The sequence below is a fragment of the Bicyclus anynana genome, chromosome 7 (genome assembly GCF_947172395.1).
Source record: "Bicyclus anynana chromosome 7, ilBicAnyn1.1, whole genome shotgun sequence".
NCBI lineage: Eukaryota > Metazoa > Arthropoda > Insecta > Lepidoptera > Nymphalidae > Bicyclus > Bicyclus anynana.
This window is the reverse complement of record NC_069089.1, coordinates 5,270,956-5,512,577: the sequence shown is the minus strand read 5'-3', so window position 1 is coordinate 5,512,577 and position 241,622 is coordinate 5,270,956. Positions and strand designations below refer to the sequence as shown.

General features: G+C 35.8%; 4 protein-coding genes across 7 annotated transcripts in view; 3 read left to right on the top strand and 1 right to left on the bottom strand.

Moving 5' to 3' along the window:
• LOC112058150 (uncharacterized) overlaps positions 1 to 8,084 on the top strand; it is a 12,542-nt gene extending 4,458 nt beyond the window's left edge. For both annotated transcript variants that reach the window (XM_052882687.1, XM_052882686.1), the window contains exons 6-10: positions 4,651 to 4,811; positions 5,033 to 5,137; positions 5,694 to 5,947; positions 6,508 to 6,727; positions 6,972 to 8,084. In XM_052882687.1, the coding sequence (XP_052738647.1) occupies positions 4,651 to 4,811; positions 5,033 to 5,137; positions 5,694 to 5,947; positions 6,508 to 6,727; positions 6,972 to 7,260 (1,029 nt within the window). In that variant the 3' untranslated portion in view covers positions 7,261 to 8,084. The remainder of the gene's footprint in view (positions 1 to 4,650; positions 4,812 to 5,032; positions 5,138 to 5,693; positions 5,948 to 6,507; positions 6,728 to 6,971) is intronic.
• A 474-nt stretch (positions 8,085 to 8,558) lies between these two features.
• LOC112058151 (protein FAM32A) lies at positions 8,559 to 10,312 on the bottom strand. The gene is made up of 2 exons (XM_024098839.2): positions 9,955 to 10,312; positions 8,559 to 8,937 (listed from the first exon to the last, which is right to left on the bottom strand). Exons 1-2 carry the CDS (start codon positions 10,162 to 10,164, stop codon positions 8,815 to 8,817), a joined length of 333 nt encoding a protein of 110 aa, XP_023954607.2. The 5' UTR covers positions 10,165 to 10,312; the 3' UTR covers positions 8,559 to 8,814.
• Positions 10,313 to 25,168: 14,856 nt separating this feature from the next.
• Positions 25,169 to 27,190, top strand: LOC112058227 (flexible cuticle protein 12-like). Its single transcript, XM_024098936.2, has 3 exons — positions 25,169 to 25,325; positions 25,942 to 26,095; positions 26,976 to 27,190. The coding sequence occupies exons 1-3, from the start codon at positions 25,317 to 25,319 to the stop codon at positions 27,164 to 27,166; spliced, it is 354 nt and encodes a 117-aa protein (XP_023954704.2). The 5' UTR covers positions 25,169 to 25,316; the 3' UTR covers positions 27,167 to 27,190.
• A 30,085-nt stretch (positions 27,191 to 57,275) lies between these two features.
• LOC112058203 (GATA-binding factor C) lies at positions 57,276 to 212,646 on the top strand. 3 transcript variants are annotated; one of them, XM_052882436.1, is made up of 8 exons: positions 57,276 to 57,595; positions 69,919 to 70,284; positions 112,042 to 112,566; positions 127,588 to 127,739; positions 172,339 to 172,473; positions 205,848 to 205,914; positions 208,695 to 208,834; positions 210,215 to 212,646. In XM_052882436.1, exons 2-8 carry the CDS (start codon positions 70,050 to 70,052, stop codon positions 210,239 to 210,241), a joined length of 1,281 nt encoding a protein of 426 aa, XP_052738396.1. In that variant the 5' UTR covers positions 57,276 to 57,595; positions 69,919 to 70,049; the 3' UTR covers positions 210,242 to 212,646. The 3 variants fall into 3 exon arrangements, with proteins under 3 accessions (XP_052738396.1, XP_052738394.1, XP_052738395.1); XM_052882434.1 differs by having other exon boundaries at positions 57,278 to 57,595; positions 205,848 to 206,067; XM_052882435.1 differs by having other exon boundaries at positions 57,279 to 57,595; positions 127,588 to 127,733; positions 205,848 to 206,067.
• The last annotated feature ends 28,976 nt before the right edge of the window (positions 212,647 to 241,622 follow it).

Here is a 241,622-nt window from a genome sequence, read left to right as displayed (position 1 = left end):
GCCAAACAGGGGGGGAAACTTGGGGAAAATTTGGATGGCGGATCAAAACAAGGTTTATAAACTACCCCAGGAGGGTACCGACCGCATTGCGGAAGGAGAATCCCTCACAGATTCGTCTGTCTGCCCCGCGTATTCTGGGGGGGGCAAAGTCCGCTCACCCAAATTGTCACTGGAAGACAGAAGAGAAAACGTAAACAAGAAGAAAGAACATGAAGAAGAAAAAGAAGACCCTTTTAAAAGAAGAGGCTTGCAGAGGACTCCACCAACAACTACGAAGAAAATACAGAAGACCCACCAATGGCAAAAAGATAGTTCACCCTCTAAGACCAGCACTGTGGGCCCAAGTAACAGCAGTAACACCACCAAAAAGCTTGTACAGCAAGCGTTTCACCCAAGCTTATTTATATCCAGGCCACAATCCTCCTCGGTTGGAAACAGTCAGCCGGAGGAACCACCATCAAGGTCGGAACCCACCCCAGATTTGGAAAACCAACCTCCATCTTGGCAAAGAGTGCCCATTAATAGGAACTCTAAAAAAAGGAAATTGTTAAGCCCCTCACCAGATCCTGTTAAAACCTCCAACCAATTCTCTGATCTGGATGTTGATTCTCCTGAGGAAACTGCGGCTCCAAGCACAGTCAGATTAAATAAACCACCTCCAATAATTCTATATGGGATTGAGGATTTAAATATGTTAACCGATCTCTTAAAAACTGTAGCTGAGAAAGAACAATTTTCTTACAAAATTGTAAACAAAAACCAGCTAAGAGTTCATTCTGGTGATGTAGACACATACAAGAAAATCATTACCGTAATAAGAGAGCAAGGACTAATTGGTCATACGTTCAACAGAAAAGATAACAGATGCTGCAGGCTCGTGATTAGAAATCTGCACCATACCACACCAATTCAGGTTATAAAAGAGGAAATAGAGAAAACGGGAAATACAGTATCTGGTGAAATAATTAATGCCAGATATGGCCCAGAAAAGAAACCCACATCTACTTTCTTTGTGAATCTCCTTCCCCATGCTAACAATCGACTTGTTAAAGACATTAAGTACATTTACCATCAGTCTGTCAAAATTGAAGACCCTAGAAAAAGTAAAACGATCGTACAGTGTCAACGTTGTCAGCAATATGGCCACTCCAAAAACTACTGTATGAGACCATTTCGCTGCGTCAAGTGTGCCCAATCGCATAAAACATCAGAATGCCCCAAACGCGACAGAAATACTCCTGCAAAATGTGCTTTGTGTCTTGGATCACATCCTGCCAACTATAAAGGATGTGAGGTTTATAAAGAAATTCTAGCTAGGAGGTCAACCAAACAGCCATCCAGAAAACCAATAAACTCTTCTAATAAAAGGTCGGAAGGGCAGAATTCTGAACAACCAAAATCATCAAAACTCAGGATGGATTATGCAGAAGCCGTCAAAACCAAAAACAAACAAAAATCTCAAGAACCTCAAACAACATACGATGATCGCTTAAGCTTTAACTTAGAACAAATTCTCATTAAGCAAAGTGAAAAATTTGATCTCATCTTACAACAAATGAGTACTCTAATGAGCCTCATCACAACGCTTGTAGATAAATTAGCCCAAAAATAGGTTTAAGAATTGCTACTTGGAACATCAATGGCCTAAGTCCAAACAAAGAAGAGGCAGAGTTATTGTTAAAACTTCACAAACTTGACGCCCTACTTATTACTGAAACGCATTGTACTAATAACAGCTGCATTAAATTTGATGGATTTAGTACATACCTAACCAATCACCCCGATGGCACAGCTCATGGTGGCACAGCTATTATAATCAGAAGCTCTATAAAACACCATAGCCTCCCCAACTACCAGTTAAGCCATACTCAAGCTACTATTGTGTCTGTGAGAGATAAATGTGGATTCTTCAACTTGGCTTCTGTCTATTGCCCACCAAAATATAACATTAGTGCAGCCATGTTTTCAGAGCTTTTCTCGACTTTTGGTGATCGTTTTGTAGCTGGCGGTGACTGGAACTCAAAACACACCTACTGGGGTTCAAGACTGACAACAACAAGAGGCAGACAACTAAACCTAGCTATGACTTCTAATAATTTATTACCTATCTCCACAGGCGAACCAACATACTGGCCAACAGACAGGAATAAAATACCCGATCTTCTCGATTTCTTTTTCGTAAAAGGGCTGTCTCAACACAATTTTAAAGTCGATTCCTGCTATGATAGCTCTTCTGACCACACCCCTGTATTGCTAACTGTAAGCACTACCATTATTCACATTGAAAAACCTGAAAGTCTTTTCAACCGACATACAGATTGGAACTGCTTTCGGGAGGTCTTAGAGCCACGAATCAAATTAGATACTGCATTAAAAACGCCGGAAGACGTCGAAAATGCTACTCTTCATATAACTAATCTAATACAGGAAGCTTGCTGGAGTAGCACACCTCCTGTAAATAATGATCCGGAATCCTCAAATATCCCCATGCAAGTTAAAATAAAAATCTTGGAAAAACGAAGGTTGAGACGCGTTTGGCATACCAGCAGACATTACTCTGACAAGAGCTTTTAACCTAGCATGTAAAGAGCTAAAGGATATGCTACAGGAAATAGAAGATAGTACCGTAAACCAAAAACTGTTATTAGCCTCCCCAACTTCTGGCTCTGATTACTCCCTGTGGAAGCTGACTAACACAATAAGCAGGCCGATACAAGTGAAACCACCTCTAAAACTAGAAAATGGAACCTGGGCCAGGAGCTGCCAAGAGAAAGTGAATGCTTTTGCTGAACACCTTGCATTAGTATTCACCCCGAATGAATCTGGGAACAACAGCTACTTTGAGGACTCTGTAGAATCAACTGTAAATGCTCCCTATCAGCTAAATGTTCCTCCAAAATCGGTTTCACCTCGTGAAATAGCACGACTAATTAGAGAATTAGACAACAAGAAGGCACCCGGGTTTGACTTAATCACAAAAGAGGTCTTGATAGAGCTACCCAAGAAAGCATTAGTTTTTCTATCATACCTATTTAACGGTATTCTGAGAACACAATATTTTCCGAGAATATGGAAGGTGTCTCAGATACTGATGATTCACAAAGCGGGGAAACCACCACATGACATCAAATCTTATCGACCCATAAGCTTATTACCAACCTTGTCAAAGCTATTCGAGAAAGCCCTTCTGGAAAGATTAATACCAATTCTAAATGAAAACAACTTGATTCCTCCTCATCAATTTGGCTTTAGACAGCATCATTCGACAGTAGAACAAGTCCATCGAGTGTGCGATAAAATTCGAAAATCCCTAGAACATAAAGAATATTGTGCTTCTGCTTTCTTGGACATTCAGCAGGCATTCGATAAGGTCTGGCACAAAGGACTTTTGTGCAAACTCAAATCAGTGCTACCACATAGCTACATACCACTTCTCTCCTCCTATCTGTCTGATAGAATTTTTCAAGTAAAAGAAAAAGACACAACATCTTCGTTTTTCAATATTAGCGCTGGTGTGCCGCAGGGATCTGTTTTGGGGCCTACTCTATATACAATATACACAGCCGACCTACCGACTCTATCAAATATTACAACAGCAACATTTGCCGACGACACAGCTATATTAGCAAGCCATAAAAATGCTACTTCAGCATCAGCACTGCTGCAAACAGGTCTTGATCAGGTTGCAACATGGCTGCGGAATTGGAGGATTAAGACAAGCGCCAATAAATCTGTTCAGGTCACGTTTGCTTTAAGAACAGGAGATTGTCCGCCGGTCCATCTAGATAACAACACTTTGCCTCACAATGAACACGTCAAATACTTAGGCCTATATCTAGACCGCAGACTCACGTGGAAAAAGCATATAAAAACTAAAAGAGAAGAGCTGAATATCAGATTTAAAACATTCCACTGGCTTTTAGGCAGAAACTCTAAGCTGTCCGTTGACAACAAGCTGCTTATATACACGTGCATCTTGAAGCCGGCCTGGGCCTATGGCGCTCAACTGTGGGGTAGTGCATGCGACACTAGCCTAAATATCCTGCAAAGAATGCAAAATAAAATACTACGTACTATCGCCAACTCGCCGTGGTTTATCACGAATGAGGAACTACATCATAATTTGCAAATTTGCACAGTAAAGGACGAAGTTAGGGGGCTAGCCAAAAGATACAAGAAGCGACTCCTTATTCATCCTAATAGCTTAGCAAACAGACTCTTGACTGATGACTGTCCGAGGCGTCTTAAACGTAAACGCATACTCGACCTGGACATTTAAAAAACAGGACGCACCAAATGAGCGCCGACTCCTAATGAGGATCGACCCCATCAAAAAAAAAAAAAAAAAAAATTTAATAAGAAGTTAATTATAATTATTATTAGGTGTGAAATGACTAGTTATTTATACCCTAATTTTTTTTTTTGTCGGTAAACAGTGTTCATCAAGAAAGGCTGTAGTATAGGTACCTAATAATAATCTAGTAGGGGAGAGACTTGGGGTTTTTTTTGAATTATTTCCTGTAAAAATACTGATGTTTGTAAAAATTTGCATTAAGTACAATACGCTTATGTCCATATACGTGATTAATAGTCCAATCTTTGTGGATAACAGGAACAAGGAACATCCAAGATAAATAATGTATGTTTCAGGCAGAAGTAGTAGAGCCAGGATGTCGATTGCCACAAAATTTCTCAGGTGAATGGATCAACACGGCCAACATAGATGCCGATGTGTTCATCAACGAGACACACATCATTGAAACGTACTATCCAGATGAGGGACGGTATAGGCGCACTATTTATGTTTGCAGGTAATATATTTTTTTAAATCGACACTGAAATCCTTACTAATATTATAAAAATTGTTTTTACTTACGGTATTACTACCAACTGATCATCATATGCATAGACATTGTTAGAGGTATACAGAAAAGAACTTATTGGGGATAGAAGGATTGAAAAAGAAATGTGAGCATACCAACATATTATTTATTGTAGTTAGATGCAGCAAAGCTATTTAATTGTCTTTCAGAGAGCAACGCGATTCAAGAGTGATGATGGCCCGCCTTACTGTCGACGGTTGTCAAAAGGATTATGTGTGTTTCGATTTTGTGCCCCAGCATCACAATGTTATAAGGTTAGTGACAAACATGCGTATCATAATACTAATATGTATTAGCTTACAAAAATAAAAAAAAAAATCAAAATAATAAGAATGTACAAATGTACAAATGAAATACAAAAATTAACAAATAAAATAAATTAGCATGGCCTTCAATGGAAGGTCAGCTACACATGCCATGTAGTACCCACAAGCAATTTGCTTAAAGCTGTTGCAGCTGATTGCACAATAGTAATGAATTTAAAAAAAAAGCTCACAAAAACAAAATCATTTTATTGCCATTAACCCAACCCACTATTAAGTAACTTAAATTTTAAGTTTTCAACTAATTATTATCAACATTGTCTAATAATATCTCTCTTATTTATTTGTTTATCCTTTTTTTTAATTTTTAACAATGTCAATAAAAATATAATATAGAACATTATTTAAAATTTATAAAAAAAAAATCAACCCTCCCGTTGCAGGACAATTATTACCTGACGTTTCTAAAGTATTTGTAACCTAAGCCCAATTGAAATAAATGAACTTTGACTTTAACTTTGAAAATGAGTTTATATGAATATTTCAGGTACCGGAAAGGCCTAGCCATGATACAGAGCAATTTCCACACAGTGTGCTCATGGGTGCAGTTCCCCAATAAACAGCAATGGCGTTACGATATATTCCTCAAGAAAGATCCATCGCCCATTCGTTGTCCCGTCGCTGGAAAGTTTAACTTTACACAGAGAGGAGATGTCAGATTTGAGACTAGGATCCTTGGAGGTGTAACTCTCAGTCCCCGTCCAAACCTGTACTGTAAATGGAATATAAGTGATTTCTCAGGTACTATATTATATGTATCTGTTATATGTTTAAACGTAAAGTGAAGAAGTTATAATTAAATTTAACATATCTATACTAAAATTATAAAGCTGAAGAGTTTGTTTACAAAACTGATCATTTCATAAACAAATAAAATCTCAAGTGTTTTAATCAAAAATTTAAAAATACTCACAGCATTTGATTTACATTATAACTTAGAAGTGTTTGAAATGGCACAATTTTTTTTTTTTGGATAAACCGTGATAGGCCTGTGTATTTGACCTCTGACTCCGATTCTGGAAGGCGTGGGTTCGAATCCGGTCCGGGTATGCATCTCCAACTTTTCAGTTGTGTGCATTTTAAGAAATTAAATATTACGTGTCTCAAACGGTGAAGGAAGACATCGTGGGGAAACCTGCATACCAGAAAATTTTATAAATTCTCTGTGTGTGTGAAGTCTGCCAATCTGCATTGGGCCAGTGTGGTGGACCTAACCTAACCCTTTTCATTCTGAGAGGAGTCTCGAGCTCAGCAGTGAGCAATATGGGTTGACAATGATGATGATGAATTTAATCTTTCAGTGTGTGATGTTGATCAGAAAACAATACAGATAAAGGAAAACTATTGTCTGTCTGTGGACTATTTGGGCAGGCCAGTGGATATCTACAGTGACCCAGATTACAGGATGAAATGTATTGGCTATTGGAAGGAGAACCTCAAGTCTTACCTCATTACTTATGACGAGTTAGATCCTTTCTCCAAATATAGATGTTGGGTGTATCAGAGGGCTGATTTAAATAGGTATTTTTAAAGTTTTACATATAACTAAGATTAGTATAAGTTAACTTAAGGTTGGAAATTAAATTACTAACTAGCATTGCCAAGTTAAAATTTGCTAATTAGTTACTTGAATTTATTATGCACTTTTAGTACAACTTAAAGTTAAATGCTAATACTTAATCATAATTTCTTCATACAGTAAATCTGTATTTTCACATAATGATCTATAAAACATTTTCATATATCTAATGAAATTTATTTTCAGGGTTCTTATGTCTCAAGCTTTGGGTCCATATTGCGATTTGAAACAGGATGTGACGTCATGGAACTACACAGAAGGCGCTGCAGTTGCCGTAGAAATGGAGGAATACGAAAGGGAGAGGGATCAATGTCCGATGCATTTTGATGACGGCAGTGACCCCTGGTCGACTAAAGAGAACTTTATAAAAGTCTTCTCATTCACTTACTCTTTTTGGAGAAGCAATAGTGCGACTAGGATAGACGTTTTTATACCAGTGCTGTTGTTAGTTTTAATCAGATTTCTACTGCATTGAAGCTGCTACTTTAGTGGAAACTTATGTTTCTGATATTGTATAGTTCCCCCCACATTTACACAACAATATTGGCAATAAAGATCATATTTTCAATAATATTGTGTATATGTATTGCTAGTGGGACATATAACTCTTTGTGTAAATATAGGCTATATGAGCTGCACACACAATAATATCCTGGATCATTTAATACAGGCCACATTGGTTTTCCAATTTCTAGTGACTTTTTAATATAAATGAATATGCTTCTACAATATTGACAAATGTTTATTGTGACAAAACAGAAGACAAATTTACCATCATGAAATATTTTACTCAGAATATCTTTTCTATATTAATTAAAGATTTGAACTAATTAGTTTAATTTAGAAATAGTTAAATAAAATATGACAGAACATCTAGTTGAGGACATTTCAACATTTTATTTTGTAGCTTTAATTTCATTCATACTATGAAGTTTCACAGTGTGTCATGTAGTATTATGCAAAGTTACTTACTTAGAGTTCTGTGTAATATGAATGAATATTGTAGTATATGATGAATGTAGTACATAGTAATGAAGAAATCTCAAAATAATAGGCAAGCTAGTAGTATATCATTATTATTTCATAGTTTATAGAAGCAACATTTGAGTATTATTAAATACTTGGGTTTACAATAAGTGTGCCTTATTAGGTTTTGTTTTAAGTGAAATGTATATTTTTGCAATATTCTTATGACTGTCAATGATGATCTTATAATATTTGTTAATGTGAATCCGTCCAATGAAACACTTAATTTATATTTTAAATCATTATTATAATATTATACCATTTACAAGAATTGTTATGTTTGTTTCTTTAGTCCTTTGTTTATAGAACTCTAATCCATATTTGCTTTATTATGATTCATGCAGAATAGTAAAAGGAAAACAATTTTAGACAACTCAAAGAGTTTATAGTTTATAGTTCAGGGACCTGGTCTAAGATCTGGCATAAAGAATATATACTCTCACCTGTTTACTTATTTAGTTGTCTAATATGTAAAATGAAAACATATTTTATGCTTAATTTTACTGCATTAAGTTGCCTTTGATCTAGATCATGGTTTCTATGAAAAATGTGTTTGGCCACAGTTTCATTAGGCAACCTATTTGCAATGTGTCAATGTGAATATTTTCTATCATTTATATCTTATCCCAAATAAATAAGAGATATATTCCTTATGTCAGATCTCATACTAACCAGTCACAAAGTTTCTATGCCTACACACAACATAGACATTAGTGTTAGATTGGCCGACGGCCCTTTATTTTCATACACATTCATAACAAAAGCTCTTTATTCATTCTTGAATATTTAGTGGCAAAAATTGTCTATATTAAAATACGCAAAGAAAATTATTGTCTTAAAATGAACACTTCCAATTTTATGGCAGTTGATTTTGCATAACACAATGATTATGCAACAATACAATGAATTTCAGATTAGAAACAATAGGGAACAGTTTGTTATGATGACAGTTTTTATTCTAATCTTATTACAAACTTATATCATAACTTAAAATTGTTTTAAACTATTTCGTCCAGGACACTTTAGGTATATCAAAGTGTTCTGTAAGGCTGTCCAGGTGTTGGTTAAACTTCTCAACTCGCTGTTTATGAGTCATTTCTGCCTTTTGTTGGATTCTTTGCTTTTTCTGAAAATTATTAAAGTAAAAATTATTACACAATCTAAAAATATTGCTAAATGCATTATTTCCTATTTTATTGTTTAACTACAATTCAAAGATTGATTCTGATGTTTTTGTCAGAATTGTCTTTATGATTTTGGTGAAAATTAAAGCCAACCTGATCTAAGTCAACTAAGAAAATATAGTTTAAAATTGCTGAGATCTATGTGATTTAAAAACATGCAATAATCAATAAAACCTAAGGAAGAGTTTCTACTAGGAAGTTGCTTATACTTTTTAAACTATTCAATGGATGTTAGATTATAATGCAGTGTTTAGCAATAGATAGTGATTCAAGCTGAGGGTTTATATGTATATAAAATTCATACATATTAAAGTACAATATATCAGATTTGAAATGTGGAGGCAGAGTGACTTTCTGGCCATACATTTCTTTTTTTTCTTTAATCTTTACAAGTTAGACTACAATCTCACATGATGGTAAGTGATGATGCAATCTAAGATGGAAGCTAAAGGAGGAGGATGAATCCACACACCCTTTTTGTTTCTACACAACATCGCACCAGAATGCTAAATCTCTTGGCGATATGTCTTTGTCGGCAGGGTAGTTACTAGTCACAGCCGAAACCTGGACCAATTAAGAAAATCTCAAATGGCCCAGCCAAGACCGAATGTAGGATCTCGGTTATGTAAATCTATCGTTATGCATACCACTGCGCCACGGAGGCCAACAAATTTTATCCTGGTTGGAGATCAGAAGGCACAGGATATGATATACTGTAGTATAGATTAATCATAATAGTGATATCTATATAGCACTCATTCGAAGCTGGGACTTGTCATCATCAGCCTGCATCCATCCACTGCTGGACATAGGCCATTCTGAGCGCATGCTAACACACACAATCCTATGCCTTCCTCATCCAGACTTCTTTCTTTAGGGCCGTGTCGCTACTTACAAAATGAACTAAACAGTTGCACAATACAAGCTGTATATTACAAATGTTCAACAAATAACAATACCATTTTCTCCTGCATCTTCAAGAACGCCAATTCTGCTTTTGTCTTAGTTTCCGTGTTTGCTTGTTGCTTGATTTGTTGCTTTACTTCCTCCTCAATTATTTTCTCCGTTTCTTTGTTTGTCTTCTTCTTCTTTTTCTTCTTTATTCCAGAGTTGTCCTTGATTTTTAATTGTGCTCTATTAACACAAGCGTATTCATCTTCCTCCACCATTGTATAATATAATATTAACACAGTATCAGTGTAATAAAAACGAAGTTATATTCTCGTTTTTGTAAAAAAATAGTTTTATAACAAAAAGCTTGTTTTTACTTTTTAGTTTTTATTGACGACGACGGACGACATCACACCAGTGTTACCAACTCTCCAAAATATTTATCTCTAAAGTTGGTGTCAAAAACCCCTAAAATCGCCTTAATTATTGAGTTGTCCCCCTAAAAAATATAAATTCATAATAATTTAAAAATAATATGCTTAGTTTAGTAATTAGTCTATATTTAATACAGACAAAATACTATGTCTTTATCTTAAGATTTAGATTTTTTGAAATCCATACATGTTGACAATGAACAAATATACCAATTTTTTTTATTCGATGAAAATTGCCTCCAATTGCCTCAGAGTGGTTGTAGAATAACGTATTATATGTCGTTATAAGTCGCTAGGCCAAGAAAGAAATATTAAAATTATCATCAATTTAAAAATATTAAAGAGCCAAAAAATCCCTGAAAATCCCTAAAAATTTCAGACACCTAAAAAATCCCATTTCACTTATTTGCCCCCTAAATCTGGGGGGAAAACCCCTAAGTTGGGAACCCTGCGTCACACAGCCACAAAATTGTCAAATTGACATTTGAGTTTGACATTCCTACTACCATAGAGAAATGAATTTACTTAGCTTCGGGTTCCAGCATTTTCCCTTAATTAACCATAAATTAACTTTATTCCTTTATTACCCAACTGCGTCAGAAGAAGGGTAATGTTTCAAAGAATAAAACAACGTAATTTAAAAAAACGGTCACAAAAACTAAAAACATAATAATGTCGAACACAGCGTACCGTCAGCTTGTTATTCGTTTTGACTATTGACGATAATAATAAATATTTTAAGCATATCTATGATGAATACCTACTCTTCGCGTAAAATCAACTGACCGATACTACTTAATGAATTCAAATGAAACATACACAATTTGAGCAAATACTTGCTTAAAATGATATAGGATACTTCATGTTGCTACTATAAAAATAGAAAAGGGTTGGTTAAATAGATGTTTAAAATTTGTGAGACAAGTCCTTCCTTTTTCAAACTGCATTTATAAAATACTAGCGGACGCCCGTGATTTCGTCCGCGTGGAATTAAGTTTTTTACCAATCCCGGGGACCTATGATTTTTTTCCTTAATGAAAAGTAGCACTATGTGTTAATCCAGAGTAAATACTATTTCCATTCCAAATTTCAGCCAAATTGTAGTAGTCGCAGCGCAAAGGAGGTACAAACATACACACTTACACACAAACTTTCGCCTTTATAATATTAGTTTGATGTGATGTGATGTTATTTGTACTAGCAGACAAACATTAAAAATAATGTGATTGTAGAAATTTCGGAATTCAATCCAGGAACAGTTAAATTTTCTTGTAATATTTTGCTTTAGTAAAATTTTATCCAGGGAATACAACAGGGAATGGGAAAAAGTAGTTCTAAACGGTTATATAGAAACGGCTATTAACCCTATAATCGTCGAAAGCAAATATTTAATCAGCATACTTTTCTGAGTTTGAAACATAACGCGGTCCTCGAATTATGCATACCTACTCATTACCTCACAGCACCTGGTCTACTAGTACTACGTAAGTCGTGTACCTACTGAGGCCGATTACGACTAAAATTAATTTACGTTCGTTCTAATAAATAGAATATACAACTTCATAGGAAAATTACTACTGAAGATTTTAATAACAATTTTATCAAAGTTACGTTACACCAAACAATAGGAACGCTTCAGTTAACTAAGCCGGGGGCATTAACGCGTAGGGTGGCAGGTTACTTGTAGCAAATATCATAAATAAATATGTGATTGTTCACGACAAAAGAACCGAGGATGAATGGCGTTTCTTGGCCTTATCTACGCCGCGCACGCGCTCCGCCCGCCGTCGCGTACGGGCTCCAGATTAGTTTGATTTGCCGCCACGTGGCGCCGCGTGCGCCCTGACTACCCGCCAAAATGAGATTAACGGATTTGCACACTACAGATTGCACACGAATGGGCAGGAAGTGGAAAGTGAAACGGTAATGAGATTGTTTTGTGGAATCTGTTACAGATAACATTCGGTTGATGTTAACTATATCAGTATATCGTATTCCTGAACATACGAGTACTATTAAGCGAAAGATTGAATGTTTGTTGCACAGTCACGTAAAAAGTAAAAACTATTCGACGGATTGCTAAAGGTTACCTAGTCCAACTATTGCGGAAGGTTATATTAGATAGTTTACGAGATAGTTTTAGGCGAATGAGACTGTGTAGCTTTGTAGAGCCTATATATTATTACAATAAAATCTACTCAGATTCTATGCATATAATCAGATTTGGTTGCATGTTCCGCGCTATAGGTTCCTCTTCCAAAGCAAAGTAATTGCTCTTCGAATTGTACAGGCGCTGCCATAGGTTATTATCAGAAAATATTAACGGTGAACTTATTATTATTTACATATCGACCATGCGTATAATTAAAAACAGACTAATTGTACCTGCCTATCTATTACATGACGTACAATTTGACACCTCTTCCTTTAAGGTAATGACGTGACATATTGGAGTTACAAGGTGCGGTAGGTACCTACCTGCAGAATATTTGCTATGCAATATATATAGGACAGACATCGCTAAAAGCTAACGCTTTCTGTGGCAATATAGAATTCAAAATGAAACTTAATATTAGCATGCAAGAAACACTTACCATTCCTGAATTACTACACATTAACAACTAGTGTTTATTTACGGGTACAATCATACAATCGCAATACTTGACTTTTGTTTGGATTGGCGTCTCGTGCGAAAGCCAGCGGCTTAGCACGTCGGATTAGTTTAATAAATCTGAATAAATCGTCGACTCTGGGCCAGAACAAAGGGCGGCTTCTAATAGACATTAATATGGCATTAGCTGTAAGGGCGCCGGCACACGCCAGTGACGCCTTGTTTGCTAAACTGCCCTAATCCGCTATTTGTAATGCGCGCACCATGATGCGGTTATAGTTTAGGACTGACGGGAATAAAATGCAGTCTCAATACAAATTGTCTTTATGAAACATTTAAAAAAGGCATGCTTAGTTGTGTCATATTTAAAGAAATATTTGCTGTTTAAATTTTTTTTTTGTACAAGCGAGTTTTACTTTTTAATATTATACAATTTGATATCCAACCACCATAAGCCCACAACTACATGTTAGGCGCTAGATGGTGATTTTCTACTCGTACACCATGACATTGTTCCAACAAATTGTTACTATAAAAAAAACATGTACGTAGTTCAAACACGGCTGTTTTGTATAAATTACAATTAGTTAAACTTTAATCACCAAAGTAATCATCTTCTAACACTGTTCTTTTTTTTCTGGTGTACAGTACCAATTTGGTACATCATTAGATTAGGTACAATCTAGTCTTCCTATGTAACTATACGAATATTTTATATAGGTAGAATAAAAATTCTCGTGCCCCAATGTTAGTTGTCATACTCCTCCGAAACGGTTCGATCGATTTAGATGTAATTTTATATAAAGATAGGAATATAAGAGAATAGGTTGTAATCTATTTTTGCACCACAAAATTTATAAGGCAAAACTACGCTTGCCGTTTAGCTAGTGTAAATAATAAAATAATATACAAAGCTTGGTGGTACGAATATAATAAACTCGTTACACAACCTAAAGCGACGCGCACAGAAAACAATAGTCCAATCTAGGACGACTGACAGCACAAACAAAACAAAAGGCGCCTAATTACGGTCGGCCAAAGGTCACGCGCACAAAGCGGTGGTCACCCTACTCGGTTGCAGAATGCCGCTTTAACTTCTGAGAGGAAATCGTTTTCCCACGAGCTTTATTCAAACATATGTAAAGCGTATGATGGATGACTCCGACGCCGCCTTTAGCTGGGGTCGGCTGTTTAAATCACAATCATGTGGTCCCTACGTTTTTTCGCTGGTCATAGAAACACTAAATTTATAATGTAATGTATACTCGACGATGAAAGAGTTGAAATGGCACACGTCGAAATGATTGCGCATTTTATTGTCGAAGGGAGTATTGGATGTCAAATCTATGACTTGTGAATTGTGAGAATTTAAAAATTTAGAGCGATCTCCGAGTGAATTGCTCTTTTATCAAAGCTCTAAAACTTTTTAATAGGAAAATAAATAATATAATAAACTGAAATTCATTACATAAAAGCAGACGTTTCTGCTTTACTTCGTGTATTTATGTTCATCGTAAACTGCATATCTCAGTACGCATGTACGTAAGTATGGTTAGATAGACATCAGTAGGTACCTTCTCGACAGATCATCATCATCATCGTCATTATCAGCCGATAGACGTCTTCTGCTGGACATAGGCCTCTTTCATGGACCTCCAAGCATAACGGTTTCGACCTGCCAGCATCTAGCAGCTCCCTGCAACCCGCTCGGTCAACCTAGTGGGGGGGTCGACCAACATTGCGCTTTCTCGTGCGGGGTCGCCATTCCAACACCCTAGGATCCTAACGTCCATCGGCTCTTCGAACTATGTGGCCTGTCAATTGCAACTTCAATTTCGCGACTCGCTGAGCTATGTGAGTGACTTTGGTTTGGACACGCAGAGTAACTCCAAGTATCTATAGCTCGCGCCATCGCCTGCTGAGTGACTTTAAGCCTTCTAATAAGGCCCATAGCTAGTGATAGATATGCATTAAATAATATTATTGATGGGTGATTAAATGAATAATTCATATTCATTCATGTACTTTAGGCATTATTCGAAACACATGAAACATTAGACAATTATTGTCTAATGTTTCATGTGATTCGAATAATGCCTTAAGTACCTACGAAGGTAATTTCTTTGACTTTTGTGAATATGCTCGAATACAATAGCAACTTTTTGGGTATGTAGCTACCTGTCTACGAATGTAAGGTATAAATCCTCAGGGGACTTCGTTCTAAAACGGTGGGTGGAGGCAGTGAAGTTTTCCCATTACGCAAGTCGCAGACATTAGCGGGCCGCTTAGGTTCATTAAAATTTGTCAGCCCGTCGTATACGACCAACTTCCAAATGGATGTAGAAACTCGTTTAAGTGAAACTCGGTTGACGTAAAAAGTTCGCCGGATTTAGACTTTGCCAGTTTTTTCGACACCATCAATTTCTCAGCCCGTCAAGAAGATTTTTCGCACTCGTACCTAATGCGGAAAAAGAGTAATTTAAGTTTTCCAGAACACTCGTTGCGCGCGAGTTATGATCTTTCTTTTGAAAGTTTGATTGATTTATGAAATTTTCGCCGTCTACCGAAGAGGATTATGGGATCAACAAAGTTTGCCGCAAGAAAAACGACTTGCCATCAATAAGGCCTAGCTATCTTCTCTGAATTGTTCTTTTTGCTTAACTATACCTAGTAAAATCACGAGGTCCTGGATTCGAGTTCTGGGGCGGGTTTTAGTCACTGAGTTTTTCTTTCTTCTAGTGTTTTTTTTGTAAAAAAAATCTGCCCGGAGCGCGTCGAAGAGCACGTTAAGTCGTCGCACCTGGTCGTTATCGTTAACATTTTGATAGTGCCCTAAACCCGCAAACCCACATTAAAGAAGCGTGGTGGGTCTGAGCTCCATATCCCCTCTCCTATATGGAGGGAGGCCTGACCCTGTAGTGTACCTAGGCTGATATTGATGAGTTCACAAGAATTTCCATTTACCGGCAAAGACATCCAAGACCAAGCGATTAGAGGTCGTGTAGAACCCGAAAGAGGTGTGGATTTTCATCCTACTCCTAACAAGTTAGCCCGCTTCCATCTTAGATTGCATCATCACTTACAATCAGGTAAGATTGTAGTCAAGGACTAACTTGTAAAGAATAAAAAAAAAAACAAAAATTTGAGAAAATCCACGTCAAAATTATTTTTCTACTACAAGAAGCTAACCAAGTGAAAACAAAAATCGATACAAAATCCCTTCAATTTAGCCCTAAAGAGGGGCTGTTAAACGGCTGCAATCAGACCCCCGGCGGTCCCCTGGACCAGCCAGTTATTGTTCCGTTTTATGATCGAGGGGGTTAAATGAGCCCAGAAACATCGGGGGTGTCACCGAGAGCCCAATAGTTTAGTTTTAAATAACAGATGTAATTGTGTTTGGACGATTAACGCGAAACTGAGCAGTTGATAACAGTGTTCTTTATTTAATTTTAGTGTTAGTGTTTTTTTACTTATAATGTAAATCAACAAAATGATAAATTAAGTAGAATTGTAGAAGTTGTTTCACGAAGTTGTGTCGAAGTTTTGTTTTTTAAAAAGAATATTTGCCATATCTTTTATAATATGACCAATATTCCCATTGCCCTCCAACTAGTCGGGAAAGACTGTGCTAGGAATGGGTACGACAATAGACTAACGGGGCGAGGATCGAACCACCACCCTTCGGTGATGAGTCCGACCGCTTTACCGTTGAGCTATTGAGGCTATTAGTGTTAGTTCCTCAATAAGTTTTCTTTTAAAACTAAGAGAAGCTTTGATGGAGAATCCGACTAACAAAGTAACGATGTAGGTATCAGATTCCTAATTTTTTTAGCACTTGGTTGACAAACAACAATGAAATGACAATGAAACAGGCTGTTCGCTTCAAGGGTGAATACTCCAATCATAATTCTAAAATGAACAATATCTAATAGGTATATTTACAATAAGAAATGTAAATCAAAATCAAAATCGTTCGTTTAACAAGTTAGACATTGTTCCAATAATGCTGTAAATTGGGACTTCTGAGCCTAAGTTTAGGGTTACATTGTGTTTGGGTACCTATCTAACACAGATTTATGACTTAGAATGTGGAAACTTTTATAGCGAGTTGTATTAAGTTGTAATTTATCTTACATTTGAATTTTTAATACGTATATCTATACTAATATTATAAAGCTGAAGAGTTTGTTTGTTTGATTGAACGCGCTAATCTCAGGAAGTACTGGTCCGATTTGAAAAATTCTTTCAGTGTTAGATATCGAGGACTATATATTATATAGGTAAATCCCATAGGTACCTATAGGAATAATACTATATATTATCCCCATATTCCTACGGGAACGGGAACCACGCGGGTTAAACCGCGTGGCGTCAGCTAGTACTATTATAATCTTGAACGCACTAAATTATTTGGACATTTTGCTGCGTTTGAACTTTTGAGGTATAAGTTTTTACGGAATATATTAATTAATATTTTTATAATAACATTGTAGGTTGGGTAGTGGTTTATTAAATATCGGTGGCATGCGTTTCCGCGGGGAGTAATCAAGGGTGGTAATGGAGAGAGGGCATCAGCAGTAAATCAGATTTATTTGTGGGGTGACCGCTATCTGTAGACTAATCGGAATCTATCTATTTATGTCTACGTTGGTGAACAGCCGTGATAGCCCAGTAGATATGACCTCTGCCTCCGATTCCAGAGGGCGTAGGTTAGAATCCGGCCTGGGGCATGCACATTCAACTTTTCAGTTATGTGCATTTTAAGAAATTAAATATCGCGTGTCTCAAACGGTGAAGGAGAATTATCTTAATTCTCTACGTGTGTTAAGTTTGCCAATCCGCATTGGGCCAGCGTGGTAGACTATTTGCCTAACCCCTCTCATTTTGAGAGGAGACTCGTGCATTACGATTTTCTAGAAATATTCCACTGCTTTATTTTGTCTTCTCCCTCTACTTTCTACTACGAGTTTAGAAAGCATTTAGCGCTATTATGTAGCGATGTTTTTATCACTTCGACAGTGTGAGATTCGAAGTCGTATCTATCGCCTCTTGTCTCTAGTATACATAATGTTAGACATATAGAGATAGAGGTGAATTCGAGACTCGCATTTGCGAGTTATACAAATATTCGTTACAAAATAGTCCTCCAGATTCTACTTAGAGCTGAAAAGAAATCATCAGTTGCTCTTTCGAAATAAATTATTGTTGTTAGTGTTTTTCGTATCTCTACTCTACGAAGTAGGGTTAGACGTCAGGGTTTGGTGTCAGGGTGTCAGGGCTAACAATAGGCACGCGGCACGACGCGGACACATGAAAGCGCATTAATTCACACTTCCTGACTCACGCGTATTGTGTGTCAGGGGCGAAATTAAATGATAATGATGAATTTTTAATGTCCCAGTTCAGATATTTTTCAACACACAAATTATTAGCCAATAAATCGTAAAAACTGTGTTCGGAGTGGTATGAGCGGGGAGTCCAGTCTAAGTGCAATAAGATTTTTTTAATAGGTACCTAGGTAATCTAGATAATATTTATTCAGTTATACCAAGAAGTTGTCTGGGCACAATTATATTTGTTTTCATTTGGAGGTTGATTTAGATTAGCTCATTTTGCTTAGCTTAAGCTAACCTGTGAAAAATGTACCTATATTGCTCGATTTGCTTTGTATTATAGTGATCTTTGATTTGAAAATTGAATTTGAGTTTTTTTTTAATAAAAAATAAACAAAGTAATCATAAATTACTCATTATAAGATGATCTAGCTTTTAATTAGTTGTCAAAATCAGCTATTTCAGAGTTATTTAAGATGGCGATGGTATTCTTCCCTCGCTGGCCGCTGGTTGGTAAAGATCAGCTGGCCTATTCACTAATTCGGACTTTATTAACAACCTATTAATATAAACAACAAATCAAACCACAACATTTTTTGAAACAAATGTCACTCGGTGCCTACTGGTGGATATCATGCAATAGGTAGATGACATTTCTCAATTGATTTGTTGTTTATTTTAATAGTGTGATAATAAAGCCGATATTGAGAGCCGTGATAGCCCAGTGGATATGATCTCTGCCTCCGATTCCGGAGGGTGTGGGTTCAAAACCGGTCCGGGGCATGCACTTCCAACTTTTCAGGTGTGTGCATTTTAAGAAATTAAATATCAACTGCCTCAATCGGTGAAGGAAAACATCGTGAGGAAACCTGCATACCAGAGAATTATCTTAATTCTCTGCGTGTGTGAAGTCTGCCAATCCGCATTGGGCCAGCGTGGTTGACTATTGGCCTTATCCCTCTCATTCTAAGAGGAGACTCGAGCTCAGCAGTGAGCCGAATATGGGTACAATAATAAAGACCAAAATAGTGAATAGGCTAGCAGATCAACAGCGTAACAAACAAACTCACATTCGTGTTATTAATATTGGTTAAAAATTAATAGCTAGTTTAAAAATGTACTTCCAATATTTTTGATATTATTTATTTAAGTTACAAAATCTACATACGCATCATTTCTTTTGTATTTCCAAACAACATTGCATATTAACAATCCGCAAATGGGCAGATGTTATTCATGGCACCACACATTACAACTAGAACAGTGTTGACACACATTACGAGATGAATCTTGTGTTTATATTCTCTGTACAGTTTATTTGTGGCTTGTATGGGGTAATACAAGGGTGGTTTACTGGCACAGTTGGTTTGCGTGTTGGTGCGAATGTTAGCGCAGTGTTTGTGCAATATAATACTATTCAATTATTCTATAAACAACTGTCTATAAACATTGAAGCCATAAGTAACTACTATTTTTAATCATCGAAATGTTATATGTATAGAAAGCCTGTTAGGTAAGTATAGGTACGTAAAATATTGTGACTCACCGTTGTCCTTTTTTTTTTCGTGTTGAGTAAGTGCCGATGGCTCCATGTGGAACGGCGTCACCGGGGGGTTTGGGCGAGCGCAGAAGCATCGCCTCAAAGACTGAAATAAAGATAGAGGACGGAACGACTCTCTAAAGCCGTCTCCTATGAGACTCGCACCTCGGCTTTGAGGGCCATTTGGGAGGGTGTAACCGTGACCTGAGTGAATCAGTCCTGACGCCCCCGAGATCGTGGGTTAGAAAACCCACGCCTGGGTGATGTTCTGATATCAATATTTTGATCCTAGCGGACGCAGTTCCGGTTCTGCTAGTGAAAGTTCCGTCAAAAACGGTCATGTCGTTTCAGAGATCAGAACAAACAGGCAGATAAAAATTCCATTTTTTTTAAATAAGTACCTACCTATCGTATCTATCTTTAGATATCACTTTGTGAAAAGCTGCATATACATTTAGTTTAAAGTTGTTAATTTAAATTTAACTTAAGTTTTGTTTATTTGTAAATACACATAAAAAAAATATTTTATAAATATTATTTGTTTGTATATATTATTTATTTGTATCTCCAAACTCAGTAAAAAGTTTTCATAAGTCAGTTACATAAGCTTATTTTGAGCCAGTAAAACTTTTTTTTAATACAAGATAAGACTAAATATAAAAAGAGTAAAGTCAAATAAAAATGAATGCCGAGATGCCTAGCAACTTCGTTATAGAATAATTAAAGTTTCCCCAAGTATGTGTTCAAAATTGTGCTAAATAAGAGCCTAGATATCTTGAGCGAAGGCTGCCAAAGTTGTTACGAAATGTTGCCTCGATTAGCACAAAGCATCAAACTACTATTAGAGTCACACAGAGCAGCTATTAGAGCCTGTAGGTAGTTGTGTAGGCTTTTATAGAAGCTAATCCTCAGTGAAATTGTTAGACGATATTATGTACCTACGTATGAGTACTTTTTTTTTTTTTTTTTATACAAAATAAGCTCGCGCTTGACCACGATCTCACCTGATGGTAAGTGTAGATGTGGCCTAAGGTGATACGCGCTTGCCTAGAAGATGCTTATTCACTCTCATCTTAAAGATGCCCAAGTTGTAAGAATTAGGAAATACTGACTTCGGGAGAGAGTTCCATACCCTAGCCATACGTATAAGAAACGAAGAAGCAAATCGCTTCGTACGAGTCCTGGGAATGTCAATGACGTAGGGATGGAAACCTACCCGGTGTCTTGCAGTGCGGTGGTAAAAAGGTGACGGTGGTACAAGCTCAAATAGCTCCTGTGCACACTCTCCGAAATATATTCTGTAAAAAACCGAGAGACTAGCAACCTTCCTACGATGACCAAGGGTTTGAAGTTTTTTCAGAAGGGGTGAGTCTTCGCCTATAAGTCTCCTGGCTCGGCGATCTACAGCGTCCAAAGCAGCCAACTGATACTTAGCAGAGCCATCAAAAAGGTGACTGCAGTACTCCATGCACGATCGAACCTGAGCTTGATATAAAGTTAGCAATTGGTGTGGTGTGAAGTACTGCTTCACCTTATTTAGGATACCAAGTTTTTTGGCAGCAGTTTTGGCTTTGGCTTCTATAGATCGACCGAAATTAATGGTAGCCGATATGTCGACACCCAGAAGATCTATATGATCGGTGATGGGAACAGATATATTTCGGAAAGAAGGAGATGCAGTAAAAGGACTCCGTTTTGCTGTGAGTAGACACGCCTGCGTTTTGGTTGCGTTGAACTGAACCAAGTTGGCATCACCCCAGTCAGAAACTTCTTTAAGGGTAGAGTTCAAGCGTTCAACCATCATCTCTCGGAGCTCATTAGTTTCAATTCCACTGACGCGTGGACCGGACGTATACCTCTCCGTTACAGTGCTGTCATCTGCATACCCAAGGATTCCAGGTTTAAGCAGGTCATTAATATGCAGCAAAAAGAGTGTAGCGGAGAGAACAGACCCTTGAGGAACTCCGGCATTAATAGCCATTAAATCCGACGAACAGCCATCAGTGACTACACGGAAGGAACGTTCACTCAGAAAATCAGATATCCAATCACACAAGCTCGGTGGAATGCCATAAGCTGGAAGCTTGCTAAGAAGGCTGTCATGCCAGACCCGGTCAAATGCTTTCGAGATATCAAGAGAGACAGCAAGGGCCTCTCCATGCTTGTCAATTGCTTCACCCCAAACATGAGTTGCATACACAAGAAGATCTCCAGCCGACCGTCCTTTCCGAAACCCGTATTGGCGATCAGAAAGGAGATCATTGGATTCAAGGTATGCAAGAAGCTTAGAGTTCAAAATTCGCTCCATGCTCTTGCAGAGGATTGAGGTTATTGCAATAGGCCTATAGTTGGCCGGGTCAGCGCGACTGCCTTTCTTGGGTACAGGTTGTACATTAGCAGTTTTCCAGGATTTGGGAACTCGAGATGTTCTAAGTGAGAGACGATACAGGCGGCGATACTTAAAGGATGAGGCGAGATTATTGTGGAACAATAGTGGTATATCTATATAATATACATAATAGGTACATGTATTATGTATATAAAATACATATATTATTTTTAACCACTTTGATTAAATCCAACTAAAGTGCCCAAAACCAGTTTAATTAAAAAGAAATTTAATTAGAAGATGGTGTAAAATTAGCAATTTTTGGGGTCGTAATAGGTTGGAACAGTATTTTTTAAAATACGATGGGCTTTCTATTATTTTTAATAACAAAATGTCATCATTACCAGATGATTGATGGAGATCCAATGATGGGCATATTAGGTGATGACCTGGATGATGATCCAGCGACTCCCTAGATTACCCGCTTGATATTATCGGTCCACCTTGTGGGGTTCGATCAATACTGCGCTTTCCATTCCAGCACCTTAGGATTTTCGATTCTTACAACATAATATACTTACACCTGATGTATGTAATACGTACACCTGAAAATCGGCATAGCAAATTCGCCAATAAATATGAAAATAAAAGCACATATTTAAAGGCATGCACACACGAGTCTGACGGAAATGGCGTCTAACCGGATATTGTATCGCGCCTTCATCTCCGGCGAGCTTCCGTTTCCTCCCGCCGCGCGGCGCCTAATTACTTGCCACACACATACGTATATCACTCTCTCATATTATGTTAGATACCCTGATATCTATTGTTCTACATGGTGTTATTTGGAACGCATCTTATTAGGTAGAATGTGTTGAGTTGGCACAATTATTGCGCCTCGCGAAACGTAAAGAAGTATATAAGAAACTGACCTCCACTATTCGCACAGGCACTCAAAGAAGACGAAGTAGTTAAGGCACCTTGATACGATTTTAATAGATTTAATAAAAGCGACATATTTACAATATTATCCAAGTAAAGTCTTTAGCTACAGTAATAGTTTAGTTAGCTTGTATGAGTCAAATTCACAAGAGTTAATTTGGCTCATACAAGCTAAATAAATTATTATAAATTCAATAACAAACAATATTCATAGTTCATAACAAATAAAAAGCTTATTTAATAAATTAAATTCTTCGGTGTTAAAATTAAAATTTCGTCCATTTTATCGATTTTATCCCCGTATTTTCATGTGTGAAACCGCGGAAATTAATTTTCCTAATTAATAAACAAACTTCCAATGTTTACTATTTTTTTTTATCCGTGCGCAATATAAAAATGTTCTCTCTCTTATTTCTCACGGTACCCTAAAAACATATGTGCATAGAATAAAAGTAGATACCCCTCAGTACATACAAAGCGCTCGAAGCTACACTTACGAAAGCGCGCGTAGTGCGCGCTCAAAGCTTATAAAGGCGTATGGAAACGGGAGAACAGTTTGCTGATGACGTTGATAAGGCAGGCCAGCGTGAAGTCATCACCTCTAGAGAGCTCCGTTACAGTCACTCGAGGTCCTTTTGTTCACAAGGATTGTTGGGATTAAGCGTTTAAGCGATTTTTGCAGTGGTGGATTAAGTGATTCGCCAACGATTGTCGCTTGAATTACTCGTAAGCTGTCGTGTTCAAAAGGTTTACGTTGTAAGACAGAATACATAAGAGTCGGTGTAGTTCCTTTTGATAAAATGCGTGTTTAGGTACTATCGAATTGTTGCCAAAGACAATTTTTTTATTCAACGATCAATTTGACTGCAATTGCAACAGAGCTAATGCTTTTATGTAGTCTAATAAAGTAGCGCCGTAGTTTGTCTTGGCAGTACAGTTTTTTTTAACTTAATACGATATTCTAATGGAACGCTAAATTGCTTGAGATATTTTACACCCGATTTTAGCGGTGGTGGATTAGGTTCTTCGCTAATGATTGTTGCTTGTATAACTCGTAAGTTCTGTTTTTAAAAGGTTTGCGGTAGTTCCTTTCCTTCTCCCTTAAGGTTTCCTTTAGAGTTGTAGCCATAGGTAGACTTCTCGCTCGCTAAAGCTCGGAAACGGAATTAAAACCTCTTTGTTTAGAATGGGTAATTTTAGCCCCTCGTATTCATGATTTAAATATGTATCTATCTATCTGTAGGCAAAGATAGAAGCAGAAGCAGTTATTGAAATCCTGTAGCTATATGCGGTGCACGTCAGTACGTGTAATAATAATTATTTGGCGGCTGCGATTATACAGATTTAGATAGGCTCCTACGGCGGAGATAACCTCTTACATAGCTCACAGCACATAGCGCCACCCTCGTACCGTCCGCAGAAATGATACAAAGGATATTATTATTTATTATGCTGTAAAATTTAAAGCGTGCATTGAATACTACGAAGCGAAGGATTCTAAGATTTACTTGGGTTCTGTACAAACGTTTATTTAAAAGTTTGTTTAAACATGTGCCAATAAAGCCCTTCATACCCCACGTGACAGGGTTAACTAAATTCAAAATTAAGACTGCCGTTTTTTGTATAAAGATATTTTTGTGATTTAAATACAAATGTATAATTTACTTGCCAAATTTCATAGTTCATATTTTGTGGCATAAACGACTGTATCTTTTTTGAATTAACTTGAAAGTTTTTTTCACAGCTTCAAGGGACTGTAGACGTTGGTCTATGGTTTTAGTCTCACGATACCTCTACGAGTTACCGAGATGGAGGGTCTTGATAGACAGACATAGAACGGTCCACAGATTTTCCTTTTGAGGAACGGAACCCTAAAAATAAAATCCTGAGTATAGCGTACAAGAAGCACCGTACAGGCAGCCAAATATACACAGTCTATTATCTCACTACAACATTGATTTACTTAAAAGGTATATTTATATCTATTAATTAAGGCACATTCCCATTGATTAAGTATTAGCTAATTACTAATGATCTAAGTGGAATTTGGAATGCTTTATTGAACAAATTGCGAATATAGGCAATTTGGGAAAATTTTGATTGCAACATAAATTCGAATAACGACTTGTTCTGAGTATGTTACTTGTTTTTAAATTACACCGTAATGTGATTTTATTTGGTATTTAAACAGAGACACAATTAGGAATCATTCACTCTGATAAGACACTTTAGGACTACAATATGAAATCGGTAAGTCAGAGTTGATGATCTTTTTCGTTTTTTCTTATTTAAACTTATTATTTCTTCAAGACAAGCTAATCATATTTTTTTTTTCATGTATTCACTAATGGTTTACTGTACCAAAAATTGAATGAAGAATTTTCAGTAAACAGTAATCAATAGATAATAAAATTTATATAAGACAAGCTAATCAAATTTAATTTTGGTGTAATAGTATTAAAAATAAAATGAAGAATTTTCGGTAATCAATAGATAATAAATCAATACATTAATCATGCCTACATAAAATTGAAGTATCGATCTGTGATTTCAATTCGTTTTATATATTTTTCAATTTGTTATTTCAATCTATAAATATTTGTAATTTCAATTTGTTTTATTTACACGAACTAAAACACAAAATGAAACATTTTATTTTGTCTGTATGCCTGTATCTCTGTTTGTCTGGACTAATCTTTAGAACGACAAAATCAATTCTAATAGGACTTTAACTTGGCACATATAGGCTACTTTTTATCTAGGAAAAAATCTATAGTTCCCGTGGCATTCATATCAGTCTTAAGCGACTTAAAAAAAGGAGGAGGTTCTACGTTCGTCTGTATGTATGATTTTTTGTTTGTTACAGTTGGTAGTGTTTGCTTGTCTGGCAGCAGTGGTGTTGTGTGCACCTCCCAAACCCGCGACCGATGACGCGTCCCTGAGGTTCTTGCCAGCAATTAGACACGAAGAGGTCCACGATGAATTCGGCCAGTACGCGCTTCGGTATATCACAGCTGAAAGTGAGTACAATTGGTGTTATCTATTGTTTTTTTCTTTATCTACTTATAAATCGATGCTAAATAAAGATTATTAACATAATATTAAAAGATAAATTTAAAATTATTTCTAAGTTTTTCAAAAATATTTATATATCCGTTGTCTGTATTTGAAGCAGGAAACCGATAAATATTTTAATAATAAGAAAGTTAGTATGTGTGTTCGTGACGCTCTCAGGGCTGAGCCACTAAACTGATTTTGACAGCCTCCGTGGAGCAGTGGTATGCGCGATGGATTTACAAGACGGAGGACTTGGGTTCGATCCCCGGCTGGACCGATTGAGGTTTTTTTAATTGGTCCAGGTCTGGATGGTGGGAGGCTTCAGCCGTGGCTAGTTACCACATTACTGCCAAAGATGTACTGCCAAGCTATTTAGCATTCCGGTACGATGTCGCGTGGAAACCGAAAGGAGCGTGGTTTTTCATCCTCCTCCTTACTAGCCCGCTTCCATCTTAGATTGCGTCATCACTGACTATCAAGTAAGATTGTAGTCAAGGGCTAACTTGTAATAGTAAAAAAAAATAAAACGAAACCGCGGAGTGTCCGCTAGTAATTTAGATTGTGTTAAAATCAAAAGAATAGTTTAAAGGACAAACGTAAACAAGACATAAATGACTACCACCGAATTAAAGCTTAAATTGTGAAACTGAACTTTAAACGATCAATTATTTTCACGTTTCTGCAGCACCCACGACTATAACTGATCGTGTATTGGTCGCTGCGTGAAACGGCTCGACTTATGAAACGTCTTCGCTGCCGTTTGCGCTGCAGAAGCGTGAGAATAATTGACCGTCAATGGCTGACTTAAAGAAGTTTATTAAATATTTTGTTTTGTATTTTTAGATACAGTCGTGTCGGAGCGCGGCAAGCTAGTGCCGAGCCAACGCGGCGGTTACGTGTTAGAGATCGAGGGCCAGTACAGCTTCATCGGAGACGACGGCAAGGTGTACGTCACCAAGTACAGAGGTGGTCCCGACGGCTTCCACGTCGACGCCAAACACTTACCGCAGCCCGTCCGACCTTTACCTGTTTAAATAATAAATGAATTTCACACATTATTTCTCTTTTTCTGATATAAGACACCTGAAATCTGCCGAGAAGTCCATTTGGTTTTGGATGCAGTGGTAAGATGAAAGGCCTATCGCGTTTTGGAAGGTTTTAATTGAAGATGGTTATAAACAGTGGTTAATTGTTAAATATTAATTTATTTATACCTAACACCTAAAGGTAAATACGACTAGGTCGATTCTTTTATAATCTCATTAGAAGTATTCTCCATTTTGTACACAAATAAGTCTGAAAACGGCAATTTTACTAAAATCATTAAAATGTTTGTATTGTATTTTGTAGGTATATGTATTGTATTTTTCTCTCATTTATTTGTTTTTTTTTTTTAATTTTTAACGAAATACAAAATATAATATAAATCACTATTAAACCCATCCGCTGGGGGACATTTGAGTGCCCAAGCAACCGGTGATCAGGACTCCAGAGTGAGGAATCCCCTCACGATAGGCGCCGTCTAAAGAATCACTGCCTTCTGTATCCAACGCTTGATCCAGCAGTTATTCTGCTTCTTAAGGTGTTACTGTATTAATTATTAGTAAAATACTTTTACTAATAATTAATACACCTCTAATAATTAATACTTTTACTAATAATTAATATACTTTTACTAATAAGTAGCGCCGAGAGCCGTGATAGCCCAGTGGATATGACCTCTGCCTCCGATTCCGGAGGGTGTGGGTTCGAATCCGGCCCGGAGCATGCACCTCCAACTTTTCAGTTGTGTGCATTTTAAGAAATTAAATATCACGTGTCTCAAACGGTGAAGGAAAACATCGTGAGGAAAACTGCATACTTGAGAATTTTCTTAATTCTCTGCGAGCTCGAGTCTCCTCTCATTCTGAGAGGAGACTCAGAAAAGTATTTGAAACTATATTTAAAGATTATTATTAATGAAAGCTATATAGTTTTTGTTATTTTGCCAACGGTATTCGGCAGATTTCTGAAAGGATCTTAGGAGGGTGGCGAAGCCTCGAGGATGCGCCTGGGGCGGGGGAGGGCCGTGACGTCACGTCCTATCTCGGCGGCCATCTTGGATTATCTCGTCGCACCTGCGGGACGGGGGGGGACTGTATCGACCGCGCTGTCCGTGCACATTTTTCAGGGAAATCCTAAATTTCGAGCATTTTGAGCTCAAAGACCCAAATTGTTTCAGTAACCTTAATTTTGTATTCATTGTGAATATAACTACTTTTTAAATGTCAGATATTTTTTATTTAAGACAAACTAATAAAGATAAAGCACACGAATAGGTAGGTATTAATTATTTTCTTTATTATAAAGAGGTGTGAGTTTGTAAGGTTTTAGAGGATAATCTCCGAATCTACTAAAACTGATACAAAGCTACGTTATTCCTAAATGTCACAGGCTATATTTTATGCCCGTATTCCCACAGGTACGGGAACTCGAGTGAAACCGCGAAATGTCTGCTAATTTGTTGATGAAGGCACTCGGTGACATCTGCATTATAGATTTAGTTCGTGTGGTAGAAAACCCGAATTAGAAACAAACTTCACCCATCTGTTTATTGGATGAAAAATGTTAATAACAAACTTAGTACGTCAAAAATATTTAGCTAGTAGGTTGCCTACAAAAAGCTTCCGGTCAAACTATCTTTAATGAGAGTTAATAATGGTTAATAATATATATAAATAGTTAGATATTTTTCAGGCAGCCTATTCGCAATATATTTCTTAATTTAATTTATACTAATATTATAAAGCTAAAGAGTTTGTTTGTTTGTTTGATTGAACGCGCTAATCTCAGGAACTACTGGTCCGATTTGAAAAATTCTTTCAGCGGTGAAATCGCGAGGCTTCAGCTAGTAAATAATATGTGCCATGTTGTTAATATTACGATTTTTAAGTTATGTTCGAAATGTATATAATGTGTATAATGTGCATAGGCATAGGCATAACTAGGCAGAACTTTGCCTATTTGAACCCTCTCATATGTGCTAAGCGTCTGTCATTTGGCCTACCGCGTTCTTTGTGCGACTTGACTTCAAAGATCAAACGACTTTATTCACGTCTTTGCTCCATAGACTCAAAGAAAGGGATGAAATAATTTTCTCAAAGGTGTTTTCTTAATTCTTTGCATCTATGTACTTGTATTATAGACGTTATTTGTCATGTTTTCCATATTTATATGACTTTGGTATAAGTCATGTAGATATGGATTTAGTGTTATAAATGTGCAAGTTTGCATGTTTATGGATTAGGTTTGACACATACCTATAACGTAGTTTATATCTTGGGTTTAAAGTCCTTATTTGTCATCTTATCGGCCTGTTTTATTGATCTATTACAGGGTCAGACCAGACAGACAGACAGAAGAATTTCGGAGTTAAGACCCATCACGCTCTTCAAATGTGGAACAGAGTTTGGAAGAGTGCTCAAAAATTTTTCAAGTTATCAGTTCCTGCATGACCCTTTTGTGTAGGTATTTAGGTACCTACCATAAAATCGCCAGGCATCGCAGTTATATGTACCTTCACGTAGTTGAAATCTCTTGAACGTATACACAAATACATAAGGTTTGATTTCACATCCATGATTCACTCTACGAAGATATGGAATACATTGCTTTCGACTTCCGTACCACCTAGAACGTGGCTATCTAGATCTAGAAGTACGTACAGATTCAATAACTACTTTTTAAGCAATTATATTCCACCTGTCCATATTCATTCATCATTAATGTTTTACTCTGTGACGATCACCATTAAAGTTTTATGATGTTGACCGGGATCGATGGCTTAACTTGCTTTCCGAGGTACGTAGTTGTTCCAAGTCTAAGTGTTAGAATAAGAAAAGCTCAATATTAAAAAAATAAATAAAAAAAATCATTACGGTTTAAAAACCATAGAATTGTGAATAACTAAAATAATAATCTAGACGAGTTAGCAAGATTCCTAATAATTACTCGACCCAGGATTTGAACACAGGACCCCATATCCGAATCGACAACCACTGAATCAACGAGGCAGTTTATACACTAGTACAAAAAAATTCAAAGTGGCACCTTTCGCGATCCTAAACAAAAAGTATCCGATAGCACGGAGGTCAGCCCACCGGGCGGCAACGCGTGCCTTAGTTTACCCTCTCACTAGCACTCGATGCATCCTTGATACATCCTTGATACACCCTTAGCGCCGCACAGGAATATAATAGACCCAAACAGAACACGCAGCTGCGAACACGCGCGCATTGACGCGAATTGTTGTACGTAGTAAGTGTTTGGTCGGCGCACGGTGGTCTAAAATTAACATGTTGATTACCACTTGATGATGTTCCTGCTTTGTATTGTTGTATCGAGAGGCGGCAGTGTCAACGAGCTAACACAATATAGGTAAGGTTTGATTATGTATAGGTAAGTTTTGTATACAAATATACAACGAAATGAGAAAGTAAAAGCCGAATAGGAGACGTGATAGCCCAGTGGATATGATTCTCCGCCTCTGCCATCGATTCGGAGGGCGTAGATTCGAATCGAGTCCGGGGCATGCACCTCCAACTTTTCAGTTGTGTGCATTTTAAGAATACAAATATCACGTGTCTCAAACGGTGAAGAAACAACATCGTAAGGAAACCGGCATACCTGAGAATTTTCTTAATTCTGTAGTCTAGTCTGCCAATCCGTATTAGGCCAGTGAGGTTCGACTATTGGCCTAACTCCACTCATTCTGTGAGGATCTTGGGTTATTGATGGTGATGATGAGGCTAAGAAACAATTTATGAAAATATTTTATATACGAGTATCTATCTATCTGATTACAATTACCTACTCAACAAATTTTCATGCGGTTTTCACAGGTATAAAATTGAGCGAAGTATGGAATACCAAATTATGAAATATATAAACTTTGTTTCAAGATCTGAAATAAGATCTCATCAAAGTAAGAAAAAGGGTTACGAAAATCTAGCACACAATCTAGACAATCATAGCAATCTAGACGACCTTAGCACTTGCCTTGGTCTTGTACATATGTTTTCGGTGCCTTGGTCTTTATAATATTATTATGTTACTTGTTAGGTATCTACTCTCTATAGCCCCAAAGATTCATTTAAATCTCGAGTGTAACTTACTCGTATGTTTACATTTCCTACAGAATTTACAGATCTACCTAAGTCTCTTATAAGAATAAAATATATGGTATCGTATTTGGTAAATTACGTTTCTTATAGTCACATATCTTCTAACTAGAATCTGGCTTATCTACCAAATATATTTGGCTTCATACTATAGATTCAGACTTATCTAAAGTGTTTAAACCTTTAAAAATGAAGTTGATTTGCGTTTGAATTATGTACCTACTGATAAGTTAGTTGGATTATTGACGAGGATCACTGATATTTCTTTATCCACTGGGTTGATCCAGATACCACAAGCTATTCACTGGGCTATTACGGGTCAATGGATATAACGGTTCGGTGGACTATTTGCTTAACTCCTCCCATTCTAAGAGGAGACTTGTGCTCAACAGTGAGCCGAAAATGGGTTGCTAATGATGACGATAATGAAGATAAACCTATATTAATAAGACTCGTACACTATTATAGGTATATGTAGTAGATGCAGCCATTTAGGGTTAGTACAAGTGTAAGATTAACATCGATTCCTTCACTGAATGGAAGTGAAGCAAGTAGCTTAAGTCAATAAATAATAAAATGGGACCGCGTGGCGTTTAACAAATGAACGCGACGTGCTTTGCCACCGCGCGCCCGGGACCAATTGATTACCGTACTTTATCGTAATGTACCTACGTACTCTGAGACACTCCTATGGGAACTTTATTTTGTACATCCTATATTCTGTTTCTTATAAGACATAAAACATCGATGGACACAATACACAAACGGATACAATAAACTTTTATATGTAGAGCTTACTATTTTACGAATAAGTACTTATATTTGGTATAGCTGACTCCGCGCTGTTTCACTCGCGTGGTTCCCGTTCCCGTAGGAATATGGGGATAATATATAGCCTATAGGCTTTCTCGATAACTGGGCTATCTAACACGGAAAGAATTTTTTAAATCGGACCAGTAGTTCCTGAGATTAGCGCGTTCAATCAAACAAACAAACAAACTCTTCAGTTTTATAATATTAAGTATAGATTGTATTGTTGTAAATCAAATTAAGAATAGAAGACAATGAGGCAGTGATTGTTAAAATAGGATAGGTAAATAAAATTAAAATATCAAAAAAATAAATAGGTTAGGTTAGGTTAGGTTACGTCTTTAAACAATTATAAAGTATAAAAATGTAGATATAGAACCATTTTTCGTTTTTCATCTCTAACAACACAAAAACGGATCAAAATGAGGTTAAAATTGTTGTAGACCTTTTAATCAATTAATTTTTAACTTCAATCGTAAAGTAAACGAAATCCTACGAAGGCTATAGAAACTGGTATATTCAAAATATGTATAAAATTATATGTATTACAGGTGTGGGAGTTGCACTGCGGACAAAATCTCATTAAAAATAAAAGCTCGGGTTGGTAACAAAAAATATTGCCAGCAAAAAATGTTTGTGGGCACTTGTGTATTGAATCTATAGAAATTGAACTTGAATAATATAATAAACTGATTTTATAACACCTACAGCGGGCCCGAGAGCGCGCGTCGTGTTTCAAAACAACGAATTTGATATCACGATTTTTCGCGTATTTTATACTTACACCCTTTTTGACAGGTTGAAAGAGTTTGAATGTCTTTTATGGGTTTTTATTTAATCTCTTACTATATTATTGTGTGGTTAGAAGTGATTATAATGTGTTTGAATTGACTGTAAGCTATTGAAAATGTCGACAACCTTACCTTATCAGCCGATAGATGTCCACTAGACATAAGCTTCTTGCATGGACCTCCAAGCACAACGGTCTCGAGCCGCCAGCATCCAGCGGCTCCCTGCAACCCGCTTGATATCCTCGGTCTAGCTACTGAGGGGTGGTACAACATTGCGCTTTCCGGTGAGGGGTTGCCATTTCAGCACCTTGGGACTCCAAGGTCCATCGGCTCCTCGAACTACTTCGAACTGTCGAAAACAATTGTATACAATTATCAAGGTTGGACCGTGGAGGCTTTGGAAGGAAGCAGATTTCAAGGGATTGTAGATCCTCTATTTTTCCACCCTAAACCCACCACAGTAATTCCATAATTGTCTACGGGTCTCTAATGTGGTATATTTTTTATATGTCGATCAATGTTTACGTCCAATGAAACCGCTTGCGTATATTAATTAGAATTTTCAGTCATAAATTAGAAAGTTACAAGTTCATTATTCCGAGTTTTTAAATATTTTCTTTTTCAGTTATTTGTCTATGTAAATTTAAAGATTGGCTTTGGTTGCAGTAAGCACACTTCAGGCAAAGATGTACTACCAAGATATGGATTGTGCAGAAACCAGATAGGATGACTGGTGGACAAACTTGTATCTCTTCGAAGTTAAATTGCACCAAAAAGGTTACTTAGAATATTTAGCGTTCTGGTAAGTCAGTAGAAGACACTTAGCTTTAGCATTTTCAGTTATGTTGTAGAAGCTATATTGCTCGAATGCAATTTAAGATTTTAAAAAATTGTTAATATTGCCACTTAAATGCTCTAAATCATATTATAACACGGCTTCGTGTTGTTTATTTTGTATTACTATTTATGTTATACATTTTCAATTCGTAGTAACTAATACTATTAATTTAAAATGATTGAAGGACATCACGCGAGCGTTGAGAACACGCGTTGAAAAAATAAATCAAATCGTACTCTACGACGCCCACCATTAATAAAACACTTTAAAATATATTTAATAATGTCTACAAAGCCGGAGAGCACAATGCCCTATCCATAAAGGGCAGCATTTATTATGACGACAATATATTGAATACAAAAAGATAGCGTGACAAAGATGCGTACTTTTTAATAATATTGTCATTTCTCAGCAGCAGTGGACTCTTTCAAAAAGCCATAATGTAATAATTTATTTCTTTATAAAAGTTTTTTCCCTTCGTGGGAGATTTGAGGCCAGGTGAGCACGGGTTAACTGATTTTATTGAAGCCTCTAAGGCTTTCGGTGTGTAATGGGATTTCACGATCACGTGTTCTACAGCGATTGTTCTCAGGTTTCTTTTCATATTTAACGTGTTGGTAATTTTGTTAGTATAACATTTTCTATAGTTACTTACTTATATTCTAATACTTAACCATCTCCTTACTAGCCTGTACGTTTGATATACCTATTCTTATCATCATCATCATTATCAATCCATATTCGGCTCACTGCTGAGCTCGAGTCTCCTCTCCGAATGAGAGAGGTTAGGCCAAAAGTCCACCACGCTGGCCCAATGCGCAGAGAATTAAGAAAATTCTCTGGTATGCAGGTTTCCTCACGATGTTTTTCCTTCACCATTTGAGTTACGTGATATTTAATTTCTTAACATGCACACAACTGAAAAGTTGGAAGTGCATGCCCCGGACCGGTTTCAAACCCACAGCCTCCGAAATCGGAGGCTGTGAGTCGGTCATATCCACTGGGGAATCACAGCTCTCACCTATTCTTATAATAGGCTTGTTTACGTGTTACTTAATTCCCGGCATAAAGTATAGCCTACGTGTTAGTGTTATACAGATATGTATTAATAATATAAGCTTTAAATAGAATCAAAATTCATTTATTTTAATTAGATTTAGTTTATAAACACTTTCGAAATGTCACCTAATAATACTTATTATTTGATAATAGTGATATCTAACATGATTGTGATAACATTTAATTTCCAATTTCTTTTTATCGTTATATGGTTATTTATATTAAAGTTTCATCAAAATCCGCACATCTCCTCTACGCTATAAGTAGGTGCTTTAAGATAGGGTATTTAAGATAGGTTGGATCTTAGCCCATCCACGTTACATCAATGCGGGTTGACGGACTAATTAGTCCGTCCAAACTTTAACGAATAGAATCATTAAGTCCATTTCATATTCAATGAGTACCTAATAGGTAAGTATTTAATAATGTCGTATTTTTACCAATACATTACATAAATCCCAATTTCGGCTTGCAACAAGGCTTGCGCAAAAAACTGTCGCTTTTATAGCCTTCGTCGAGACGGAGTTGACACTGGTGCCACAATAAAATCGATGAAATATCTTTGGGGCAGTGACAATAACTCATAGAGAGCTTTGTTACTACGAGTATCTTCGCACAGGTACGCCCTGGGTACGCCTGCTGGGTAAGGCCGCCTACACACGGAGATGCTGTGCGAAAGGGTTCTTTTTCTGATACTTTATTAATGTTAGTTTACTGTTTTTTTGAGCTCGTCCTGGACAGTGCTTCAACCATATTGATGTGACCTGGTTTGTCCTGTTATAGGCGATAGTTTTCCACTTTTGTGTTCGACAGAATATATCATATTGTTCTATTTTCGTTACATGATATTACGAAAATTTGAGATACGCTAACGGCGCTGTGACTTTGTTAAACTAATGATTTAAAATTGTAGTGGTATGTATTATAAAGTATGTTTCACACTTTGATAGAATACAAAGGTGAGTAAGACTATAACTTACAGTAAAGATAAAATAAAGAAGGTAAATAGAAAGAAGCTGGAATCTTACCTACACTGGAAGGCCCAATATTGGTCGATCACTAAATAGTGGTCAACCAATACTGGGCCTTGCGGTTTGTGGACTGACAACACAATTCGTATCGCAGGAAGTCGTTGTTTACTGGGGGTAAATGTTATTGTGTTTGGTAGTAGTCCCTTTAAAGGCCAACAGTGTATGACTATGGTGACAACGATGATGCATAAAGTAAGTATTGAGAATAGCGTAAATGGCTGAGCTCTGTCGACCAACGATTTGACCAGTCGTCGCGTAGATGAGTTGCAACGTGTTCGAAGCACCTTATTTTATAGCGGCGCTAACGCTGTGCGTTTCCATGGTTTTTGTTGTTTTTTTAGACAATTGCCCAATGATTTGTTGTTTTGTTCTGAAAATTTTATGGTCAATAAAAATATTTTGGCGCTGTGATCTATGGTTGAGCTCGGTTTTTAGAGCGGAACGTAATCGGTACAGTTTCTTCGTATAAATGTATGCGAAGTAAATATATAAATTAAATTATATAGGAACGATGGTCAACAGTGGTGTGCACTTCATTTCACTTTTTTTCTTATTGCTTATTAAATGTAGATTTTCCCAGTTTGCTTAATTTACTTGCATACATACTAGTGCATACCCTGATCGACAACCTTATGCACGCCACTGATGGTCAATGACCTGACAATTTTCTTAATTCTCTACGTGTGTGAAGTCAGCCAATTCGTATTGGGCCAGCGTGGTGGACTAAGGCCTAAGTCACCACGCCCCCTCTCATTCTGAGAGGCTACAACTGTGTGCCCAACAGTGAGCTAACAATGATTGTTAATGGAACGAATCTAAGAATTCCATTATAGTAGTTTGGGTATCATGGTTTTGGTTAATCATTGCGATGATTTTGTAGGCACGTAACATGTCTAATAGTATAAAATCGTTGGCCTACCCTAGTTAAACTTATGCACTGGCAGTATGCCTACTCACAGATCACGTACAACTCGTTCCTTGTACCAGGTCCAGCCAGTTTCCCCGAGTAGCGTCAACTAGTCCCTGGTTCCCGGAATCCGCATGAAGTCGTCACGGGACGCCCCGCCGGGACGGTAGCGCGCGGGCGGTCTGTGCCCGCCTTAATTAATTTTGATGCATTTTACCTGCGCGCCGTGAATACGGAATAGTTAATTTTGTATTCTGTGTCACATGCCATTAACATATTTGGGCTAGTTTATCCCATGTTAGTGGACTGCGTTTTTGGGATACTCCGAAGGTTTACGTCTTTTCTACGTGATAGAGCTTTGTTTAAAAATAATTAGGTAGGGTTGTACCTTGTTATATTATGGCAGAACTTATCAATTTATTATATATTTATGTAAATTATCAATATTCTATTAAGGTTAGGCTTTTGAACCTCGTTCTAGGTGACTTACATTAGTTAATTGATTTTTCGATCAAAATTGTTCTACTATGTTTTGGATTTTCTTAAGAAAACGTTATTGTTTTTGTTAAGAGAATGTTATATATATTTGACATATTTCCAGATATAAAAATGAACTGTACGTACCTCATACTTAGTATAAAAATAATACATTACCTTGTATAAATATATTTTGATGTTTATATAATGTACTTATAGCTATCTCAAAATGGTGTAGTACACAAAAAACCGTGATAGCCCAGTGGATATGACCTCTGCCTCCGATTCCGGAGGGTGTGGGTTCGAATCCGGTCCGGGGCATGCACCTCCAACTTTTCAGTTGTGTGCATTTTAAGAAATTAAATATCACGTGTCTCAAACGGTGAAGGAAAACATCGTGAGGAAACCTGCACACCAGAAAATTTCTTAATTCTCTGCGTGTGTGAAGTCTGCCAATCCGCATTGGGCCAGCGTGGTGGACTATTGGCCTAAACCCTCTCATTCTGAGAGGAGACTCGAGCTCAGCAGTGAGCCGTATATGGGTTGATAACGACGACGACACAAAAAACACGTTTAATTTTTTTTTTTACTCCAGGTAAGCTTCGAAAGTGCTCGTAGTATTTACATCGAGCATTTTATACAATGACCGACAAGTTGTTTATCTAGTTAATTAGGTAACAAGGTTTCGGGAACGATTCCGTTACTAAATCACAACATCCTTGCTCGCAAGGCGATCGAGATAAGCATCGACTTCCGAATACATCCCATCTCTTCGATCGCGCTGTCTAATTAAATTTCAAGTTTCTTTGCCAAGCCGACGAGCGGTTTGTTCATAAATAATATTAAGATTCTTTATGTATTTTAAAATAATTCAACAACATAACAAATCGATATTACAGGATCATTATCACCATTAACAGCCGATGGACGTCCAGCGGCTGGACATAGGCCTCTTGAATGGACTTCCAAACAAAACGGTCTCGAGCTGCTAGTATCCAGCGGCTCCCTGCAACCCGCTTAATGTCCTCAGTCCACCTAGTGGGGTGCCGACCAACACTGCGGTGCGGGGTTGCCATTCCAGCACCTTGGGACCCCAACGTCCATCGGCTCTTCTCTCTATGTGGCATGCCCATTGCTACTTCAGCTTCGCGACTCGCGTTACAGTATAGTTGTTAAATAAATATAATATTAAAGAATACATATAATTTGAAAATGGGTTATAACATTTTCATAAGCGCCATTCATCAAAATCGGCTCAGTTATAGTACGTAGTAGTGTAAAGGATACAAATATAATACAGCGTGGTAAAATACTAAATTTTGCCTGTTATAGTCAGGTTTCTATGACCATTTTCAATAATCATAATTTTAATAGGTATGCTAATTGTGGTGTATTTTATTATTAATATTGGAAGGTAGTACAATAAAAGTCAGTATTGAATCAGCTAACGTGTGTTTCACTACATGGTGGCAGCGGTGGGATTTATTTAATATAAAAGGCAAATAAGTTATAGTGTAAAGTGTGTATATTAAATATATACTTAATTACATAATTACATAAAATACAGGTAAAATTTTATACGGATGATATCGGTATTTAGTTTACTTAAAACTCCGTGTTTTAACTTCCGAGTTCTCTATGTTTATTATATTAAAACAAACGAGATTAAATTACTTTAGATAAATTTTATTTGATTTAACATGAGTCAAGGTATGAGGTACTTAATTATTATTATCATTACATCATTATAATAGCTTATTTTTGAAAACCTGATGCAGGCTGAGGCTTCCTCAATTATATAAGAGGGAATTTCTAAAATTGAAACCACCCTATACTACCACCAACACAAAACTGCTCTAATACCCTGACACTAAATGTTCCAGGATAAGAACCCAGGACAATGTGGTCGGTAGCCCACAGGATGACTACTGGACTAATAAGACAGTGAGACTTAGCTGTTGTACTTTTAATCCCATTACATTTTACATTTAGGTAGGTACATGATTGTCAATGTAGTAATCTCCTAGTTAATCGGTCCTCTAAATATGTACCTATGTGTTTTTCAAAATTTTATTTATATTTTTACTAAATTTTTATACCTTTAAGAAGTGGAATTTAATAAGCAAATTTATTTTTAATCTTGCAACGCCTACGATAACCTACAGAGTTTAATTAAATCCATATCCATAAACTATGTAAAGATAGAGTTAAATAGGTACTTATAAAAAATCCATCTAATTGGTGCTAAATATATAATACTGACATTTTGCAAACTGATTTATAATTAAAGATAGATAGATATTGTTGCCCTTAGTTTAGTCTATAAAGATAAATTGTGTTACATTAATAAATTAACTATTCGGTTATCTAATTGATTGTAACTAACTAACAGTGTAGGGGTGGTTTTTGGTCGCATTTAATTTTTATCTACGTAACTGTATGCAGCCGTATCCAATTGTGATTAGCCGTCGCTAATCGACCCTCGCCGTATATTGTAATATGCGTTTTATTTTTGTTTAATATGGGAAGTCAGTTTTGTTTACATCGCTATAATTCATATATAATTTTGACGGCCTCCGTGGCGCAGTGGAATGCGCGGTGGATTTACAAAACGGAGGTCCTGGGTTTGATCCCCGGCTGATTTTCTTAATTTGTCCAGGTCTGGCTGGTGGGAGGCTACGGCCGTGGCTAGTTACCACCCTACCGGTACAAGGACGTACCGCCAAGCGATTTAGCGTTCCGGTACGATGCCGTGTAGAAACCGAAAGGGGTGTGGATTTTCACCCTCCTCCGAACAAGTTAGCCCGATTCCATCTTAGACTGCATCATCACTTACCATCAGGTGAGATTGTAGTCAAGGGCTAACTTGTAAAGAATAAAAAAAAAATCAATGTGATTTCTACCCATGCCGCTGGCGGTTAGTATGCGACATTATACAACGTGATTTTATTTTTTTTATTTACAAGTTAGCCCTTGACTCACCTGATAATAAGTGATGATGATAAGAATCATTCCCTGTTTTCCTACCCTTAGTATTGTTTTTTTTTGTATATATTAAAAAGAAAATATATACAGGTATATACGCGTACACGTCGAATTGATAAACTTCTCTGCGATTTTCTACGGTTGAAAAGGCCTTACAACCAAGCAATTTACCGATGCCAATAATAAAAAATTTTTTTTTTATTATTTTTTATATACGAGTACACGTCGAATTGATAAACTTCTCTGCGTTTTTCTACAGTTGAAAAGGCGTACAACCAAGCAATTTGCCGATGCTATATACAGGGATATAATTACAGTTTTGGGATATAATAACCAAACCCTTCTACTACTACGCCTGCAAAGTAGGTAATCTTAGACTGCAACGTCTCTCGATTCGTGTCAGGCGAGACGTAATCAAGTAGAGTCAACAAAAAAACAATATTTTATCTTAGTGTACGGTGTACCTATTAGATAATACCACAGATAGTATACTATAAGAAGTTTAGAATCCACGCGCATCAATTCTGCAAAAACAAAACACGAGCATCGCTGTTTCATGTTTAGTTACATAAAAAAAAAATTACGACTTTTCTTCATTAAGTTTACTGCGAAATAATCGTTTCGGGCGCGAGCGGCCCGCGTTCGTCCCACAGTTTAGCCAAAACATAAAATTGAAATTGCGCACTCAAACTCACGCCCAACCGATTAGAAAGCGCGCAATCTTTGTCAACGAATTAAACTTTGACCGAATTACCGCCGAATTCACATCGTAAAATTATCTCGTATTGCAATAAATATGTCTGTTTTCGGGCTACATGTTTGGCAACAAGCGGCCGTGGCGAATGGTGTTATTGCTAATAGAGCGTGCGATAGGGATGTTTCGCTCTGTGTGGCTCGACCCGTCATACTTTGAGATGCAATTTCGAATCCTTATTGATTTATTGGCATTGCTATTGTTTGTTTGGGTGGAAAATGTAGATGCTTGGACAATTTATTATTTAGGCGTGATTTTGTGTTAACGCTGCAGGGCTTTTAATACAAATTGTACAACTGTGTAGTCGGTAAAACCATGTTCTGCGCCCTTATGCTAAGACGTTGCTGTTCAGTATCATTACGTCCTTTACGATCCTGACGATGACATAACGAATGACAATGCTTCCCAGGCAAAACAAACACAAGCTACACAGCGTCTTCGCCGGCGAAGACGAGGTCCCTGATATCTGACATCACCCAAATGTGGGCTTTTTAACTCACGATCTCGGGGGCGCCCGGACTGATACACTCAGGCCAAAACACCCTTCCCAAACGGCCTTCTAAGCCGAGGTCCGAGTCTCAGAGGAGATGCCCTTAAAGAGTCGTTCAGCCCATCTACTCTGCTTCTGCCTTCGGGCCCCATAAGGCGATGCTTCTGCGCTCGCCCAAACCTCCCGGTGACGCCGCTGAGGTGCCCGTCCATAAGGAGCCTACGGCACTTACACAATCAGGAAAAAAAAGTTCAGTATCATGACCCATACACTTCTGAATAAAGATAAGCGTCCACGTATTCGCAATTTTACAGTTGATACGTGCCATTCGTACGATCCGGATCAGTGGACGAAATTGTGACTTTCTATGCAAAGAATACTACGATCCGATTAATGCATTGCGTCCGATACTTACGATGTAGATATATTGATGTCTATTATAAAACAGCTATATTGTTGAGTGGTAAAAATAAGCATGACGGTCCTATTAACATTATTACATATTTTAAAGTAGGCAAATAAATATATAGGTAGGGATTATACCCTTTTAAAACATAAATAAAATAGGATATTTAAGCATAGTGCTGTCTCAATATTGCGTACTTTGCAAACTTCTATATCTGAATAAGGAAACATGTATAATTAAGACTAAATAATAAAATCAGCCGTTGCTTGCTTCTAGGTAGTTTATAAAATATCTAAACGAAAAATAGCAAAGTATGTTAGCAAAAATAAAAATTTAATATAAATATTTAAGTAAAAATGTACATTTCCCAAACATTTAATTTTTAATTTGTATACTCATACGTGTCATCATATACATCATCGCATACGGCATACCCTATACGAACATACTTAATAGCTTTCTAGGTATGTTCTGTATGTGTAAAACACTTATATGAAAGGTATAATCTTTTGTGTTTGGCCTGCGCTCTCGGATTAAATATTCTATTGTAAGTTCTGGTCAAACAATAGGAAAAAAATCTAGTAGCCTTTCCTTTCTTTGTTATAATCTGTGGCAAACGGGCGACTCTTTGTGTGTCTGTTGTAGACAAAGGCATCAAACTAAGCGCCAGATGAAAGGCATTTGTTGTTTTTTTCATACTCTACAAATTACATTCTGTTGCGATGCCAGTCAGGTGGAAATATTTACGTAAATATGCACAGATGAGGCATAAAACAAGAATTTTGTAGAGCAAACGTAGATTATTGTGTAACTATGTGTGTATTTTAAAATGTGAATTTATATCTAAAACTTAGTATGAAGTTTAGCCTAATATAACCCTAAAAGGTTTTTTGAATAAAATTTGCATTTAGTCATAGGTTACAGAAAAACATCTAACTCATGGTTCAAAAATGGTACGACGTTTCTATTTTATTATGTAACTGTGATAGGACGTTACAAATACTAAAAACAACCACTATATACGGAAGTTTTATTTTAGAATCCACTTTGAATACACACATACTTCTTATCAAAAAGGGAAAAGGCTTTTTTTTTCGAAATCAGAAAGTAGGTACCTACTTTTTTCCCCATATAACCTAATGCAACTTGATAGCTAATGAGCCCTACTATCATCCCTCAAAGGGATTGCTATGTATTTGCAGTGACCCTGTATATATTATAAGCATGCCAAGACTGTTGATCATCTGGTTGTCTGTCTATTTGAGTTTAACCCCGAAACATCTAAACAGATAACTATGCAACTTGAAGTAAACTTGACATTGTTTTATTGATAGCGGAAAAAAACTTACGCGGACGGAGTTCGGTCTTGCTAGTCTATTTTTGTTAATTTTATTATGTTTATTATTGTTAATACGAGAATAACTGACTGTCCGTCTAATACGAATTACGAGTATAATTTCACACCTAAGGGAGTAGTAATTTGAAAGAGATGAAAGCTTAGATACATGCAAAAACGATCCATGTGGACAAAGTCACATGATTTCGCTAGCTGTTATATAAATATTGACAGCAGCTCAATTCGCTTCGTGTTTGTATTATAAACACAAGTAGCAATGAAAGCCTTTGAAAGCCACTAAGCACACAAAGAATGGCCAACAATGTATTCTTCGGGAAGATAAATAAATAATCTCCATAGCAAAATAAATAAATATTGCTGCACTCTGCACGGCTACTCCTGGCCACAGACTAAAGGGAATAATAGAACGCGTTGACGATATTAATAGCAAAAGTAAATATGAGGAGCCGTTTCATGAGGGTATTTGGGGTAGAAAGTATTATGTAAATGATTTAATTAAAACTCAATATCCGACCAATGTTCTAGATTTAAATACGAAATTATATTAACTTATAATTGCATATGGAGAGTGAACGATCATATTTCTATTAGGAAAAATAACTCCTTACTATCCTTATGCCCTAATATTCCTTAAATTATACTTAATATCCTATTATACGAGTATAGTAGACTAGCTTTTTTTTGGTAAAAAAATATTGATTCTACTGAGAGTTTATAACAAAAAAGTTAACTTACTAAAAATATTTCGTTTTCACTAATATTTCCTTTCTCCTCGAGCGTAATATTTATTATAGTCTTGGATGGATCCCTATTTATTTTAGATTATGCGAGGACCTGTTTAATAAAAGGTTTCCTCCTATTTATTAAAATCGTGTTAAAAAAAATATTAAAACAAATGCAAAATGATCATTTTAACTATTAAATTCACTATCATTGTTACTATTAAACGAGGTCCACTGACAAACAAAAGCTAAGGTTCCTTCTACTATAGCATTGATCTGTGGTATTCATATAGCCAACAATAGGAGCCAATAAATCCTATACAATGCTATGTCACCGCATTTGTTGTGCAATTAATGGAAAAACTAGATAATAGTTGTAATAAATGGGCATGCAGTGATCCCGGTGCGTAAATCAAGAGGCAATCATTGAGAATACATTTTTATTTTGAAAATATTTTGGGTACACGCACAATCACGGTTAACTAACAATGTCCTTTTTGATATGTTGAATGACTCTGTTGTGAATTCACTATAATTACGAAAGTTTCTATCAATATACGTATGAACCTGCCTACTCAGTTACGCTAATATTGCCAAACAAATTTTGGAAGTTTTTTTTTTTTTTTTTATTCTTTACAAGTTAGCCCTTGACTACAATCTCACCTGATGGTAAGTGATGATGCAGTCTAAGATGGAAGCGGACTAACTTGTTAGGAGGAGGATGAAAATCCACACCCCTTTCGGTTTCTACACGATATCGTACCGGAACGCTAAATCGCTTGGCGGTACGTCTTTGCCGGTAGGGTGGTAACTAGCCACGGCCGAAGCCTCCCACCAGAGAAAGTTTTAAGTACCTATCAAAGAACGTTTTTTTTAACATTGGTTTCTTAAATTATTACTTCTCTACTCGTATTTATATCACTAAAATTATAAAAGTGAAAGTTTGTGTTAATTAGGTACGTCGTAAACTTGCTTTAACTGTAGGACAGATTTTAATAGAGATTTCACAAAAACACGGGCTAATTTGTTAGGAGGAGGATGAAAATCCTCACTCCGTTCGGTTTCTACACGATATCGTACCGGAACGCTAAATCGCTAGGCGGTACGTCTATGCCGGTAGACTGGTAACTAGCCACGGCCAAAGCCTCCCACTAGCCAGACCGAGAGCAATTAAGAAAACTTGTAAATCCACAGCGCATATCACAGCGCAACGGAGGTCGTCAAAATTATTATTATTATTAGTATTAGTTGTCCGGCAAATAATGGAGTTTAAGTTCAAATCCCTTATGCATGTTTCTATATAGATAGCCATTTATTACTAACTAGCTCCGTGACGACCCCCGTGGCGCAGTGGTATGCGCGGTGGATTTACAAGACGGAGGTCCTGGGTTCGATCCCCGGCTAGGCAGATTGAGATTTTCTTAATTTGTTCAGGTCTGGCTGGTGGGAGGCTTTGGCCGTGGCTAGTTACCACCCTACCGGCAAAGACGTACCGCCAAGCGATTTAGCGTTCCGGTACGATGCCGTGTAGAAACCGAAAGGGGTGTGGATTTTCATCCTCCTCCTAACAAGTTAGCCCGCTTCCATCTTAGACTGCATCATCACTTACCATCAGGTGAGATTGTAGTCAAGGGCTAACTTGTAAAGAATAAAAAAAAAAAAAAAAAAAATAGCTGACGTCGCGCGGTTTCACCCGCGTGGTTCCCGAACCGTAGGAATACGAAGATAATGTATAGCCTTTCTTGATAGCGCGTTTAAGTAAGTAAACAAACAAACTCTTCAGCTTTATAATATTAAGAATCGATGGTAAGCTTTCTTTAGGTAGGTACCTACTTGTAAAGCGAAACCTATTTCGAAAGTGCCCGTTATAGTTCTAAATAAGGTATTTTTATCCATCAGTGAAAGTAAAATCGGCCTGCACTAGAAAAAATTCGACGTATTTAAAAAATGCCAATCTAGTCACGATACCTTTAGATATCTATTAAACCACCATTAGCCTGTCACGGCCCATACCTGCCTATTCATTATGCTGTCAAAATATTTCTACCAGACATACTTTTGGGATATTTTCGTGAATTTGGACGATTGTCGCTTTACAATAGGGAACCCATCTCTTATTAGTGAAAAGCAGGACTTATAATGACGCTTTTTATCTATGACCGATTTTAAACGGGAAACTGATTTCTTATAATTAGGTAACAAGATTATTAACTAACTGTGTAAATTATTATCTACATTAATCTGTGTAAATTATAAGGTATACCTACGTTTTCTAGCCTTTATCCTAGGTTTACCTAATTATTCAGTTGAGCTAAGTGCCTAACTCTAAATCGTTCTCTCATAGGATAGGATAGATAGATGAAGAATGGTTATATACCGACGATGATGTAGGAATTTTCTTATTAGCTTGGTACAATATCGGCAAGCATGGATGTTCAAATAATTGTCTTAAGTGATTTTTTTATTGAATAATAGGCTTTTTTATTGAGAGCACGCTTTCGCTTGACGCCTGGTGGATAGCAATAATGAGATCTAGGTTGAAGCGCTTTTGCCTAGAAGATGCCTTTTCACTCTTGCTTTGAAGGTGCACAAATCGTAAGCTAACACAGAAGCCGGAAGGGCATTCCACATTCGCTGTTCTAATAAAACGATACAATTATTAATGCTAATCATTAGTATTACATTACTTTTAGCTAAACTTGGCGACTCTTGTCAGCAATCCTGAGCCATTGAGCGAGACGTAGATAGACCTAAAATAATTTTGATCAAACAGCACAACCCACTCTCCTTCAGCATTCAGGAAAAATAGTAGTACCTAAAAAGTGTCTTCATGTGTTATTTACTAAAGTAGGAAATGTCCTAAAGAAATCTTAAAGTTTGGTAATTCAACGTAACAATGACATCTCAATATTCGCAACAAAGGGATGCATTTGTCATTGTCCATTAGAACATATTGTTAAAAGTATAAAATATTACTTACCACTAAGATTGATCAATTTGTGAACATTTCTGTTAATACAAGAACACAATTTGGTTTATGTTTTGTGTGGGCTGTATTCCCGAAACTACATATTCCTTTAGAGTAAGTACGATAGTATTATTATCTATCTAGGCACTAGTATCTTCTAGTTTTTTTTTTTTATTCTTTACAAGTTAGCCCTTGACTACAATCTCACCTGATGGTAAGTGATGATGCAGTCTAAGATGGAAGCGGGCTAACTTGTTAGGAGGAGGATGAAAATCCACACCCCTTTCGGTTTCTACACGGCATCGTACCGGAACGCTAAATTGCTTGGCGGTACGTCTTTGCCGGTGGGGTGGTAACTAGCCACGGCCGAAGCCCCACCAGCCAGACCTGGACAAATTAAGAAAATCTCAATCTGCCCAGCCGGGGATCGAACCTGGACCTCCGTTTTATAAATCCACCGCGCATACCACTGCGCCACGGAGGCCGTCAAAATAGTTTCAATAGTTTAGTAGTAATTCCACAAAAAACAGAATTACAACATGCCGAACTTACATCACCTCTCGTTTTTGCGTCGGACCTTAAAAAATACTTGGAAGAAATTATCTGAAGGAACAATAAATCATCATGTTTTGTAATCCGAAGAAAAATTCATCTATCTATGTAAATACCGAAATCTTGTGTAAATATTTACGAATAAACTCAACAAAAAGAAGTTGTTTACGTCATGCGCGATAAGCTTTACACCGTACCTACACAAATACCTACATACGTGCAATAGAATCTGAGATAAAACATAGAAAATACAGCAGTAGGTAAATAGGTATACGGCATGAAATAAAAATCGCATTGTAATCCGGTATTGGGCGTAGATAAGGAGGGATTGTGACAAGGAAAGAATTATGTGCTCCAGAGGGCAATTTTTCTTTCCCGGGATTTATTCTCGTAATTTATAGAGGATCTGCCTGTATCTGGACTAACCCGGTTGGGTCTACGTTCCCAATTAAGGAGTTACAAGAGTTCGGTGTACTTTGCAAGTTGCAATTATTACCTACCTACCTACTTCTGCGGTAATCTGATTAGTGAAAATTATTTTTTAAATATTGTATTCTTTAAAAAAAATATATTTAGAACTATATACTCATACCATATTTTATCACCAGAGAGTTTGCCAAGATATACCTACCTAATCATAGACTCAATTGGCTTAGGACAGAATTTCCTAGACCCAACTTTCCATGGTAAGTAATACCATAATATGTATTTTGTTGTTACCTGTCGTACCTTCTAGCATGCCAAAGAGTCTAATCAAACGTTTCTAATTTAGCTTCCAAGATTTAATCCACATACACAAGTTAAATAATGTATCTAATAAATAACCTATGAGCAGCTGTAATTAGCTGACCTACATGGTGGAGCATCTGCTTTGAATTTACACCTACATAATTTACAAATGTGCACCCATAATTAATGTAAGCATATCTACTTAATGTTATGCATAATTAAAAGTGAATTTGTTGTGTTGCACAGATATCTCCAGCCCCTGTAGCCAAGTGTCACGTCGATTCTCTTTCTACGATCGCAAACGCTTCGGAAACTAGACAAATGTACGGGAATGACATTTGTAATCGATAGGTCACGTGATGAAGAGTTTGCGATCGTAGAAAGAGAATGAACGTGCCACTTAACTACAGCACCTGGAGTTGAATTTAAAGGAAGAATTGCATCTTCTGATGGGATCTAAAAAATATAAATCCACGCAGACGCAGTCGTGGGCGTACACTAGTAAAAAAATTATATTATGCAGATAATTTTCAGCATATTATATACACTAGCTGACGTCGCGCGGTTTTACCCGCGTGGTTCCCGTTCCCGTGGGAATATGGAGATAATATACAGCCTTCCTCGATAAATGGGCTATCTGACACTGAAAGAATTTTTCAAATCGGACCTGTAGTTCCTGAGATTATCGCGTTCAATCAAACAAACAAACAAACTCAGCTTCAGCTTTATAATATTAGTATAGATTAAAGTTATTGTTCTTTACATTGTATATTACCATGGTGTCATCATGGCCAATAACCTACGATTGGTTTACGAAAATCTTAGTGATCCATATATTTTTACAAATAAATAATCCGATTTTTATTATTTTCATGCTTCTATGAGACAGCTAATACGTACTAATAGTGATATTGTGAGACAATGCTAAAATAATATAAACCATTTGTTATTTGACAATACTAAAATAATATAAACATATTTATTTGTACCTTGTAAACTGTATCAGCAAATAAAGGATTTGATTTGATTTGATTTGTTTATTTTTTACTCAATAATTTTTTTTCATTGCTTTGTTTGCGTGTTTATTCAAAATTTAAAGAGAGACCGACGTTTTAAATTCACAATTCAATTGCGATCAAAAAGACAGAGTTTTCCAAGTGCGACATGAGCGCTGATCTATCTACGATCTTGGCATCGATCGGGCGCGTACAGATACTATGACACGCAGGATTTTTGTCGAACGTGCCTCGCCATGAATTGTTGGTGACAAAAGTGTTCCTGGCAGCCAAGCGTCGAGAGCGGCTCGCATCCACCCCTCGGCCACAGTCGTAAATTTAGGGTTTCATAAAACCCGATCTGAGATAAGACACAGTGCGGAGAGAGCGTCCCGGATCAAATGCGAACCTTCGAACCTACATAGACAATAAAAATAACGCCGGCGCATCTGCGGATCCCATTCCGCAGCGATGCCACAAAATTTGTCGTGTTTACATAAAATACGCGCTGCCGATAGCGATCGAGGATTCGCCAGAACTCGGCAAAAAGAAACATGTCATTTGCAAGCGCGCCGCTATACGAAACCGAAGCCTAGCGAAAAAACTCACAAGTGAACTGTCAAGGGGCTCTCAAAAGCGCATTATGATTTTAACAAGGTTCCCAATTGTTCCACTATTATGAGGCGTGTATTATGTTTTTCAGCTATAGTGAAGGTATTTGGGCGCCTTTGTGGCTCGCTATTGACAAATAACTCGAGTTTCGCTTTTAAAGCAAAAATAATGAAGGATTAGCCTCGCATACAGGCATTGTTGGAAGCTTTCAGCATCAGATGGCGCCACTGGCCCGATATTGCACTAATCCTACGCTCACTAAGACTCGGACCGAGCTTTCCTTGCGCTTGTGTTTGTAAAAGTATTGGAATTAGGTAAATCATGTGGAAGCTTCGACGCCGTTAACAAGAAAGTAAAGTAGTTTGCGTAACTATCCGCTAGAATAAACAGGCAGTACAATCAGAGCTCGAAATGACTCAGTTAGGTAATTAGAACTTGTATGGCTCTCGTTTGTGCTAGAGAATCTTCCGAGATCATATCGAAGTGACGAGTTAAGCGCACGACTCTCAGGCTGCGACTTATAAAATTACCATCGCAGGTTCGGAACGGGTTGTAGGCACGGGAACGTGTCGGGGACATATATTTAAAGCTTCAGTAGATAGGGGTGCAATAATTTTGACAATGACTAGCAGCCTTACCCGGGCGAGGCGTAGGCGCGGGGCGCGGGCGAGGGGGGGCAATCTGCGCACTAAATCACGCTACGAATAAAATTTATGGCGCCGAGATAAAAACTCGCAGCTTTTCTCTTTTACGTTCCTTCCCCCGTCGCCCCGCAGCGGTCGCCTCGCCCCCGCGCGGAAAATCCATAGGGATTTTTCCAAGTGTTCCGGCGACGGCGTGTGTGGGGTCGAAACGATTTTGTTTTATGCTTATTGCCGGCTCCGATGTTTTGTTCGCTCAGATAAGGGATAGGTACGGCGATTGTCTTCTCAGCCGGACTTGTTGTGTTTCCGGACTCGTCATAACTTCATGGATGTTTAATGAGTACTTGTTTTACTCATTCATAAACTTTATCAAATTTTAGAGGACCAAATTACTCTGAAAATATAAAGCTAGATACACCTTTGAAAAGATCAACGTTGACGATTCTCTTTTTACGATCGCAAACGCTTCGAAAACTAGAAAAACGTATGGGAATGACATTTGCTATGAACAGGTCACGTGATAAAGATCTGTCATTCCACAATATAATTAAATATAGCGTGAATAGACAGATAGTCAAACAGAAAAATATAAAAAAAGAAATTGTTATTTTTTTAAATAAGTAGGTAGGTACTTTTAGCACCTTATTGAAATTATTAATCATTTTGTATGTACCTACCTAGATATAGACACTCTATCATATTGTAGTAAGCATTAATTGGTTACAATTATCTACCTACTAATTAAAATTAAGCGTTCATAATTTAATTTTCTTATCAAATTACGAATAACAGCGGCCATATTTATCAACAAATTTATAAACAGGGATTTAGATTAAAACGTTTATATCAAGTTAATTGTTTTATTGTTTATACCTACTCATATACCTACCTAGATAAGTGAAAATCGTGTGCCTTATCTATGGACAGTGTGAGTTTAGGGTACGCGTAGACATGATAAGTAGGTAATCTAAATAGGTAATCTTTCCAACATTTCCTATTATATCTTTAATTATAAGATATATTAGTTGGTTTTTATAAAAAATTTCATAAGGTTATTTAAATATAAATTTGTGTAGGTACGTAAGTATATTTAAAACTAGCGGACGCTCGCGACTGCGTCAGCGTGAAATTCCCTATTTTATAAATGCAGTGGGAACTATGATATTTTTCGAGATAAAAATCCCTCCCTTATGTTGCTCCTCCTTAATAGCGACCTCTATCTACTAGTGAAAGTCTCACTTAAATCGATATAACCGTTCCAGAGTGAGCCGTTCTGAACAAACAAACAGACATACAAAAATCTTAAAAAAATATTTTTAAATCACAGATTAAACACTTTTTTACTTATATGTAGCGATGATTTATAAATAAGTACCTATACTTAAAATATCCGTCCGCGCGAATATCTGGATAACTATTTCTTTATCTGATCTTGATTTTGTAATGTTATTTTTTTATATAACAAATGATATTTGTTTTAAATCGTGTTTTTATATGAAATTAATACCTATAAGAAGATAAACTTATTCAAAGTGCTTTTTGAGATTATTGATAGATGCTCCGTCAAGCCAGGAGAAATTCAGAAACTGGTCGGTAAAAGTAATGAATTCGCCGATACGAAAATTAGATTTATTGACATCCGTGATGTGCGCTTATCCTTATTGGACAAATGTCGTAATTTCTATTCAGTAGGGGATGACCGTAAATGAATAAACTTAGGTAGGTACGTACTACCAAACTATGAATGACTGATAAGTAAAGAAAAGTCTCTTTTTAATTGATTGCCGAACAACTTTAGTCTAAATAAACCGATTTTTTAAAATAATTTTTACTCAGAAACAGATAACAAACAAAACTGAAAGCACCTACCAACCTAATAGTAAAGTTTTGATACTTTCAAAAATATCAATACAAAGACTTGAAAACGCAGCTGTTAGATTAATTTTCTAAGCGAAATAAATCCATACTTAGCGCTGAATATGGAACGAATTCATACAACAACAAAAAGTCCAATTCATAGCCCACAGATTGTCTTACTTATCTGTACTCAATCAGTGTTTACATTATTACAACGGCGTGATCCCGTCAAAATAATGTCCTTATTAGACTACAAAGCGTTTCCAAAGAAACTACAGCAAAAAATGACAAAAATATCTACGCTGAGCACAGAGATTACTCGAGAGCAAGGCCATCTGTGGATATTGAGACCATCTCACACGAGATAGCTTATCGGCCGATCTCGACTCAGATTTTGTGAAGAAAAAGCGAAAGAAAAGGCTCCCATTTATAGATGAAGAGCCATAGACTACGAGCGCAAGCCACAATCGCATTAGGTCGGCGGCTGTCGAACTGAACGATGATTTGAATTTTCATTGTTTATGGTGGCAGACATGTGTCAAAGTTCGATTGGAATTTAAATTCGGCTCCTTTGTTATATATTTTTTTTATCGAGTTGTAAACACGGCACAGTGATGTTCCAATTTGGTTACCAGCCCGCTTTGATGGAAGGTTGTATCACCTATAGCTAAGATGATACTTTTGACGTCGGTATGCGGTAGGAATAATTACAAATCACGTTCCGAGCTCCGCTCAGTTATTCCTTTGCGGGGGAAACTGGATGGGAAATACCTTTTTCATGGAACGTAGTTAGACGTCGTATACAGCGGGACATCAAAGCCAAAGCTAGCATCTGCTAAATTAGCGAATTCAACGCAGCCGAGCGAGGGAGCAGCACAAAGCGGCGACCATTTTGTTCCGACACTTTTCAAAATTGGAACGTGACGGTTGCAAGCGCTGCCAGCCAGAGACAATAACATGAAAAGGAAAAATATAAACGGCCCTATTTTAAACAGAGGTACTGCGACGACTAATATTTTATGCCGCTTTTCAAACGCAAGGATATGCGACGCGTTTTGATCGCTAGCGGGGTGTCTAGAAGGTTGAAAATTCTACGTCACGAAATAGGTCTTTCAGTCCTTGCAGCGCTGTTCGGGGTTAATTTAAAAGTGCGTTCTTGAACCCTTTCAGAGGTATTGTATCTTTGTACGCTTTGTACGGGAGATGGTTTATCTGCGTCGCGGGGTACATAAGTGCTGTTTTTTCATTCCGTAATGCTTTTACATTTGAAAAGGGGTTAAATGTTATTCAGACTGGTTGCCCGCTCGGAGTGTGGGTGTCGTGGGGACTGGAAAATATATCTTCTTTGTTCTATTTATTTTCGTGCTACCTACTAAAGCGTAGGTAGCCTTTAAGTCACCTAAAATGTACGAATTGTGCAAAACTAATATTTTTTCATCTGCAGGCTTCACTTCACATTTTTTTGAAAATCATTAAAATAATATCTACTGAAGGTAGTAAGGTAATACCGGAATTTTATATACGTAATTTTTGACTACATTCTTGTAGAATCTACCTCATTTGAGAATGTCTTGCTTAAAAGACAAACCATAGTACCAACTATCGATTTAAGTCTCTATTAGGGGTAAGAAGTAAGCAGATGGCCCTCTTGATTTCGAGCGGAGAAGCTTCCTTAAAAGCTACAAACACAGCAAGCTGTTAAAGCATGTATGACCATTAACGGTGGTAATCACTTAACAGCAGATAACCCGCTAACTGTTTAAGCGATAACTGAAAAGTTGGAGGTGCATGCCCCGGATCGGATTCGAATCTATGCCGTCCGAATTGAAGGCAGAAATCATATCCACTCTTTCTTCGCCAGTCCTCTCGTCGACACACACATAAACTTTCGGCTTTATAATATTAGTGTGATTGTATTTTTTGTGTGCAATAAAGTATTTCTTCTTCTTCTTCTTCCACTGGGTTATCACGGCTCTCAGTATGTTAATAATGTTTGGAAATGAAATGTGTATTTTGTTATTAATTATACCTATTATAATACCTAACTTTAACAAATTTACTAAACAAAGCTAGCTAACTAGCTGGTTAAATTCATAGTGCAATTATAATAAAGCATACTTCTTGTTGATGCTTATCTGAACACGAAAAAATTAAAAAAACTTGAATATCCCTATAGGCATCGGAAAAATGATATTTCATTTCTTAATTTTTTTGCGCAACATATCTACGTAAGTATCTAAGCAGTCCGCATTTTTATTCATTATTTTGATTCTCTAATTTTTGGTAAACGTAAAAAAATATATAAAAATAGAAATAGTGGATAAAAACAATAATTAAAATAATTAGCAATTAAATTTACAAGGAAGGTAACTGCAATTGCTTACATTATAAAAATACCTAATTATTTATTTTTAAGAAACTTACCGGCTGAGAAAGACCTTGCAATTCGTCGTTCTCAAAAAACATCTACAATAATTGCCTAATTTTTTTACTTAGCAGGTAATTAGTTAAAGTAATTTTTTTAAATAAATTAAATTACTTAAATAATATTTTAATATTTAGCAACTAAAAGAAAAAATATATTAATTTCAAGAAATAATTATTAGGTACCTACTAGGTATTTATACTAAATCCAAACTCAATATATGCAATATTTATCAACAAACAAATTAAGAATAAGGGTTTCAATCGCTAATCATTTCACACTTCTTAATGATCATTTTAAACAACTTGTTCATAAATTGAGGAAAATAAATTTGATGCTATAATAAGCCTAGAACTATTAGAAATAGTTGATATATTTTAAATAACATTTTATAAAAAAAATATTATCAATGAGAACATACCTATACATAAATAAAATTGAATTGTCTGTCTATCTCTCTTTTTGCCCGGGCTAATATTTGGAACGGCTGAAGCCAATAAAAATAGAGGAGGTCATGGACAACTTAAAGGCTACTTATTGTCCCGAAGAATTCATGGTTTCCGTGAGTTTTATGAACAACATAATTGCACACGTACGAAGTCGCGGGCGTCAGCTAGTTTAAAGTAAATTAGGTAGGTTAGGTATGCGTTTTCTACCTTAATTTATATTTTTTTTATTGTTTAACATTGCCCATTCAATTTGGCTTTAGTAAGTATCATCATCATCATTATCAATCCATATTCGGCTCACTGCTGAGCTCGAGTCTCCTCTCAGAATGAGAGGAGTTAGGCTAATTATAGTCCACCACGCTGGCCCAATGCGGATTGGAAGATTTCACTTTACTTCAAATTAAGAAAATTCTCTGGTATGCAGGTTTCCTCACGATGTTTTCCTTCACCGTTTGAGACACGTGATATTTAAATACTTAAAATGCACACAACTGAAAAGTTGGAGGTGCATGCCCCGGGCCGGATTCGAACCCATACCCTCCGGAATCGGAAGCAAAGGTCCACTGGGCTATCACGTCGCTATTTATATTTATATTTAGTAAGTATAGTCCTCAACTAATGTTAAATGTTATTATAAATATAGGTGCATCATCTCAAATCATCGTTGTTTGGATAATAACTTACCACAACCAAAACCAGACCAGGTTAGCCCTTAACCAGGAACGTGTAGTCTCACATGCACATCATGGTGCGCATTTCCTAGAATTGGTCACTTCCCCCTGTTTGCAGCTGCCCTGCTACTTAGTAGCTTCATAATTAGTACTAAAATGACCGCAAAAGAAGGCAGACGTGTCATTGGTTGCTTAAAATATTAGTAATACTAATTAAAACATGTAAAAAATGATGATGTGATGTGTCAGAATGTTTTTAACTATATTGCTTTTTTAAATAATAATATTAAATTTATCATATGTTATGTGTAAAGTCTGAACCAATAACCCCCGTCTGTAAAAGCAAAACTTACAACCTAATTGCCCACCGGAGGTCGTCAAACGTGTGACTTATCTAAAATTATCTGAATGTTAGATACATAAAAACTTATCTAAATGTTGCATAAAATTAGCAAGCTAAAAATAAAATTTATCTACTGAAAACGAGAAACTATCTGGCAAACTTTGTTCTGCCATATATCATTTACTTTTACAGAAAAATAGATGGATTAAAATATGGGGGATGGGGGTTGGAGGGTAAAAATAGTTTCCCACCTAATCTCAGACCTACCGAACATAGGCATCTTATTAGGCATCAACGTGACCGATTTTTATGAAATTTTCTTAAAAATCGGTCAAGCCGTTTCGAGGACCTTGGTTACAAATACTGAGACACGAGATATGTATATGTACATTTATTAAATAAGTTTAAAAGACAAAATTTAATGTTATTGGATTTATTTGATACAAATTACCTGTACCTACCAATACTAAAATACCCTATTTTTAAAAATACTCGAATCTATAGGTGAATCATATATATTTTATATTGAAATATTGTTTATTCCTGGGTAATAAGAACATACCTACCTACTTAACTGGGTACCTAATAATATAGTTTACTTTAACGACGTCATTTCATTGTTTTCTTTAATATTTACATTACAATGCAGGTCATTAATCTCTAAGATATTTATGAACATCCTTGGCTGACTCGTACAAAAAAGGTTTCTTCTTAAAGTAACAGTAATACTGGAATGGTAACATAAAACAAGATTTCTATAGCCAATAACCCATATGCAATGAATTATTGGCAATTAATCTCAAGTAGGTATTGCTGAGCCGACGGGCTAGCGTTACTCATAACAAAATATAACAAAAATCGCCTCCATTGTTCCTCTCCCGCCATCCATCACTCGCGGCGCGAGAGCGTCGACTGACGCACACCACTGCGCGCCCGCCCAAAAAGAGAAAAAGAAAATTTAAAAAGAGAACACTCCCATCGCGTAGTATCGTCCCGCCCTCGTTGGCCGCCCGACGTAGATTTCCACCAATCGGAAGGCGTCTACATCCGAGCGGCGACCCGCGGAGCCGAGTGCAGCCGAGGGCGGCCGACTGCGCGCGTTTGTACAAAAAGTCATACGACGGGTTTAGTGTCGGGTTGCGTCCCAACGACGCCGCTTCACGTGCGGTCGCTTGTCTACCCGCGCCGCGCCTGCGCAATGAACTATCAAACTGCTCTCATTCAAAACACCATAATCTAAACATCTACATCTCACCTATCCATTAGCTGCTTATAAATAAATAAATTATTTATTGTGACCTGTGATGTTGCGTCTAACTAAAATGGACTTTACGGAATGGAGCCTATGATTTCAGTGTGTTATGATAATACAGTGATTATAAGTGATAGTGAACGATATTTCAGTGATATACATCTGAGAAGGACATTAAAGGTACCCCCATTTTCTTTGATTTAAGATACGTTTAACTTTTAATACAAAAATAGGAATAACAAATCAATACATATTCCACCTCATTGATTGGACTTATAACTATCATAAATCGTATAAGAATTTACGACAAAATGCATTTATACAGTGAATCAGTTTCATTTTACTTAATAATACGACTTTTATGTTTTATAAACAAAGTTTTTTATGTCTGCTAACCTACTTTGCTCAGTAATTGAGGTGAAAACTATCCAAGAAATCATGCTACCTTTGTAAAATTAAAAAGATCAAGATAGTACATTAATACGAGTATAAATAAGCATAATTTAATTAATGGACACGCATAGATACATTATAAATGGAGTTTAAACACATAAATAAAACGGCTGGACATATATCTTGCCCGTCGGGACATGAGTACGGTAGCGTATTGACTTTTTGTTAACGAATTTAATACACGACCAATTTAACAATGTTATTTTTTAGTCACATACAAAAAAGGTAAACAACGATAATTATAACAAATATATATACTTTACTTTCGAATATATATTCTCGTATATACATAGGTAGGTAGGTATTTGTATCAAAATTATGTCAACAAATTATAATTAACTATTTATTATCGACAAATTATTATAAATTCTGTAATATCTACCTATATATAATTTATTGCAGCTTCTTTGTTGACTGTTTTTTTAGGATAAGGTTTTAGATATTCTTGGTTTTTTTTTTATATAAAAATATATCTAAAGTATACGAAGATATATGTATTTATCTAGTTACCATATTTCATTTGGTTTACGATTCATTACAATTTTGTGATTTATAAAAACAATCCAAGATTGATAAGTGAGATATCTCTATATCTCTCTCATGTCTATACAAATCTCTGTTTGTATATGTAAACCTAAGCAAAAGCATTAGGTATTTATTACCTTTTATAAAGAAAAATAATTCAAATATTTTATATAGGTTTTATTTTTAATTTCTATTAAATTGTTTTAGGTTAAAAATAATAAAAACTTTTTGGGAAGCTTAAGAAAATTTTCTATATTTGCTAAATATAACGAACAGGTACATTACGGCGATACTTGACGATCTTTCTAACGCAGTTGAGAATTTTATCGTTTTAATTGAGATAGGCTTCGATTCCCAGTTTGAGGCAATTTCAATGTACATTTTCTAAATTGACTCAAATAAGACCTGGGTAGTGGGCTTCGGACGTGAGTAGGTAGGTATCACCCTACTAGCCAAGGCTTTTATTTAGCCAAGCATTAGACTATCAAAAATGTGGGCATAACTAATGTAGTTACCTCTTTCGAGTGAGTTTTAATATTGCATCGTTATCGTTAAATAAACAAATCAATAAGCCGACGGATTTACAGCGATTTCATTTTCCTAAATATTTATAATTTATTATAGACTACACTTTACTGTTGTAGATATATAAAATAATATATATCTACTGAAACCTATATCATTACCAAGTAACATATGCTATATTTAATTTCCGTACCGTAGTTCCGTACGGGAACGGGAACTACACGGGTGAAACCCCAGGACGCTGGATGCAATTTGTTAGTGCTTTTCTTATTGTGAACTCTCTTTTTGTATGACGTGACCTATACGTATTTTATTCACAATTGTGCTCATGTGTTCTCTAGAATATAAATAAACCTAGATGTTTCGTGTAATACATGAGTAAAATATTAATAATAATTTAATTAATTTTGAAAATATAAATAATATGCCATTGAAAGCACAGTCTCCTTATTACCCATATATTAGAGTTAAACGCGCACCTATCTTTCATGTAAATAATTGAATATTTAATTTACTTATTTAAATTGTTATTTTTTTTTTTGAGCGATTAGTTGAGTCCAAAATTGAAACTATTGTTTGAATTTTGGATAAAGTAAAATAAAAAAGCATTTATTTTACTTAATTTTTGCTACATTCAAATACATTAAAGTTATAAATTTAAATTCTTGTTTCTTAATCAATATTTTTTTTACAATTTATCAAAATGATTATCATCATAAATTACCTACTAGGTGAATATGAACTGGTTATGTATTATAAAATAGAGCATAAGCAAAATATGACTATACATAGGTTTAATACTCGTAGTAGGTACTTATAAAGGTGCTTGTAATGTGTGTCAACTTAAGTATAAAATTAGAAATAACGGATTTCCAAAAAAAAATTGCATTGATTATAACAATCAGCAAAAATAAAACATTTAAGTACAGTAAGTATTAAATCATAAAATAATTTTCAGTATATAGGCATTTGTACCAGACCTTAGTGCTTTCGCGAGGCTACCAGGAACTCAGACCATGTTACAGTTAAATAAAAAGCATCAACAACCGAATGTCAATGTCACAGTGTTCGTGTCATTCAGTTTCGGACGTTACGATCGGACGCCATGACAGTTGTTCGAAATTTGAATGCGGTCCGAGATGCGCAAACGCTGCCATCGATTAACCTTCGATAAGCTGTACATGTGTGCGTTACGTATGTACACGCTTCCGCCGGACATACATGTGTGGGAGCTATATCCTGTACGTTTGTGATTAAAAAAAGTAAAAATTTGATCTTTGTAAAAAAGTTATTAGTAGAAAGCAATGGATAGATTAGATTGCAAAATTGCCGCTTGACGTACAAAGTTGAAATTTGGCAGGGAGGTAGTTTATAGTTAATAGACGTCCACTAAGAACGGATTTTGTCAGAGATCTAGTTTAAGGAGGTCTATGGGTTGATCAAATTGCGTTCGTAATAATTGATATTGATAAAGTGAAGAGGCAAAAGATTGTGTGCAAAAATTACCATTTTTTATTATCGAATTAGTGAGGTGGGTGTAAGCTCCATATCCTTTTTTTATAAGGAGTAAGGCCTAGACCTTTGATTTGTTGTTAAAATAGCTTGACGGTGAAAATGACGTGACGTAGGTATATGTTATGAAATAAACTGTTTTATTAACCTTGAAGCAGGTGCTAAAGCTAAGTCCATAACTCGTCAAGGACGCACTAATAACATATATTTATTGGATTAGACACAAATTGATGAACTCAATAACAACAAGAATAATTGACACCTTATATTAAGAAGATAAACATCTGTGTTTAGTGTGACATCTAATGAATAAATTCATGAATTTTATGCCTATAAAGGTATACGTATTGCTAATATCTTTGCAAATTTGATTATAGATAAGCATAAACATCTTGTACCTACAACTATAATTACTGTTATTATAAATTAAAAGACTATTGTTAATTTTTTACTAATTATGTTTTCTATATTTCACACTATTTTATGTTTGATAGATTTTAAATAAAAATAATTTGTAACTCCTTCTCAATTTTTAAACATCTAAAAAGTAAAATCAATGTGGGAGTGCGAAAATCAATAAAAAATGATCTATCATCAAATAGATTTTTTTATTTATATTGCTACAAATTATTACTATCCACTAATGAATATATAAACGGTTAGATAAGCAATCGATTTTGTTTTGAACGCTTTTATAAAGGAGTTTTAATAATTTATTAAACCTCTTCGTTTTGGAATGCATCGATCAAACTCTATCAATTTAACGTCGGGTTGTGAAGTGAAGTAAGTGGGTCCATTCTGCGTCAAGATTAGTTTGAGGCAGCTTACAGAGCTTTAGGGTTCTGTAATACACATAAAACCTCAAAAGCAAATCTAAATATTACCTACCGTTGCCTGTACATTTTAATATTATTGGTATGCAATGGCTATACTAAAACGGGACATAATATGGAGATGATAGTAATCATTTATGATGTCAGAAGAATATATAGGTATTCGTATATTTTGCATTAATGGTCTTAAATTATTTTAGGTGGAAGGGAATACAGAATATTATGGGAAAATAACTGCATAGTTTAAAAATAAATTAATAAAAATAGTTTACTGTAAATATAGGCTAACTTAAGTATTGCGTAATCAATGATTTGTCAAACCTGGCCCTACTAAAAACTCAAAAATAGATGAGTAGGTATTCGTTATTGTTCTTCTGTTTCTGTATCTCTTTCAAATTAGTGAATTTCTGTTACAATCATTTGCCTAAGCAAATCCTATCTATCCTATCTTATCTTTCATATAAACTTAAAAAATACAAATTAAGATACGGAACCTTCAGCGTATAATAATATCAGGTTCGTAGCCGTAATCTTTTCGACGCATTATAGTTTTAGAGGGCTTTCCCATAATCTCCTTTGTTTCGGGATGTTACCATTAAAGTGGCCAGGTCATTTAATAAATACCTACGAACAATATATATTTCTTAATACTTTACTAATAGGTATGTTGAAATATTTTGGTGTATCCGAATAACATTTAAGACAATTAATTGATTATGAAACACGGCTAAAACTCACGTGATATTACGTCGGAGTATGCCCGACTAGTTTCGAACCCATACGGGGCCCTTAGTCATGAGCTGGTTCTTGCATCGCGGCACGATGCGGCAACATGTTTGGATCGTGCCGCGATGCAAGAACCAGCTCATGACTAAGGGCCCCGTATGGGTTCGAAACTAGTCGGGCATACTCCGACGTAATATCACGTGAGTTTTAGCCGTGTTTCATAATCAATTAATATGAATAACACTCACGATAGTTTAAATTCTAAAATTTAAGACAATTTCACCAAAACGACAATTAATTTACTTATTTTGTGTTAAGCAAGTGTTTTTTGTTTAGTTCCTTTTTGTTAAAAAAGCTTCTATAGACAAATCACGCTTGACCAAAATGCCAAAATTAAAAACAATAGATTTTTATTTTACTTGATTTAGGTATATTTGTTGTAGGCATTAGATTTTTCTACCGTTCAAGTTAAATGACATTCTGTAGATTCTATATGATTTTTGATTCTTTTTTAAATCTATACTATATTTAAAAGTTTGCTTGTTTGTTTGCTTGAACACGCTAGTCTCAGGAACTACTGATCCAATTTGAAAAAAATCTTTTAGTGTTAGATAGCCCATTTATCGAGGAAGGCTATATATTATACCCGTATTCCTACGGGAACGGGAACAACGCAGGTGAAACCGCGTGGCATCAGCCAGTATATATTGTTTAATTTATAAAAGACCTTCAAAAAGGTTAGGAAGGTAGGGTACAACGTCACATCTGATAAAAAGTCGAGATTGTGTCGGACATATTTTTTTTGGGCCTAACCGTCGGAGGAATCAATTATCTTAATTGGGAGTTAGCCTAATCTTAATAAGTACTGATAACCGAGCGGGTGTAACATCATGTTTGTTATAACCCGTGTGATAGTGCTCGATTGATGGGGTGTATATTGCTGTCCTATGTAAAACTATGGGTTAACAAACGGTAGGTTAACAAACAGTTCTTACTTACCCATAACAATTTGTTTATAGCTTTTACTATGTATTTTGAAAATGAAAAAGTTAAGTAATACATCACGTAATGGAATAATAAGTTAATTAGTATACTTAGATGTTTTTGTTTGGTTATTGTTTTAAGAATTTAATTTAGTGTTTTCAAAAATATTAAAATAGACAAATGAGGGCTTTTTTTTCTTTTTGGTATTTATAAAAATACCCACAGAACTACTAGGCTATATTAGGCTTCCATGTTTTTGTGAGGTTTGTAGTAACATTTTTTCTGCAATTAAAAGAAAACATGTATGTAGGTATTATTCTAGAAGTAAACCTCTCTGATCGTCATTGTTGAGGCTCCAATCATTGATTTTCTGTAGGATTTGAATGTAGACGTAGTAGGATAGTAAGTTTTCTTTTTTATATGAACAGTTCATATGAATAGTCGACTACTGGCCTAGGCCTCCTTTTTTATAGGAGAGCTTAGACACATCATGCTCCTCTAAGGTGGGTTGGCGGGTGTTTTCGTGTAGGCAAAACATAATATATGTAAATATTACGCTTGGTTCTGTGTACATACTTACATATCATTTATAAATGTTGTGCCTATGTAAATTCATTATTGATATGAAATCAGATTTTGGTAAAACCAAAATAATAGGTATTACTCATCTATAGATTTATTGTTGGTTGTGGTGATATAACGGAATTTTCATATCACGTACATACGTAATTTTTATAAATACTTAGGTTATTGATAAGACAATGACTTGACAATCGTTAATATTAATAAGTAGCTTTATATATAAGATCTACGCTTTTACAAAAAAAAAGAAAATTATCTAATGAATTCAATTAAAAACCCAATTTATTCGTCATTCGAAACAAATGTCGTATCGAGATATTATTTTCTATTTGCCAAGTAAATATTTCTCATAGAATCTTTTCTAGAAATATTTACTTTTGGTAAAATCCCTATAAACAGCAATCAATTACTAACTGATCTATTAACACACAGCTTAAAACACTGTGGTCTAATTTGGCACGTAAATAATTATCATAATGCTAATTTTTTTTTTTTTATTTAGTCTCTCATTATTCCTGCAATCTGTCGTGAGACATTCAGCGGGATTTTAAGTATTTGAATTAAGGCGTGTTTGGTGCGAAATCCAGTGATTTGCCCAAATATAATAATGTAGTGTCTATTTCATGACATCTTGTGGTGCTCGGTCTCTTGAGCCTTTTGAAAGTTGTACCAGCTTTCTTCATCAAATGCTAAATCTGAGACAGGAATTTCCAAAATTCACCCTTTAAGGGGAGTTCTCACTGGATAGTAAAAATCCCAGAAGTCACGGGCATCAGCTAGTCTATTATAATAAGGCTTATAATAATAATTTAAGATACCCAAATAGTGCAGTGTAGTTTTTACTCGACTACGGCGAAGCTAAAAGGAAGGGTAATGATTTTGACAGTCTCTGTTTGTATGTTTCTATGTATGTTCCACCAGAGCGCCTAAACTACTGAACCGATTTTAATGAATGGAAAGATTCGTATAATAGTCCGGGCGACACAGGCTATATAAACTTTATAATAAAATATAATGACGGAATTTAAACCTCAGATTCTAACCTTAAAAGAAAACTGAGGTAATCGTCACTTGTTATGAAATTTTGAAGAAATCTTCTCTACTATATAAAAATAAGTCGGGTTTTCCTTCCTGACGCTATAACTCAAGAACGCACAAACCGATTTCCACGGTAGGGTAGGGATAGTGTATGGGTAGGGTATGGGTAGGGTAGGGGTAGGGTAGGAGTAGGGTATGGGTAGGGTATGGGTAGGGTAAGGGTAGGCGTAAGTCAAAGCGAAGCTTGACCGAGTCCGCTAGTAGTCTATACAAATTGTATCCAACGTGACAGTAGTGTATTATGGTCGATGTATCAGAGTGACTACTTCAGAACATGTTATCTTTGATAAGCGTAACGATATTGTTACATTTGGCAACCTTGTATCCGTTTTGTATCATTTTATGAGCTTACGATATAACACAATTGCAAAAAGTATAACTTCTATATAGACTAACTTTGATAACTTTGTCTTTCATTTCTTTAAACCAAAGTTTTTTGTAATTAGAAAGGATATTTGGAATACTTTTTAAAAATATTTACGTTAATAGTGTAACGTTACTTTAAATTTATAAAATTTTAAATGCATAATTAAAATAATGAAATCTGGCAATTTATTCAAAAAATTGAAAAAATTAAAAACAATTAATTTTGTTTAAAAAGTCGATTATAATGTAATATAATTTTAAAATTTAGTTAATTTAGAGAAAAATATACATATATTGTAATACGTGATTTGTATTATAATCATAAATAAGTTTTCCTATGCTATGCTTATATATTTACTCGAGTAAGTACTCAAAGAAGACTTAAACGAGAGATGTACTAGGAAAGCATCTACTTGACCATTCATAAGAGCTTGTAATGCCTACATGAATAAAGCATCACGGCTACTTATTTGGACTTTATGTGTTGAAATAGCTACATATAAAGATATAAACAAGTTATTCGTAGCACTTCATAAAGCATAGGTAAATGTAGCAATTGCATATAGAATGAGCTTTAACTGCTTTATTTACTCGGATCCTAACTGGTTCTATTTGGTCCACGACACCTAGCCAGGTGATCGATACGGGTGCAAAGAACTATACAAGGCTACAAAGTTTCCACTTGGAATTACATCTACATGCATGTATGTGAGTGCCTGTCAGGAGCTTTATGGTGGAAAAATGCTATCACAATTAATACGAGCATTGGTGTAATATGTAATACAAAGGATACGAATGTTACTTTGTAACATTAAAACATGTTACATTGGTAAATATAACATGTAATACAAGTGATCAGTGGAAAAGAGCTCTTTGTTCAGTTTCGGATGGGAAACTTTTACAAATAATTTAATTCCATATTATGAATAACTAGTGGATGCCCGCGAGTTCGTCCGCCCTTAAACCTCCTTAATACGGCTGGGGTAGCGGATGTCTACTAACTATAAACTACTTCCCTGCCAAATTTTATTTTTGTGCGTCAAGCGGTTTCGAGATTTCGTGATATAGATACTGTAGCAAAATAAACTTGGTCAGTCCTTCCCCCCGTCGCCCGCATGTCATCAACGTTTTAGGGTTCCGTGGTCCACAAGGAACCCTTGTAGTTTCGCCATGTTCGTTGTTAGTTTAAAAAGTTGTCAGTAAGATAAATCAGAGTCTGTTAAAACTAGAAAGCTGAAAACTTAGTATGGGTATGTATATTAATTACGTCTACAAAGTGGTAAAAAGAGAATTTGTAAAAAATAAATTTTGGGGTTCCTTCCCTACATGCAAAGTGAGGATGAATTATTTTTAATTGTCTATCCCATAGTGTGGGGAATCGATGTCAGTATTTTAGTGTTAATAAACATGTAATATGTTTATTAATCCTACGGAACTCTACACTGCGCGTGGCCCTACACGCACTTGGCCGGTTTTTTTTAACATTTTCCTTGGCATAATTTGAGAAATCATAACACCAGTCATCAGTCAATTAGCTTCTCGGCAACCTTTAAAAAAATACCGTTAAATATCAAACTTTTAAGGTCTATAACGAAAGGTTGCGATAGAGCTTGAAGATATCCCGTACAAAATATAAAAAAGACATTTTACACTTTGGTAGTTATTTTTCGCATATTTATCATCTTATCGATCGATATAACGAGGAAATCACATGAAATCGACGCAATTTGCGATAAATGTTTGATTTTTATTATCTCAGAAATGATTTTTCAGTCGATGGTCAGATAGCTACTTCAGCGGTTGTGATTAAACCCACACTACTGTTATCGCATTGCCTGGTGAGAATCTGTTTTATATTCAGATCATTATTATTGATTTAAAGTTAGTTAACATATACATCTTTTTACAATCATATATGTTGTATTTTTCCAATATTATATACTGATATTTTTTGATTAAACAATTAGAATAACTGTAAACTATATAAGATTAAAAGATGGATAAAGAATAACTATTTATTTTAAAATCTAATCACAAATCTAATCGTCATCTAAATCAAATGCTTGGTGAGAATCTGTTTTATTTTTATTATTGTATATTTGTACTCATAATATTGAATTAACAATTAAAATAACTTTGAATTACGTAAGATTAAAAAATGGTTCAAGAATCTTTATTTAAGAATCTAATCCCAAGTCATCTATATTATATGGGCAAGATTTAAATAATTTTAATAAGCATTTATTCAGTAGTCTATCACTTATTACTTCTGATAAAATTGGATTTTATGAATCATACAAATTTGATGTCATCGTTTATTGTTAAAAAATTTCTTTTTTAGTATTTTTTTATTTTTGAATCAATTTTGGAATGCGTATAATATGCTTGCTTAAATGTATGTTGCTCGTTTATTTTGTATACTAGTGGACGGTCGTGACTTAGTCCTGCGGGAAAAATAGATTTTCCAGGATAAAAAGAAGCCTATATTATTTTTATCGAAGTTATATTCACGGTACATTCAATATCATTAAAATTTTATACATAACGAGGTTAAAAAGACAAACTGTCTTTTTAACTTCATTTTACAATTTTTTTTGCAAACGAAACCGCGGCGGCCTCTATGAGAAATTTAATGCAAGATTTTGTTAAGGCGCTGGCGTCAAAACACTCGAATTTTATCTAAATAGGTATTACAGGTAGGTACTGTATGATTGTGACGTGTTTCAATTCTAATATCTCTAGCACTTGACCTTAGTATGAAAATATCAATAAAATATAGCATTGTCATGTAAAGCAAATGTATTGATACAAAAATATTCACGTTACCAAAAATATTATGTACCTACCTAGTTTATTTTTAAAAAGGGAGATCTGTATCTACAATAAAAAACGGACAAGTAGGTACGTGTCGTCTGTGGATTCCGTAGCTTTAAATATATTAATTAACCAGCTTCCAAAAATTAGGATGTTCTAATTTTTATTAGCTTGAATAATACTTAATGAATACTTTTTTTTTTATTCTTTACAAGTTAGCCCTTGTCAATCTCACCTGATGGTAAGTGATGATGCAGTTTAAGATGGAAGCGGGCTAACTTGTTAGAAGGAGGATGAAAATCCACACCCCTTTACTTGATGATTTGCTTTATTTTGACGAGAGATCATTAATCGCGATTAACTCCATTTTCGCTCTTTTGTATACCTTGTAAGTTATTTAACTTCCTACCTACCAGAGATATTTTTTGTTTAGAATGTTCTTTTGTTCTTACGTACTATGAGTAGTACAGATAATATAGTATTGAAAATTTAAACAGGTAACTTTGTTTTTTATAATTATAAGCTATTTTTATATGTAACTTTATAGTCCAAAGAATAATAATATTGGAAATATCAGAATACGATTATTACAACACTTTTTAGTTTAAAAAATATATTTTATTCATAGAAATAATTTTTTTCTCTATAGAAACAGAAGTTTAATGGAATTTATTTCAATAATATTTCAGTACCTATCTGATACATAATATATGTATTAGAAGCAGTCTTCACTAAATCAATAGCTAGATGTTTTCTTCTTCCGAGTCGATTTTCAGTTTAAATTATACTTATTTTAAAGTAGCATTTCCTTAAAATATGAGTTTTCACTTCACTTCATTAAAACAACAGGTATTTTTTAATGAATTTTTGCAAGTTGTTGGGGATTTACAATATGTAGGTAAATGTACCTACTACATACTTGAATTGGCAGTGATTTAAATCGTTCATTACGTATCGAACAGTATTAATTTGGACATTAGCCACGATACAATCTAGAGTTAGATGTTATCGAATCGGATTTCAGCCTTATCTAATCTAAAGACAAATAAATTAATAGAGGCGAGCATAAGTACCAGTAATCGTTTGGTTACAATTATCAAACTACCTACTGACTGTGATTTTCAAGTATCGTGACCGATTTTTTTGAAAATATTGGTTTTAATCATATCAAAGTATATAACTAAAACTATAAGTTATTAGGATAAGTTAGGTTAAGTTCCTTATTGTATTCTTTCTTAATTAAAAAAAACTAAAACCAATATTGATATTTAATTTAAAGTTAGGCTAGGGAGTGTAGAGCTTGGCTCTTCATGGGATCTGATATCTTTTACTAAATATGAAAATGTTGTTGGTAAGATATTTGTTAATATAATATGACGTAGATATTTTGTTTTTAAGATATATTGTTTTTAAGTTATTACGATTACGATTTCTATTATTAAAAAAATATAACTGATTTTTTGAAGGAGCACTCATTGTATTATTCAGAAGAACAGATATACATAAATATATCTATATATGTGGTTTTTTATTCGCGAGGCGTTCGCATATATCAATGTGTAGCTACTCGTACGTGATATTTCACAGAATGCAACCTCGACATATAGGTATTCTATACATGGCACGCTCTTACAAAGAATTTGCGATTATTCAAATAATATACACGTCTTAATACAATTATATGTGTTTTACTTATAGGTACAGATGTCTTTAGAAAAAAAAAATGTTAAATAATGCGTGCCTGTGAGTGTGAGTAACTAGATACAAGTTGGAGATATCTTTAGTGAATATAGTAGTAATAAAAATCAGTGCTCGGTTGGCTAACAACGCTTAATGCGCGGTTACACGTTATCGCAGCCGTATCGAGTGTTGTTTGGTATATCAGTTAATCAAATTGGGAGCGTATCGATATCACGGACGTCTTTAGATAGCGCACCATTTTTATCTTAATTGATTGTCTCTTTTTTGACATAATACCGACTTATTATTTTAGTGATTTATTCTTTGATGTAGCGTATATCGCCCGCCACGGACGCACCTAATCGTTGGTTTAATTTTTTTTTTGATAATCGGTTTTCTTTGCAGATACGGGTATGAGTCGGTGAACGTTACCGGTCCGGGTGACGATTGACCGGCTGTACGGACTCAACTCAAGCGCTTGACTCTGAAATGCGGATAGCGGTGCGGACTTAAAGTGCGTGTGTAAAAAGCGATGCATGGTTTGTGAGGTCGGAGCGGCGGCCATGGACATGAGCGGCGAGGGCGGCGGAGCGGGCGCGGCGCAGCAGCGCTGGTACGACAGCCGCGTCAACGGCAGCCCGGGCGGCGACGTCGGCTCCGAGGCCAACGGGGACTTCTTCCACTCGCCGCTGGAGGGCGGCCACCACAGCCGCGCCCGCTACTACCACCAGCAGATGCACGCACCCTACTCGCCGGCGGTCGGCTCGCACGGTAACTAACCTTTTACTTGTTCATACCCTTCACAATATTGTTCAGATTTAGTAATAACTACACCGTGGTCTAGCATCACCGTCACCAGTAACGTATCTGTCATGATAGCATGCGCTAAACTTGTAGTTCGCTCTGACATTGCAACTCTCTGAACTGCGCAGTTTTCGTACACTACGCAGAGATACGCCTCGTGTTCAGAATGGACTCGAAGTTGATCCTACCTGCCATGATATTTTAATATGAACTGTTTGTCTTTGCTGCTGACGTCGGTTGCCATGAAGTCCTAATGAGGTGCTTTTAGAACCTAGACCGAAAGTATATTTTTTTTAACTAAATGAAATATACAAAAAGAAAAACTGCAAACAAATAATCAGTATATTTTGTCGACGTTCATCTGCATGCATGAATATATTTTTACTTCACGATTATAAATATAGCAAAATATCACATTTTTCATTAATTTTTTTTTCATCAAAAAAAAATTAAATGTTTATTGTCAGGTAGGTAGCTACTCTTATAACACATACTTGTATACATATGTTATTACGTTACGCACAACGAAAAGCGTGACGTGCATCAATTTTTACAAATTAAGTAATTTACTAGGTTAGAACTTCGACTTTAATTTGTGGTACAAAAAAAGGCGTCACTTTTTTGTATAACCTAAAAATAGTCTACGCGTGGAACCATAAATAACGTCCATTTAAAGTAAGACAGAGCAGCTTAGCAGAACTGCGAGTCGTAACAATTAAATATGTTAAGTTCGCCCGTGTTCCGCAAAGGAAACTGTCAGAGTACAAACGATGTAGCGGACCGGGCTGGTCGGCAGCCATCCGCCAAACCTTATCGCGCATCAGGCAATATCTCTCAAAAACTCCACAATTAATTCACCGGCATCGACCAGTCAAAATCGGCATTCTGTAAGGTGACAGCTTAGGTAAACACGATCTAAAATGGGCCTCGACCGTAAAAGAAAAAAATCCGCCGCGTACTTTTCGTTTTTGTCTTTTGAGGTTTAAATTTTATGGCCGCTATAAAGATTTTCGTGGGGACAGGTGGCTCTTTTTTATAAATTAACTACTCATCCGAAGGCGTACGAAACACCATCTAGAGCGTTGTCCTTAAAGGCTAGATTCGCATGCGCGCTATGCGCTTTAATTTATTAAGCGGTGCGTCGGTAGGGATGCGACACTGGAGAAACTGTGTCACTTCGTGGAAACGGAACTCGGAATCGATTTCGTCGCGTTCACAGCAGTAATGCCCCATACTTTATGTACGCGTTCACCCGACAAAAATTTTAGCCCGTCTGTAAACCCAGCCTCTTATCGTGTTATGTCCACATCCACGACGCGGCTCCTTGTCGCGTTTGATTATATCTAAATTTGGTAAATTCATTTGTCGACGGCAGCGGCCGACTCGATTGGGTACTATAAAATTACGTAAAACATTGATCCCCATCTCTTTATTGCGTTGTTCATTTACGCCACTGAAAATTGGAAAAAAGCGGTTCACGTTTGAAAACTCTATCGAATTAAGTTTACGCTTCCGAGCGATTTTGTTGTATTATTTATGTGCGCTTTGTCCTGTCGTCTTTCTGGCTGTGAGAAGAGGCAATAAAACATATTTTTAAGTTGGCTGAGGTGTGTATAAACCCGCTACGATGACAACGCGGATCGTTTTCACTTTACATTTTACGATCGCTCGCCGGCGCACCTCGCGCACCGCATAATTGTATTAACTTTATTTATTTAATAAACTGTAATGCCTTATCTTCATACACATTAACGAGTGTATAACATTCTTTGAATCTCTTTTCATATAGTTATTATCATCTCGTTTATTTAAATTGTATGTAATATATTACGCATACTTACCTATACTAAATTAAAAAAATAAGGAGGCTTTAGGAACGAGAGATAAAATTTAATATAAATATAAATAAGAACAATCTCTTTATCAGAAAACGGAGATAAAGGTACAATAATTAATTAATTACAGTCATCTGCACTAAAAGGTATTTTAAAGAGCTGGTAATTCTTTCCGGCTTTTCTTAATATAATCGGTCATCTAAACCTAGTATGCATTTAGTTAAAAAATATATTTATTTGTATTTGTAGGCTATGAGGAACTTACGGTAAACGACCTACAACTTAAAATCATATTTCAAATGCAATCTAAAAAAACATCCGACCTGACATTCCAACATGATCGAGTAGCAAACCGTCAAACTTTTGAATTCAATATGAAGTCGGAACAAATAACTCAATAAGACACCGAGATCAATATCGCAAAGTAAATTTCGTCACTTAACAGAACGATAACTGCACATACTCGTAGGGAGGTAGGTAAATATATTAATGGGCGATGCGTATCTATTCAGATAAGGTAGTTGCGTGTTTTAATAATCCTTGATAAACAACAAGTTGTAATAATAATTCAATTTGTATTAGAAAACACTTTAAATGTAGTAACGGCCTTATTTAAGCGTTGCCGATTCGATTCTTTGGATTTTGATTATTTTGTGCGGGTCCCTAAAAGCTCAATGCTCAAATTCAAATCCTAAATACTTAGTTTAGTTTTTCTTTCTACGCCTGTTGTGAGGATTTGTGTGCAATTACATGAATAACTTGGGCTTTGTTCGTGATTAAAAGGAAAGAGAATTAATCTTGTCAAAAATACATTGAAATAATACAAAAAATAGAAGGAAAAATATCAACAAACTAGATAAGGCACATCTATCTAATTTCTCGGTGACATCATAGTAAAGCAAAGCTTATCTTAAAAAGACAAGTAAACAATATTCGGCGCACTGTTGAGCACGAGTCTCTTCTCGGTATTTGAGAGGTTAAGCTAATAGTCCTCTAGTCCCATGCCCAATGCGGATTGGTAGACGACACACGCGTAAAGAATTGAGAAAATTATGCATCTCAGGTATTATGCAGGTTTTTTTCAACGTTTGAGACACGTGATATATTTTTTTTTTAAATACACATAGGTTGGAGTTGCATACCCCGGACGGTATTCGTACCTACACCTTACAAATCATAGACAGAGTTCATATCCACTGGGCTATCACGGCTCTATCATTGTTTTTATAAGGAAACTAGCGGACTCGCTCAAGCTTCGCTTTGACTTATTAATTTATTTATTTGCACTTCTTCCCTATCCCTACCTTACACTACCATACTCCTACCCCTACCCCTACCCTACCCCTACCCTACCTCTACTCTACCCCTACCCTACCCTACCCTACAACTACCCTACCACTACCCTACCCCTACCCTATCCCTATACCATAAACCTACCCTACCCCTACCCTACCTCTACCCTACCCTACCCCTACCCTACCGCTACCCTACCCCTACCCTATCCCTATACCATACCCCTACCCTACCACTACCCTATCCTAGGATTTAGGGGTTTGAAAAATAGATGTTGGCCGATTCTCAGACCTACTGAATATGCACAAAAAATTTCATCAAAATCGGTCGAGCCGTTTCGGAGGAGTTCAAGTTCGAACACCGCGACACGAGAATTTTATATATTAGATGAAAATATGGAAGGGTAGAGCACGGTATTTAAATTTGTAATATCTCTACATAGTAATGGCAGGGTCGTAACCCGATATAGCTTTCGATTTGACGCTCATCCGAAAATTTATCGTTTGGTGACGCGATTGATGGCGCGGATAAAATTATTTATCGCACGCCGGCTGAGATTCACGACTGTACTGTGAACTTCTAGGAAAATGAAACGTATAATCTAGTTTAGGCTACTTTAATGTCTTGGTCATTTAAATCTATGCATGGCCAAGATTTGACAGAGGTTTGAAGACATTTGACGTTCTACATTTCTTCATTTCACTTTCATAAATAAAAACTTGAGAAGTACACTTTGCAGATGTGTTTACTATACAGCTAATTGGCTGTTAAAAATAATAAAGAACACTTCTTATGTGAGCCGATTAAAATTATTTTGCAATAATTAGTAATTGGTACTGACTTTATAAGGTTCGTTTCTGTCTAACACATAACTTATATGTGAATACAGATGTAATATTTGTCGCTATAATAATACCTATCGATGTTAATCAATAGGCAAGTATTCCAGGTGTCATGTAAAATGACCACCGACTGAGTTATTGGCTTTTTTTTTACAATTACGAGTAAGTACATGTAGAAGAATGCGTTTTTGCAAAATGTTTTAAATTGCATCTAACTTTACCGAGGAATTTATTTTGCTAGAAAAATATAAATTAAACATTTTTAGTGTAGATAAATGTATTTTATACAGTTGAACAATGCGTGAAAAAATTACGTATGTAGTACAAGGCATTGACATTCGACTAACTAATTGCCTATTAACGAATAAATATCATGTTTATTTGTATTTAATATAATTGATTAAATAAAAACGAATGAAAAAGGAAAATGTTATGACAAATAAAATGATAAAAATATTCCATAAACATCTTGCGTATTTTTCCTTTTTACTTAGTAGGATACCAAGTAAACAATTCTACTATTAAATTTTTCTTCGACAGTTACTTTTAACTCTACACATTTTAAAGAGCATTTATGGTAAATTAATTAGAAAACAAAAAAGTATTTATTTAAAATATATTCATAAAACCTATCTAAGACATCTACTGAAATAATATTTATTTTTATTTTTATTTTTCTTATTTTAAGCTTTGGATTCTAGTGCATTCGTATTAAATAGGTATTTTTACGAGTATATTTATATTGTATGTACATGTAAGAATGTGCTTCCAAACTGCATTCTTGTGACTCTTCGTGTTATGAGTCTGGGTGTATCAATAAATTGTAGGTGACAAGCTGAAACACATTTAAAGTAGGACGTTATTTTTTTGGGGCATTTTAAGTATTCTATACAGTATACATACAACGTACCTACCGCAGCCACTAAACCCATAATCAAGTAATGTCCTTCAAACCAAAATCAAGTAATGTTCGGGCAAGAGCACGATAGAGTCTCCTTTAAATAATTAACACCGAAGTGAAGGTTTGTGGACTTCACACACGTCCAAGTCATGTAGATTTCCTCGCGAATTTTCATTCACCGTTGAGTTATGTTTATTTTTTTAAATTTTACATAAAAAATCTGCAAAGTTAGAGTGTGTATATTAGGATTTTATCCTACATGAAAGTATTTATTTAATTTTTTACTTTTCTCAAACAAGCTATTTGCCAAGTTAAATTTTAGTTTAACTGTTTCTTAATATCGTTGTCTATTTTATGACTAATGTTTGGATTAAACAAAGTATTTTTACTGATGTATTTTTTACTTACATATTTAAAAATGTATCAACATCAAAGTTAGCTATGATTTCTTACTTGCTTAAAATAATATTTTTAAGCTATTTTAATGAAACAAATATTTAAATTGATTAAATATTTATAAGAATTATCTGCCTCAAAAAAACACCACGTGGCTCGGTTCAAATTGAGACTATTCCACGGAAAAACAAAACTCATGGCGTCCCTCACCACCTGCCAACTGGTTGTCTTTTTGCGTGCCATCCCTTAACAGGCTAGATTTTTTCCAATTACTCCGTCTGGTGAAGTAAATGAATATGAAAGTGGCGGCCTCATCACTATACTACCAATTAAATTGACTAAACATTCCTTTTGCTCAGCGGTGCTGTACCGTCCGTCGTTCGTCTCACACATTTCACCCGTCATACGACTTCGCGGGCCCGTTGCTCTTGTTGTTGCCAGCGTTCCTTTTATTTTGTCTGGCGTATATGGGAAAAAAAAATCGGAGTGCGTAGGTGTACTTAGTATGAAGATATTTTATGAAGGCTAAAAATTTGTCAGACCTTGCTCCTTATAAAAGGTTGGTGGCTTGTAGGTAGCAGGTTTCAAGGCCGTGATAACCTCTGATATGACCTCTGCCTCCGATTCCGAAGGGTGTGGGTTCGAATCCGGTCATGCACTTCCAACTTTTGAGTTGTGTGCATTTTAAGAAATTAAATATCACGTGTCTCAAACGGTGAGAAAACATCGTGAGGAAACCTGCATACCAGAGAATTTTCTCAATTGTCTGCGTGTGTGAAGTCTGCCAATCCGCATTGGCCCAGCGTGGTGGACTATTGACCTTTACCCCTCTCATTCTGAGAGGAGACTCTAGCTCAACAGGGAGCCGAATATGGGTTGTTAATGATGAGGTTTCAAGGGTCCCTGATAAAGTTTCAGTTTTTAATATAAAATGATGACTAAGTATATCAGGCTTTTAATTCAAAAACTGTTAGAAAGTCTTACAGTCGCACGCCCACTAGCATTATATCTATGCGTTTATTTAAAAGTTGTCATCCAACAGAGAGTATAAAACAATGTCCGTGGCTTATAATGAACAGCTATTGTGCAAAGGTTTTCAATTTTTTTTTAATCAACGCGCAGATACGGCTCCCTCTGTTTTATTATATGTAAAAGATAATGGTAGGCTTATAACCGCTCATTACGTGGTGGCTACGTTATTTTTTTTTGTAATTTAACGATGAATGAGTGCTGCAAAAAATCTGTGCGTGCATTTCCCTAATGCGCTGTAGCTCTTGCTTGTCAATTTGTTGATGTGTGTGTTTGTGCGTTTGTGGTGGTGTGTGAAAATGCGTGTGTGCGTGAGACGCGCCCCGCAGATTGGCGCAATTAGCCGCGGGGGGCGGGGCTTGCGCCTGCGCAGCGACATCTCCTCCTCGCACGCACACACGCTTACGCCACGAAATAATGATGCTATGAAACATTAATTATTTCCCCCCATTCCCGGCCACATTAGCGCTCGACTGTTGCGAAAATTCTAAGTAAATTACCTTTATTTCAACCGGCGAGATGACATGTTACATTATAATTGCTTTAGCACAGTCCAAGTGGAAGTATTTATATTCTGTTGACGGGCCAGCCGAGCGGTGCAGGCGTCTGCGCAGGCCGAGTGATAATGGCTATGCACCAGGCATGCTAACTTTACACTAGAAGAAATTTATAGCAACAAAAAATAATAAACATCCCACTGACTTATATTTTGCTAGATGCCGGTTATTCGCTTAACAGTTCCTACTATTCATATTCCAACATTGTCTTTTTTATTCTATCTGTAATATGACGTCATCAGAGTTATCCAGCATGAAATCCAATAGTATCTTTTAATCTACCTATACTAAAAAGTTATCAGAATTGTCTAGTATTAAATCCAATAGTACCCGTACCTATCTTTTGTACGCTACCTATACTATGACGTCATCAGAGTTATCTGAGTCTTAATGAAAAGTAAACAAAATGATTGATATGTTTTACCTATGATTTAAAAACTAAAATTGGACTAATAGTAGTTATGGTAAATCCATCTCTATACGTCTATACACGCGTATAAAATGTGTGCTACCAAGTGAGGAGTGAAGCGACGCGGGGCTCGGGAAATGGAATATGGCGCAAACTTTCCAGACAAGCCGCATTCACGCCCGAATTGTGAATATCGTAATTTATGAATCAATATGTGGGAGTTTCCAGTTTGATTGGGCTACATGACAATTCCGTACGCGACAATATTGTATCGATTTGTTTTGTGCTTGTTACCAGCTCTCATTAGCTTAGCTTTCATCATTATTATGAGTTTTGTAACGCCTCTAAGAGCCGTGATAGCCCAGTGGATATGACCTCTGCCTCCTTTTCCGGAGGGTGTGGGTTCGACTCCAGTCCGGGGCATGCACCTCCAACTTTTCAGTTGTGTGCATTTTAAGAAATTAAATATCACGTGTCTCAAACGGTAAAGGAAAAACATCGTGAGGAAACCTGCATATATAAAAGAATTTTCGTAATTCTCTGCGTATGTGAAGTCTGCCAATTCGCATTGGGCCAGCGTGGTGGACTATTGGCCTAATCCCTCTCATTCTGAGAGGAGATTCGAGCTCAGCAGTGAGCCGATTATGGGTTGATCAAATCATCGTGCCTGTGTAGGTTTTAGGCAACGGGAAGTAGGTACCTATGACTTTTTCGATCGATATCTCAATAACTATGAGCGATAGGTAAAAAATGTAGGGAACCTTAATTAAAACGGTTTTAAAGTACAACAAAAAAGTATTGAGTCAAAATTTTTGTATGTCATCGCAGAATCGAGTTATTGTAAAAAAAACTGAATTCAAACATTTTCTCAAGATGGTGGAAAATGTACATAGGAAATATTCGTGAAGTTAAGTTTTTTAGGCTCCAAAAAATTCCTCCTCGTCTTTCCCAAATTTTATATATAGCTCCCATAGCTCTTTGGTATGTGATCACTTTGTAATTGTAAACCGATTTTTACGACTTATCTAATGACTGTAGTAAAATATAATATCTACAATATCGATTCTCACCATATCTATACTTCAAATACAAAAAGTACATTTTTATCAAATACTTTTTGTATGGAATCCTCGGTAGGCGAGTCCGATTTGCATTAGTCCAATTTTTTAATATAGATATGTATACCTAATTACCTACCTATTCGCGTCCTAGATTTTTTGTGAATTATTTAAATCTATAGGTACTTAAGCTGTCATAATAATTATGCATCTAGTTATTTCGGGGAAGTCAAGCAAATATTTAATTAACATTTATTACCAACTTGTGTATTTTGTTGGTATAATTTTTAGATTTTTAATAGATATATTATAAAATAGTTGGAATGCTGAGTAAGGTTAGGTATTTTTAAAAGAAAATGCTTGTTGTTATTAATTACTAAGGTTTCTTGTATACGGTAATTATATATTACTAACGCATTGAATTGCGCCTCCACTAACATGAAATCCTGTAGAAACCATGGATTTTTCGAGATAAAATTTAGGCTGAGGTAACAGACAGACTTACTTTCACATTTATAATATTATAGTAAAGATAAGTAGGTAAGGTTAAAATATCAGAAGCGAGTGTTTACTGGAATTTATTATGAGTATTTTTAACCTAGGAGGAGTAGTTACGTATGTTCTACGTTTCGTTTATTAACTTAAAATTTTGCACAAACTTTTTCTTGTTTTTATAAGTTTTAATAATTGTTAACCCTGCACTTGGCCTCATCTCACCAGAAAATGATATTGGCTGCACTCTTCTTTTAAATAGGTTAAGAATAAGTCTTAAGAATCCAAATAGATAGGTATACCTACGATGTATTTCTTAAATGTCTTGAAAGCCCCGTGTGTAAGAGCCCTTAGATTAATTAACTCATACCTTCACACTTTTTGCAATTAGATTCAATTATTGTCTAAGAATTGAGCAAAAAATTAAAAATGTTGTGCGGTAAATTAATATCTGTTGATTTACAGCTTGGGAATGTAATTCCGAACCTTAAAAGTACAGTTATGATATTGTAAATTATTTCGAACTAGTGGACCCGGTCAAGCTTCGCTTTGACTTATGTGCACTTCTTCTCTATCCCTACTCTACACTACTCTACCTCTATACCCCTTGACTCTTAAACGTTTGTATGGGAAATAGAAAAGGGTTGTTTTTATAGTTTTCCCGGCAGTTATTCTAATTTTTCTCACCTTTTAAACCTTCCCTATACCTCCACGAACATTTGAAGACCAAGATAAGATAAATCCGTTCAGCCGTTCTCAAGTTATAGCGAGACTAACGAACAGCAATTCATTTTTATATATATAGATAGATTAAGATGACATTCTGGCTCATGCCCTCTTTCCTACAGTACAAAACAGTGAAAAATAAAAGTTCAATATTGTTTAGTGTCTACCAGTTACTACCAGTCTTCATACAAAAATATTTTTGCAGCATTTCCAAGCAGCATTGTGCAGCATCGGTGAGGCTGTAAGACTTATATCTGTTAACATTTGTATCTGTCAAGTCTTCTGGTTAAAAACTAAAACGTGTTTTTGCTAGGTATAGAGGTTTGTCAATTACCATCAAGTAGGCCATAAATGTTTCTTCTTTTAGTATTCTCTCATATGTTTATACACAGTAATCTTTAAATTTTAACAAAAGTTTAAAAACTTAAAAAATATATATTATATTTATAAGACAGTTTTTTAAATTGTATATAAATTAAGAGTACGCTAATAGTACAGCAATTTTGTAAAAGTAACAGGGTATCTGCGATTATTACTTTCGGAGCTACAGGGATTTAAAGGGTCAGATTTGAGGCGCTGCCGCGGATCCCTGAAAAACGTCCCATACAAAATGGTATGAACTTATGACGTCGTAGGCAATTAATGATCGTTAGATTTGTATGGGCGTTTAAACAAAATTACTAATATCTTTGTTAATTCTGCGTTTATGTTTATAGTTCATATATTAAAAAATGTAAGGAATGTAAGGAAGCAAACGCATTTAATGTAATGTTACAGAAGGTGGGAGAAGTAAAATGATATTTTCACTGTACACAAATTTATTCGATAACAATTTCAGCATAGCTTCCGCTATAATGTTAATATTACACGCTGATGGTAGTATATCAATGAATCTGCTAAACAACCCTCTATTTTATAATATTTGCAAAGTTAGTGTCTACTGTTGGTAGCACGAATATGTTAACAATACAAGTACGTTTTAATAATAGTTCCGGAGTATTATTATACAAACCAAACATTATAATTCTATCTAAAACACATTAATAATTAAAAGATATTTATAACGATCGTAAAATAATATTAAAATATCGAAACACAAAGTTGAGAAATTAAATACAAACTAAATCATAACGTGACGTCATAGTTGTCAAGAGTAAAATAACCAATGATGAATTTATATCATGTAAAATAAATAATTATATTTATATCAATAATTAATAATAACCTCTCCACTGTTCGGATTGACAATCATTGTTACTTAATTAAATTTAACTATAATAACCGGAAGTCATAAAAGTATGAAATGAAATGACGCTACTATACGCTAGGCGGCGACACTTATCTATACGAAATAGGCGGGAAGCAGGTACTATTTGTAACAGAAGCTAAAACTGTATGAATTTTCATCTAATTACGATAAAACATTTTTAGTAGATTTTGAAATTTTATAATCTTATTTATTTTGCAAATATCCAGTCAATCTTTGCTTTTTATGTATAAATTAGTTAACATTGACCTTATTTACCCGAATGTATCATAAAAATCAATATATTCAAACCTAGTCATCATCCCCAATGCTACTGTTTTAATGAAATATACAATACCCAATGTTCACATCAAGGGAGGGAAGTATCGAAAACTATAGAACTTCAGAAGCTTCAAGATTAATTAAGTCAAGAACCGTTATTCATTAGAGGCGGCGTTTATTGGCCGTCACAATACATTTAACAAGCGGTCGCTTTGAATTCTTTTATAATATTAAGCCAGAGCAAGTTGTATGTTAATGTTGAGTCACGTAGGTTAAACACCCTTGGCCTTTGCCATGCGGTCTTTTCGTGTTCAATCTCCGAAATTAACTAACGTGTTACGTGTATAAATATTTACAATCACTAAATTCTGGATACTAATTAGTGATTCGTTCAAATGTAAACCTCACAGGATTCTTATAAATCAAATACCTAGTTATGTGTTTTAAAGTAAAAGTTTTTCCATTGCCTCATTTTTTCGTCCATCTATCGCATACTGCGAAGTAGGGGTAAAGTGAAAAGCACTCGGCTTAGCAGCCAAGGCCAATATGGCGCTCATAGTTTCACTTCCATCGTGATTTCCACCACGTAGTCTTTAATAGTTATAATTGATTTGACAGTATGGTAAGTGGAAATCCATGCCTACAACAACACTTTACAGGTTATAGAACATGGTACTAGTCCTATAAAGTGCCGCCCTGTGTCTATTAACCTGAAGCGTAAGTCATAAACCTAATGTGCCTGTAATTAAACTGGCAACCCTTTCGCCCGGAAAACAGCAGTGCTTCTTAGCGGCACAAATAGGCATGGAATAACTACCAGGGATGAGCCTAACACAAAAAGCTCTATTACTAAAATATTTAAGTAGCACCGATTAATCACAGAATAAGAACTACCTACTCACATTTATAACCAAATACTTAATATCTCTAACTTTCTTTTATATTCTTTAAAAGTTAGCCCTTGACTACAATCTCACCTGATGGTTAGTGATGATGCAATCTAAGATGGAAGCGGGCTAACTTGTTAGGAGTAGGATGAAAAACCACACCCCTTACGGTTTCTACACGAAAATTCTTTTCCGTTTTCCGCTTATTAAAGTAATTATTGTTCGACTATACAAATATAAATAACTTGGCAGTCATTTGTACGTTTATGTTTTTGTAAATATAAACATTTTATTAATTTTCCAGTTACAAAAACGTCTTTAACATCATCAGTACTTAGTACGAGTAGGTAAGCTTTAATCCAGCATTAATGAAGGCCTAAAGATATCTGCAAATGTATCTAAGAAACTTTGTTGTAGTATATATATAGTTTCTAGCATTATTACGTTGCAATATTTATCGTAGCAGCCGGCTTATTTGAAAGTCATTCGGAATTCTTGTTGTAGTAACTAATAAAGTCCATAAATTATAATTTAAATAGTCGATAAGGATCTAACACTAAATCATACGTTTATTTTAGTCCAGACGTCATAAAATCAGTCAATGCATTCGTTATAGGCGAGTTGGTGGGAAACTTTGAGGATGTGCCTCTTATTGGTAGCCGTCCACATCCGCATTTTACGTATCGGTTTAAAAATGTTTTCCAATGAACTCAGCCAAAACCCAGACGACTCTGCGCTGTCCAAATCTGAGTAAATAAAGAAATATAACAGAATCCATTTAGATTCGGGTTATCGTCAAAAAAATGTTTAGTTTTCTGTAGAAAGCTCGCATGTCACGATTCGTGTGACTTAAACGGAGTCTCATTCTGCAGTACGTAGTTGTTGTTGCTTACAATTAGAAAAATCGATTCCCTCGACGCGAACAAATAGTGGAATGGAGCGTTTAATTTTATTGCCACTGTTAAAGTAGCGCACACTTGCAGACAGGTTGGCTTGAAATACATTATGCGACAGTCGTGTCTGCATTCAAATATTTAGATATTTTCTGCACTTATATCTACGTCAAAAATTTAATTAATTAAGAGGCTAATCCAAGTTAATAATCTATACTAATATTATAAAGAGGAAAACTTTGTTTGTATGTTTGTATGTTTGTTTGTTTGATTGTAATGAATAGGCTCAAAAACTACTGGACCGATTTTAATAATTCTTTCACCATTCGAAAGTTACATTATCCACAAGTAACATAGGCTAAATTTTATTTTGAAAAAAAACAGGGTTCCGTAAGATATTTGGGTTTTTCGGACACAAGGTGTAAAAAATCAACCAGAAAAGTATTGTAGGGGTAGGTAGGAGTAGGGTAGGGGTAGGATAGGGGTAGTTGAAAGTTTACATCGAGTTTCACGCGGACGAAGTCGCGGGCGTCGGCTAGTACTCATATAAAGTAATAATAAATAAGAGGTTAATGGCAAGTTTGCTACAACTTGCCACAAACTTACCACAAACTCGTTGGCCAAAACTTAAACTAACGTCACGGTGGTCACAAAAACAGTTTTCACTCAGCATAGCATAGCACAGTAGTATAGAAGAAGACTCTTCTATATACCCTTAATTTTGCCGGCTAGAAGAAAAACGTACGAACGTTGCCAATGTCAGTGTGCGCAGACCATTAAAAGCTTGGTTCAAACGATCGATATCGCTTCTAAACACGGGACGAGCTGACCTAATTAGTAAACTTTTAATGCTGACTGATTTGACCTTACTGAAGTTTTTATACTCCAACACGCTCGGTAGTTTAGAACTGTTTAGTTTTCTAGTAAATACAACGGCTATGACTTTTTACCCAACAATAGTTAAATTAAAACACCTTTAAATTTTGTAAGAGTAGATACTGTTCGACTCTCTCATGAATTACATTTTTTTTGCTTCCGGGAATAGGAATATTGGCCACGTTAAGAAACACATGGGTTATATATTTTTTAATTTATTAACGGCTAAAACTATGAATGAAGTAGAAATGCAGTAGGTATCTGTTTCATATGCATTGTTTTTGCAACTACCCACGAAACCGACAACAAATAGTAGGTACGTGTAAGACAGCCTTTAGTCTGATCAATAACTAAAGTGAGGTATCGAATATTATCAAGTGTTAGTACCTAATAATGGTCGGGATGATCGCCGCATGCGGCACGGTGTTAGTGTGCGATTACCTTAAGTATTCTGTTTACCTGTACATTTTTGTTTAGCCGCTGTAGTTATTATTTTTAATGCTATAGAAACTTATTGTATGTATATTTATTTGTAGGAAGAAGTAGTTATGTGGATATTCTAAAGTTTCAATATTATAAATATTTATTCTACTTATATTCTACATTTTTGATTACAATGGATTTATATTACTATAGTCGACCCTTACCTTTTGCATACCTTCTAGGGAGGCCAATTTTTTTAAAAGCTAATTAACCAACTTGCCATGACCATTGTATTTGACACTTGGCGTTCTTTGTGAGTTGGTCCAAAACTTTGGACAATCGCTTGCCAAACGTTTATTATTATCACAATATAATAGCGTTTATTTATAATCACAATATAATATCTCTACAGAATAGAGGTTAAACCACATAATTTATAGTAAATTTAATATTTTTTTTATAAAATAAAACAGATTTTTTTATAATAACTTCATGGACATATCCATGTTAAGATATAGCGCCTCTACCTACATACAGTATAAGAATGTACAGTACATTTTGTTTCACGTGCACCTCGGCTCATCTTATTAAAAGCTAATTAACGAAGTTGCTGACGTCATGACAATAATGTTTAATACAATGGGTACACAGCTCCCCGGCGGGTTTTTTTTTATATAATCGGTCATTATTAAGTTGGTGCACTGATTCTCAAAGTTGAGAAAGCCTGTAAAAGTTTTATTTTTATTTAATTTATTAATTTAAATTATATTTATTAGTGTTAAATAATTTATTAAATCCTAATTACGTATTTATATTATCTATCTTGTTTGATGTTGTTATAGAGTTTTTCATGAATGGCGTGTGACAATCATTTGTAATTTTTTTGGTAGTTCAAAATATTTTTATGTAGCTATGAATGGCCATCTGTCGCCAAACATCTTCATCGCGGTTGGTTTTAAATTGTTATTGAAAAAGGCACTTGAAGTTTCGTTGCAAGTTAATCTTGCAAGGCGATGCTCACTTTTACGGGGCGGTTTTTCACTCAAAATGCTGGCAGTGCTTCTAGTATGGTCCCGGGTTATTTTGAATTATTTTGACTAATTCAGATATCGAGAGAATTTTCTGCGGTAAACATACTTAAAGTGAACTCTACTCGTGCTAAATACTGAAGTAACTCTACAAAATGCGTGCTATGAAAATTGGGTTTATAGTGTTTTGAGAAATGATGAGTGGGCGTAGATAATACAAAAATTAATAACCTTTATTTAATAAAGTTGTCTAGAAGGAATTGCTAAAAGCAATAGGAGCGCCTATGCATATGCATGTTTAATAAGTTTTTTTATTATTTTCTTTGTAATTGTTCTTTTTGTGCAATAAAGTATCAATAAATAAATGAATAAATGTTTGGGAGGCGCTGGACCGGTATAAAAACGGCTCTCCATCCGCTTCGATGCACAACAAACGTCGACTAGTTTAATATATCCATTTTGCTTTTATGTCTTTCGCGTGATTAGCTTTGATTGATTGCATCCAAATATTGACTTTTGGTTTTAATATCTAGCAAATATACCCGCCTGTCTAAGTTTCTTTTATATTCAAATATTTGTTTTATATATTCCGACTTGAAAATAAATTCATTTTGGTGAACATTTTCAAAAAAAATATTTTCATATTTTTTTTTTATTTTTTTATTTTTAACTTTTTTAATGATATAATTAATAACTAAATATTTAATCTATAAAAGAGATCTTGCCGCATATAAAATATTGTCTTTTTATGCTCAAATATTTTTCCTTTTTTTTGGTATTGAGTGTAACACGTTTTGTATAAACGTGAACTTGAGTTGATTAGAACTGTATCAATCTACGCTTTATCAATTTGAGCCCTTTTTGAAAGCGACAGCAAATAAATAATCACTTGTTAACTTGACTGTATTGGAAGATTGATAGTTTTGTTTACATTGGAAGTTATTCGAGGGTCTCGGTCCAATTTGGATTCGGTCCCTGTTTCCGGTCGATTGGTACGATGAAGGTGATGCACACAGAGCTTGATGGATGAAGGTAGCGAAGTCGAGACGGCCACAGGAATTCTAACAAAAGAAACGATACGTCCAATAAATATTTATCCGTTAACCCGTTCGACTTTTGTGTATACGAAATAAGGTTTATTTTTGTACGTTGTGACATTTACAGGGTTGTAGGTGTAAATTTGCGTGCCATAGTGTGGATGAGTCGGTGGTTATGTCACGATTTGTCATATGTCGCCGTGCGGTTACTATTAACCCCCGGGGTAACTTCAGATTTTTGGTTGGAGGTATTTGAAAAATTTCGTGGTTGGTAGTTTACCTGTCCTGTCGAATCCGTCCTTATTAGTTAGGGGATTGACATAACATAAATAATTTCATTAACTGTCAGGAGAAAAGGGGCAGTTATTTTAGAATCTCAGAATAAACAATAATAATCACACTAAATATTAGTGGTATTATAAAGGCGAAAGTTTGTGTTTAAGTGTGTGTGTGTGTAAGTGTGCACGTTTATTTCCCCTTTGCGCTGTGGCTACTGTAGAATTTTGGCTGAAATTTGGAATAGAACTAGTTTTACTCTGGATTAACACATTTCTAATTTCGTTCTGGAAAAAATCATTTGTGAAAAACTGAATTCCACGCGGACGAAACTCGCAGGCGTCCTCTAGTTTAGAATATATTCATAAGGATCAATAGACAGGTGGGTAGGTATCCAATAACATACTACGATGATTTTAATGATGATGATCTTTACATTATATAAGTAGCAATATCTATTGTCAACAATAATTTTTAAAAGCAAAATAGTTTACTAATTAAACAATAATGTTCTAATGCTTAGATGTACCTTTGACGATAAGTTACAAGTTTAAGGCTACTTGCTTGCGAATTGCCGCTTAAAGTATTTATATTCAACATGAACCCTGACTTGCCGGGAATTCTGGAACCTTGGCTTAATGTCAACACTCGTATATTATCAAAGGCGACAAACTTAATAAATTAAACACAACCAGCTGACTCGCTACACGTGAGCGATCTAAAATATTTCGTATATAAGTTTAACGCCTTGCAGAAATTGTATGAACGCGATTTATGTTTTCATTACGCCATATTTTCTAGGTAGGTATTTTCATTTAGGGCGTTTGGTACGTTCCGCCTGGAAGGCCATTTTCGCAGCACATTACAGAGGATGGACGATTTCCTGGGCAGCATTGATTTATGCGACGCTGTGTTCTGCTTACCAGCTACTGGCTCATTTAAAGCTGTTGGTATGTGGGTAATCTTTTTATAATATTCTTCATTATATAATCTAGTTAATGTTAGCCTATATATGCCCCTTCACTCTGCTGAAATTTCAAGGTACCTACGTAGCTAATTGGAAATAAAGTGTGACGACCTCTATAGTATTGTTGGTAGTGCTGTGGTTCTCAACAGAGAAGTCTTGGGTTCGATTCCAAGCTCTGACCAGTTAAGGATTTCTTAATTCACTGAAGTCACCAAACCCACCCTACCCACCAACCCTACGGACAAAGATTTACCACCTAGCGAATTAGCGTTTCGGTACGATGCCACGTAGAAACTTGCATTGGTATGGGTATAAGAAACTTGTACCTTTTCCAAGTAAGCCCGCTTCCATCTTAGACTACATCGTCATTTAACATCAGTTGAGATTGCAGTCAAAGGCCAACTTGTCATAGAATAAAAAAAAGTAAATATTATCCATGTCAAAAATGTTCGTAGTACTTATTCAATAGAAATTACCTATCGGGTCATATTGGTTGGTAAGAAACTGTCGCCATAGCCTGTCACAATTCACAACACTGACGTAATGTCACTGTCAAAGTCGTCCACAGACTGTGACATACCCAAAGGTATCGGTAGTGAGTGACATAACTTCCTACATAGGAAAGTTGTCTTGACTATTTTTTTACATGCAGCTTCGATAAAAGACACGATAAGATCTGTCGCGAGACATAATGCTCGGTAAACATTGCACGTATTGGGTCCACAGTAATTAATATACCTACTTAATTAACATAATAGATTTCTGATAAATCTTTTAAATACTTTCGTACAAATAACTATACTAATATGGTGTGACCAATTAAGAAAAAAACATTAGAAGGTAAAAGCGGTTTAGATGTAAATAAATGTGTTCATACCAATGACTTAAACGAGTAACTATAGGTAGGTACCTGTTGTATGTAGAAGATAGTAGGTAATATTTTACTTCTATTGTTAGTAAGGTAATCTTTTGCTTCTATTGTACCTACTAGCTTTTCCGAATATGTAGGGTTTCCTGATTTGCCTACGAGTAGTTTTGTTTAATATTCAGGCTGATCACATACTTTTTTAAGTTATAGACTTTGATGATTATTAATACCTAAAATTAGTTCTAATGGTGTCACTATTTTATCTGTTTGTGTCAATATAATTAAACTATTTCTATTATGCGTGTATTTTTTCAAAAACCGTTAATTTTTTAGTTACCTACGTTTCGGTTTTATTTTTTTACGAAATTTACAATCAATACTTAATTTGTAGGTAAGCTGACTGTTTTCCAAAATTATCGTTAAAGTCAAAATCTTGAGCTTTTAAATTTTTAAATTAAGTATTCTTTTTAAAATCTGCAAAAAGATTTTGCAATCGGCGCGTTCATGTGCGTTCCGCTTTAATTAGAAAGTGTTAGTTCGAAGATTGCAGAGGATGAATGATTTCCTGGCGAGCCGCGATTTATAATCTCTTATGTTCTGGCTACTGGTTACGGGCTACTACGTAGAGTCATTACAAGCCGTTGGTGAAGAATAGAGCTATCCATTTCATACCTTTGTATAAAGTTACAGCATTTGTCTTTGTAGCGCGAGCGACGCGGGAGCACTGTACCATCGATCTTATGTGTGTAGGTAAGGAGGCTTTTCTGTTTATTGCTATTTTGTTGTGTCTATATGGAAATTAATAGAACAAGTAGAGGAGAGTAGTAAATAGAGAGACTTTTACTTTTTGTTAAAGCCACAAAAACTATTTACTATATAAAAACTGAAAACATCACACAAGTGAGAAGATTAACTAGCTTTATTATATTTAGTTTTTTTTTATTTTACCCCTCTCATTCTGGAGGAGACTCGAGTTCAGCAGTGAGCCGAATATGGGTTGATAATGATGATTATATTTAGTAGGTATGTCTACTAACCTTAGAAATATAATTTGATAAACAGTTTTAATGAACTCCTTTCATGTTAGTGAGCTACTCTCTAAGTCTGTAAGTATTATCAGATCACCTAACATCATGTACCTAAGATTGGAATGAGGCGCTGATAAAAATAATAATTTTGAGCAATTGCTATTATAATTTCCGTAATCGAAATCATGTGTAATATACGGTATAAGACCGTCAGTATGGGAGAATACATTTGTAGGTACTCCAAACTCGTCCAAGTACCTAAGCCCGTTTTTATCTTAGACTGAATCTTCCCTTAACATCAGGTGAGATAGCAAACCAGGGCCTGTAGCTATGTTGCATGTCGATTCTCTTTCTACAATCGCTAACGCTTCGAAAATTAAAAAAAGATGTATGGGAATGACAGTCATGATCGACAGGTCACGTGATCAAGTTGTCGATCGGATCTATCATTCAAAAACATTTTGTTAGTTTTCGAAGCGTTAGCGTTTGTAGAAAGAGAATCGATGTGCCACGTGGCTTGAGAGAACTTGTCATTGAATGAAAAATAAAGTAACAACACTTCATAGAACGTGCAATACCACTACAGAGATGGAATTTGTTAACAATAGGTTAGTTTCCGTCCGCAGTGTCTAGCTACAATAAAGTTGCCATTATATTATAGTGTGGCCGGCGCGTGCAGTCTAAATCACTATTATCGAGCGAGCTTCGGGTGCATTCCTTGCCGCTAACTTGAAGTTTGTTTTGTGACCGCAGATTATATTCGTTACTTTGAGCTTACTGTATCCCTAGGCTATGTTTCCGTAACTTGTCAATACTAATATTATGGAGAGGTAAAGTTTGTGAGTTTTTGAGATTGTAAAGGGGTAATGCTAAACTGATTTTGAAAATAGGCTCCATTTTATTACCGTATTCCTACGAAAAAGGAAATTACATGTGTGAAACAGGCGTGGGCTGGTTGTAATTTAAATATTAAGCTCTACTATGATAGTTTCAAACGATTAGGTACCTACTTAGAAGATAAGGTAACAGCTAAAGATAAATTTATTATAAATCATTATTATTGGACTTTAATATGTGTACCCATTACTTATTTTATTTTATAATACAATATTAGATTTTCAATTAAAATAAATTATGTAAACCTATAGGCGTAGAAGTTCGAAACCATCTTCGAATTTAATTGAACAACTGTAAAACATATAAAAATTTAAATGTAATGTAATGTTATAGAAATAGATCCCGGAACTTTGTTTATGAATCGATTTATAATCGTTTCATATTGGCGAAGTGGCATTGATCATATTAAATCATGCTCCGAAGTGACGATTGCCACGAGCTGTCAGCGTGTGGCAACATTGATTAAAATGTCTGCCACAGACAAAATAAATAATACCAGTATGTCCACGCAGTTGTAACGTTTGATTTATTATATGATCGCTGATATCAGTATTACATTAGTAAATTCTCTCGCCACATTACATATTAATTTAATATATAATAAATAATAATATGGCGCCGTAATTTAAATCTTGATTTTTTCATTTTACACAATAAAATATAGGTAATCAAATCTTACATTATTTTGTTAAATGTAAACAAAAAATTGTATGTGCACCTATAAGTTTATATATAGTTATATAAAGTATTATTACTTTTCAACAAAAAATAATATAATGAAATTAATGTTGCCATACGCAAAATTTTTACAAGCTTAAATTGGGTAGCTTTTACGGTCAAAAATAAATACTTTTCTCTTATAACGAGAAAATTGTGATTAAGTTCAGTTTTGTCAATTTAGATCAGTTTAAGTTCCGTGTTTAAATAGAAGAAGTGACACTTTTAACGCCTTCGAATACACATAATTTAAAAAATTTAATAGACTGAATAATATATTTGTAACTTGATATGACTCGTTATAAAACTTCACGACCAAATTTTTTGTTAAGCGGCCTTATTAAATTGAATTGCTAAATTAAACTCGTTTGGATGCGGTGATCTTTTAATGAGACTCTATAAAAACATATTTGTGGGAATAAACTTAACTTAACTTGTAAAGAATAAAAACAAAAAGAAAACTATTTATTTATTTGGGTATGAAACACTACTGCATAAAGACTGTTGCATAAAGATTAAAAACTAATTCATTGATTACGAACATGTAATTTCCAGCTAGTGTTAGGCACAAAATATTCAAAATAAAAATAACAGTTACTTTACAATTTTCTAGTATATTATATACCTACTCGTAACAATATAAAGCGATTGAAACAAGCGAAATGTCGTTTTTAATTAAAATCATCTTCAGTTACTGTTACTTTTTGTAACATACTTTTGCACTTAATAAAGCCTTATTTTTCTATATTATTTAAAAATATTCTTTTGTTGATTACCGCCGACAAAAGGGGTATCGGATGAGGTAAAATACTAATTAAAGTCTGCAACACAGAAGTCGGAAAAACTTCTTTTGATTAAGGTTTAATTTCAATATGTCAACTTTACAGGTACTTTTAGCTTTGGCCACCCGGTCTTTATGGCATCTAACAAGCGTTAGTTATATTAATAATACGGCAGTTTACGGAACCTCCACATACATTAATAAATTACGTTTAACTGGAATAGCTATTTGATAGCCATTACAAACGGAGCAGCTTGTTACATATTTATTTACAGATACACCTAGCTATGCGTAGTTAGTGAAAGGTGCGTGTGACTTTTTAACTTTCTATACTTTGTGTGCAGATTCCTCTTCTTCTCCGAGTTTTTTTTTATAACTACTACCTCAAATCGAGACTTCGCCAACGAGTCTGCGATTGCAAAGCGTACATACAGTGTGCCTAGTGGGAGTTTTCAATATTCAAATTCAAATTCAAAATTCATTTATTGCAAGTAGGCTCAGTTTACAAGCACTTTTGACACGTCAGTTGACTATTTGTAAAGATTCTACCACCGGTTCGGAAGGCAGGTTCTGCTGAGAAGACTTACTTATTTTCATACTGTTACTATCGCGTTGACGTAAACGCGAATTTATATGGAATTGAAACAGTTGTGCAGTAGATGGCGCTAGATGGCGCTGTTTCAATTCCTTAGAAATTCGCGTTTACGTTAACGCGATAGCAACAGTAGTACAAACTGCTACTAGGCTCTCTGATCACAACACGCGTTGGTATGAATGGGTACCTTGTAATTGTGTAGAACGTAGGTAGCAACTGAGCGCAACTACGCATATCTTAGCGATTCTCATTCGACGAACGCTTCGAAAATTGAAAAAAATGCATGAGAATGACATTCGGTATCGACAGATCACGTGATCAAGTTCTCGATCAAATCTTTCATTCCCATTCATTCTTTAGCTTTCGAAACGTTAGCATTTGTAGAAAGAATATCGACGTGCCACATAGCTACAGGCCCTGATTAGACGGTGCAAACTTTTAACGTAAATTATCGAACAAGCATCACGTGGCAATTACTTACTTTTATTCGTGATAGGAAACGAATGATCACCAAGACATTCGAATGTACCAAAAATGACCCAGATTGTTTAGATAGTCCACTAATCTACAAGTAGAGTTCGGTATGTCAGCTGAGGACCGACGTCGGAACAACTGTTACTTTTAAACGTGTGCTGCCGCTCCGTCTCCGCTCTCGTATTTTTCCTCGATACCGTAATGCGCAAGTCACGAGCGGTTATGTAAGCGGGCTGCCGGCCGGCGCCGTCATTATAGGCATTATTACTGGAACACTCGGTCTCTCGCCCGGCCATTGTCAAGATTGTGGGGTCAGAGAGACCCGGGCCGACGCTAACCAGCCACGTAATTTTGCTATTCCTATAACCGTCGTATAACCCTATAAATCGCAAAACAATTTACCTCATTCCACGTCGAAACGACAGGCTCGGATCACGTTTAATGGGAGACGTCGTGAGCGGGCGGTTATTAATTATTGAAATGATTACCGCGACTCATATTCTGCTCATGTCGTGAATTGCTATTGCCGATGTGGGTACGTCAGATGCCTATTGTCATAATTCAAATATGCCGCGGGCACATTGCCTACTGCCGTCGTCGGCTTATTTATGTTTTTTCATTCAACTATATTATTGCGTTAGTCAAGTTACGATATAGGCTAATCTGCCTATTTTCTAACTGTTGTAAGTTTGACTTTAAACATAGATGGTGAACGGAATGCGTATTTATAACTAGCGGACGCCCGCGACTTCATCCGCCCTTAGACCTCTTTAATCCGGCCCTCTCGCAAAATTCGTCCTTAACGGACCTCTACTATCTATAAACTACCTCTCTGCCAAATTTTATCTTTGTACGTCATATCTTAAGATGTTAAAATTGATATTGTTTCCGCCACTGTAAAATTATTATATTTGTATCTAGTCCAGTTGTACAGGAAAATAAGCTTCCAGATCTAGGAAAGTTAAGTTGCATAAAAAGCACACATATAACGAACTAGCTGAGGCAGCGCGGTTTCACCTGCGTGGTTTCCGTTTCCGTAGGAATACGGGGATATTATATAGCCTTTCTCGATAAATGGGCTATCTAACACTGAAAGAATTTTTCAAATGGGACCTGTAGTTCCTGAGATTAGCGTGTTCAATCAAACAAACTCTTTAGCTTTATAATATTAGTATAGATGTCACAGCGTATAGGAATGCGAGAGTTGAAAACGGATGGGCAGATTCGCCGAGTATCAAATGGATATTAACAATTACCTAGTCCATTCCGTACCGAACTGTCGAAGCAAATGTAGTGGAAATTTTCTAGGCTGCGTACGCCGAGCGCCGCCGGCATAGCAAAGAGTCGGTGTTTTTTGATCAAGTGAATCACTAGTGTAGCGTGACATATCCGAAGCTGGGATGCGGTCGCGGCCGCTGTGAGATATTTTTCGGATCCATGAACTCTGTGAGGCATGCCGAACTTTTTGGTTGCGTAAAAAACGTTCGATTGTCTATTAAGTGTATTGATCGGAATCTCTCTTTTGGATGTCAGTGTAGTTATAGTAATATACGTAGGTACTTGTTTGTTTAGAATTCGAGCTATGATTGTAAGATTAATGGGTTTTATTTACCGTCAGGACATTCTCAGTAGCAGCCCGAAGTTGGGAATTTGGTGTTTCACCCCCGTGCTTTGAAGAGCCGTCAGTCCTGTATCATGTATCTAAATCTTTTGATAAAAAGTCAAATATTATTACCTCAAGTCCGTTTACGCATTGGAATAACGTGGGGGGGGGGGGGGGTCAAAAGTCAAAATTACCCTTTTCTCCAGGAGAGAAAAGGGTTGTGTCCATTTTCGGTGACTGACTAGGGTAGGGTAGGGTAGGGTTGAGTATTACATTTTTTTAGGAAAAAAGAAAATGATGATGATGGCGACATCGTCATCTTCAAATTAAACTGAAAAGACTATGTTAGAAGTAGGTACGATAATTATAGTCCAGCGAACGGAGATTGCACCTACGACCTCTCGGAGTTGAGTCCGAAATGAGCTGTTCACCTTGAAGGCTCATTACGTACCTGGAAACTGTTTAAAATCCATTTCATGCTATTTGCTTATTTGTTCTTATAGTGCCTACCCTAGCTAAGAACCTTGTGCGTGCCGCTTAGCCGATATACGTACTCTATAGGCCTTCTGTCGTCATCAACCCATATTCGGCTCACTGCTGAGCTCGAGTCTCCTCTCAGAAAGAGAGGGGTAAGGCCAATAGGTTTCTTCACGATGTTTTCCTTCACCGATTGAGACACGTGATATTTAATTTCTTAAAATGCACACAACTGAAAAGTTGGAGGTGCATGCCCCGGTCCGGATTCGAACCCACACCCTCCGGAATCGGAGGCAGAGGTCATATTCACTGGGCTATTACGGCTCTCAGGCCTTCTGTAATGACTTCCAATTACAACATTGAGCTGCCTGTTATAAATACCATTTTAATTATTTTAGCATTAGCAGATTAATAAATACATAAACTACTACTGGTATTGATATTTTGATTGATTTGTACATGTTTATCTGTTCACAGATAAAGTATGTAAATTGGACATAGCTACGTATAATTTATTCAGTCGAGCATAATCGTGTGGGTTCCGAGCGAAGACAAGGGAAAGTGTGTGATATGGATTTCTAATGCGGCTATCCAATATTAACCGGTTTAATCTTATTAAATAATTTCATTGCGTTGAACAAGGTGACGTTTATTTACATAAGTTTTAATCTGTTAGTATTTTAAGCAGGAACTATTGTGTGTTATAATCGTAGGTGGGTGATTGGTTGGTGTTGACACTTGGGACGGCTACAATTATTACGGCAAATGATGCAGCAGATGTTAGTCAAACTAAGTTATATCAGTTTTTGTATATTTACATTTACAATTAGTAAACAATGTCACGTTTTTAGCGTCATTTAAACAAGTAGACAATAATAAATTCTGTGTAAATATGTTAAGGTACCAGGTAAAAATAACTCTTTATGTAAGTCTTTGTTACTTTAGTAGTGCTTAGTTTATTTTTGAAACATCAGGTAATGTTGTTAGATAAAATAAGGTGATAAAATTTGTCGATAACTTAGAAATAAATAAAAGCGCTTTGGTCTGAGAAGAGTCCACAACATATAAACATAATATAACTTAAGTAGGTACAAATATTTCAGTATTAACACTTACGTTGTATTTCTATACCTACTTATAATAAATCTGTAAAAGGTCAAATTTTGTACATTGAAGATATTTTGAAATATTTATTGAAGAAAATTTATTTAGAGTTTCCGAAAAACAATTGGTAGGTATATGAAGAATAAAACTTGTAGTTCTTCATAAGCAGCCCTTCTTAGACTTCTTCTAAAACAATGAAGAGTCCGGAGTCTAAATCTAATAATTCGACTTCAAGTTTAAAATGTCAATGTTGTAATGTTAAAAATGTGATGGTGCATCTAATAGTCAATTCAATGTTCCCAAAAACCCTAAAGAAACCGAAAAATGCAACTTCCTTCCTTACTCGGAAACAAGAGGAGGATTGGGCATTGACGAGCCTTCGAAACAATGAAATTTATTAAAATGCAATAACAATAAAATTCGTGTCCGGACATTAGCGATGTTAAGTTATTCTCCAAACGCCACTTAATGAGAAGTGATGGGTTCGTAAGAAAATAAAAATACAATGTACCCACCCGGGTACGGGCGAGCGGCGCGCGTTCTATATGCAGGGCGCGTGCACTTAAAATTACATGTCTTGTATGCAAAGAAATGCTTGCCACCGCGTTTTTACGATTGGGAGGAAATTGTTACTTACTGTTTTTTAATAAAACCATTAAATAATAATGAAAATAATTAACCTCGGTAGTGTGTTGCATAATGTTATTAATTTGTTTTATAAAACTCCTGTTAAAATAATGACATACATATATTTTGTTCATAGCACTTAGTACCTATAGGAAAACTTTGGTCAAGTCAAGGTCACGTTTGGGCTAATGCAGAAGCTCTGCCAGAGTCGAGCCCGAAGGCCAAGAACATTAGAAGAAAGTTAATAAGTAATACGTAGATGGAAAGTCACTTTAACAGCGCATTCGTTGAAGCTCGTACTGGTTGTCTCTACGATTTTCGAAAGTTCCCCTCGATTTCTCAAGGATGCCATTATCAGATCCTGATATGAAAAAAATGGAAGAATACCCTTCTAAACAAAAAAAAAGAATTTTCAAAGTCGGTCCTCAAACGACGGAATATCGCTGGACATTAGGTATATAAAAAAATATACATGTAGCCGAACGTAGAACCTCATCCTTTTTGGAAGTCGGTCAAAAATGGGGTACATTGTTCGTCTATCGTTTAGCTGCTAGTTAATAACCAGCTTAATTAACAACTAAAATAACGCATATTAGTAAATTCCTGATTAGATATTTATCAATCTGACAGTAAAGGGATGCAAACCGGCGGACATTTAGAAACCTGTTTCTATGAGCCAGTTCGCAAAACACCCGCCAATCGCGCGCGATATTTTTTACGATTCCTCTTTATCAACAAGCATAGATAGATTGTGTTATAGCAAGTTTATAGCAGCGATACGGGGCTATAAATCACGTGGAGACACCCACGACGAATCAACTCAACTATTCGGCATAATCCGAGTCGGCTTAACGGCTCCCGTCGCTTTCAAGCTATTGACGTACCAACTCCAGATCATAAAATCGAATGTTGTCTTGCATAATTTGGATGTGACCGGTAGTTTGCATATTGTACATGTAAAAGTTTGCGTGTTTGGGTGTTTGTTCGTCACATAAAAATGGCTAAATGGATTTAGATGATTTTTTTTTATAAATACTGGACATTTTAAAAATTTACATCTGTAAAGACCACTTTTGTGAAGTTGTAGTTTTGAAACTGTTTTCGTGGTTGCTGGTACGCGATCAATCGTACTCCACGTTATCATAAAATGAAAAATTAGTAGATATATTGTTTAGTGGAGATTTAGAACATACAGAATACTTTATATTGTTATCTGTCTGTATCTGTTTACATTTTTGCTAATATGATTTTACTAAATAGATGTTCATCATATCAGTATTCAATATATTTGTCCTACAATTAGAATTCCACGCAGCTGAAGTCAAATAATTCTAATAGTAAGTAGTTTTTATAAAAAAACTTATACCACTAAATTCGTTTACTTAAATAAACCTAGTGCTTTAAAGTTTTATGTATTATTTAAATTAATTATTCGCCTTACATCTCAATATGTAGGTAATTTACCAAGTGCCCAATTTGATACCTTTAAAAAGATAAAGATTTATGTTACTTATAATACTATAAATCTTTTGATAACACAGTATTGCAATTTGATTTTTTATAGGTTTTTTATGTTTGGAGGAAATAAAAAATCCATTTGACAATTCATAATTTAATTAAAATCCTACTTCATTGCTAGTCTAATTAAAAAAAATCTAGTGAGCGGATTGAAGGAACTGGATCTAGTGTAGCGAAGTCAAACCCAGATGTAAAGAGACACTTCGTCTGTTAGTTTTTCGATCGATCGACCATAAGCTTTTCGATAAGTAGAACTATTGAACAGTTCAATAGTTCCGGGGAACGAACGATTGTTAAATCCGTTAATTTTCACGGAATTTGTGAGGGTGTGTATGGATAGAGAACCTTTGGAGAAAATCATTAATAGAGTGGAGCCTTCAAGGACACATGCTACTTGACGTATTCTAAGCTAAGGTCATTGAGAGGTATGGTTATGAGCAATTTGTAGCAAACAGCTGTTACAGTTATAGGTACCCCAGTTGCCTGCCTGGATTCTGTAATTAAAAACAGCACAAACTCATAAAGCGTCAAAATAGAATAGGAGCGAAAAGGAACAAATATGAACAAAGTGCGTTACTTTGCTCGGTTTCAGATTAAGTTCTAAATTACGTATATTTTTTTTTTTTCATTCTTTACAAGTTAGCAGTTGACTACAATCTCACCTGATAGTAAGTGATGATGCAGTCTAAGATGGAAGCGGGCTAACTTGTTAGAAGGAGGATAAAAATCCACACACCTTTCGGTTTCTACACGGCAACGTACCGGATCGCTAAATCGCTTGGCCGTACGTCTTTGCCGGTAGGGTGGTAACTAACCACGGCTGAAGCCTCTCATCAGCCAGACCTAGACCAATTAAGAAAACCTCAATCGGCCCAGCCGGGGATCGAACCCAGGACCTCTGTCTTGTAAATCCACCGCGCATATCACTGCGCCACGGAGGACGTCAAAATCGCATGTTCTTTATTAGATAAATCTTGGTTTAAACAGCGAGAACAAAGTGACACAAATAAAATAAACTTGTCACTGATATAAAACATCAGTAGTTGTTATTCTCCCGGCTGCCTATCACACGCCCCGGTAGCCAACCGTGACAATAAGAATCGTAATATAAATGTATTATAATCCAATCAGGACAACGTGAGGTGACCGCCCGCGCGCACCATTTACCATTCCGGACGCGGTCGACGGGCTCGTAAAATATTTTTAGGACAACACTTATAAGAATTAGAAGGACACTTTGTATTGATGGATAACATAAATGTAAATTATACTGGGGCTTCATGTGTGGCGTAGTAATCGTCTTAACGATGGTCCTTCAATACTAGATGATCAGACGACAAATTTACTAACTTTCACAGAATGTTAGTTACCTAGTATAATTGACATCAAATCAATAACAGGCGCATTTTCCGTATTCCGTAAAGCGTTGTAAGTTAATAAAAAATCACAATGTCAATTGGGCAGTGTCATCTACCTACGAGTACTCTATGATTTCCACGAAGGGTTGTCTGTAGTCACCGGATGATATTTTTACATATAATCTCAATTTTAATCAGTTAACATTAAATACATTAACTTATGAATTACTTACTAGTTAGTTAGTAGGTAGTTGGTAAATATCGTGTATGTTTATTAAAGTAAGAGAATGAGCCAGCTGGTCTGTATCTGTATAGGTATACGTACTTAAGTCTTCTTTATCATTAGCTAATTTTTAATGACTCACTACCAGACCTCTCTTTTTCAGAAAGTGATTTGGATCTTACTAAACTAACCTAACCATTAGACATTATAATTATACTAAAGCTGAGGTTAATAGTGATGCACTATTCATCAATAGATTGGTTATCCCAGAACTTATTAAATCAAAGATTGAACCTAGAGACCTCTTCGAATGCAAGTACTGTAATATCATAATGTCAGAGGATAGTCGTCAAATATGTAGTGCTTAAGTAGCTAGCTAACGTGAAAAGTGTTTCTAAGAACTGCACGACGTTGACATTTGCGATTATAGAGATTGTTTTGATTTTATTACTTCTGTGTACAAGACTAATAGATATCCTTTTGTACTAGGATATCTGCATAATTGAAACAAGTATTTACTTAACCATTGCATTAACCAATAAATACCTCATATTTTATAACTGCGGTTAAGTTGATTTTGTTACTAGAAAACACATACAACAATAATAATTCTTCTTAGGATACTAGAATAGAAGAACATAGAAGAAAATACTTTTAAGAACAGTAAGACGTCGAAAAAAGTAGCCTCTTTTTGTTGTTGATGTCCAGTCGACTCGCACGAAACGACGTGTCTATTGAGAACAGCGAAAATGTGGAATACTCTTCTGTGTTTCCTAATATTTATGTACTTCTTCAAGGCAAAAATGTATAGGCATCTTCTGGGCAATCGCGTTCCAACCTAGACCTCATCATAGCTTTCGACCAGGTATAATTGTAGTCAAGCGCAAGTCTCTTTGAATAAAAAAACTAAATATTGAGTTAAAACTACTACTACGAGTATCATTTTAATTATCAACCTATTTGACTGATCCACTACAGGATCATGGGGTTGTGATATCACCAACTTTCCAACTCCAGGCTGCCACTGATAATTTTTGGAAAAAAGTTTATAAGTTCTCATCTCTCCCTTCTTACTTCTTCTTACTTAAGTCATCATCATTATCACCTATATTCGGTCGTATCTATAGTATAAAATCTTCAATAAGTTCATCGTTCTTTTTTTCTAGGTCACTTATGTAAACATTAGATACAGGGCTTTTCGTGATGCATCTAATTTGCGTAGATCTAAACTCCCATTTGTCATCCAAAAAAGTTTGGAATAGATTTGTATCCATATAGGTTTCATAGTTTAACTTTGAAATTCTGTCACATTTGTTTTCATTTACATACATCTATGTCAACTTATATAAAATCAAACCTTAGCGTGATTCACTGCAGTTTCGTATAAGTTTCGTGTATTATGTTAAGGCTATTCTTATTAAATGCATTAAATTAACCTTTAACATGACTCTTTATTTAGACAACTTATGTATAAATAAGAGGTAATTCTAAAGTTCTTTTAAGAGTTGATTTGGATAATTTAATAATCTTTTAATTGGTTTGTCTCACAATTTCTGGCTTCAGGCTTTCAGATGTTTCTTAAATTCACTGTTTTATCATTATGTGTTTTACACTGTTAGATATAGGAGAAAGCATATCTGATCATAAGTCTAAAATCATCGCATGTAATAATTCTCACATCCTCACAATGTACGCAGTATGCACTAACTTGTAGTCATCAATTTGATTTGAAGTAAGTTAAGCTACGTGGCATTGCGTCATATCTTTCAGACCAAGACACAGAGTTCCTACTCATAGCTACTTGTCAGTACAAATAAGCCTTTTCTTAAATTTGAATGAATTAATATGGATATTTTTGGATAGATACATGGTCTTAAATACAACAGTCAAGTTATTGACATCCAACTAAAAATATTGAAGACCCAAATAAATATATTTTGTTAAATTCACTTTGCATAAGTCAGTTTTAAGTATTATAAATCAAAACAGTTAATTACCTCTTTTATACCTATTCACTTCAGAATCTGGATGCAACACAATAAAATTCTTAATTTACTTATATTTCAAAAATGCTAAAAATAACTACATTTAACTTTACTTTTTGTTTTAAATTGGCACAATGTGTTTATATTTATCTGACTACATTTTTTATTTGGAGCTTTATTTTTGAGTACAGTTATCTCTAATAATGTCTATCTAGATATTTTTGTATGACTCTAGTCTTACGCCTTAAAACTTTATTTAGGAGAAAACCTAAAAATGATCCAATTAAAACATTTATATTATGTCTTACACTTAAAACAAGGTTGTTTTTACGCAATCGACTGATTCACTCATTTGAAATTATTATACACAATCTTGACACTAATTTATGTGGAAACATAACTACAAAATAACTAGGCTATGATTTATTATCCGCTGAGAAAATCTAATGTGCAAAAAAATACAAGAGAACAGACGAAGATTATGTCCAAAAGGAATATTTAACATTTGAAATGAAGCGCGAGTTATAAAAAGTATTATACCTAGCATCAACACCGATGTATTGCATAATTCCCACGCTGTAGATGATTATATTAAAATAAATTATTACGGATAATATTATGTAGTTATGTACACATGTGTAGCCAAGAGGATTCTCGGTTTTACCTTCATAGAAGGCAACCTATTTCAATCGATAGGTCATGTTGAAGATTTTAATTCAAGTAGTGAAAAAAAAGAATAGACTTTAATAAGTAAGTACCACAGTTGGGTTGTCTTAGTAGGCACCTAAAATACTCGCCGTCGATGCGACGATCAATAAATTAAAATTAATTCGGCGTGCGAACGGCGAGATCCGATACGCGATACTGACGCCTACATTTATCATTCGCTAACACGTCGGACATTTCACAGGGGACGCTTGTCATGCGAATGTGGTGTTTACAACGCACGACATAAGGGCTACAAGGAGTCACCAGCGCGTAGATGATCGAGCACGTAATGATCCGTCGCAGGAACAAAGGATAACACTTCTAAAGACAATAACTGGAAGGGATAACTTGGCGTGCATGCCGACCGTTAAGCCGGGACACACGCTCCGGCGCTAGTCGGATGCGCGGATCGCGAAACAGTAGACTTGGAGACGACACTGGCCTTGACGCCCACTGGGAAGTTTCTCACGATACACAAATCCTGCTTCTGACATTCTCATTTAAATTATGTGAAATTATTATGTTTGCAACAAAAATATCAACGCACGGCTCAAGTTACATAACGACATCGTATAGGACGCCTAAATGCTAACTGACCGATGATTCAGCCATTACATTTAGATCTTTGATAAGATGTTTAGCACCTACTAAATGCAGATCACATCTTTTATAATACTTAAGTCTAGCTATATTTTCTTTATTGTTTCAGTGAGTAATTGTAATTTTTTTTGAACAACATAGTGTTACTGTTAGGCCAGTGTCGGCAGAATGTTGAATCTTGTAGACTGTTTCAAACTTATACTTCAATGACTATTTGAAGTCAATATTATAACTTCTGTTATAAAATGTTCCATTTTTATAATATTACTGCTATTGCTAAATCTTACTTCGGAATTACAGTTTAATTTATTAGATGATCATAATTTTAAGGTCCTTTCTAAAATAATGTTTAAGCTCCGTTAACAATATTTACAAAAAATCAGTAATTGGATTTACAATTAAGTTCATAAGAAACACAAAGTTACTTAATTATTAATTTATTTCGGATCGACGACGCGATCGTAGTATCTCGATTAGATAAGATCTTTTTGAATTTATAAACGGCCGTGAAGCGTATATACATAGGAAATAAGACGTAACTCCGCCGAACATCCTGTAATGTACATTCGGAATGTAGTTGCAGGCGCGTATAATGTTAAACGCTTGCGAGGTAATAAGCAGAATGGGGCAATGTTCGCCGTGAGCGAAGGAGTAATATGAAAGGAGGGAGCCGGCATTGGGACCACGCCTTGAAATTTTTGTGTAATAATCGGGTCGAACAAAATCAATGTGCTTTTTCACAAACTTATCATTAGTATGTGAGCTACGTATTAAATATAATGTGGTTATTTATTATATAATCTTATGATTAATGCAAAACAACGGTCTCGTCGGTATTTTAGAGGACCGTTCGGCTACGAAAATTATGTGATTCTGGATTCTGGCATCGGATTCTGGATTCTTCGATTGAACAATATAAAAAAGTCTTTCTTTTCGAAAATTATCAATTAAAATGAAGTTATCATGACAGAAACTGAAATTAAAAATGAAATTTATTGAAAATTAGTATTTTCAGGCTGTCTGTTCCACAACATTGCAAATTTTCACCAGCAACAAAAAGTAGAATTGTGAATAAATACGAAGAAATTAATCTGTCATGACAGTGTCTCTTCTATACATGAGCATATTTAACCAATAATGGTTAAATATGTCCTTGCCTTCCATATCCGTAGTTGGGTAATTAATGTAACTAAATACAACGTATTAGGAAAAGTGGGAACCGGCAAGCAAATATTTTGGAAGGGCTTTCCAAAAACCGTTACAAAATAAGCTTAGCGTCAATGTTGGCAACACTTGCAGTGCCCTGTGGCGCGCTGATAAGATCTCTTGTTGCATCTGCCGGGGGCATGCTAGGGGTTGGGGTTCGATTCCGGTGTTTTGTTTGCCGGCTGTGAGAACCCGCCATGATTGGTTTATGATTTGATTTCGTATTTACATTCATTACGAGCATTATTTGCGGATATATAAGTAACTACACTTTTACTCTACTCTGCAGGTATAGTCATATACATTTTTTGTCTTTGGAAAGTGTGCCAAGTAGTTTATTTACCAGAGTTTTCATAGTAAGTATTGGAAAGTATATCTGTAAATAAATATTTAATGATAGCTGACGCCGCGCGGTTTCACCCGCGTGGTTCCCGTTCCCGTAGGAATACAAGGGTAATATATAGCCTTCCTCGATAAATGGGCTATCTAACACTAAAAGAATTTTTCAAATCGGACCAGTAGTTCCTGAGATTAGCGCGTTCAATCAAACAAACAAACAAACAAACAAACAAACAAACAAACAAACAAACAAACAAACGAACAAACAAACAAACAAACAAACAAACAAACAAACAAACTCTTCAGCTTTATAATATTAGTATAGACTGCTGTTTTGTTAGTTTAAATAAATTTACATTTTGTAGATTCAAATTCACGTGATTTCTTTTGCGTAACAAGCGATGAATCTTTAAATTTTCTGCTACCGATAACTTATAGTCTTTCTTCATCAAATACTCGTATTTCTGTGAAAACCACAAAAGAACCAATTTCAGTTTCATTTGACGATTAGTGTAAAGAAGCTTTTTCGTTTAAGTATAATTTAAAAAGATATACAGTATAGATTTATTATAATTATGTATTTCCTTTTATAATGAAAACAAGTTTCAGGAAATTTAATAAAAACTTTTTCGTGTAACTGTAAAATATACGTAGGTTCGTTTGAGTGCTCGCTAATTCAATTTTCGCCATATTGATGGAGTCCTTTTCTCTTTTTAATAACTCGCTCACACAAAATCCCCAAACAATCAAGGCTTAGTTCACATATCTGGCACAATGGCCGAAACTAGCAGCCCCATAATAAATAAAAAGCTGTTTTGCCCCGTACCACGATACCCTACAGAATATGTTTTCGTTTATTAATTTTCGATTGGAAAAGACCGTAACGTATGATTTGTCCGTGAGTATATTATTACCGCGTTGTTTTTACTTATTACGAGTAGTATTCGAAGTAAAAGTATACTAGCTTACTTACGTGTTTCTAACATAGTTCTTGAAAATATAAATTAGATATCTTCATATGTATATATCTATTCGTATATAATCGAGTTACCTTGTGTGAAAGTAAGACTAGTTTATGTTATAAGATAAGAGTATACCTAGTTTTTTTTTATAAATTTGGAACATTGCTTAATTATTACATATTATAATGTTATCTATGATGAAATATTTGAGTAAGCTTTAGTTATTCATAATAACTAAAGTTATATTATGTTTAAGGAAAAACGGTCAGCTTCAAATTATGACATTGATATTTCCCTGATAAATATGCATTTCTATAATATCATATTACTAATGAGTAGTAGAGAATTACGCACAACACAAAAACATACATTAATTATACATATGCGTCGAATAAAAAACGTCGGTTAAAAACAGTAATTTGTTATGTATATATATAAATAAAAGTGTAACCCACGTTTCGCAATAATACGACACGTCTAGTGTGCTTTACGATCGTGTCGATTTCACCGATTTTCGGTATCATGGTAGGGGGCAGGTAGGGCATGTGGCGAGATGGTGCGATAACGGGAATTATTCATACGCGCTATCGGGCTGCCATCGCTGGTGGCATTGTGAGGGGAGGCTCCCGGTGTCACGTTGTGCGTACACTCAGCTAACCACCGTGGCTGTAGGGCTGCCCACTGGGACTTTTTACTACCGTTTACTGTCTTCATTTCAGCTAAATATTGTACTTGACTCCGCGCCACGAAAGTCCCGCGGCTAAAACCTGAACTAAAATTGACAGCGCCTTACACAAATGACTATAAGACCGCCATTACCAAATGACAATGAGCGTCACTAAGACATTAGCGCTACGTCTGCGGGACTTGTTTCGTGGCGCGGAGTATATACTCACATGTGATCCGTGATAGCCCAGTGGCTATGGCTTCTGTCTTCGTATCAGAGGGCGTAGGTTCGAATTCGGTTCGGGGCATACTCCAACTTTTAAGTTATGTGCATTTCAAGAAATTAAATCGTGTCTCAAACGTTGAAGGAAAAACATCGTGGGGAAGCCGGTATACCTGAGAATTTTCTTAATTCTCTACGTGTGTGTAGTCAGCCAATCCGCATTTGGCTAGCGTGGTAGACTATTAGCCTTACTCCTCTTATTCTAAGAGAAGACTCGTGCTAAACAGTGAGCCGGTATGGTACGAATACTTCGTACGAGATATACCCGCGGCCGTCCATTTGCACTCCCATCCTGAGTGTATAGTTATTAGTTATTTGAGCATTATTTTGCTCCAGAATTATTTTTAAACTGTGATATCTTCTAAGATATTCATTAGAAGCAAATGATGTCAAGGGCAATTTTGTACAAAATTAAACTCTTGTGACGAATATTGTGCTTATTTGGACGTTGTATACTAAAATGTTTTTAAAAACACCTTCGCAAATAATTCATTATTCAAGAATTCTGACTAACCATAAGAACACTATAAGATAAGCTTATAACTAATTTTGAAAATTCTTTTGTTTGAAAGAGGTTACAATATTTGTGGGGGTTCATTATTCATGAAAGTTATGAAAATTTGTAAACTTTTATAAAATATTTGGCGTCGTATACTGGGTACATCTAGTCCTACTAATATTATAAACGCGAAAGTTTGTTTGTTTGTTACTCTTTAACGCCGCTACTACTGAAGCGATTTGGCTAAAATTTGGTATGAAAATGGATTTTACTCACGAACACATAGGCTAGTTTTTATCTCGAAAAAATCCATGGTTTCCCGAGATTTGCGAAAACTGATGATTTTTTATGATTGTTTGTTACTCTTTCACGCCTCGACTACTTAACCGAATTAGCTGAAATTTGGTATTGAGATATATTATAGCATGGATTAACATATAGGCTACTTTTTATCCCGGAAAAATCAATGGTTCCCGAGGGATTTGTGAAAAACGCGGATGAAGTCGCGGGCGTCCGCTAGTTCTCTATAAAAGTAACCAAAACAACGGCGACTAATTAATATTTCGACAAGCGACACACAGTTTGCCCACTTTTGCTACGTACGGGTGTTCCTGATAACCATCTCTGATAATCTAAAGCTACGATCAGCACCTGGATCGACTTGATGCGGGTACAATATTACACATGACAAAAGCTTAGTAGTCCTTTTTACAATGCAATAGAGTTTAAAGTCGAGTAAATTGAACGCTATAACTTTGCAATCGGGATGTAGACATCCGTGCAATGTTAGTCATCTTTGTATGTAGTATTATGTTTATCAATTAATTATGTTACGCTGTATAGACGGATTTACTTCCGATTTATTAATTGGTTATTCGGTTAATTAATCACAGTCAAGGCATTATGGGATTTTTATTGAAGGTTATATTATTATTTGTGATCTATATTTGGTTAATAACTTTAATTGCATCTGTGACTTGCTATGCATTGATATAAATAAATATGAAACATGTATATAATCAAGCTACAAACGCAATAGCTCCTGTAACTATGTCCAAGTAAATAATATTATGTATATATCAACTACTACATGAACTTTTCAGACAAGTTTCATTTTGAGATTTAAAAAATCGTGTTGAAAAATATTATCCCCAAAAAGTTCAAAGTACAGAAAAAAGCAGAAAGGTAGGCCACAAACAACGTAACTGATGATAATTCGTAAGGAGGGAAGGAAGGAGTGACTTAAGGAAGTGAAGGAAAGCTCACAGAAGTAGGCGAAAAGTAATGAATCTATTGGCGTCGCATGATTGTGAAAACCAAGACTATAAACGGGATAAGGCAAAAGAAAATCTGCTTGGTTCGTCAATCATAACGACATATAAGAAAGGCCACATAAGTTGACGAAAAATAATGAATATATTGGCGTCGCATGATTGTGAAAACCAAGACTATAAACGGGATAAGGCAAAAGAAAATCTGCTTGGTTCGTCAATCATAACGACATATAAGAAAGGCCACATAAGTTGACGAAAAATAATGAATATATTGGCGCCGCATGATTGTGAAAACAGACAGTATAAACGGGATAAGGCAAAAGAAAATCTGCTAGATTCGTCAATCATAACGACATATAAGAAAGGCCACATAAGTTGACGAAAAATAATGAATCTATTGGCGTCGCATGATTGTGAAAACCGACAGTATAAACGGGATAAGGCAAAAGAAAAGCTTGGTTCGACAATCATAACAGTAAAAAAACAGTATCTCAAATTAACAGACGCAACTTTGTAATAAAACTACAGCAAACTATTGCCAAAGTGTAATTACGAAGTACATGAGTATTGGATATAAATATAGGCTTTATAATTTCAATGTAAGTTTTAACTTAACCAACTATTAGACCCCGCAGCGCACCGCGGGGATGTTAAGCAATGACGTTACCCTGTTACACCAATAGACAAGGGATGGCCACCCCAGGGGTGAGTGCACCAATCACAAGCCGCATTCGCACAATTATCATTACCCTCCCGATGCCGTACATATGTTTGCTTTCACTTTTAAATAATAATTTGTGGAATGTTAAATTGAATGGGGTGTTATTTAAAGTGACGTAGGCAGAATATACATGAAGCATGTTTTAATTTTTATTCGCTTTTCTAAACTGATAAAACAACTGGTTATTAAGTTTTGTAGGGTTGTCTCTGTATATTAAATTCTATAAACAATAATTAATCACTAATACACAACGGAATACAATGATTAGGTATTATTTTGATTTGAAAGCATTACTACGTCCGAATGGCTAAAAACATACCAGCCACATATTTACGTTTTGAGACATATACCTACCCCTACCCTATTGAGTCACTATAAACTGACAGATTTCACTTTAGTAGTAGTAAACTTAGCATAGTTGAAACAAATAAGAATTTGAAAGATGTGATAACCATTCCATTTTCCACCTTGACAAAGTTAGTTCATCATTACAAAGGAAATGGTCCATTTCAGGTCCACTCTTGTACCTCGTATCATTAAAATTTAAATACAAGGATTTAATTGAAATCTAAATAATTAAATAAATCTAACTAACTAAAAATAAAGAAATAAAATTAAAACCCATGTTTTGAGTTATATCAAGATGGCGCCCTTAAAGCAACTATGACATGACAATTGGCAGCAAACGTCAAATCGACTACTGCATGAAAAACGTCATCAATCCGCCATTATTAACCATATATTGTTGCATTTCTTGGGAGAAAATGAATATTATTTCTAAAGAATTAAAGTAAATTCGTAGATTTGTATAATCAAAAATAATTTAAAAAAATATTTCTTTTATTTCTAATGACTGATGCTGGCCTCCATACAATTTTGGACCATCTCCTTTCGCCAAAATCGACATGTAGCTTGATGAGCAACTTCACATTATCTAACAACAGAGTCATGGTGGAATTCCAACAGCGTTTATTTTTGCGAACGTTTTTTCATACACCAAAATGATGACGCGGCACCTTTTCAAATGGCCGTTTTAAAATTCGCCCGCTTAATTATACATTTATATTATAACAAATCACGGTGTACACTGTATTTAATTAACGAAACCTCAAACTGGCCCACTATTTTAATTGCGCCGGTGTTTTGACACGACTTTTGTAATATTTTGGAAAAGCGCGCCTTTGTTCTCGGCAACCTACTCTGAATGAAGGTCGTTATTTGTTTATCAAATCCTCATAAACGTGATGGTTGGCTGCGCAGGTGCATACTGCCATCTCATCCGGTTATTGAGCCCAAAATGTGACGGCAAAATGCTTCTTTTTGTTTAATAACAAATTGTAGTGGATATGTAAAATGGTAATAGCGTAACTTGAAAGATATTCATCTTTGTTCAAGCCTGGTATAAGATACGAAGCTATTCACAAGACCAGAGCTATCAATTTAGTATATATACCAAACTTGTTTACGCCTGCGACTTTATCCGCTCTTAGACCTCCTTAATCCGGCCCTGTCGTAAAATCCGTTTTTAGCGGACTTTTACTAACTATAAATCACCCAGTATTGTAAGTCAAGCGGATTTTGATATTTTTATGATAAGTGATCTTTTGTCCGCTCTTAGACCTCCTTAATCCGGCCCTGTCGAAAAATTCTGTAGACGTTTACTAACTATAAACTACCTTGCAAAATATCATCTTTGTACGTCAAGTTTTTGATATTTTTGTGATAAGTGACTTTTCGTATATTTAGAAGAGCAAAGTAGAAGATAATTTAAGTTAAGAGGAATTGAAGCTAGAACTTTTCAATTGTAAATTAATCCAATACAAACTGCGACAGAGGTTTTGTCAAAAATTCATTTGTTAATCAATACGCAACTATTAGTATTAATTTGTTAGTACGTTTGTTTCGATTAACTGTAGTTTAGTAGGTAATAAAACTAAATTATATATATTGTAATAAAAAAAAACGATATGATACTTAATAGTCTTAACAGCATATTGCCATGAAACATTAAAAAAAACTTATTGCTTGATGGCTCCCCGCACTCGAGGCTAAATAGAGTTGTCGTGTGAAAGAGTTGTTGGTTCTCAATAATATTAATTTTGGTATCACGGGCGGTTCGTAACGCCTTAACATTGTCCGCCCTAATGACGGCCACTCACGACGATGACTTAGCCGTTGACTGAGCTTTGTCCGACCCGGTTCATTCCCGTGAAGTTTCGACAACCGAAATTAGGTGACTTCACCTTTTCATTTGCTTAAAAGATTCGCTCCTAAGAATTTTAAAGGAAGGGTTTTTTTTATACCTATTGTTAAGTTAATATAGTTTTTTTTAATATTACTTACTTACTTATTTTGGTTACTTACTCTACATTTTATTTATTCATTTTGTATCCACACCACACTAATATTATAAAGAGAAAAGATTTCTATTTTGTGTATCTAAGACTACTAGACTCATTTGAAAACTACATTATCAGGGATTAACATAAGCTATATTTTATCCCCGTATTCCCACGGGTATGGGAACTACGCGGTTGAAACCGCGAGGTTCTGCTGGTTTATGGTAGGCGTCCACTGATCCGCCTTGAATAATTAATTTTACGTTAGAAAAAGTCCGTTTGATGCGATACCTCTGATGCGGATCTGTGGTGAAATGGTTTTGTCTTCTAGATCCCGGCTATATATGTTTTATGTATGTGTAATCGTAAATGTCTGCAGTAAGTAGTTCTGTAGGGTAAGAGTATGTTTGTGTTCGCAGGTCGGACGCTGAGCGGCGGCAGCGGGCAGGTCTGCAGGCCGCACTTCCACACGCCGCTGCACCCCTGGCTCGACTCCAAAGCGCTCGGCAGCGGAGCCTGGGGCGGGGGGTTCCAGCAAGACACGCCCGCTGACAAGCCCCTCTCGCCCGCGCAGCATCCTCACCCCCATCCTCTGTTCTCCTTCCCCCCCACGCCGCCGAAAGACTCGACGCCGGATTCCGTGGCGGCGGCGGCGCTGGGCCAGCAGGACTACCAGGCTGCCGTCGCGCACGCCACGGCCATGAGCGTCGCGTTCATGCAGCAGCAGCAAGAGCTGCCGTTGTGTGGTGACGTCAAGCCCATGATGGGCGTGCCCCCCTCCAAACAACGCGAAGGTGCGCAGCCCGACACGTGTCCCCAAGAGAGCCAGCCCTCCGGGGAGTACAACGCGCAGTACAACAGCGACTATTACAACTACCAGGGGAAGGGGTATAGCGGGCAGCAGCAGAGTAAGCCTCGCCCGAACAAGACGCGAACGAGCGCCGGTGAGTCGAGCACGACGCACTGCCGAGAGCACTCGCACAACACACGCTTATCCGATCACCTGTGGCCCTTGACACCTGCTGAACGAACGTTGATTACCCTCTTAGAACCATGTTTAGGTTTACCTTTCGCTAGGAAATTTATTACAATAATTAAAACAGAAATGTTCATCAGCTGCGCCAATGTAATTCTTGAACTTCTGTCGGCCAATTCACTAATTTTCACAATAGTGAGACTACTTAAATGATTAACATCAAATGAATAACAACAACAACATTATTCTTATTCCGTAAAGCTCATAGTTGACAAGAAACAATGACAACTGGGCAATATTCGCTCTATGATGTCCACGAAGGGTTGTCAGTAATCATCGGATGACATTTTTTACCTCAATATTTCCCAGTAAGCATTAAATTAATAGTGAATACGAAACCACATTAAGAATTACTAACATTAGTTAGTCGGTAAATTTTGTGCTATATCAACTGAAGCTTCATAGTTAGTGAAAAGGCCCACTGAAGAGTTTAATCCTGTTGCTGACTACATTTGCGTTTTCATCGCGTCTTGTAAGTCCGACAAATTCAGGAGAATTAAGATTGTTACACAATCACCAATAAATAAACGAACAATTATATTTCGCTTGTCCATGAATCACGCTTAATATTGTTCCGATTAAAAGTCGTGGTTGTTTACAGATAGCAAAAGAACACTGAAGAAAAAAAGTTAAGTTATTATATTGCCAATGATTAATTTTCATCTTCGGCCCGATTTCGATCAGATCTGAGTACTTTCAAAATCCATAGTTCTTAATCAGTAGAATCAAATCGAGCCGCTCTCTCGCTGGTAACAAAACGCTGGGCCGTAGTAGCGGTAATTAGAATCACGGAACAATGTCTCATCGTTGGCGATTATTGATTGGATACGGTCGAGCGCAGACGTAATACTTTTTTGTCGGTTCCGAAAGGCTTACAGCAACGTATTACCGTAAAGAACAGCTCAGACAAGTGCTGTGTCCTTACTTTTTCTCTACTACAGTGCAGTCGAGCTGCAACTTAATTTTTATGCGTGAATCTACATCGTGATTGCATGTAAATAAAGAACATTTGCAAAAGAACATTTATTCTCATAAAATTAAAGGATGTTCTTAATGGAAAAAAATATTATTTAAACGGTAAAATACTCGCATTTAAAGTTTTTTTCATTGTAATTAAAATGGTATGGAATTGAATGACGTTGCTGTTATATTATGTTAAAAACAATGGACGTGGATATCTTTTTAACAGTTAAAAAGATTTATTTTACACTGTTCGGTTTCATATTTGGTTTTTATTAAAAAAAAGTAGGTGAATTTTCTACTTTACACCGTAATAATATACTGCAAACAAAATATTTTTTATTAATTTGTTTATTCTTAAAAAAAATAAAGGATGTTCTTAACGGAATTTAATTGAATCATTGAAAATTGTTCGCATTTAAAGTTTAAAGTTTTACAACAAATTGTCGTACTTTTGCTACAACAAATTGTCTGCCGTTTGCAAAAGTTATGTTCAGTTCGATCTTTCTATCCTATAGTTAAAGAGCCAGATGTGTTCAGATAAGCGTGGTCGCACTGGGGTTGGTTACACTTTGTGTCACAATGGTTACTCGTGACGTCACTATAACGCTTATATTAACTGCTGCTACTGGTGGAGGTTACTAATACTGCTTTATTTCATTAACCTTAATACAACGACATAACACTGGAAGATTTTCCCAATATCCTAGCTTTCGTTTTGTATGTTCTCACATAGTAATTTTAGGTTATTCAGGGGAATATTATATCTCTTAAAAGCATTATCGTATCGGTTGAGGAGGTAATCTTTGAGATTATCTCTTTGCTCGAAATTTACTTAAAAATATTACTTAATATGCTATTATTATCGGTCAATTAATCGGTCAACTAATAAATTTACCTAACGAATATTATTTTATACTTAAATAATACTATATCAATGGGGTGATTATAAAACATTCTTTATCTTCTCTGTTATGACATCATCATCATTATCAGCCGATGGACGTCCACTGCTGGACATATGTCTATTGTACGGATTTCCAAACATCACGGTCTCAATCTACCAGCCAGCGATTTGCTTGGTGTCGTCAGTCCATCTGGTGGGGGGTCAACCAACAGATAGACTGTGATTAAAAATAGGCAGGTGATGGCTTATTTCATAGTTACCTATTAGATTTACATCAACAATGCAATCATATTTTATCAAAATGTATCCATAGCTGACATAAATATTTAATCCACAATATATCTTCTACATCGAGTCGGGTGCAATTAATTACTTTATTTGGAAAGTTGTGACCTAGCTTTACAAGACCTTAGTTGTCTGTGTGAATAATAAATTCTAAATGCATTCATGGTAATTAATTCAGATTTGAATTACCTTATGCACTAACGAATAACATTATTATGTTGTTTGAAATCCGGATGCCATTTTTAATTATTGTGTCGAAACATTGCAATGCTTTTAAAATTCTGATCTTCCACACGTTCCTAATTTGAATTTCATCTTGCGATTTGGAAATTTTTACTCGTTTCTGTAAAGTATAATATTTTGATCTCAGTTTAATTATATACTTTCTTACTTTTTACTTTTGTAAAACTTTATACATGTAAGAAGTCTTACAAAAATTGCGTGTATTAAGGAATGCCAAAATGTTATCATCATAAACCTAATTAATATTATTTACGATTATGAAATACTTCCTTCCTACGATTAAAACGAGTAAAATTCTAGTCTCCCATAAGATATGGAGACTAGAATTTTAGGCCGAAATCTCCAAATTACTGATCTGAGGTTTAAGATCGTCCTAAATAAAGTATAATTTGAGATTTTTATTTGATATTTGAACCACTGTCCTCGAAATAAAGTCAGGTTTGACTATATTTCCAGCAGTTGATTGTAGTATATATAACTCTTTAAAAGTATCAATGTTGCTGGCTACACTGACTCAATAAACTGACATTGATTAAAGCTTTCACCATTCGTTGATATTTATGTGGTCTTTTAACAATTCTGTGACCTCGCAAGCCTTTGTCTCGGTAGAGTCCAAAAGCTAAAAGACCGGCCCTTTGCGGCTGCCCTCGGCACTATGATAAGGCAAATATTACCACGTTCCCTTTAAACTATGTAATACAACTATGACGATAATAAACTCCTGCAATTTCTTAACCTTTGGATGTCAATATGAATCCAGTTTAAGCGATTAGTAAACTACAATTGAAGATTAAATGATCTATTGCAAATATACAAAGCGATAGAGAAAATAAAATCTAAAAGTATAATAAAGAGTCGAAAAACAAAAACAAAAATTAAATATTTAAACTATCGTGAGTGTTATTTATATTAATTGATTATGAAACACGGCTAAAACTCCAACCTAATAACACGTGAGATTTAGCCGTGTTTCATAATCAATGAATAAAAATTCAATACAGTCACCAAGTAAGAATTTCTATAAATAAAGCTTCGTGAATATTTTTACTCGTACTCATACATCGACTCTTTTTTTAATTGGAATCTACAAAATAGAGAATTCTACTTTTGTTTTATGTAAATACATGTGAAACTTCTTATTTACGCGACTGGTTAAATAGTGAAGTTCCCATTACCTAAAGGCGAAGCTATTGTATTTAATGCAAAACTTAACGGATTTCTAATTTATTGTTATTTTCAAGACAATATTCGAAATGCGGTGGTTACGAAAGTCTCTGTTTACTCCAAATTTTGAGATGAGTTAATGAGATTAACTGGGCTTACATTTTAATTAATTTACTTTTTAATTCATATTTCTAAGATGAAGTTGTTTCATTTCCCACTGATAGAATACGTATTATAAATAATGTAAAGTTGGTCTTAATTAGTAAAAAAACATTTTATTTTTTATTATTAAAATAGAAAATTTTAACTTTCAGAGTCCAATTAAAAAGTGTGGTGATATTATAGAAAACAAAAATGAAAGTACACAAGCAAATTAGAAACTTACGTGAATTTGGTGAAATATGCCCGATTAGTTAGAAATAAAGTAGATTACCATTGACTAAGCAAGCAGTGAAACTTAGTACGATAGAAGGTAAATTCGGTGATACAATTAAAACTTGATTTCGCGTAATATTGTTCTACTGACCTTTGCTACTAATGCTTGCATTGTTACCCCAACAATTGGACTCAAAAGTTTTCGCAATAGCCAACACAATATGACGAATATTCATATTACCGAGAATTGCTCAACAGTAATTGTATTACGGGCGCTTTATTTTATACATAAATATGTAATTATAACGCTCATAGTTAATCTGAACAATGGAAGGGAACAAAAAGCGGTCGCTTATTGTCTCTCATTACGGAGTAAAAACATGCTAACGCAAACATTCAATTGAGTGCAATTATGGTTATTCAATATTTTGTGAAATTCTAACTCGGATTTACATGTTCCGATCTCACGAGTGGATCTAATCTAGTTAATGGATTCTCAGGGATAATTAGAGGCGTAGTGAAAAAGTCGTGTTAATTGCAACAGAAAAAGTGGAACCGCTGTCAATACGGGTCGCGGTTATAATTGTGCGCGCTGCTATCATCGGAAATCATATTTCTTATTGAATATTGTCTTGATTTATATTATCGACGATTGCATCGATGTTGAATAGGAATAAAAAGTGTGAAGCTCCATAGTTCTTTATTAAGTCGGCAGAATGATTCGGATCGATATTTTCTCTGGCGTTTTATTGGTGATTGCATTTTGTTTTCGATAACGTATCTAGTTACTTCCGTTGCTGTTCTTTTGAAATAACTTTATCGTGATTGAAATTCTGTTAGCAATGTTAGATGACTTTTATCAAACACCGTTCCGGATATAATCAAACACTGTCTAAACTTCAAAATTATAATTGATCAGACACAAAACTCAATTAAAATATTGAAAGCAATTTAGAAACTTCAAAAACAATAGATTACTAATATTTGGATAAGAAACGAAAAGGTTTTGTATAATTAAACTTGTTTATGTTTATGAATAATCTTATGAATAGGTAGGTACCCATGTCAGTTATAGGTGAGAAGGTATTCTAAGTAAATGCGCCCGTGGTCGACCTCTAGAGCTGGGTTCAAGGAAAATTGAGCAAAGCCTTGCCACGTTCGATATTCAGCAGGATCTTTATCGCAAGGCCGCCATTGATATCGAAAGGACGAAAATATTGACTATATCAAACGAATAAATATTAATAGGCTAATTAATAATCTGTTATTATGATCTGTGGACGACTGTTCTGTTCTAGTTTATGTTATTATGTTATATTTTAATTCGTTTCATAGTTTATATCTACTTCTTAAAATATTTCATCCAATAGTATTTATGCAACTGGTACAAATTTTTTGATAGTTGTATTTCTGAGGATTAGGATCTTATCATATTTTAATACAAAATATACGAAAACCTTCGAAAACCATAGATAAACTATTGTTTTAGTTAAATTAAGAAAGTTAATTTATTGTGGTTTCAATTAACTAATTTAGAACTCAGTCAAATTCAAATTCGTTTTTACTAGTAGATGCTGTTTCTTTTAATTTTTTTTCAATTGAATTCCATATCTTCTATCTGTCAATCTACAGCGTGCATCTTATAAAACTATTACTTAGTTGCGTCAGCTTCAAATCTCTCAATCAGTTTAGTCAATAGATTAGCATACCTAATTTATTTGACTAATTCATAGGATAATCGATTAATAGTTAAATAATTTAATGCAATGCCGTGAAGAATGTTGCCATTATTCACTAAAGTAACAAATAAGATATTGCATTGTCGTACTAAAACTAAAATTTACTTTAAATAATATTAATTAAAACTAAGAATTTTTACAGAATATTAAAAAGAAAATATTTATGAAAAATACTCCATACCTAATTGATTATCCAATGGCAAGGTACCCAATAGGTATGCTGGCGATATTATCCATCTGGATGGCGAGGGGTACACTTTAGGTTAAATAGACACCAGCTCTTGGGTCACCTGATCCATGGATCAATTTTTCAGACATAGACTAAATACATTTTTTGGTGTCCGATGACCAGGGACCTAAAGCCTCAAATCGAAATAAGAAATTATAATCCCATTATTTACTTTTTAAGTAGTTGTAGTAAAGCAAATGTTGAGTAAAGTCGACATTTAAACTATAGTCGTATTGGCATGGTTATACTTAGTGGAAGCAATGTTATGATAATGCTGGCCGGATGTGGCCCATTCCATTGTTGCAGATACGACCTCGAAGCTATAGAGCATTTTAGAAGAAATTAAATATTCTCGTTTAACACAATTGTTATGCAAATCTTATTAGATTTACTGTTTTTAAGTGGCCTAATGGTACTCCTGTACAAGTTTTATTAGTCACTATAGTATACATCTCTAATATTGTATTTTTTACGGATTTCAAAAAGAAGGAGGGGGTTCTCTATTTGAAGCGTATGTATTTTTTTTATTGTTTGTTACCTCATAACTTAGTCATTTCTTAACTAATTATAAAAATTCTTTTTACATTCGGTTCAATCGGTTCAGTAGTTTTGTGTTAAAATTGAAAATAACGAAATTCCCCGTACTGTGGCGCTTCCGTTACTTATGCTAGGACACAATAAAAATAGAAAAATAAAATCTTTTTAACAAAAAGAATCCATTGAATTAAAAAATAAACTAAAGAGTGAAAAATAACATCTAATGTGCTACCTTCTGATCACTTTGATGGCGGTGCCAATGCATTAACTCAAGCCGTTTAAATTATGAAGTTTTAGGATTTTCAGACTTTCAGTTCTTTCCCGTAGTTCCCATTGGCACTGTCAGTTCATGTCATTTAATTTTTTTTGCTAATTTTTTTTCAACTAACAGTTGATGAAACAAGCACATAATAATTTCTCTATTCGTGAATATAAAACCATTGCTAGTATTAAAACATAATTTGCACGCGTAAACAAGTGATGTGAAGTGAACAACGCCACAAAATATTTTGTCATTTCAAAAGTTTTTACTTAGAATTCGGATTTTCGTACTCTATATTGTGGTATCTGATAATATTCTAGTTTGTGATAATAAATTCTACGGATTAATGTTAAACTTTATCAACAAAGTCTCTGAACTTTCTAAAACAATGCGCCGCGTTCACTTTAATGCCATTTAATTTAAACTACAATCCTTGTTTTAACTATAATTCGAATTACCAAAACAACCTATCTCCAAAGCTCAGACGCATTCCTTAACAAATGGTCTTATGATTCATATTTGTCTGTATCTTTTATCAAACTACTATATTTCCATGCAACTCACGTAGGTACTGTTGCAACAAAGATGTTTCGCGGAAAGTTGCGCAACCAATTAGTAGACTCATACGGTCCGTACAGAGATAACGTTACTATCTAAAACTATGTAGGGAATTATAATCTTTATTATCTAAGTGGTAAGTCTGAAATCAGTGTGAATGAATCGGGAACGATTTTCAATGGAGTGATACTGTATGCCACGGACGGCCGACTAAGAGGAATGAAGACGCGGTGGCGTCGTAGTGTTATTATTTTTGTTGAATGCAATCTTTTTATACTAGCCTGAGATTTCAATCACTGCTTTGAAAAAAAATCGATTAATTCAACATTATTTTATTCAGTTTTATGATTCCGAACGGTAATTATTAATATTTTATTTTTAATCAAATCAATTTGAAATGTTTGATCTTTTGAAAAAAATTTTTATAGTAATTGTTATGGCAGGCGTCCACTAATCCGCATCGTACAAACACATCGCATCAAATATATTTTAGTACTTAATAGGTCAGATAGCTACGTACTCGCACGATGGGGATTTGTGGACGTCTACCATTAAAAAGATTCATTGGTATAATACTTCTATTGATTGACAGTATATGTAAACTTTCCTACCATCAGAAAGAAATTTTATCAGATAATTATTAGAAAGCGTTTTTATGTTTTTCTGCTATCTATCTAAAAATTAAATTATAACTTAATTTTGGAAAAGTGATTAAGTATTTAATGTTTTTATTCTTTTCTAAAGAATACACAGGAGTTATTCTACTATTTGATTGTAAGCTTCTAACGTGTATGTTGTGTTAAATATACATACGAAACAATATGTAAGTAACAATAGGTACAGTCGGCTCGACACGGTTCGCCGGTACAGTGGGATACAATTGCATCAACATTTTAAAAATTTGCATATGACTTCGACGGAAATTCAGTGATTAATTCATTATAAAAGTGTACTTTGCGGACTTTTTAATGAGTTTTGTATTTATGTACGTATAATTACGTTTGTATTTACAGTAGCATTGAATGTTTTGCAATGAGCGACGTTAGTTAAAATCCAAAACTTTCTTTACCGATCTACTGATTTTTGTTCAAAACAGTTGTAGCAGCCTTTAATTTTTTTAACATTTTATGTTTTTTAATAAGCATTATGTTAGAGCAGCCTTAAATCTAATAACTTGTATCGGTATCGTCAGATCCCCTTCTCCAATCACACCTCGCCAGGCCTCACTTCTTGTAGAAGCGGGGATTTAGAGTTTAGACACACCTAGCTGCTTCAATGTGGACCTGCTGGCCTATTCACTAACTTAGTCTTTAATACCAACCCATTAAAACAAAACGTCATTTACTTATACTGTGTGGTATCCACCAGTAAGCGCCGGATGACGATTTTACATGGAATCTCAATTTCAAAATAATAAAACAAAAAAATGTCAAGTAGGATACGTCGAAGATAGTGAATTAGCCTGCTGCTGGCCTATTCACTATTTTGGTCTTTATTGTAAACAAAAAAAACATCAAACCAATTGACAAAATGTAATTTACCTACCTAGGTGGCTCAGTATCGTCACAGTAGATAGTATCATGGTGTTGGGAAGTCCCTACAAAAGGCCTATGTCCTGCAGTGGACGTCCATCGGCTGATATGATGATGATGATGATGAATTTACCTACTGTGTGTTATCCAGTAAGTACCGGATGACAATTTTACAAATAATCTCAATTTCGTTTAAGTCAACTAGCATACGTCAAAGACAGTGAAGAGCCTGCAGGATTAACGGCTAAAATTACTCGTCAACGCCCATTGGAGTGATACCATCGATTTCCAACTCTAGGACATTGATAAGCCCAAGACCTTCTCAACCGATACTGCGTATACTGCCTACAGGTACCAATAATACGGGACAACTCTCTCTCAAAGACAAAAGCTCTTGTACTTATATTCCTTATTCGATTGACTTTGCCGATTGCTTTGAACATTTCATAGAGTCCCATTTAAAACATTCCTGGCAGTACATCTCGGGGAGACCGCGTCATTTCACATGCAGATGTGGGTAATTACAGCAGTCGACCGCTGTGGCGTCAAACGCAATTATCCGGCCGTATGATAATAAGGCAAATACGCCAGCTCTGTGCATGCGCCGTGAAAAATGGCTTTATTCCTTTTTACATGTCGCTCTATTACTTGGTTTATGTATCTACTATTGGTAAGGTATTGATACAATTGTACGTGTTTATATCTTGCGCTGTTTTACAATTTGATAGCCGTGATAGCCCAGTGGATATGGCCTCTGCCTCCGATTCCGGAGGGTGTGGGTTCGAATCCGGAAATCCGAAAATTTTAAGAAATTAAATATCACCTGTGTCAAACGGTGAAGGAAAAACATCGTGAGGAAACCTGCATACCCAGAGAATTTTCTCAATTCTCTACGTGTGTGAAGTCTGCCAATCCGCATTGGGCGAGCGTGGTGGACTGTTGGCCTAACCTCTCTCATCCTGAGAGGAGACTCGAGCTCAGCAGTGAGCTGAATATGGGTTGATAATGATAATGAATGTGATAATGAACCGCCCGGAATCGCCCGGAATTTGTTGGCAACTTAGGAATGAGAATAATGTATTCTAATCTTTGAATGACTTTACATGTGATCCTATGTAGGTTTTGGTTACACGCACACTATTGGGTATCACCTTCACGAGCACATGTATGCAACAGATGAGACACGTCCAAACTAAATAACTTTTATCAAGTTCAAGTTCATAGATCTTTAATTTGTTATTTGAGTGAATTAACATTGAGATCCTACGAGTAAATAGTCGTACTTACACGTGTTACGACGCCCAATGAAACAATACAATATTATTGGCTTCCATAAAATTATCTATTTGCATACAGGCATACAATTAGGCTGTAATAACAGCCTCTGTAGCGCAACAAAGAATAAGTTTTGAGCAATAATTTAATGGTTTGTATGCAAAATAGCCTCACCGTTACGTGTTGATGGGCCGGTGGGCTTCACGGTACACGGGAGCGAATTAGTCCTTCATTTAAATTACATTACCAAGCTCTACACCGCGTAAGCACTGTACGTAACTGCGTTCCCGTTTTTACAGAGGAAGAACGGCCCGTCTTCTTCTTCTTCTTCTTAAAGTATTAGCTCTGCAAATCTCTGTATCACCTTGATTGCCACTGACTTGATTTTCCCTTAAATACTGGTTGATTCCTGGCTTACTATTACGACGAAATGCCCTAGTTTGAGGTTGCGTTTATGTATTAGCTGGGAAATCAGATACATAGAATGTGCAGAGGTGTTTCCTTTGCCTCTTGGAAGTCTGCACAGATCTGTGTCCGGGAGGTTAGTCTTCAGTCATCAATCAGTAGCGTGTGATTCCCAATCCGCGGCATCAGCAAACCCGCGCACATTTTCCCAGCGTCCGCGAGCCGTGTGAAAATCGCGCGCACTCCTCTCGGGCCGAGTGCGCTCGCTTGGAGACTCTCGAAAAATAAAAACCGCCCACTCGGCTACGTAAATATGGCAGATGAAAATCTTTTATCGCGGTCACGTAGCACCGCCGCGTCACGACCGCGCGTCACTCCGGGCAATAAAGAGCGAGCCGCATTCTAATTTTGAACGAACGCTGGAATTTTTCGCTCAAACTTCTGCAGTTCAGGATAGGTTTATCTCTAGCTGGACGGGCACCGTTACGTGCACACTAAATGGTATCTTTATTTCACGTCTGAATCACGTCCAGCGAGCGGCGTACGTTAGATCATTCGATAGTCAAAACCAGAAGAGAAATGAAGTAATAACTCGCGCAGTGCGAAGGAGTTAACGCACGCCACAATTTACGACTTAACAGGATTCGAATTGTTTTTTATGTGGAGCAATTAATCAGATTCGTTGTAACTTTAATAATACGTGTGACTTCGGCGTCTCGGCCGGTCAGCGGACTGTAATCGTCGGCCCGCCGCCGCCGGGGCCGCACTGACTTTCACAAATATCAATAGAGACGTTACTATTGAATTTGATCAGTCGCCGTGCGAGATACACCTCAATAAAACTCCACGTTACTTGTAATATCCTGTTATTTTTTAATAATAATCGTTATTGGTGTTTATTTATTAGAAACTTGGGAACAAATTACAGGCTTTATCGACGTACAAAAAATAAAGGGTTAGCCCAAAAAGTGAGTTGTCGGTTCGATCGCAATAAGTTTTCGATAAGGTCCGGGCGATTTAATTGCCGGTTGTGATCTGCTTTTACATGAAAAAAAGATAAATGGATATTCTGCCTTGAGCTGGGGAACATTCTGTAAGGAGATTTTTTTTCCTATCGGATAGTCGAGCACTTTCACCTTTCTTGTTAGTCCCTTGCGCGGGAACGATTATTTATTCAGTGCGCCGCTCCGTCTACCTGGGGACTTGGATAATCAGATCTAGGTAGATATTATTATTATGGTATAGTTACTCACCGATACACTTTACTGATACCATCTCTAGGGTAATAAACTTGTTCGGTTTGAGGTTATTTTTACACACTTCCGAATGAGTAATGCCGTTGACACTGAATTGTATAACTGATCAACGAGTTTTATATTTATAATTTTTATCAATGACTACTTAAACTTTTTTTAAATTGTGATATAAATAAAGGTACAGCAACCTTTACGTTAACTTTGTGAGACTGGAGAATAGGATGCATGTTTAAATGGATTTTTAAATCGATTTCGATAAATAATCGTTTCGGTAATCGAGTTTGGAGAAAGATTAGGGGCGGTTCACGCTCTTCACATGTGAACATCCTCTAAGAAATCGAGTTATGTGAAATTTGATTTTGCTCGGAATATCATAAATTCGACGTATTTTAACCTGAATTAAATAATTAATGGACAAAAATAAATTAACGTAACTACAAAAATATATGTACTTTGTGTTTATTGTCACAATTTTTACTATAGGAATGATTAACTGGGAAATTTTAGGGGAAACCAAAATGGTGGTGATACATTTATGAAGTGAATTAATACGAATTGTTTAATACTTTCCCAGAGGGCTGCTCATCTTGGGGAAAATTCTAATAGTCATACTGCATGTTTAAAATGCATGCAACTCGTAATGGTACAAAACAACAGCTTTCGTACTTAATCGTTCATGATTGATTTTATTGCTTCTGTAGCCATTACTGCCGACGCAAAAAGTCGTCCTAAACAGGCGTTTTTTTTATAGTCATACGGATGTATTTTACGGTTGAAATGCTTGCGTTGGAAATTGTTATAAACTTGTATACGTATTACAATTACACATAGTGAAAATTAGCATGTAGGTATTACTTATGGCTCCTTTACGCTCTGTTTAGTGCATCGCTCTCGAATCTTTTTTGCAACACATATTTTTTTTTTCATAAAGAAACTCGCTTTTGTACGTAACTATGAATGGGTTTCGTGCATATTTTTATTAGTGTTACGTATATTATTTTATATGCCTTTTATTTTTATAAATTCTTGACCTATTGTCTCTTTTACATCATCGCGTGAGTCACTTTTAGATTTAATGATAGTTATTATTGTCCATGTAGAGGGTTTTAATTTTTTTCGTGGGGTTCCGTAGAAGGATTCATTGTAGAACACTTCCCAGATTTTATAGCCCTAGGGCAGGATACATTAAATGTGGCATATATTTGATGCTTGGGTTTTATAGCTTTTTTCTTTATAGCAGGTTATAAAGAGAAGAACAAAGTAAAAATTTTAAAGGTAGTTTTCTTTAGGTAGTAGCATCTACGACAGTTGCATGCGGCCAACGCGTCGCGACTTTCACGATTGAAATGCGTTATAATGTACATATTAGTACTAGTGCTTCAGCGACATATTGTATGCTGTTTCGTATTGTTAACTGCGTCGCGACAGTCGTGTGCGTCTGTCGTATCAACCGCTACCTAAGGCTTGCTGTACAACTATGAAATATGAAAAATCTGCAGCATTATTACGATCATGTGTAAACGCAAATAAGTATCATCATAACAGTAGATAATGGTATTAATTGTTAGTTTGTATTGTCTCAACGTTATGTTAACAAGTTTTTTATTAAATAATTGTACGGTATGACGCTTTATTAACGAGCAACGTAACTTTCTCTTTGTTTTCCTTGCGTGTAAAAAAATATCTTGATATTTTCTACGGGCGAAACTCGCTCGCTTTCCCTCATTAGGTTAGGTTTAGATGGTGTGCGAAATAGCGAGCTATACATATAAATTTCTTAACGTCCTGTATTTGACATTTGAAATAAATCAGGAGCATACGATAGTCAGATATACCACATTTTATGAAGGCTAAAAGTTCTTCAGCTTCGTTAAAGTTCGAGTTCGAAACCTTTAAAGTTGTCTTGAAAAATTTCGACGGTGTTTTTGAGACGTTGCTGCGTAGCTCAGTATTTGGCAACTAGGGATATGATTTTTCAAATCAAGACGAAAACATTGTTTAAAAATAAACTTTATTTGGACAGCCGATGGTCTGGACCCTTGAAAGCCGTTATCTTCCAAAGCCACCACATTAATTTAGGAGTAAGCTGAAAAACTTTCAACATCTATAAAATGAGGTATGTCTGGCTATCATAGATACCTACTAAGCCTATTCATGATATTCATGATATTTTAATGACAGTTTATCAATTAAAGAGAAAGTTCTTACTTAACTCCTCATAAATCAGATACTAAGTTACATACTAAACATAAATTATGTTGTATCTTTGATATTTGCGTTTTGACAGTTTAGTATAACAACTCAACTATCGAGAATTTTTGTCTAATTATATTAATTTAGTTTTTTTTTATTTGAGTCGTGCCTGTCTGTCTAAACCTAGCCTTAACAGAACTTTTTATTTTTCATTGTTGTTGCATTATAACTTATAGCGCATATTTTATAGAGATAATAGAATTAGTGTGATTTGTATGTTACCCGCATGCTCTATGGTAGTCAATCAGTCAATATTCGATTGGTAATGTTTCTGAATGTGATTTTCTGTCGTCTTCCCCAGCCTGCCAGGAAACCGGTAAATAAATATTAACATTTATTTATTTATTTATACGCACTTATTGTTTTCTGTGTGACATTAATATCCTTGCTTTTGCGACTAATCACTAACTGGTTCGCTTATTTGAAAATAAGGCTATTTGAGTAAATGTCCTTAGAATAATATAATAAAATAATTTTAATCTTACATTTGTTCCCCATATACCATAAACAAATTAAACACTTTATCTAGTTCAATTTACACTGCTTTTGAAATACGTAGTAACAAAGATTTTCAAAAGAGTAGGCGTGTCTCTAATACGCATAATTTTTTTTAATTAACTCACTTGATTTTTATGTTACTCTAATATGTGTTTCGTTTTTTTGTATAAATTAATATCTCGTTTATTTGATTACTATTTATTTTTATAGTAAAATCTTTCAAATATTAAAAATAATTTATTTTGTTTTTTAATTAGTCTTGAATTTTCAATATACCTTCTATGCAACAGCACACGAGTTTAGAGACCATAATTTATGTATTTAGTTGACAACTTATACATCAATGTTATTACACTAACAAAATGAGCTTTTAATTTCAATCGTACTTAGTTTAAATTAGTTGTATAGTTATTGTCAACAAATGATTCTAAACCTTATTCTTCGTATGCAGAGGGTCGAGAATGCGTCAACTGCGGTGCGACGAGTACGCCCTTATGGCGGCGCGACGGCACCGGCCACTACCTCTGCAATGCTTGCGGACTCTACTACAAGATGAACGGACAGAACCGACCCCTCATCAAGCCCAAGCGGAGACTGGTGAGTGTAAGAATCCGACCAATTTTGTGATCTTTCTATGCTTTATGTTGATCGCATACTGTAGGGCCTGCCGCAAGGAATACAACCTGCCAATTCATTAACTTTCACGTATTTTATCTACCTGATTTAATTACCATCAATTCAATAACAAACGCATTTTGACGTGACAACGTCTTATAATTCGATGGAGCCGGCTGCACACTCGAAAAAAACCGTCATACGTCGTTCCCTCGCTCTAGGGTTGCCAACTTTTTTACAAGAAATAAAGTATATTCTCGTCTACGAAGATAATTAAAATGCATTTTAGAAAAACGAACATTTTCTTTTAAAAAATGCAACCATTCTATCAGTATTTTCTCATGACGTTGTCACGTTCAACTATCGCCAGTAAACTGACATTACAGACAACCGATTTTTTTTGTATTCCGTAAAGCCAAAAATCATAATGCGAACTAGGCAATGTCATCTATCTAGTCCTAATATCCACAAATGGTTGTCAGTAGGCACTGGATACATACATACAATCTCAATTTTGATCAGTTAGCATTAAATAAACAGTGAATACGAAATCACGTGACCTAAGAATTATTAAAAATAGCTAGTAGGTAAATTTCGTATAATGTCAAATTTAGTGAATTGGCCTGCAGATCCAGCAATTATACTTGCACATTACAATTACCGAGTTCGTCGATTATTGCGTTTGTGCGACCGTCTGCTATCAACTTTATCAACAGAACTTTTTATACCCTCTATGAGATTAATGAGGATCATTTTTAAGTGAACTATTATTTAACGAGTATTATTATAATAATATTTTCGCAAGGTTGAGTGAACTTTCATAAAAGTTATATTATAAAGTTAAGCATATTTCGTAAAAATATCAGTCATTGTTGAGCAAACAACGTTTGAGATAACATCAGACTGTGGATTTTCCACACGAGCTCCTTTATGGGCGAAGGAGTAAACTTATTTTTAATAAGCGGATTTATCTCGCATTGTCAGTCGCATTACAACCTTAAGCCGGGCCAAGACCAAACCCAGAATGGGTGTTGTTTACAGTTAGGGGCAGCAATAAAAAGGCGGGGCATGCATGCGAGCACGACAGCGCATTAAGTGCTCCCACAAATTGGGCTCTTAAGAAACCTGAGTATTTCGACGAAAGACCTCTCCGGACACAAAACTAGCCTCTCTATGACCGCTATAAATCTTCCAGTTAACGTTTCATCTAAGGTCGGGCACGCATAATGCCGTCTGTCCACTGGCGCTGTGCGAGGAAGCCGCGCTGTAAGATGTGGTTGTGACTTTTGATGTGACTTTATAAAGATGCAAGAATTTCCAAGACATTTTGCTCATGAACTCGTCCTCTAGAATTACTGCGCTTGCCCGAACTCCTGGGTATCACCCACACAATACTTTCATTAGATAGAGTATACAACAAAAAAAAATCCGTCAAATGGTGTATAGATCTTTTGTTTTGTGTTCATAAATCGGGCGGATTCGGTCGCGAGGTGAGCAGTTGCGCATTTAGGGCGTGTTTTTTAGCCAATTTGTGAAAACAAATGGTTAAATAAAAAGATCTTCAAAGTGTTTTGGTATACAGACTGGCGTTCCCTTGGATTTGGCGGATACTCCGCCGCATATCTCGACCTCATGGTCGAAGCCCAACCCCCACTAGTGCAAATATTAATCCACTTATGAATTATTGGTCATTTGAAGTACACAAACCGAGCAACGCTTCCTCGATCAGCTCAAGTGGAGAGACGTCACTAGCGGAGACAATGCGACATGGCCGCTGAGACGTCACGTCGGCCGCTGTGGAGCCGCCGTCTAACGAGTGGCCCGTGCCCACAATTGTACAATTTACCTTAATACCCTTCTCGGCAACATAAACTAGAGGAACGGCTCGAAATATTCGCCTTTTGTTCGCTAAATTACATAATGTCCAAACATTATGATATAATCGCAACGTAACGCACTCGCGTCCCGTTTGCACGTCCACCTACGTAGGTTCACTTACAATTTTTAGCATAATTACACTACGTAAACATTTCCAAGTAGGTTGCGTTCTGTTATGGTTTTTAAACCCGGATGTAATAATACCTGCGCTGTTTAAATATTTAAAGTCAGTGTACTGTACAGTGATACCGTTAATGCGGCTCGCTGGGGATTGAATTCTCACTTTTAATTTCGTTGTGGGAAATTTACAAGACAATGTGTTTGTCGGACAGCGGAGAGACTTGGATTTAATCCCAACACTTATTTTAAAGGGCTAACTACTTACGCGTAATGTTAAAAGGATGGCTTTATTTATGCAAAAACGTTCTAGGAAATGACGTTAGCAAATAAAACATATTACATCATTTAACAAAAAATTGCAGTGTTATTTTTAATTATCTTATTACTTAATTTGGCTTTAAAAATTACATTGTATATTTTAAAATAAATTGAATGAATAATAATTTTAAAATATAGAAGTACTTACTTCTATATATAATAAAAAATATTACTACTCTATAAAACAAACTTGTCTATAAATTAATTTATTTGTCTAATAGGTAATAAGGTGTAAGTAAAATAAGTGGGCTACACCCAATCTACTATATACTCTTAAAGTTTCTAAACGGTTTATTTCTGATGTTTTATCTAGTTGTATCTGAATTATTTCTTGTCTTCTTCCCAGAGATCTGTTATTACACCGAACCAATTCGACAGGCCCCAAATTTTTTACACAAATCTCTCTAATTGCGTCTATTTTGTATAATTAGACACTGGCTTACATGTTAATTAATTAATTAAGTTATGTACGAAAGACTAGAGAAATAGCGGATAGCAGACGTTACAAAACTAAGACCTTGTGGTAACCAAGCAATGGTAATTGGCCGGCGTCGGTTGAAACACATCAAAGAGTTAAGGAGTTAAAACAATAATCATTATAAAATAGACTAATTACTAAAGTGCACTTGACACGAATGAGAATTGAAGTGGGAACCTTTTGGACAATACAAATTAGTGTAGACTCGTAACGCGACAATGAAATAGTTGGACAATTTTGAATTACAAACAATGAAAATATATAATTGCTAATTAGAGTTTTAAATATAATTCAGTATTAATTTTAATAATTCAATCTAAATAATATAAGTGCAAAAGTTTTGAAGTGTTTAAATGAGAGGAACGATTAGCCCTTATATGCACGAAAGTTTTTTTTAACGGATGTTGAATAAGCGTTAAAATATAGTATGAAGTTAAACTAAGGTCTATTTCCAACACCCAAAAATGAAAATGCAACGCTGTTTGGCTCAATTTTGGGCGTTGGAAATAGACCCTAACTTCATACTATACGTTACACCCGCTAACGCTGGGTTTTAACGCACCGCTATTTTAACTCTCGTGCGAATGAAGACTACTTTCTATCAAACTTTAAGCCCTATCAAACTTAAAATCTGCTAAAATCATCAATTTCTGAATTCGTATATCTAATAAAAAGTTTTATCCATACATTAATTTTTTTCTGTGAATTATTATCCTTGGAGGTAATTGGGACCACATGAATTTAGTATAAAGTAAACGTTAATTTTTAATCTTTAGAAAATATAAGAAACGGTTAGATCAGTTGAATGTTTATTTATTTAATAACGAAAGATTCATTGATCGTTACAAAATAAATAAAAGCAGCTATAACTGAGTATAATATAATTACTAAATATCAGGGGCGATGGTTCCTAACAACCCGATACCTATCGGGTTACCTTTTAAAAATGTACGTTAAATTATTATTAACGGATGTTAATAACATAATGTACTCCGCCAACACATTAACGGGTTACCTACTAGAAAGTTTCAGTCTTCGCTACTGCTAAATATGATCATAACTTCATTAGCTTCCAATAATAAAAATATTGAACAATTATTTATTTTAATAACCAAAAGTTACGATCATCGACACATACAAAGCAAATAAAAGCAACAATAATCGGGCATAATATGTGTTTTTATAATTCTTTATTGTTCATAATAAAATAAAATGATATGAATGCAAATATGGCTCTCGGTGGCTCGCAGTTCGCCACACCGCAGTTTATTGTGAGATGGGTGTGATAAAGTTTTATTGTTCAGGTTTCTGAACTTACGAATATGTATGTTAATACTGTTGAAAACTATTGTGGCATAAATTTTACCACTTTATTAAAACAAAAGGTTAAAGAGCTTGAGATTTATTTGGATACGACTATGTTATAATTTAACAAGTGCATAACCTACTTAACCTAAATAGCGTTGGATAATTCTCCGAAAAGTAGTATACATTTTATTATAAGAAATATACTTAGTCTTTTTGAGTTAATCGTTAATAAATTACTGTGAATGAAAACTTTTCTAATAAAAAGAAAAATCTAACAGATACCTAATATTGTGAAAAAATATATTATTTTCTGTTATTCTTATAAATTTTACTGTTTTCTGGGAGTGATCTAAATAAATTATTATCAGATATATGCTATCCAATGTTCCTATGCTATCCAATGTACCTACTCGTAAGCTGAAGAGTTTTTTGTTTGTTTGATTGAACGCGCTAAATTCAGGAACTACTGGTCCGATTTGAAAAATTCTTTTAGTGTTAGATAACCCATTTATCAAGGAAGGAATTATTATCCACCTACTCCTACGGGAACGGGAACCACACGAGTAAAACCGCGCGGCGTCAGCTAGAATGTCTATATGGATAAAGTGTTATTATAATCTACCTGCCTACTACTAATTAAAATATAACGGGGAAATCCTCTTTAACTAAATAGTGTTTGTAAAAAATGGGATTTGGCTTACAGATATAACCGTTGTATTATATTTCATAACAAAATAATTTATAATCAAAATGAAAACACGTTTTTTTTCTAATATCTGACAGATATTTTAATACAAATAAAACAATATTTTTTAACAAAAAATATTTGGCAGTAAACTAAAACTTCATTCTCAAACTAAAAACATGGGTTAATGAAAACAGATTGTTTTAATAGAGCCGATTATAAGCCCTTTGCTTAACATGACCGGTTTTCACGTTTTTATTTACTTTTAACGCTCTTTCCATATTCTTAATAGATTTCATAATCGCGTTATCTTTATAAGCCGTTCAAAGCTGCCATAAATTCACTTTGCTGTATCTGCCGTTTAAATCACCTTGTTTGCAGTTAATAAATAACATGTTGTCAATAAATCATAACATGGTCTTAGAATAAAAGTGTAGGATTAGTCGTTTATAGCAACTATTTGAATATTTAACGCGTTAATCAAGATAAAAGCTTTAAACTGTGAAGATATGACAGAGAGCTTTTGTTGGTGTTCCTTAATGTTATTTTGTTCATGATTGGTTGTTATTATTCATTAACCGTCTCGTTCGTCAAGTGGTTAGCCTATATGGCTTCAGATTCGGTCGTATAGGATATGTCATATGGATATACAGGGTGCTCGGGAGTACTTCCCATAACTCTAGGGTTATATTCTTTACCGAAAATAATTAAAAATGTTCAAGTAACATATGTTCTAAAATCAATATTTTCGGGTTAAATAATATTTCTTTAGTAAGTAGATCTTAAAAAGTGCCCCTTATACGCATCCCTAGAATTATGACAAGTTTGACGTATTATAAAATGCAAGGTTAACCCGTGCCAGGTCCCCCATTCTCAGGAGACTGACAATATCAATATCTTTCAAAATATTGAGACCTAATAGAAGATTTTGTTCAACAGAACTCCCAAAAGTAACCGTTATCGTAATAGTACCGAAAAAACCAGCAGCAGACGAAGATCATTAATGACAGATAATATCATACTATATTTAATTACCTATAATAAAATACTTAGTTAAAAATGTAAATTCACTCGTTTTACTTTTCAAAAGGGCCCCAAATTCTTGTGTGCCCAAGGGCCCCAGCCTAGCTTAAGACAGCAGCGATTGTACGCGTATAGATGTAGATAGATTATTTATACCAAATTATAAAGTAAAGGCATCCTTCTGGACGCTGCAATTCTGTATTAATATTTTTCTCTGTCGGTGTCTTCCCAGTATTCCCGCTCGGTGGTTGCACGAGCAATAAATCGTATTATATTCGTACAATAATGGAAACAAAAGAGTTTATACTGCGCGTAACGACGGGCACCTGTGTTGCGGATAAAATAAAGGCCCGACAAGGCTATGTAATATGATATTTATAGTTCCTTGATAAGCTTTACTTATGACTATTATTTGTATTCTGTGCACCTAATAGTCGTGATAAATGAATTGAGTTATGCTACTTCAACTTTTTGTAAGGCTAGATTATTTCTCAACAAGTTAAAATTAAAAATTTTGATAAGCCCCGAAGGTCATGAGCATCTCGAATAACCACTAGAAATTATTTTCATCATAACAGAAAACTTTAAGTGGTGTTACAATATGTGTACTGAATCAAAGTCAACGATTTACTTACTGGCTTTCATACTAAAAAAAAACCGCATCTAAATCGGTCCATCCGTTTAAGAGTATAATACCACAGACATACACAAACACTTTCAGATGGGCTCTTTTTTTGGGACAAGGACACTCCTTTTTTTTGGGTCGGAGGTAAATAAATACCTTACATCATTTAGCAAAAGAACTGACACTCTTACACTGTTGGACTGATATAAGTCAAAAAAATAGCTAAGAACCACCGCCACTAAACTGACATTCATATGAAATAAACCGCATCAAAATCGATTTATTCTTTTGAGATCTCCGATGCCACAGATAGGCACACACAGATATCGACGTCAAACTTTTAACACCCCTCATTTTGCGTCGAGGGTTAAAAAAGTGCATCGTTAACATTAGTTATACCTACATTATCACGACAGCAATGGTGTACACAGGCATATTAGTCGGAGGACATCTACACTAAAAATATATAAAGATGAAAGATTTGATTGGTTCTTTGTCTGTAAAACATAATCTAGTAAGAAAAAAGGTTCCAAATCTTTGATTATCTAATACAAAGAATGATGCAAGAGATATATTTCCGACATTTGATTGACTACGCAATAGTCCGTCATAGGGACATATCTCAGGTCCAAGTAACTCGCGTGATGCGGGGGGCACATTGTTGGTCCGATCATAGGCTTGTTATTACTAGAATAAAACTAAAACTACGATTACCGCGTAGGACGAGGGGGGTTAAATTAGTGCGTTTTAATTTAGAAAAATTTAACTGTCCAGATGTACGGGAGAATTACATACAAGCTCTTAATCAATCTGTTCATAATATTGATTGTAAAAAGGGAGAGTTAAAATTTAATTGGAATACTTTGACATCTACCATACGTGCTGTTGGATCCGGGATATTAGGTACAAAAACTAAGAAGCATAAAGATTGGTTTGACGAAAATGACCTGACGATCTCGAACTTAATAGCCAATCATCGAAATCTCTTACGGCAACATGATGCACCTTCAATTAAAGATCAAATTAAAAGTAGCTCACTTGAGTTACGCAAGCTAACGCGGAATTTAAAAAACAGGTGGTGGCTAGAGAAGGCGCAAAATATACAGTGGTTATGTGACACCAATCAACTAGGTGCCTTCTTTGCCGAAGTGCAAAATCTAGTTGGTTTCCAGCATCAATCAAAAGCTCCAATAAAGTCCCTGGATGGAAATTTATTAGCGAGTAAAGAAGATGTGCTTAAACGCTGGGCTCAACATTTTGATGAACTGCTGAATGTAGATCGATTGGCCGACCTTAGCTACATAAGGTCACTACCTGAACAGCCTAAAGATACGTCCCTTGATGATACACTTACACTCAGTGAGGTAGCTACTGCTATTGCGCAGCAGAAGAACAATAAAGCTGTTGGTATTGACGGAATTCCCGGCGAACTACTTAAATACGGAGGAGATGAGTTACACTTTACAATCTGGGAGCTTTGCTGCCATATGTGGGATAAAGAGCAAGTACCTGATGATTTTCTTGTCTCAAAAATATGTGCGTTGTATAAAAACAAAGGTAACCGTGCAGACTGTAACTCATATAGAGGTATATCACTTCTGTCAGCACCTAGTAAGATCTTTGCTCGCATCCTCTTAAATCGCCTTGTAGGAATTTCAGAAAGGATACTCCCCGAGTCCCAATTTGGGTTTCGTACTAAACGAGGCACCTGTGAGGCAATTTTCTCAGTACGCCAGCTACAAGAAAAGAGCCGAGAGCAGTATCAACCTTTGTTTCTATGTTTTGTTGATCTTGAAAAGGCTTTCGACAGTGTGCCTCGCGAGGCTTTGTGGGTGGTACTAGGTAAGCTAGGCTGCACGGAAAAGTTTGTACGAATGTTAAGACTATTACACGACAACATGAGTTGCTGTGTATTTGTCGAAGGAGATGAATCCGAACGTTTTCCAGTAACTTGTGGTGTAAAGCAAGGATGTGTTCTAGCTCCGACTCTCTTTGCATTGTACTTTTTCGTTGTAGTCACTGATGCTTTAAAAACCAATACACAGGGTATATCTATTCGATATCGTATAGATGGTAACCTGTTTAATTTGAGACGACTAAAGTCCCATTCCAAAGTCTCGTATGACCTTATTGCGGAAGTCATGTACGCTGATGATTTGTGCTTTGTGGCGGATACTATGTTTGGCCTGCAAGAGCTTGTTGAGAATCTTGACAAAGCGTGTGAAAAATTCGGGTTAAAAATCAATGTTACTAAAACTGAAGTTATGGCAATGAACACCTGGAGTGGACAGGATACTGCTGCTAATATATTTCTAAAGGGCACCAGACTCAAGCAGATTGACAAATTTAAATACTTGGGCAGTACTGTCACGTCTAAAGGTGATTTGGACGCAGAGATAGCTGGTAGAATCTGTTCTGCCTCGGCAGCTTTTGGTAAATTACGAGAGAAGGTGTTTCGCTCACATGATCTACATTTGAGCACAAAAATCAAAGTGTATATGGCTATCGTAGTCCCGAATCTTCTCTACTCTGCTGAGACTTGGACGTTATATCGCAAGCACATCCGTATGCTGGATAGGTTTCATCTCAGGTGCCTTCGTGACATTCAAAACATCAGGTGGTCCGATCATATTAGAAACACTGATGTACTGCGTCGAGCACAAGTCAGTGGTATTGAGGCATATCTGATGCGGCGACAGTTGCGCTGGTCTGGGCATGTAGTGAGAATGCCCAACGAGAGGTTAGCCAAGCGCTTACTCTACTCGGAGCTCATGAACGGTAAGCGGAAACAAGGTGGACAGTTCTTGAGATATAAGGATGTACAGAAGAGGCATTTGGCTAACTGTAACATAGATTCTACTCGTTGGGAGATGTTAGCAAAAGATCGGTCAGAGTGGAGGTCCTATGTTCAGCGGAGTACCTTTGGTTTTGAAGATAGGCGGAGGCGGGATCTGGATAATCGTCGTGAACAACTTAAGGCCAAGCCACCCTCCAATATCTCATATAATTATGTGGACGGTACCCTAACTTGTCCTGTTTGCTCCAGGACATTCCGCGCAAAAATAGGGTACATAAGTCACATGAGGGCGCATGATCGAAGCCCGCGTGTGATGTGACAGAGTCTCCAGTCGCTGTTGCCGAATCGGCAAAGACGAGACGATTTCCGACATTAGCAATTATACATTTTTTAACGACAGGTAAATCTTTCACATATTTTTTTTACCTACATCCAGGTGGCTTGCAAATGCCTCAATTACTAACCGCACGGCATAATCACACATCTAAACCACCTCATCCTTTGCCTGAATGTGCGCGGGTCATAGAACTTGCCTATTTGGCATTCACCGCCCTAACAACTGCCAAATATATATTACAATGAGAATTCTACGGCCTTAAGAGTGAAACACCTTTCAGACTTGTTTAAAAACATTTTGTCTTGATGTCGTAGCGTCAACTACAATAAGTTAAATCTTAGCATGGTTAGGTTTAAGGACTTCTAATTTTTTTTGTGAATTAAGTATCTTGATGATTTACTGTTTTCATAGACTAACACCGTCTAGAAATACCTAGCAAAAAAACAGATTAACCAACAAAGTAAGCAACTTGACAGATTTCGGATATAGGTTATTGAAAATGGCAGTTAGATAAAACTCTAAACAATCACCGAGACGAAATGTTCATTATGTGTCTATCCCTAATTAATTTCTGCATAGCGTCTAACACATTTTGTTACTGTAAAAAATGCTACACAAACAACAACATCATATATAGATTAGTATCACAAATTATTGTGTAGCGATATTTTGTAGAACGACATGTCCTTCGTGAGGTCGCGTTGAGGCTTTATGTATAACTTGGTCCCACACTGTCTGCCTTACGTGCTTCGCCATGACGTCATTATGAATAAGAATGTCCGAAATAAATAAGGTGCGTGGTTTTAATACCGGGAAATCTGTATAAAGAAATAGCAAGACATTAAATTCCTAGTAGCTGCAGGTACTACTCAACTATACATACACGTTTTATATACTTACCTACATTGGATAGGTATAAATCCGTATAAGATAACATTTTAACAGTTCCATAAAAGCAAGTTTTAATTTGGAGAAATTTCGTCCATAAGTATTCGATTGTTTTGAAGTTCTTTTTCAAATATTTTAGAATCAATTTTTGAAGTAAAAAAGTAATTATACTTAAGTGTAGTTACGATAACATAGCAGGTAGGTCGTCCATAATTGATAGTAACATACCAATCAATTGATCGGGCATATAATTTAATACTTAATTAAATGTATATAGTTTTTATTGTTTATACGGTAGTGAGGGTTGTCGCGCGGACCCGCTCGCCGCTCATCGATCACGGCGGCCCGTCGAATAAATCTTGTTTCGGTGTGTGGTGCAATGTATAAGCGGCAGCGGATCGCTGCTTAATTGTACTGCATAAATAAATATGCTTTCTAGTCAAACTAAAGCGCGTTTGGAATCCTATCGCAAGCAACTTCATGTTTTACTGACTTTGGTTAATAAATTTAGGTACATTATTATAAGGATTTTGATAAGAACATTACGAGTATTATATAATGAGATAAATAAAGTTAAGAGAGTTCTTAATGATTTCTCGGATTTCAATTAAGCCTAGTCAACCATTAGTCGATATTTTAACGCTTTCATTTCCCAGTTTCTTACAACATTCTTTCGGCCTTGAATTTTAAGTTCGTTCACAGAGGTGTTAAAACTGATCTCACTTATCTTTAAAATCCATTCTAACATCCCTGTAACTAAGCCGAGATCTGTGTTTCACTGGACCCTCAGTGACGAAAACTAGAAAAAGGTTAGAACACTAGAAGAGACCTTACGCACTTACTATAAGATTCTGGCAAAATTCCACTCGACACAGCAGCGATCCCTAAAAGGAGTGGTACCTTACGTCAATAACACAGTCAGAAAACTAACGACAAAAGTACAACTGAATGGCATCGAGTTAAGTACATTATGGACTAGCAGACGCCCTATTGTTTCACCCGCGTAGGTACCGATTCCGAGGGAATATGGGGATAAAATAGAGGCATATTATAACCTATGACGCTCACAAATAACGTGTCATTCTATGGGTAAAGTTAATACAGATATTGCAACTTTACAATCTCACAAACTTTACCTCTATATAATATAGTATGCTATTAGATTAACGATGCTTTAACCTTTGAGCTCTAGAGCAAGGACTTCAAAAGTCTGAGCATTTCAACGGGCACCTTTGCACGCTAATTGGATGGCATTTCTTAAAACGAGCTTAAATTATAATTTAACGGAATACATGCAATGTGATTCATTTGACTTGCTCGTGTAGCTCGTAGGTCGTTCACGTCTCGGTCAACTGATTTAAGAGATTATGGCGACCGAGTTGATACCAGAGTTTGAATATGGGTTAATCTTTGCGTTGACTTACTCGAGACTCACACTTTTACTCTGTCGTGTTTTTGTTTTATCTACCTATTATAACTATATCAATATGTTTGTATCATTACGTATGTTTAGTTTTGAGTTAAAAACAGAAACGAACAAACAAAATATCAAATATTACCAATTAATAATGTGAAGCAAACCGTTGTACGCGAAAAAAACAGCCAAAATGTACCAAGTAAAGCTATTTACCGTTTCCATGGGAACATGAAGACAAAATATAGCCTATGACAATTACAACTAAAGTGACTTTCTATTAGTAAAAGAGTTAACAAACTAAGTTTAGTATTAGATTCAGAGATTATCCCCAACAACCTCACAACCAACTAACCTTTACCTCTTTAAAATATTAGCATACATTGATTTAAAAAAAGAATTTAGTTAGATCAATATTTATTCAATCTATTTAAATTAACAAGGCGAATGTGTAGCGATTTATATTTCACCGAATATCAAATATACGAAACAATAACTGTCACCGCGGGCGCGCCGTAAAACTTTTGAAATCGTCCTCCTAAAAAGACAATAAAACGACTCATCTAGACACATTCGGATCGTAAAGCTGTTTTGTTTGTTGAAATTCTAATTAGGCAATGAAATTAATGTAACTCGGAGTTTGACTTCCTTCTGCGTCACTGTGTTTTGATTTACAAGCTTGTTTGATACGTACTCGACTTGGTTTGTGGATTTTTTGCTCATACCTATAAACATGTATACTTAGTTGTGTAACAAGTCTTAGATTATGGCATCTAGTTATCGCCGACTCGATAGTGAAGAGTAGTAAATAATATCTGGGTGACTCGAATGAGCTTGGCTCGATGTTCTTTAGTGAAATCGTATTTGTATTTCTTATAATACATTTTGTAGATCTGATTACGTGCGTTAAGGATATCGACTACGTAGTAGTACATCTCTCTGATGCTTGGCGTTTGGTCCATTCCTCCCTCCATTCCTCCCTCACTGAATTACACCAAATCCAAATAGTTCTGAGCACACTCTCTGAAATAAATATTGTGAAATATCCTAACTGCCTCCCTCGTTGGTTCAGAGATGGTTACAGATCCTGGGAAATTGTGGATCAGATTATGAAATGTTGTGATTTTTCAAGTTGTTGAGATTTTTTCTTCAAGAAATTCTCAGCTCAGAGTTTAGTAGTTCGTGGTTCATGTCTCAGAGAACACGTTAAGTCGTCGGTCCTGGTCATTATAATTAACACCTGAACATTTGAAAAGTGTGGTTGGTCTAATTTCGAATACTCATGTAGGGAGCCCCGTAAAGAGCCGTTAAAATAAGCTCGCTGTGTAACCTTTCTACATTATGTAGTTTTGAGTTTGAACGCATCATTGACCGCGACTTAAATTACCTCATATTTAAGGCCCTGGCCAAAGGTTATGTGGTACCGGAGCTGGCACAAAATATCACAAATACTTGTCTCGTACAGTAGGTAGGTCGGGCAGTAGTTCTCACGCCGCCCGGTGAGTGACATGCGGCGGCGCAGCGGGGCGCGCGCTCGTTGTATCAATCTTACTCCACCCCATACTACCTGCGCAACCTGCGCGCCTGGTACTTACACCTGCAACTACACTACTAGCTTTTGGCTGTGGTCATTAATAATAATAATAATAATCGTCAAATAAAGCCACTATAGCTCCACGGTTAAGGGCCGGACTCGAGACTGATTACCGAAAGGTCATGGTTCGATTCCTGCCCACTGGACTTTTTTCGTACCCATTCCTAACACAGACTTTTTCTGACTATTTGGAAAATAGTTACTGTTCTCTCAATAGTGACCAATGACACAGGTATATTGGTCATTGTTTAAAAGATATGACAAATATTCCTTAAAAAATATATTCTCCAAATCGAATTTACGCTGGTTTTATCGATAGGTATCTAAAAAGTTGCTTAATTAATTAATGCTGCACAAATTATGAAATGGCGCACAAGTTAGCAATGCAATACGCTGTCTTTATTCATTACGAGAAATGCGGATAAAATAAAATAAATAAATACATAATTTGATTTTCTATTACGTGTATTATTTTGTCTAGTTTTTAATTATTAATGTTTATTAGAAACAAATTTTTGGTTGTTAAAATCATTCTATCTATCATATGCCTAAACGTTAGGAATTTTAATTAGTGAAAAAATAGAACCAAAATAAAAAACAGTAGGTAAAGTATAAATATTTCCTGAGACTCCAGCGAAGCCTTCCCAGCGTACCCGAGCCTCCGCGTCTCTCTTAACTGCATTTCCATAAACACGGACCCTTTTTTCATCCCACGACCCAAGCGAGAGGTGAAAAAAAATCCACTTTTGTCAACGCCTTGATTGATATGGTAACCTTCCCTTGTTTTAGCAATAACCCAAAGTCTTTAGTTCGTTTTTTCCCCACTGGGTCGTACATTTTTATTTGCTGCGTCCAACAGGTTTGACATATCACTAAATTTTGTAAAAGAAAAATCATTCCCCCGGATTTTATACCGGTGGCGAGGTGTTATAAATTTAATTTTTTTCTCCTCGGGAGATAATGTTTTTCTTCGCGTACCTTAGATGCTCCCTACCTGCCCTAGGCGCCAGTGGCTGTGACATTTATGGGCAGGATATTGGGAATATATTAATGTCGATATTAATAACAGGAACACAGTTTTCGGGCGGTTGTAAATTAATACAAATAGACGGCAGGGTTCCTGTTTTATTTGCGTGTCATAATAGACCCTGACATTTTTTTTTGTTTTAAAATAGGGGCTGGGTTTATTACTAGCGCTACTGTCTCGTTCGTTCATTGGTTAGTTTTTTCGGGTACAGATCTCATGGTTTTAGGTTTGAGTCTTGGATTGTAAAAATGCGCACACTTATGCAATACAATATAACTTGCAAATGGCGTACGTTATCTTGTTACTACTCTCAGAAGTTTTCATTACATTACCCTGTTAGCTACCAAAATCCAGAATTTTCGTAAACATAAAAGTTAACGTCTCAACATGATTAGGCTACTTACGAAAAATTAACTTTATTTAGTAATCAATTTTAAAAATGCTTTCCGGATCCTGGACTAAACGTTTTCGAATGAGAAATTCATTCTGAGAAGGGTAATAGCCCACCACGTTGGCCCAATGCGAATTGGCACACGCAGAGAATTAAGAAAATTCTCTGGTATGCAGGTTTCCTTACGATGTTTTTCCTTCTTGAGACACGTGATATTTAATTTCTTAAAATGGACACAACTGAAAAGTTGGAAGCCTTCGAAAGCGGAGACAGAGGTCATATCCACTGGGCTATTACGTTAAAAAGTAATTATACAAAGTGTTTTAATTCCCATTGTGATCAACTCATGGTAGTTAGGATGACACCGGCACTGGCGGTCTGCTGTGTAATCGAGTGGGCACACTAAACGGATCGGTTTCGGAGTGCAGGCGATTTCACGCGTGAAGCGCGGCGAATCGATTGCCAGCCCAGACGAGTATCAACTCAATTGGGTGATGGGTTGTACGAGCATCGCATACGCGCTTCCTTGTTGCTGCATTTTTTATACGTTTTTTTTTTAATTTTAAAGGGTTTGTGCCTGTCAGCCCTATTGTATTCTAATATTATCAGTATTTATGACAAGGTCCAGAAAGAATTGGTTGTTTACCTATATTAGATTGGATTTTAAGTAATTTTAAATAGTGATAATTTTTTTTATTGAGAAAGAATAGGTACCTTCAATAAAAAACTTAAACTAACTTATGTCAAAAATCCTAAATTCAAAATTCCTTTTTTTCTATTAGGCTTAGTTTACAAGCACTTTTGAAACGTCAAGTAATGTCATGAGTTAACATTGGTAAGTTGAAAACTTAAAATTAAAGTTACAAGGGGTTCAAAGGCGCCCTGGTCCGAGAAGAACCACACGAAATGGTGGCAAGAATACTGCATTTCCGCGGCAAGAAATGAGCCAGCCTTTCTGTTACCACTCACCAGTCGAGGCAACTAGCCACGGTGAATTTATTCGGAGGTTTTTCTTGTCACTGCGTCTCTATGACCCAAGGGTCTCTACGACTATTTAATTTATTTTGATAATTTCCACGAAAAACCGGCCATGCTGCCATGCCATGTTGATGTGTAGTGTAGTTGTGTAGTTCTAGAGTCAACATCTCCTGAAGATGCTCTGGTTTCGGGGTGAAACGCACGTAAAGGATATTTTTATCGGATCTGGGTACGTTGTCGTTTTTATTTGTCGATTTTTCGCAGATAATAGCAAAATAAATGCCACTATTTATAATAAACTCCAACGACTCCTGGAATAAATTGATTTCTAGACGTATTGTTGTCAAAAAAAGCCTTCGTTCGTTATCAAATCGTATTAGTGTACCAATATTAGGTACCAGGACATAATAACTTCATAAGGAATGTAGTGGAAAGATCCTTGTGTTACACAAATCGTTTTGCGCGAGCGAAGTTATTTATCGGTAGCTGGGAACGTCTGCGGACGCCTTTGATTTAAAGCCTTAAATTGCACGCGCTGGAGTTATGAGAGCGTTCGCCTTAAAACTTGCGCCCGTATTTACATTAAACGAAGTTGGTTCAACGTATAAGCAGAGACGCTAAACTTGGAATGAGTTGTTTAATAGATAGCTGTTAATTCAAGTTTTGTTTGTTTGATAAATTATAATAATTTAAGCCTCAAAACCTTAATAGCTCTAAAGTCTAAACCTAAGAAGTCAAGAATTCGATGATCTATTATCGTTTGCCCACCTTGCACTGTCTATCCAACATAGGTCATATTTAGAATTTTTCTAATGGATTTTGCTTCTGGACTATAGACAATTTAATGTTCCGTTTAACTTTCTATAAGTTATATAACTATAAATGTAGACGAAATTTTATTTCATCCTTGTGAATATCTCGATAAAAAACCCTATGCGCGCCATTATTAGCACGCAATTATTATTGACCTTAATACTAACTCCAAATCATGCGACGGAAACAAAAAAAAGAATAATTACTGACAATTTTTTTACGACAATACCAAAACATTAACACATACAAGTTACGATAACGGATGTAAGACATATGTCCATATAAAATATTCAAATTGATTTTTATTAAATACGCTTACACTACGGATTAGGGAGCTTTCACATTTAACGTGAGTCACACTAACCAAACGTTACGCAGCTATTCCATAGATAGATTTCATTTCTGTAGGAATATTGCAATAAAAAGTGTAGGTACCTACTATACTTTATAAGCTATACGTGCCAAAACATCCCGATTCGTTCAGCTGATGAACCATGATTTAGTATTAGATATCAACATTTTGTAATAAAAAGTCGTTAAATTAACCGAGTTCACTCAAATTTTCCGCTAATTGATTTGACAGTGGTCTGTTAATTACCCCCGGGAAGATAGCAGCATGCAGTCATATGCAGTAGCTTTAACTCGCGGTAGTAAAATGACTATCATCGCCCCTAGACAAGCATTAGAAGCGTAGTGCAATGGTAACACCGGTGAGTTTGTATGAGGTCCCTTACCAAAATGTGTTAAATGTGGCACACAGAGAGGGCTGTAGGGAAAAGTTCTACATGAAGTCTTATCCCCCAATAAGTCGGGTATCTTAAAAAGACATTTCCCCCCGTTACTAAGAAATAAAAAAAAAGTTTGCCCGCGAGACTACTTACAGTAAGTAGCTGCTTACGTTAGATGTGTAGGCTCGCTTATGCCGAGTCATTTGTCAGCGAGACGCCCCGGCAGCCGATAATTTGAGCCGCGGCCAGCGCATCGCTAAATTGCCGCCTGCCACAACACCGATCTTTATTTATTTGTATTTATGAACCATTGGACTCCTAATTATATGAGCGTGAACAATGATTCGAGCACTTTTGGAACAGTTGGCGCTGACGTCGTAATGACCGCTCTCGCTTCCTGCTCGCGTTTGGTTGCATTGCATACCTTAGCCTAGGGACTTATCAATATTCTATCATATCATTCTTCATAGAAAGAGTATACCTATTCAGTGTTCTGTGGTATCACTATATATATAAAAGTGTGTGTGTGTGTAAGTGTGTTTGTTGCTCCATTACGCTGCGGCTACTGAAGAGCTTTGGATGTTTTGAAATGGAAAGAGATTTAACTATGGATTAACACATAGGCTACTTTTCTTACGAAAATCCATGGTTTCCCGAGGGATTTGTGAAAAACTGAATTCCATGCGGAAAAAGTCGCGGGCGTCCGCTAGTTCTTAATAAAAGCTATAAATAAATTGACAGACTTTATTAAACTCAAGTAATACTCGTATTTATTAAATAGTCTTGCATTTTGTGTTGAATAAAGTTTTTCTTTTTCTTGTTCTTTTCCTCAAAGATGTGTTAACATATAAACTGATCAGTTTGAACGCTGTGTCAAATAGGTAAAACTTGTAAGTTTAATTTTGCTTTATTTGCTCTGTCTCCCTGACATAATTTGAGTTTGTTATATTTTAATAACTAACTCAACAGAAAAATATTGAAAATTCAGTTTTAATCTCGTACGTTTTATATCGTCGTTCCTAATTTGTAGACTCAACCAATATAATCCGAAGAAATCCCTTACTCGTGATCAACCCATATTCGGCTCACTGTTGAGCTCGAGTCTCCTCTCAGAATGAGAGGAGTTAGGCCAATAGTCCACCACTCTGGCCACAATGCGGATAGGTAAACTTCACACACGTAGAGAACTAAGAAAAACAAGTATGCAGGAAAAACAAGTATGCAGGTTGTTTTTCCTTCTTTCTTGTTCATGTTCGAGACACGTGATATTTAATTTCTTAAAATGCACACAACTGAAAAGTTGGAGGTGCATGCCCTGGGCCGGATTTGAACCCACACCCTCCAGAATCGTAGGCAGAGGTCATGTCCACTCAGCTATCACGGTTCTTATTACGACTCGGCTACCACGGAGCATTAGTCATGTTCAAAAAACGTGGCCACTGTTCTTTAAAAAAAAAAAAAAGTTTTAGAGTAGTCGTATGTTATGTTAATTGATTAGTCAGTCAATACTCGAATCGGAATCATTTATTTGATCGACCACTCCGATCCGGACGGTAGCTTGCTTTTACTCGTCTGTCAGTCCGGCCGGGGCTTAGCCCAGATTATAACGTAACACGGTAGTTATGCCTTTGATGTCATTCAAACGATTGCCTAATGCTCTTAATTGCTCAGTTTGGGAGCAACATGAGGAAATATGATGATTGGCAGTTTTACTACATATAGCATACCCACTCTACACGAAGTACCTACGTAGAAATCATAATATTATTTGAGTTTATTTTTAGTGGGTAGGAATGCGGACTATAGGCTATATCATTTAAAATAACTAGAGTACCTAGTTAGTTCACTAAACAGATTATGATAAATTAGAAAATCCTGCTTTAATAAATAAAAATATTTTCAAGTCGAAAATACTAATTACTGTCAGTTTATGCTAATAAATCAAATCAAAATTATTTTTTTTTAATTAAGCTTAGTTTAAAAGCAATACGTATAACTATCGAGTTAAAAGAAGTTCTATAATCAATGAAAGTGTCAACACACAGGCCAAATTACATGTAATACAAGTACGTATAACACCGTAAAAATACATACCGCATACGTTTTAATTTGACTATAGATTTAGTACCAAAAAAGGTTTTTGAAAATTACAATTTTCCTGTAGTTTGTAGGAAAATGATTTATAAGTCTCCACGAGTATTATTATTAAAATAGGTATACCATATATTTACCAAATCAAAGTTATCAAAGAGTTACCTAATTTAAGGAAATATACAGTAGCAAATGCGAAGTTACAAATAGGTTATTGTAACACAGTCTTAACAACATTGTTGGGAGTGTTATCTCGACAATTTGACCCAAACCGTTGTTGTATTGAACCCGGGAGCGGTCGTTTTGTCAACTGCGCTGTCGCGGCCCACGCGTGGCTGGTACACGCTACTTGCCCCACTCTCCCCGTTCACTTCCGCGTACGATCCCTTGCTACACGCCAACCAATTGGTCATACCATTTTGTTGCCATTTAGTGCCTCGAATACAGTACCATTTATTGGTTTTCCAGCCTATTTGAAACTGGAACCTTGCTAATGATTTGCTGCTAAATATTCCATAACAAAACAACTTACTGGAATGGAAGAATAGTTTATTAAACACAATATTAGCCACATTTTTTAATCCACCACATTTAAATAAGACCAATATTCGTCATAATAATAATTATTCCTATTTCGCTCAAGTTGTTCAAGAATTAAAAGTAAAGACTTTTAATTTTTGACGACCTCCGTGGCGCAGTGGTATGCGCGGTGGATTTACAAAATGGAGGTCCTGGGTTCGATCCCCAACTGGGCCGATTGAGACTTTCTTAGTTGGTCCAGGTCTGGCTGGTGGGAGGCTTCGGCCGTGGCTAGTTACCACCCTACCGGCAAAGACGTACCGCCAAGCAATTTAGCGTTCCGGTACGATGCCGTGTAGAAACCGAAAGGGGTGTGGATTTCATTCTCCTCCTAACAAGTTAGCCCGCTTCCATCTTAGACTGCATCATCACTTACCATCAGGTGAGATTGTAGTCAAGGGTTAACTTGTCAAGAATAAAAAAAAAAAGAATAGTTATTTAATACAATATTAGCCACATTTTTTAATCCACCATTTATAATAATAATTATTAATAATTATTCCTATTTCCATCTAGTTTTTCATAAAGACTGTGAAGTACAAAGATTTGTGAAGTAGGTAAAATATTCTATCCTTTACCTACTTCACAAACGGGAACTGGATGGAATAGTCCCCAGTTAGGAGTGATCACCCGTCTGGCCTCGTCCAAGACCAGAAAGACTCTTTTTAGTCCAAGATCAAAAATACTGTCCTTACTTTTCTCCCAATATCTCCACCAGGTTAGACCTACAGCATATGTAGCAATAACATCTGATTAAAACTATCGTTACTGAATCAAACATCATCCATTAACTTAAGTACGTCAACCCGCATTGAAGCAGCATGATGGGTCTATGTTCTAAATACCTCTCTCTTATGTACCTACTCGAAACGTTCATTAATGTTCACATTTATTTTAAATCACGTAGGAATCATGATTTTTTTTCGAGATAAAAAGTAGCTTATATTCTGCTCCAAAGTACAATTAATCTCTATACCAAATTTTAAGAAATTAAATATCACGTGTCTCAATCGGTGAAGGAAAAAATCGTGAGGAAACCTGCATACCAGAGAATTATCTTAATTCTCTGCGTGTGTGAAGTCTGCCAATCCGCATTGGGCCAGCGTGGTGGACTATTGGCCTTATCCCTCTCATTCTGAGAGGAGACTCGAGCTCAGCAGTGAGCCGAATATGGGTTGATGACGACGACGACGACCAAATTTTATCCAAATCGGTTCAGTGCTTTAGTCGTAATAAGCTAAGAGACAGACAGACTTACTTTCGCATTTATAATATGGATTTTGTTAACACACATTTTATTACGTTCAATTTGCGTAGAACTGGTTCGCCAAATATGAGGGTCGTCGCACACATTTGTATGTATCGCACCATCGGTAGATCAGACGCGTAATTGACGCAATCCGATATTTATCCGAGATGCGATATCGCGCGTTGACTGGATAGCCTTTACCGCGACAATATTCACGTGAAATGCGTAATGAGCCGCGTATTTACATAATTGCTTTTATTTGTTTAAGTAATCATGCATATTGTAACAGCCTTTGATTAATTGCACTATAAAAGAACGCAATGGTGTAATTACATTTACATTAAACGCTCAGTTTGAGTTACGGCTTTATTACTATTGAATAAATACATGAAAACCATTAAAAACAAACTATGGTGTTTGTAGACCGTCGTACAAACATTATTTACTAAAATATTCGTTTACGTAATTATTCCAAACAGAGTTTTCTTCAAAAAAAAGTTTGCTTTCGATTTTGTCTCATTTAGTTTTGGCTTGTCTACTAGCACTAAGAAACCTTTACAAAATTATAAAATAAGCATTATTAAAAAATAAGTATCGTGTAAAGAAGATCGTTATCAAATATCTTGAAATATGTCATGTGTGAGGTGATTTCTATTGTAATTATGAATTTATAATGGAAGATGCCTGCAGTGAGAATGTGTGAATGGGACGTTTATACCATTAAATCAGACTTATTAAATCGGATGGAGAAGCGTTTGTCGTCAAACAATTATTGTCACCACAGCAACAGACAGCTAATAAAATAAATATTGCTAATACAATGTATTGGGGCCCAATCATTGCCACATAAAAAGGTACGTACGTATAAAGTGATCACATTGTTCGGGCGTGTTAAAGACCGGTTGGTCGGCGGGTAACGAGCATTTCGTATACAATAGACCTTTTAGCGTCATCTCGACGTACGTCAATCGCTAGTCGCCCAGCGCAAGTGAGCGACGGCCTTTATTATCCCTTAGTCGAGTGAAACGCGCCTTTGTAGCAACTAATGCCACAGTTATTATAATTGTAACAATTCTCCTTTACTGGAGTTCCATGAATATTTTTCAAAATATTTATTTAAATACTAGCGGACGCATGCGACTTTGTCTGCTGGTATTCAGATTTTCATAAAGCCCGCGGGAACTATGAATGGTTTCGGGATAAAAAGTAGCCTATTATGTTGCTCAATAAATATGTAACCTATAATATGTTAGTCAATAACTTATCCTTTAACTTCCTTTCCAATGAAAGTCCTGTTAAAACTAGTTCAGCCTTTCCAAAGATATGCAGGACAAACAATAAAACAGACAGACAAAAACTTAAAAAAAAAAACGTTTTTGTGTTTCGGTATCGTATAAATAACAATAGGCACTCGAGAAAACAAAGTTATTTTGAAATCACAGACAGACACTTCAATTTTATTTATATGTATTGATTATGAACGATAAAAGTAGTAGTACAGCGTTTAAAATAATGACGTTCTATTACGTTCCATCATTTGTGAAGATTATTAAATTTGTCGCTTAGGCTATAAAGGCGATAAAAATAAGAGAAAATATCGATGGACGTTTATAAAATTAATCGTATACGCGAGTCCAACATCTAGGATAACAAAAAACAAGCCGAGTCGGTTGGATTTGTATGAAAATAAAACACGTCCGCGGACTGACGTGCGTCCGGCGTCACTTAGCAGCGCTGGAATGATGTGACAGGCTTTGCCGAACCGAATTCCTTTTTCAAATTTAAAATTAAAAACAAAACAAAAACGAGGACTCCTCTGAATCTGTTCCATTGTGTTCACGTTTTGGAAAAATTTAAATAGCCCGCTTTTTTGATGGCCAGAATTTTGAATTCAGCGTTTAAATACATACGGTTTCGCGGTTTAGCGCCATGTTTTTTCCATTTTCTGCACATTCTGGCTCGTCGAATGTGCAGCTACGCGGTAGATTTTGCACGATTAAATCCCGGAGTGCGATAGGAATGAGTTGTTAGTGTTAACGATTTGGAGCGATCTAAGTTTCGGATTTATCTCTCGTCTCGCACTTGGTTTTAAGTGGCTGTTTATTTTTAGAGTTCCACAACAAGGAATTCTCGTAATTTTACCGTGTCCACTGTCTTTTGATGCTAAAAAGTTTTAATTTGACACGTCGAAAGTATTCATAGTATAGTATAACCTACCTATAAAGATGTTAAAAAGAAAACCTTGAGTATTTCAGCTTATACTTTAAGCCTTACAAGTTAACAAATAGTAGTTGAACGATAATTAAATTTAGGTCTTTGCTGTGTAAAAGTTTTATTATAGTTCTATAAAAAGTGTCTGTTTTATTATAACCTTGTACGTTAGAGACGAAAGGAATGGCGTGATTAACATTTCTTGTTTGGGCTTTTGGCCTTTTTTGTGTAAATTTTTCGAGCTTTACTAATGAAGGCGGTACAGTACTGAACTATAGCCTTTGTAGGTTAAGGCATAAAACACATGTGAAAAGCTTGTTTTTGAACTATTTGTCTCTTAGGTAGGCAATCTGTCAAAAGAGTTAATTCTGAGTCATCATTATCAACCCATATTCGGCTCACTGCTGAGCTCGAGTCTCCTCTCAGAATGAGAGGAGTTAGGCCAATAGTCCACCTCGCTGGCCCAATGCGGATTGGCAGACTTCACACACGCAGAGAATTGAGAAAATTCTCTGGTGTGCAGGTTTCCTCACGATGTTTTCCTTCACCGTTTGAGACACGTGATATTTAATTTCTTAAAATGTACACAACTGAAAAGTTGGAGGTGCACGCCCCGGACCGGATTCGAACCCACACCCTCCGGATTCGGAGGCAGAGGTCCTATCCACTGGGCTATCACGGCTCTTCTGAGTAAAGTACGTTAACGTATCTAGGTAAGTACTATTAACTAACCTAGGCACTCACAATTAGTTTTCCTAAATATCTACGGAATCCTATAATCGACGTGCTGTGACGCACTCGGTCGTTTAGTTGAGCAGTAGCTTTATTAACGACGATATAAGTTAGATTGTGTAGAGATTGTTATTCACACACAGAAATCGTTCGATCGGTTTTTTGCGAACTCTTTCTGTTGTGCCTATGGGGGCTTATTTCAGATATTTAGAGTGGCAATATGAATGTATTTATACAGGCAGGGCGGCCTCAGCCTAACAATGCTACGCTTGTCGCTCGCCGCAGGGCTGGCTCAACAAGTTCATAACAATATCGGAGCATTGCCACCGATATGGAACATGAAGGCTGAAAATAAAGCGATCGCATGATCCTCTATAAAGTTTTATGGACCATGCTTATGTATTAAAGCTTAAATTTGTCAAAGTCAAAATTAAGCTTTAATATAGTTAGTTTTATAATAGTTATCTGCTGCATATTTAAATAATGCATTATTTATTAATTCACCAAATTTTATATAGTAAAATAGTAAAACAGTAAAAATACATAATATATAAAGTGCCTGTAAAAAATTAGGTACCAATAAGGAAATAAGGCTTGCGTTTTGGTCTATTACAATTATAGTGGGCCAAAATATTGCTTTTGTTTTATAAATAATATTTCCTATAACTTGAAAAAATTGTCTATTTTCCTATTAATTGGAAATACTGTGTTAAGGTATGGTACGACAATAGTCCAGTGAGTGGGGAACCTAAGACTTCGGTGTGAATTCGGCCGTATACTTTCCAAAACGTTAGACTTTTCGCGAACAAAAAAATTGTGTTATTCGTTGGAAGCATTAGTAAGAAACGACAGTAAAAATGCGTTTTTTACAAATCCCCTGGCAACCATGAAATTTTACCGGGATAAAAAGTTTTGCTTCAAAGTCCTATTTACATAGTTTCATCGAAATCGATTCACTTATTTTAGCTAACAGACTGACATACTTATTTTCACTTTTATAATATTGTAGTGGTATCCTGTAGGCACAGCCCTAGGTGCAGGGCCGTGAATCAGGGCTGTCACAGCCGCCGGTGGTCCGCACATCAGCAGCGCGTGCGCGGCGCTGTTCAACCCTTGGATTTACATAAACATTCGAGATATAGCTACACTCAGATAAATCTTGTATTAATATATGAAAATTTCGCGAATCAAAATTTCACAAGAAATATGAAATATGCTCTTTGGTGATGCCATAAATTCTAGTTTGGTTTTAGATGTTTTTTTTTCAGCTGTATTACACCTTTGTATCAGAGATCTTATATGACTAGATTGCTAGTGTCAATCGGTAATAATAAGGAACAGCAACTTATTTTTTCTGAATTTCATAAAAATTATCTTCCCTTAGATCACTAAACAATTGGCTCTGTCCAAACAATATTATAAAAATCTGGCTATAAGAGAATGTAAATAAAAACAGTAATAGACCAAACCCTAAGAGTACTTCCGTTTTTAACAAAGTTGTTGAATTAGAGTATGCAGTGATTTTTTGCATCTTTGAAGTGCGCGTTAAGCAGCGTGATAATTACCTTGAATGTTCCTGTTCAGGAGTTAAATATTCAAAAAAAAAGTCCTTCTTTTGGATAAGTATTTAACTCCTGAGCAAACTTTTCTGTGAATGAAAGTAATTTTTTTTATTTTCATTCAATAAAAAAGCAGTAAAACAATTACTTTTAGTCACAAAGACCAAAAAAATGTTTATTTTTCTCTGACACCGGAGTATCTTCAGATTATTATGAAGGGAATTCAACTGAATACTATGTTATATGTTAAAAATTTATAAGATATTTTTATTACACATCATAGTACAGGTTATAAAAACAATAGTGAGTATTGTCTGTATAGTAATTCTGTTCTCAAGTATATTTAGAGTGGCTCGGCCGCCGGCGGTGGTTCGCTCCGATGCAGTCTTTTGCTCATTTTGCGACGACCCATTGTGTTTACTGCTTTTACCATTGTTCGGGGCCCTTATAAATTGGGTCGCGCTGTTTTACAGCATTGACAGGTATATTTCAGTGGACGATTTAGGTCGATAATTAATCCGTTTTGTTACATGTGAGCCCACCCTTGCTTTGTGTGATGGTTCCGTCTCCTTTATTACTTCTTCTTCTTTGAGTGCCTCTCCGATTAGCGAAGGTTGGTGTTCATTATTACTGCGTAAGCTAAGCAACATAACTATTTCTGTATCTTTGTAGCATTAGGTCTGAGTTCTCTGAGTTCAAAGAGAATGACATTTTTTATTTAAAAACTGCTTAGCATAATTGGCATTATAAGTCGTCGTTTACTGCTTTTACCATTGTTCGGGGCCCTTATAAATTGGGTCGCGCTGTTTTACAGCATTGACAGGTATATTTCAGTGGACGATTTAGGTCGATAATTAATCCGTTCTGTTACATGTGAGCCCACCCTTGCTTTGTGTGATGGTCCCGTCTCCTTTATTACTTCTTCTTCTTTGAGTGCCTCTCCGATTAGTGAAGGTTGGCGTTCATTATTACTTTCTGTGTCTTTGTAGCATTAGGTCTGAGTTCTCTGAGTTCAAAGAGAATGACATTTTTTATTTAAAAACTGCTTAGCATAATTGGCATTATAAGTCGTCGTTTACTGCTTTTACCATTGTTCGGGGCCCTTATAAATTGGGTCGCGCTGTTTTACAGCATTGACAGGTATATTTCAGTGGACGATTTAGGTCGATAATTAATCCGTTTTGTTACATGTGAGCCCACCCTTGCTTTGTGTGATGGTCCCGTCTTCTTTATTACTTCTTCTTTGAGTGCCTCTCCGATTAGCGAAGGTTGACGTTTATTATTACTGCAGCAACATAACTATTTCTGTATCTTTGTAGAATTAGGTCTGAATTCTCAGAGTTCAAAGAGAATGAGATTTCTTATTTAAAAACTGGTTAGCATAATTGGTATTATAAGTCGTATTATAGTGTTAATGGCTATATAAACGATGGAAAAACTTGGAATTTAAATGCACTATATTTAGTGGCATTTTTTTAAATTCTTAAATCTCACTTGATGGTAACTGATGATGACAATCTAAAATGACAACTGGCTAACTTGTTAGGAGGAGGAGGAATAATGACGTATTTATTTTTACTAGTTACGTATATTGTTTAACTAATTAATTAGCTAATTATAACAGACATATTCAATATAAAATGTTACTAAGTAGTTGAACAATAATAAATGTTTTATAGGTACTAAGTTAGCGTGAAGAACGGTGGCATGCGATTGTCTAACACCCCATCCGCACGCAATTAGGAGCAAAAAATGGGCATATATAATTTTCACATTAATATCAGTTCACCTTATATAGCCGGGTTCACACCAAGAGAGTTGCATCGCAACTTGTTGTTCCCAAAGATATTTTTACTTACACTGTATTCAATATTTAATTAATCTAGCATAGTGAAGTATATAGTAGGTGCGAGAGGATTACCAGCATAATCTCATTATAACTTGCTTAAAGATCTTAACCTCGCTAGAACGGCAGCAAGGTCTATGTTAGAACGGGTATCCAAAGCTGCTCTAGTAGAATCTTATCAAATTTGGCAAGGCACGAGCGGAAAAGGGGAGTGTTAATTAACTGTCAAGGTCAACTTAACCCTACACCCATTGGTGGTTATACAAGTCCGGGGCTCGGCTCAGATTTTCTCTCTGCCACTCGATGGACCCGGCATTCACATAGTGAAGCCATGGAATGCTAAGACATTCGCCTTAAAAATATCGCCATACAATTCCTTCCCCAATGCAGGTTCACAATGACTCCACTGTGTTCACTTTGCATCTATAATGTGCACACCACTTGTTTATTTTAATCTAAGCCTTCTGTCTTCGTGACTTTTTAAAAACTGCTTCTTCTGCGTTATAACACTACTCATGCCTTGGATGAGTTGTCTTCTAGATAGCGCGTTTAAAGTGGACCCGACTTAAGACAGCCTGTCCATTGACGCGAAGCGAGGAAAAGGAGCGGAGCGAAGGAGTAATGCGTAGCAGTATTTGCAAATACAGAACAGTGACTTCATTGTCCGCTGGAAGACAATATTATGTAAAAGCAAGTCATTATTTTTCTCAGTTTCGCGCAGTTTTACTCGGAAAAAGTTATTCACAACAGACACGTCGAATAAAAATTTGGTTTCGTATAGTTTAAGGAACAAGAAGGTAGAATTTTAGGGCTATTTCTCCCATTTCTCTGTTTCTAAATATGTATATATTTTGAATTTAGTAGAAGCTGAGAATCAACATCAGCAACACTGAGTTTATAGTTTGGATTTTATGTAGGTAGGTACTTAATTGAATTAGTAAGAAGTCGGTTAAAAATTTGCTCACCTCTTTCTCTCCTATGTACCCCGCGTCAGTGGAGATATAGCCTAACAAGTCTAAGTCACATATAAAGTAGCGAGTGTGCGAAAAGTTCAAAAAAACGCTTTGCACGATGAGTCATTTCACGGGTACTTAGGGCTGACAGCCTAGAAAATTAAATTACAGTAAAAAAAACAAACGACTCCCTATTAAGCCTTGTAGCCTTCCTATTGAATTAATCTTTATCATTGTTATTGTCGTCATAAATTTTAGTACAATTGTTTTTATTCAATTCTGCTAGATCCCTAACTTGATAATTTTTTCTACTGTGTTTTAACTACAATTGTCTGGATTATCTATGACTTTATTTGTGCTTTTTAAAGCTAACAGTAGTTTAATTGATGTTCATAAAAAACTGCAATAAGTGACAATGTCTATATACTGGTTAAAACCGTGTACGACAACATAATTTAGAAGAACATGCCGATCATTATGACGGTAATCAAAGGTGGCTTATCAAAAACATTGCTTTTTACGATATTGCTTAATTAATACGACATACCGCATTAAGTGAAAATAAAAAGATAATTAAGTTTACTTACTTGCGCTGCTTCGTTACCATCCAAATCTTCAAACTAAAATACAGCATCCCACTCAGCAGCAAAAATAAGCATGGTGATATTTTTTCCCCGGACAAAAAAACAGAAAATAAATCGTGCAAAGCTAGTAGCCTAATAAAAACAAAATACAATTTGAAGATCAAATTTTTGTCTTCAATAACGGGACGTACGAGTTTTAAAAGCGAGCCAAGTCACCTCGCGGGTCAAATATCTCGCGCATCGCCAGTAGACAGTAGTCAGACACGCGTCACTTAGCTGACAGCTCATTCCTCCGACGTTTGATTGGTGCGCCTTTAATCGTTCCTGCGTGACGGGCGCTCGAGACCGACCTAATGAGCGGCTTGCTTAGGCTTTTACCGAATAAAAACCGTCTACTGACGGCCTCCATGGCGCAGTGGTATTCAGATTTACCAGACGGAGTATTCGATTCCGGCTGCTGACTGAGTTTTCTTAATTGGTCCAGTTCTGGCTGGTGGGAGGCTTCATTGGCTAGTTACCCTACCGACAAAGACGTAGCGCTCAGCGATATAGCGTTCCGGTACGATGTCGTGTAGAAACCGAAAGGTTGTACTACTACATGTGGTGTGGGGATTTTCATCCTTCTCTTAACAAGTTATCCCGCTTCCATCTTAGATTGCATCATCACTCAATCAGGTGAGATTGTAGGGTTTACTTGTAAAGAATATAAAAAAACTTTAAACTCAGATAAGTTACCTTTGGACTTGTATCGCAGTAAATTTTACCAACAAATATGTTCGTCGTTTTTTGAAGAGGACAAGGTAAACTCACACATCGAAAATATTTACAATAAATATATGTATCCTTACACAAATATAAATTAAAATCGTAATGGACACATGTGTAGTTTTAACACAAAGAAACATCGATTCTAGACTCAGTCTGATCGTGATCATATACTTTTGACAGAGGCGTAACATCTAGCGAGGCAGGTCCTGGTAATTGGTCTGAGACTTTAAATAATAAGTCGGTTTATTTTACACAGTAAATATAACCGGTCAAGTGCGACCCGGACACACGAAGGGTTACATACCATGATCTAAAAAACGGTAAAAAAATCACGTTTGTTGTATGGGAGCCCTCTTAATAATTTATTTTATTCTCTTTTTCAATATTTTTTGTTAGAGCGGTAGCAGAAATACATTATCTGTGAAAATGTCAACTGTTTACCTATCACGCTTCTTGAGATACATGAACCGTAACATGCCTGGTGACAGACGGACGAACGGGCAGTGGATTCTTAGAAATATGGTCCCGTTTTGCCGTAGGATAACTTACGGAACCAAAAATACCAGAATATCTAAAGGTATTATAGCCAGGGACATCTTGCATTCAATGTTGTCAGTCCTCATAAATAGGATCGGCCTAAGCTGCGATTACCTAACTTAACAGTCCACCAAAAGACTCCATGAAAGTAATTTTTTGTACCTAGAAAATATTTAATTTACTATCGGGTTAAAACCATAGAAAAGTAAAAGTGCTTACATACATTTAAATTGGTACATCTACGTATAATTATAATATTTCATTTTTTATTTACCTCATGCATGGTGCTCATTAAAGTACATTTAATAACAATCATTATATCATTTTTTATGTTGTGAATGAATGTAAATGGATCATAAGTGGCGTGGTTTTTTTTTATTTTATAAGCACGTAAGCACGTTGAACGGAAAGTGTAGAAACATACAATAACTTGATTAACAACTAGAAAGTATAATATAGTAGGTGCCTTCCACTCTACTTAACTAATTTGTCGTATGAATAAAACATTTTTATGAAAAACAAAATAATTTCACGATTCGAAAACTTCACCAACTGTTTTTTTTTTTGTAATGAAATAATTTCTTTTTATTGTTTTTAATAACTTGACAGCCCTATTAGCGAAGGTATTCTATAATCTCTTTGTAATTTTTCCTAAGCCGCTTATCAGCTTGCACGCTCGTCATAGTTTTCACGTTAAATAATTATATTAATTAATTAGAATATTGGGTTTAATTTATAATCATACTTTTTACATACGCCCTTGAAGTAATTAAGTTGACTTTAGTATGTCTATAACCAGCACTTTCTTAAAAAAAAATAGGCCCATAACCATACGAGAATGTAAGTTTGTTTGTTTGTTTGTTACACGTAAGTTAGGGATACGAGCGTATTTCATTCAGAAAAAGTACAATTTTTCCTATTGGGATAGAATAAAACATTGTTGTCAAAACTACATTGATTCATGATTCATACTTTTTTGCAATGAAATGCAAATTGCCATATATGTAATCACTAAAACCTTAACAAGATGAATCTATGTCTATACTAATATATAAAACTGAAGAGTTTGCTTGTTTGTTTGATTGAACGCGCTAATCTCAGGAACTACTGGTCCGATTTGAAAAATTCTGTCAGTGTTAGATAGCCCATTTACCGAAGAAGGCTATATATATTATCCCCGTACTCCTACGGGAACGGAAACCACGCGGGTTAAACCGCGCGGCGTCAGCTAGTTAATAAAATATAGTTTAAAAGAAAATCAATGGGCATTGAAACTGCATACTACATACAGTACTTCCCTATTATGAATTCGGTTAAAATCTACATGAATACAAGCGTAGTCGCGGACAACGCTAGATGTTGCAAGCTGGTTGGTGGTTAGGTCAGCTATAGCCACGAGTATGGAATGTTTTACTCGTGTTTTATCCATCGTCTATCGCAACAGCTGCTACTGACGTGACAGAAGAGGGACAGCGTCCGATGCCTTTCGAGCGGTGATATTTGGGTTATTTCCATATTTGTTATTACTAAAAGTTCGAATAGGCTGAGTTTGGCTATGAGTTTTTACCAATATCAAATAATGGGGTTCTGTATTTAAGATTTATGTTTTTGTTTGTGTTTCTGATCCTCGTTTTTAAATGTAGAGTTCAGAGTACATTTAGTATACAATGTTCTAGCTCAAGCTTTGAAGATTTTGTTTATCAGTTTCAGTTAATCCTACTAGTACGCCTACTTTGTTTTTATTTCACGTGGACGAAGTCGCGGGCGTCTGATAAACTTAAAATAAGATGAAAATCAGTGTTACAAGATAACCGGTAGTTTCACTTTACGAGCGCAAGCTTCGCGCAAGGAGAGCTTCCTCGAAAGCGTCTTAACTCACACGCGACGTATTATTTCGGCAATTAATTTGCGAGAGCGAGAGGTCCGTGTAATGGACCCCTTGAGCTTATCAATTCTCGTTAAAAAGCTGATCCAATTACGGGTCGCGGGCATCAATAAGTTACCGGACCGAGGGGCTCGGAGCACACCCATTGTAATAACGCATACGCTCTCAATATTAAAATTTAACAAGGTATTAATTAAAAAAACTAAAGCGAAAATATTCTTATAAATTTTCTCAGGCAGGGTTCCGAGGCTTGTTTTATTTTTAATTCGTTTTATTCGGCGCTCGGCGAGCGGAGTACCGCCCACCGGTGATTTAAAATTTTGATTTATCGACGAGCGAACGCGCGCGCGTGCGCCGCGCCCCGCGGTCATTATAAATATGACGCGGTGCTAAACTGTGCGAACTGACCCCGCGACCCGCGGTGCGAACGACCCTAGTTGCGCTCTTCGCAACTACCTGCGAATTTAATGAAAAACCCTTATTTTTTTACTAACTGCCTCGTTCATCCAGTGGTTAGTTTGTGCGGCTATAGATATTTGAGTTTGAGCTATGAGCTTTTGGATCAGGCGATGGCTGGCATGGCTTTTATTTTCTTCTGGCATTATCATTATCATTAACGTCTAATGCACAAACAGACAAATTTCTTTATAATAAAAACCGATGCAATTTTTTTGGGGTGTTGTGCGAACAAACATTTAGCAATTGAGTTTGTTTAAAACTGATATCGTTTTATTGGATTACAAATCAAACAAAGGCTAAATTGATACAAGATTTGATACAAGCTATGCTACTCTATCAGTAATGAATACAAAAAATATAACTAAGCGGGTTTGTTGAATAATAGTAGTAATAAGAACAATTAAATAGTTCGACGAAAACGTACATACACTGGAAAATAGAACATCCATATTCTTTGGAAGTCGGTTAAAAATATAGTCTGTGCCCATCTTGAAGCAATCTATTTGTATCAAAATTCGTCTAGTTTTGTTCGAAAATTTATAATAGTAGAGGAGCCGAAGAGGGGATTTTTGCAGTTAGAAGATTAGAAGTTTATAAACAGTACAATGAACATAAACATTACAATAACCCACTTCACAGTACCACATATACGTACAAATTAAATTACTTTTATCATACACAAATTAAATTAGTAATAAATTAGAATATACATACACTTGCGTCCAATTTGGATGCAAATGTGTAAAATCATGGACGCTAGAGCGGGCAGCTGTCGTATTTACGACTTCCTCGCTTTCCTACGGGACTCGGCGCTCCACCTGTTCCATTTTATTAATTCACCATTCTCTTGTAATTTAACTGTAGCATTTTATACACCTTGAGGTTGTAAGCGTTTTTTGCAATAGTCGGGAACTCCCCCTCAATTGTAGTGTTGATAATTCGTTGTATGGGCTTTCCTCGGGATTTTTAGATGTCAATTATAATGAAACTTTTTTGTTTAGTGTTACTAAGTTTATAGAATATTGTGACATCTAGCACATTTTCAACAAAAGTCTATTATTGGAGAAATGATAAATTTTTTTTTATAAAAATTCAAAAAAAATCAAAATTAATTTATTTTATTTAGGCTCAGTTTACAAGCACTTTTGATAGTCAGTCAGTTGACTATTTGTAAAGATTCTTCCACCGGTTCGGAAGGCAGGTTCTCCTGAGAAGAAAGTAAACAGTTGCTCTTTAAAAAAAACATACAATATTATAATTTACAATTGATGACAACATTACAATGTTTACTTCCTGTGTGAAGGTGGAAGCTGATCCACCGGCCTTCAAGCATCTTTATCATTAAGAAACTCATCAATGGATCATTTTAATCATCCTTTTAATGTAATTTTACTTTGTAACATTTCTTTTCTTTAATTTATTTATGGGCCTTTAGGATTTTTATAGGATATTAGCAGAACCTCATGGTTTCCTCATGATGCAGGTCCTTTTTTTCGTTTGACTACTGGGTTAAAATATAACCCTTATTGTCCTTCATAATGTTCGATTATTTCACAAGTTCTTTCAACAATAGAAAGACGTAGCGTCTATTGGTGAAAGAACTTTTCAAATGGGTCAAGTAGTGTTTATTCATTAGGTACATGTAAAAATACAAATCTTTCCTTTTTATAATATTAGTGTAGTTTGGTTTTTTATTTTTCTCTTAATATATATTTTTTCTATTTCTTCTTACCAAATAAAAGCCTCTTCTGCTTTTTGTTTCTTCTTCAATTTGCATACCTCTAGTTACATTACATCTGAGGACCATATTTCATTCATGCATTATAAGTCCCGACTAAAAAATTCATTGAAATACCAAATCGGGAGGCAATTGTTTTTCCGATTCAGAAATAATGAAATTATTACACCATTATTTACGGTCTACAAACCTACGTCATAAATTAAACATGAACCATTTAATTATAAATACATGTAAACCTAAGTACCTACAACAAAAAGAGCAACGGCATATATTTTGTTTTTAACCGAGTTAATTGTGGGGCTATAAATATAAATAGAAGACAGTAATGACATTTGTGAAGAGCCGTGATAGCCCAGTGGATATCATCATCATCATCATTATCAACCCATATTCGGCTCACTGCTGAGCTCGAGTCTCCTTTTAGAATGAGAGGGGTTAGGCCAATAGTCCATCACGCTGGCCCAATGCGGATTGGCAGACTTCACACACGCAGCGAATTAAGAAAATTCAATGGTATGCAGGTTTCCTCACGATGTTTGCCTTCACCGTTTGAGATACGTGATATTTAAATTCTTAAAATGCATACAACTGAAAAGTTGGAGGTGCATGCCTCGGACCGGATTTGAACCCACGCGCTCCGGAATCGGAGGCGGAAGTCATACCCACTGGGCTATCACGGCTCACGCCAGTGGATATGCCATTGGATATTGGAATATGGATTGGATATGGTTCAGCCTTTGATTTGGAAGGCGTAGGTTCCAATCCGCTCCGGGGCATATGTATCTTCATATTTTTCAGTAATGTGAATTTTAATAAATTAGATATCACGTGTCTCAAACGGTGAACAAAAAAACATCGTAAGGAAACCTGAGAGTTTTCTCAATTATGTACGTGTGTGAAGTCTATTAATCCTCATTGGGCCAGTGTGGTGGACTATTATCATAGCCTTCTTATCCTGAGAGAGCCATCTAAGTGTTCATGATGAATTATTTCATAACTATATTATGACGTAGCAGTATCTAACTTTATCACAAACACTAACATTCACGCATTCTAATAAAGGATACTTACCACAAATAAAACGTTTTTTGAATCTGTTGTGCACTGAACACAGTAAGTACCGCGTTGTTGTATAGTAACCTATTTGATGCCTTATAAATAGTCTGAGGGACGACTGATAAAAATATAATAGTGTTTTAACACCATTATATTTGTTGATTTATCAACCAATTAATGAACTTGATTTTAGACATAATTATTTTATTCTGACATCTTTATCTCTAAGCAAAAAAAAGGCTGCCCCAAAAAAAGCACGTAGGTAGCTACTATGGTAAGTTATACAGGATAAGTTTTTCTAGGATAAAATCTTTGGTATTTCACCTCTAAGCTATTGTCAGCAGAGATTTAACCACCCAAGTCAAAGTCAACTACAAATTTTATCACTTATACCGTGGGCGGGTTCGGCCGTGGCTAGTTACCACCCTACCGACAATGACGTACCGCCAAGCGATTTAGCGTTCCGTTATGATGTCGTGAAGAAACCGAAAGGGGTGTGGATTTTCATCATCCTCCTAACAAGTTAGCCCGCTTCTATCTTAGATTGCATCATCACTTACTATCAGGTGATATTGTAGTAAAGGGCTAAATTGTAAAGAATAAAAAAAAACCCATGTCATTCGGAGGCTGCTTGCTGGCTGAGAAATAACCCAAAAAATACCTCCTAATACCCAGCGGTGTCAATTTGGTTCGTCAAAGTAACAGAAAAGCAGACAATATGACGTCCATATACCTGAACCAATTAAGAAAACAGCATTCCAGACGTCGCAAAATAGGATTTTATCTCTACAATCCGTAACAGATAACAACTCAGACTAAATACATAAGGACTAGTATCGCACCCAAATTCATGAACAAAATTTTCTGCCATTTTCTAAGGAAAAAGCTTAGATTTCACACATGTCTTATACTAAACTAGCAGTTTTTGTTCGTTTTTTACACCATTTAATTACACAAAAAGGTATTTTTACGGAGGTTTTTAACCGACGGACACGATTGTAAACTATGAAACATCGATTCTATAGAGATAGTGTTTATAATCGCATAAGATCGTTGATCATATACTTTGTCAGAAAAATAATGTCTTGCGAGGCAGGTCTTTATCTAATTAGTCTGAGGATAACATCAATGATTCTTGTATAAGTAACACGGTCGTTTCGTCGTTGGTCTCCTCGCCTGGATACGAAACACAGTGTATCTCGCGGCCTCGCCTTGTATCTAATTTGAAAACGGCCGCACTGTCCTTTGCCATTCAATGCAAATTCACACGTTACGAGAAGCGATCCGACGCTGAATTACCAACGTTTAGTCGCCTCTGGATATTATTTTGAATTCGTTGCCAACGTTGGTGCAGTTAATCTTTTGCATTTTGTAGTAGGTAAGTACCTATACATTAGCGATCTTTACACGTGTGAGATTGTTGTTGACCCGTTAGTATAAGTAACTGGCAAATTATGTTTAGATGCTTAAAACGTGGAACGTAATGTTAGACGAATAAAATATATGTTACACTTATCTACGATAAATAACACAGTACATATAATAATACGTACATAATCTAATAACCAGAGACCTCACTTTTTTGGAATGATGAATCCCCTTATCCCCGTCATTTTTTTTTATCCCCTTCAATCTTCATCTGGCCATAATATGGAATCGATTAAATGATTAAATTCAGCGCAATAGTATATACGTTAATTAACACAACAGTTCCCACTCGCATGTAACATACATGGACTGCTAAAACCTGCTATGGTATTTGCTCAGTAAATAAATATAATTGTATAGCGATGCGAAAATATGCATTTATGACAAAAAACTACCCAAATCCGTTTTTGAGAAAATCTCATAATTTAAATACCTATTCCGTATATGAAGAACCGCCTTTTTAAGTCGGTTAAAAACAAAATGGCAGACCCGAAGCCTGTACACGGTTACGTAACAAATATATTTTTATCTTTTCATTAAATAAAAGAAACTACTTAATTCTACATGTAAGATAATGGGTTGCGCAAGTTTCGGTAAATAATGAAGTCGCTGTAACTTCTTATCCGCCGAGATTATCAATTGATAGCACCGAAAATTAGTGTTATCACTCCCACCGTAATGTTTAATCTTAGATTAGGTAAGTAGCGGGTTTTATTTAAAGAATATAGTCAACGATATTTTTTACTATAGATATGTTACGTATCTACAAAATAACCGTAAAAATCTATCCGAACGCAACTACTCCACTGAGCGCGGCACACATCCACAATTTTGTGTTTACTTACATTCATCATTATCAACCCATATTCGGCTATATAAATAAATTATTATAATCTAGTTTAGTGGGTAGGTACTCATCCTGGTTTGAACTTACGGGATTCTTATTAGAGTTGAACTTACGGGATATGGTGATTGGAGCTCAGGTTCCAAACCCCTTTGAAAAAGGCTAATGCTTCCCTATAAAGCCGTTAAATTAGGCTTATGATTCCCTATAAAGCCTTTAAAATAGGCTGATGGTTTCCTACAATGCCCTTAGAAGGCTGATGATGATGATAGAAGGTTTTCTCCTTCAATATTTTTTTTTGCTGGTTGTTACTTTTCATAAAAAATCACTTATACTTGTAGTCAATTATAGCAAACGTATAAATAGATAAAAACAACAATTACAAAGTTAGCACTAGACCTTGTGTAAGGCGGCCAACTTTCTGAAAATTGAATGCGGGACTTTTTGTGGATAGATTGGTTGGGGAGGAGGGGGAATTTTAGTCGGTTTAAGATACTTACCTACCAAAATTACATAAAAACATAAAACTTAGGTACAAAAGTCAAATGCCTTTGTATATCACACTAATTTAAAAAATCAAAACAATTAAATCACTCGCGCGGGACATGCGGGACGCATCCAACGTTTTACGGGACTATTTCACTAATTATTTCAAAGTGAGCTTACATCTAGCATTATGGGACGGTCCCGCAGAATACGGGACGGTTGGCCGCCTTAACATTGTGTATACTGTACCTACTGGTGGCGCCATCCATCACCGTCTGACTGAACTAATTACAGTGCATTCTCATAGTTTTTCCTATACATAATAAGCACAGCAAATGTATCATTATAGTGATCATTATAGAATCTACACACCACATTCGTAATAATATACGATTGTTAATTGATCAATCATTATCAGCCTTTTTTAACAGCTCATTATAGGATCATGCCTCCCTCCTTATAGGATAGGGGTTATGGAGGTTAGATCCACCACTCTGCTCCAATGAGTGTTGGCGGAATGGGTGATGTTTGGGGATGGTAATGTTTCTTTAACTACCACTATCCGATCTTAATGATATTGACGATTTGAAATAAAGTCTAGTGCAAGGTACTCGTTTTATAGTGCACTGCCTTGCATGATGCATCCGTCATCTAGAGCTGGTCAACCTCATAAGCATGTAATCTCACCGTCAAGCTTTCAGTAATCATACCCTTCTAACGCACAATATATACTACCTTCTACCTCAAATATAACACTGTTGCCTGGTGGCAGAAGAGTTCTGTTCAAAGCGTTAGCAGTACATAGCTACTTCTAAAACTTAAAATCTTTAATTTCACTTTTCGCGTTATTCAAAGTTGTTATGATTTATAATTCGAATTGAGAAAGTACGTGCGTACTTATTGGGCCTTTTACACTACTACAGCGTACGTGCAGAGGTTGTTTTTAATTGTCAAACACACAACAATTAATTGGGCCCTCTGAAAGAATGTCCGAACAGACGACGCGGGCGTCGATTACGGAGTATACGATGTAATCTCGCAGTACGGCGGCTTGACGTGTCAATCCAATGCGATCCGTATCAGGCCGTGTTCCAACCGCTCCTATTGGGCAACCCACCGCCTTTGTTAACGTAACGGATTCATAAAAATTCAGCCTATCCAGCCCGTTGTGTGCCTATCTTGTTCGGCTGTCACTTTTTATCGGAACGCCGTATTGAGCAATTAGGTTACAAATTAATATTGTTAGCCAAAGTCAAAGGGTTTATTCAATGTAATCCAATAGGGAAACCAATAGCCAGATTATACATTGATTTTCGTGATTTTTTGTTCTTTACAAGTTATCCCTTGACTACAATGTCAGTTGATGGTAAGTGATTCTACTCGTAAGATTTATTACAGTTTAGCTGCCTTTTGAGAATAAGACTCGGTTTAACTGAAGACATGGTAGACGACAAGCAAGGTTTTCATTACTTTTCATTCTTATCATTGTAATCTATAGGTACTTTTAATATTATAAAGCTGAAGAGTTTGTTTGTTTGTTTGATTGAACGCGCTAATCTCAGAAACTAGTCTAGATAGTCCGATCTGAAAAATTATTTCAGTGTTAGGAAGCCTATTTATCGAGGAAGGCTATAGGCTTTATTTTATCCTTCTATTCTTACGGGAACGCGAACCACGTGGGTGACCGCCCGGCGTCAGCTAGTAAAAAATAATTCTGAAGTAAAGCTGAGAGTGTTATTCAAAGCATTAAAATTTAATAAACGAAAACGTTACCTACTTAAAGTTCGTTATAACAGTTTTCCCATCACTTAATTTTTCACCCAAAACTCGTGCCGTATTTTATGTTAAGAACCCTCTTCACGATATAAAACCCACACGAAACCAGATACCTAACACAACACAAACGTACAACGGCCTTATGTTATTAAAAGCTGAAACTAACACTGTGTGAGTGAACACGATGAAAATCTTTATTTTCACGCTCTATCTCTCTTTATCTAATCGCTCCGGTCTGATAAGGACGGAACGCCGGAAAAACTGGTGCGGGGCGAGGGGTAAAGGCTACATCGATTCCGCGCTTTCACTGCTAGGGGCCATGTAAACCTTTAAAAATAGTGCTCTTGCCGCGCGATTGTCATCTCTACGTTTATTTATGTAGGAGCGAAATTTCAGCAATGAGAGCTCTCCGGTAAATGGATTGCCTCCCTCTTGGGGGTTCTCATAGTGGGATCTAGATGACGTAGATATGCTGATACGCGGCTATGTGTGCGACGCGCCCGCACGAAGTTTGTCTATGTGGTCTGTAGGAAAGCTGGTCTGGTTTACCAAGTTATACGGGTGTTGCGAAGGGACGCTTCCGACGGGTTAAATTCTGCCTGTGTTTGCAAATATATGAGGGGCTGTAGGTAACCATCCCTTTTTGTAATATAATTTTATGTTTAAGTGTAGATAGGTGGATAGATTAGGGAAGACGGAGGCTATGATTTGATTTGATTAGGAGGTGTTTGCCGAGGGACGGGGAGATAAGGCTGATTGGATCGCAATGGGGAGGGCAGGCCCTTATAGAAATATGTTTTTAATGTGGGTAGCTTATTGAATTATCCGAGTTCTAGAGAGTTGGAGTGAAACTAATCCGTTTGCTGTTTGTTGGTTAATAATTACTTTGAACGAGAGCTTGTTCATTGGCTTAATTGAATTATTTACGTTGAATTTGATTTAGTATTATCTCAGTATGTTTAGCTCAATAATGTTGTTTTTGAATAGCAGTAAAATTACTAATACATCATTATCAGCCTATTTTGACGCCTCACTAAGGGCCAGAGCTCCCTCTTTACGAGCGAGGATATGAGGCTTAAACCCAACACGCTGCTTTAATGTGAGTTGGCGAGCTTAAGGTGAATGTTAAACGGATAGCTTAACGTGATCTCTGAGGCACGGAGTTATAATACTAACAAATGTCCAACTCGAAGTTTCTTATATGAATGAAGAGATCAGTATATGTCAATTCATAAAACCCAGGACCTCGTGATCAGAAACCACATAGGATAACCACTGGGCGAACGAGGCAGTTACCGTTATTAAATAGGCTAATAATAAATCAAAGTAAAATTGGGGACAAAACATTAAAATGTCTTAAATTGACCACTTTTAAGGGACAGCATTACGTTCCATTATATTCGGTACGTTCAGTCCAAAGTTGTCAAGAACAACAACAATGGGACCGTTGTTGTTCACGTCACAACACAAAAGAGGCCCTGATTTTGTCATCGCGTCCTTTGAGTTTACACTACACTGAAAATTAGAGTGCCAACAACAATATGTTCTGGATTTGATCTAAGTACGACTATTTTGTTTTGTGTAAAGCTTTTTTATATGCCGGCGTACTGTTTTCCGTTTGATAGTTATTTTTTGGTAGCCTGCGCGATATCGATCGCCGTGGAATGTTGTTGACAGTGAAATGGGTTTAACAATTAATAAAACTCTTTGGTGTCTCTGACACAAGTACCTATCCCACATTCCTTAGATGTTGATGTTCCTGCGAGATTTTGATTCGTATTATTCAGGATTTTGAAATCTGGTTTTAATTGTACCATTGTTTGTATTTCGTCTTTTATTACGCAGTTTTAGAAACTTATCTATACTAATATTATAAAGCTGAAGAGTTTGAAAGAGATTGTTTTGTTTGTTTGTTAAGTTGAACAAGTTAATCTCAGGAACTACTGGTCCGATTAGAAAAATTCTTTCAGTGTTAGATAGGACTTTTTAATTTTTAACTAACTAGTATAGTCTGAAAATCCGCATTGGGGCCAGCGTGGTGGACTATTATCCTAACCCCTCTGAGCTAACCTCACGCTCAACAGTGAACCAAATATGAGTTGTTAATAATGATGATTATACTTATCACACTGTTTGAATGGCCCACTACAAAGCCAGGCTTCCCGTCTTATAGAAGAGGATATGGAGCTTAGACCCAACACACTGCTCTAAATCGGGTTGGCGGTGGGTACGATGAAATTGTTTTTATACAAAAGTAAACTAGGTGTTTTATATTGAACTGGTATAATACAATCAGCTCAAATATATAAAGCATAGTTTTATCTCGAGATTCCAATAAGTTTTAATACAGGAAGAAACGTGATTTTTATGGTGATATTTATCCATGTATTTGTTTGTGATAACGAAAGTAATATCGGTCATAAAGTTACGAGTAAACAGCCGTTTTTCCCGCCGAATTAAAGGCGCCCCCACGAGCGGTTGACTTTTATAATCGGCTTAGTCGGTACCCCTCGGGTTTAGTCGAGAGTCGAGAGTCGACACTCCCCTGGGAGCCGCGCTATGCAGCGGGTGTTATGGGTTGATGAGAAAATCTTATCTGCAGATTATGAAATCGGTTTCGCGTAATTGAGTCATAAAACTTAAAGTTAATTTTTGCTCACTTAATCAACGTATTCTGCTCAGCCCTTTTGGTTTGTAATATTTTAACTACTAGTAAACAAAGGAATGCATCATACTTATGTTGTATTTAGTTCAATAGTTCGATGAAAATAAGCCTTGTAATAAATAGCTTTATGCTTATTCTTGTAAATTCTAGTTGATTTATTATGAGAATTGAATAGCTTCATACTATTTATAGGTACTCCACATCCATTGAATTTTTAGTAATTACCATACCAATTCAATCGTTTTATAAATGTACTTAATAGATACTCGTATATTGTAATTCGTAGTAATATACCAGTAACCAGTAGGTTCCTATAGGTACATATAAGAACAAAATTAGTTATATCTTTGACAGCTCCAATACAGATCAAACGCGACTTGAGTCATTCTTCAATAGTAAGAACAAGATTTGGTTTTTAGTTCGGCTAATATGGCGAGCTCTAATCTCATTCTGGCACAAAGGAGATGCCATGACGAGGCGAATATTGACGCAAACCATTTAATATTTAGGTATTCCGATATGCAGTTGTACCGACGTGGACAACAGGTATAACCTGTATTGATTTTAAAATTATTACTTCACGTTTAGACACTATTGTTTTTGTCTGAGACAAACGTGCTTAGTGCATTGCCTCTGACACATATAACTGTGTACATACTGGCTTAGATATCTTTTATCTGATCACGAAATCATGATTATTGTAATGTAGCAGTTTTATACGTTTATGAGAACATTTGCCGCGCGTTTAGTACTACATTTTATTTACGTTTCGGTGATAGCGTTCGGTTTTCGAGCTCGTCAGTACCGGGGAACGGTACAGTCACTTACAATATCAAATTGGACAATACGGTTGTGTGGTCACGATAATCTTGGTGTACGATTCTAGTTACCGAGAATCGATCCGAGTAGACGTACCGTATAGTTCGTTCGTAATATTTTACGAGTTCAATACTTTTTGTTCGATAAATGACATGACAAATTAATGGATTTATTATGAGTCGGTCTGTGCGGCTCGTTTTATTTTTTTTTTCATTTTCGTGTCGGTTTAGGACGAATGCATTTTTAATTGAGTGAGGCACTTTTGTGGACTGTATAAAACGGCCACCGCATGCCGTGGATATTTTTTTTATGTGATTGACGTGTAGTAATGGGCAGGTGCGTAAGAGGCCCTCCGATAGCTACCCGCTTTTTTGACTCCATGTTCAAATGTTCACTTTTTGTCGGGCCGTTTTGCGACCCGCTTTCGTCGTGTGATTGTTCTTAACTTTAATGGGACTGTTAATTTGCAAGTGACGTTTAACATGTGCTTTTTGAATGTTCGTACATGTTTGTCTATAATTGTTTCGTAATGTCTACTTATAATTAGGTATCACTCGCCTGTCTGTCTATTCGGCCACGGCTTTGATGAAAGGCCATTTCTAGAGAGTTGTAATGTAGAGAGCTGAAAAAGGCATGACTATGTACCAGTGGCGAAGACTGGAATTTAGACAAAGAAAACCAGTCCCAAAGAAAAGGAAATTCATACCGATACAAACTTCGGTTTCTCATACATCCATAATTCCACACATTACAATAATGTAGGTATATGTATGTATGAATTTTTAAAAGGTAACCCGCTGGGAATCGGGTAAATCGGTATCTTCGCCGCTGCTATCAACCTACTTTAAAAATCGTACAATATTTTTTTATTTTTGTTTTTTTTTTTAATTTTAAAATCTGGTGTTGTCTTCCTCCAGTCGCTGCAGAGCGCGGCGCGGCGGGCGGGCACCTCGTGCGCTAACTGCAAGACCACGACCACGACGCTGTGGAGGCGCAACCAGAACGGAGAGCCGGTGTGCAACGCGTGTGGACTTTACTACAAACTGCATAATGTAAGTACTGGTTTTACTTATCATTGGGAGAAAAAAGAGAAAATTATGAAATAAAAACAAAACACCTGCAAACAATTAGCACCAACTAGCTCCTACAATTGCAAATGTATACATAAGAGGCGATAATTCCGTAATATTCGGTAGACTGACGACATCAAGCGTGTCGCAGGGATTCGTTGGATGCAGGCTGCTCAAAATTACGATGTTTGGAAGTCCTTACAAGAGTCCTATGTCCTGAAGTGGACGTCAATTTGCTGATGCTCATTTGTTTGCTATTTATAATATCATCATCAGAGTATTTTTAATGGCCAGGCCAGGGATCAAGCATTGGCATGATTAGGATGGTACCTCCAACTTTGCCAGTCCGGGTTGATAGTGAGAATTTCTTGAAAGACAAAAAACTTAGTAAATCGTTGACAGACTTACCTAGTAGGTACTATAATCTAAAACCTCATGATCCAATGCTGCATAATGACCAACAAGTCATAAAGTAAAGTAATTAAGTGGACTTTTATACTATATCTATACTAATATTAGAAAGCTGAAAAGTTTTTTTGTTTGTTTGATTGAACGCGCTAACCTCAGGAACTACTGGTCCGCTTTGAACAATTCTTTTAGTGTTAGATAGCCCATTTATCGAGGAAGGTTATAGGCTATATATTATCCCCGTATTCTTACGGGAATGGGGACAACGCGAGTGAAACCGCGCGGCGTCAGATAGTGCACCTATAAAAATAGCATAACAAATGATAAACCAATAAATCTTAACTTAGTATAAGACTATATATAACTCATTGTCATGCAAGTCAATCGTTTTAACTTGACACAATTGTACGGGTGTTATGACACATTACACCCCTGCCCTGCGGGGGTGCGGCTGGACCCCAAGAGAATCCTAATACAGTCAACTCATCGAGGGATTTGCTCGCCCTCGGAACAGTAGGGAACTTGGCTTTTTAAATACTTTTGTATGTAATTTATTTTATATTGCAGTAGTCTAAATACCTTATTAGTTTACTGGTTGGTTTATGGTTTGATTTGATGAATATTGTTGTTACCAGTACAAATAATAGGCGCAAAAAGGCTAAGAGTAAGGTAAGGCTAAGGTATACTCCAACTTTTCAGTTGTGTGCATTTTAAGAAATTAAAATATCACGTCTCAAACGGTGAAGGTAAACATCGTAAGGAAACCTGCATACCAGAGAATTTTCTTAATTCTCTGCGTGTGTGAAGTCTGCCAATCCGCGTTGGGCCATCGTGGTGGACTATTGCCCTAACCCCTCTCACTCGGAGAGGAGACTCGAGCCCTGCAGTGAGCCGAATATGGGTTGATACCGACCGAAGGTATATACCAGAATTTTAGACCAGACGAGTGTAGGTACTTTGCGAGATTTAGTTTTATGGATGGACTAGCTGATGACGCCGCGCGGTTTTACCCACGTGGTTCCCGTTCCCTCCTCGATAAATGGACTGTCTAACACTAAAAGAATTTTACAAATCGGACCAGTAGTTCCTGAGATTAGTGCGTTCAACGAAACAAAAAACAAGCTCTTTGGCTTTATAATACTAGTATAGATATTGATGGTTGCATGCGAAAAAGGCCCAGGAAAGAAGAAGAAGAAGATGGTCTTATGCGAGATTTATGAGCGATTTAGTGAAGAATTTACAAAGCTGTGGGGACTACCCTCAGTTTTAAATACATATTGTAGGTTCTCTACTTTTAAAGCCTCCTTGTTAAATGTAAGCTTTGAAAATGGCTAATACTTAACTTTGTTCATCAAAATGAATACGTAATACTTGTGAAACAATTCTCACGACTCTCACAACCCCACATCAAACGCTATGCACTTTCAACGATACATTTCATTTGAAAAAGAACAAACATCTCGGTATGCAGTCGCACAATGACAAGAATTAACAGTCATAGCGACCCCTCGAGTACTTGAGTTTATTTTTTGTTGTAATGTATACTTTGTTGCCTCTCTCAAAGAATCCGACAATACTGGTTGGTCTAATTATTCTAAATTCTATAGCAGCAGATGCAGAACACTTAAGGATTGTGTAGATTTCTTTGCGATTTATAAGATAGGCAAGCGGATTTACATTGCAATAGCGATATGATATGTTAGATTCTGGTAAAAATATTATTTACTGAATTATGCAACGGTACTATTCGTATGCAACGCATTTGTCTTTGAGTTGACATATTAGTAATGTATTTTCAAATAGGTTGCAAAAATATTTTCATAGATTCTTGTCTTTGCAAGAATCACTGAACTTTCCATAAATATGTAAAGTGTTATTTGTGATTGTGACTTTTTGGAAAAATAAATAAAATCTTTATTTATGTAAAAGACGAAAGAAATACAAAAAAAAAACTCTGTCTTTTGCATAAAATATGACGTGAATAATTCTGAAAAGTAACAAGTTGCTATTCAACGTAGTGATTTTATGATCTACGGAATTTACATTTTCATCAATCTCTTTGGTGAAATCTAGAATAATATTAAGTGGAGTACGTAAAGATGGAGTTTTCTCCGCGTCCATATTACATTTTGTGGTGGAATAGCGACATAAAAGGCAGCTACTTAAGAAGTTGAAGGCATAATGACAGGAGCGCTACACGGGAATGGACCAGTCACCAGTAGCGATGTCAAGATGTGAGCTACGCCTCCTCATACATATTTATAGGATCTTGTAAACATTCGCTGGCCCCTTGGCCTTGGCGGGCCCCCATCAATCATACATAAAAATGTGAGAATCTAGTTTGAGGAAACGAGTTCGAATCCGCCTGCAACCTTTTCACGTTAGCGAGAATTTATTGTTATTTGTTATTTATTTGCATTTCCATTTTGAATACATTTTTTGTTATAGGTTTTTGTTAATAATGAAATTATCTAGAATTTTTACAACTTAATGTTTGCTATGTCATGTATGTCAAAATTCAAAATTCTTGTATTTCAATTAGGCTTAGTTTACAAGCACTTTTGAAAGGTCAGGTATATGTCAAAATTCAATTTAATCTAATGGTGGTAATAATAGACAAAAACTTAAAATTAAAGTTACGAGGGTTCCAAACGCGCCTTGGTCCGAGAAGGTTAAGGTTAACAACCTTATGTTTTCAAAGTAGAATTTCGTGAATTAGTTAGGTGTAGTTTAGTATAATAGCCTCATACTTCCTTTTTCCATCCATGACATTTAAAATCATCATCATCTGGTGCCAGTGTCTTTCTCCGGGTTTTTACAATTCCGCTAAAATTACTACCACTACTATATAATACCTTGGAGGAAAAGTAGCTTGCGCATATCACTAAACTCTACTTTTAAAGAAGTAAATTAGACAATAATGTATTTCAACGCTAAATTGTATCAAAATCCAAACGCAAATACCGCAAAATGAATTTATATGTAAAAGAGCAGAGCCAATTTTATTTGTAATTATTGGCTATTAAACACTATTGTCAACGCATCGGCACAGCAAAGGACTATTCTGTAACAATGCGTAAATAAATACAGTATAATGTCGGGCAACGGGGCCGCTCGCGATCGATTTCACTCAAAAAACGCGATTCATACAATAACGCACGGGCCTATTGTGATACTGCGTCACTGTAGCCGCCTACACAGCATCTCACCATTCTTGATATTTGTGTTTACAATATTGTAAAATTGTACTACATCTTTACTTACATCGTCACGTCATGATGATGTCGTAGTAAAGTATATAAACTAATTTCTGTTTAAATTTTTAAATAAAATAAAATCTTCTGCTACTTCTTAGGGTGCCTCTCCGACTAGCGAAGGTTAGCAGTCAGTTTCTTGAACTCGTCTCTAGGCTATACGCGAGGCGAAATAATTGTGCGGCTCTGGCAATCCCCGTCCACACGATGTTTCTCAGCCAAGACTTCTTCCTGCGACCAACGCCTCTTCTACCAGCAACCTTTCCGATCAAGATGAGCTGTAGGAGCTCGTATCTCTCATGTCGTAGCACGTGCCCTAGATACGCAACTTTTCTCGTCTTGACGGTCTGCAAAAGTTCACGCTTCTGATTAACGCGTCTCAGAACTTCGGCATTCGTCACTTTGTGAGTCTAAATGAAAGCTTGAAAGCTTGCTACTGTAAATGATCTTCCTACTTTCTCATACTGCCACTTCCCAGAAGTCGGACCATCAGGATGGATGAACGAAAATCACAGATAGGTACTCAATATGAACGAAAATCACAGATAGGTACTCAATTATTTATAGTTTCACTTTGAAATATCTTACTAAAAATGATTATTTCGAGTAAGTTTCTAGTTAGGTAGGAAGTGTACATTACAAATAAATAGTTAGGAAAAAATAATACACACCTAATGTAATAAATCTACCTAAAATAATACAAAGCATGACACACATATTGTAACGATAACAAACAGATAATATAAACGGCAATCAATGTATCAGTAAGTAATTAGTTTTGATTTTAGGGAGCTACATGCATTCGCATTACGGCTTATCTTCTAAAAGATTAAGCTATATCAACAGCGGAAATTTCATTGTGTAAACAACTTGCCATTTTATCACTATCATAATTATGTTTAATTTATATGATAAGAGGAGCCTTCACAATAAATTAAATAAGATTTATTGAATTAACAGTTCTAAATTTTGACGTTTTTTTATTATAATGGTTTGTTCTTGTTTATTAAATTAAGCAATTTTTGAGAAAGTGAACATTGAGTTCATAAAAAGTTTTATATCATACGGATAGTTACGTAGGATTTAGTGAAATCAGTAAAATTGTTTTAGTAATAGGTACTAGTATGTATAGCTAATAGCTATCAACAAAAACACAATTTTTGTTTAAAAAAAATACAAAATATTTAATGTACCTTCAAAACATACACTTTAATATTTAACACACAAAGTATCAAGAGGTACACATTCAACTACACCACTCAAATACGTATCGAGTGTTTACTCAAAACACGCCTCTTAAGTTCTTACAATTGAGACCGCTTAAATTGCCCTTATAACTTGTAACGTACAGTTACACAAGGACCAAGCTTTTTCGTTCTTGCTAAACGCGCTCTTGTATTATTGTTTTTAATAAAAACATTTTATTGGCCTTATACGATACATTCTTGTTTAGTTGACTTGATTGATATGGGAAATTTTAGTGTTCTATAGAATGTTGAACGATGACTTGTAACTTAAGAGTTGGATTGAGACAGTGTACATATTTTTTGTTTACAAGTATTCTATACATCTAATAAGGTTGGTTCTTTCAATAAACATAATGTATGTTTAATAGTTTTTAAATAAAATTAAGTCAAAAAAACGATATTTCCAGGAATACGAACCTTGTTACGAAACGGTATACTAGACAGTTAAATGAAAGCTTCTTAAGGTGTTGGATCAAGAGTCGGATACAGAAGGCAGTGATTCTTAAGACGGCGCGTATTGTGAGGAGGTTCCTTACTCTGGAGCCCTGACCACCGGTTGCATGGGCACTCAAATGTCCCGCAGCAGGAGGGTTGATTTTTTTATCAATTCATAACAAATTTTAATTTTTATTAATATACGTATAATTTTAATTTATTAGTTTCTTATTAGGAAAGATTATTGAGTCATTTCAAACATATCGTTTATTGAGTCATTTCATAAAATATCGAAATGTTTAATTTTGTACGCAATTAAATGGTTCCCAGTGATGTGACACTTTTTAATAAAACCCCATATGTAAGCTCAGTGGGTACCAATTCAATGCAATCGAAAACTAAATTCTTTATTTGGGCAACCACAATACTCGGGTAATAGGATTAACTGAGGTGCGTGGGTTCGATTCTCGGCAGTCAATACGAAATCGCTTAGTTAAACTATTAGAAAAATTTGTACCGAAAAATGAACTTTATGAGCTAAGTTTTATAATGTAATTTAGATTAACTCATGAGGTGGATATGCCAACCGCAAAGGTTTAATAAAAAGCCCGTCCGTCTGTTAAGGTTTTTATGAATTTGTTTATTTAATTTATCACGCTCGCTTATTTGGTACTTCCTTCTACTTATAAACGATTAAGTTTTTGTGTTCCTTAGATACCTTTTCATTTTGAGACACAACATTCATTATGTGATTCGTGTTACTAAATATTTTTTGTACATATACAATTTCCGCTATAAATTGCAATTTTATAATTGCCGCGATTTTTTTGATTAGATCGTTGTTTTAGTTTTTATCGATTTAAAATTTATTTTTATAACACAAAGCTGATATTTATAACGTTTTAAATACTACAAGACTGGTTACTTAGGTAGGCACTATTTGTTTTTTTAAAAAATCATCTAAATTTTATTATCCAATTTTGTATAGGTATTAAGCAACAAACATCCAAATGTTCACATAAGTAGTAATAAATTACTGTAATACATACATTCTTCCACTCATGCTCATCATACAAATGGTAAGTACGACCTATAAGCCGTACAATATTAACATTTAAAATTGCGCAATACAAATTGCACAATAAACAATCACTATCATTAAGAAGGCAGCAAACAAACCCATCCTTATACATTCACCGATAAAACACTAAACAAATTAAGTTCTAACAACACATTGGTCGTTTCGTAACTAGATCGCGACGTTAAGTGCCTTCCATACAAAAGTATTGGATTACCAGGTTGCATTCAAGCTAGAGAGAGAGCACATAATAACAGCTCAAATGATACATTTCGAATACAATGGGGCGATCAATTCAATTTTTGAATTGAGAACGCTCTTCAGTTTCTTTTTTTTTTCGGGCTAAAGTGCTGTTTTGTTCAGCCAACATCCGAGGGAATCTGACAGTCACTGTTTTTTCTCCTGTTTTTCTTTTGCGTTAGATTTTAACTGTGGGGTAGATACAAAATAAACCTTTGCTTTTTACTCGCCTATTTAGATGACGTTGACTGTTTTTGAATCTATTAGTCATTAGTATTAGCACAACATTAGTTTTATACAAAGAGGTGACATCATTGTTATTGAAAATTATTTAATATTTTTACCTGAATATTGTACAGATTATGATTGCGTGTCATACACCAATTTAACACGTTGACTGCGTAAGGGGATCTAAGAGATCACTAACGACTACCTAACGAAAGAGACTTTTATCCAGTGCGGCGCCAAAAAGTGCTCTAACTCTGTGACACATCGTAACTTTTTTATTTCTATGTATGTGACAGAGACAAATATTCCTCTCTAAATTTGATTTAATAGTTAAGGATTAGAAAAGTCTCAGTATCAGTAGCTTTCCTATCCCACAGGAAAATATTGTTTTCTTCTTAGTAAAAGCGTATGTTATAAAGCCTATTTTCTAGACTGTTTAAAAGTTGAGGTGTGATATCGTAAAAATTAACAAAATACCTTACGCCAGCCACACACGGTCAAGCATATCTTCTATTATTTTATTACATTGTCACACCCGCGACTTCGTCAGCGTGGAATTCAGTTTTTCATAAATCTCTCGGGAACCATGGATTTTTCAAGGATGTAAATTAGCCTATGTGTTAATCCTGGGTATTATCTATCTTCGTTGTAAATATCTCCCAAAAAAGAGTAACAAACATTCATACAAACTTTCACGTTTTTAACATTAGTAAGATTAAGTTTACCGAATGACCCGGAGTTATATGTATGAGTCCTTCGTTGGTTTTAAGCTTATTTCTAAAAGCGCATCCCGAACAGGACACGACGATGGCCTTCGCTAAATTCCGTTAATAAAATAAAGCTTGCAACATTTTAACTAGCGGTGAACATAAAAAGAGCCTTTAAATTACTCATTACATTACATTACACATGCATCTGGCTGGCGGCCAAACGGCCGGCACGTTTGGCCGAATGTTATAATGACATCAATTTGAATATTCAACATCGAACAGCGATCCCATTTACATAGATTCGACCGTTGAATTTTGTGGCACTGCAAAATGTTCTCTCCTAATTATGTCGCCCTAGTGTTTAATTTTGGCTGCCGATGCCAAAAGCGATAGCGGCGGAATGAAAAGCGGTTTTGTTTTCATTATTTTTGTTTTAAATAAACTCTATGATGGGTTTATTTCTTAAATTATAACATATCTACTCAGACTAAATAAATAAGGACTAGTATCGCACCCAAATTCACGAACAAAATTTTCTGCCATTTTCTAAGGAAAACTAGCTTTCATACAAATTTTAAACTTAACTAGCAGTTTTTGTTCGTTTTTTACACCATATAACTACATAAAAAGGTATTTTTACGGAGGTTTTTAACCGACGGACACGATTTTAAACTATGAAACATCGATTCTTTAGAGACAGTGTTTATAATCGCATATGATCGTTGATCATAAACGTTGACAGAAAAATAATGTCTTGCGAGGCAGGTCTTTATCTAATTAGTCTGAGCATATCTACCTTACCTCAATCGTAGAACTCTATAAACTCTATGATGGGTCTATTTCCTTAACTATACCTTACCTTACCTCAACTTTAGGACAGGTACATAATATGTTTTTTAAAGAAATAACACTGCACTTGATTTAATATTTTCAACGCGTTTAAGGTTCCCATGGGATTGCATAATATTTGAACTTTGTGACCAAAAATTGCAGGAAGCTATGCATACAAAAAAGTCATCATGGAATAATTAATTAATTTCGTTCGTATTTTCATAGAAATCGGTTTCAGTTATTCTAATTGCATGGCTTAGCTTGATGAAGTGAATTGAAACTTCACTAATAAAGTATAAAAAATAAAGAATATAATAATAAATTATTACAAAAAAATGTTTTGTATTTTATACTTATATTGTTAAAAATTTAAAAAAAAAGAAGTAATAAATAAATGAGAGAGTACCTATATATAATTATTACAATAATCAAAGGATTTTAATCCAAATAAAGGTGATGGTAATTGGTAACGTATTGTTATCATCTATTTAATTTCGCTAAAACCCATCAATTGAATGAAACAACAAAAATAGAAGTTAGCGTTTGCGCAGTAGGCCGGAAAGATTTTATCTGTTGGCAATACAGAAAAAATGGCGCCCACCGGAAGTGTCCGAGCGCGCGGCGCGTTACCAATTTTTTTCTTTTTTGTTTTAAATGGCTTTTTCCCGGCAGCGTTCGGCCGGAAATGCGTTTGCGTAGAACAGCCGTACAAAGCGAAACGGTAGTAAGTTCAATAAAGTTTATATGCAATACTGACGCTTGATACCGTTTCTTAGAGTCAATTTTCGTGCACCTGGTGCTTCAATAAAACCGTTTTCTGTGAGGCCAGAGGCATGGTGTGTAGCGCTAAATAGCATGTTTTTATTCATGAGGCTCCCATTCTGTTTAGCGAGCGATTCTCAGCTGATTTATTGTCTTTGTAATAAATTTGGGAAACTGTAAATCGTTTTTGTTCACAAGAATATATACGTACTCTTACAATTAAATACATTTAAACATTTCTTGTTTTCTGTAGTTCTGATAAAACACTTATAATGGCTTCGTTCTACTCTGGTGTTTTTACAAAATAAAATCTTTGTAACTCTTATTAGTTCTTGATCGAAACACGGAGAGTTGAATACAGAATTTATGGATTGACACGTTGACATTGGTCTACATTGTCTATTGTTATCCCATCGAATAACAAAGTATTTTTTAAAAAAGAAACATATAACAGCTGCGCTGTACGATACCCGGCCGATCATTAGCGCGATAACAGTGTCCTTCTAAAAACAATTACACTCGGCTTACCTACAATGATTTCTGCAATAGAAAATATTTGTATTATATCTTACACATTGTATTATGAGCTTTCCAAATAAGCAATATAAAGTTGAAATGATTATTTTTTCGTCATTTTAGGGCGTTTCTGCAAACTCAATATTAAGGTCAATATGTAAGGAAGATTTTCAAAAGTCGTAGGTGGTACCCTAGCAATATAGGCAGTATTTTTTTACATAGTATTATAATAAATGGGAATATTTCGTCACAACGAACAAACGAAAAATCAAATCCTCTTTATAATATTACTTTAGATAACAAATGCTATGATGATGTTGATAGATAAATACTTACTTAATCTCGGCTTGAGTTGGGGATAAAGATTTGTTTATCTTGTAGTTAGGCGATGCAAAGATGATCTTAGTTCTGGCGATCAGTCACATTATCAGCGCCATCTGTTGTGATCTACGAGGACTTGAAATAACGACGACGGGAAATAGATATTTTCTTTGAAGTTGTTATTTTCTACGTGACACTGCAATCAAACGTATTTTATACAAGAGAGTTTGTTTGTTAGTATGTTACATAATTATAGTTAAACAAATGAACTGACAAAATTTGGTACCTAGAGACAGATAAGACAGATACTTTATTACTATTTTTTTGTTTATTCACGCAAAGTTTTATTGATGCAAATATGCTGCCTAAAATAAAACGAAAACATAAAATTATGTAATCTCATCAATACAATGAGTATCAATTCTATGCTCAAGTTTCTTTATTTTAATAATAAATTCATTTCTTGGGAAAATAAAACGAATGACCTGCTCTGTATCAATATCTGCACTGGTGGACTGATACTTTAAACATTGTAGCGGCATATATTATGTCTAGTGTCCGCTATGTGAACAAAATATATTCTTCCATAATCAACCATGTCAACTCGAGCTACCTAAAATTTCTCATTATTTCCAAAATATTGTTTTACACTTACTAAGACGACACTCTTTAAAAAATCGACATTGGATGCAACTTCTGAAAAAACTAATCAAATTCAATACTGATTGTTATTAATAGTACCGTTATTGTAGAGTTAAAACTTCCGTAACCGTTCCGAAATTTTAATCTATCAATATCTTATCGATAACTTCAAACTATATAAATTGACTGTTACAGTTACTTTTATCAAATTACCCGACGGCATTCATTTTCGAGTTACGTAACAAATATAATTTATATAAATTATATGACTGTTAGGTTAGGTTACCTATTTAATCGATCTACTCTTAAAATAGCATGATAGGTGTGCCATATGATGTTTATTTAACTCACGGGTCAGTCCATAGAAATCGTAATAACAAAATAATAGAAATGGCGTATTGTATAACACAAACTACAGAAACCAGCCGTCACATTCTGTAAAGTTACAGCGCTGTGACATCGTTGGTTTCCATAGAAACTTCGTTGTTATAGTCATTTATTTTTGGTATTCCATAGAAATAAAGTTCAAATTATATTGTATATAGCAATAAAGCCGCCTTTTCTATCTAATTCTTAAATTAATTAATTATTTTTTATATTTTCGTGTGCTATAAAGTATTTCATCATCCTCTTCTTCTAATAAAACTTGTTATAGACGAATATTAAACATCGACGAGTATAAAATAAGAATCTGAATCTAGGGTGTCTAGTGTGGAAGCACTACGCAGTGTCAATCATACATTTCTGTTTATATTCCAGCTGTTAACGAACGAAGTAACGAAAAAGTTCGAAGTTACGAAAAAGTTGGCATAATGGATTGTAATTTTCTTGAATTTAGAAGCTCTAGAACCTGAAAAATGTGTGTGTCCAAATTAGTTTCTTTGTGATGTGTTACAAAACAAAATTAAATGTACGTACACGCCATTTCTAATGCCTTGGCAAATAAGATTTCTATGGTTCAACCCGTCTATTAGTGTTATAACATTACCCTTCCGCTGCGTCATAGCTCACACAACCGCGGGTAGAGCACAGGTAATTAACTCGCGCATCAGCCACATTCGAGTAGATATCGGTCGATTGCGTTCACTAAAAGATTTGGGTCGTTCCCCCTCCGGTACATCTGTAAACATCTTGGAGATAAGCATCTGACGTTTGACACAAAGCGCGGTTGCGGGAGATACTATCTAAGAACTATCCGAATACCTCCCCTCCGTCTGCCCCGTCCCTCCCCCCTCGTCGCCATAACTTCCTCGGCTCTCCGTCTAATTATTTATTTATGTCCGCTTATCAAGGCATCGATGCGCTCGGCGGCAAAACTGCGTGTTTTCATGAGCACAAGTTTAGAATGGAGCCGTAACGTTATCATTTAGGCGATCTCAGTGACAGTCCGTTCTAAAATCGCCTCAATACTTCACAATGCTATTTATGCCCCCGCGTTAATGGTGAACGCACACTGGTACAAAAGCCGCAAGCAATCTGGAAAATATTTTGAATTGTAGATATAGCCGCGCCAAGAAGATGTTGGGCAGGTCTCAAGTTATATCAACGCGTCCAAAACCACAGGACAAGGTAATTGAACTTGCCTTGTGAAAGATTAAACAAACAATCAAAATAAAAAAAAACGATCATAATGGACATTTTAGATGCTCTCGAAGTCCAACATTACTTCAGCGGTGGATCCCTGCTTCAAAAATCGCTTATGCTAAATGCGGTATACGATGTCTCATAAAGCTTATTAAACTTTGCGGTAATCTGATGTCACCTTTAGTCCACAATAACGACTAACTTTCAAATTATATTTTTGTAGTATTTATGTTGAACTAGACAAAACGGTTGGATTATCAGCTTTTTAGTTACTAGTTTATAATGTAACTTATTTCGTGTTTTTCTAGTTTTAAATAACTAAAAACTTTTCTTTTCTCTTCTTTCGACTATATGCTACTATTGATATCTATAGGTATTGCCATTTATGCTATGTAATAAAGGTTTATTAGTCCTTAGTTTATTTAGTCTGCATGGTTGTCGGAATGTCTTCATAAACTAATTTAGTTATCTATCGCAAAGCTACTAAACCATTTTTTACAAACTAAGCCAAGGAGGCATCTGCCAATAATTACAATAATGGAAGAAAGGTGTTGCCTATAGATAACCCCAAAATTATCGATATATAATTGTCGCGCCGTTTTACACCGTTGCCACGAAACCGTCGCTCGTAATGACGACACAGAAAAAAAAAGAAGTTTATGACATCTCATTCCAAAGTGGCCCGGCCAAGGTGTAATTTGATTGAAAGCACCAAAAAAGCCTTATAATCATATAATAAGTGGTGGAATAATTACCGGGGTCTCAGGGGCAGGTGCTTTTGCTGCGCACGCGCCGTCCCATTTACAACTCCGAACCTACACGAATACATCGAAACACTAAATTGTTGTAAAAATATTGCTATATAATGAATAATTTAAAAAAATAGACCAGTTTGTTAAACTTTTGTATAGTATATGTGAATAACTTTCGTCGCAGCTGCCTTTCTATCGATAAAGAATTAGAAATGCCACGAGCATGAGTTGTTAAATTGCATTAATTAATTAAAATACTCATTTAATGCATGTTGCTTTTGATGTGTAAAAGTAAAAGTTAACTAATAAATTATTTGTTTACTCGTAATTTTTAGGTACGCAATATATTTAATAGAAACGTATTCGGCTGACTTGATGGTATTTAGCCCGTAATAGTATTTTATAAGTTATATATTTGTAGTAGGTACGTAGATAGGTGAGATGAAATATAATGTGTTAAATTAGTGTAACATCTGATAATAAAATTGTAAAACTAAAATACAATGCTGATCTCTCTTGGATACTAAGTTTTATGGCAAGCCCGTATGTTGTGAATTTGATAATCATCCAAATTAATTTTTCTTTTTTTAGGAAACATCTGAGTATGTTGTGTATCGCGCTATAAAATATTTTCTCGCATTTTCATTTTGAAATATCCAGTCGTAATTATAGCCAAAATCTCCGGCGTCAAATGTATTATAAACTAATATTATAAAGCTGAAGAGTTTGTTTTGTTGAACGCACTAATCTCAGGATCTACTTTTCCGATTTGAAAAACGGAACCACGCAGGTAAAACCGCGCGGTGTCAGCTTGTGTATTTATTAATATTTAAATTGTATTTAAACGTATCTGTGGTGTGCTGAGAGGACCCCAATACTACACAAATTTTCCAGATTTTCGCAGAAAATAGCAAAATAAATTTGTTATTATGCAAATTAGTGTGGTAGTGCGAAATGTCATTATCGTAATTTACAATAAAACCTAAAACAAACGTTCGCGAGCGAAATAAATCCTCCGCGCTTCTGCAAGTGTTGCGAACCGGAGTTATCGATAATCGAGAAGCTGTTAAAGCCTGTGTCGATGTCGACAGCTACGCTGCTGGCAGCGTATGAATTAGTGTAGCATGGTAGCCGTGTGAGATTTACTGAGGACCCGCCGCCGTCTAATTGGACTGGGTTCGATGCCACGGGCGCGAAACAGATAAATTTATTGCCCGCTATAATTGTTTTTGAGATATGCCTTCGGGACCGCTAGCGCCATCTTCATTAGTATACTAGACTAACAAGTAAAAAACCGTTTACTATGCAAATTTAGATTGAGAGACGCGATAGCCCAGTGAATGTGACCTCTATGCCTAGGGCGTAGGTTTGAATCCGGTCCGGGGCATGCACCTCGAACTTTTCAACAGTCAAACAGTCAAGGAAAACCATTCTGAGGAAACCTGTATACCTACCTGAGAATTTTCTTAATTCTCTGCTGTGAAGTCTGTCAATCCACATTGTGCCAGCTGGTGTACTATTAGCCTAACCATTCACATTCTGAGAGGAGACTCGTGCTCAACAGTGAGCCAAATATGGGTTGCTAATAATGACGATGACACAGTCACTCATCATGAAATAACGAAAACCGCTTAACGTAGAAAGATGAAATTTGACAAGGAGGTAGTTTGTAGTTACTAAACGTCCGCTGAGAACGGATTTTGTGACAGGGCCGGACTAAGGAGGTCTGCTTGCGGACGATGGCTCGGGCATCCGCTAGTTGTTTATAAAAGCTCTACTCTTGTATCATTTAACATAGTTACGTTAAAAATTCTTATGAAATAATTTAAACTAGCATCTTCGAAATAAGACAGTATGCAAATGAGGCAATTCCAGGCAATGATAATTTTATTTTATAATAAAGATCGGTTACGTCCCTACAAAATCACCTCAAAAAGTGATCCGAATAATCGGCTACACCACTGAGCGCACGCATGCCAATTTTGTCTTTAATTCCATTATATATTTATTATTTATGTATATATAGTTTTTACACTTCCTGAACACGCCACGTTTTTGACGGCCTCCGTGGCGCAGTGGTATGCGCGGTGGACTAACAAGACGGAGGTCCTGGGTTCTGCGATCCCCGGCTGGGCAGATTGAGATTTTCTTAATTTGTCCAGGTCTGGCTGGTGGGAGGCTTCGGCCGTAGCTAGTTACCACCCTACCGGCAAAGACGTACCGCCAAGCGATTTAGCATTCCGGTACGATGCCGTGTAGAAACCGAAAGGGGTGTGGATTTTCATCCTCCTCCTAACAAGTTAGCCCGCATCAATCTTAGACTGCATCATCACTTACCATCAGGTGAGATTGTAGTCAAGGGCTAACTTGTAAAGAATAAAAAAAAAAACACACAACTCGACATTGTAGACGATATTTAGGTACTTACTACTTATTATTTGTTTAAATAACGCTCGTTGTTGTTGAGTTGTGTATAAATTTCCTCTTTTGAGCGCCTCATGTTTCATGCGCTAGTAACACATCTAACAGTATTTAATATCATTGATCCCAGGTAAATAACTACCATGTTTTAATAACACCAATATAGAGCGCGTATGCATACACACGTCATAAAGTATTAGTATCTTAGATTGCATATTGCAGTAATAAAAACCGTATTCACGTAACAGTTCGCTGGCAAAGTACAAGTTTCCGCGTAAGAATTTTACAATAATTTTACAACGTCCAACAAGTAGCTTCACTTCATATTCGCGTCAAATGGATTACTTCCGTTTTTGTAATATTTATTAGCTTAAATTCTAAAGCCAGTTTTACACGATATCACTGTCAGAGATTAAGTTTTTGCATGGCTACCCTTTTGAGCAACCTCGACGTTATTTGACTTCGTAGCGTCTTGAATGTCAAATGTATACTGGGGTTTTAAGTATCAAATATCGTATTGAACTAAGCTTTTAAATTAACTTTACAAAATTAAGGTAGGTGTCTATAAACTTAACTTTGAAATCTTTATTTAAATATTAGACATTCATTTGTTTTCTTCTTATACCTATACATTTTTAACCGATTTCATAATAGATGCTTTGAACCCTCACTAGTAGTAGAGTATTGTACCTTTAATGGGTAGGTATGGAAAGTAGGTATACGAAATTTGGACTCTTAAACACTCTCAAGTAGATAAATAAGCGAGGGTTAAAAGTAATAAAAGTGGCGTATGTATTGTCTGAAAGTTTCATTGTCTCAATAGACATTCGCTACGGGGTAGAGGTTTTTAAGGAGATATCTAACTTTCTACTGTGTATTTGGATATTTCTATAAAAATCTCGTGTGGAATGTTTTCGTGAGTCTTCTTGCTTGAGATCCAATGTAATGAAATGGTTACCTGTGCAATGAACAGTGATTTTCTGGTATCACTTATGAACAAAAGAAAAACCATCGTTTTATTCATTATTGTTTCTGAACATTGTTGGTTTTATTCATTATTGTTTCTGAACATTGTTGGAAAAATGTGCTCCATGTAGTCATTGAGGCTTGTTGCCTATTTGGACCTTCATCGACTTTGAAATAAGATATATTGAACTTTGAAACCTCGTGTCGTCATTTGGCAGGTAGTTTCACAGGGAGAGCTTATTTAATTACATTCGTGCGTAATTAAAAAAAAATGTTGCAAGCCGGTCGCAATATTTGAGTTTACAAATCAAGTTAATTTACGAGCCGTTTCCGCGACACGGCCGGTGCCTATCGATAGTGAGAACTAATTAACATTTTGATAAAAAACAATTAAAACCGCAATTAAGTTTAGGAATATAATAAAATGACCATTTAATTTTTGTTTTAGAGATAGCCGCTATCTGCATTGTAAACATAAAATTTAATTTAATGTGATTAATTGTATCAGCTTTGATCTTAACTAGGTAATAAGATATTTTTGCGCTTATTTTCTCTTTTTATTGTAATACATGGTATAATTTTGGTTGAGTTATTATACCTACACCCATTAAAGCAAATTTATGCAGACGCCGTAATTAAGAACTAAAGCATAGAGTAAAGTTCAAGATGTCTTGTATAGGTATAGCCAATTCATCTATATTTAATATTATAAATGTGAAAGTGTGTGTGTCTGTTCGTTTGTCCGTCTTTCACGGCAAAACGGAGCGACGAATTGACATGATTTTTTAATTGGAGATAGTTGAAAGAACGGAGAGTGACATGGGCTACTTTTTATCTCTTTCTAACCCCCCACTTCCCTAAAATGGGAGTTGGAAGTTTGTATGGAACCTTTCGCAGTTTTCAAGGTAGGAAGCTGAAAATCGGTACACAGATTTAGGTGGGTGGGAGTAGGGAAGGGTAGGGAAGAAGCGTATATTAGTCAAAGCAAAGCTTGACCGGGTCCGCTAGTAATAAACAAGTGCTTTTTTGACAGTAACAGACAGCATGTTACAATCGCTTTACAAGTTCTGTAAATCTGACGGTAGCGGTCTTTGAACGCAGTTTATTTAAAAACTCCCTTTGGAGGCTTTATCATGCTACTTATACTTTCTTCTACTTCTGGCCATGTAATAGGGCCCGCTTGGCCCACGCCTAGCTACGCTACTGTACTAAAATGATTACAAATATGCCCTATGCCCATCATGTCATGAAATACCGTAGCATCTAGACTCCAAATGCTCTAATACATGAGAGAGAAGACCTGTAGTTCGCATGGACTTCCTTTACATTATCATTTAAATCAATAGTAAGAATAAATAAAACATGAAGTGTCTGTTAGTGTTTTAATATAACTGTGTTGTCACAAGTTGTTAACACGATACTAAAACGAACTTTTTAAATTTTTGTCTCTCTCCGGGCTAGTCTCTAGAAATACTGAATCAATTTTATTGGACTGGACGATCGAGGAGGTTAATATTGAACAAAATATAGGGCAATTTTTATCCCGAATAACCCTGATTTATGGAAAACTGAATTTGTCTGGAAAACGCTTACGAAGTCGCGTAAGTGCACTAGTAATAAGTAAATGGTACACTCTCGTACAAGGGGCCAAGAGTCCACGACTCGTCACCGCTCGCACGGCGAATAAATCGGGCTTGTCGATAAATTTGGCGAGAATATAAATCGCATTTTCAATTATCCCCGAAGTAGCCGGCTGTCCGACTACTGCCCCGAGTATTTATTTTAATCACACACACAACAACATACAAGTAAAACAAAGTCCTGGTCTCCGTCGACATCTCTCGAGGCACATCCTTAATTATGAAATATTGCTTATTGCAATCACTGAACCAATTGTCAATTAACGACACTTGCGTCGTCCATCTCTCGTGATATTTATGTGCAAAATACAACCTTGCTAACTTGTCGGCTGCAATAAAGTATCGGTGTCATATTAAAGAAAAAGTCTATATGTATTTGTTGGCATTTCGGAAGACCAGTTGTAACAATGGAAAGTACAAGCATACTAGCTGCCGTCGCGCGGTTTCACCCGCGTGGTTTCCGTTCCCATAGGAGTACGGAGATCCTATATAGCCTGTAGGCTTCCTCGATAAATGGGCTATCTAACACTTAAAGATTTTTTTTAGATCGGACCAGTAGTTCCTGAGATTAGCGCATTCAAACACACAAACAATGTTTTGTGCTTTATAATATTAGTATAGATATGATTTTTTTAAAAGCCTGTAAAGGCTTTTACTCGTAGTAGAATAAGTTTGAACTTTAAAGTTCAAGTATTCAAAATTTGTACAATAACTGTTATGTCTAATTTGCTTAATATTAATATAATTTAGGTATAATAATTAATTTGTAATTAAAACAGACCTTGATACGCGGCGCTTCTTTTACATCGACGACGTCATAAAACCTTTTAATAGATAAGTGACATATTGCGTTAAAATTAGTAATCGATCGATCATTAAATAAATCACATACATAGTAAGATTAATAAACTTCAAAATACCTACTTAAATGACTGCTTAAAGCCATTACGCGATAACATAAAATCTACTTAAGTGATTATAACTTTAATTACGATAGGTATTCTGTCTACTAATTCTTACCGCCATGCTGCATGCAATATTACTCTGTATTTCTGTGTCTTACACAGAAATACAGAGTAATATTAAACGGTAATTTCTCTTTTACGTAGCATTTATTTTTATACTTCGGGTGCCATGGTCAAAATCATGGTGGTCATCTAGATAATGGCTAGTTTATTTTTTTTACTGTACCCAATTTAATTTTTTGAAAAATTTACATTTCATTTTTTGAAAAATTTTGTGGATTTTCATCCTCCTCCTAACAAGTTAGACCGCTTTCATCTTAGATTGCATTATCGCTTACAATTAGGTGAGAATATAGTCAAGGGCTAACTTGTAAAGAATAAAAAAAAAAGTTCGGAAAATGGAGTCTGTGTTATAGGGTCCTGTTTTATCCCTTGGGTACGGAACCTAAAAAAAGATATGAGTAAGAATAGCTCCGCGTAAGTACTCGTACAAGATGCGTTGCGCAGGCGCCGGTCGCTCGGTTGCGATGCTAACAACGCGGAACTAATTCTCTGACAACACTAAGAGAGCCGTTTCTTCATCGAACCACGCCAAATATGCGTATGTTTTTTTGATCTTTTAAACTGTACGTGAAGATAGAGTTAGGGGTGCATTTCATCCAATAAATTTCTTTGGATGAAAAAAATATTTATTTTACAACAAACAAAAAATTTTCTTCACATTGAAAATATTTTCTTATTAATATATCAGCCACTGCCGATCAAATACTTTTACATATCTGTGTGGTTTATTTTTTTTTTATCACCATTTTACAAAATCTAGAAGTAAGTCACAATCACAAATCGTATAGTGCAATTCAATGCCAAGCATTTTTATAATCTAAAATTTAAATAATCCTTAACACTATAGTAAATTTTTCGTATAACCTTGCATTTAATGCATATATTATTATTTATAAGTTAGTGGACCGGTCAAGCTTCGCTTTGACTTAGATATGCCTCCTTCCCTATCCCTACCCTAGGTACCCTACCCTACTCCTACCCTGCTATACTCTTACCCTGTTCCTACCTACCCCTACCCGTACCCTACCCTTACCCTAAAAAGGTCACAAATAGTCTGCATACCAATTTCTAGCTTTTAACCTTAAAAATTGCGGAATGCTCATTCAAACTTCCACCCCTAATTTTAGGGAAATGGGGGATTAGAAAGAGACAAAAAATAGCCTATGTCACTCTCCATCCTTTCAACTATCCCCGCTTAAAAAATCACGTCAGTTCGTCATTCCGTTTTGCCGTGAAAGACGGACAAACAAACATACAGACATACACGCACACTTTCATATTTATAATATTAGTATGGATACTCCTACCTACTGAATTATCAGTTTTCCGATTAGTAAAATCAGTCAATAGGCAACAAGTAACGTTAAGTCAGCCCTTAAAAATTCCTGAACCCTTTCCGTTCACAGTTGGTTGGATCTCATTCACGCGCCACCATTTCGCAGCTGGAAGCTAAGCGGCGGCGCCACTGCTTTTTGTGCGAAACAAAAAAGTTTTTAAAACTTATACAAATTAAATCTTTTGTTGAAAACTTAAACGTACACTGATTTTTAATTTGTTGTGTTGTAATCAATGCATACTATCTACATTGCGAAGAGTTTTTCCGAACTTTGTTGTGTCTGTAAATACAGGACACTCTGATTCTGGAGATAGATCAGATCATATATCTGCTGGGATTTTTCTTAAAATAAATACCCATTATTCAAAATTCATTTATTTCAAGTAGGCTCAGTTTAAAAGCACTTTTGATACGTCAGTTGACTATTTGTAAAGATTCTACCACCGAGAAGAAACCGGCAAGAAACTGAACAGTTGCTCTTTTAAAAAAAATCATAAAATATTATAATTTACAATTGATGACAACATTACAATTTCTTATAGTTTTACTTCTTGTGTGAAGGTGGAAGCTAATCCAATGACCTCCAAGCATCTTTATATCACCATCATCTCACTTTAACGAATTTACCCAGTAAAGCCACAGAATACGTATGTATGTAGTAGAGCGTCTTTGTGAGGATGAGATTGTTACCAAAGAAATCTCTCATTCGAGAAACTTCTAAGTAACTTTAGAGATTTCGATATCTCCAAGTTTTTTTTTACTCTTTACAAGTAAGCCCTTGATTACAATCTCACATCGTACCGGAACGCTAAATCGTGTGGCGGTACCTTTTTGTCGGTAGGATGGTAACTAGCCACGGCCAAAGCCTCCCACCAGCCAGACCTGAACCAATTAAAAAACCTCAATCGACCCAGCTGGGGATCGAACCCAGGACCTCCGTCTTGTGAATTCACCGCGCACACCACTGCGCCATGGAGGCCATCAAAAAGTCTTAAATGCAAGAGCAAGTCATGAGTGCAGTGTAGAGTTCACTGTATATAATAAACATCACAATGATGAAGTAGCTTGAACTTCAAGTCCGAAATTGAGGAACGTCTATTAATACGGGCCTTAGAAGCCAGAGGATTCCGCGTATGCTTGCGTGTGGCCACCGGTGTCGACGCGGCCAATTGCGTCCGTCCTTTATTTGTCTGCTCGGCACATTTCTCCCGACCTCGAGACCATTTCGCTCTTTAATTGCTGCTTTCGACACGAGGCTGATTGGATCAGATGGCGGGCTGCGTTTTTTTTTTTATGAAATGCCTCCTTTTTTGAATGCGGTTTAGTTCCCAGAAATTTTAAAAAAGGTTGACGACACAAACATCTTCTTTCTGTTTCAAAACGCTATTAATATACTTAGTAACCGTTTCACCTTCTAATCAGTGTGTGATAGCTTATTCACAAATTATGTTATTGTCATCTAAATATACTTATAAAGCGAAAGGTCATGATTAAATTTCGCAGTGAGGTATTTTATAGTTAGTAGACATCCTCTAAGAACAGATTTTAAGACAGGGCTGGATTAAAGAGGCCTATAAGGCGAACGAAGACACGAGAGTCCGATACTTTGACAAAAAGTAAGAAAGTGATAAAACTTACGGTTACACTATCTGACGCTTATCGGTGGTGGTTTGTAACGAAAGTAAGAAGTTTGTGAGTTGTATATATAGACCTGAAAGTTACTTCACATATTTTCATACAGGAATTAAATCCTGTAAAGACAAAACACTGAAGGAAGACGCGTAGTATTACGTTGACAAAATTGTACCTATATCTAGCTCAAGACATAAATCATTGATCACTTACCGAGTTAGGAAAAAAAGGAAACTAATATAGCTGCGGTTATAAATTGTCATTAACATCTTTATCTGTTGATTGTATATAAGAAGGCAGCCTTGTGGGCGTGTAAATACACTTATGTCTTGCGATTTATTAAGTGTTTGATTTTCACACGATTGTATCTATTGTAACTCGATATAGGTATTTCTTACAGTTATTATAACTTGGCATGGCGTCCATAAAAAGAAGCACGCGACGTTTGACGATTACAGAACAGAATACAGGGAAATTATATGCAAAATATGTTGCAATAAAAAAAGGGCTAGATTTCATCACTAAGGCAACTATTTATCGTATATGCAACAAGCAACAATCGATACTTTTCCTACCTCGATAATTTTAATGGAGATATTCTTTTAATGGGGACGAGGAATCTTGGTACGAGAAAGCGATAAATTACAAGAAAGAATGCGTAAGATATTTGTCGAGTACTTGAATAAAGAAGTTATTAACTTTATTATTAATAAATAGTTGTTTAAAGAAATAAAAATAAAAATTGTTACTTCAATGACTCCCAAAAATAAGGAGGTTTTAAATTCGGCGCTTACTGAACTGAATTGCAAAGTTTACTAGATTTAATTTCCTAATCCTGATGCAGCCGTTACTATAATTATGAGAACTCCAGTAAGTCTGATGATTTAATTTTTGGTAGTAATTATTTTGGTGCTAATGAAATGACAAGAACAATAAAATCTGACAACCATTTGCCTATATAGTATCTAGATAAAAAAAATAATAACGTAATAAATGACACTCATTAAATTAAATTTGAAGGGAAAGTATAATCAGCTATGTGTAAAACCATAGATCATTAATTATCCTTTATTCAATGTACATTAATTGCATATACTCTAAAGTCTACCGTTGTTCTTTTAACCCTATCAAAGTAATTGGCATCGTTATTTAGGTAAATATTGACAGCGATAGACCCGAACAAAAACAAAAGCGGCCTGTTACAGCGATCGTTTCAATAGAGCCATTTAAGGCAGTTTTTGCCTGATAATGGTTGTGCGGTGTACATTTTTTTTGTTGTGTAATTGGTTGCTAATTCTTAAGGTCTGTCGTGCTGTACGGCTGTCTAATTTATCTGATCCTTATCGATTGATTTACAGCTAACCGGGGTTTGTTCAATTTCTCTCGCCCGCGTGGCCGTTGCATTCCATTTTGTTCTGGTTTTATTGCAATTGGGCCATTTGGTACTGTACCGAATTTCGTTTCATGATCGTTCAATTGTCGGTCGAATTCAAATAAAAGTGTTTCTATATTCTATACAGCATTATAAACGACTGCTGAATTTATTTGTCATACGAGAGCGAAGACAATTTTACCATCGAGTTTTAGATAGCACGTCTAACATTTACTTCCTCTTTAAATCTTAACTAAATTAAAAAGAAGCTAAAACTTTATGGACTGATAGAATTGTTATAATTTTGAGTTAACTTCTATAAATACTGTAAATAGATAACATGTTTACTAAACTGACAGACGTGAGACATCACATATTACGTGGCGACACAAGACGTGACGATGTGTCGCCAGACCTTTAGTCTTCCTGATGGTCTGACCGACCCATCTCTTTGTGTCACGTGATTAGTATTAATATTTGTTAAGTACTAAAACCGTAAAGTAAGGAGTTAACTTTCAAATAGGTGTACTACATGGCTATTGGTTAGAAGCAAATTATTTTCGGTTTAATTTGCTATTTGCCGGGTCATTGTCTCAATTCTGACAAAGATTCGACCTTACGTATTATGAACACATTGCGGTTTGGGGTTTTCTTTCTTATGAGTCAGGATTTTTTCTATATAAACTAGAGATGTTACGCATGCAACATAAAATCTCTTCTACTAAATCTATACTAATATTATAAAGCTGAACAGTTCGTTCGTTTGAACGCCCTAATCTCAGGAACTCTGGAACAGGAACGGATTCAAAATGTTTTACAAGCGTTTTAGGCGGACGAAATCGCCGGCGTTTATTTGTATAGTTATAAAACAAGAGTAAAGTAATTAAAGTAAAAGAAATTTGATGCTGATGATTATAAGTCCAAGTCGGATAGTACCTACAGGCCAATAAATTTACATCATAAGCTGACCCAATCCTTTAATAAAGAGCTTTAAAGGAAATTGTAACTTCGTTCTACTTTAACAACATAAAGAATGTAGACTTAGGTATGATTAAAATATTAAATACAACTAAAAAATGGTATTGCGAAATAATATCATTATAGTACACGCTAAAATCAGTTCCCATAAATAGAATCACTTGCATAGCCGTATCGGTTTCCCTTTACAACTCCCACATAGGTAGGTGGCAGTAAAATCAGCAAAAGGTACATAAATCTGCTTTAATTGCGAACACAGCGTACACAAAGCCTCGTGGCTGTCGGAAAAATTACCCGCCTCGCGTACTGCGCATTTTCCATGGCATTGTGAACGTGAGCCTGTTATTTTCCCATTTCAGCGGTTATGGTCTCTGTGCAGATGGGAGCAGATAACTGTGCTAGAAATCTAACGCAATTATTCGCACGCACCGTAAAACATAACGAGTCTGAAATATTTTTATGTGTTGCTAACTATTGTGGGTGATGGTGTTGCTCAATTTTTGCGTTTCGAAAGCATGCTCATTGCTCGCGTTACGCGTAACGTAATTGAATTGTTAAATGATCTTAATTATAGCTACTCTTCTATACTACGTATTTATTTATAATTGCTTTATTGGTCTTTGTGGTATGAAGTTTTATTTCAGGAGTTTTTATTAGAAAATTGGGATGGTCAATGGTGTTGGCTCAATGATCAGCCAAACAGAATCTAATATCAATTTTAACACAAAGTCGATTTTAGATACTTTTAAATAGAAATTTATTTCCAATTTAACTGTTACTAATGTTGGTACCTATTCTACTTGATAAGAAATAAAAAAGAAGTGACCAAAAATTTTAATGCTTAGTTTCTAAAGTCGTAGTTTGCATTAAGCAGCGCCCGCTCTTTTGTTCTTTGACACACTTGTTAGAACAAACAAAGCTTGTACAAGTAACACCAAACAGTTTTCTTACATGCAAACTTGTAAAACTTGGATTTTATATCTAGGGTGCACGTAAAAGCATTTAAATTATGGCTATGATGAACAACTAATTTTATTGTTTGTTTGTGTATCGTAATATTTCAATCTCAATTTAAAGTAATGAAGACCGAAAACTTGTAAATCTCGTCAACTTGAAATTTGTTAGTAAAAAAAAGTTGTTCATAATTTAAATATTACTTCTTCATCGCTCACTCTTGGCAGAGTGGTCGTAGTTGCAGCGATGAGCGACGCTTTCTGTGTAATGTTCCTCCACTTTTGGCGATTGGCTGCATTATGTGAACCCTTAACCATGAATGATTCTGTAACATCCAACACTAAATCCGTCCAGCGGGTTGGAGATCGGCCTCTGGATCTTTTGCCTTCGAATTGGCCCTGCATTACCAACCGCTCAGTTAAATCCTGATTTCGAGAGATGTGGCCAAAGAACTTTAAACTTCGTCAAAGCACAGTTGACGAATTTTTGCTAAAGTTCTATAAGTGTGGAAAGATTTGGGAGAAAGTCTAAAAAAGTCACATTAATCAACAATCATGTTAAAAGCAGGAAAATTGGATTTGTAAGGATGACAACCATTGAGTTTGTTGTGGACTACTCGGACGGAGGCGTTTTTACAACCGTTGTAACTTTAATTTTAAGTTTTCGACAGCACTTATCATCATAACAACATAACCTGATGTTTCAAAACTTGTTAATCTATACTGTTTACTAATATATAAAGCTGAAGAGTTTGTTTGATTGATTAAAGGCGCTAATCTCAGGAACTACTGGTCCGATTTGAAAAATTATTTCAGTGTTGGATAGCCTATTTATCGAGGAAGGCTATATATTATCCCCATACTCTTACGGGAACGAGAAACATGCGGGTGAAACCGCGCGGCGTCAGCTAGTCCCTCTATAAATTGAACGATCCTGAAAGACAAGATAATTAAAGCGCAAAGTTTGTAGTAAAACTACGCAGATAAACTTACATACGTACAGCGCTAATGCTTCGATTTACCTTACCATAGGTACTCCCATCACTCCGTCAAAGGCACATCCGTTGATACACTGTCGAACAAATCAACGTAGTTATTCACGCTTTAGCGTTTGTTATTCACGTCAAGTATTACTGCAAGGTAATGCTTGCTGTTATCGGAGTATATTTGAACAATGATTTTATGAACATGATTAATATTTCTCTATCGATTGAACTTAAAACTACTTTTTATATTTGGCGACAAGTTAACGCTTCATTGGGATCTCATCCGGGGTGCGATTCCGCTATTCAACCGACGAATAACGGAGAGAGAGTTAACAGTTCGACGTGTATATTATTTTTATTTACTCAGTAAAAATTTACACTTGTTCATAAAAAGTGTAACTTTTTACTGAGTTGTCAATTATGATATTTTTTTTACACTTGAACTTTATGTTTATATTATGATGCCCATGGCAAATATAACGTCACTAACAACGAAGTTGCCATGGAAACGAACGTTGTCATAGCGCTGTGACTTAAAGGTCTTAAGGGGTCTTGGGGTGGAGATTCGATCCCCGCCTCGTTGGTCTATTGTCGTACCAACTCCGAATACAGTCTTTCCCGACTAGTTAGAGAGAAATGGGAATATTGGTCATATTTAAAAATTTGGCAAATATTCTTTAAAAAAATTAGTTTACTAAAATGAGAATGATGAATAAAAAATTTGAACTATTGGGCTATTGAGGCTATAAGAAAGTCGGTAAACAATTACAAGCCAAATTCATGCCAGCACACCATAAGGGCGATCGCGTGTGCAGCCCACATTCACCTACATGCGCTTTATCCCCAGCCTTGCAGTATTAATCCTTTCAATCTCGTGTTACTCCACGCTTTACCCGCTATTATTGCTAAGTATAACCATATGAACACGGCTACGTTAAAGGTTAACCTACATTACGATGCTAGGGGTCACTTTCTAGCTAACTACAAATAATATAATAACAATGTAATTTTCTCAATTCTCTATAAGTGTGAAGTCTGCCTTAATGGGCCAGTGCGTTGATAAACCTACTATGTGAGAGTCCCTAGAATGGACCTGTACCCACCCTAGGATTCTGGGCTACCGATATGAAATTCTATTATGATACTAATAATATACCTTACCTTACCAGCAGCGAAGAGTTCATGCAAGCCGATTCCCGCCGGGTTACCTTTAGAATCATGCATGTTCATTGTTGTACTGTATCTAGATAAATAATATGATAGATGACTTAGATGAGAAGCTGGAGTTTGTATCACAGTATATAAATTTCCTTTTCTTTGGGAAGGCTTATCTTCATCTAAATTCCATCCTTCGCCACTGCTACCTTATGTCCTAATATGCGTTTTACTACTGACTTCGACAATATAAATTAGATAGCTATGCAGGTATGCGAGACATTAAAACTTATCGGTGTATTATTGCTTACTTCGTCAATATAAATTAGAAATACGTATACGAGACATTGAAAACCATAATTGCATAAAGACAGTCTAATCAGAGAACATCTAGCCAATTGTTAAAAGCTGAAAGGTCAGAGAAAGCCGTAGTCATTAGCCAGGCATGCTAAACATTACACAATACAAATGCATGTTAGATATATTTACAGCGGCGACAGATGTCGCTATTAAAAAGAATACTTAATTGCTTTTCCCATTGATATTATAACGGTTACCTACTTCATTTATATGTTTCACATAATCTGTCCTATTAAAGAGAGTTTATGTGCGCACACATTTTGTTCTTGTTACCTAGGTAATAAACACTATAATCCTGTAAATAGTTGGGTCGGTCGCACAAAGGAGGCGGAATGTTGCATGCAAAGTGCGTATATCGTTAGCGAACGGATTCGCTGGCGAAGGCGTATGACCACGATATTTCTCCACGTAATTACTATGGTCATACTCAACAAGCTGTGTACGCTGAAAGCAGATTTTCCAATGATAATAAGTTACTTGAAATAATCGTTTCTTGAAATAAATAGTGTAATTCTTTGAAAACTGTTGTAAATATTTCTAGGAATTGTTACTTTTGTTTACAACAACATTTTCCTCATTCTATTTGTGGAATTTTCATCAAAATGTTCTAATTTAATCCTACTGAATGCTTGACTTATAACTAAGACAGGCACCAACTTTTGTGCAGTGTTCGTGACAGTGATGTTTATGAAAATAAGTTTATTAATAGGTACTACCTAATTTATTAATAATTTAAAGCAATAAATAACAACAGTTAAAACAGTTGCAAGCTGCTAATACAAAAATTATCAGCTTGGAAATTATTATATCTACTGATTGCTCAGCAGTTAGCCAGTGACCAGATAGTCTCCCCTCTCATTCATAAAGGAAACTCATGCTCAAGTGTGAGCCGAATGTGGGTTGATAATGATAATGAATGATTGATCTGGTATATTTTGCAAGAAAATCTTGTTCCTTTCCTTGAAGTGTGATAGAAACTTCATGCTAGAGCTTTTACATTCCAAATTTTGTACTAACTTCAACCGTACTTGTTAATAAGATAAATAATACAAATATAAAACTAGTTCATAAACAATTCTTCATTTAATTTATCTAATTAAGCATAATATTGCATACCTACTGAGCGTTATAACCTTATTGTTATAAGATCGCTCCTTCCTGTACATCGGCAGTGGGAACGGCGGTGTAATTAACCTGATATAATGGCCAGTTATTAAGCAATTTCGACGCAACATGGCGCTCGTCTCAAGACCTAACCACTAACTGTACGTTATATACCCACCTAGGTACAGCGTTTAGGAGATACGCCTTCCTTTATGAGACTATAACCCTTAAAAGGAACTGATTCGCATGCAAACAGCGTGTGATGATTGCAAACTTGGTTGCATTTTCCTGCTCTATGTTATTGTTTGCTTTTTGTTTCGTGGAATCCTGTTTTCCTTTTTATACCTGGAAATCATCAGTCATCGTAGGATGGATCACAATATTCCAAAATATTCCAAATAAGTTACAAAGGGCAAATCAAAAACTTCTACTTTTTATAACTCTGTAATTTCTTATTTAATGGCAATTTGTGGAATCGAATGTTTTTCCATTAACACCCTTGGATCAGGCCATTAAAAGTATTTTATTGTGAAAAAAAATAAATAAATCTCATCGTCATAATTATCAACCCATATTCGGCACTGCTGAGCTCAAATGTCCTCTCAAAATGAAAGGGGTTAGGCGAATAGTCCTCCACGCTGCCTGGCCCAATGCGGATTGGCAGACTTCACACACGCAGAGAATTATGAAAATTCTCAAATATGCAGGTTTCCTAATGATGTTATCCTTCATCGTTTGAGACACGTGATATTTAATTTCTTAAAATGCACACCACTGAAAAGTTGGAGGTCCCGGATCGGATTCGAACCCACACCCTCCGGAATCGGAGGCAAAGGTTATATCCTGTGGGAATACATCTATATATGATGCATTTATACCGATGATAAATAATCCGTAATACCAAAATGTCCTAATCGATTCACTGACATATCCATCACCGCCAAAACTAACCGCAGTAATCAGAGACTTTGAGTTATGAATACCTCCAAATAAGCCGGTGACCTTCGTTCTCTCCACATCATCAAAACCTGGTTGATTTCGCGTATTTTTCGCAACAACGCCCGATTATGGAAGGTCATTTAAACTGGCAATTGTAGTAAAACGTGCGTGCTAATTCCCAATGTCCCTAATACGTTCCTACGAATCGCCCACACATAGCGACGCATACCGCGACGTCGCCGGCCTGCAATTGAAGCAATATAAAATGCATTAACATTAGTGCGCATGCCGGCGGATTTAGCGCACGTAATTAGGTCATTGTGAAGCCTTCGTGCCTGAACACAATGTGAGTTGAGACGGGAAGCCGATTCCTACGCTGTGTTATCGAAGTACATAAACAGAGATTAAAGTTTTAGTATTAGTAGAGCTTATTGTGTTAGAGCTTGTCCAAAGATTTACTTCCGCCTTTATTATTTTAATCGCCGAGTAACCGATGTGTTCCGATTTGAATGGTATGGTTTTTCAAACAGGCATATGCCTCTAGATTGAGGAACACAAGATAGCACTTTCAAGGACGTGTTTTCCACTAACCGTCACTTACTTACCGTACCGTCACTTACCGCATTCTGTCTACTTGAACCCTCAATTTAGGACTATTTCCTCCTCTCCTCCTCCTCCTCCTCCAGGCTCCTCTAGTTATAAAATCAATTACAAACAATATATTGATAACTGTAGGCACATTTTTTGAATTACATAAATCGGGCTAGAGAAGTGTTGTTGTGTATTGTTTCATCATACCAGCCGAAGCATTTTGTAGGGACTTCCAAACATCACGATCTTGAGCCGCCTGCATCCAACGAATCCCTGCGGCTCGTTTGATGTCGTCAGTCCACCTGGTGTATTGTTTATGTATATTCATTTATTTATAATAGACGAAGTGTAAACAATTTCTGACGGCCTCGGTGGCGCAGTGGTATGCGCGGTGGATTTACAAAACGGAGGTCCTGGGTTCGATCCCCGGCTGGGCAGATTGAGATTTTCTTAATTTGTCCATGTCTGGCTGGTGGGAGGCTTCGGCCGTGGCTAGTTACCACCCTACCGGCAAAGACGTACCGCCAAGCGATTTAGCGTTCCGGTACGATGCCGTGTAGAAACCGAAAGCGGTGTGGATTTTCATCCTCCTCCTAACAAGTTAGCCCGCTTCCATCTTAGACTGCATCATCACTTATCATCAGGTGAGATTGTAGTCAAGGGCTAACTTGTAAAGAATAAAAATAAAAAAAATTAGGTATTAGCTAGCACCAAAAGCGCGAACAAGAGCAGGTCATGCGAGTCCCGGCGGCAGCGCAATGAAATCGTGCGTTTAGGCCACATGCCGCATGCCGCCGCAAACTTCCACGGAAGGCGATGAATAACTCATTGTCCGTCCGTCCGTCCGTCGTGACGCACGTTTCTTGGAAGTAACGATGCAATGCAGAAAGTGACCGAGATACTTGACCCGCGAAATGCACAAATATGAAAGTGCATTTCGCACGGGAACAATGAAATTGTCCGATGCTTTCAACGGGACCGCGATAGAGCGACGCTAGAGATGCATGTGAATTCCGCGCGTTCTATGAAAGTGAAGAAGAGCCCGAGCGTTTTCTGCATTTAATTATATTTATTTTGTTATTTATTACCCTCTGTTTACAATCTTGTTTTTTAATTACGTTTTAGAATGCCGGGGTTGTTTGACTATCTCTCGACTCGCACGTTTCACAGTCATTTACTTCTTCCTGCAAATTCTCTCTTTGCAGCTTCCACTTTTTAATTTTAGTCTTTACTATTTCTTAAAATAACTATAGGCCTAAATAGAAGGCTCAAAGTCGCAGACGAACCAAAGTCACTGACATAACTCAACGAGTCGCGAGGCTGAAGTGGCAATGGGCCACATAGTTCGAAGAGCCGATGGACGTTGGGGTCTCAAGATGCTAGAATGGCGGCCCCGCACCGGCAAGCACAGTGTCGACCCCCCACTAGGTAGACTAGACATTAAGCGGGCAGGCAGCCGCTGGATACTGGCGGCTCGAGATTGTTGTGCTTGGAGGTCCATGCAAGAGGCCTATGTCCAGCAGTGGACGTCCATCGGCAGACAATGATGAATGAATGATGATGATTTCTTAAACTATTGGTTATTGTTTAATTAAAAATCTAATTGATTTTAATTAATTTCATTTCACTACAGCTCACATTCATTCTTAACAAACGCTTAAAAATTCATGTTGCGTCGCAAAAGATAACCAATTAATATCTTGTATTAAATTCCTAAAGAAGACTGTTATTTTATATTCTTGATTTATGAGATCAAAAGTCTCAAAATAAACTTGATCAAAGCGGTGTACAACGTCAAAAAAAAAAAACAATGTCGGCGCGCACTAATAAACACAATTCCCGCCGTTTCGGCATTAAAATGCGCGATGACGCAACCCAAGTTTCCCACCAAATGTGTACAAATGTAGTCACAAAGTGCATCGCTGCAGTAATTAGGATGCGTCGTAGGTACACTTCACGCATGTCGGCTTCGACCACCAAACAGCTAAATATTCGCACACTGCCCATTGTGATACAATTTCATGGTCTCGGCTCGCCTTTATACTTCTTACTTAGCATTCCAAATTAGTTTGCAAACGTTTTTTATACAGCTTTAATGTCATGTCATAGCAATAAAGTGGGAACGCGTTGGCAAAACTGAGTCAGGCCGCTATGATTGTTAACCTCGCGTTAGCCGAGATATATTAAATTGATATTTATACTGTTATTATTTGAGAACGAACTTGAAAAAATCAACTATATTTTTTAGTAACTATTGGTTACTAAACAAATTAAATATCACGTGCCTCAAACGGTGAAGGAAAACATCGTGAGGAAACCTGCGTATCAGAGAATTTTCTTAATTCTCTGCGTGTGTGAAGTCTGACAATCCGCATTGGGCCAGCGTGGTGAACTATTGGTCTAACCCCTCTCATTCTGAGAGAAGACTCGAGTTCAGCAATGAGCCGAATATGGGTTGATAACGACGACCAAAAAAAATACGTCGACATAGATACAACATGGATTTAGAATAGTGGGAGAAACCTTGAGTTAATAGGTACAAACTATTATTAGTAAACATCATTCAATTAGGACTAAAGGATATTAACTGACGGAATTAAAAGTTAGCTTTAGTTAACGTTTTCTATGTTCTATAACTTAACTAAATGATCTTCAAGAATTTCATTACTTCACCGTTGGATTGTAACTCAACGAACAGGCTCTAAAATGCCTTTTCGTTAGTTATAAGACGATCAGTTTTTAATCAGTTCTAGACACGTAGAGACAATTATTTAACAGTTAACTAATCGACTGATCCAGTACAATATATCTTCGATTTATTCAGTATATGTATCTACGAAACCTTTGGAATAAATCGTTTCATAAGAATATGTTTTCTTTGTCGCAGGTAAACCGACCGTTAACAATGAAGAAAGAAGGCATCCAGACGAGGAACCGCAAGCTTAGCAGTAAAAGTAAGAAGAAGAAGGGAGGCATGGGGATGGGCATGGGTGGTGGCGGTGCGTGTGCTCTAGCTTTGGGCGGGGTCATGGGCGACATGATCAAACCCCTCGGCGATGCTACCAAAGGCTTTGGGGGCTCGGCGTTTCCATCAGCTATGGATTTCGGTAAGCTTGAGCATAGTGTTTGTATTCTAACTATATCTTCTCATTTTTTTTTAGCACTACTTCTTTTAAATAAAATAGAAATAATTTACTTGTTACTTACACCACATAATTACTTAGTAACTTAAAACTAATATTTAGTTTTATATCTAATATCATAATTATATAATACTAGAAGACGCTGCGCGGTTTCACCCGCGTGGTTCCCGTTCACGTAGGAATATGGGGATAATATATAGCCTTCCTCGATAAATGGGCTATCTAACACTGAAAGAATTTTTCAAATCGGACCAGTAAGTAGTTCCTGAAATTAGCGCGTTCAATCAAACAAACAAACAAACAAACTCTTCAGCTTTATAAAATTATAAAATCTTTACTTTACTTATCTTAGAACTACTAAATGGTTATACTTTATAATCTTTTTAACATAAAAATGAAACTGACTTTAAAGACGTATTTCAGTTAATTTGTTAACTAAACTGATTTTCATGAAAATGAAATGGGACCAATCTGAAAGTATACTCTTTCAAACAAAAAAATATTTTTTAAAATTGGTTAATAAATGACGAAGTTATGTGGTAACAAACATTAAAAAATAAACATACGCGTCAAATTGAGAACCTCCACCTTTTTTGAAGTCGGTTAAAAATGTGTTGTGCTAATAAAATGTCTGACTCAGCTAATATTTTAGTCACTTGTGTCTATATATAATAATAATTAGCATTAGAAATTTCAGTCTGCCATAAAATAATCAATCTTGGCTTTATTATCATTACACATTAAGTAAAATCCCCTGTAACTTTTAACTCATCGTGCAGTCTGTTATACTTGTTTTTACTTTGAGTTTTAGAATTGGAACAGGTTATAATAAAACAGTTACTAAAGTAAAATTACTGTTTACTAAATATACTAGGAGAACCACTTCGTTGATGCATTTGTTAGCCTATGCAGTTTTAATCATCATCATCTGAGTTCGTGTACAATGTACTACTTAACTGGGTCGGGCTACTTAATATTTAGTTTCTTTCTTTCAACAAATCCTCATCATCATCATCATCATCATCATCATCATTATCAGCTGATAGAAGAAGAAGAAGAAGAAGAAGAAATATACTTTATTGTACATTAAAAACAAAAATAAACAATAACTTATAATAACACTTAGAAACTAATGTACAAATGGCGGTCTTATCGCTAAAGAGCGATCTCTTCCAGACAACCACTGTGGAAGAGAAAAAAAAAAACGTAAGCACCGATTCGGGTATACGCACACAAAAAATAAGAAAAGTTAAGTAATTTAAATACATAAATATTAAGCAATAATACATAATAATAATACATAGACTATACTTAACTACGTCATACATATATACAAAGAAATATATATATACATACATACATACATACATACATACACACATACATACACACATACATACATACATGAAAACCTGCAAAACAAAAACAAGACGGCATCTAATGGAAGACAAAAGAAAAATAAATAAACAAAATAATTCAAAAATAATAATAAATAAAACATACACATACAAGCGTAATTTGGATTAATAAGTTAAATTAAAAGATCAGGGAGGAAAAAAGTGCATGTTATAGATGTCTATTGCTGGACACAGGCCTCTTGCATGGACCTCCAAGCACTACGATCTCGAACCACCAGCCTCCAGCGGCTCCCTGCAACCCACTTGATATCCTCGTAACACAAACCCTCAGTAACCTGAAATTCAGAAGTCATTAACTATAGTAACCGTTACAGTGTTAAATATTATCACACATTACTGCTGCATAGCGGGTCTAAACTGCAGATCTCTTCACCTATAAGTACTAAGCCTTCAATGGACCGTTAAAATAGATAATGTTGAAACAGAAGAAAACGATACAATATACTCTGCAGCTCTGTCTTGTCAATAACCTTTCTTTAGAGCCGTGGTGAGACCAAAGTCACCGACATAGCTCAACGAGTTGCGAAGCTGAAGTGGCAATGGGCGGGGCACATAGTGCGAAGAGCCGATGGACGTTGGGGTCCCAAAGTGCTGGAATGGCGACCCCGCACTAGTAAGCGCAGTGTTGGCCGACCTCCCACCAGGTGGACTGACGACATCAAGCGAGTCGCAGGGATTCGCTGGATGCAGTTGGCTCAGTATCGTGATGTTTGGAAGTCCCTACAAAAGGCCTATGTCCTGCAGTGGACGTCCATCGGCTGATATGATGATGATGATGATGAGAGCCGTGATAGCCCAGTGAATATGACCTCTGCCTCCGATTCCGGAGAGTGTGGGCTCGAATCCGATCCGGGGCATGCACCACCAACATTCCAGTTGTGTGCATCTTAAGAAATTAAATATCACGTGTCTCAAACGGCGAAGGACAAAACATCGTGAGGAAACCTGCAAACCAGAGAATTTTCTTAATTCTCTGCGTGTGTGTAGTCTGCCAATTCGCATTGGGCCAGCGTGGTGGACTATTGGCCTAACCTTCTCAATCTGAGAGGAGACTCGAGCCCAGCAGCCGAATATGGGTTGATAATGATGATGATGAAACCTTTCTTTTAATTTTTGATTTTTGGTTTCTGATGTTTAGTTTTTTGATTTTGAATGTTCCATTATCTTCCGCAGGTCAGCATCAAGTAGGCTTAGTACACCCAGCGGCGGCTCACATGTCCCACTGGTACGGCGCGCCGCACCAGGGCTTCGCCCCCCCGCCAACGTCACACAACCCCTACCATCACCATCACCTCGCGCAATTAAATTCTATGGTAAGATTGTTTTGACTGACTTTCTTTATAGTGTCTATATAGTTTGTGCGCTATAGCGTGGTGCGGGTGACAGTTCGTTTCACTCTTTAAGTTTGCGACGATAATAGTACATATTAATAACGTCATAAGGCAACAGTCACCGGCATCATGCTACAGCGCACATAATATAACAAATTGATAGGACAAGCAGATGATCCATATAAGTGAAAGCACCATCCATATTAGTATTATAAATGCGAAAGTTATGTCTGCTTGTCAGCCTATCTGTCTGTTTGTTACCTTTTCATGCCAAGCCACTGAACCGATTTGAATTCAATTTTGTAAAGAGATAAATTGGACCCTGGAGGTGACCCTGCATAGGCTACTTTTATCCCGGAAATGGTCCCCGCAGGATTTGAAAAAACAGACTTTTACAAGAAAAAAGTCACGGGCGTTCACTAGTTGTCTATATGTATACAGAGAACAATAATTTGTAGACATGCAAATAACACCTGCTAAAAATACCTCGCCCTGAGCCCAACAATATGAAGCATACCTGTTAAACCTCATCTGCTGTAATTTCTCCGAAAACCATGCTTTTCAGATCTGAACTGAAGAAATCAGTTAGAGACCTACTATTAAATCACACTTACATTTTAATACTTACGTTAAAATTTTTATTATTTTTTTTATATTAAGTAAATCACTACTGCAGATTTACTCATAGATAGAAGTAAATACACTCTTTGTATCTAAATAGCAGATCTCTAGCGAGTACAACTTAGTTCTTTATTCAAAGCTTTTATCTCCAACGTAACTATACTAATAGCATTAACAACTGAGTCTTAGGGCCATAAATCATTTCTCTATATCTATCTCGCTTGCACTTATGGGTCTTATGGAGCCGTCTAGTGAAGGGTGTAACAATGAAAGACATATTATCGATAAGTAAAGTTTATTATCGTATCTTGTTCACAAAATTAAAAAAATTAACAATATTTGATTTAATATAATACATATTTCATATTATATAATTATTAACTAAATAAAATTAATCTTCATCTGAGTCTTCATCATCAGAATCTTCGTCTTCTGCCAAATTTATTATATATTAGTATCCATAGTGCGCAACGAGTAACACATGAATGTATTTATTTAATTGCAGTAAACACATTTATAGCAAAAAAAATACGCAATGCAATTACATTAGAAACCGACCAATCAGAATCGTCCAAATCATTATTGACTCATCATTAGCACGTGCGCAGGTAGCCGTTTATCGATAATTAGGGTGCGCAGGTAGGCGCGCTGCACATTCCTATCTTTTTTGACTTTTATGACCGGACGACTCAGATGATAATGCGCATACTATAGATTTTTAACAGATGTTTTTATTTGCAGACCGGCTGGAGGAGTGAATATACGTGATAAGTCAACCAAACAAGAGCATAACTCGGTATGTCGGTGATTATGTAGGCATAAAGTCCCTCGGACGGAGCGACCCAAAACAAAGGCATCACAAAAATAGAACCTGTGATTCCACCCGTAGTAATAAACATAAATGTTACTTTGCTTTAACAGTGAAATGTTTAATGACGTTTTATGTAATCTAAAGGTGCTGATAGACTTGACCATTTATTTGTAACAGAAAATCGAGCATTCGCCGTTTTTGGAGTTTACTCGTACTCCTTAAAAATCGATCAAATATAGCCCCCAGTATAAAAAAAAATATGGGCAGTAAAATTCGATGAACGAATGTCAGCGTTTTGTGCGCAACCTATTCTGCGCACATTTCACTTTTCAGGCGTAGGTATTGAGACGTACATAGTGTATGCTGCGGGGCAACATACACCTATTTAGACAGTCGATCTGAAAGAGTAAACTCCATTCGTACGTCGGAGCTGACACACAGTTTTATATATTTGTCGAATTGAACAACGAGCCGAGCCAAGCATAGAGCCAAATATTACTACGAACATTTTGAGAATTCTAGCTCTACTCGATGTTTCCATTCCTAACAAATCTGCTCGCTAGAATGCTCGCCAGAACGCTTGATAGAATACTCACTAAAATGTTATCGTATTTTTCTGTGATGTAATATTCGCACATCAATTGCTCATTACAAGTGAATGCTCAAGTCTATCAGCACCTTAATAAAGTTACTGTGATGGTTCGAAGCGCCTAAATTAACGCATTCTAACATGATACCATATAAAATGAACTGTTACATTTATGTCGAAAGTCAAGGTGCGTAATATTACGTCATAAACGTCATATAACGTTTTGCGTTAAAAGTTTTAATTACTTACTCATTGACACGTCACACTAATTTATAAGACTGTTGGACAGAATTGATGTTTGTAACGCTATACGAACGCACATTATCTGCAACATGAATTGAAGAACATATCTGATGCGTAAATAAAAACCCAATGTGGTTTCCCAGTGAAATGCTTTTATATTCCGTCATATTGTTCCCTACAAGTATTGAAATCTATGCGTTGTGTTACATTGAACTGCCTGATTAACTGAAATAGTTTTCTCTTAGCAAACAATTTATTTGATTAAATTACATACAAGTTGCGGTTTTTGCGTTTGCGTAATTTAGGAAGTCGACTGAAAATTAAATTTAAATATTTTTTCTGGAATAAAACATCGTTCGTATTTCCTACAGACCATTATAATTATAGATCTACAGATTGTGTTATTTTTATTAAGGAGCAAAGATGCCTTATGCTATTGTAATGTATGTTTCGCGTTTTTCAGACAACGCTACTCTTAAAGCTCTTTGACACGTTTGCGTTTGCGTTCATCCATGATTTTGATTTTGCGACAACGCAACGCTACGTCAAAGTTGACGACGTTATAATAAGGAATGCGTTTTGTTTCAATTATAATTTAAAAAATGAAGTTACGAAAAATTTGTGTTGTTTGTAGAATGAGGTAGTTCAGTGTGACACGATTCTTTGATTATTTTACATGATAAAGTAACTAGCGAAATTGTACAGTATTATAATATAGATAAGGTCGGTTACTATGTCCGCTTAGATGATTTATATAAATATATAAGTAGGTACTGTTCGTAAACAATTTATGTATTTTGTACATAATATTATATTAAGTTATATTCCGTTCCTGTATAGATTGTTTTTATTATTGTGTTATTGTATTTAATTTTGAACTGTTCAGTTCGCTATAGGAATTGTGATGTGTTCAAAAAAAATATTCCACATATTTCTTTTGTAAATTCGATTCGTGTAGTCTTATGGAAACGCAATAGTAATTTATATAAATAGTTGTAATTCGTGCGAGTTGTAAATAAATTTACGGTAAAATATTGTCAGCATGGAGGACTGTTCACGGATTCGTCACCCGAAAGTTTCTTATTTGATTCTCTTGAAGGTCACAGAATTGGGTTATCACCAAATTATTGTAAATTTATATATTGATATTTTTGTTTAAAAATAAATTATTACAGCATTTTCTATAACGGTACGTACCTTCATAAAATTAAGATAATATTGTGTGGCCATAAATTTACCGTGAAACATTGTTTTTAAGAGTGTTGATTAAAAAAATTAAATTACCTACAATTTATCTCTCAAAAACAATATTTCCATACCCAAAAAGTATGTAAATATAAAAGAAAATGTAAATGACCTTAGAAAATAAAATTATCAAAATAATAAAAATATGTAAATTAGAGATCACCGCAAAACAGCCTGTAACAATATCCCGTACCTAAAGTTTTTAGTTTTTAAAACAAAACATTGTGAAGTTGTGTATTTTAAATAAAATTGCGAATAAATTATCAATACTTATTGATATTTCAATACGACTTTTTATTCTTGAAACAGCCTTTTGCCTTAAAACCTGAACATTTGTTTCCCTTTTTAATGATACTTACAATATAACCATTATCAATATCAGCAAGCTTATAGGGAAAATAGAGCGTAAATCCTGAAACGCTGAGCTCTTACCTTAATATTGAGTATGGTGGATTTTATTTTAAAGGATAAATGAGAATTTAATTGATTGATTGGTTGATTGATTTAGTATTGATTATAAATAAAAAAAAATATTTTTATTTCAGGCCATTGACCCATATAGTGTTAGTAGTTAATAGCTTATTATCTATGTTAGTGCGAAATACAAAACACTAATACTAATGCTAAAATTAATTTAAATATCTGCACTGCCTTACTGGTGCACCGGGTACACATATATGTGTGTGTGTTCAACATGGGGCAATTGAAATTGTCAACAACCACCTTCAGGAAGGTGTTGGTGCTCCCCCTTACCCTGCTCAACAGCGATGTAAGTCGTTTACGATTCGATTATATATCTACAGATTGGCGTTAATTGCTAATTTACTTTCTAAGTGGCAAAAATACAGACCTTCAAAGTAAGTGATCAGGGAAAGGTAAATCCATGATTAAATTGCAGGACGCAATGAACCCGAAAGATAGATGTTGCAAAGAACTAGATAAAACAAATAAATAAAATGAATATCAACATGATTCAACAATACGTTTATCAGTGGAATCAACTGATTTGCATTGTCTGAGTCATCGTACCTACAATATCTATCGCAAATGTTATGTAAGCTCAGAGGAAGATATCGCAAAGGGATCCTCATATCAAGATAGGATACTCAGTCAAATAGATCCCCAAATCGCATACATTTTCGATGTTAAATTAGAAACCGATTCAATTGACCGTCCGTCGTCTTACGTCGGGCATAAGTCACCAGATCAATTCCGCTATTCCGCAGAAAAACGTCCAAAAGTGCCACTTATCTCCCGGCAAATTGAAAATGCAGCCGTCCGTGTGATTGTCGCGCAACGGGGCTGCCTGCGACATACGGACCTATTCAATTTTAATCGCATTTCAGAAGAAAGGGCAACGGATAATGTACCTATAAAACGCCCGACGATAGGCCTTACTTAATATGTTGGTTTTATTTGCGGCTCGGATTTTAAGGGTGACATTGTTGTGAACAATTAATGTTTGCGATTGATCTTTTTATAAGTCCGCAGATTTTGTTAGTTTGTAAGCGTTTTCGCTTCGGCGGATTTGTGGTTGACGTGGCCAGCTGTGTGAGCATAGACTTGCGAATATCCGGTGTGGAAAAAAAGGCAAAAATTACAACGAATTATGTTAAAAATTTCTGTGCAAATTCTCAAGTTCCTTCCACAATAAATAAATAAAAGAATAGTGTGTCTGTACCAACCTCAGACCAATTATTGTATAGGACCTGCCTCACTAGACGTTACTTTTCTATCAAAGTATGATCAACGATGTAATGCGATTATAAAAACTGTATCTATAGAATCGGTGTTAAATAGTTATAATCGTGTTCGTCGGTTAAAGAACTTCGTAAAAATACCTTTTTCTGTAGTTGAATTGTATAAAAAACGGGCAAAAAGTTTAGTATAAGATATTTACCAAATCTAAGCTCGTTTTCCTTAGAAAATGACAGACAATTTTGTTCATGACTATGAGTGCGATACAGGTCCTTCTTTAATTGGTCTGAGGTGCCAACGTATGAGGCTACTAATTTTCGACTCGTAGTTCGAAGTTGTAGAGTAAGGTCTATTTAAAAACTTAATATCCAATGATTTTCCTACAAAATGTCATTATATTAATTTATCAACGTTTATATTAGTATTTAAATAAAGATCCATGATAACTTATCAGTCAGTTTTATACGTAACATAACCGAAGACATTGAGTCACATTACAACTCTGCTACTTATATAATATTTAAATAAACATGTCATACTAGTTAAAAACAGACCACTCCAAACTTAGCAACCGTCGGAGGCGAGAAAATATTAAGTACTTACGAATAAAAAGTATGCAAAAAATACCCAGTTCGCCTTTCAAAAATGGCATGGTTTATTTTAAGCGGGGACACAAGACAACCGCATAAGTCACTACGTACCCGCGCGGTGATATATGCGATACTAGCGCGGGAAAAAATGTCCCGCTGCAAAAACCGCGCCATCACTCCGCGGGATTTATTGCGTGAGGCAACACCGCGGAATATTTCGAGCCATATGACGCCGCTGTTTATTAACCGTACAGTTGGCTGCAAAATATGGGTAGGCCTAGCATGCGTCAACGTCTTATCTCGTGAAGAGAAAAATACATTGTTGACCAATAGCAGCAGAGTTGAAGTATCGCTCCCTCATTTGTTCCAACGCAGAAAAGTAAGTAAATAAAATAGAAGTTAAGGTAAAGTTAAGTTAGGAACGACATACAGTGCGTAATGTAATGTTTGTAATAAGCAATGTTGCGTTATAACCAAAATCTGCAGCAAAGAACTGCTCATCACTCGCTTGTTTCACGTACGTACACTAGTCATGCTAGCTTTGTAGCAAATTACATAACACTGGACAGTATTTTGTGGTCCTGCGGACGTGGTTTAAAACCATGTAATAATGCGTCGTGTGCATCGCCTCTACAGTATCAACGGAATAGTCAAACGGCACGTTTGTTGGACAGTGACAATAAAGTTCGCATATTCTTACACCTAAGCGGGAATGCCTGTACCCCCCGATGTGACGGAACTTCGCACTTGGCTAAATTACGACTGTAAAACTGCTGTATTTCCTCCCAACAAAGGCTTTACTCTCGCCTGTGTATATGTAATTCGAGCCTAAATTCAATTGAGATAAGACCATCGAAAAATGTTGAGACGTAAGAATAATGACTGAATTATATCCAGTTAATATATTATTACTGAAATATTCACTTCATCGGTAGAATAAATGATTGTTATTACTCAATCTTGAGATGTTTTGTTTACATACCACTATGCAGTTGTTATACCTAGTACAAATATTTTGGGTGGTGGGGCATTGGCCGTGGCTAGTTACCACCCTATCGGCAAAGACGTACCGCCAACCGATTTAGCGTTCCGGTACGATGTGGTGTAGAAACCGAAAAGGGGTGTGGATTTTCATTATTTTTCTAACAAGTTAGCCCGCTTCAATTTAAGATTGCATCATCACTTACCATTAGGTGAGATTGTAAAGAATAAAAAAAAATTTCTGTGTTTACTTACACGTAGCGGTTATTAAATTGTCTAAGAGTATTTTTTTCATTAGCAAATAATTCTTTGTAGATATAATAACTGAAAACGAGGGCTTAACGCAGTCTATAAATGTTGTGTACCAGCAGACGCCCTGCGAATTTGCCAGCAATATTCCTGTGGGAATACGGGGTTAATATATTATAGCCTATAGGTATATATGCCGACAACATAGCTTAATAATGGTTAAAATCGGTTCAGCAGATGCAGACTACTGACCAATAAATAAAATTTCTGCTCAATCGGATTGGGACAACACTTTTAAAATTAAGTTGCAAGATTAGACCCTGATGTCTGGGGGATGCAACACCACAGAACCCCATCTATTTTTTAACTCTTTATGATGTATTAACATTCTAACTAATCAACCAATAAGACAGTTATTAAACAAACATTGCAAGCAACGTTGCAAATAAAATCGTTTAAAACTAGAATCTTTATAAATCAACAGCCAATATCCTAAGGATTTAAAAGTGTCGAGGGGTATAGCATCACAAATCCCTTTAGGAGTCAGTCATACGGTGCAGTGATACGTGAGTAAGGAATCGTGTACACTCCAGCGCGCGCCTCTATCCGTCTGATCCCGGAATCAATCTTGGACTTACCCCGGCCTTATCTGACTGACCCCGGGTATACGGTGTCAGGACATATTTGACTAGTTTCTCAATTTTATAGATCAATACTTCTGTCTTAATAACGTTTTTTTGGGGGGCAGATATAACTAGCGCATCGAAACAGAGGCGAACAAGTGGCTAATTGTCTTAATTTAGTCGCATTGTAAACAACTAAAGTTATTCAAACAGCTATTAAGATCTGTGTGTGTGTGTGTGAATATATAATGTAAATAAATACAAAATTGTGCATGTGTGCGGTCAGTGGAGTAGTAATTCGGATCACTTTTAGCGGTTATTTTGTAGGCATGTAACATGTCTAATGGTATAAAATATTTGGAGCAAATATAAATAAGGTTGATTTTTATTCATCATCATTATTATCAACCCATATTCGGCTTACTGCTGAGCTCGAGTCTCCTCTTAGAATGAGAGGGGTTAGGCCAATAGTCCACCACGCTGGCCCAATGCGGATTGGCAGACTTCACACACGCAGAGAATTGAAAAAATTTTCACGTATGCAAGTTTTCTCACGATGTTTTCCTTCACCATTTGAGACACGTGATATTTAATTTCTTAAAATGCACACAACTGAAAAGTTGGAGGTGTATGACTGCATTCGAACCACACTCTCCGGAATCGGAGGCAGAGGTCATATCCACTAGCCTATCAGATGTTTTTTTTACCAAACTTATTTTTTGTTAATATAACGCTAGTAAGATAAGAAGGCATGTAGCTCTTTTTGTTTGAAGATATGTTTTCAATGTTAATTTGCAAGACGCGTTGCAATGAACCCTTGTTTTGTCTTGAGGAAACTGCACTGATTTACGTAAGAATTGCACAACTTCACACTCATTCCGTACCGTACTTAAATCTATGTTCACACTAATATTAAAAAGGCGAAAGTTTGTGTGTGTCAGTGTGTGTATGTATGTTTGTTTCTCCTTTGCGTTGCGATTACTGAAGCTATTTAGCAGACATTTGGAATGGTAATAGTTCCCGCGGGATTTGTGAAAACTGACTTCCACGCGATGGCGCGATCGCGTGGAAGTCTTATAATAAAAGAAGAATTAAAATACTCATTAGGTACAAGTTTTTTAGGTACAAGTATTTGGATTTTAGAACTTGAAGAGTTTTACAAGATTCAAGCATTTTAACTAACATTTTAAATGTTTATTGCACTTTTAAGTCCAAACGAAGTATTACGTAACCGTCAAAGAATGATACTTAAATTTTTAAAGACTATCGTCGGTTATTAACTCGGCTATAAATGATGACGAAGGCAGTTTCGTCACTTGGATGGAAGCAAAGAAATTGTTCTTGGAAGCACTCTAGTAAGTATCCGTAGATAAGGGATCAAAGATCGTCTGAATAAAACTCTACGTTGAGCATGCACGATTATCCAAATGGAATTTGATAGTTACGATCAGTGGCGTAGCGTGAATTGGAAGGGCCCTGTATCAAAATTAGTTGGGAGGGTAAAGATTTCTCACGAAAGAAACAAAAATGCTCGCTTAAAATAAGTATGACAATGACTTAACCTTAACTTAACAATGACCTATGTAGGATGTTTCCTACTTTTGGGCGCATGCTTATGCAAGGAATTTACAGAAAACCGTATTAGGATGCCCACACAATAGGTAATGTATTTATGAACTACGCTACTAATTACGAGAGCGATAGATATTGAAATTTTTATGCGTTTCATAAGTGAGATTGTGGAATACTAATTTTTGCGTTCACACGTAAGGGGCGCCTGTAGTCCGGGGCCCCCGTATCTATACTAATATTATTTAGCTGAAGAGTTTGTTTGTTTGTTTGATTGAACGCGCTAATCTCAAGAACTACTTGTTCGATTTGAAAATTTCTTTCAATGTTAGATAGCCCATTTATCGAGGAAGGCTATAGGATATTTATTATGCGCGTATTCCTACGGGAACGGGAACCACGCGGGTGTAACCGTGCGGCGTCAGCTAGTCATTGATATGGCTGATACGGCAGTAGTTACGCCTCTGGATACGATAGTGGTTAGTTATAAAATTGCAGACCATGTTCTTCATATAATATTTTGACCTCAACAGTATATTTAATTGGTTTAGCGGTTTGCTTGTACGGTTATAGTTTTTTTTTTTTAATTTTTAACAAGTTAGCTTTTAACTGCGATCTCATCTGGTGTTAAGTGACGATGTAGTCTAAGATGGAAGCGAGTTTATTTGGAAGAGGTTCAAGTTTATTCTACTCGTACCGCCAACGGTTTCTACGCGGCATCATGCCGGAACGCTAAACCGCTACCACAAGACCAGACCTGAGCAAATTTAAAATTAATTCTATAAATTTAACCTGAATCGACCTGGAACTCGAACCCAGGACCTCTCTTGTGAATTATTAAATTAAAAAAAAAAGTTATACTTATTGTGGGCCCGGGACATAAAACCATAATTTATTGAGACGAATATCCTAGCATTTTATGGATTAATCGCGCGGGTGCTAGGTCCATCGAATGGCAGCGAGGAAAACTTCGAGCAGACCCCGGCTTGTAACCAATGGGTTAGGAAAATCCTTTATATCCTTCTTTGCTAGTGTTGTTTTTTCTGTCCAGCCAAATTTGGTGAGATCTTACTAGAGCATAATAAAATTATATTGTTTTAATCGAAAAAATCAACGTGGCCAATTATGGCCAGCTTTTAAAGAAAATCAAAATTTTCGGTAGCTCTCTGCTAATTGAAATGAACTGAAATAATCAGAGGTGGGCACCGTTAATCAAATAGTTAACTTCGTTAATCGTTAATCCGCTACAAAAAAAGTTAGCTTCGTTAAACGTTAAAGCGTTACATTCCGGAAGAATTAACGCAAGTTAACGTTAATCGTTAATCTGTTAATATAACCGGTTAATATTGCATTTTTATATCATTGTGTGAGATCCCCATTGGAAAAATAAGGGTGAGCACTGGGGAAAAGTGCCATAATTTGTTTTTAGTTGATTTTATCTATAATTTTAACATAGATATAGTAATTTGTTGATTTTCAAAAAAAAATATCATAATTTCTTACTTGTCTAAACCTGTTAATCGCGTCACGCTGTAAATAGTAGGCATTGGATTAACGATTAACGGGCTTCTGCATATTAACGGAAGTTAACGGGTCCGTTAACATTTTTAAAAGTTAACTTAAAAGTTAATCCGTTAAGCAAAATTTTAACTTCGTTAATTAACGATCAACGGATTAACGAGTTAATGCCCAGCTATGGAAATAATTATGTCATTAATAGAAAATGTTTCGATTTCAAAGGTTCCATTCCAAATCAATGGATTTGGAATGAACCTCGGTTATTTTTTACATGAATGCGTACGTATAAATACGTACTTAGATAGATGAAGTCGTAAACTTTTTAAAGATAAAGGAGATGGTCCATTTCAGGTCTACTCTTGCACCCCGTATCATAAAATTTTTAAAAATACAAGGATTTTATTAAAATCTAAATAAGTGAATAAATTTAACTAAATAAAAAGAAATAAATAAAATTAAAACCCAAGTTAGGTTATATCAAGATGACGCCCATATAGCTATGACATGACAATTGACGTCAAATCGACTACTGTATTGAAAACATCATCAATCTGCCACTATTTCCCAGTGTTGCCTTTTTTGGGAGATAATGAATATTATTTCGAAATAATTAAAGTGAATTTAGTAGATTTGTATAATCAAAAATAGTTTTATTTTCGCCAGGGCTGACTGATCCTGGGCTCCATACAATTTTGGACCAACTCTTTTAAAGCCTAAAATAAATATGGATAAATGATTAGGTAAGGTTTTTATTAATAAAGACATATTTTTTACTAAAACACGACTACATAATAATAACAGGACCGATGAAACATACCCGGCTCATAACAGTGTCGGGTGTCGGTAACTCAATAGCAGTAAACGCATGCACCTGCAGAATTTCATCGCTGCACTGGAAATTATCTTGAAACCATTACAACACTGGGCGACATTTTTTATTAACTACACAACATGCGGATGACTTCATTAGTGGGTAGACTAGGTGGGGTCCGCGGTTTCACCTGCGTTGATATTGAGGTAAAATCGGGATAAAAAGTAGCATATGTGCGTAAACATACATACATCGCGTCGAAAGAAGCTGCACACATAATTATCATCGAACTTCACTAAGTAAGTGGTAAGTTCATTTGATTTTCAAATATTTCAGGCTATTTGTTTACGCAATTTATGTAATAGCCTGAAATATTTGAATATTAAATGAACTTACCACTTACTTACTTAGTGGAGTTTACATCGTGAATTTCGATGATAATTATGTGAACAGCTTCTTTTGACGCGATTTATGTTACTAATATTACTTTCATGCATATATTCTATATTATATTCTGATTCATAGATGCCAGAATATATATATTATATTCTGGCATCTATGTCTGCCAATCCGCATTGGGCCAGCGTGGTGGACTACTGGCCTAACCCCTCTCATTCTGAGAGGAGACTTGAGCTCAGCAGTGAGCCGAATATGGGTTGATGACGATCTATGCCATATCCATAAAATTATCACTTATTAATTTAACTAATATAAATAGTTAAGATTTGATTGCTTGTTTTTTTGGTTGTTACGAATGGCAGAATAAAATTGGTCTAAAATCCACTCTTTCTGTACAGGTTCTAATAATATATTTCATAAATTGTATGAGAAAATTTTAATCAACACTTTTTTATTGTTTTATATTCCAGCAAATAAAATACCTACTGTAAAAAAAAATACTGCCTTAGTCCATTTACTGGATTCTTAATTAGCTTAGCAACGGCTAAACTTAAGTTGAACAAATCGCTTGATAAATAGAACTGGTTGAATTTTCGTTTCTACTTTAAGACTACAATTCTTAAAACACGTCTTTGTCTCACAACAGAATTTCATTATATTAATAAAAGACAATTTCATAAACAATAATTTTAAACCAACTTTTGGATATAACAAATTATGTCTTATGGTTTACTATAAAATTTAAAACCAGCTGAGTTCTGTTGTAGTAATTAGTAAAGGTTATAAAAACTCGGAAAGCAATGCAGGAACCCAGTGAAGGACCTGGTAATTAGTGGCCCCGTTGGCCCAAGGTGCGTGTCTGGACTTCCGTTCCCCGAAGCTCGGAGGCTCAATCAGCGGCTATAAAGCCTGCGCAGCTTTGGACAGGTGCTCCTCATTTCTTATAGACCAAGAGCAAGCAGTTAAAAAACTCTAAGTCATAGGTACTAATATTTTTATCAACTAGCCCCTCACCGTTTTTCCCGAGTAGTTCCTATTGCCATGGGAGTAAGGAAATAAAATATAGACCATGTTTCTCGCTGATAATGTTATTTCCATATAAGAAAGAATTTTTAAAATCTGTCTAGTAACTTTGGAGACTATTGGTAACTATACAAACGAAACTCAAATCTTACTTCTATTGAATATTAAATTGGATAATGATTTTGTTTGATATGGTAAACGTCACTGTTTCCGAGGGAAGTACCTACTTACAAAAACGTAGCATCTAACTATTAATGTTAATGTGAATCAATAATCATGCTTCGTTTGGATTACCTATACAAAGTCAAAGATGGCTCGTAGAATTCTATTAAATCAAATACCAAAAAATATAGTATTAAATCAAGTACCAAAAAAAATAACAATGAAAGATTTAGAAATCCTTTACAGTGGTAAGTAAATTACGAATAAAATATACCTACCTAGTCAATACATCGTAAAAAGAGGTAAGTACTTTTATAAAAAAAAGGATTAGACAGCATAATTTTCTGGATCTCTCGCTCTTACACTATAAAAAGCCTTATACTGTAAGCATTTGTTTCTATGACAAGGGTGTAAAATAGAAGGGGAATTTGCAATCATAATTTTTATAAATTTATGTTTATGACTTTTATGACACAAGAAATGAGAACATGGTTATTTATTAGTGGGGTTTTTTAATTGTCTTTAGAAATAACCTGGTCTTTGTTTAAATAAACGGGTTGCGTTACTATTGTATTCAAAACTACAAAAAAATACTAATGATTAGTATTTTTGCTAACAAAAAAACATTTTTTTTCATTATTAGATAATAATTAAATTATATTATTAAACTAGCACACTCTCTGAGCCCTGCGGTTTCACCGGTGTAGTTCTCATTCCAGTAGGATAAAATATAGCCTATATATATATATATGTTTCTTGGTATTGTAACTTGAGAATTTTTAAATACAATCAAGTATTTAGTTTCGGTAATATTACCACTTTATAGGCTAGTTTTGTACGTCACTAGTTTACAATAAGAAAGTAACAAAGAAATAAAACAAATTTTAATACAAAAAAATTCAACTACGTAAAAGCTTAAATAAAAGGTGACCTCTAAAGGCTGAAACATGTTGTAAATAAAAAGCTGGATTATAAAATGCAGTCGGAGGCATGTAGCACCAACTTAAACATTATCTACGTGAAAGATATTAGGTATCCTCCTCCTCAGTTTCTTATTTACACCGTGTTTTCGTCTTTTTGTAGGTACATTTTTATTCAGTTCAATGTTTACTTACGTGTACTTTTTGTTTTGAATTAAGTAAATATTATTGGGGACTACACGGGTGAAACCGAGAGGCGTCTGCTAGTTATGAATCTATACTAATATTATAAAGCTGAAGAGTTTGTTTGTTTATTTGAACGCGCTAATCTTAGGAACTACTGTTCCGCATTGAAAAATTATTTCAGTGTTAGATAACCCATTTATCCAGGAAGGCTGTAGGCTATATAATATTATCCCCGTATTACGTACCTGTGGTGAAACCGCGCGGCGTCAGCTAGTTATAACTAATAACATATAATTGAAAATTTAGAAAAACTCCCGAATATCATGAAATTATTAAGTAATTACACTCTCGATCAAGTCATCAATATTCTTTTTCAGTGCACTTTAATTTGAGACCCCACTCGAGTATATTTGCAGACATTCGGTTATTCTTCCCACTTTCACCCTTAACAACCTTTAAACAGCCCAACCGATTTTCATCAAACATGTCTAAGAACACTCGCAGATAAGTGACCTTTAATAAAAAATAAACTAAATTGAAATCGCTTCATCCGTTCCACAAACTAGTGGCTCAGACAGACAGACAGACACATCAAACTTATAACACTCCTCTTTTTGCGTCAGGGGTTAAAAAGGAAAAACTCAAGAGACGGTTTAAATGGCCACCCGTTAGTTATTAATGAATTTTCCACATTCTGTTGACATGTCAGCAGTGTCACAAACACGTTCAGTTATACAAAATTAATAACATTGTCATGTTTATCCGATTTCCGACACTTTTTACCGGGTCACCTGCAACAGAAAGTCCGTTACACGAGTAATTAGCATACATACTACAGATTATTTACGTATACATTGATATACATAAATGAAGATACCAATAAACGAGTACTATTTTAGTGACCTGTCTCTGTAGTGCGTAAAATTGCCGAATTCTCAGTATCTCAGAGTATTGCTGCGTAACCGAAATAGAAGATCCGCAGGAGAACCAAAGTTACCAACATAGCTCAACGAGTCGCACAATTGAAATAGCCATGGGTATATAATTCGAAGAGCCGATGGACGTTGTTGTGTGAAGATGCTAGAATGGCGATAGAACTCGAAAGTGCACTTTTGTCGACTTTAGGTGGACCAAAGATATCAAGCGGGTTGCAGGTAGGCTGAAAATCGTTTTGTTTGGAAGCCGATAATGATAATGACTTCGACGGTTGAGGGTCTAGATCCTTAAAACCTTTCAAAACCACTACAGTCTAAACTATTACGTAATTACTTGTGGTAAGAACATAGGCAGAGCAAATTTTAGGCTTCATAAAATTAATCTCTCAGCCCAAGGTATGAAAGAAATATCAAAAATTATATCAATAATTACCATTTTACAAAGAAAGCATGATTTCTTGAGGTTGATATAGTCAATTCAATATTGAAAGTAAATCACTTTCTTACGGAACTTTATATCTTTGGTCTTTTATACCAATGGTCTAATATTAAAAATTCAATACATTTGCACCAAATAATTAGGTAGTTCGTCAGACTGAATGCATTGGGGGTCGTTCTGACCGTATACATTATAATATTAATGTCCGCTCGAGGAGCCCTCCTCAGGCAGGTGTAGGAATTGTATCACATTACAGACACCTAATACTGGCATAGTCTGATATGAGCTACAAAAATAAAATCTAATAACATTTGTTTAAGTTAAAACTATCTGAGCTTTTGCCATAACTTATCGTTTTATAATAACACTTAGAATCTATAGTCTTTAAGCTACTGGTGAACTAGCTCGGCCACGCTCATTTCAAAATTTTTCTCAATTTTAAAGATTTTTTCTTATTATTTGAAGTTAGCCCTTGACTACAATATCACCTTATGGTAAGTGATGATGCAATCTAAGATGGAATCGGGCTAACTTGTTAGGAGGATGAATATCCACGCCCCTTTCGATTTCTACACGACCTCGTACCGGAACGCTAAATCGCTTGGCGGTACGTCTTTGCCGGTAGGGTGGTTAACTAGCCACGGCCTCCCACCAGCCAAACCTGGACCAAATTAAGAAAACCTCAATCAACCCAGCCGGGGATTGAACACAGGACCTCCGTTTTGTAAATCTACCGCGCATACCACTGCGTCACGGAGGCCGTCATGTAGTGATCTGCTCGGCCACGCACAATTCAAGATTTTCCCCGATTTTAAAGATTTCACAAGAACTGTACGATTTTAGGGCAGGGTATCCTATCTGTCACCAAGAGGCAACTTTCTCTGTTGTGATTTCATCGGCTAGACGAGAGAAAATAGGCGTTAATAAAAAATAAACTAAGCCCTATAGTTAGATTAGCCCTTGCACTAAGGAATTATCATTTGTAAAGTTTTTTACATCATAAATGTCCAGTCCACTCAGCCATTTGATGTAAGCCTATTACTGAGCGGCTCGCACGCGCCCCTATCACACCTGTTACAAGATAATACGTAAGGTGTGCGAGTTTAATGAAATGCAAGTGATTTTTACGTTTCCAAGTGACATTTATATCTATTATTTTTAAAAGAATTATATGTATGTATGGAATTATCCTTTTCTGTAGAAGTAACACTTGCTGGAATAGGCAGATGGCCTGTATGATATGCAGAAGAATTAACATTTGCTTTCAATTTCATTATCGTATCCTCCTTTACGACTCTTTGGATGGGAAAGGAAATATTCATCATATTTAAAGAAACAATTGTGTAACAAATTTTCTAAATAAAACAATGCTCATAATTAGGCAATGTATGTACCTATTTACAATAGAAAGTAAAAGATTTCCATTAATTGACGTAAATCAATTTTTAATATTTGACTATTAAGTTCATAATAAAGTAGCTAATAATAATTTTGTCAGAAAATTTATGTTTATCTTAATTACAATTTACTATAGATTTACCGGTATTATATTATTTTCAGTACCGATAACCACCGTTTTTCTAAAGACTTAGGTAAGAGCTATTATAGAGTAATGTATGACTTCAATGATTATGGTACGGTATAGATTTGCGTTTTCAACGAGTCGCGAAGCTGAAGTGGCAATGGGTGGGGCACATAATCCGAAGAGCCGATGGATGTTGGGCTCCTAAGGTGCTGGAATAGCGACCCCGCACTACAAAGCGCAGTGTTGGTTAACCCTCGTGATGTTTAGAAGTCCCTACAAAAGGCCTATGTCCTGCAGTGGACGTCCATTGGCTGATATGATAATGATAGTTTTTGCATGATGGCTAGGCAGACAGGCATAAAATCTCGACTTTGAGTCAATGAACTTTAGACAAGTAAGTTAAAATAAAGGAGGAGGTTCTCAATTCGACTGTATGTTTTATTTTTGTTTTACAAAGTTAATATAAGTCCACGTTTGTTGATATACTCCACATCGTCGAGATCATATTATGTAAATAAAAGCTTGCGCTTGCGCAGCTACGGACAATGGAAAGAGTATTAAAAAGATGACGATGATGATATTGTATTTCAACCTCAGACTAATTACTTAAGGAACAGGATGGCAGCCAAATTCACGAACACAATTGTCTGTCGTTTTTTGAGGAAAACGAGCTTATATTATGTATATATTTTATACTAAACCAGAAGTTGTTGACTGTTTTTTACGCCATTCGACTACACAAAAAGATATTTTTACGGAGCTCCTTATCCGACGAACACGATTACAACTATGAAATCGACCTATAGAGACAGTTTTTATAAACGCATTAGATCATTGATCATATACTTTGACAGAAAAGTAACGTTTAGTGAGGCTTAGGCTAGCCTCACTAAACGTTACTTTTCTGTCTCACTACTTTGGTTAATATTAACAACCTATTAAAATAAACATCTAATCATTGTGAGAAATGTCATCTACCTAATGTAATATATCCACCAGTAGGCAAAGATGACATTTGTTACATGAATCTCAATGATGAGATATATGTATATGTCAACTAGTACATGTCAACTAGCCTGCAGGTCCTTAAGTATTTAGTCTGAAATTTCATCAGACGCATTGTCCCATATTATTTTTTTAATTGGCCACCTAAGTAATGATGGCAAAAAGCAGTCATTTTTCAAGAGCACAATGGATTATTATTTTATTATAGTCCTTGAGAAAGCACCTTGTTAAACAAATACACCTGATCGATCCTTGCACCTTGCTACAGTGAGCCAGACACCTGTCTTCGACCTCCTTATTGTATTACCCATCCCTGTCACTCATTTAATGGGAATAGATTGTCTGGATTTTCAAGCTTATAGATTACTAGGTATTAATAAATATAATACACCTGTTTAAAAATGTGGATTTAACTATGTAAAATGAAAAAAAAAAGTTTTGCTAACAATATAGTTTGGTCCACAGCAGAATATATAACTCAACTTACTATTAAGAATTGTGTTAGTTTACATCTAATATAAACTTCTCTTGACTTTCATTAAAATAAAGAGGTGATTGTTATATTATGGTCAATAGTGTTAGCCCAGTGGATATGACCTTAGCCTGCGAATCCGGAGGGTGTGCGTTCGAATCCGGTCCGGAGCATGCACCTCCATCTTTTCAGTTGCGTGTCTCTAACTGTGAAGGAAACCATCGTGAGGAAACCTGCATATCAGAGAATTTTCTTAATTATCTGCGTGTGTAAAGTCTGCCAATCTGCATTGGGCCAGCGTGGTGGACTATTTGGCTATTTGGAGACTCGAGCTCAGCAGTGAGCTGAATATGGGTTGATAACGAACGAATCTGATGTTAATGATAAAGGCCGGAACCAACGGAAAACTTACTCTCCGAGGCACGGATGATCGACTTCCACTCTCCGGGATGAGAATTATAGGTGAAAATTTCTTAGAAGAAAGAAATGCTTAGTATATCATAGCCCGACCTAGCCTCGAACCCAGAACCTCGTGACCAAAACCACATATGCTTACTGGACCAACCAAGCAGTCAGTCTTGTACATATCTAGTAAGGCCATTGAATAGGATGATGTTGATGGTCTAAGACAATACCAAGGGTGAAATAAATGAACAGACTCTGATACCAGTTATAGATACTTATAAGATTGTTAAGTAGGTACTTAGTGTTGGTGCTACTCTTAGATATTCCGAGCAAATGCTCTTTAAAATCTATACTACCCTCTAACGAGATAGCGATTACAGATGCCTACTTATTCGCTACAGATAAAAACTACATATTTGAATCCGCTCGCATTTTGAGTTGTTTCACCTCATTACGTGCACGAATAGCTTTAGAACTACAACAGATGTATTAATATTTGGAACACAAACGAATTTGAACTTTATATACGTCGTAATAGAGACAAATAAGCATTGGAAGTTATCTAACAGTTTGCGTTTCATTGGCCGTTATTTATTTGCAAATTTATACTTAAAGGATATCGCAGGAAAGTTGGGAATTGATTGTTATTTAAATGAGGTGATTTAAATAATTTAATCAAATTATTTGCACCTTTATTAATAGGTGTTAGAGTTGAAAATCGTTTGTAGTGTTATATTACAAAGGTGTGAAGACACGCGCGGGCAGCCAGAAGTGAATGCGACAATTTCGCTCATTGAAATACTGGTCTGGACTAATGCCCACTATCCTTTATGTCTCCAATTAAAATAATTCTCAACATATGCAGAATGCAATAGTCGTTTTACATTCTTTGGGCAATTTTTAAACTTCTTTCTTGACATATAAACAGCCATGCAAATGTTTCTTATAAATGCAAACATCTTGAGCCATGATAGCCCAGTGGGTAAGACCTCTGTCTTCGATTCAGAAGGCGGAGATCTCTCATTCTGAGAGGAGACTCGTGCGCAATAGTGAGTCGAATATGGTCCTTAGTCCACCACGCTGGCCCAATGCGGATTGGCAGACTTGACACACCTATAGAGAATTCAGAAAATTCTCAGGTATGCAGGTTTCCTCACGATGCGATTGCCTCCGTGGCGCAGTGGTATGCGCGGTGGATTTACAAGACGGAGTTCCTGGGTTCGATCCCCGGCTGGGAAGATTGAGATTTTCTTAATTTGTCCAGGTCTGGCTGGTGGGAGGCTTCGGCCGTAGCTCAGCTAACTAGCCACCAACCTACCGGCAAAGACGTACCGCCAAGCGATTTAGCGTTCCGGTACGATGCCGTGTAGAAACCGAAAGGGGTGTGGATTTTCATCCTCCTCCTAACAAGTTAGCCCGCTTCCATCTTAGGTTGCATCATCACTTACCATCAGGTTATATTGTAGTCAAGGGCTAACTGGCGTGTAGTAGGCCTGTAGTCAACTGACGTGTCAAAAGTGCTTGTAAACTGAGACTACTTGAAATAAATGATTTTTTATTTTGATTTTTTGACTTAGTAGCACAGATGTTTTCTTTCAACGTTTGAGACACGTGATAATTAAATTCGTAAAATGCACACAACTGAAAAGTTTGAGTTGCATGCCCGGACCGGATTCGATCCTACGCTCTCCTAATCGAAGGCAGAGATCATATCCACTGGGCTAACGTCTCTCCTCCACAATCAACAATTAAATATACCTACTCAAAAAAAATAAAATATTTAAAAACGCAAGCTTCTGTCACAATCTCTAATTAATTGAGAAGTCGCAGTGTATGCGTGTAAAATTTGCATAAACAGAGCGTTCGCTATCGGGGAAACAAAACCAAGATTTTGAACTCGAGCTCACATGGGATAAATCGAATAAAAAATCGATTTTAAGCGTTCGATCTTCGCAGTGGATGCAATTAAAGAGTTCTGGGAATCGATGCTGCGCCTGCGCCTCGCACGGTGCCCGCACGAATATAAGGGCGACGTTATTGGGTATGAGCTGTGGAATTTTAATAAAATGCATGTCTAAAAATCTATATGCACCTACAGATACCAAATGTTTTTCTTTCAATGTTTTTTTTTCTGTTATCCTTTGACAGCAATCTCTGATGAGAGTCTAGATGGCAGTGGGCTGGATTGGAAGAAAGAGAAATGTTTGTTTCCATTGTTGTTTCACACTTGACTGGTAACACATCAATCTTATAGTATATATCAATGTGTTACATGAAATCTTTTATGTAACTAATACGCTGGATAGTGTACGTTCTCGGGCCAGAACGTTTTATTGTTTTTGGTTTTGTATTTGTATTTTTTTTTATGACAAAATCATCAAAAGCCTACGTCCAAATACGCGTGAGACTCGCTGGCTGAGAAGCCGTCTTCATTAAACCCAGAGGCGTATGTCTACAGAGGTGGAAGCAGTTGCGCATCAACTGCTACCACCAACACGTGAACGTCTTCTATAACCCGTTCAACTTGAGCGTAGCGGGTTCGTTTTACCCTCCAGGTCTCACACTGGAGTAGACATCGTCCGGACGCAGGATAGCCCACCAAATCGCTTTCAGCACGGGACAAACTACCGGACATGACACCGCCCCAGCTCTGGATAGTGAGGAATCGCAGTCCACGCACCGATCAGACTAAAGAAACAAAATTGACAAGGCCAAGATGCCTCAGCCCCAAAAGGGGTTGGAAGAAACCACCGGGGGAGTAAGTTCCCCCGCGTCTTACTCGGGCAAGGAGGCCAAGGAGGCCATGGGCCGAGGCCCGTACGACACTCTCGGGAGGATATGATCCCGCTGCAAGGGGGTCTCCTTTAATCCGATGACAGTGTCATAATAGGAGGAAAGTGAGACCACTCTTCCTCGCCGTCAAACATGTAAGTAGACGACCGCGTGGCGCAGTGGGTAGTGACCCTGCTTTCTGCATCCACAGCTGTGGGTTCGATTCCCACTACTGGAAAATATTTGTGTGATGAGCATGGGTTTTTCCAGTGTCTGTGTGTATTTATACATTATATAAGTATATGTAGTATATAAATGTATATGAATACCTACTATAATATCAACTATTTTAATACCCATAATACAAGCTATTCTGTATGCTTACTTTGGGGCTAGACAGTGATGTGTATTGTTTAAGTATATTTATTTATAAAAAAAACATAACAATTCATAATTTGATAGCGAGAGGAGAAATTCACGCGGGTGAAACTGCGTGGCATAGTTCGTTAAAACATATCAAGAATGCAACAACCTTAAAATATCAACAAGCCTAATTTTCTGTTATATAACATGTATTAAATGCAAAAAAACAACTTTCTGACAACCTGAAATACTGCCGAGTAATAAATAGATGTCGTAAATAAATAAATAAAATTGTACATAAAATGTCTCATACCAGTTTTTGATGAATGACATAAATCAACATAAATAATTGTATCATTATGAGGCATGATTTAAGACAAACCGCGTTTGTGCCTGCGTTAGTGATGCGCTGATGAAGATCAGTTTTTTAACCGACTTCCAAAAAGGAGGAGATAGGTTCAGCTGTATGTATGTCTTTTTTTTGCTGTTTCATTTTTTAACTAGAACTATCAAATTCTTAAACTTCTAGTTATAATTCAAAAAGTGTAGTGACAAGCTAAACCAGAAATCGAGGAAAATCAATAAATTTATTTTACTTAATATGCAAAACGGACGGAAATGTAAAACTTAGTATATTATAACTTGAAATAGAAATATATAATAGAATATAGAAAAACTATAATTAGGTAAATTATAAATTGAAATGTTACCTGGCAGAAAAACACTGCGAGCTTCTGTTTGCAAGATGGTATACAATAATAATTAACTATACTATGGGCGCTGTAGCATGGTGCGGATGACAGTTGCCTTATGCCGTTCATAATACGTACTATTATCGTGAAACGCCACAAAATTTCAAGAGTGAAACGAACTGTCATCCGCATCATGCTATAACGCACGAACTGTAACATTCATGTTAAATCGTTGTGTAATTTGTATTAACTAAGTCAACCATATAATATTAATGCTTTTTCTAATTATTTCAAAGATTTAAATTGCTAACAATAACACATCATGCATATACGCATTTTCATAGTTTAATCGACTGAAATCCAACTGAACTCTAGTCGATTCGGAAATAGCACATCACTATTTTAGACATATAACTGTAGAGCATGTCGACATTTGCCCGCTACCGAAACTGGTTTGTTTTATCTGTACTAAATTCTTCTAAGGAGATAAATGTCATAGTTTGCGAGGAATGGACCAATGAGCTACGACTTAAGATTGTTGTCCACCCAAAGCATAAGTACTAGTCAGTCTGTGACCAAAGGTAAAAGAGAAATCACTATTTTAGTCGTTTAATCATTTAGTTATTATACAACACTATTTGATTATTTTAGTTGGTTTGATTGAACAGGTTTATTGAGAATTATTTATGAAGAAAGTTATGACATTTTATATATTTAAGTTAATGATATAGTAAAGTTAGCTTATACTAATCTATTTATTTTGAAAGATGGTCTGTATTAGAATGTAGTAAAACAAATGAACGTCGTCGGCATACCAAAAAAGCATTGTTAAAATATTATTTATAAATGTGATACAGAATACAGAGGAGGCGATTGCCATTGAAACTACTAATATCTGGATGATAATTACCCGACTGAGTTAGAAGGAGGGTAATGTTTTTTATATCATGTTTCTGTGTTACTGACGCTCGTTCAGTTTCCAACGCATCTGTCCAACGCATGTTTGTACACCAGTGCAACCAAAGGAAAACCGTCATCTTAAATGGACCATCTATACCATTAACTCTAATAACTAAAAACTTAATTTATTTTTCCTACTTTCAGTTTTCATATAGACGAAGTTCTGATCTATACAGGCTTTGAGATTTTAGATTTAAAATACAAAATTTGTTAAATGCTATTACCACTTCGCAATATTGACAATCTATCATCATCATCATCACCATCATCATTATCATCATCATCATATCAGCCGATGGACGTCCACTGCTGGACATAGGCCTTTTTTAGTGACTTCCAAACATCACGATACTGAGCCACCTGCATCCAGCGAATCCCTGTGACTCGCTTGATGACTCGCAGTCCACCTAGTGGGGGGTCGACCAACACTGCGTTTACTATACAATCTATATATTGTGGAATTAATCCATGTGACACGTATAATAAACAAAACAATATATTTCGCAAAACACTTGCTAGTAAAGTAAAAAACATTAACTCTTATGATCCCTTTTTACATAGCATGGCACTTGGCAACATTTATCGCGATATGTATATAATGATAATTATTTCACATGAATGTGATAGTAGTAATAAAAGCTTGTTTGTGTTTCTATAAATAAAATATAATTGTTATTTACAATATTTTACATTAAATTATTAAATTAAATACTAAACTAAAACTTACCTATAAATAAAATATAAAAACAACATTCAAAGCTATTATTTACATTTACTTTATATTTTAATAAAAATTTTAATGTTTTGCTGTTAAGTCAATTTATCGAATATTTCAAATGTGACAATGTCATGAAAAAAAAAGTAAATTACCAAAAAGAAATAATATTAAAGAGGTTTTCTTTTTACATCTCCCCCCCTTAAAAAAGAACTTTATCTAAATAATGTTCTCTAATTTATAATTGTTCTCTCATTAAGAACAGGATACAGTTTTGTGATATGATAAAAGTTTGATTCCGCTTTTTTGTGGCCGGTATCAACTTCATAGATTGAATTGGAAATCCTTTGTACAATTTTGAACGGTCCAATTCTTAATTCATCGGTTTTCTTTCTATTTAAACGATTTCCGTTTTCTACATATACTCTATCTCCTATTTTCAATCTATATTCTTGCCTATTCTGGTCGAATATTTTTTTATTATAATTGTGAGATTTTAGTGTGTTTTCCAGAGCTAGTTTTCTGTCTCTTTCTAGATCGTCTTTAGTGTATCTTGATTTCAGTTCATTTGCCAAAATATTCACATTTTCTCCTTGTAAAAGGTATTTTGGAGCAAATTTCGTAACAGTGTGTTCTGTTTCATTATATTTTTCTACACATTTTTGCGCAATTGTACTCCATGCTGTTTTATTCTGATTTTCATTAATCTTACACCTTATTTTATTGACTAATGTTTGATTTAGCCTTTCATTAAGTCCATTTGAAAAAGGTGTATCCACAGCAGTGAAAATCATTTTTATATTTTCCTGGTTCAGAAATTCTTTGAATTCCTTGGAATTGATACCAGGGTACGTACTGGTCTGTTAATACCATATCTACTTTGTAAGTTTCTGTAACATTTTTCATTAGTTTAATAAAATCTGTGGAGCTTTGTGTCTTTGATGTAGAAATATAAGCATATCTTGTGAAATGATCAACTAAAAGATGTAAGTATTTTTTTGTTGATCGTGATCCTCCAAAACCGCCAATGGTATCAATTGATACAATGTGAAAAGGTTGTGTTGCAGGACCTAAATGAGACATTAAACCATATTTTGATTTCTTCCTTGATTTGTTTTTAATACAAGTTTCACATTCATCACACATTTCTTTAATGTTTTTGATGAAATTTTTTGCTGTATAAAATGGTGTTAATTTATTTATCATCTGGGTCCTCCCAATGTGACAATAACTAACGTGAACATCTTTTATAAGATTTATGCTCATCTCTTCTGATAATATAATTTCTTTTCACGTCTTTTATTCTTTTTGTAGTAAATTCCATTTTTGTTAATGAGTTTTTGTTTTTGTAGGTCTTGATTTCTATATTGGTCATTCTTTATATCTTGTAGACTTATTAAATTTACAACTTTTAAACAATCATCTCTGTTTTCGTGTGGTTCTAAAACTGGGTTTCTGCTTAAGCAGTCGGCTTCCTGGTTGGATTTTCCTGGGTTATATTTTATCTTGAAATTATATTGAGATAAATAATACATCAAATCTCCTAGTTCCTCATCAGTCCTTGATTTAATGTTCATGTTTTCTAATGGTTTATGATCTGAATATACAATAAATTCTTTTCCCATAAGCCAATGTTGCCAATATTTTATAGATTCTTTTATTGCTAAGCACTCTAGATATATAGCTTTCTTCTTTTTTTGAGTTTCAGTTAACTTTTTTGAGAAATAAGCAACTGGTCTTATATCCTCATTTTTATCTTTTTGTTTCAAAACCGCTCCTACACCCTTTATACTAGCGTCTGTATAAATGTATATTGGTAGTTCTGGGTCAAAAATATTTAGAACTGGTTTTGAACATAATAATGTTTTTATTTTATCAAATGCTTCTTGACATTCTGCAGTCCATATGAATTTCACATCTTTTCTTAATAAATTGTGTAATGGATCTAAAATAATTGCACTGTGTGGTATGAATTTATGATGAAAATTAACTTTTCCTAAGAATTGGCGTATATTTTTTTTTGTTTTTGGAAGTGGAAAGTTTTTTACAGCAGACAAATAATCTTTCAAAGGCCTTACTGAATTATTTTCTATTATGTGACCCAAATATTTTGCGTATTTTTTCGCAAAAGTACATTTTGAAAATTTCAGTTTTAAGCCTTCCTTTAGTATTGCCTCAAGTAACTTAGATATATGTGATATATGTTCTCCAAAAGTTTTAGAAAAAATTAAAATATCATCTATAAAGTTTACTGCAAAACCAGAAAGTTCGTATTTTCTTATAATATTTCCCAATATTCTTTGAAAAATGGCTGACGCAGTCTTTAATCCAAACGGAAGACACGTCCATTGAAAGTGTCCTTCTTGTGTAACAAAGCCAGTTTTGTACCTGTCTTCTATTTTCAAAGGAATTGACCAAAAAGCTGAATTTATGTCAAAAGTAGAAAAATATTCGCAATTCACAGCTTTGATCATTAAATCTTCAATCAACGGAAATGGTTGTGATTGGGGAATAACAATTTTGTTCAATTCTCTAAAATCTATACATAGTCTTGTTCTCTTACCGTCTTCTTTTTTATATGCTAAAGTAACTGGGGCAGCAAATGGGCTATAAGATTCCTCAATTAAATTATTTTTTAATAGTTTTGATATCTGGCTTTCTATTTCTATTCTGTCTTCAGCTGTACATCTGTAAGGACGTTTGCAACAATATTTATCTACACTTAAATCAATATGTGCTTCATAATCCTGTACAGTGCCGATATCATATTTATCCTTAGCAAACACTTGTTTATATTTTTCTACCAACTTATCAATTTCTGATTGTTGGGATAAATCAAGATGATTTACCAATATTTCAAAATTTGCCGTGTCAATATGTTCATTGAAATTCACTTCACATTTATTTATGTCTTCATTTTCTTTTGGATCATTAAATTGTACGATTTTTAGTTGTTCATTTTGCATCAACTTAAAGTTTTTAATACAATCTAGTCCAATCAAAAAGTCATAATTAAAATGTTCATTATCTATTACGAAGATATCCATAACTCTTTCAATATTGTATATTTTTATTTTAAGTTTTATTATAGCTTTTGTTTTCTTCTCACCATTAATAGTTTTCAAGCTTACTATTTGTGTATTCTTTGAATTTTCATTTTTCTGTATTTTTAACAATTTTGCATTAATCAATGATACATTTGAACCTGAATCATAAATTCCAGAAATATCTAACGTATCATTCAATAGTAACTTTACTTTTATTAATGGTGGCACATCTAGTTTTTTGGACTCTCTTCATTCAGTTCAACCTCCAATTCAGAGTTATTTACAGTTTTAACAACTCCTGTTTTATCTTTATCCTTAAACCAACAATTTTCTATTAAATGGTAACGTTTCCCCTTTTTTTCTTTTACACATATGGGGCATGGTTTTGTTTGTTCCTTTTTATTTAATTTAGTGTCAGAGCAAATACTGTTTTTATTATCATATTTATTATTTCTTACAAGGTGTTCCAATTTCCCAACTTCATAATAAAGATCCTCAGTACTTTTTAAAGCTGCTCGATCAATCTGATCCCCCACATAATTCGGTAATCCAACCGCTATAAGGTCAATAAGTGTTTCGGTATCAATTGATTTCCTTACTTCCAGTAAAAGTTTTTCTTTTTTTAAACCATATGCAAGTAATGAACCTGTTTGATATTTAAAGGACAGAGCATATCTAATGGGTGACAATCCTTTGTTTGCAAATGTTTCACAAAAACTTTTTTCCCATTTGTCCCATTTTGATTCTATTGTATGTTTCATTATCATACAACTATACCAATCGACACTAGATTGCTCCATAAAATTTTTTAAAACTTTAATTTTTTTTATATCTTCTTTTATGTCAAAACGTTCACATTCTTTATTAAAATCCTTTAGCCATTGATAAGCATTTGAGTTTCTACCATTGAATTTTTCAATCATGAAATCTTTTGCAATATTCCCTAAATTTTGATTTTCAGGTTTGTTTTGTCTTTCTTCAAGCATTTTTTTTAACAATTTTTCTAGTACTCCATGTGAACTACTAGGTATAATTTCAGAATAGTTTAGAATTTCTTCGAGATAAAAATCATAAAATTGTACATTTTGCTCCGCATCCAAATAAATATCTTTTATTTCCTTAGTTAAGGTTATCCAGACTTTTCTCGTTTGGTATCTTTTATTGAAGGATTTTTTTACCTTAATAAAGTTTGGAGTATTATAAATTGTTTGGTGGAGATTTACCGGCTGATATTCCTCTGGTATACTGAAAGTTTTACCATCAGGTGTGGCAATCGAAGTTACACATATTGCGTTTGATTTTCCATCACTTGTTGGTTTTACTTCAAAATCAAACCTCAGTTTCTCCATTTTTCGTAAAATAGTTAATAAATGTTGTTTTATAATGATAATTATTTCACATGAATGTGATAGTAGTAATAAAAGCTTGTTTGTGTTTCTATAAATAAAATATAATTGTTATTTACAATATTTTACATTAAATTATTAAATTAAATACTAAACTAAAACTTACCTATAAATAAAATATAAAAACAACATTCAAAGCTATTATTTACATTTACTTTATATTTTAATAAAAATTTTAATGTTTTGCTGTTAAGTCAATTTATCGAATATTTCAAATGTGACAATGTCATGAAAAAAAAAGTAAATTACCAAAAAGAAATAATATTAAAGAGGTTTTCTTTTTACATGTATTTAGCGACTTATGGACACCATAAATTGAATTGTTTTTAAATTACTTTTTTGTTAATCATCATATTTAAAATATGTTAACAAGATATTCTTGTGTTAATGATATAACAGCTTTTTACCCCTAGCAATGCAGTCTATAAACTTGTAGAGATCGACTAAAAAGGCGCGCTGCTTGAATTAATCAGCTTTATCTAAAGCGTTAACATGCAGTGGTGGTTCTAGTTTTTGCCTCGCCGTGGGCAAATCATAATATTACTTGATAATTGCCGTACTTGGCAAAGTTATGTTTACATAACTAGTTTTAATCCTGTAAGGTATTATTTTGAAAAAAAAGTTTAAAACTTTTTAAAATTCATACTGAACTCAAAACAAGTCTCAAGTAATATGGTTGGGTACTGCAAGTTAGTAAAGTAAATAAGATATAGGTACCTCGAGTTTGGGCTAAATTTGTCTTACTACAAGTAATTATTTAAAACGTACTAAGAACCTGCGATAGTCAGACAAACCTATTTTTTTTCATTTCTTTTTATTTACAAGTTGGCCCTTGACTAAAATCTCACCTGATAGGAATACAGCAGTAGTAGAGTAGGAGCGAAAATCCACACCTCTTTCGGTTTCTACACGACGTCGTACCTACAAAATCTTTGGTAATGACAAGTAGTGAAAGTAACTTTGAGCTATTTAAGTTAACTAATCAACAATAATAGGCAATTGGTCAAGATTTTGATTTGATTCTGATTCATCTCGACTTATTGACTAAAACTGACAATACTTATAATTTTAGTCAATAAATGGTCAAGCTTAAACTCGTCATGGCTAAAAAACAACCCACGCACCTCATTGTGTATATGCAAAACAAAACTGGTCGAAAGCAACAAGTGTACAATTCTTGGAATACCTAACAAATGTTACGTTTTTTCCGTTGTCCCCGGAACATGGCCCAATTAAGGGCCCAACACGGCCAGCGCCGTACTCTCTCTTTATAATTTATTCGCTAAGGATTTTGGTTGTGGACGTTTATTTTTCTGATCGGAATCGATTTCGTAAACACCTTGTTTAGTCGACTGCGAGCTTTGTTTCTTGATAACGATGGTAACTGTGCGGTAAGATATGGTGCCTATAAGATTGTCAAAATCCCAATCAATTCAATTTTAGATCTATAAAAATGTAATAGTTAAAAATAAACATTGTCACTGGAAATACATAGCGGTCCATTTAAGGGGTGATAGTATTAGAGGGGATCATTTAGAACTTAGATTTCGAAACAAAAGCCTTTTCTCTTTTTTTTAAGAAATGTACTCTACTTCAAAGTGAATTATAATGTAAAACTTACTTATTTAGTGGTTGTGTTTGGTGTTCTTAGATTGGTAAACATCTTATTATATAAAAATTCCGCTAAGGTAGGTACTACTCGTATTAGATACTAGCTGACGCCGCGCGGTTTCACCCGTGTGGTTCCCGTTTCCGTAGGAATACGAGAATAATATATAGCTTATAGCCTTCACTTATACCTACTATTAGATTTGAATCGTACACCCAGATACATAATAGACAGGGTGATCGTTATTACATTACGATACCTTATCAGTGCGTTGCGTTGCTAGGCAATCAAACTAAACAAAACCAAAGGATTTTTCTAGCCAAAGGAAGAAGGTTGTAGTCACAATGGATTCATTGTATGCCACATCTGCGCTGCGACGTCGCATGACGTCTCAGCGTATGTGAAGTCTGCCAATCCGCATTGGTCCAGCGTGGTGGACTAATGGCCTAACACCTCTCATTCTGAGAGGAGACTCGAGGTCAACAGTGGGCCGAAGTGTTGATGATGATGATCTAAAAAAGATTGAGTATAAGAAAACATTATTATTTAACGCAATCCTACCAAATCTTACTATCATATTTTATTATAAGCTAAAGCTAAAAATGGAGTGAGCTCAGGAGATTTTCTTCAACAGCGGAGTTCATGAAAAATCTCAGATGGATAATACTGAGGCGTAATGAGGCGGGCGCGTGTCGCGGAACGTAAATTGTTTATTATTTTTTATGTCGTTTCCTCGGGAGGGTTCGCTACGGTGCGACACTCTTGTTGAAAGAACCTTTGTCTTTATATTCTTGGTAAGTTAATTTACTGCTGTATAAAAGTGTTACATTTGGTATATTAATTTATACATTACGAGAAAACCCGTGATAACTCAGTAGTTATATATGATAGAAATATAAAATATAGCCTATAGCACTCCCCGATAACGTAGGCTTCTACTGGTGAAAGAATTGATAAAATCAGACCAGTAGTTCCGAAGGGGTAATCCTTACGATGAATTGTTACAAACTTACAAACTTTACCTCTTTATAATATAAGTATAGAAGTATAGATAAAGAGTCTGTGAGTTTGTGAGGTTAGGAGTAATCTCTAGATCTATTGAACCTATTTTAGAAAATTTCTTTACTAATAGAAAGCCCCGTTTTTTGTAGGTGTCATAGACCCCTCGCGGTTTCACCTGCGTAGTTCTCATGCCAGTGAATACGGACATAAAAAAAGCCAATATTATTCGCCAATAAAGTAGCTTTCAATTGGTGGAATCTACACTAATATTATAAAGCTGAAGAGTTTGTTCGTTTGAACGCGCTAATCTCAGAAACTACTGAACCGATTTGAAAAATTTTTACAGTGATAGCCCATTTGTCGAGAAAGGCTATATGCTATTTTATCCCCGTATTCTTACGGGAACGGGAACCACGCGGGTAAAACCGAGCGGCGTACCGTACCTATTCGTGATAGACAAAAAAAACACAGAGAATCAAATCTTACCTATTTAAGGTCTTATTTTTATGCAAATAATATTGTAAAGTGAAATAGAAATATTTTGCACAATAGGCTTCCGGGCTTCGAGTGTTCGTTGAAATAGCAAATCTTAAATCTGGAGTCTATGTCACATTAAGCGGTACACGGCAAATGTATGCTTTCGTAAAGTCGCTAAGCGTTACCCTGTCAGGCATGAGGAACGACCGGATGGAGGTGGGGGGTAATGGGGGGGTATTGTAAACACAATTACCCCCCCACCCACGGGGCAACAAATGGCGGCTAAACGACCCATTCGCTGTGATTTGTTAGCAATACACTGAAGCTACGCGTCTTGAGGTGTTATAAGAATCTGATTTGTTTAACTTTTGAAACTTAATGGTTATAGCTGCGGTTGTAATTAAGTTTGTTTACGGCGCACGCGACTGTTGACTGCTTGGCTCCTGTCACGGTGTTTAGCAGTAAAAGCTGGTGGAATTACAAACGCACAAGACAACGGTTTTATGACTATGATTTTCAAACTGTTTGCAACACCTTCGAAAATTACAATTGTAATCTTTCGATCTACTGAACCGATTTTGAAAATTCTTTTACTATTAGAAAGTCACGTTATTTGTCACGTTTGTGTATTGTAGGCTATATTTTATCCCCGTATTCTCACGGGAACGGAAACTACGCGGGTGAAACCGCGGGCGTCTGCTACTTGTA

Bases quoted from the DNA above. Each gene is read 5' to 3' on its own strand.
- LOC112058151 (XM_024098839.2), bottom strand. From the start codon at position 10,164: ATGGTGGAGGAAGATGAATACGCTTGTGTTAATAGAGCACAATTAAAA. The intron at 8,938-9,954 runs GTATTGTTATTT...AATAATTTTCAG, and splicing joins TGAAGATGCAGGAGAAAATG to AAAAAGCAAAGAATCCAACA.
- LOC112058203 (XM_052882434.1), top strand. From the start codon at position 70,050: ATGGTTTGTGAGGTCGGAGCGGCGGCCATGGACATGAGCGGCGAGGGC. The intron at 127,740-172,338 runs GTAAGAATCCGA...GTCTTCCTCCAG, and splicing joins CCAAGCGGAGACTGGTGAGT to TCGCTGCAGAGCGCGGCGCG. The intron at 208,835-210,214 runs GTAAGATTGTTT...TTTTATTTGCAG, and splicing joins TCGCGCAATTAAATTCTATG to ACCGGCTGGAGGAGTGAATA.
- LOC112058227 (XM_024098936.2), top strand. The intron at 26,096-26,975 runs GTGAGTACAATT...TTGTATTTTTAG, and splicing joins TCGGTATATCACAGCTGAAA to ATACAGTCGTGTCGGAGCGC.